Below are 288,358 nucleotides of genomic sequence, written 5' to 3'. Positions count from 1 at the left end.
AATGGTTTGACATAAGGAAACACAAACTTTAATATAGAGTAATGAGTACAGGGGCTGACACAAGAAAGCACTCATCCTCTCACAAAACGGTACAGAAAATCTCAAAAGTCTACCAGAAAGCTGTGGGTGAACTTAACATTTCAAAATTGAGACTGGTTGATTATATGTCAAAGTCTAATGGGTGTAGAATTAAAGTATAAATCAGCCATGATTGCATCAAAAAATAGAATCAGGATTGTGAGACTGAATGGCATACTTTTCCTTGGGCCTTTATCACTGAATTGTATTGCACAGTGTTGCAATGAGCTATGCAGGGTCAGTATTATGTAATTGGCCAACTTAATCTTTAGCCACTGTAAAGTTAACTCACCTTAGTTAAGAGACTGTTATTGGCCTTGGTGCTCCTGCAATGGAAGTCACCTTGGGCAGTGTGGTTCCTAACGCTGGATTGGAACTCAATGACATCGCTGTGCCCAGACAGAGTGGCCACTGGCTCAGTGGTAGTATTCACACATCTCTGGCAAAAGGGCCCATTCCAAAAGCAAGCAGAGGCTAGAATGCTAGCTCTGAATATTGCTTTGATGTCCAATAATAGGGGACATTTGGTCCCAATCCCCATCATAAAGTGCAGGTGGGGTACTATAGCTCTTAATATGTGGCACACTTTGAAGAAGGTACTTCAAAAGGTAAAAACCAGGAGAAAAGTTTTGGAAACCATATCAACATCCACAGTAGCTTGAGAAACTCTTGGGAGACTCCTGTTAGAACTGGTCCCAGGAATGAACTGAATCTTATGTGATCACTGCTCATTATCCACTGTTGTCTTCTGGAAACTAAGCATGTATAAAAGGCTGGATAATACCAGGATTTAATTCACTGTGATTGACCCCATGATTGAACAGCTAATTAACTTGTTACCGTCCTTCTATTGGCTTGCATCAGAATTTTCCACTTGTGCACCTCCAATTCACGATTTTCAGCCCATCCATCATGGTGGATGGGAAATCTCAGGAAAAAAAATACACTAATCTATAAAAAGCTGAGTGGACAGTCCTGCGTAATCACACACCGATTATCAAACAATGTCACCATGATCCATCCTTGGCCTGTTCATCTCCACCAATTTAACACCTCAGCTAGCTAGGGTAGATGTCTGAGGATGGGGCCTGGGTGGGATTGTGGTCAGTGCAGACTCGATGGGTTGAATGGCCTCCTTCTGCACTGTAGGGATTCTATGAAATCCATACCCACCCCTTCTCGTCAATATTGTATTGATCAACCTCTTCCCAAATAACAAAAGCAAGCTACTATAAATCCGAAATAAAAACACAAGAAACACTCAGCAGGTTAGGCAACATTGATGGAGAGTTAATGTTTGATGACCTTACATCAGAAAAATACCAGACCCATGGGCTGAAATTTTCCCGTCCCGCCTGCCACAGTAATCAGAGCGGGCAGGACACGGACCATGAGGTCTGTTGACCTCAGGTGGGATTTTCCAATTTCAGGGTGAGCATGGCTGGAAAATCCCGCCCATGGTATACACCAACGGAGAGGTCCATCCTATCAAAAGGTGATCATGTTGAAGCGGTAATTCTAGTTCCTCTCTCTCCACAGATGTTTCCTGGACCTGCTGAGTGGTTTCCTCAAACATGAGCTGGGTAAACATTTACTTTGGCAAGAAACAGCATCACATGAGAGAGGAAAAGGTGAAATAATTAAATATTTAAAAAATAAAATACAAGGAGTGACCATCTTACTATATCAAAACTGGCTCCATCTTAATCACGTTTTTACAGTTGCCTAAGCATTGGTAGTAATTAGTTAAACAATAGCCTTCAAGCACGCACCAATGACTCTGTAGACGGAGATGAAGACAAGTGTGAGAAGGATAAAGGCTGTGTTCCATGTCCATATATCCGGGTTCACTGCAGAGATTCCCAAAAACATGAAGATAATGGTCTCCGCTCCACTTGCCAGCATTTTCATGGCGTACCTGACGGTGGTGATAGACTGCTCACAGAGGTTGGCCTTTACGTATTTCTGACAGCAAATGCCACAGAATGTAATACTGGTGGAAAAGAACCAAGAATGTTTAAGGATAGGAGAGCAGAAGCAAAACTTCAACAACAGTGCAGGTGCAACAGTGGTTAGCACTGCCGCCTCACAGTCCCATGGATCCGGGTTCAATCCTGGCCTTTGGTCACTATGTGGGGTTTGTACGTGTCTGCGTGGGTTTCCTCCGGATGCTTGGGTTTCCTCCCACAGTCCAAAGGTGTGCAGGTTAGGTTGATTGATCATGCTAAACTGCCCCTTAGTGTTAGGAGGATTTGCAGGGTAAATACGTGAGGTTACAGGGATGGGGGGGACTGTTATCAGTGCAGGCTTGATGGGCCGAATGGCCTCCTTCTGCACTGTAGGGATTCTATGAAATTCTATGAAAAACAGTGCCCGCAATAAATCTCATCACTGCTGATCTTTAATAAGTTCCAATGGAGCCCTGGAAGAAGAATTTCCCAAATACAAGGAAGAACCTAGTCCCTTGCCCATCTACTCCTAGTAGTAATAGCTTGAGGCTGAACTGATGGTGGAATTTGAATTCAATAAAAAAATCCAGAATTAAAAATCTACTGATGACCATGAAACCAATGGCCGCTTGTCGTAAAAACCCATCTGGTTCACAAATGTCATTTAGGAAAGGAAATCTGCCATCCTTACCTAGTCTGGCCTACACGTTACTCCAGACCCACAGCAATGTGGCTGACTTTTAACTGCCCTCTGAAATGGCCTAGCAAGCCACTAAGTTCAAGGGGCAATTAGGAATGGGCAACAAATGCTGGCCCAACCAGCAACTATCAAATCCCATGAAAGAATAAAAAGGAAAAAAAACAATTCACCAAACTTTTCTTTCATTCGCAAAAATAATCTGAGCAAAACAGCTCGAGGACGTGGGGGTGGAACACGTACAAGGAACACTCGCCCAGTTGATCAATCTTGATATGTGAAGGGACATTGGCACAGAGCCACACCTGATCTTGTGATAACCCATCCTCCAGACCAGCTCTATTTTTAGCAAGGGTCAATGGGTGGCAATCAGCCACTGTAAACTCTCTTCACAGGGGCCCAGGAATACCAGGGCAGACTGTAGCCCCGGGTAAGATCAGTTAACTCTAGCCACCTTAGAGCTAAGTCAGTGGCAGAGCCCCTTCTTCCCTTTTGTGTGCATGTCCCCAAGTAACTGCAGATTCGCAGCTGAAGGTGTATGCTGATGCCTCTTCTGCTGCTAACTACAGGTAAGTGAGAGAGCAACACAAGTCATAGAGTCATAGAGATTTATCGCATGGAAACAGGCCCTTCGGCCCAACTTCTCCATGCCACCTTTTTTTTAAAACCACTAAGCTAGTCCCATTTGCCCACATTTGGCCTATATCCATCTATACCCATCTTACCCATGTAACAGTCTAAATGCTTTCTAAAAGACAAAATTGTACCCGCCTCTATACTGCCTCTGGCAGTTTGTTCCAGACACTCACCACCTGGTGTGTGAAAACATTGCCCTTCTGGACCCTTTTGTATCTCTCCCCTCTCACCGCAAACCGATGCCCCCTAGTTTTAGACTCTCCCATCTTTGGGAAAATGTATTGACTATCTAGTTGATCTAGGCCCCTCATTATTTTATAGGCCTCCATAAGGTCACCCCTAAACCACCTATGCTCCAGGGAAAAAAGTCCCAGTCTATCCAGCCTCTCCTTATAACTCAAACCATCAAGTCCCAATAGCATCCTAGCAAATCTTTTCTGCACTCTTTCCAGTTTAATAATAAATGATAAGTGATAATAATAAAAGAACATCAAACAGGTAAAAAAAATACTCACGCTAATATAGCGGAAAGGGAAAGCATGTCTGCTGTGAGGTAGGACAAGTATGAAATGAGAAAGACAAATCCAGGTTCGATCACTCTCACATGCTTGGTGAATCTGGTTACCAGGGACAATATGAATGCAAAGATGATGCCAACAGCAGTTCCACCCAAACTTACAACAAAGAAAGAAACTAGGGAAAGAAAAAAAAAAGTCCCATTTAAGCCGTCAATCTGATGTCAAATACATATATTTTTTTTAATGATTATGTCAACATACTATTGCTGGACAGCAATAACAACTTCATTATAATACAGTAAAGTGCCCCCAGTTTCTTCATAGCAGTGTTTTAAAATGTAATCTGGCACCAAGTACCTCGGGAGGTATTAGGGCAGATCAAAGAAAATTACAGCACAGGAACAGGCCCTTCAGCCCTCTAAGCCTGCACCGACCATGCTGCCCGACTGAACTAAAATCCCCTACCCTTTCGGGGACCATATCCCTCTATTCCCATCCTATTCATGTATTTGCCAAGATGCCCCTTAAAAGTCACTATCGTATCTGCTTCCACTACCTCTCCCGGCAACGAGTTCCAGGCACCCACTACTCGGTGTAAAAAATCTGCCTCGTATATCTCCTTTAAATCTTGCACCTTAAACCTGTGCCCCTTAGTAATTGACTCTTCCACCCTGGGAAAAAGCTTCTGACTATCCACTCTGTCCATGCCTCTCATAATCTTGTAGACTTCTATCAGGTCGCTCCTCAACCTCCGTCGTTCCAGTGAGAACAAACCAAGTTTCTCCAACCTCTCCTCATAGCTAATGCCCTCCATACCAGGCAACATCCTGGTAAATCTTTTCTGTACCCTCTCCAAAGCCTCCACATCCTTCTGGTAGTGTGGCGACTAGAATTGAACACTATATTCCAAGTGCAGCCTAACTAAGATGGCAAAAGCTTGGTCAGAACATAAGTAGGTTTTTAAGGAGCATCTTAAAAAAGGAGGAAAGAATGGTAGAGGGATCTGGGGAGGAAATGAACAGCCGCCAATAGTACAGCCGTTGAAATTGGGGATGCACAAGAGGCTTGAACTGGTGGGGTGCAGAATCTCAAGAGGATTGTAGGGCTGGGTGAGGTTAGAGATAGTATGAGGTGAAACCATTTGAAAACAAGGACGAGAATTTTAAAACTGAGATATTGCTTGACATGGAGCACATGCAAGGTCCATGATCAGAGGACATTTGGGTGCAAGCTAGGATGTGGGCAGAAGAGGTTTAGACTAGCTTATTACTACAGAGGATGGATGCTGGGGGAGCCAGCCAGGATGTACAGGAGTAGTCATGTCTAAAAGTAACAAAGGAACGGTTAAATATTTCAGCAGATGAGCTGAGGTGGCAGGGACTGAGCTGAGTGATGTTCCCAAGGTGGAAATTGACAGTCTTATTGATGGTGTCGATGTGTGGCTGGAGTCAAAGACATCACCAAGGTTGTGAATAGCCTAGTTCAACAGTTGCCAGGGAGAAGGATAGCGTTGGTGGGTAAGGAACAGAGTTTGAGCAGAGCACCAAGGACAATGGTTTCCAATATTCCCTTTCAAGGAGCGTCAGCCGTAGCTCAGTGTTGCCTCAGAGTTGGGAGATCATGGACTGATTTTGCACTGAGTCATATTCAGAAACATTTCAAAATGGTGAATGGAATCCAGGCGTCCTGCCTCATTTCTGGTGGATCCCATTTTTGTCAAAAGGGATAGGGGTGGAGTGTGAAGCGCACAGGAGCAAGTTACAATTTGGCTAAGCAGTTAAGCTGCGTGCGCAGGACAATCCGATCTGATTTTTTGCTCCAAAAACAGACTCAACCAACAGTGTGTTCCATGCCTTTATGGCGGAGAAGTAAATCCTCATGAAGGCAGACAAATTATGTAGAACTGCCAAATTATTCCAATAGCCAGCCCTTTAAATTTTTTTTAGACAAAAACTGCCTGCATCTGCGAATGTGAAAATTAATTATCCTGGCAGTTCCAACAGATATTTGATGCAAATATAAGTACTATCATTATTGTGTTATTATTGCTCGACTGCTTCCACAACTGGTTGTCATGATAGTGAGGACTAAGTTCACAATTTTATTGACAGTTCTGAAATATTATCAAAGGATTAATTGTCTTTGATGTGGGGTTTTGAATACAAATGTTCGTTTTTATAAGGGATTAAATACTGATTGGATTTAAATATATTGGGTGGGCTTTCATTATTTTTTCTTAAATACAAGTGGCGGCTGTAATGGATACTTAGAATTTCATTTTATTTAACTTTAGATGGCTCCCGAGGTCTGCCCATGGTGGATACTAGCTTAACATCCGTAGTTGGGAAAATGCTGGAATCTATCATTAAGGAAGAAATAGCAGGACACCTGGAAAAGAATGGTTCAATCAAGCAGACGCAGCATGGATTCATGAAGGGAAAGTCATGTTTGACTAATTTACTGGAATTTTTTGAGGATATAACGAGTGCGGTTGACAGAGGGGAACCGGTGGATGTGGTGTGTTTAGATTTCCAGAAAGCATTCGATAAAGGTGCCTCACAAAAGGTCGCTGCATAAGATAAAGGTACACGGAGTTGGGGGTAAAGTGTTAGTGTGGATTGAGGATTGGCTATCTAACAGAAAGCAGAGAGTCGGAATAAATGGGTGCTTTTCCGGTTGGCAATCAGTGACTAGTGGCGTGCCGCAGGGATTGGTGCTGGGGCCTCAACTATTTACCATATACAAAGACGATCTGGAGGAGGGGACCGAGTGTAGGGTAACAAAGTTTGCGGATGACACAAAGATGAGTGGGAAAGCAAATTGCATGAAGGGCACAGAGAGTCTGCAGAGAGATTTGGATAGGCTAAGTGAGTGGGCAAGGATCTGGCAGATGGAGTATCACGTTGGTAAGTGCGAGGTTATCCACTTTGGAAGGAATAATAGTAAAATGGACTATTATTTAAACGGTGAAAAATTGCAACATGCTACTGTGCAGAGGGACCTGGGGGTCCTTGTGCATGAATCACAAAAACTCAGTTTGCAGGTGCAGCAGGTAATCAAGAAGGCAAATGGAATGTTGGCCTTTATCGTGAGAGGGATGGAGTATAAAAGCAGGGAGGTCATGCTGCAACTGTACAGGGTACTGGTGAGGCCACACCTGGAGTACTGTGTACAATTTTGGTTCCCTTATTTAAGAAAGGATATATTAGCTTTGGAGGGGCTACAGAGAAGGTTCACCAGGTTGATGCCAGAGGTGAGGGGGTTAGCTTATGAGGAGAGATTGAGTAGACTGGGCCTGTACTCATTGGAGTTTAGAAGGTTGAGGGGAGATCTTATAGAGACATATAAGATGATGAAGGGGCTAGACAGAGTAGAAGCAGCGAGGTTATTTCCACTTAGAATGGAAACAAGAACTAGGGGGCATAGCCTCAAAATACGGGGGAGTCAATTTAGAACAGAGTTGAGGAGGAACTTCTTCTCCCAGAGGGTAGTGAATCTTTGGAATTCTCTGCCCAATGAAGCAGTAGAGGCTACCTTGTTAAATGTGTTTAAGTCACAGATAGATAGATTTTTAACCATGAAGGGAATTAAGGGTTATAGGGAGCGGGCGGGTAAGTGGAACTGAACCCACTATCAGATCAGCCATGTTCTTATTGAATGGCGGAGCAGGCTTGAGGGGCTAGATGGCCTACTCCTGCTCCTATTTCTTATGTTCTTATTACTAGGTACAATGATATGGAGGGTTTAAGGGTAAAGGCAGGGGACATGGGTTGGCATGAATTGGCACCAAGATTGCCACAGAGATGTGTGGGGGGGGCATGTGTTAGCATGGGTGGATGGGGGGGGGTGGAGAATACTCAGGGTCATTGGGAATGGATAGAGGGCTATAGAGTCTAATATTTAGCAATGCAACAAGGACAAAATCCCAAAGAACGGAGGCAGACCTTATGACTAGTTTAATTAGCATCCCCCCACCACCACCACCACTCCAGCCCCATCCCATTTCCCTCCCCCCGCCCCTGATCCCAGAACAAAAATGCCACCACTCAGTGCACTTTTTCTCCAAGGCACATGTGCCAAGCTATAAAATTTCCTCGCTCAAGCCACCTGCCTCTCAGATAAAAATCCATTGCAGGTTTCCTTCCTAACAAAGGACATTCAGGACACGTTAGCCCAGCTGGTTAAATGACTAATGGTTCACAGTTACACTAGCAACATGGGTTCGATTCTTGCACTGGCTGAGAACGACTTGAAAGCTGCCCCAAGAATGGGAAGCAATGACAGATCAACATTCGCAAAACACTGCCAAGAGCGCAGCTCACAATTAAGCATTGACGGATGACAAGCCAAGGACCTGCCTTTAGGAAGAGCACACACACAATATGAAAGGACATTAGGCAAGCTGACTGGGGTTTTGTGGTCATGTTCGGTAGTGCTCTCATACCTATGCCTTTGAAATAGTCCAGGCCATTAACATTCCCTGCTCCTACTTCCACAAATGAGTTAAAGACATTGTACAGCACCTAAAAATGGAGAAAAAAAGATACTCAGGATCAGCCAAGATTGCACTCAAGATATGTTATAGAACCTTCCTGTTCTGACTCAAAAAAACCCTGAATTCAGCCACCTTGGGCAGGATTCTCCAGCCAAGCTCGCGCCAAAACCAGATAAACCTGCCCAAGGTCAACGATTCCCGTGGTGGGTGACACGGAAAACTTCCCCCTCCCTTAATTTCCACAATATCTTAAACATAGACCATGAGATTCTTGTCTGCACAAAGACAGGCTTTGGGGAGTTACTCTCTGTAGAATTCCCAGCCGCAGTATTTATATGGTTGGTCCAGTTCAGTTTCTGGTCAATGATAACCCTCTAAGATGTTGATAGTGGGAGATTGGGTGATGGTTATGCCTTTAATAACCCTGTGCTTGAACACTGTCCAGATCTTGCTGCATTTGGACTGCATCAGCATCTGGGAGTCGTGAATAGTGCTGAACTTTGTGCAAATCATCAGCGACCATCCCTGCTTCTGACTTCATGAACTCCTGCAGCGATGTGCTAGGATGGAGATGATTGACCTCCAACAACCATAACTATCTTCCTTTGTGTCGAGTGTGACTAACAGAGGAGAGCTTCCTTTTCCCTTGATGACACACTCAGTCAAATAATGCCTGATGTCAAGGGTAGGCACTCTCGTCTCATGTCTGGAATTCAGCTCTTCTCTCAATGTTTGGACCAAGGTGCTCAAGAAAGTCGAGTGGTCCTTCTACACACCTTTTGCTTCTTTACTACCCCATTGCTGCCTTTCTTTTGCTTGCACCATCATCCATTTCAAACCCCCATCTTCCACCTGATCACAGACCTCTCCTTTTGCCCGTTCCCTCCTCTTCCCCTGTTTCAATCCTTGCTTTGAACAGGTGACATCTCAAACCCGCTCAAGTTCCGATGAAATGAAAATGTTAATTCCATTTTGCTCTCCATGCATGTTGCTAGACCTGTTGAATTCTGCAAACATTTCCAGTATCCGCAGTATTTTGCTTTTGTCCGTGTTGTGATGAATTGTGTTAATATTACACTGACTCAAAGCTGCCCATAATTCAACACAACCCAGTATTAATCGTACTTCAGGGGTTACGAGGATAGTTGTTGCTGGGCATTCCAAGGTTCCAGTTAATGCTAGGTTATAGAGCATCAGGAACCTTAAGACATCATACTGGGAGTGGCTTGTGAACAAATGTGGAGAATTCTAATCCACAGCATCTTCACTTTGATGGCAAAAGAATCTCCAACATTAAAAAGGTGAGAATTTCAGAAAGGCTAAAGGAATCTGTGGTCGGGACAGAGACTCCCGGATGGTTTGTTGCCTCCCGGGTGCCAGTGTCAGGGATGTCTCTGATCGCGTGCACAGCGTTCTGAAGTGGGAGGGTGATCAGCCAGATGTCATGGTACACATTGGTACCAATGATGTAGGAAGGAAGAGTGAGGAGGTCCTGAAGTCTGAGTATAGAGAGCTTGGTAGGAAGTTAAAAAGCAGGACCCCGAGGGTAGTAATCTCAGGATTGCTACCTGTGCCACGTACCAGTGAGGGTAAGAGTAGGATGCTTGGGCGGATGAACACGTGGCTGAGGAACTGGTGTAGGGGGCAGGGTTTCAGATTTCTAGATCATTGGGACCTCTTCTGGGGCAGGTGGGACCTGTACAAGAGAGACGGGTTACACCTGAACTACAAAGGGACCAATATACTTGCAGGGAGATTTGCTAGTGTTATTGGGGAGGGTTTAAACTAGATTTGCAGGGGGATGGGAACCAGAGTGCCAGAGCAGATAGTGGAGCGGGGGTGAAAGTAAATGATGTTAATAGTTCATACAAAATCACGAATAGAAGGGTTGTGTGTGTGGTGGTAATAATCTTCTGAGGTGTGTCTATTTCAATGCCGGGAGTATTGTGGGGAAGGCAGACGAGCTGAGGGCGTGGATAGACACATGGAAATATGACATTATAGCCATTAGTGAAACTTGGCTATAGGAGGGGCAGGACTGGCAGCTCAATGTTCTAGGGTTCCAATGTTTCAGACGTGATAGAGGCAAAGGGATGAAGGGTCGGGGGGGTGGCATTGTTGGTCAGGGAAAATGTTACAGCAGTGCTCAGGCAGGATAGATTAGAGGGCTTGTCTACCAAGGCCATATTGGTGGAGCTGAGAAACAGGAACGGTATGACCACATTAATGGGGTTGTATTATAGTCATGATGTGGAGATGCCGGCGTTGGACTGGGGTAAACACAGTTGTATTATAGACCATCCAATAGTCAGCGAGAATTGGAGGAGCAAATGTGCAGAGAGATAGCAGACAACTGCAGGAAACATAAAGTTGTGATAGTAGGGGATTTTAATTTTCCACATATAGATTGGGACTCCCATGCTGTTAAAGGTCTAGGCGGGTTAGAGTTTTTAAAATGTGTTCAGGAAAATTTTCTAAATCAATATATAGAGGTACCAACTAGAGAGGATGCAATATTAGATCTCCTATTCGGAAACGAGTTAGGACAAGTGACGGAAGTGTGTGTAGGGGAACACTTTGGTTCCAGTGATCATAACGCCATTAGTTTCAATTTGATCATGGATAAAGATAGATCTGATCCTCGGGTTGAGGTTCTAAACTGGAAAAAGGCCAAATTTGAAGAAGTGAGAAAAGATCTAAAAAGCGTGGATTGGGACAGGCTGTTCTCTGGCAAGAATGTGATTGGTAAGTGGGAGGCCTTCAAAGGAGAAATTTTGAGTGTGCAGAGTTTGTATGTTCCTGTCAGGATTAAAGGCAAAGTGAATAAGAATAAGGAACCTTGGTTCTCGAGGGATATTGGAACTCTGATAAAGAAGGAGAGATGTATGACATGTGTAGGCAACAGGGAGCAAATAAGATGCTTGAAGAGTATAAAAAGTGCAAGAAACTACTTAAGAAATCAGGAGGGCTAAAAGACGACACGGGGTTGCTTTGGCAGACAAGGTGAAGGATAATCCCAAGAGCTTCTACAGGTATATTAAGAGCAAAAGGATAGTAAGGGATAAAATTGGTCCTCTTGAAGATCAGAGTGGTCAGCTATGTGTGGAACCAAAAGAAATGGGGGAGATATTAAATGGGTTTTTTGCATCCGTATTTACTAAGGAAACTGGCATGGAGTCTATGGAAATAAGGCAAACAAGTAGGGAGGTCAAGGAACCTATACAGATTAAAGGGGAGGAGGTGCTTGCTGTCTTGAGGCAAATCAGAGTAGATAAATCCCCAGGACCGGACAGGGTATTCCCTCGGACCTTGAAGGAGACTAGTGTTGAAATTGCAGGGGCCCTGGCAGATATATTGAAAATGTCGGTATCCATGGGCGAGGTGCCGGATGATTGGAGGATAATTTATGTTATTCCGTTGTTTAAAAAAGGCTCAAAAAGTAATGCGGGAAATTATAGGCCAGTAAGTTTGACGTCAGTAGTAGGTAAATTATTGGAAGGAGTACTAAGAGATAGGATCTACAAATATTTGGATAGACAGGGACTTATTAGGGAGAGTCAACATGGCTTTGTAGGTCATGTTTAACCAATCTATTAGAGTTTTTCGAGGAGGTTACCAGGAAAGTGGATGAAGGGAAGGCAGTGGATGTTGTCTACATGGACTTCAGTAAGGCCTTTGACAAGGTCCCGCATGGGAGGTTAGTTAGGAAGGTTAGTTAGGAAGGTTCAGTCGCTAGGTATACGTGGAGAGATAGTAAATTGGATTCGACATTGGCTCAATGGAAGAAGCCAGAGAGTGGTAGTGGAGGATTGCTTCTCTGAGTGGAGGCCTGTGACTAGTGTGCCACAGGGATCAGTGCTGGGTCCATTGTTGTTTGTCATCTGTATCAATGATCTGGATGATAATGTGGTAAATTGGATCTGCAAGTTTACGGATGATACAAAGATTGGAGGTGTAGTGGACAGTGAGGAAGGTTTTCAAAGCTTGCAGAGGGATAGAGGGATTTTTCCAGCTAGAAAAATGGGCTGAAAAATGGCAGATGGAGTTTAATGCAGACAAGTGTGAGATATTGCACTTTGGAAGGACAAACCAAGGTAGAACATACAAGGTAAATGGTAGGACACTGAAGAGTGCAGTAGAACAGAGGGATCTGGGAATATAGATACATAATTCCCTAAAAGTGGCGTCACAGGTAGATAGGGTCGTAAAGAGTGCTTTTGGTACATTGGCCTTTATAAATCAAAGTACTGAGTATAGGAGTTGGAATGTTATGGTGAGGTTGTATAAGACATTGGTGAGGTCGAATTGCGAGTATTGTGTGCAGTTTTGGTCACCCAATTACAGGAAGGATATTAATAAGGTTGAAAGTGCAGAGAAGGTTTACAAGGATGTTGCCGGGACTTGAGAAACTGAGTTAGAGAAAAAGGTTGAATAGGTTAGGACTTTATTCCCTGGAGCGTAGAAGAATGAGGGGAGATTTGATAGAGGTGTATAAAATTATCATGGGTATAGATAGAGTGAATGCAAGCAGACTTTTTCCACTGAGGCTCAGGGAGAAAAAAACTAGAGGACATGGGTTAAGGGTGAGGGGGGGAAAAGTTTAAAGGGAATATTAGGGGGGGCTTCTTCACACAGAGTGGTGGGAGTTTGGAATGAGCTGCCAGATGAGGTGGTGAATGCGGGCTCACTTTTAACATTTAAGAAAAACTTGGACAGGTACATGGATGAGAGGGGTGTGGAGGGATATGGTCCAGCTGCAGGTCAGTGGGACTAGGCACAAAAATGGTTCGGCACAGGCGAGAAGGGCCAAAAGGCCTGTTTCTGTGCTGTAATGTTCTATGGTTCTATGATAAAGAAATTAAGACCCAGTTCTAGCAGTTATAGTGCTGGATGAGCAATTTTGGAAAAAGGAAGCTCAAATATGTTTAAAGTTCAGTTTTCAAAATATCCTGTAATGCAACCAAGGAAACATTGGATTGTCTGAAATGTCATTAAAACAGATTGTTGTTTTTTTGTCATTTTCTTGGAACAGACATTACTCTTTGCCAGATATGGGTGGGGGGGGGGTGGTCATGTGACATGGCTTACAGCCAAGGAGCATCCAGTTGAGCAATGAGTCTTTTTGGTTTCCAATTGATGAAGGAAGGCGATACATCACAAGGATGAATGTGGATGACTAGAGCCTCACAGCACCAGGGGCCTGGGTTCGATTCCAGCCTCGGATGACTGTCTGCGCGGTGTTTGCATGTTTTCCCCGTGTCTGCACAGGACTTCACCGGGTGCTCCGGCTTCCTCCCACAGTCCAAAGATGGGCGGGTTAGGTGGATTGGCCATGCTAAATTGCCCCAAAGACACGTAGGCTAAGTGGGTTAGCCATGGTAAAATGCGCAGGTTTATGGGGGTAGGGCGAAGGGGAGGGCCTGGGTGGGATTTTCTTTCAGAGAGTCGGTGCAAACTCGATGGGCCGGATGGCCTCTTTCTGCACTGTTGGGATTCTACGGCAATCCTATTCACTCTTACAAAAGTGATTACACTTCAAAGTACTTCATCAGCTGCAAAGCACTGGAGGACATCCGGGAGGTTGTGAAAACACTGTATAAATGTAAATCTTTCTTTTGCTAGGGCATGGTGTGAAACCACTCGACTGTATCAAATTGCTACACAAAAAATAAAATGCCACATGGACCACAGCAGTTCAAGAAAGTTGGCCCAGAACCCTCTACGGGTGACTAGTCTTGCCAATGGTAAGCACATCCAGAAAACAAAGGAAATAAAACATGCCTTTGACATTACCAGAAATATTTGGGGCAATATCTCAGCATCCAAACTGAAAAAGGTGCCAGTGCAAATGTGAACTTTTTTTCCCTTCATTACTGGATTATATAGAAAGAACTGCCAAGGATTTAGCTGAACTTACCACAGTGACAGCATCATTAAGCAGCGATTCTCCAAACACAATAATGAACAACACTTCATTCACGTGGACCTCTTCAAACACAGCCAACACAGCCACTGGGTCAACCGCTGCAATCAGACTTCCGAACAGAAGGAATTCCAACAAACCCGCCTTGAGATCTCCTGCAGAGATAGTGGAAAGCACCAGGAATGTTAGCTTCCAGCTGCAACTAGGATAACATTTGTATAGAACATTTAAACTATCCCAAGGCACTTCACAGGAAAATTTGCAGCTAAGAACTAACAAAAATTACATAAGGAGATTTTAGGATAGAGTCACAGAGATACACAGCACGGAAACAGGCCCTTCGGCCCAACGCATCCATGCCGACCAGGTTTCCTAAACTGAACTAATCCCATTTGCTTGCATTTGGCCCATGTCCCTCTCAACCGTTCCCATCCATGCACCTGTCCAAATGTCTCAGTTAGCCAAAAGCTTAGTTCAAGAAATAGATTTTAAAAAGCAACTTAAAAGGATGAGAGAGAGTGTGGAGAGGTCCAGGGATGGGATTCTATGGAAACAGCTAAAGGTAAGTTCCAGAGGAACAGGGATATTGGTGATGGTTATGGAGATGGGAAGATGCAAAGCCATATAGGAATTCCAAGAAAAAAAAGTGATGGGAAGTTCAAACTGAAGGAAGTGACTTAGGGCAGATTGGTAGCCAATCACAACACCCTAAGAGGTCTTTGCATTTACTGTTCACAATGCAAGTTTTGTCTAAAAGTGCCTGAAGCAGTGGAAACTACAAACAGAAGGGCCCATAAATTAGGATCATACTATACTAGGATTCTAGGGCGGCCTGGTGGTACAGTGGTTAGCACTGCTGCCTCACAGCTCCAGGGACCTGGGATCAATTCCAGCTTTGGGTGACTGTCTGTGTGGAGTTTGCACATTTCCTGAATGGGCTTCATGTTTGAATGGGCTTCCTTCCACAGTCCAAAGATATGTAGGTTAGGTGGATTAGCCATGGAAAATGTGTGGGGTTACGGAGCTAGGGTGGGAAAGAGGGCCTGGGTAAGATATCCTGTCAGAGAGTTGGTGCAGGCTCAATGGGCCAAATGGCCTCTTCTGCGCTGTAGGGATTCTATGATTCTATGACCACTACCCACTCCACAACCACCCCCAGGGGGATTTTAATGCTGGAACCAAGTTGAGAATCAACATTTGGCCATTAGGCAGCAGTGATAAAATTTAGGCAGCAGGAGGTTACAGTCAAGAACGTAAGTGGGAGGCAGGAAAGCTAAGCATGGGGTTGCAGTTGGGTTGTGGGGCAGGGGGAGGGGGTTAAGTCTGGGGAAGGAGACGCCTAACAAATGTACATATTTTAAAAAATTATCTTGGGTCAGATGCCTTCCGAAATCTGGGAGGTGAAACAGTGACAGGCATCAGCCAGACACAAACTAAGAGGCAGGTACCCATGTCCATCTTAATACAGCACACACCCCTGCTTTTCCCATTCATATTGCTAATGGAAGCACAAGGCACAGGTTACAATGCTAACCAGACACTTACACAACTATAATGCCTTACATTGAACATCAGCTCTGAGCAGCAAGGTACAATCTACACGTCAGGTAGAGCGCAGGAAGAAAACAATGATTCAAATCAAAGTCAGAAAGAAAGAAAAAGTTTTAGATTTATAAAGTGCATTTCACAATGTCAGGACTTCCCAAAGAGCTTTATAGCCAATTCATAGAATCCCTATAGTGCAGAAGGAGACCAATCGGCCCATCGAGCCTGCACCGACAATAATCTCGCCCATCTCCGTAAACCCATGTATTTACCTACTAATCCCCCTGACACTAAGGGGCAACGTAGAAAGGCCAATCAACCTATCCCACACATCTTTGCTCTGTGGGAGGAAACCGGAGCACCCATAGGAAACCCACGTAGACAGGAGGAGAAAGGTAAAACTCCACACAGACAGTGACCCGAGGCTGGAATTGAACCCGGCTCCCTGGCGCTGTGAGCTGCAGTGCTAACCACTGTGCCGTCCCATTAAGTACTTTTAAAAATCGAGTCACTTTCGTTAAGTGGTAAACATGCACACGGCATGATCCCACAAACAGCAAACCTCAGTGTAGCAATCATCGGCAAATGGTGTCAGGCTGGGCTGAGCCGGGGAGCGGCGTGTGGGGCTTGGTCTGGGTCTTCAAGATAGTTACTCTGAAGTGAGAAGTCCTTCTACCTCAGAGTAACCGCGAGTGTAAAACTGGCAGAACCATCCAAAGTTAGCAATTTAAAATCACTTTGTTGGATGGTTCCCAGCACAGTGCAATTATCCAGGGGAAGTTAGAGCTTCGGAGCAATTGCCGGGGATTTCCAAGGGGGATGCCCCAGCACATCATTGGAGTACCTCCCGGAAACCTGACGCTGGGGGACCAGGAAGAGATGGCCTGATATATGTTTTACAGATAGAGGAGGGATAAATAAAGCTAGGTGACCAACTCATTTGTTCTTCTGGAAATGGTGCCATGGAATCTTTGATACCCATCCAAGGGAGAAAACTGAGCCATAGATTAACATTTTACCCAAGCAATAACAACAGTGCAGCAAATCGTTCAAATGGACTCAATTCCCTGGATCGGGAACTCAAGCCAAAACATTCCAACACAGGATTTCGGTTCATTACCAGGGAGCAGCTGACAACTGAAGCCCAAGGATAGCGTTAGTTATTCACAAATAAGCTCCACGTGCCAATTACCTCAAGGCAAACGCATCAAAATTGTTGCTATCTTGAACATGAGCACAATATTGCCTCATCTGCACATTACACAACTGCTCACTCACACGTGCCCAAGTTCGGGTTTAACAAAAATTTACAGCTGAAGAATTAACCTCTTGATTCAACTGGTGTCAACAGTCGCAGTCTCTCCAAGTCCTTGCTTTCAAATAGCATTCCAGAGAGTTAAATACATGATCACGCCTTACATTCCTGCACATGTACTGTACTGAAGTGCTGTGCTGTCAAAGATGCCGCGTTTCAGCAGAGATGTTAAACTGAGGCCACTACTGCTCCTTCAGGTGGGCATAAAGGATTCTATGGCCATACTTGTGACAACACAGAGCAGGGAGCTCTCCTCGAGCCTGGCCCACTATTTATTCTTTAACACTGGAACATATTATCTGGTCATTAGCACATTGTTTGGGACCTTGCTATGTGTAAATTGTCTGTCACATTTTCTACATTATAACAGTGTCTATTCACAGAGTACTTAATTGGGTATAAAGTGCTTTATTTTTCTTTTAAGTCACTTAAGGGAACATTCAACAAAGCTATCATTTAGCCACTTGTAACATACAAGTGCAGAATCTCAAATGGTTTATTTTGCTTTCCAAATGAAGTAAAAGGATCAGACGTGGAGAGTAAGCAAACATTAGAATGATCAGATTTTTGAAGTAATCCCAATCTAATAATTTGCCATTTTAAATACAGCACAACAATCTCTGGTTTTATGTATCCACATTGATATTTGCAAGCTTTTAAAGAATAGATTTCCCCGAACCTGTGTGGAAAAATGTCCTCTTCCTGGGTTTGCCCCGAGTCAGCAATACTGATGCAATGAGATTCAATGTACTGGTCAAGTTCTCAGGTTGAACAGCAAATACTCCCAGAGTTAAGCATAAATGTGTCCCTGCAACCAGTCAGAAATCGACCATGACAGATCCATGTTGGTATAAGGTGCCGGGGGATACCACTAGATTCCAGAGAGGAATAACCACTACTTGTATTTTACCCTGGTCACACTTCAGTTAGATAAAGCTTACCCATAATGCCCGACAGGAAGATACCATAGAGGGAGAGGCCAGTGGTTGCAGCATTCCAAATTGTTCCAATGACAGCATACATTAGAATTGTTCCGAGGTTCCCGAAGAAGTGCCGGTTGGGCATGAAGTACCCAGCGTCCAATACAATGGGTGGCAGGAGATAGAAGAAGAAGACAGTTGGCGTTAAGGTGAAGGAGGCAGTGTGATCAGCAGCCCAGACAATTCCTCCCAGGATGAGGCCCAGCACAATCAGCAGGACACTCTCTGGTACCACGGAGGTGACTTTTTCCGACAAATGGAAAACTAAAGAAAACAAAAGAAAAAAGGACAAAATCAATAACTTTGGATTACATGGAAATTGAGCAGATTAAAAGTATATGATTAACTCAAATTGATCACCCCACTTATCCAGCTAAAGTTAGCACTGCTGCCTTACAACGCCAGGGACCTGGGCTTGATTCCTGGCTTGGGTCACTGTCTATACAGAGTCTGCATGTTCTCCCCGTGCCTGCAAGGGTTTCCTCCGGGTGCTCCGGTTTCCTTCCACAGTCCGAAAGACATGCTGGTTAGGCGCATTGGCCATGCTAAATTCTCCCTCAGTGTACCCGAATAGGTGCTGGAATGCAACGACATGGGGATTTTCACAGTAACTTCATTGCAGTGTTAATGTAAGCCTACTTATGACACTCAAACAATCTTAAACACTTAAAAGATTTCCACTTACTAATTTAGTCATTCCTTCCTCCATTTAAAGTTCCCTAGATCACAGCAATAAAAGTAGTAAACTCCAGGCAAGATATATCCTGTTACCATGCATCTACATAATAAATATTATTTTGAAAACCTTGAGATATTAAAAAAGTAAATTAGTGTAGATTTGGAGTATTGGCACTTGCAGAACCTGCAATATTGATATTGTGATGATACTGTGGCTTTAAGAAATATATTTATCATTTTTCTTGTAATGGGTATGATTTAAACTCAGCTCTGCTTTGTAGGGTGGCAGTTGATCCAGGAAAACCTTTATATTAGTAGCTGGGAGAACAAGATGAGTATTCATTTTAGACGTGGAGTGTTGGTTAAAGCAGAGCTAATGTATTTATGTTTACTTAGGTTCTCCGTGGGGTTTCAGAATAGAGTTTTGATTAGGTTGATTGACAGAGACACATGCTTAATACGAGGAGCTAAGCTTTCAGGAAAGAAAGAGTTTCAGTTTCATTTTTTAAATATAAGCAGTTGCTGCCTGGTCTGTCTCTCTCTACAGAGCTGTTCTGAAAATTCCAAGCCTGGCAACCCAAGTCAAAGCAAGTATACCCTGTGTTTTGCAAACTAATTTTATGGAGCGGTTTAAGTCAATATGGGAAATATTGCTTGCTTGGAACTGAGTGATAGGTTTGCTGCGAAGGATTGTATCTTGTCATGTTTGTTCAATTGTTAAAAAAGTTAAGCTCATTCATTTATTATAGTTAAACTGTGTTTTTAAATAAAGTTTGTTTTGATAAAAGCTTCCCAGTTTAGTCATTAGAATTGCATTTGGATTACAACATCTTATCCGGACACTAATGCCAAAATAGAAAATTGTTGAGGTCTGGTTTGGCTTCATATGGTTTCTGATCTGTACCAATAAATTAATATTTTATCCAAAAGGAGTCAACCAATCGTCCCTCAAACAAAAACAGAAAATGCTGGAAAATATCAGCAAGTGTGACATCATCTATGGAGAGAGAATCCAGTTAACTTTGAGTCTGGATGACCCTCATCCTGACTCGAAACATGAGGGGTAGGATGCTCCCAAAAAAATTCTGGAAGTGCCTAATTTGCATAAAAACTGGAGTAAATCCCATTGATTTTTCCAGTGGGATTTTCAAATCTCATCTCCCACACTGTACATCAGAGTACCCTATCATGAATCACGCAAGAATCAGTGGGCGGGGCCTATTCCTGCTGGAGAGGCCGGCAGCATAGCGCTGAGTGGGCCACTGCACATGCACCGATCTGTCAAGACTTAGATCTCCGCACGCACAGTAGCCCTTGTCTGCTGACCTCCCGATTGCTGGCTTGCTCAAATTGCTGGCCAGCACAGCGACTCTGCAGCGCTGCCCCACCAAATCCCCCCCGGCCCGATCGCTGGCCTTCTGGACATGTCCAGCCAGCCCCGGCCAACCCCCACCAGCAGTCACCGCACCCCTCCTGCCCCCTCGGCAGCCATGACCCTTCCAATCCCCCCCACCCCAATGGCCAGTCCCAATCGCTGGCCTCCCTCCCTCTGTTATTGATCCCAGTGCAGAGTGGCAGCGGAATCCCCAGCGCTCTCTCCCCAGAGGCCCCACTCCCCCATAGGCCCTGCCCCTTTGGTACTGCCCAATGCCCGGTGGGCAATGGCCAGACACCCCCTGGGCATTGCCACTTTGCCCCTTGGACAGTGCCAGGGGGCCAGGCTGCTAATGCCCAAGGGGCACCCCCCCTCACCCCCAACCTTCTGGGGGGGGGGGGGGGCTTCCATGACCCCCCCCTTCACTCCAACAGGTTTGGGCTGCCTGCTCCCCACTATTGGGGAACTGTTGTAAACCCCGCTGTAGTGAAACACTCCTGGTGGGTGGCTGACGACGCTGGAAATCCAGTGGGCAGAGACATGCGGAGGCTGTGGCGCCCAGCGAGAAGCCTGCTACACAGCCTCCCCTTAAGTCTCCTGGCCCGCTGCACTGCTGGGAGAATTGCCCCCTAGATCTGCTTTTGTTTCAGATTTCAGCATCCACAGTATTTTGCCTTAATCTTTCCTCAAAGTTGATTGAAGACTGATTAAGTCAAATTATGACTAACTTGTAAAAGTTCACATTCATACAAGACCTTTCATAACCTTAAGTAACACAAATGCATGACGTCCCAAGGCACTTTACAGTCAATGAAATACATCAAGTGTAGGTGCTGCTAAAGGAGCAATCACCAAACTATTCTGCATTTGTGACCATATCAGGAATAGTTCCCACATTAATACACTAATGAACCGAGATTTCATAAAAGGTCTATAGTGGCAAATATTAGAGAAATCAAAACAGGAAAATCATATGGGCTTGTGTATTTATGATCAAAGGATGTAATACAGCTCTGCTGCTAATAGAATTTGGTCTACACACATCTTTCCAGCAACTAACACTTCCTCGGCAACAAAACGCTATTGTAGTGACCTTAAGCTGTGCTGTTTCCCTGTTTACACATGACATTCAGTGTCAAAAGCACTTAGGTTAATCCCTGATCCGAGATGTCTCAAAATGGGACATTAACCATAGAAACCATAGAAACCCTACAGTGCAGAAAGAGGCCATTCGGCCCATCGAGTCTGCACCGACAACAATCCCACCCAGGCCCTATCCCCATATTCCTACATATTTACCTGCTAATCCCTCTAACCCTCATATTTACCCACTAATCCACACATTCTGGGACACTCGGGGGCAATTTAGCTTGGCCAATCAACCTAACCCGCACATCTTTGGACTGTGGGAGGAAACCGGAGCACCCGGAGGAAACCCACGCAGACACGGGGAGAATGTGCAAACTCCGCACAGACAGTGACCCGAGCCGGGAATCGAACCCAGGTCCCTGGAGCTGTGAAGCAGCAGTGCTAAGCATTATGCTACCGTGCCGCCCTAATTAATTAAGGGAGTCGCCTTTGACCGTTATAGCTACATTATCCTTTTGCAAGTGGACAAGCAGAATTATCCCAATGCTGCGCAGGTTCGAGCTTCATAAAAGGACCTTTTCACACTTGATAACATTCACCAGCTTTATCTTGTCACCTGATATACCCTCCATAGACCTTGCCTAACAGACTCACATGAGATACTGCCTGAACTTCTGTCTCGTCTTTGAGCTGTTCCCCCGCCCCCACTTCGAGGAAGTTAACTTCTTCAGAGAAATCCATCCGTGTGGTTATGAAATTAGGATTTATGATTATACAGCTTTGAACTCTGCATCATCCAAGAAGGATTTTGTTAAATATTACTGAATAAAATAGTTGGCATGCAAAAATTTTATGGAACACAACAAGAAATTGGATAATCAACTTCTTTTTTATGCTCTGCAGTGTATTTTTGGCACCCATGTGATTATTTTTCTGTGAATGATAGGATGCAAGTTATAAAATGAAGTCATTTATCCTGTTCCAAGGACACTGCTGATGACTTCTCAATCGGGTGGAAAAGTACAGCCATGCTTCCCTCTGCTACACTATCACTACTCATCGAAAACTTCTCTGTCCATTATCACAAGCTACATTTCACCTTCACTTCTTGAATTAAGTCAATTAAAGACCTAAACTTGCCAAATTGTGCCTCCAAAGAAGAGGGAAGGGGAAAATGGCTCACCAGTCAATAAACAATTGACATGCATAAGCAGTAGATTCCCACAATCAGCAAGAGACTCACCATCCTCCTGAGCACAGGCCACTTTCTCAAAATTAAGATCTAACAACATTAAAGATACGTTATTTGGTATTGCATAGAAACTAGAAGCAGGAGTAGGCCATTCAGCCCTTCGAGCCTGCTCCATCATTTATTTTTGATCATAGTAAGAAGTCTCACAACACCAGGTTAAAGTCCAACAGGTTTATTTGGAATCACGAGCTTTTGGAGTGCTGCTCCTTCATCAGGTGAGTGGATGATGAAGGAGCAGCACTCCGAAAGCTCGTGATTCCAAATAAACCTGTTGGACTTTAACCTAGTGTTGAGAGAATTCTTACTGTGCCCACCCCAGTCCAACACCGGCATCTCCACATCACATTTTAATCATGGCTGATCAAATTTAATATCCTGATCCCACCTTACTGTGCCCCCCACTCATATCCCTTGATCCCTTTAGCCCCACGAGCTATATCTAATTTGTCCTTGAAATCACAATGTTTTTGCCTCAACTACTTTTTGTGGTAGCGAATTCCACGCATTCATCACTCTCTGGGTGAAGAAATTTCTCTTCACCTCAGTCCCAAAAGGTTTATCCCCTTATCCTCAAACTCTGACCCCTAATTCTGGACTCCCCCAACATTGGGAATATTCTTTCCAAATCTATTCTGTCTAATCGTGTTAGAATTTTACAAATTTCTGTGAGATCCCCAACAATTAAATAAATTGTTTACTTCCGACAACCAACTCAATGGCCTTTACAGTGCCAACTTGGCAGGACTGATTAAGCCAGAAATAATGGAGCATAGACCAGCAGCTTACAGTAAATACAAGCACTTTACACAACAGATCATTTTTCTGCTGATCAAATCACTTTGCCTGCGAAAGCGGACATTTGCAGTGAACTTGAATGAAAAATATCGGACAAAAATCAAAGTTGCAATAATGATGAAATCTACTTTTGTCCAAAGATGTACGGGTTAGGTTGATTAGCCGTGGTAAATTGCCCCCTAGTGTCAGGGGAAATAACTAGGGTAAATACGTGGGGCTACCAAGGATTGGGGCTGGGTAGCATTGTGGTCGCCACAGACTCGATGGGCTGAATGGCCTCCTTCTGCACTGTAGGGATTCTGTGATTCTAATTCCATGGCATTGCTCAGCTGACCATTCTTCATGTCTGTGGCTAGACAGTGTCGGGCAATTCCACTACAGAAGGCAATCCTATGGAGCTCAACCCAGTAAGGATCAAATAGAAATCAAGGCCGGGATTCTCGCAAAAGAATTTAGTGTTGAACTTGTATGAAAACTGGAATAAATCTTGCTGGGTTTTTTTCAGTGGGAGTCCCGAGAAGAATCTCCTCCACACTGTGCCACTGCTGAGTGCAGCAGCGAGACTCATGTTAAAAATCAGTGGGCTATTCCTGCTGGAGAGGCTGGCAACATAGCAATGAGCGGGCCACTGCACATGCGCCAATCTGTCAGCGCCGAGATCAGCGCATGCGCAGTGGCCCATCTGTTAGTCCCCCAATTGCTGGCCAGCCCCACAATGCCAGCCCTCCAGCTCCCCACGGCCCAATTGTTGCCCCCCCCAGGCATGCCCGGGCCCAATCACTGTTTCCTCCTCCCTCACCCTACCGGAGTCTCTCCCGCTATTACCATCAACCATTGGCACATTTGGAAGGATTTGCAGCTTAACACTCAACATATCTGACCACCTTATGAATGCATTTTCCCTGACCATTTAAATCCCGAGGTGGGATTTCAACGTGATGCTTCTGGCTCAGAGGCAGGGAAGCTACTCGCTGCACCACAAGGCAGCACAGTGGTTAACATTGCTGCCTCAAGAGCGCCAGGGACCCAGGTCCAATTCCAGCCTGGGACGATTGTGCAAACTCCACACTGACAGAACAGTCTCTGAATGTCTGCGTGGGTTTCCTCCAGGTGCTCTGGTTTCCTCCCACAGTCCAAAGTTGTGCAGGTTAGATGGATTAGCCATGCTAAACTGCCCCTTCGTGTCCAAAGATGTGTAGGTTAGATGGATTAACCATGATAAATGCGCAAGGTTACGGAGATAGGGGAGAGCCTGAGTGGGATGCTCTGACACTTTAACGCAGACAAGTGTGCGATATTGCACTTTGGAAGGACAAACCAAAGAAGAACGTACAGGGTAAATGGTAGGACTCTGAAGAGTGCAGTTGAACAGAGGGATCTGGGAATACAGGTACAGAATTCCTTAAAAGTGACGTCACAGGTGGATAGGGTTGTAAAGAGTGCCTTTGGTACATTGGCCTTTATAAATCGGAGTATCGAGTATAAAAGTTGGAGTGTTATGGTAAGGTTATATAAGGCATTGGTGAGGCCGAATTTGGAGTATTGTGTACAGTTTTGGTCACCTAGTTACAGGAAGGATGTAAATAAGATTGAAAGAGTGCAGAGAAGGTTCACAAGGATGTTGCCGGGACTTGAGAAGCTGAGTTACAGAGAGAGATTGAATAGGTTGGGACTTTATTCCCTGGAGCGTAGAAGATTGAGGGGAGATTTGATAGAGGTGTATAAGATTTTGATGGGTATAGATAGAGTGAATGCAAGCAGGCTTTTTCCGCTGAGGCTAGGGGAGAAAAAAACCAGAGGGCATGGGTTAAGGGTGAAAGGAGAAAAGTTTAAAGGGAATATTAGGGGGGGGCTTCTTCACGCAGAGAGTGGTGGGAGTGTGGAATGAGCTGCCGGATAAAGTGGTAAATGCGGGGTCACTTTTAACATTTAAGAAAAGCTTGGACGGGTTCATGGATGAGAGGGGTGTGGACGGATACGGTCCAAGTGCAGGTCAGTGGGACTAGGCATAAAATGGTTCGGCACAGACAAGAAGGGCCAGAAGGCCTGTTTCTGAGCTGTAATTTTCTATGGTTCTATGAGAGTTGGCACAGACTCGATGGGCCGGATGTCGTCTTTCTGCACTGTAGGGATTGATTCTATGCCAAGTCCTCCTTTAGAGAGGTTTTACTACATCAAAATTGCTATGCAGGTGCTAGTTAAAGGTATAAGAAAGGATCATTTGTCCAAATGTTTGCATTGAGATGGCATTAAAGTAAAGCCACTGAAACTTAACTTTTACAAAAGTTCCAAATGCTGTGTTGAAAATATGATAATGTTTTTAAGCAGCAGTAGCAATGCTAATGGCAAAGTTCTGTCTATTCATCAGGGGACTGTTTTTCTGCATGATATAAACATACGTTTGTGAGGTACAGGTCGTGGTACAATCTGATAACGATAGTTCAGAAGCTGATGTTATGCCAACTGATGTCATTGCTCATATTGCCTGCATATTAATCACAAAATCAAAAACAAAACAACACAGAAACTTCCGTGAAGGGCCATAAGGAAAGAAAGAACCTGTTTTTGTATAACACCTTTCACAACCGAAGTACATCCCAAAGTGCTTCACCTCCCATGAAGTACTTTTGAAGAGGCGAACTATTGTAAAGTAGGAAACAATGCTGGTTGAGGGATCAATGGCAGCCAAGGTACCAAGGGGAACATTCCTGCTCTTTCGAGGAATGCCAATGGATCTTTCACACCAATCTGAGGTCAGATGGGTGTTCGGTTTAATATCTTATCTGAATGACGGCACTTCCAACAGTGCAGCACTCCCTCAGATAGGGCAAGAACATCAGAAACAGAAGGAGTAGGACACTGATTAGCTTGGGTCACGTGCTCCAATTTCTGGTGTAGCATTTAAACAGATAACCCGCTCAGAGGGAAAAGTACTCCTCACAGCTGGCATGTAAATATTGTAACACCTTCTCACATGGGGAGAAAAGGATTTAAATTTTAATACAATTTAAATGCCATTAGTGGGCCCACTGAAATCTCTGCGCCCGCTAGCCTCTCCTCCACCCAGCACCCCCCCCCCCGCCCCCCCCTCCCAGCCTCTCCTCTCTCTTTCTCTTTTTCTTCTCCCCCCACCCCCCCCCCCGTATTTCACTCCAGCAGGGTTTAGTATAGCTCCCCACTTGCAAGGAGCTAACGGCCTGACCCCGCTGGAGTGAAAAGGTGGGTTGGGGGCGGGGGGGGTGCAATCAAGGGACCCAGAGGGTTGGGCACCGGGGTGCCCCTTGGGCATTGCCACCTTGGCAGTGCCTGCCTTGGGCACTGCCCAAGGGGAAAAGTGCCAATGCTCAGAAGGACGATTAAGCTGGCCAGTAATCAGGAGGCCGGCATACAGGGGCCACTGTGCATGCGTCGATCTGTTGGCGCAGTGGCCCGCTCAGCGCTATGCTGCAGGCCTCTCCAGTGGGAATAGGCCCCCACCCAGAGCTTTTTGCACTGATTCACGCTAGTGCACTCAGCCGTGCATGGAGTGTGGGAGATTAATTTTGAAAAACTTCTGCTGAAAAAACCAGCGCGATTTACTCAGTTTTTACATTAATTTGACACTTAGAAGCGCCCCCATAATGTTAAAGGATATGGACACCAAGTGTGAATTGTACAATCCAACAAGGGGAAAAGGCGACATGAATCTTACCCTCAAAAGGAACGGGTTTGAGACAAAAAGTTTAACCTTTTGAAAATGGCAGGGACTAAACAAGACAAAAGCCCAGTGAGCGAATAGGAGGTACACAAAGAAGGATGCAAATCATGTTTAATATCAGATCCAAGGAGGAAAGTGCAGGTGTAAAAGTCAGAAAGGGATAAAGAGTAAAGTCAAGGCAAGTTCAAAATGGATGAGCTAATCATAGATAAGAGATAGCAGTGAGGAACTGCATTGCCAGTTAAATCATCCCAATCAATCGCAATCTTCCAGAAGTTGTTTCATGGGTGTTTGGGGAACACCTGGAAGTGCAAATATTGTGAATCCGACTGAAGATCTGGCAACTGCTGAAATGGGAAACACAGCTGGATGGGTCATGACAACCCTTCCTCCCAGTGCTTGCATTGCAATCAGACACTGGTGACCCAACACTCAGCAGAAAGCAGGTCTGATCTCTTCAGCCAACCAGAAACTTAAAATTCCATTACCTCAAGAAACAAGTTGCATCCTGGCATTGTTAAAATCTTAACCACTGAGCTGTCAATACATGTTTACAGAGTATTACAATTAGGATGATACAAATTGGGTATTGCTGGTGTTATAACTTTGATTTTGGTGTTCAGGATGGTTAAATGTTTAATTGGATCTAGGCATTGCACTGTACAGAATGGTCTTGTGGCACAGTGGGTAGCATTCCTACCTCTGAGTCAGAAGCTCGAAGTTCAAGTTCCACCCCAAGACTTGATGGTCAAGGAGGGTGCCTTCATAATGCGGCCAACAGGTTTGAGTATCGACCTGCAAACTCCTTCCAACACAGGCCAATGGCAGGCAATTAAAGAGTGTGAGGGACTCCCGGTCAGCCATGCTTGGTGAGGAGTGGCACCTCTCAAGCTATAAGCCTCTGGCAACAGACTAGTGGCCTGTTCCAGGAAAAACCTCATCTAATGGGAACAGATGAAAGTCTGCCTTGCGCACCATTAAGTGCAAGAAGAGAAACAGCAAACTGATCTATACAGAACCATAAATTTGGATCAGACGGTAGCTCTAGAATTCATCCCCCAAACTTCTCTTCTCTGTCCTCCAAGACTCTGGGCGAACCCTACTACTTCTGTGACTCTTACCCAATAAGCGCTGAGTGTGAAATTTTGTTGGATAATGCTCCTGTTAAGCACTGTGGTATGTTTTATGTTTAATATGCTGGGTATGAATATTCAATTTTTTTTTTTTAAATGTCAAGATCTGATTAAAACAAGGATTTGGCTAGATTTATTTCCTGGGTCCAGGCAGATTTTAAAATCCTGATGTTCTAGCCAGATCTTTGGACCTTAAATCACCATAATTAAGGACCCCATGCACCCCGGACATAATCTTTTCCACCTTCTTCCATCGGGAAAGAGAAACAAAAGTCTGAGGTCACGCACCAACCAACTCAAGAAAAGCTTCTTCCCAGCTGCCATCAGACTTTTGAATGGACCTACCTCGCATTAAGTTGATCTTTCTCAACACCCTAGCTATGATTGTAACACTACATTCTGCACTCTCTTCTTTCCTTCTCTATGAATGGTATGCTTTGTCTGTATAACATGCAAGAAACAATACATTTCACTGTATACTAATACATATGACGAGAATAAATCAAATCGAACCAAATTGCGGCAGGACAGTGGCATTTAATCCAGTAAACTCCCTCGAAATGTGGAGATAGAAACAGAAAATGCAGAAACACTCCATAGTTCGGGCAGCATCTGCCAAGAGAAACGGAATCAACAGTTCAGGTCAATGACCTTTTGTCAGAACCAATATTTTCTTGTATTATTTCAGCATCTGCAGTACTTTGCTCTGCCCTTAAATACTCGCCAAGTGAAACCATATAATATCAACTTCAGCTGTCGAACAGCTCTCCTATAGTCACTGAATGCCATGATCTTTGGAGCTTCTTATCTGCAACCACATTGTTACTGGCAATCCCTTGGATAAAGAGAAAGATGACTTTGCAAAATACAAACCTTCCGTGCGGGAGGGGAACTTTTCAATTGTACATGTTAACTTGGAAACAAAATGCATGGATAAAAAGAAAACCAAAAGACTTGCATTTATAGATTCCCTTTCACAATCTCTCTGATCTCCCAAACCTCTTTACATCCAATAAAGTATTAAAGTGGAGTCAGTGCCGTAACATAGGTAACTCAAACAGCAATTTGCACTCATCAGGTTCCCAGTAACTAGAATCTGATAATGATCGGATCACACCTGTTTTTGTGATGCTGGAGAAATTAATATTTAGCCAAGACACCAAGAAGATACCACTGCTCTTCTTCAAAACAGCACTATAGGGTGAATGCAAACCCTAAAGAACAAATGTGGCTTTGATTTAGCATCACTCTCAAAAGACAGCACATCGTGACAGACCAGCATTCCCTCAGGACCGCACTTCAGCCCAAATTATGTGCACAGCTATATGAAGTGCCACTTGAACCCACAAAAATCTGACACAGGAAGTGAGAATGTTACCCCTGAACCATGACCAATGTCAAAAACAGTGAAACAATGGGAGTGTGACAGGAAGTGCAAATTAAAATGGATTATTCTGCGATGAATGAACATCAGGAACCCTTTATGGAATGGAACTAATTTGACTAAACTCCCTGCTGACATAATGGGCGAGATTCTCTGGCCTCCCAGCCACATGTTTCCCACCAGTGGGAGTGGCGCATTGTTTGCTGGCGGCGGGATTCTCTGGTCCCGTCGCTGTCCATGGGAATTCCCACTGATGTCACCCCCATGTCGACGTGAATCATAGAAATCATAGATTCATAGAAACCCTACAGTGCAGAAGGAGGCCATTCGGCCCGTCGAGTCTGCACCGACCACAATCCCACCCAGGCCCTACCCTGCATATCCCTACATATTTACCCACTAATCCCTCTAACCTACGCATTTCAGGACTCTAAGGGGCAATTTTTGGCATGGCCAATCAACCTAACCCGCACATCTTTGGACTGTGGGAGGAAACCGGAGCACCCGGAGGAAACCCACACAGACACGAGGAGAATGTGCAAACTCCACACAGACAGTGACCTAAGCTGGGAATTGAACCCAGGTCCCTGGAGCTGTGAAGCAGTAGTGCTAACCACTGTGCTACTGTGCCGCCGTGAATGGCTGAAGAATTCCGGCCAATACCTTCACATCTCACTCATTTACGTGGTGATGAATCAGCCTGTTGATATCGAATTGGAGGGGGTCTCATAATTGCTTCTCAGCCTTTTGGCTAAGATGAAGCATCAGATCAAGCCCAAGATGGAGTGTAATGCCTTATTTTGTCAACTTGGATCTTATTTGTCTCCCTTGTGGGGACCATGAATTGGATCCAATTGGAATTTGAATTTGGTTTTTGGAGCAGGCAAGGAGATGGATTTGGGTTTATCCGGTCCACTTTGTGCGTTGACTTTGTAACTTTAGAGGGAGTAAATTTTTTTTTAAATAAAAGATACAACAAATGCCTGGGTTTCAGATGCTCAGTTTGTCTGAGGTTGATCTTGCTCTTGGCTCATGGTCACTAGGAGGGTCATTTTTAAAAAGGTAACTATGATGGCACAAACAGAGATGATTCTCTCTCCTCGCTGTGCATACCTTTCAAACAAACACAGTCTCTGTATTTGCAAGGCTGCTATCAAAATAATGAACTTAAACACTGACATGAATTAAAGAGTTGACAGCTTGCCAGTTCTTTTCTCTCTTGAGACATAGCACTTTTGATACAGCCCATGACAGTGCCAACAGTCAGCAAGTCTATTGTTTCCATGAATCAGTATCCACTTCAAAATATTGAGAGTCAGGTCGTGCAATTATTCGTGAAAAAAGACATAATTCTGTCATCAAATTGGAACAGCATTTGTCTGCTTGATCCCAGATAGCAGAAAGCCTCAGAATGCCTAATCATCAACAACACGTGTGACTCAAAATTGCGAGGAGGGTCCACACTGACCCTCAGTGTGTCACTTCTGCCAGAAGTGCAGAATACAAGGACAAAAAGGTACAAAGAAGACCAAAGCAACCATGCCAGATTTTAGCAAACCATCCAAGGATATACTTTAAGCCTCCAGATGTCATTTAGATGGCCGCTTCAGCTATATTGGCATAGACAAAGCATGCCTTCAAAACAAAAATGCTGGAAAATCTCAGCAGGTCTGACAGCATCTGTAGAGAGAGAGAGAGAGAGAATGGAGCCAATGTTGAGTCTAGATGACCCTTCGTCACAGTTCTGAATAGATAGCAATGTGATTGAGATCATTTCTGGCCAGGACACTGAAACCAATTCTCCCGTTCTTCTTCTCAGGAGTCAGATCTTTTATACCCACCGGAGCAGACAGACAGGGGCCTCTGTTTCTGGGAAATCAAAGGCCGATGGCGGGTGGGAAAAGCGGCGTTGAAACCATGAACGGCAATGGTGGCTTTCTGGGCCGTATAGTCTGGGAATTGGGGGGGGAATCTTTGAAGCTTCAAGTTCAGGTCCCATGATGCATCACTGGATGGCCTCCGATTCATCCATCCCACCAGCAACATAGAAATGAGGGGACAGGGGAGCCATTTTTAAAGTCTGCTCTAGTGTGCAGCCACCAAAACTGTTAGCCTTGGACTCCACCGGCCTGTGTCCAGGCACCTCTTGGCATTATCGGGCCACCCTCACATCCAACACAACCTAGGCACCTCCAGAATCCCCCAGGCAGCCCCAGCAGGGTGACTGGGCAGTGCCAGGAATGACCCTCTTCTTCCCCTCCCCCCGAGCGCTGAACTCACCCGAGATCCCCTCGGAGGATTGCTTGGCCTTTATAAACCAGTCGGGCCTCAGGCCATTCAGTCGTTACGCTGCTGTGGGTAGGTGCCTGATAATTATGCGATAATGTATCCAAAAGGAGGTTCCTGATGTTGAACTGATGAGGGAGGGGGGGTGGGGGTGGGGAGCAGGGGGACAATCGTGGCATTTACACCAATGCAAAATGTGACTTTATTTCCCGATATATTTCACACTCCTGTTGCCATCCTGATGCGAATGGGTGCAGGGAATCCCAGCCCAAGTTTCTGTTCTTAAATAGCTGCTCTAAGCAAAGACGGATGGGAAAGACCCCAAAATTAGCATTAGTAAATAAAAAGCAAGATAAAGTCAGGGAACCCACTGATCAAAATCAAGCTTAACAGAAAAAGAAATAAAGATCTTGATCATTACATTGCAAGCTGACAGCCTTGCCCACAATGGGAGCTGAATAAATGATAACTAACAGGACTAAAAACAGCTACATTCTGGATTTACATTGAGCAGGAAGAATCTTTAACTCGTCTGGGTGTTGGCTTTGGCTACCACCAGTTACCACACTCAACACCACGTTAAAAGGTAGCACAGTGGTTAGCACTGCTGCCTCACAGCCCCAGGGACCCGGGTTCGATTCCAACCTCAGGTCACTGTGTGTGGAGTTTGCACATTCTCTCCGTGTCTGCGTGGGTTTCCTCCGGGTGCTCTGGTTTCCTCCCACAGTCCAAAGCTGTGCAGGTTAGGTTGATTGGCCACGATAAATTGACCCTAGTGTCAGGGGATTAGCAGAGTAAATATGTGAGGTTACAGAAATAGGGTCTGAGGATTGTGGCCAGTGCAGACTCAATGGACCGAATGGCCTCCTTCGGTACTGTAGGGATTCTACGAGGTCCAAGTTCAGAGCATGATGTTGGTTAATGCCTCCAGTGCATTACAGAGAAAGTGCTATACTGTCAGAAGTCCATCAGCCCTCTCAAGTGGGCACCAGGAGAGTTATTTCCAGTGTCCTGACCAACATTTATCTCTTGGTCGTAAACAGAATAGCCGGTCATTATCACATTACGAACTTGCTGTGTGCCAATTCCTGCCACCTTCCCTTTATTACAACATGTGACTACACCAAGTATTGATATGGCTGCAAATGTAGGGAGGTCCTGCAGTCGTGAACGGTTGTACATGAACGCAAGTCTTTCTTTAACTCAGGTCAGACATTCAACTTTTAATTGGGTCTTAAATGGTGAAATGAAATACCTTGCAACTTGTAAAGGCATCATTTCTGCATCTATCTCTTGAACCTTTCAAAATGCCACAGTCTGATGCCTATCCAGTATACTAAAAAAAGTTAAAGTTTATTTATTAGTCACAAGTAAGGTTTACATTAACACTGCAACAAAGTTACTGTGAAATTCCCCTAGTCGCCACACTCTGGCGCCTGCCCGGATCAATGCACCTAACCAGGACGTCTTTCAGTCTGTGGGAGGAAACCCACGCAAACACGGGGAGAACGTGCAAACTCCACACAGACAGTGACCCAAGCCGGGAATCGAACCCGGGTCCCTGGTGCTGTGAGGCAGCAGTGTTAACCACTGTGCCACACTATACAGAACAAAAGAGCTCTTAACATTCAAAAAAACCTATTACAACTCATTAGGGTTACTAATCTCATCAGGAAACAAGCCAATCATATTCAGAATATGATTATAATACACCCTACTTGATAGTGTCAGGTCAGCAAATAGCAATCCTGCTTGCAATAACATGGGGCAGGTGGTGGCGTAGTGGTATTGTCACTGGGCTAGTAATGCAGAGACCCAGGTTAATCATAGAAATCATAGAAACCCTACAGTGCAGAAAGAGGCCATTCGGCCCATCGAGTCTGCACCGACCACAATCCCACCCAGGCCCTGCCCCCATAATCCCTAAACATTTGAACAATCTCTTCATATCATAGTTCGCACAGATCGGTCCATCCCACACTCTCCAACCAGAAAGACAGCAGGTAAACTGTTGTGATAGGTCAGAAATTTCACGTCTCAATGTCCATTCTTATGCCATCACTGACATTCAATATGACCCAAGCCGGGAATTGAACCTGGGTCCCTGACGCTGTGAGTCAGCAGTGCTAGCCACTGTGCCACCGTGCTGCCCTTAATGCTCCAGGGTACTGGGTTTGAATCCCACGATGTGGAAATGCCGGCGTTGGACTGGGGTAAACACAGTAAGGAGTTTAACAACACCAGGTTAAAGTCCAATACTTTAACCTGGTGTTGTTAAACTCCTTACTTTGAAACCCACCACAGCAGAAATTTGAATTCAGTGAAAATCTGGAATCAAGTCTAATGATGACCATTGTCAATTTTTGTAAAAACCCATCTGGTTCCCTCTTGTTAACTCCTGGCCTGCTCCACATGCGACTCCAGATCCACAGCAATGTGGTTGACTCTTAAATGTCACTCATTTCATGGGCAATAAATGCTGGCCCAGCCAGCAATGCCCGCATCCCATGAATGAATAATAAAAACAGCATGACAGCAGCTCTTTACAGAGAAACACCTCCAGGCAACAATATCTGCTGATCAGAAATCAAGATTAAGAAAACTCTCTCATTAATAGCTTTTTTTTCATTAATATGCTTTTTTTTAAAATGGTGTTGAAGTTTTAAAGTCCCTCAAACACTGGGTTGCAGCAACATTTCCGGTTTCTGGGACTATTGGATGACAGAATATCGGAAACACTAGCAAAACCTCCCAAGGGAACCCACTGTTATGCATACCCATAAGTAAACTGGCACAGCCTTCTGGTCGTCATTGTACAAGATTAGCCAACTGCGAGGAAGATTTATCTCAAGCTGAAGTAATATTAATAATATATCCCCTTTGCATATGCATTTGTGATTGAATGAGTGTGAAAGGTGTTGGATGCAGCTTTACAGAAAGCATGATGCCCCAAAGTGCTTTACAGCCAATTTTTAAAATGCACTTTTGGAGTCACTTTTATAGAAAACGTTGCAGCCAATTTGCACACAGCAAGCTCCCTCAAACATCAACGTGGTCACAAACAGATCATCCATTTCTGTGATGTTGATTGAGGGACAAATATTGGCCAGGACACTAGGAATAATTCCCCTGCTCTTCTTCGAATAGTGCCATTGGATGTTTTCAAGCCACTAGAGAGAGCAGATAGGGTCACTGTTCATCATCTCACCCAAAACCTCCCCCACCCCAGCTTTAGAAGCTGGATTGCAATTGCTTAACCAGGCATTGTGCAAATCAGTTATTTCAAGGTAAACCAGAGACAATGCAGCACCACCTCAGTACTGTACTGGAGTGTCAGCCTAGATTTTTGCGATCAAGTCTTTGGCATGAGTGAACAATACTCTACTACTGTGTTCAGTGTTGCTAGTTACAGGTAATTAGCATGCTTAGAAGAGGTTACTCTTGTACCTATGGCTCCCAAAATTCTCCACTACGGGGGGATTTCTCCACCTCATGTCTGAGTTTGCTGTAGACTAATTGATCGAGATTGATTGATAGGGAGGCACGGTGGCAAAGTGGTTAGCACTGCTGCCTCACAACACCAGGGACCTGGGTTCAATTCCGGCCTCAGGGCACTGCCTGTGCCAAGCTTGCACATTCTCCCAGTGTCTGCGTGGGTTTCCTCCAGGTTCTCTGGTTTCCTCCCACAGTCATGATGTGGAGATGCCGGCGTTGGACTGGGGTAAATACAGTAAGGAGTTTAACAACACCAGGTTAAAGTCCAACAGGTTTATTTGGTAGCAAAAGCCACACAAGCTTTCGGGGCTCCAAGCCCCTTCTTCAGGTGAGTGGGAATTCTGTTCACAAACAGGGCATATAAAGACAGAGACTCAATTTACATGAATAAGTCATGGTCACGGGCATTCGGCCTCTGATATTCAGGTAAGCGTTCTCCAAGGCGGCCTTCGCGACACACGACGGCACAGAGTCGCTGAGCAGAAACTGATAGCCAAGTTCCGCACACACGAGGACGGCCTCAACCGGGATATTGGGTTCATATCACACTATCTGTAACCCCCACAGTTGCGTGGACCTGCAGAGTTTCACTGACCGTCTTGTCTGGAGACAATACACATCTTTTTAGCCTGTCTTGATGCTCTCGCCACTCACGTTGTTTTGTTTCTTAAAGACTTGATTAGCTGTAAGTATTCGCATTCCAACCATTATTCATGTAAATTGAGTCTCTGTCTTTATATGCCCTGTTTGTGAACAGAATTCCCACTCACCTGAAGAAGGGGCTTGGAGCTCCGAAAGCTTGTGTGGCTTTTGCTACCAAATAAACCTGTTGGACTTTAACCTGGTGTTGTTAAACTTCTTGCTGTGTTCCTCCCACAGTCCAAAGATGTGCAGGTTAGGTGGGTTGGCCATGCTAAATTGCCCCTTAGTGTCTGGAGAACAAGCAGGGTAAATATGTGGGGTTAGGTTTAGGCCCTGAATGGGATTGTCGTCAGTGCAGGCTTGATGGGCCGAATGGCCTCCTTCTGCACTGTAGAGATCCTATTCTATGACTGTCAGGATTAATCAATAACTCCAATACCATTGTATAATGAAAGTACCAGGATCATAGAAGGCGAGTTAGATGGACCATGAACTTTTCCCCATATTGCAATTCCCCTGTTTGCGACCGGTACCCCACACACCACATAAAACATCCATTCCCTCCACTATTGACATGTCCAGGGCTTCCATCACCTCAGAGACACCAGGTACAACATACTCTCCAAACAAGTCACAGCATCGCACAATTTGGGACAATTATCTAAGTCAATGGATCTAGCTATGGGAATACGAACATCAAATGGACTGCGCTGTTCCAAGTAACAACACACCATCATTTCCTTAAGGACAATTAGGCATGGCCAATCCCAAGAACTAGCATCTTCTGTTTTTAAATCTCAAAGGAATTTGCTGAAGTAATCCCTTCAAAGCTTCTATGGGCATGCCCTCCTTGAGCATTCTGAAAATAAACTCCAGTGACCAAATGGCACAGCACTGCCACCAAATGGTGGTCATGATGTGGAGATGTCAGCATTGGACTGGGGTAAACACAGTAAGAAGTCTCACAACACCAGGTTAAAGTCCAACAGGTTCATTTGGTAGCAAAATCCACTCGCTTTCGGAGCACTTGCTGCTCCTTCGTCAGGTGAGTGGGAGTTCTGTTCATAAACAGGGCCAGTGGTGGGCCAGAGCTTTGCAACCACAAATCTTCCACAGAATTCAACCTCTGCAATACACCCGCCTCCACCTCCCACCTTAACAGAAGCTGCGCATTACTCACTAAGCACTTGGTCATCAGCAGCTGCAGAGATGGGGGGGGGGGGGAAGGTTTAGTCAACATGGGGTACTCTTTCAGAGCATCACAAAAGCAATGTTAGCAGAGCTGATTATTCAAATACAGCTGCTTGGCATATGGCTGGTGGAGGCACAAGGGGAATGAAAAATATTTTAATTTGAGGGTGGGAGGCGACTCGAGTGGAGCATACATGCCAGCATTGATTGGCTGGGCCGAATGGCATGTTTCTCTGACAATTTGGGAATACATTTGGACATTTGACAAAGTGTATCCGGTTTCCTCTCAGTCTGAAAGACGTGCTGGTTAGGTGGATTGGCCATGCTAAATTCTCCCTCAGTGTACCCGAACAGGCAGCAGAGTGCCGTGACTAGGGGATTTTCACAGTAACTTCACTGCAGTGTTAATGTAAGCCTACTTGTGACTAATAAATAAACCTTAAACTTTAAACCCAACTTGTCCCAGCCCCCTTCCCTATACTCTTAGCCTCACAAATTCTCCCTCATCAGGTATTTATGCAATTCTATTTCTAAAGCCATAACTGAATGCGTCTCCACCACACCCTCCAGCAGTGCATTCCAGATCCTAACCACATGTTACATTAAACAAAAGTCTTTGGTTCTTTTCGCATTCATCTTAAAATTGTGCCCTCTGATTCTCAACCCATCTTCCAAAGAGGACAGTTTGCCTCCATTGTGCTGTCGAGACCCTTCACGATTTTGAGCCCCTCTATCTCATCTCAAACTTCTCTTCTCCAAGGAAAAGAACCTGAGCTTTTACAATGCACCCGCATAATGGAGATTGGAACAGAAAATGCTGGAAGAACTCAACAGATCTGGCAGCATCTGTGAACATAGAAAGAGTTAATGGGCGGGTTTTATGGCTTTGCTCGAGCGAGACTGAAAGTTTCTGTCCATTGACCACTTCTCACCCGCTACGATTCCATGGCGGGCGAGGCGGTAAAATTCCAGGGAATGTTTCAAATCCACACAACTCCTTCAGAGCTGAAGAGAGGTAGACATGTTCCCCAATCCCTGGATCATTTTCCTGGATCTTTCCTCCATTCGGCCTATTGAGCCTGCACCCAGAACATTCCCTCCCAGGCCCTATCCCCATAACCCCACCTATTTACCCTGCTAATCTCCCAGACATTAAGGGGCAATTGAGCATGGCCAATCAACCTAACCCGTACATCTTTGGACTGTGGGAGGAAACCCACACAGACACGGGGAGAATGTGCAAACCCCATACAGACAGTCACACAAGTAGTGCCAGATTTAGGCATAAACTCAACAAGCTGCAGCTCAGGGCCTCACAATCCGCAGGGGCCTCACAAAATTTACAATGAAGAGAACATTTAAAAGCGGATACCAGAAAAGAAAACGAAAGCACCAGCTTGAAGAGCAACTCAAAAAATTACCAAAAGTTGACAGTTGCTTTACTCCAGAAACAGCTAAGGATCCACAAACCCAAGGTGATCAGCAAAGTCCAAAAAAACCACAGCCTAGTGCCTCTGCTACTGAGACAACAGAGTCTGGAATCTCAGCTGAGGAAAACACTGGAAGTGATGTAAATGTGAGCGTTGCAGAGCCGACATCCACAGTTGAAACAACAAAATTCACCAAACTCAATGATGTAGGTCAATGTAGGTGTCTTAACCGAGGATGAACTCTCATACTGGATCCTTAAGGGTCCTTCAGAGTGTCAACACTGGAACGGCCCATTTGAAAACTCAAAACGGTCATTCAAAAATCAAGATAGATATTGTTCAAAAAGGTATTTTTCAGTCCAGAAAAGTTAATGGTGAAATATACGATCGGGAATGGCTAGTGTACTCTCCAACAACTGGCTGTGTTTACTGCTTTGTCTGCAAGCTCTCTTCAACATAAACTGCAGTACTAGCTGTATATATTTATTAATGTATCTTAAAATTATTTTTAAAATTACATTTAAGTATTGTTTCCAGGGTATACTATATTATAATCTATGAGAGAGATCAAGCCAGCCAAATGATAAATATGTAATCAGTAAATGCATTCATTTCAAAATAATTTGTATTTTTCACTTTAAATACCTTGCTATTAAATAATTAAAAGGCATAATTATGTTTTCAATTTTTTTGTGGCGACCCAAGATCCTGTTTTGATACGCACCTTTGTGAGACCTTTTGGTGTAACTTTTTCAACAAGGGGCCTCCAAGCTTTATATAGCTTAGGGCCTCACCAAGTCTAAATGCACACAAGGCTGGAATTGAACCCGAGTCTCTGGCGCTGTGAGGCAGCAGTGCTAACCACTGTGCCACCACGCCACCCTGAGGGAGGTTACGAGAAATGGTAGGATATAATCCACATTTCAGCCATTGGGTTATTTGCCACACTTCTCCCTGCTTTCCTAACCATCACATGTGTAAATTATCCTCAATAAAAAAGCTTCTCCAAAACCAATTGTTGTTTTCAAATTCCCATTTGCCCCTTTGCTTTAGGAATGCAGTTAGTTCATGGAACTGTTCAATTAGTCCCATCATTTGCAAAAGAACCAGCTTGTCCTTTTATAGCCCTGGTTTGGAGCCACTTAGTAACCTAAAACCACATATAAGAAGGAGCCATTCCCCTTAATTTCACTTTTAATTTGGTTATAACAATAATTGCTTTGCTTCCTGAGGCTGCTGAGTACTAAATATGCTAATGGTTTTGAAGTTGGGCTGGTGAGGAAAAAAAATGAGAACTCGTTCAGCAAAGTTGCCCATGGAGCAGAATAGCAGCAGATTTAAACAGCAGGAGAGAGCTAGGAGCAGCGAGGCAGATTTAAACCACGTGGGAGCAGAGAATTAGATCTCAAATAAACAGAGTAAACCTAAAAAAAAACAGAAAATAGAAGTTACATAGAATCCCTGCAGTGCAGAAGAGGCAATTCAGCCCATTGAGTCTGCACCTATTCTGACAGTGTATCTTACCCAGGCCCCCTCCCCCACCTCATCCCCACGACCCCACACATTTATCATTCATCTAACTTACACATCTTGAGACACGAAGGGGCAATTTAGCATGGCCAATCCACCTAACCTGCACATCTTTGGACTGTGGGAGGAAACCAGAGCACCCAAAGGAAACCCACGCAGACATGGGGAGAATGTGAAAACTCCACACAGGCAGTGATCCGAGGCCGGAATTGAACCTGGGTCCCTAGCGCTGTGAGGCAGCAATGCTAACAAGTGCCACACCAGATAAGTAGGAAGTTTAGTGTTGTTTTTAGAGTGGTAAGCATGTGTATTCTGGTGTTAGCGCAACAGTAAGCTAAAAGACAAAAATAATTTATTTTATTTATTATGGTCACCTGTATTGGTATTAAAGTATTGTTTCTTGTGCAGATAAAACAAACCATTCATACAGTACATAGGTGGAGAAGGAAAGGAGAGGGTGCAGAATATAGTGTTACAGTCATAGCTAGGGTGTAGAGAAAGATTAAATAAATAGAAATTAAAAGGTAAAAAAAGTGTGTCTGGGAGAGAGTTGACGTCAGCACAAGGGACAAGCCTCAGGAATTTTTCTGTAAGTTTAGGTGGTAGCCTACAAAAGAGGCCCAGCCCCATTGACTGTACATCCCAAACCACGTGGGGACTCCAGGAAGTTTCTGGACATCTCAAAAGAGACAGCAACTGTCGTCAGATGGAGCAGGTTGAGCTCCAAGTTTCGAAACGTGGGCAACAGCTGACATCACTGCAGTGTAACCAGCAACGCTGGGAAGCATGTGGACCACATGTTTCAGGAAATAGCCACCCTGCAGCTCAAAGAATGTGCAGGAAGAGGGAGAAATGGATGAACACGAGACAGACAAGGAGCACCCCCCCCCCCCCCCCCCCCAAGAGAAGGGGCAATTCTAGTATTACGGAAATTAGCTTAAGCAGGTGAAAGGGGGTATTCGTGGTACTGTCAAGAATGAAAAAAAAGGCAGTCTATGAGTAGTGAAATGGACACTTTTACTAAGCGGAGATATGATTTCCCCAAAAAAAAAAGGACCCGGAATAGCTAGTGAAGGTATATCAATGTCAAAGCAGTGGAAGGCTTTGTAGGATGAAATAGTCAAGAGTTCAGAACCAATATGTTCTCACAAAGAAAAGGATTGGGACTCCCAAAGTGAGACTCTTGGACATGCAGGGTAGGACAAGGCAAAAAAAAAAGAAAGCTTATGTCAAATACAAAAAGCCTTGAAGAGTATATAAAGTGCAGGAGTGGAAGTGTTAAGACAAAAGGGCATAAATTAAATATTGGTAAGAAAAAGATGTTGGGTGCAGTTTTCCCCCCCAAAAAATCAAAGTGTCCAATGGGTTGGAAAACTGGAGGTTTTCCTGCCCATTGGGTGGAGCCTAAACCCGCTGGAGAGGCTGGCAGCAGAATGCTCGGGTGGCCACAAGCATGCACCGACCTCCCAGTTGCCAAACCTCTAGGATTGTACGATGGTCACCAGGAATAATATTCATCTCATAGATGTTACTGCAAGCGATCCTGGGAGAAAAAAAAAGTGGGCTTTTGACAGTACCAATGTTTAGTTTGAAAATTATTGGCGGTGGGCAAAATAGGCTGTTTGGGGCAGGGCAGTGGGAGATTAAAAGTTATGTGATTAAACTTCCAGGAATAGAATCCCTACAGTAAAGAAGGAGGCCATTCAGCCCATCAAGTCTGCACCAACCACTATCCCACCCTGGCCCTATTCCCATAACCACACATATTTACCCTGCTAACAGTAGGGTCAATGGCCAATCAACATAACCCGCACATCTTTAGACTGTGGGAGGAAACCGGAGCACCCGGAGGAAACCCACGCAGACACAGGGAGAATGTGCAAACTCCACACAGACAGTGACCCGAGGCCAGAATTGAACCCGGTGTCCCTGGCACTGTGTGGGAGCAGTGCTAACCACTGTGCCACCGTATGCAGAGTTGGCAACCCTACCCCAGCCAAAATGTATCCCTCAATCTCATTGTTGTTTGCGCAACCTTACTGTGTGCAAACCGACTGCTATATTTCCCTATTGTGAAGGACTTTTGAGCCAACCTTCAGTGAGAAAGGCACTATATGAATGCAAGTCCTTTATTTTTGTTAAACTTCATTGTGCAAATGAGAATTATAAACTAGGAGCAAGTTGTACATATTCAGGAAATTTTTTAGGAAAAAATAAATGACGACTTCATGATGTTGATGAGTTGAAATGGGGTGAGTGAAGGATGGGAAACAAATATAATATGGGCTGGCATTGGAAGGAATAGACGACAGTCTCTGAATAGCTTTTCATAAGTTACTGTCCTCAGGCAAAATGTTCACTAATTTTATGAGGCATCTACAATCCCCCATGATAAACGACATCAACTTTATGAGCTTCAGAAAAGGAAGCACTGATGTATCTTTACAGCAGAATGGTGATCAGAATGATAGGAACTTGGCATTAATTACAACCAGAAATATAATTGTCCTGCTAGTGTTTCAATACTTTATGACATTAACCATGCATTTAAACTTATTAACCTTGTATTTGGTTTCCCAGAGATGTTATGGTGGAATAGAGTAATTTTTAAAACTTATTAATGTCACAAGTAAGCTTACATTAACGCTGCAATGAAGTTACTGTGAAAGTCCCCTAGTCACCACACTCCAGCACCTGTTTGGGTACACTGAGGGAGATGGCACAGAAGGACACCATTTGACCTGGAGTCTTTGATTTGATACGTCACATGTATTAGTATACAGTAAAAAGTTTGTTTCTTGCACACTATACAGACAAAGCATACCGTACATAGAGAAGGAAACGAGAGAGAGTGCAGAATGTATTGTTACAGTCATAGCTAGGGTGTATTGTCATTTCTCTATCTATTGGTTAGAACAAGACATTGAAAGGTGAACAAAACAAGATTACACATCAAAGTCCTCAATCTAATGCTAAATATCAGCCCTGTTGCTCTGCAGAAAACAGAGGATCGCCTTTAATGGTTTTCTTCACCAGGGTAGGAAAACCTTCCATTTGCACTTTCCACACTTGAAAAAGAACATGTTTATGAGAAAATTTCTAAGTGGGATTCCACGCCCCCCCCCCCCGCCCGGCTTTGCTTGAAAGGAAACTATTATGCAAACAAAGGTTTGCAACTAAGCGTGCCAGACAGCGACACAGCCGCTGGGTTGCTCCAGGGCAGTGGGAGAGCTGCCGGCCTCTGTACAGTTTTTCCTGGTTAATAAATACTCATGCTCCTGATGAAGTCTGTGAATATGCATCATTACAGTAGGGCAATCCAATGTCCTGCTCTATCTCCATAGTCCTACAAGTGTATTTCCTTAAACTTTTCCATCTAATCGCCTTTTAAAATTATTGATGGTCTCGGCTTCCACCATCTTTGAAGGCCTGGAGTTCCAGGTCAATACCATTTGCTACGTGAAAAAGATTCTTCCTCATGCATCTCTTGCCCACAGACCTTAAATCTTTGTACAATCAGCTAACGGAAGAAATTTTTCCTCTATCTATCTGATACAAGCCTGTTATAATCGTATCAAATCTAGCTTCAACCCCCTTTGCTAAATCAACCACCTCAATTCTCCAATCTTGTAGCCAAAATCCCTCATCCCTGGAACTGTACTGATAAATGTCCTGTTCTCTACCATGACTGTTTCCCCCCTTCACCAGTTTGAAGGATACATCTTTCCTATAGTGTGGTGACCAAAAATGGATGCAATGTCGTAGTTGTGACCAAATCAGAGCTTTTCCACTCAATGGGCTAGATTTTGTCATCCAGTTGCTGAGCAAAACCGCATTGATCAGCCAAAAATGGATGCGGAGGTGCCGGTGGGACACTAGGGTGAGTGGGTTTGAAGGATGAATGGGGGAAAGCGTATGGGGTTGGGAGGGTGAAGGTGAGGCTAGCCTCAGCATTGGTCAACCTCTAGCCTGCTTTGGGATGTGACACAAATCCATCCAGAACGCCATGTCGGGAGGATATATGCAGCCAATATCGAGGGATTGATTAGCAAAAACCTGTCCTGAGTTATCAACATGTCCCTCATTACAGACAATTGTCCAGGCCACCCCTTCTGGACAGGTGGGTGGATGTTGGGGTTACAAAAATTGGGTTCTGTTGGAACGTTAGTGTTGAGTATCCTGTGTCAAGACACACACGGCCAAAGCCTACAAATGAATCTGGAAGGAACTGGAATCCAGGCACCCTTATTTCAGGGAGCAGTCAAAAATAAATCGGAAAACACAAGCCAATTCTTGATATGGACCAGGAAGAATCTTGCCCTTGCAAGTCCTTGAGCCCAGGGTGTTGCTTACTTCACACTACAAACTGATGATTAACTAACAGCCCTGTTCACCCAGTTTATAAAAAGATACACATTCCAGAGTTCTAATGTCTACTTTTTAAATCACGATTACATTCCAGTATTTTTCCATTGAACAGCTTACATTAATTCTCTGCTCTTAAGAAATAGTTGCAAAGCTAATTACCATCAATTGTGGAGAAAAACGTTCATGTTTTTTTAAAAATACATTATCCTGCATAAAAAAGTCATGTATAAACCTTTTTGTACTCCACCCAAATATACAAAGCATCAATTTCACACCCCTCCCATTCCCTCCCCTCCACCTCCCTCCTTTGTCAGAAAGGTCGACTCATGCTGGAATCAAGTTCCGTAGTGAGAGTTGGCAGGTTATTTTTGCTAAACCCATCTGATGTGTACACACACTCCAGATACACATTCACACCCACAGGTCACTGTTTAGCAATGAGTAGCGCAAGAACCTTGGGCAAGTTTCCTATACCTCAAGGAAGGGACTTGCATTTATATAGCACCTTTCACAACTCCAGGATGTCCTGAAGAGCTTCAGCACTAATCAATAATGCAGCTACACAGGTGGCACAGTGGTTAGCACTGCTGCCTCACAGCACCAGAGAGCCAAGTTCGATTGCGGGCTTGGGTCACTGTCTGTGTGGAGTCTGCACGTTCTTCCAGTGTCTGCGTGGGTTTCCTGCAGGTGCTCCGGTTTCCTCCCACGTCTGAAAAAGGCACGCTGGTTAGGTGGATTGGTCATGCTAAATTCTCCCTCAGTGTACCCGGACAGGCGCCGGACTGTGGCGACTAGGGGATTTCCACAGTAACTTCATTGCAGTGTTAATGTAAGCCTACTTGTGACTAATAAATAAACAAACAAAAACTTTAAACTTTGATAACTGTAGGAAATTGAACAGTCAATTTTGTGTGTTGGATTCTGCGAGACTTTGTGCTCCATGCATGGCACACACTTCATAAGCCTAAAAAGAGAACACCATCCTGCAATCTTCAATTAGAGCAGGTGTCTCCAAACTACGGCCCGCGGGCCACATCCGGCCTGCAGCGGGCTAACATCTGGCCCGCAGCCAGTGGGGCGGGACAGGATTCCCGCTGCCGAAAACACTCCCACGTCCAGAACCCCGCCGCTGACTCAGGATCTGGACGCAGGAACGGAAGCCACAGGCCGGACATTTGCTGCCGCTCCACGTGGTGTCTGATGGACCCATGGGAATCCCCGCCCTCTTTACTGGCCTATTATCCAATCAGAGCTGCCGTCCTGTGACTGACAGTTCATTAAACGAATCAGCAATTGAGACATCTGTTATCCAATTGCCGCTCTGCATTGACTGAGTGACAGGTGCTTTATCCAATCCGTAAGCTCCATCTGTCTGAAACGAGCGAGAGCAATGACAATGATGGCGGCAATTCAAACCAATCCAGTTATGGAAGGAAAAAAGAAAAGAAAAAGTGGACAGAGAGTGCCGCCTGTTTAATGAAGAATGGGGTGCAAAGTACTTCTTTGTACAAGCAGGTGATAAAGCCTTATGTGTCATATGCAACGAAACTGTTGCAGTTTTGAAGGAGTACAATGTACGTCGGCACTATGAGACCAAACATGAACCAAGTTATTCCCAATTCACAGGAACACAGCGTTCGGAAAAATTTGAATCAATGCAACGCAGGTTGCTTTCCCAACAAGCTTTTTTTACGCAGAAGATAACTGAAAATGAAGCTTTAACCAGGGGGGCCAGTTACAAACTAGCTTATGTGTTGGCTAAAAGAGGAAAGCCATTCACCGATGGAGATCTCATCAAAGAGTGTATAATGGAAGCAGTGGGAGAGTTATGCCCAGAAAAAGCAAATCTGTTCAAAATCATCAGTCTTGCGCCAAATACTGTTGCTCGTAGAATTGAGGATATAGGAAGCAATATATTTAATCAAATTGCAGACAAAGCAAGAAATTTTCAGATATATCCTCTCATACTTGATGAATCAACTGATGTGTGTGACACATCACAACTCCTAGTATTCATCCGTGGCGTCAACAATGAATTTAATGTGATGCAAGAATTAGCATCAGTGCATAGCATGCACAGCACAGTAACTGGAGAAGACATCTTCAAAGAATTGCAAAAAACTGTGTTAGAATATAACCTGGAGTGGAATAAACTGCAATGCGTGACAATTGATGGAGGAAAGAACATGTCTGGGGTGAAAAAAGGTTTGGTTGGACAAATCACAAAAGCTTGAGGTTGGTAGATTCTCAAAGCCCATGTTTCTGCATTGCATTATCCATCAACAAGCATTGTGCGGAAAATATGTGGATATGTCTTGCATTCTGAAACCTGTTGTTTCAACATGGAATTTCATTCGATCTCACGGGTTTAATCATCGCCAGTTTCGTGATTTTCTGAAAGAAACCGATTCTGAGTTCGGTTACTTGCCTTATTATACAGCAGTTTGATGGCTTAGTTGTGGAAAGGTTCTATCACGGTTCTTTCAGCTCAGAGAGGAAATTGATTCCTTTCTCAGAGAAGAATCACCCCAAACCACTTTTATCAAACACTGACTGGCTTTGGAAATTGGTATTTTTTGCAGACGTGACAGGCCATATGAATCAATTGAATCTGAAGTTGCAAGGTGAATCAAATTTGATTTGTGATCTATTCGCGCATGTCAAGGCATTCAGGGCAAAACTGATGCTATTTCAAGGACAGCTGAAAGCTCATAACTTGGTTCATTTTCCATGTTGTGAAAAATTTCATGAAGAAAGTGAAGCAGATTTTCCTTCTTCATTTGCAACAGAAATCATTAAGGACTTGCAAAAACAATTTCAGGAACGATTTTCTGATCTTGATGGAAACACAGATGAAATAAAACGGTTTCAAAATCCATTTGGCTGCAATGTTGAAACACTCCCAAGTCAGTTTCAAATGGAAATTATTGATCTCCAATCAGATGACATGCTGAAAGACAAGTATAAAGAAGGAAATCTGATCCAATTTTATAAATCTTTGCAGCCTGAGCAGTTTCCAAATTTGAAGCGATTTGCTTGTGAATTTGTATCAGCTTTTGGTACAACGTACCTGTGTGAATAAACATTTTCAAAATGAAGTCCAAATACCGAGCAAATTTATCTGATGAGCATTTGAAGTCCATTGTTGGTTACGATTGAAAACTCCAATCGCCAGAATTGTGTAGAAAGGTGCAGACTGAATTTATTTTTGTTCGACCTTTATTAATGGTTCAAGTTTATTTTGAATTTCTTTGCTTTGTTTTACTGAAGTTCTTTCTTGGGGCGTGTTTATTTTTCTTATTGTGTGCCACAAAATTGGACAAATTCTCATTTCAAGTAAACATTTGTAAAATTTCAGTAAATAAAATTAATTTAAAAATGAATAGCCTGCTTTTCTCATCTGCAGTTAGTAATTGATTATTTTGTCAGAGCATTTGCTAATGTTTGACATTTTTACTCATTATATATCGTTTCTCAGTGTAAGCACGGCATTGTTTCTTTGGAATTGTCACATTTCTCTTTTGTTCTGAATCATATCATGCTGATTACAAAGATGATCCAAATAAAACCTATTCATTCATTTAAATTTTATTCATTCATTTATAAAACTAATTTTTTTTTCTTTGGCCCCCGAAAATGTGTAAAATATACGATGTGGCCCTCGTACTAAAATGTTTGGAGACCCCTGGTCTAAGTGATGGCGAACTGATAATTTGTTGCCCAGGTATGAAGAGGGAGAAAGAACCAGCTCTGTGACTATTGCACAGAGGGTCTGTTGGGAAGTCTCTTTAGTTCTTTCATACATCAGATTCAGACCCGGTGGACTCCATGATCTGCTTCTGTGCTGAATGATTTGATGCCCAGATGAAATTGCACCATGTGAGATAGAGCACAAAACTAAGCCAAATGTTACCAGAAAGTGTGTATGCAGAATGTGCGTGGGCGTGAAAGTAATCTTTCTTTGTAGATCTGTGTAACTCTAATCAGACTTTGAGCATCTCCAAGCAATTAAACATATCCCTCACTCTCAAAATTACCTTGAACAGAATCTTGTTTGATCACCCATCCAACAAGTGACATTACTCGTTGCCACAATTGGAGTTATGGGAAGCAAGTGGTTATTAAAGACATGTAAATATAAGGGCTGCACTGACGCAGAGAAAGGTTCTCAAGGATGCAAAGGAAAGGCATTATGAGTGGGAAAGCAGGCTCATGCAGATTATGTTAGACATGCCATACCAATAAGGAGGATGTATTGCAAGAAGAAATTTCCATGGGTCAAAGTACTCCATCTTAATCTGCAATACTCTCATGTTTAGGACACAGAGAACATGAATGAAACATTTAAGAGGATTCCATCAGGGCGGATTTATTTTTATTTATTCACTGCCCATTCCCCCTTTTCCCATGAGAAGGTGGTGGTCCTCTGCCTTAGCAAACACAACTGAGTGACTTGCTTGGTTATTTTAGAAGATAGTTTCTGTGGGTCTGGAATCACATATACAGGGCAGACCACATAAAAATGGCAGACTCCTTTCCCTAAAGGAGATTAAAATTTATTTATTAGTGTCACAAGTCGGCTTACATTAACGCTGCAATGAAGTTACTGAAAATCCCCGAGTTGCCACACTCCGGCGCCTGTTCAGGCACACTGAGGGAGAATTTAGCATGGCCAATGCACCTAACCAGCACATCTTTTGGACTGGGGGAGGAAACTGGAGCACCCAGAGGAAACCCACGCAAACACTGGGAGAATGTGCAGACTCCACACAAACAGTGACCCAAGCCAGGAATTGAACCCAGGTCCTTGGCACAGTGAGGCAGTATTACTAACCACGTTGCCATCATGCCACCCTACTAATGAACAAAATGGGTTTTATGAGGATCTGGTGGTTCACGGTCACCAACTTTTTATTCCAGATTTATTCAATCAGTTAAATTTAAATTCTCCTGAAGCTGCGATGGGATTTGCATCTCTTGATCATTAATCCTGCCCTCTGGATTTCATGTCTAGTAATGTAACCACAATACTGCCGTACCCACTTATTAGTACACTAATATAAAACAAATTATTGATTTAATTTTTTTTAGAGACGTCAAATCAAAAAACCTTTCTGCTTTCTGAAGATTTATTTGAATACAAGCAAGGTAATTCTCACAATCTTGACCAACATTTATCCCTCAACCAACATTGCTAAAAGAAAAACCCTGATTATTCGGTCATTATTGCATTTGCTGCTTGTTCGACCTTGCACACAATTTGGCTTCAATACTTCCCATATTATAACAGTGACTATATTTCAAAATTATTCAACTGCCACTTCTGGACATCGTAAGGTCATGAAAAGTGTTATACAAATGCAAAGTCTTTTGTTTCTTTTCACTGACATGTTGACACAATTGTGGGGAATATAAATTGTTAATTGCATTGGAGTGCCTTTATTTTTGTTTCCCTGAACCATTTTTCATCGCACCCAATTTTGGATAATACATCAGCTACACTAGGTGACCAAGCCTTACAGTTACTCTCTTCTGAATTGAAGGAGATATAGTCAGCATCGTACCCCATCTCTAGCACGATTGGGCAGCAATTGAATTAGGCTGTACAAGCTCGACATGGCAGTGGGCGTTGGATATCATTTTCAGTTAATAAAATACAATGTTCTTTCATGGAAATTGTCATTAAGCTGCAGAGGACAGGAGGAAGCTTGAACCATAATGACACGGTGGCACAGTGGTTAGCACTTCTGCCTCACAAGCGCCAGGGACCCAGCTTCAATTCCAGCCTCGCGTCACTGTCTGTGTGGAGTTTGCACATTCTCCCCGTGTCTGTGTGTTTTTCCTCCGGGTGTTCCAGTTTCCTGCCACAGTCCAAAGATGTGCAGGTTAGGTTGATTGGCCATGCTAAATTGACCTCGGTGTTAGGGGGACTAGCAGGGTAAATGTGTGGGGTTACAGGAATAGGGCCTGGGTGGGATTGTGGTCAGTGCAGACTCAATGGGCCGAGAAGCCTCCTTCTGGACTGTAGGGATTCTATGATAACAGGAGTATCATGCAACTGGTGAATCTCATGGAGGTGCCATGTACGTAAAACTCTTGGGACTATTTACTGCTGCCCCTGTTTAGTAATGTGATTCTAACTTGGGTTGTGCAAAGACCAAGTATCCATGACTTTCAAGAGGTGACCCTAGCTCCTGCTGTTTAGTCCTCCTGCCACTAGTAGCACTAGACTAACTCCACCTCTTGGTGCCCTTGGCCTATGCTGACTTAAAGTCCTGTAGCTGCTGGAAATTTGAAATATATTAAATTAAAATAAAGCAAATGCTGGAGACAGGTTTGCAGCATCAGAAGAGAGGGGGAATCAATGAAAGTCTTGTTGAAATGTTAACCCTACTTCTATGAGATTTATTTTGCTGCCACACTTCTAAGATGCTAAGCCCACTGAATGAGAATAAAGAATAAAGGTACATGAATGTGCTATTAATAGTGATATTCTCTCCTTTAACTATTGAGCTTTCTGTGTATATCCTGTACAGTTTGCCTGTATGATGTGGCCCTCGTACCGAAAAGTTTGGAGACCCCCGAGTTAGAGCATTAAGTTACTAGTTTAGAAACAAGCAAACTGGCAACTTGCCGACCATTTCCCCTCAATACTCCTTTGTCTATATAATTACAATGTTATTATTTTTGTAGCTTTCAAGATGGTAGATGGCAATGATCTTCCCTTGCTTAGCAATTTCAATGTTTCTTCCCCTCACCCAAAAATTAAAATGGGTATATCCGGGAAGAGTCCTGAGGCAGGATTTATAAATTTAAAAAGGAAATGTTCCACTACAGGTGCTTTTTGATACGCATGTACAAAGCATAGGTCAAAAACTTGCAGCTGTACACTTAGAACTGCAATTGCCAAAAGCATGCTTAGGTCTAGATATTTATCATTCATAATGGGACAGTGAAGTGGTGGGTGTGTAATATTTTAAAACAAAAGTTTGACTGTAAATAACAGCATGATGTTTATACAGCATGTACCACAAAACTAATCCTCCAAGTCAAACGTTCCTTTTGTCCAAAACTATCCCACCTTCCACCAACATTGCAATCTGTAAATGACACAACAACATTGTGGTGAAGCCCAGTGAATTTTAAGCATTCATTTTATCAAGCAGTGTGTAGACAAGAGAGGCACTATACATATTCAGATCAAACCTACACCGACTCTACTGCAAGGGTTTTCTCCCAATACCTCAGTCAACAGGAAGAAAGCAAACATTACCTTCCCAATATCTCTTAAAATTAGAACTTGTAGTAAGGGGTGGCAGTTTTGGGGAATTTGAATGTAAGCACATTGTCCTTTTAACATTAAAGGGATACTGTTAAGTGATACTCAGGGTTCGATGAACCCCAAGAATGTACCCGATCCCCAAAATTCTGAAGAAACGCTGAACTTTTAAACTTAAATTCAACTTCTTTTCTGCACAGATTCCTTGATTTACACATCTAGCGCTATCAAAGTGAACAGGTTGACTAGCTAGTCACCCTTTACTGTTCGCAGAATCTCTGTGTACAATTTATCTCCAACATTTGCCTGCCAAAGTGATACTATTTCAAATGCAAATATAAATTACATAGAGGTTTAAAGTCGGGTCTCATTGCTTTGTACAACATAGATAATGGGCAATATGATTGAAGGCGATACTCTATCCATTACCTTCAACATCCACTCCCTCCACCACCAAGGCACAATGACAGTAGTGTGTACAAATCTATGAGATGCAAGTTGCTGTAGAGCCAAAGATCTTTGGACAGCATCTTCCAAACCAGCAACCTCTACCACCTGCAAGGACAAGGGCAGCAAATGCATGGGAACACCACCTCCTGCAAGTTCCCCGCCAAGCCACACACACCATCCTAACTTGGAAATAGGTCACCGTGCCCTCACTGTCGCTGGGTCAAAATTCTGGAACTCCATCCCCAACAGCAGTGGGTGTACCTACACCAGAGGGACCACAGCGTTTCAAGGAGGTGACTCACCATCACCCTACAAAGGGCAATAAAAATGGTGGCTTGGCCAGCAATCCACATTCTGTGGAAAAAAAAGAATTAAGAGATTTTTTTGCCCGTGGTTGAGTGGCCTGAAATGAGGGGATTGAGATGAAAGATTAAATGCAAGTGAATTAGTACAGAAGGAAAGAGAAACTTCTGCACATAGAGAATTTCAAGGCTGTGGAAGTCACTTCCAGGATTAGTGATAGAGCCAGAATCCTGGTCAAAATAAGAGTTTAGACAGATGGATCGGTGCAGGAAAATAGGACGAAAGATATGGCACTAGGATGGTGAAATACATGTTATAACTTCATTGCCATTAATTACACACAAATCAGTACATACAGCCTTGTTCCAGAGCCTTGTGCACAAGTGTTGACACTCCAGCATAGTACTGAGGGAGTGCTACACAATCAGGGTGCCATCTTTCAAATGAGTTGTTAAACTGAGACAGGTGGATATAAAAAAAGGTCCAATGGCAGTATTCAAAGAAAAGCATCAAATTCTCCCCAGGTATCTTTGGCTATTTATCCCTTAACCCTCACTAAAACAGATCACATTGCGGTGAGATCTTGTTGTGTGATATGTACGTGCTTCTATGCTGCTACATTTCCTACATTGCAATAGTTGCCTACACTTTAGAAATACATCATTGATTGTCATGCATGCCAAAATATAGATTGAAGTCTTTCTTCTTCAAATATATACCCATTTTTACTTCTTTCTTCACCAGCTAGTGCTCGCTTCTTGGGGGCTATGAACATTATCATTAAGGAAAGAACACAGACTGCTCAAGTTAATGGATCTGTTAATTTTAAAAATCAAACTTAGGAAAAGAAATTGGGCAAATGGAAAGCAAAGGGACAAACAAATAAGTGTAAACACGTCCCTCAGGTGCACAAGAGGTAGGTAACTGGGATACAGGCAAATCACTGACAAGCCTAACACTTACGTCCCATCCCCAGAAGCACTTCAGACAGTGATGGTTGACATTGTGCAGTCTATAAAGGTGAAGGTACTCCCCTGGTGCTGTCAGATTGGGTCAAAATCCTAAAGTCCTTTTCATTAAAGGATAGTGATACAAGTCCAAGCCTAGATAGTGTGTGACTTGGATATAGTGGTGTTCCTTGCTATCCTTCTAAAAGTGATAGAGATCACAATTCATAGAATTCCTACAGTACAGGAGGCCATTTTGCCCATAGCACCTTCACCGACAACAATCCCGTCCAGGTCCTATCCCTGTAACCCCATATATTTACTCTCCTAATCTCCCTGACACCAAGGAGTAATTTAGCATGGCCAATCAACCTAACCCACACATATTTGGACTGTAGGAGGAAACTGGAGCACCCGGAGGAAACTCATGCAGACATAGGAAGAACATGCAAACTCCGTACAGTGTGTCAATGGGGTTTCACATTGTCCGCAACCCGCCTGCTAAAATTCCAGCGGTGGGCGGGATGGGAGAATTCCGGACAAGATCTGTACAGACTTGAATATAATCATATGATCTGTATAAAAGATGGCTGTAACAGGACAACTCTGATCACTCCCAATGGCCATTGTAAGCACAAAATAAAGTGTGTGGATTTGCCGCGATGGAGGTTGTTCTTTAAAAGTTTTCTTTAACAACTTGTGCTTAAACAGGTTTGGTTTTTGCTCCAATGATTACCCAAGAATCACAATGAAAAAAAAGACTTTAGCTCTCCTAGTTCATATAATCATCTAAACCAATGACATGCCTCATATCTACAAGTAGCTGCATTATAGCAATATGCAATCACGGATATTCAGATTCAAGGAGATTGATTGATTGAAGTTAACCTTCTTGTGCTACAGCCCTTTAAAACCAGCAGGTACAATGCAAGATTGCTTTTCAAGTTAAGTTATCGAGAAAAGGAAGGACATGGTTTTGATAAAGCAGCTAATCTGAAAGCACAAAGCATTACCTACAATTAATTGCCACCAAGTACAATGACTTTAGCAGGAAAGTCCAGTACCTAATCCACTTTCCAGGTGTGACACAGCATGGCCATTAGCTTTTGATTGGATTCCAAATCTATCAAAATTTAGTAGATGGGAGGAGTTTGGAAAAAAGTGAAAATGATACACTCCTTTCTCCATACTTTTCACTCTATGGAAAGAGTTAACTTCAAGGTAAGGCCACAAGAGTCTATTTAAAACTCATCACTATTTAGATATAGAACCACCATAGAATCCATAAAGTGCAGGAGGCCATTCAGCCTATTGAGTCTGCACTGACTCTCCGAAAGAGCATCTTATCCAGGCCCTACCCCTGACACCCCACGCATTTACCATGGTTAATACACCCAATGCGTACATTCCTGGACACTGAGGGGCAGTTAAGCATGGCCAATCCTCCTAACTTGCACTTCTGGGGAGGAAAGCGCCTGGAGGAAACCCACACAGACAGTCAGATCTGGAAGAAGGTGCAACTGGGGTGATCAGTAAGTTTGTGGACGACACAAAATTGGCAGGACTTGCAGATAGTGAGGAGCATTGTCAGAGGCTACAGAAGGATATAGATAGGCTGGAAATTTGAGCAATGAAATGGCAGATGGAGTTCAATCCTGATAAATGCGAAGTGATGCATTTTGGTAGAAATAAATGTAGGGAGGAGCTATACGATAAACGGCAGAACCATAAAGGGTGTAGATACGCAGAGGGACCTGGGTGTGCAAGTCCACAGATCCTTGAAGGTGACGTCACAGGTGGAGAAGAAGGCATATGGCATGCTTGCCTTTATAGGACGGGGCATAGAGTATAAAAGTTGGGGTCTGATGTTGCAGATGTATAGAACGTTGGTTCGGCCGCATTTGGAATGCTGCGTCCAGTTCTGGTCGCCACACTACCAGAAGGACGTGGAGGCTTTGGAGAGAGTACAGAGGAGGTTTACCAGGATGTTGCCTGGTATGGAGGGGCTTAGTTATGAGGAGAGATTGGTTAAACTGGGGTTGTTCTCACTGGAAAGACGGAGGATATGGGGAGACTTAATAGAGGTGTATAAAATTATGAAAGGCATAGATAGGGTGAACGGTGGGAAGCTTTTCCCCAGGTCGGTGGTGACGTTCACGAGGGGTCATAGGTTCAAGGTGAAAGGGGGGGGGGGGGGGGGAGGAGAGGTTTAACACAGATATCAGAAGGACATATTTTACACAGAGGGTGGTGGGGGCCTGGAATGCACTGCCGGGCAAGGTGGTGGAGGCGGACACACTGGGAACATTTAAGACTTATCTAGATAGCCATATGAACGGAGTGGGAATGGAGGGATACAAAAGAATGGTCTAGTTTGGACCAGGGAGCGGCATGGGCTTGGAGGGCCGAAGGGCGTGTTCCTGTGCTGTATTGTTCTTTGTTCATAGAATCCCTACAGTGTAGAAGGAGGCCAAGGCCGGAATCGAATCTGGGTTCCCAGCACTGTGAAGCATTACTAGCATGTGAGGCATGAAGGGTCTTCTTTCTTTTGGAAAAAAAAATAGTAAATTTACATTTGGACACTTCTTACTTTATTCTGCAATCATTCCAATCAGATATCAGACACCTGCATAGTAGTTTTTATCTAATGTATTATTTGATCTCCATTCATGTGCTGAGCCCTGTAGCTTCTACTGCAGTAAGAGTTTTAACAACACCAGGTTAAAATCCAACAGCCTGTTGGACTTTAACCTGTTGTTAAAACTCTTAGTGTTTACCCCAGTCCAACGCCGGCATCTCCACATCACCAACACCAGCATCACTTCTACTGCATCCACTTGAGAAAGATGATAACAATTGTGCAACTACCAGAAGATGGCCATGCCTTCAACATGTCCATCTCCAGCCTTGCAGCTAAGAGGCAACACTGAAGCCATTTCAAGTCAAACTGCTAATCATTCCATCCTACCTTCTCCAGAGGTCCTTATGGAACTGAACACACAAAAACACAGGAAAAGAAGCAGGAGAAGGCCACCAAGCCCTTCAAGCCTGCCCCACCATTCAATATAATCATGGCGGATCTAAGATTGACGCGATTGTTCCCTCCTCCCAGTCAATGGCAAGGCATGGTTTCCTGATGTTGAATGTCAGAAACCTCATTTGAATGCACTAGCATCTAATTGTCATGCCTTTATGCCCAAATCAACAACCCCGAATGCCCCATTCTGCTCTCTTGTTTATCTTCCTGCCCTGCTGAGGGCTAACCTTGTTAATCTCCTCCTGTCCAACTAACCACTCCTATTGCTGACACTATGAACTCTGCTGGCAGATCAGTTCTCATCTTGCCACCACATCTCTCCCTCCACATCGTCTGCTCACTTTCCAGCAAGATCCTTGCCATCCATGTAGATATTGGACAGAATTTTCCAGCTTTTCATGCCAGCAGGATCTTCTGGTTCTGCCAACGGCACACCCCCGACATGGGTTTTCCAGCAGCATGGGGTGCAGTCAACAGGAAATCCCATTGACAGTGGTGGGACTCGGAAGATCCCACCACTGGCAAATGCATGCCGCCTCCCACAGCAGGAAACATGCTGCCGGGTGGCCAGAAAATCCCCCCCCCCCCCCACCACCACCATTGTGGATGAGTGCATCAGCATCGTGGCTTTAGTGGAAACTTGGCTGAAGAGCGATGACATCTTACCCTAAATGAAGATGCCCCACCTCACCACTTACCTTAACAAGAGCCATGGTATCAGACCACACTTTTCCCTGATCCCTGCAACTCACCTCTTCTAAACATCTCCCACCTCTCTCACTTCTTTCAAAATCATCGTTCTTTGTGACCCTTCCAAATAAAATAAGAATGTTCTCTGCTTTTAATGTGACCCTTTCCTCCCTTAGCCTCTGCATAGAATGCTCTCATCCTCGATTATTTCAAACTCAGTCTCAACTCATCATGCTCTTGCATCCAGTTCACCATTCTCGAAACCTCCCTGAATCTCTCCCTCCATATTAACTCCTGTTAAGAATCCCACTGATGTTAAATGTGAGGGTATCCCAAAACCCAGTTCTTAGTGCTGTATTTTTTTTCAATTTTGTATACTATGAGAAAAGTTATGCAAACCAGGGGGAAGAAGTCCAGTTGTTTAGTTTTAAACTATATCCTAGTTTATTAGCGTCCCAAGTAGGCTTACATTAACACTGCAATGACGTTACTGTGAAAATCCCCTAGTGGCCACACTCGAGCACCTGTTCGGGTTCACTGAGGGAGAATTTAGCACCTAACCAGCTCGCCTTTCGGACTGTGGAGGAAACCGGAGCACTCAGAAGAAACCCACGCAGGCACGGGGAGAACGTGCAGACTCCACACAGACAGTGACCCAAGCCGGGAAGTGAACCGGGGTCCCTGGCGCTGTGAGGCTGCAGTGCTAACCACTGTGCCACCCTGCTTAGTGATCAATTAAAGAATATTTATCGAACTTTAAAATACAAAGTCTATAATAAGCTATAACGGTACACTTAACCACACACACAGAGAACCCACAGTGCTGTGTGAACTCTAACAGACCAGCATAATATTTATATCACAAGAAAATACCCAAGGAATACAGAGACATTGGAATTTAAATAGAGACGCAAGCGAGACTGTCAACCTGCCAGATACATTTGGGGAATGCACAGAAAAACCTTTTCCAGAGCTGAAAATTTAAATTATATGTTATTTTTCTCTGTGGCATCTACAATGATGTGGAGATGCCGGCGTTGGACTGGGGTAAACACAGTAAGAAGTTTAACAACACCAGGTTAAAGTCCAACAGGTTTATTTGGTAGCAAAAGCCACACAAGCTTTCGAGGCTCTAAGCCCCTTCAGGAGAACAGTGAGAACAGCCTTCAGGAGAACAGTGACCAAGACACCACACAACCCTGCCACAGCAACCTCTGCAAGACGTGCCGGATCATCGACACAGATGCCATCATCTCACGTGAGAACACCATCCACCAGGTACACGGTACATACTCTTGCAACTCGGCCAACGTTGTCTACCTGATACGCTGCAAGAAAGGATGTCCCGAGGCATGGTACATTGGGGAAACTATGCAGACGCTGCGACAACGGATGAATGAACACCGCTCGACAATCACCAGGCAAGACTGTTCTCTTCCTGTTGGGGAGCACTTCAGCGGTCACGGGCATTCGGCCTCTGATATTCGGGTAAGCGTTCTCCAAGGCGGCCTTCGCGACACACGACAGCGCAGAGTCGCTGAGCAGAAACTGATAGCCAAGTTCCGCACACACAAGGACGGCCTCAACCGGGATATTGGGTTTATGTCACACTATTTGTAACTCCCACAGTTGCGTGGACCTGCAGAGTTTCACTGGCTGTCTTGTCTGGAGACAATACACATCTTTTTAGCCTGTCTTGATGCTCTCTCCACTCCCATTGTTTTGTTTCTTAAAGACTGGATTAGTTGTAAGTATTCGCATTCCAACCATTATTCATGTAAATTGAGTCTGTGTCTTTATAAGTTCTGTTTGTGAACAGAATTCCCACTCACCTGAAGAAGGGGCTTAGAGCCTCGAAAGCTTGTGTGGCTTTTGCTACCAAATAAACCTGTTGGACTTTAACCTGGTGTTGTTAAACTTCTTACTGCATCTACAATGTCCATGTGTTTTTCTGGTTAGGACGAGCAGAATTCAACATGCTCCCAATGTAGCGCGATAGTTCAGTACTGATCATTCCGTAAGTGGTTTCTGACAGGTAAGGTCACCCCCTCCCCTCCCAACCCTGTTGCAACCCATGATGGGAAAGGGATGACATAAAATGAGAGAAGGCCTTCACCGTTTCTTTTTCATATAAAAAGTCTGAAGACACATATCAACTGAATCAAGAACAGCTTCTTCCCTGCTGCCGTCAATGATCTTTCTCTTCACCCCACCTGTAACTGCAACACTATATTCTTCATCCTCTCCTTCTCCCCAATGTACTTTATGAATGGTATGTTTTGCCTGTATAGCACAATAAACAATACTTTTTACTGTATCCCAATACATGTGACAATAATTTGATTTGATTTATCACATGTATTAGTATACAGTGAAAAGTATTGCTTCTTAAGCACTATACAAAGCATACTGTTCATAGAGGAGAAAATGAGAGAGTGCAGAATGCAGTGTTACAGCCATAGCTAGGGTGTAGAGAAGATCAACTTAAGCGAGGTAGGTCCATTCAAAAGTTTGATGGCAGCAGGGAGGAAGCTGTTCTTGAGTCGGTTGGTATGTGACCTCAGACTTTTGTATCTTTTTCCTGAAGGAAGAAGGCAGAAAAGAGTATATCCGGGGTGTGTGGGGTCCTTGATTATGCTGGCTACTTTGCCAAGGCAACGGGAAGTGTAGACAGAGTAAATGGATGAGAGGTTGGTTTGCGTGATGGATTGGGCTACATTCATGACCTTCTGTAGTTTCTTGTGGTCTTGGGCAGAGCAGGAGCCATACCAAAGAACAAAGAACAGTACAGCACAGGAAACAGGCCCTTCGGCCCTCCAAGCCTGTGCCACTCATTGGTCCAACTAGACCATTTGTTTGTATCCCTCCATTCCCAGACTGCTCATGTGACTATCCAGGTAAGTCTTAAACAATGCCAGCGTGTCTGCCTCCACCATCCTACTTGGCAGCGCATTCCAGGCCCCCACCACTCTGTGCAAAAAACGTCCCTCTGATATCGGAGTTATACCTCGCCCCTCTCACCTTCAGCCCGTGACCCCTCGTGATCGTCACCTCCGACCTGGGAAAAAGCTTCCCACTGCTCACCCTATCTATACCCTTCATAATTTTGTACACCTCTATTAGGTCTCCCCTCATTCTCCGTCTTTCCAGGGAGGACAACCCCAGTTTACCCAATCTCTCCTCATAGTTAAGACCCTCCATACCAGGCAACATCCTGGTAAACCTTCTCTGCACTCTCTCTAAAGCCTCCACGTTCTTCTAGCAGTGCAGCGACCAGAACTGGACGCAGTACTCCAAATGTGGCCTAACCAGCGTTCTATACAGCTGCAACATCAGACTCCAGCTTTTATACTCTATACCGCGTCCTATAAAGGTAAGCATGCCACATGCCTTCTTCACCACCTTCTCCACCTGTGCTGCCACCTTCATTTCTATACTCTTGATGGCTCTGCCATTTATTGTATAACTCGCCCCTACATTAGTTCTTCCAAAATGCATCACTTCGCATTTATCTGGATTAAATTCCATCTGCCATTTCTCTGCCCAATTTTCCAGCCTATCTATATCCTGCTGTATTGTCCGACAATGTTCATCGCTATCCGCAAGTCCAGCCATCTTCGTGTCATCCGCAAACTTGCTGATAACACCAGTTACCAAGCTGTGATACAATCAGAAAGAATGCTTTCTAAGGTGCATTTGTAAATGTTGGTGAGAAATAATGCTAATAAATCAAATTTTAAAAAATTAAACGCTGGGTATCCCTGATGCTGAGATTCGGAGGGTCACAACCAGTCTCCTTGTTAAATTGCGGAAAAGAGACTTGTCCATCAGGAATCGTCCATGTTGCCACAGATCCGATTGTATCAAAGCAACTTTGCTATCTGCAGCAAACGTGACAAGTTTACATTTCCAATATCCAGGTCATTAGCTTAGATTAGAATCAACAAGGATTCAGGGATCAGGCCCTGCAAAATTCCCTTTTAATTCTTCACCTTCCTTTACCAACAACTCTCCACTGTTTTAATACATTTCTTATCTTATTGCACATTCTGCTGTAGAGTTTGCCTGTCAAATGCTACAAGATAAACTAAGATCCCTGTGCGGAGAATAAGCTGTTTATATATCTGATTAAGATTTGATATAAAGGGTGTTGAGGAAACAAAGTGAATCATTGAGAGTCAAAAAACATAAATTAGTCGTTTGCCTTGCACTCACAGTTAAATCAACACTTGGATACATTACCCATTGACTAAATGAGCAATACATATTATGCTTCCCCATCAATTGTTTCCCAATGTACACGATAATACATTTAAAGAGAAACTCAATGAGACAATTATAATATTGAATATCAAGGAGCTTACAATTGCACATGGCCATCTTATCAAGCTGATCATTTGCAAGTCATCAAGTCAGTTGTTACAAGCTCTCTTTGGTTAAGAATTCTCTATAATAGTGTGACATTCTGCGGAAACTCAATTGACTATCCTTCTGTGCAAGAACCATGGCTGGAATTCTCTGGCCATTCATGCTGGCGGGATTCTCCGGGAATTCCCATTGACTGTGGCGGGACCAGAGAATCCCACCGCTAGTGAACACCGCGCCACACGCAGCTGGAAGACTGGAGAATCTCAGCCAATGTTTCTCGAAAAATTTGGTACAATTTACAAAAGATCTGAAAATTTCACAAGAACCCCTTTCGAGATGCTTGCTGAACTCTTGGGCTCCGGGGAACCCTGGTTGAAAAACATCACACTCAAGTACTAGTATTGTATTTAAAAAAACATTTACTTGTCAAGTGTGCAAGGTCATAAACTCAAATCAAGCCTCACCTTCAATATAACTTGACAGGTTTTGAAAGAAAATCAATACAACAAATACTCAATGAAACTGTAATTTTGAAACCTTTCCATTTCATTGCTGTGTGCAGGTATTCATAGAATCATAAAACTCCTACAGTGCAGAAGGAAGCCATTCGGCCCATTGAGTCTGCACTGACAACAATCCCACCTAGGCCTCGTCCCCACATATTTACTCCACTAATCCCTCTAACCTACACATCCCAGAACACTAAGGGGCAATTTTGCACGGCCAATCAGCCTAACCGCACATCTTTAGACTGTGGGAGGAAACCCACACAGACACGGGGAGAATGTACAAACTCCACACAGATAGTGCCCCAAGCCAGGAATCGAACCCAGGTTCTTGGAGCTGTGACGCAGCAGTGCTAAGCACTGTGCCACCCCAAACTGCAATTACTCCAAACGTCAACAAGATGAGAGCTGGGGCTATTGCCTTTAAAAAAGGAGAAAATCAACTACAAGTGATTACATTTCAGAAGTATCTTATTGACTGTAAAGCACTTTAGGATGCCCCACATTTGCAATCTGGAATACACTACCTGAAAGACCGGCAGAGCTAGATTCAAATGCAGCTTTCAAAAGGTAATTGTATAATCACTGTAGGTAAATCAATCTTGGAAGCTATGGGAAGAGGACAGTGAGTATACCTACCTCAACTGCACTGGGAGAGAGCCAGTATAGACCTGAGGGGCAAATGGCTTTGTGTTGTAGCCATTCTATGATCGGTAAACAATGAATACAAGATTTTTGTTTGCTTCTTTTGCTTGCATTTCTTAGTGTCTTTCAAAGCCAGAGGATGTTCCAAAGAATCTGACTGCCAATTCAGTGCAGACTGTAGTCACGACAGAAATGCACAAACTGTAACTATTTGGACACAGCATGTCCCAACAAACACAAACATGATAATGACCAAATAATCTGCACTAGAGAGAGGTAAATATTGGCTTTGAGAACTGGAGAACTGCCCCGGCTCTTCAAATAATGCCATGGGATCTATTACATCCCCAAGGCGGCCAACGGGACTTCGTTTCAACACTTCCACCAAAAGATTGTCTAATGCTGCCAGTGCTATGCGATCAAATCAGTGAAGTGGACTTGAACCCACAATCTTTGCACTCCGAGGGGTAATTGCTACCACAAAGCCATGGCTAACGCCAACTGAAGTTGGGTGACTCCCAGATGAGTTGTTTGCCTCCATGATTAGAACAAAACTCAACAACAATGCACTCCACGGGCACGCCAACACTCCCACCCAACACTCGGGATTCAAGGATAACTTTGTGCATAATCAGAAAGCAACTGGAACATCCACAAAACAGTGTGGTGCAAAAGTTGGCGCTTTGCAGTTGAGAGATTGCAAAGTGAGGCATTCAACAAAAATTATTTTCAGTCATCAAGTGTTTGCTCGCTATCTTTGACATTAGTCAGTAATCCTGTTCAACCTCAATGCCTTCCAGTTTCAGCCAATTATAATCGCAGGAGACATCCATTGTATTATACCATGTTTGTCATAAAATAAACAAGCTGGTTTGAAAGAAAATACAATGTCGGCTTAACTGTCAGCACACAAGACACATGCCAACGAGTACATTTGGACTTTCTGCTGAGGCTCATGCAAACAAATACTTTGGATTAGCAAGGTTGCTTTCCCTTATGCATCCAGGTGAAAGGATGGATAAATATAATGCTCTTTTTTCCACAGCTCTAGGATTTTTGTTGCAATTTAGATGAGGAATGGGAAACGTGAAGATTTCAAAGGCAACCAAATATGGAAGAAATTGTCCAGAGACTCTGTAAACAGCTCAATGGGTACAGTTAGTATGTAACTGCTAGTCAAGGATCAAATTCCACCCCGTGCTGAGTTAGCCAAGATGGCAGCATATATGCCACAAACTAGCTTCATTATCATTTTTAGACAGCCATAGAAAAGAAAAGAGAATACATCAGTCCTTTCCCCAATTGTTCTTCAGTGATTCTTACTGGCAATGCACGCATATGGACACAAAGGAAGAAAGATCCATTCAGCATCCAAAGATGTGTGGGTTAGGTTGATTGGCCATGCTTAAATTGCCCCTTAGTGTCCCGAGATGTATAGGTTAGAGGGATTAGAGGGTAGAATATGTAGGGATATGGGGGTAGGGCCTGGGTGGGATTGTGGTTGGTGCAGACTCGATGGGCCGAATGGCCTCTTTCTGTACTGTAGGGTTTCTATGATTTCTATGATCCAACCTCAAGCTGAATAGCATGGGCTTGGCAGCTGCAAAAAAAGAAAAAGCCCGAATATCTTCAGGGAAAGAGGAAACTTGTCTCGAAGCTTAGAACACAACTTTCGCAGCTTTAGTGAATACTGCTTCAATATTCACTGAACAGTCGTTTTCCCTGAAAATTAATTTTGGAAACCTTCTCCCTATCACATTCCCACCTGCCCCTACAAAATTGTCCTGATGAAAAAAAGAGGACATTCTGCATGGTCCTATAGTGTAAACCCATAAAAAGTTCTAATTCAGCATCAGGTGAGACAAAGTGGCTATTAAGCCACTACATTTGGAATATTGTGTGCAGTTCTGGTCACCTCACCATAAGAAGGATGTGGAAGCGCTGGAAAGAGTGCAGAGGAGATTTACCAGGATGCTGCCTGGTTTGGAGGGTAGGTCTTATGAGGAAAGGTTGAGGGAGCTAGGGCTGTTCTCTCTGGAGCGGAGGAGGCTGAGGGGAGACTTAATAGAGGTTTATAAAATGATGAAGGGGATAGATAGAGTGAACGTTCAAAGACTATTTCCTCGGGTGGATGGAGCTATTACAAGGGGGCATAACTATAGGATTCATGGTGGGAGATATAGGAAGGATATCAGAGGTGGGTTCTTTACGCAGAGAGTGGTTGGGGAGTGAAATGGACTGCCTGCAGTGATAGTGGAGTCAGACACTTTAGGAACATTTAAGCGGTTATTGGATAGGCACATGGAGCACACCAGGATGATAGGGAGTGGGATAGCTTGATCTTGGTTTCAGATAAAGCTCGGCACAACATTGTGGGCCGAAGGGCCTGTTCTGTGCTGAACTGTTCTATGTTTTTTTTAAAAACTGATCTCAATTTCTCCCCCCTCCCCCAAACTTAAGCAGTTTAGTCAGGTCATTGTTCACTATAATTGGTTGCAACTCTCCTCTTCTTTCCTTCTGCCAATCTCCAGTGGGGGAAATAGCCTGCTGACACTCGCCGCGTAGGCTTGTGGATGAAGGACAATGAGATGACAGTGAGTGAGTGGCCATGGAATCAAGCGCTAGTTTTCAAAGAGAGCAAAATTGGGAATGCCAAAGACTTCCTTGGTCTTCTGCAAAACAGCATCAAGTACCATATCTAGCATCGCCCCATCTCACCACAATTGAACTGAAACAGAAAATCTCAGCAGGTCTGACAGCATCCGTGGAGAAAGAATAGAGCCATCGTTTCGAGTCAGGATGACCCTTTGTCAGAGCCGAACTAAAGCTGTCCAAAGCACATCTTCAGTAACATTCGTCCAGTCAATGGTGCGGAACACTAGTCACGCGAGTCATTAGTTCTTAGATATTAAAAAAAGGACAATCTGAATGCAAAATTAAATAATTCCAAAAAGGAACTAAAAATGCTCCAATTTTAAAATACAAGCCAACAAGACGAAATCATTGGGAAACTCCCGGCCTAGGCTCTGCTGGTAAACATCATTAGTTAATCTCTGCAGATTAGAAAAGGTTTATGGTTCATGCTGGATTCGTTTGCTCAGTTGATCTCCGAATAGAGAGATGGTTCCTACAATTGGCCTCAGTTAGGAGGCAAAAAAGAGTAGCCAACACTTTGGAAGCTGATCTATATTGGATCAAAAAGTGCCATCAAATTAATAGCAAGGTTGATAGCATGCACCATTAAGTGCAAATGCCAAAGAAACTTCAGTCGAGAGAAAATGCACGATTAAATGCAGAAAATTGAGATGTGGTTTTCCGAGGCGCATCACTTAGCTTCACAAAAGGTGGCATCCCCAGGGTGGCTCCCCATTCAAGTGCATTAAATGACAAAGTTACTGTTTTTGTGCTGTATATTTGAAATAAATCCACCACAAAAGTTACTTCATCTTTAACTTCCTTTTTAACAGCATGAGAACTGTTAATTACTTCTAACCAACCTCTCTGGCACTGAAAATTTACCGTTACAAGTCTCATCTCTTTCAAGTTTTAACCTTTGTTGGAGATCTTGAGGTTTAAATGAAAATTATTTTTTAAAACACTCTCTCTCAATCCAATCTTCTTTCTCCTCTTTTTATTTATCTTCCAGTGCCAGATTGGAATAGACATTGAATTCATCCATTTTACATGTTTTTGTTCCACTCCCACTCTTGCACTGTTCATTTCACAATCCTTCAATTGGATTGGTTAAAAGGAGACACACTGTTGTTTGCCCTTATTCACTCAAGACTTCAGGTGTCCTAAAGAAAGTGTGCGCCATTTTTAATCTCAGACGTTTAGCAAATTGCACTGCAAACTATGATGCGAAACATCATGGTGATTAGAGGGGCATGGACAAGTGTAACTAATGGCGAGCACTGCTCATTAACCTGGGTTCAATTCCCGGCTTGGGTCACTGTCTGTGCAGAGCCTGCACGTTCTCCCAGTGTCTGCGTGAGTTTCCCCCGGGTGCTCTGGTTTCCTCCCACAGTCCAAAAGAGGTGCTGGTTAGGTGCATTGGCCAGGCTAAATTCTTCCTCGATGTACCCGAATAGCCACTGGAGAGTGGCGACCAGGGGATTTTCACAGCAACTCCATTGCAGCATTAATTAATATAAGCCTACTTGTGACACTAATAAATAAACTTAAGTATTGTTAGGATCATATATTCCTGGACTGTTGTTACACTAGAATTCTCAGTAAACTCAATTTCATCTCATTGGAGACAGGTCACCAAACTTATTCCTTTCAACTTCCAGACAAGACGGAATAATTTACCATGATAGAGAAATCAAACACTACTCATGTAACTGCCCCAAACAATCCTTCATTACTAGGTTAATTTTTGCAGCAAGTTAATTTGGTAACACGGGTAGAATTATTGGAAGTGCCCACTAAGTAGGTAAGTGTTGCGAGGCAGAAAGAGAGAATGAGAGAGAACGTGCCAGAGTTGGAATTAATCGAGAAACAAGCCCAGGGTTGTTTGGTCTGTCCATGCCAATAATCAAGACTCAACAAATGACAACTTAAGCCAAGATGTGCAACCAGTCCAAGTCCATGAAACTCTCTCAGAAGGGTCAACTTCTTCACATGGAGAGAGAGAGAGATCATTTGTACCTCATCAAGGTTAGAAAGCTGGTCAGGCACTAGTCTGGCAGATGCCTCAATGTTTACCTTATTGGTTTTACAAAGTACTGATGAAGATATCCATTGAAATAACGGACCTGATGTATATATTCACAGACCTCCCAAGATGCACAAGAAATAGATACCTAGAATTATTCAACCAAAATATCAACTCCAAAGGAAGTTCTCTTACATTCAACCATGTCCTAATCCAAAAATAGTTGGCATTAACAAGAGGCAGCCCCTCATGAGAAAGTCTCAACATCTAGTGAAGACCCCCCTCCCCCCCAAACAAATTGCTCACCAATTTTAGCCAAACTGGCCACCAAGATCCAGCCTGCAACAACGTAGGGCTTCTCCACATATTCCCAATCAAAGTAGACGATCTGGTAGCCGGGGTTGCTGGAGTTCTGTGGACTGCTCTGAAGCTCCGCACCGGGTTCACTGCGGCTGAAGGTTCCTGCTGCCGAGCAGCCCGCGGCGAGCAGCGCAAGGGACCAAAGGCACCGGCTGCCCGCACACTGACTCCTCTCTTTGCCCATGTTGCCCGGGATTGCTCCGCGATCAGATGCCGGCTCGAGTGTTCAGGCAAAGCTGGAAGCCGCTCCATTTATAAAGCGGTCAATTAAAAAAGAGGAGGTGGAGCCAGTGTCTCACCTGGGACAGAATTACAGTATCTAACAACTGCACCCCAGCACCTACCCCACTCCCTCCTGTTCAAATCACTGACTGTCACTTCCAGCCTTATTGAGTGCCGCCTTCTCCTTCAATTCCAGGTGGATTGTTAAGGCTTCTCCTTTGCAGAAAGTCGCTGTTTGGAGCTGCACATTCCTGGGTCCATTCCAAAGACCTGTTGGTGTTATTTAACTCCCGGGGGGAGAGCGGAGACCAGTTGTCAATTGGGTCAGAGCTCGATGAAAGCAGCTCCCCAACCACTATTACAAATCCCTGGGGACCCTGGTTGAAAAGCAAGAGTGTGTGTCGCCTGCTTTCATACAGTAGAGTGGGGAAGAGAGAGAGAATATTAACTCTCCAAAGTTTGAACAAAAAACATTCCCCAGCACTTGAAATGGTTCAGATCTCAACATACAGACCACATAAACAAAAACACGTGTAGCTATGTGACTTGCCAGAAAGCACTGGACGTGTTTAACAGAGGTCTGTTAAGTTTATTTGAATAAAGTTTATTTATTAGTCACAAGTAAGGCTTACACTGCAATGAAGTTACCGTGAAATTCTCCCAGTCGCCACAGTCCGGCACATGTTTGGGTCAATGCACCTAACCAGCCAGCATGTCTTTCAGAATGTGGTAGGAAACCGGAGCGACCCCACGCAGACACGGGGAGAACGTTCAAACTCCACACAGACAGTGACCCAAGCCAGGAATTGAACCCCGGTCCCTGGCACTGTGAAGCAGCAGTGCTAACCACTGTGCTACCGTGCCGCCCTGACAGAGCAGCCATTTAACCCGAACCGATAAAAAAGACCCTTGATTTCTGCAGTGGTGATATCAGGCTCTCATCACACAGGTTAATATTCACAAACAAAAACGGATTAAAATTAAGGTCAAGATTTTGCATTAAAAATGCAAGTTGCAAAGGTCACCTTTAAAAGAATAGTTGAGAAATGAATAGCCAATATGATGTAACTTCAGCTCACTAATTTGCATGTAGGATAGGACTACGAGTAATAAGGTCAGTTGTAGCAAATATATAGCAAGACCAGTGCATTAGTCCCTGATAGTCAGATTTATGGGCTTTTTGTGCTAAAATAATAAATGCGGTTGGGTACCCAGCCGCCACAAGGTGAGAAAATACGTTTTTTTAATACCGTTAATCTATGGAGTTCACTGAACATTAGAATTCATATGACCTGGCTAAATGTACATAAGTCACCCATTAATTTGAAAAAAAAACCGGAAGCCTAGTAGCAAAGGCTAAAGTTAAACAGAAAATGGGCAGCACTGCTGTCTCTCAGCGCCAGGGACCCGGGTTCGATTCCTGGCTTGGGTGACTATCTGTGTGGAGTCTGCACGTTCTCCCTGTGTCTGCGTGGGTTTCCTCCGGGTGCTCTGGTTTCCTCCCACACTCCAAAAATGTGTGGATTGGCTATGCTAAATTGCCCCTTAGTGTCAGGGGGTTAGGAGGGTAAATGATTAGGGCTACGGGGATAGGGCCTGGGTGGAATTGTGGTTGGTGCAGACTCGATGGGCTGAATGGCCTCCTTCTGCACATTAGGGATTCTATGATGGAAAATCCCTCCACCGCTGCGGCCAGGCCTGCTGAGTTTTTCCAGCATTTTGTGTTTCTATTTCAGAAATTGTTCTGCCCTTCAACTATATTGTAGCTGATCTGTACCCTATTTTTTTGTTTCATATTCTTCAATACCAGCTCGAACAAATCAGTGGATCTCAGTCTTGATTGTAATTGACTCAGCATCGGCAGCTTTATGGCAGAGGGTGCAATATTAGTTGAAGATATACATCATGGAAACAGGCCCTTCAGCCCAACTCGTCCATGCCGACCAGGTTTCCGAAACTGAACTAGTCCCATTTGCCCGAGTTTGGCCCATGTCCCTTTAAACCTTTCCCCATCCATGTACCTGTCCAAATGTATTTTAAATGTTGTAATTGTACCCGCCTCTACCACCTCCACTGGCAGCTCATTTCATAGACACACCACCCTGCACGAAAAAGTTGCCCCTCAGGTCCCTTTTACGGTACGGCGAGAATAAAACATCAATGTTATCTGATCAAAAACTCAGCTGGTGTCTATTCTTAAGTCCTGTGGACCAATCACACGTGCCTTCCCTGACCAACCCAACACCCATTCCAAATTTAATATTCTCATCCCCATGTTTAAATCCACCTCCAGCCGCCACTCTCCCCATCTCAGTCATCTGCCACAATACTCAAAAATCTGCATTTCTGGCTCCGTGCATTCCTGATTTCCTTCACCTTATCATTTATCCCAAGCTTTTGATATTTCCCCCCCAAAAGCCTCTCTCTCTCGTATTTCTCAAAAGCCAATTTTGACCAAGCACTTCAGAGAATCATAGAAACCCTACAGTGCAGAAGGAGGCCATTCGGCCCTTCGAGTCTGCACCGACAATCCCACCCAGGCCCTATCCCCGTACCTCATGTATTTACCCTGCCAATCCCCCGACATTAAGGGACAATTTATCATGGCCAATCCACCTAACCTATACATCTTTGGACTGTGGGAGGAAACTGGAACACCTGGAGGAAACCCACGCAGACACTGGAAGAATGTGCAAACTCCACACAGACAGTGACCTGAGACTGGAATTGAAGCCGGGTCCCTGGTGTTGTGAGGCAGCAGTGCTAACCACTGTGCCACCCTGCTTAAAGATATATTCAGTCAGCTGACTTATATGGATCAGTGCCAGATTTTGTCTGATAACAATTCTGTGAAATACCTTGGAACCATCTTAAAGGTACTCAATAAAAAAAAGTTATCTTTCAGATGAGACGTTGGATCCTGTCTGCTCTTTCAATGCAACACCATTTCGAAGGAGATCAGGACAGTTCTGCCCTGGGTAATAGACTATATTTATCTCCCCCAACCAACACAATTAAAATAGATCATCTGATCATTACCACATTGTGTAACCCTTGACTGGTACCTTACCATACATCAAAACAGTGGCTACAACTGAAAAGTACTTCTAAAGCTCTTCTACAACCAATGAACATCCTGAGGTTTTGATCAATTTTGTTAAATGATTGTTGGTTAAGGTGCCAAGAATTGTCGGCTCATAAAAATGTCAGCGAGTCAGAAGGATAAATATTGCTTAATTCTGACAAAAATACATTAAACTCTTTGGGCACGAATATTCCAAGTATAACATACGCTCCCAAAAATGTTTAAGACCGAATCAATTTAAAGTGTTCCTTTCAAGAGAGTGAAGAACTTATAGCAGTGGTGGGCAACCTGCAGCCCATAAGACATTTTGTTGACCGTTGCCCATGTGCAGAGTTGCCACATTTCTGATTTCCATCCGAGTAGTTTTTTCCTTTCCCCTACCGGTATAATTGAAGTGATAAACATGTAAAGCAAGAGGCGATCCATACTGCACACAACATTGACTAAAAACTATGCACTCCCTCTGCCTCTTAAGTGTGAATCATAGAATCCCTACAGTGCAGAAGGAGGCCATTCGACCCATCGAGCCTGCACCAACAACAATCCCACCCAGGCCCCATCCCCGTAGCCCCACGTATTTACCCTGCTAATCCATCTGACACTAAAGGGCAATTGAGCAAGGCAAATCAACCTAACCTGTACATCTTTGGACTATTTATCATGTTTTTACCATTTGAAGTTGACGACAGTTCCATTAACGTACAAGTGATTAGGTATTTTCAAAAGTTATGAAATATTAGCCATGTATTAAATGTATTCAATCTTATTCATGAGGTCACGGCTAATGAACAAGCCTGGATTTCAATCTTGCAGCCCTCAAAATGAAGGAGAATCACTCGTGCGGTTAAAGTTTTGAAGTATTCTATTTACTTTTATTTTTAAAAATTACATATATTTTTTTAAAGAAAGAGTACATTTGTGCAAAACATACAATTTTCCACCTTCTCCATGGAGAAATGCAGGACATTGTTTGTTCTCTCCAACCAGGCAATTTAGAATCAGAGGTTTATCACACAGAAGGAGGCCATTCAATCCATTGTCTGTGCTGATACTTCACGACAGCAATCCACAACTAATCCAAAAATGTGCAGATTAGGTGGATTGGACATGCTCAATTGCCCCTTAGTGTTGCAAGATGTGTAGGTTAAGGGAATAATCGGGTAAATGCATGAGGTTACAGGGATATGGCCTGGGTGAGTTGCTCTGTCGGAGAGTTGGTGCAGACTCAATGGGCCAAATGGTCTCCTTCTACACTGCTGGCACACTGATTATCTCAGTGCTCCACACTCTCCCTATAGCCTCCCTAGTTATCAAATAACATATTCAATTTTATCTCCACTTTTACCACCACTTCCCGTGGTGAGACATTCAGTGTTGCAGGAATCCCATGTGTGACACATTCTCTCTTCACTCAAGATGGTAAATTGGCAAATTAATCTTTGCCACAAATCGGAGTTAATGGTTAATGTAAACCTTAGCCCAGTAAGAGCTACAGATCTTAGTTAGGAGGAAAACTCTGCTGACAGAACTGGAAGCAGCAGTTGCTAAAAAAAGAGAGGCATTGGACACAAGTACACCAATCAGTCTTCTCAACCAAGTCTTCAGATGCTTACGAAGAATACCAGTCCTAGTTATGCCTGAATATTAAAAATACTCTAGGCCAGTTATATTATTGGGATAGCAAAATAAATATTTAGTTTTCAAACTCCATATTTGCACTTCAGAACACATCATGCAACAAAAGGCACACTTACAACGTGTTAATGTGTAATTCATTATGCAGTTTGCACTCTGAATTGTTAATCGTTTAAAAATAAACATTTTAGCGGAGTTAGCATAATTGACCTGAAGTCGAGATTGCACTTATTATATTTCGTTGCTGCTGCCATCATCATGCATTTAAGTTATCTCAAGAGGCTTTGTGGATAGACAACATATGAAATGGGCAATGAGCCAGCAAAGCAAAAGATTAGACTGGAGCTTGGCTGGAGAGATGGGTGCCGAAGAGCTTCTGAAAAGCAAAACAGAATAGAAATAGGTGGTGAGACTTAGGACTTTAGTCAGCGGCAGTGGTTAGCACTGCTGCCTCACAGCACCAGGGACCTGGGTTCAATTCCCGGCTTGGGTCACTGTGCGGAGTCTGCACGTCACGTTCTCCCAGTGTCCATGTGGGTTTCCTCCGGGTGCTCCAGTTTCCGCCCACAGTCCGAAAGACGTGCTGGTTAGATGCATTGGCCATGCTAAATTCTCCCTCGGGTGTACCCGAACAGGCGCCGAAGTGTGATGACTAGGGGATTTTCACAGTAACTTCATTGCGGTGTTAATGTAAACCTACTTGTGACACTAATAAATAAAACTAAAATAGTGCCTGAACCAGTGTTGCAGATGAAAGTAGGGGTAAGGGAAGGAAAAATTATACAAAAGGTCAGAGTGAGAGGAACAGAATTTGGCCAAAGGTAATAAGGAAGTCTGGGTCTAAAGGTCCCGAGGCCATGAATTGATTTGTAAATTGCTGGGAAAAAAAGGCATTTTGCTGAACCTTTTTTCTTGCACACTCATCAGGACAATTGCAAGAGGAAACAACAACTTTATACTGTCTGAGAACAGATTGCTGATTGGTAAAAGCATTGACATGGGGAACGCACCAGTTGATGCCAAGCAATGTTTAAAATTTAAACCAGGCAGCTTGACTGATCAGTCACAGCACTGCCCTGAGGAATGAACCAGCGAATGGCTATCACTTATTTTGTTTTGCTGAAACAGGTGCAATGTACGTATATGTTCTGTCTACAAAGAACAAGGCCCTGTGTATTTATATATGTGGCTTACTGTACACGCAAATGCACCACATTGTAGGCACGGTAGCACAGTGGTTAGCACTGCTGCTTCACAGCTCCAGGGACCTGGGTTCAATTTCCGGCTCGGGTCACTGTCTGTGTGGAGTTTGCACATTCTCCTCGTGTCTGCGTGGGTTTCCTCCGGGTGCTCCGGTTTCCTCCCACAGTCCAAAGATGTGCGGGTTAGGTTGATTGGCCATGCTAAAATTGCCCCTTAGTGTCCTGAGATGCGTAGGTTAAAGGGATTAGCGGGTAAAATATGTAGGGATATGGGGGTAGGGCCTGGGTGGGATTGTGGTTGGTGCAGACTCGATGGGCCGAATGGCCTCTTTCTGCACTGTAGGGTTTCTATGATTTTAACTGACAAAACTAGCAAGTAGTCTCACAACACCAGGTTAAAGTCCAACAGGTTTATTTGGTAGCATGAGCTTTCGGAACGTTGCCCCTTCATCAGGCGAGTGGGAGTTGTGTTCACAAACAGGGCATATATAGACACAAACTCACTTACAAAATAATGGTTGGAATGCAAGTCTTAACAGGTACAGACAATGTGAATGGAGAGAGGGTCAATCAAGCACAGGTTAAAGAGGTGTGATTTGTCTCCAGCCAGGACAGACAACGCAGAAATCGCTGAGCAGAAACTGATAGCCAAGTTCCGCACACGAGGACGGCCTCAAATCACACTATCTGTGACCCCCACGACTTGCCTGGGCTTGCAAAATTTCAGTAACTGTCCTGGCTTGAGACAATTCACGCCTCTTTAACCTGTGCTTAATCCTCTCTCCACTCACATTGTCTGCACCTGTAAAGGCTTGATTACCTGCTAAGGCTCACATTCCAACTGTTATCTTGTAATTGAGTTTGTGTCTATAAATGGCCTGTTTGTGAACTGAACTCTTCACTCACCTGATGAAGGGGCAATGCTCCAAAAGCTCATGCTACCAAATAAACCTGTTGGACTTTAACCTGGTGTTGTGAGATTTCTTACTGTGCTTATCCCAGTCCGATGCCGGCATCTCCACACCATGACAAACCTAAATTGGTTTGCAGCATAATTTTTAGCACACTGAGGATTATTCAGCAAATATAATCCAATCATGGCATCTAATGTTGGACACTGTTTTGAGTTTTGCAAGCCATTGTCCCAATGAGTAATTGGTTCAAACACAATTTTCTTTTCATGGATTAATTAAAGAAATTAAAGAAACAACGGATGAATGAACACCGCTCGACAATCAAGAACAAAGAAAATTACAGCACAGGGACAGGCCCTTTGGCCCTCCAAGCCTGCACCGACCATGGTGCCCGACTTAACTAAAACCCCAAACCCTTCCATGGGCTGTATCCCTCTATTCCCATCCTATTCATGTATATGTCAAGACGCCCCTTAAAAGTCACTACCGTATCCGCTTCCACTACCTCCCCCGGCAATGAGTTCCAGGCACCCACTACTCTGTAAAAAATCTGCCTTTAAACCTTGCTCCTTAAACCTATGCCCCCTAGTAATTGACTCTTCCACCTTGGGAAAAAGCTTCTGACTATCCACTCTGTCCATGCCCCTCAATCTTGTAGACTTCTATCAGGTCACCCCTCAACCTCCGTCGCTCCAGTGAGAACAAACCAAGTTTCTCCAACCTCTCCTCATAGCTAATGCCCTCCATACCAGGCAATATCCTGGTAAATCTTTTCTGTACCCTCTAAATCCTTCTGGTAGCACCAGGCAAGACTGTTCTCTTCCTGTGGGGGAGCACTTCAGCGGTCACGGGAATTCAGCCTCTGATCTCCGGGTAAGCATTCTCCAAGGCGGCCTTCACGACACACGACAGCAGAGTCGCTGAGCAGAGACTGATAGCCAGGTTCCGCACACATGAGGACGGCCTCAACCGGGATATTGCGTTCATGTCACACTATCTGTAACCCCCACAACTTGCCTGGATGTGCAAAATCTCACTAGCTGTCCTGTCTGGAGACAATACACATCTCTTTAACCTGTGCTTAATGCTCCCTCCACTCACATTGTCTGTACCTTTAAGACTTGATTAGCTGTAAAGACTCACATTCCAATCATTATTCATGTAAATTGAGTTTGTGTCTTTGTGCCCTGTTTGTGATCAGAACTCCCACCCACCTGACGAAGGAACAGCCTGTTCTGAAAGCTAGTGGCTTTTGCTACCAAATAAACCTGTTGGACTTTAACCTGGTGTTGTGAGACTTCTTACTGTGTTTACCCCAGTCCAACGCCGGCATCTCCACATCTTAATTAAAGAAAGCCAGCTCATTTGTTCAAATAATTTAATTTTTCCAGGATCTTGTTTCTAGAAAGCTTCCCACGATGGAAGTTAAACTGACTGGCTTGTAGTTACAGGGCTTATCCTTATGCCCTTCAGTTGAACATAAAGTGTAAATTTACAATTTTCCAATTATCTGACACCACCCTTGTATCTGAAGAGGATTAGAAGATTATGGCCAATGCCCCCACAATTTCTACCCTTACTTCCACAAATGCTCTCGGATGCATTGATCTGGTCCTGGTAACTTATCAACTTTTAAGTACACCCAGCCTCTAATACCTCACTGAGTTTTAGCCCATCCAGCATCTGAAGTATTCATCTTTCACTTTGCCTTTGGGAGCATTTTCTTCCTTGGTAATGACAGATGTGAAGTACTCATTTAGTACCTCAGCCATGCCCTCTACCTTCATGTGTTAATCCCCTTTGTGGTCCCTAGTCAGCCCAATCCTCCTTTTACTATTTATGTATATATGGGAGACCTTTGGATCCCTTTCATATTGACTGCCAGTCTCTTCTCATACTCTTATCTTTGCTGCTTTCATTTCACTTCCCCTCAAAACTTTCTATATTCATCCTGCTTCTTACCTGTATGACCAACCAGACATCTGTGATGCATGCTCTTCTGTTTCACCTTGCTCTCTTTCATCAGCCAGGGAGGTCTGGCTCAATTTGTCCTTCCTTTCCCCCTTGTGGGAATGTACACTGGACTCACCACATAAAATGCAGTGGCTACAAGAGGTCAGAGGCTAGGAATACTACAGTGAGTAACTCACCTCCTGACTCCCCAAAGCTTGTCCATCTACAAGGCACAAGTCTTGAGTGTGATGGAATACTCCCCACTTTCCTGGATGGGTGCAACTCCAACAACACAAGAAGCTTCACACCATCCAGGACAAAGCAGCCCGCTTGATTGGCACCACATTTACAAAATTCAATTGCTCCACCACCGACGCTCAGTAGCAGCAGTGTGTACTATCTACAAGATGCACTGCAGCAATTCACCAAAGATCCTTAAACAGCACCTTCCAAACCCATGACTACTTCCATCTAGAGGAACATGGGCAGCAGATATATGGGAAGACCATCACCTGCAAGCTCCCCTCCAAGCCACTCACCATCCTGACTTGGAAATATACCGCCGTTCCTTCGCAGTCGCTGGGTCAAAATCCTGGAACTCCCTCCCCTATGGCATTGTGGGTCAACCCACAGAACATGGACTGCAGCGATTCAAGAAGGTAGCTCACCCCCACCTTCTCAAGGGCAACTAGGGACGGGCAATAAATGCTGGCCCAGCCAGCAATGCCCATGTCCCACAAATGAATGGAAAAAAAACATACTACGTGTTTGTTTAAAGGCAAGCCCATTGTTCAATTAGTTCTTTCTGCCGATATTTGATTTCAAGTTACCTGGGCCAGATCTAATCTCATCCTATTAAATTGTCCTTCCTCCAACTAATTATTTTCACTATTTTTTTATTTTGAGTGAAGGGGTGGGGGAGTAAAGGTGTTGAAGGGATGTGCCTCAACATAGAATAAAGAGGGACCTAATGACTGTACTTGCTGTCCAGAATTTGTCATCCTCATTGCTTTTACTACTCAGGTTATTCAACTAATTCTCTCAAAACACAGTCAGCAGCTTGATGGGGAATATTTTATTTGCACTCCATTTTCACAGTTCCTTAAAGCCTGATCATTATTATACATCTGCACTGCCATAACTAATAATGTAATGAATGAAAATTCCATGTTACGGAGATTTGCCCTCAGCTATTAGACCGATGCTTGAAGTACCGCAAAGGACACAATGCAGGAAGAGTTGGATGCAAATTGCTTCACTTTTGTACATGTGCACACAATTTAGGGCGGCACGGTGGCACAGTGGTTAACGCTGCTGCCTCATAGCACCAGGGTCCCAGGTTCAATTCCAGCCTTGGGTCACTGTCCATGTGGAGTTTGCACATTGTCTCCGCGTGGGTTTCCTCCCACACTCCAAAGATGTGCGGGTTAGGTTGATTGGTCATGCTAAATTGAACCTAGTGTCAGGGGGATTAGCAGTGCAAATATGTGGGGCTATGGGAATAGGGCCTGGGTGGGATTGTGGTCAGTGCAGAATCGATAGGCTGAACGGCCTCCTTCGGCACTGTAGGGATTCTATGTAAATCAGAGTATCTACAGGTTATATGAATGATTAATATTTTACCAATGTTATTCATGAGTTTTATTAGTTGCCTGCTCCTCAGACAGAACCACATGGAACATAAAGAACAAGAGTAGGCCTCTCCATCACACAAGCCTGTTTTGCCATTCAATTAAAATCAAGCCTGATCTTTATCTCAACTCATTTAGGCTCCTCAAATCTTGTGTAACAAAAATAAATCAGTTGAAATCTGACTGATAGCTTTTTTGATGGTGGTGGGAGTGGGGGTGGGAGATCCGGATTTCCAGCATGACCTGGAAGAATGGTTTGGCTCCAATTTCAAGGTTCTTTTCCTTTGCACTCAGCAACCTGCCTACAAACCAGGAGTGTTACATTGTAGAGAGGATGGATGATCTTTACAGGTTAAAAGTTTGGAGAAGGAATATCTGCACACATCCCAGTGCATGGATATTTGAAAGCAGATTGTCACCAGATAATGGCAAGCAAGGCTTTCTTCCTCACCAGAAGCAATTTTGAAAAGAGGAAACAATCTGGCCAAATTCTCAGTTTACTACCCCAACCATCACAGCTGCACACCCTCCACACATCCAATTTGCCAAATCCAACTACTTCAATGACTCACACGCAATGCAATATGGCACCACAGAAACAGTTTTCAGTCCTTGGTTTAAGCAGAATTAGTTCATAAATGCTAGACAGTAGTGAATCGATTAGAAATATAACTCAGTTGCCCATGATTAGGGAAAGAGGGATACTAAAATTACACGGGTCCATATGACAAGCTACCGCGTCAAGATCCAAAAGAAAGTATGCTTCTAGCTAATCCTAAACTCAATCAGTCAAAACCCATAACGTAGGACCAGTTGGCGAGCCATTGGCACACACTTGTTATCCACGCAGTTACATCCAAGATCAGGAACTCACATGACTGAGGAGCTGGAGATCTAAATGGTAGCCATCAACATTTCAACTGTATTTTTAAAAAATTACATCCAAGTGAACAGTCCAAAATTCATATTGCAAGATGGTCTCCAAAATAAATATTTATTTTCATTTTTTTTTTTAAAGAAAGGTCAGTGAGGTAAAAGATTAAGCCGCAATTAATTACCAAGCAATGGTATCACTTAGCAACAACGGGTGGGGAGATTATGAAAGGAATGAAAGACTGAGGGACACATAGTTGGTGGTTGAAAACAGGAAGAATGTCACGGGCCTTCATTTTAACAGTGGAAGAAAGATAGGAAGGGGAAAGAATATGTCAACCAGCATGTCTGACTTGATATGAGAGAAAGAGAGATCAGGGAGCAGAGAGGAGACAACAATAATAAAAAAAGCACCATCTTTTGTGAAGCTGACACAATCTGTGCACGCTAGATTGTGTATATTACAATAAAGATGATACATCTTACAGGTACACCCAGATCATAGCCAATCTTATCATTTTACAGGTGCCAATAGATCAATGTATTTGCAGTTTTATTGCCGACTTCCAATTGCTTCAGAAATGCCTGCACAGTGTAAAAGTCAAGTGATTTAAAGCACTAGTATATTGCAAAATCAATTAGATTTTAAAACAGGATCATAAAAATTTGTTAGCAAGGACATCGAGTTCTCTCTATAAATGAACTAATCCAACCTGGATGCCAAATAGAACAGAATGGACTACCCAACTGAACAGGAGCAAGGTACCTCTGTTGTACTCAAGTAACAGTCAAATACCAGGATAGCTCCCTTGCTGTTTTCAGAGTGCCATGGGATCCCTCAAGGGAGAATCATGGTTTATCTTTTCACATACAAGAGTGAAAATCCAACAGTGCAGCACTCTTTCAATCGTGCATTAAGTTCTGTACTGAAGCCTCTAGACTTAAACCCCCGACTCAAGCAAAAGTGAGCCAAGCTTTTTAAATTAGGAAGAGAACCAGCCTGAAGAAGAAAGAGAGAGTGCCAGATTTCACTTGATTTGTATCAGAGGTAAGGAGTCAGAGTGTGAGAACTAGGGAAAGTGTTTCATTGTCTAGTGCTACAACCACCTGTTAGACCAGGAACCAACTGAAACAGGAACAGATCATCGGATACCCCCAAGTTAAAATAAAATGAAACTGTGCTCAGTCCTCTTGCATCTCAGTCCTCACCAGAAATACATCAAGCAACTCAAAGAACCCAAAGCACAGTAGCCCTATTTTGTTAGAGGTTATGTTCAAGGAAGTCTCTTGTACACCACTACAATATAGCCCTACTCTATCAGGGTTTACAGTCCATTTTCTTTCTACAAACCCACACCATCTTAAAAGCAATCATAAAATGGATCGATATTCTATTGTGACATAAAGTTTAAAGGCTAGAGAAAAACTATTTTTAGACCCAAGAAACACTCTTAAACAAACACTGCTGAGTTATTCTCTTGGCCACACCATATTTTACAGCGCCATGATTGCAAATAAAGAATCAGTGCATTTGGACAAAGTGTACTCTAAAACCTAATTAAAAGGAAGAGGTACCCCAGTATAACCAGGAGATATTCCAAGTACTGTCAACTGCATTTAAAAACTGAGTTAAAAATATTGAACTCTTTTCTCCTTCCTTCTTGTTCCCCACCCCATCATCTCTCTTCCCCACCCTCCAAGTCATGTTTATATCATGGCAAAACTATCAGTGGTGGCCCCTGCACTTTGACACAACTGTTCGATGGGATATCCAGTGGATGCCATTCAAAATACGAGCAAAGATAAAATGCAGCAAAGTCTCTTCCCTCATCATAACTTTCATATCAACTGTATAATCTAATCTTCAAAGTTCTATCATGACTTAATTGGAATCAGGCAATCCCAATCTTATCTTGCATTTTAAAACCAAATGCAAAACTTCAACATTCAACCAAATACAATGGACTAGATAACAAATATCAAAATGTTAGTTTCGTAATGCAAGCTATCTGGCAAGCTCAAAAACCAACTTTTGGTCTTAAGGCATAGACTGACATTTAATGGCATATGATACTATCCAATAAACTTGGTATAATTATAAACTATTACTGCACTACTTGCTTGTTTGGAGTCAAGAAAAATAATTTTAGGAGCACATTCCAGATAACACTTGGCAATGGAGTCATCTTAAAAAAGTCAAATCAAATGCATTGCTTGTGAAAGAATGACAAAGCATTAATGTGGAAGCTGGCTCAGCAGTTAAGGTGTTACGGTTTGCCTCAGTATCTATATTGGAAGGAAGAATAGGAAGGTCACTGGTTCCTCAGAAGGTGCAAGCTCTCATGGGAGGAGGAGGAAAGGATTTTGGGAGTTCAAGTCCACCAGTCACGAGAGGTTGTGCCACAAGTTGGCAAGGCCATTAAAAACAGCAAATCAAGCATCACGTTTCATTTCTAGGAGGAAAAGTTGTAAGTTGTGCTAAATCAGTATCGAGAATTACTGCCTGCAGTTCTGGCCATTATCATAGAATCCTACAGTGCAGGAGGAGACCATTTGGCCCATCCGAGTCTGCACCGACCACAATCTCAACCTATCCCCGTAACCCCATACATTTACCCTAGCTAGTCCCCTGACACTAAGAGGCAATTATGTTATGGAAGAATAAATCTGGAAGGGCACGGAGAAGATTTAGAATGATGATACCAGAAATGAGGGATGGGGAGAGGAGGAGAAAAAAAAATTCAACAGGTAGCTCTTTCGGGGCCTCTCTTTTTCTCTTGAAGAAAGTAAGCTGAGCAGATGACCTAATACAGTTTGGAGATTGAGTGGTCACATGATGCCACAGGTACAAACGAGGTCACATGGCAAGAGCACAGAAGGTTTCGGGGAGCCAGGAGGCGAATTACCCATGGCAGAATTACAAGTTTCTGACCTGCTCTTGTAGCCACATATTTATTGTGGTTATTCCAATTTGGTTTCTGGTAAATCGTAACCCCCCAGGATATTGATAGGGAAGGGCAGGGTGCCCTGGAACGGGTTTGTCCCAGAAGGGGGACCCCCCTGCCTTGGGAAGCATCGTGGGTTCTGGTAGCATCAATTGAGCTCTCACTGGACCTTGAAAATCCAGGGGAGCTAATGTAAAGTTTCCTAATTTTATTCACATGAAAAAAAATCTCTCATAGCCAGAATGAATTTTTTGAGGAGGTAACTAAATGTGTTGATGAAGGTAGGGCAGTTGATGACATATACATAGATTTTAGTAAGGCGTTTGATAAGGTCCCCCATGGTCGGCTTATGATGAAAGTAAGGAGGTGTGGGATAGAGGCAAAGTTGGCCGATTGGATAGGTAACTGGCTATCTGATCGAAGACAGAGGGTGGTGGTGGATGGAAAATTTTCGGACTGGAGGCAGGTTGCTAGCGGAGTGCCACAGGGATCAGTGCTTTGTCCTCTGCTCTTTGTGAGTTTTATTAATGATTTAGAGGAGGGGGCTGAAGGGTGGATCAGTAAATTTGCTGATGACACCAAGATTGGTGGAGTAGTGGATGAGGGGGAGGGCTGTTGTAGGCTGCAAAGAGACATAGATAGGATGCAAAGCTGGGCTGAAAAATGGCAAATGGAGTTCAACCCTGATAAATGTGAGGTGATTCATTTTGGTAGGACTAATTTAAATGTGGATTACAGGGTCAAAGGTAGGGTTCTGAAGACTGTGGAGGAACAGAGATCTTGGGGTCCATATCCACAGATCTCTAAAGGTTGCCACTCAAGTGGATAGAGCTGTGAAGAAGGCCTATAGTGTGTTAGCTTTTATTAACAGGGGGTTGGAGTTTAAGAGCCGTGGGGTTATGCTGCAACTGTACAGGACCTTGGTGAGACCACATTTGGAATATTGTGTGCAGTTCTGGTCACCTCACTATAAGAAGGATGTGGAAGCGCTGGAAAGAGTGCAGAGGAGATTTACCAGGATGCTGCCTGGTTTGGAGGGTAGGTCTTATGAGGAAAGGTTGAGGGAGCTAGGGCTGTTCTCTCTGGAGCGGAGGAGGCCGAGGGGAGACTTAATAGAGGTTTATAAAATGATGAAGGGGAAAGATAGAGTGAACGTTCAAAGACTATTTCCTCGGGTGGATGGAGCTATTACAAGGGGGCATAACTATAGGGTTCATGGTGGGAGATATAGGAAGGATATCAGAGGTAGGTTCTTTACGCAGAGAGTGGTTGGGGTGTGGAATGGACTGCCTGCAGTGATAGTGGAGTCAGACACTTTAGGAACATTTAAGCAGTTATTGGATAGGCTCATGGAGCAAACCAGGATGATAGGGAGTGGGATGGCTTAATCTTGATTTCAGATAAAGCTCGGCACAACATAGTGGGCCGAAGGGCCTGTTCTGTGCTGTACTGTTCTATGTTCTATGTGCCACAATTGTTCACTATTTACATTAATGACCTGGAGGAAGGAACAAAATGCCAGGTTTCCATGATCGACGATACGGGGAAGGGCAGGTTGTGATGAGGGTATTGTGATTCTGCAATGGGATATAGATAGATTGGGTGAAAACCTGGCAAATGGAGTTTAATGTGGGGAAGTGGGAGGTCATGCACTTCAGTAGCAGGAATCAAAAGACAGATTATTATCTAAATGAAGAGAGACTGCAGGCGAGTGAAGTACAGAGGGATCGAGGTGCTCTAGTGCATGAACCACAAAAAGCTAGCAAGCAGGTCCAACAAGTAGTTAAGGCGGCAAATTACATTTTGGCCTTTATTGCAAAGGGATTGAAGTTTCAAAATAGGGAGGTTTTGTTACAATTGTACAGGGTGTTGGTGAGGCCTCACCTGGAATACTGTGTAGAGTTTTGGTCCCCTTGCCTTAAAAAGGATATAGTAACATTGGAGGAAGTCTAAAGGAGATTCACCAGGCTAATTCCTGGAATGAGGGTTGTCCTATCAAGAGAGACTAAATAGTCTGGGTATGTATTACTTGGAGTTCAGGAAAGTGAGAGGTGATCTTATTCAAGGGCATAAGATCCTGAGGGGGTTTGACAGGGTAGACTATGAGATGTTTTCAGTAGTGGGAGTGTCAAACAAGGGGACATATCTGCAAGATAAAGGGCCATTCATTTAAAACTTCTTCCCTCAGAGGTTGGTGAATCTCAGGAATTTTCTGCCCAAAAGGTTCATGGAGGCTGGATCATTGGAAGTATTTAAAGTGGAGATGGATAAATATTTGATAGACTAAGGAGGGGTACAGGGAAATGGCACAGAAGAGGAGTGGAGACTGGCATAGATCAGCATGATTGTATTGAATGGCGGGGCAGGCTTGAAGGACCTAGTGGCCTTCTCCTGCTTCTATTGCTGTGTTCTTCTCGGGAAATAGTTCCGATATATCCGGATAGCAGAATATCTGAGGAAGTAACATCCCAAGTGGACTGTGGAAAGCAGGTACCCAACATGACGTTGCCTATACTTCCAAAGCCATTTGATAGTACTTTCAAACAAAGGCTCAAGAAATCCAAGATGCACAAGGAGCCAGAACTGGAGGAATGCAGAATTATTAACAGGTTGAGGGCAATCATACAGATTGGGAGGGACTTGAACAGCAAGATGAGAGTTTTAAATTTCAGGTGTTGCTGAACCGAGAGGTAATGTAGGATGATGAGCACTGGAGTGGTGGTGAACAGAACTTGGTAAACCCAAACCCAATGTATGAGATGTCATACATACGCTAAATGTTACCTCTGCTTCTCTCTCCTCAGATGCTGCCAGACCTGTTGGGTTTTTCCATCATGTTGAGCATGTTCCATCCTCAACATGTACAAGCAGTGGAAAGAAAAAAAAGACAAGGTAACAGAATGCAGAAGTAAACATGTCAACGAGTCAGAGAGAGTCATGCTCAAACCCCACCTTGCTTTGGTCAGTCTCTGGTGCTGGTCATCAGAACACAAAGGGGTCATTTAAGCAGAAAGCAAAGCCGCAAGGTTTACTCCCAGTCTAAGAGATATGAGGAACGATTGAATGAACCTCAACTTTCCAACCTTGAAGGGTAATCCTGAGGTAGAGGTTGTATCAGTATGGGGAGAAAAAGCAGAATTATTTCAGAGAATCCCTACAGTGCAGAAGGAGGCCATTCGGCCCATCAAATCTGTACTGTCCATAATTCCACCTAGTCCTTATCCCCGTAACCCCACGTATTTACCCTGCTAGTTCCCCTGACACAAAGGGCAATTTACCATAGCCAATCAACCTAACCCACACACCTTTAGACTGTCAGAGGAAACCCATGCTGACACAGGGAGAATGTGCAAACTCCACCCAGACAGTGGCCCGAGGTGGGAATTGAATCCGGGTCCCTGGTGTTGTGAGGCAGCAGTGCTAGCCACCATGCCGCCCCGTATTGTTTGTAAATTGGACAAGGGAACATAAGTAAAATGGCAATTTGTCAGTAAACAGTTCAGTAATTCAAACATGGAAAAGGTTTTATTTCAAACAAGTGTCGTATACAAACTTATTTAAATCAATAATGGCCCTGTAGTAGGGCGGGAGAGAAAAAGCTCCAGTCATTCTTAATAAACAAAAAGAGATGGCCTTCATAACTAGTAATTACTTTGTGATACTTGAACATTGGTCATTATTGATCGAGCCTTATGTTTTTCCATTGATCTATTATTAGATTCTTCATTATAAATCTAAGATTTGAGTGAAGTGGGAACAAGATATTAAAATTGTTCAATAACTTGACTCAAAGCAGATAGCCAATCATTTTACTACAATATTGCATAAAAACTATCAAATACAGAAACAATCACTTGCATGTTAACATACAAATCAAGACTTGAACTTCATTGTTGATTATTTGATTACTGGACTTCATAATCAGTATATTAAAGTAAATTATTAAACATGTCAAGAAGCCAAACTGCAAAACAATACTGAGGTTTGGGATTTTATGGCGAGTGACTCACCTGATTTTCAACATCTTCTCCACTATCTATAAAGGCGCAAATCAGGAGTGTGATGGAATGCTCTCCACTTGTGTGGATGAGTGCAGCTCCAGTCAAGAAAATAACTATCGTCCAGGACAAAGCAGTCCACTTCATTGAGACTCCGGCCACAATATTAAACATGCTCACACTGTGTACTAGCTTTAAGAATTTCTGCAGTAACTCGCTAAGCCTCCTTTGTTAGCACTTCCATTCACCACCACTTAAGTGGACAAATGCAAGGAAACACCATCACCACAAAGTTCTCTCCTCAGGACTTGGAAATGTAACTCAGCTCCTCGTGGTCACTGGGTTAATACCCTGGAACACCCTACCTAACAATACTACGGAAGCACTTTCACCACACCAACTACAGCAATTCAAGGTGGTGGCTCACCTTCATAGAATCCTATGGTGCAGAAGGAGGCTATACGGCCCATCGAGTCTGAACCGACCACAATCCCTATAACCCCATGCAATTACCCTAGCTAGTCCCCTGACACTAAGGGACAATTTAGCATGGCAAATCCACCTAACCCACACATCTTTGGACTGTGGGAGGGGAGGAAACTAGAGCACCCGGAGGAAACCCATGCAGACACGGGGAGAATGTGCAAACTCCACATAGACAGTGACCTAAGCCAGAAATTGAACCCAGGTCCCTGGCTCAGAGGCAACAGTGCTAACCACTGTGCCATGGTTATTTTCTTCAAAGATAACTGGAGATGTGAAATAAATAGGCTTGCCAGTGATGCCCATGTTGCGTGAATGGTTAAAACAAAGGGGCAAAAGACAAGAAAAATATAATTTACATTCTCCAGGTAACTTAGCTTATAAATGCAGCATCTAGCAAGACCAGGTATGCTCCTATATTTGGTTCCCAGTATTTGCTTGGGAATTCCTGTCAAAGAAAGGAATATCTAAGACAGGAGAATTCTCAGTGCCTGCAAACTGGATAGGGGAAGAAAATTGGATCCCCACTCCCTATTGCTATCCAGAATCCCTTATTGCTAAGGGTCAGGGTGTGAAGTGCCGTGTTTTGATAATGATATAAAGGCGCCAATCGCTCATAAGGAATTGGGTAAATGCATTGTGGGCTCATTTATTGAGACTAGGCAGATGAGAACAGACACAGGGCATAAAACTTGAAGACACCAGCAGCAGAGTTGTCCGTGTGTGCTCTGCTTAAAGGCAAAAGTGAAACTAAAAGCTGGACTGCATGACACACTTCCCATCTAGTGAAGTCATGCTGCAATCTCAAAGGTATATTACCTCATGGAAGCATCACTCAAGGGAAACACAACACTCAGTTCTGACACCTTCCATGAAAAACAGCCTATTGGCCAACTCAATCTAAGATTAACCCAAGAACAGCGACTTTGACAAAGTTTCAGAAATGGTCAGTAACCATAGAATCATAGAAACCCTACAGTGCAGAAGGAGGCCATTCGGCCCATCGAGTCTGCACCGACCACAATCCCACCCAGGCCCTACCCCCACATATTTTACCCACTAATCCCTCTAACCTACACATCCCAGGACTCTAAGGGGCAATTTTTTTAACCTGGCCAATCAACCTAACCCGCACATCTTTGGACTGTGGGAGGAAACCGAAGCACCCGGAGGAAACCCACGCAGACACGAGGAGAATGTGCAAACTCCACACAGACAGTGACCCGAGCCGGGAATCGAACCCGGGACCCTGGAGCTGTGAAGCAGCAGTGCTAACCACTGTGCTACTGTGCCGCCATGGATCTGTAACTCAGCTTGATAAAATTTGGGAGGAGTGGGCTGTTGAGTAGAGACAAAATATTGCACTAGGTTTCTTTAGCTCACCAAATGCACGAAGGAATTAGTGGTATATTATTGATTGGTCATGATAAAAGTCATTGTTTTTTTAATTGATTGTAAAATTCAAAGTCAATCTCCAAGTTCTTGACATCCACATTGTTATTATGCACCAATGTGAGACGTGGTTTTCAATTCCTTTTAAACAGAGTTCAATTTCAATCTGGTTTTATATTGTAAATTTTCAACAAGAAATTACCACGTAAAAACTTGCAAAATTTCATTGCTAATGAGTTCATAACCATCACCCAAAGTTATGCACTTGTTTGAATATGTCCAGTCCAAAATCCATTAATGAATTGAAGACAAAAGGAATCTGTGGCACATCTGGGAACTGGGAAGTTGAATGCCTATCTGCCCACATTGGATCACCAATGTCTCCACACTTAATTACCCAAAAATCTCAAAGTTGTAACATTGGAGAAAAGATCAAATGCACTAACCATAGTAACAGATGCTAGGGGGTCAATCACAAAATACCCCACTCTTTTTCAATTTCAAATCTGAATCATCTTTTCTTGGTAGCATGAACCTACCCTTTCATTTACGTGTGGCTACAAATATCATTTATAAGCATTCCTATTGTCACCCCCCCACCACCCAAAAGAAGGCCCAGTATATGTCAGGACCATTACCCTACAAGAAACGGATATCAAACTGGTCTTTAAGGCTTGGCGATCATAGCTTTGTCAAAGAAATGGATTTTCAAGGAAAGGAAGGTGAAGTGTAGTAGGGCCCAGCTGACTGAAGATTGAGGGATCAAGATGGCATGCAGTAGATCCTGGAGTTTGACAAAGAGCAAGTTCAGAAAAAAAAAAGAGGGTGGAGGGAGGGCCAATGTCATTACGGGATTTTAAAAATACAAAGAATGAGAATTTTCAATTGGAGGCATTAAGGGATCAGAATTAAGTTGTGGTCTTTTTTTTTGGCTGTAACTAGTTGGAGATCAGGATTGGACACAAAGATATCCATTATTTACATCCCCTCAAGGGCATCCACTTGAGTAAAGTGTCAGGGGCAGTCAGTTTCCAGATTCCCTCATAATAAGTGCAAAATGAAATACATTAGATGACAGAATTCAAGGGAATAAAGTAGCAACTAGTCAGCGTGCCAAAACATGCCAAGTCAATTAATTTGCATTTATATAGCAGCTTTCCTGACACGACATCACAAGGTGCTTTGCAACAAATTAAATTATTTGGAAGTGCAGTGTAGCCTGTGTTGTAAAAACACAAGCCAATTTGTACACAAAAGCAATCAGGTAATGACCAAATAAGCTGTTTTCAGTGATATAGATTGAAGGAGAAATATTGGCCAGGATATCAGGGAGAACTCCACTGCTCATCAAAATAGTCTCACGGGAGCTTGTGCGTCCAGCTGCATGTTGGGAAGGGGGGGGGGGGGGGGGGGGGGTGTGCAGGGGTGTCAGATAGGGCTTTGTTTTGATGTCACCTCCAAAAGGCAGCACCTCTCAATGCAGCATTTCCTCAATAGTTATGCTCTGGATCAAATAGCCAAAAAGAAATACTGAAAATTGTGTATTTGGAAATTTAGCAGTTGGCACTTGCAAGTTCATTTAGGCTTTGTAAGTGCCAGTGCAATGTAACAGACAAGAAGCCCCAGTCAGTGCGGAATTGTGTAGCTCAGTTCTAATGCTAAATTTGGACTGTGCCATCATAAGCTTGAAAGAGAAGGAGAAAATAAAATGAGAATTACCATTTTAGAATGTTATCCAGTTATCAAGGCCAGAAGTACAATCATGACTAGGATCAGACTTAGAATCATAGAATCCCTGGAGTGCAGAAGGAGGCCATTCAGCCCATTGAGCCTGCACCGACAACAATCCCACCCAGGCCCTATCCCTGTAACCCACCATATTTACCCTGGTACACTTGGAAAAAACAGGGAAAGGAAGGGAATCAATATATGGTAGCAAAATGGGCAATTTAGCATGGCCAATGCACCTAACCCACAGATCTTTGGACTGTGGGAGGAAGCCAGAGCACCCAGAGGAAACCCATGCAGACACAGGGAGAACATGCAAACTCCACACAGATTGTGACCAGAGGCCGGAATTGAACCCAGGTCCCTGGCGCTGTGAGGTAGCACTGCTAACCACTGTGCCACCCTTGGATAGGATGCTTCCAATTGATTGATAAGCTACACCACTCTTAAAGCTCTGTTAATAAATGGCCTTGGACAATGTTGTGGAGATGCCAGCGTTGGACTGGGGTGAACACAGTAAGCAGTCTCACAACACCAGGTTAAAGTCCAACAGGTTTATTTGGTAGCAAATACCATAAGCTTTCGGAGCACTGCTCCTTCGTCAGATGAAGTGGAAATGTCCCCTCAAACAGTGCACATAATCACAGAAATCAAGTTACAGAATACTAATTAGAATGCAAATCCCTACAGCCAGCCATGTCTTAAAGGTACAGACAATGTGGGTGGAGGGAGCATTAAACACAGGTTAACGAGATGTGTATTGTCTCCAGACAGAGCAGCTAGTGAGATTCTGCAAGTCCAGGGGGCAAGCTGTGGGGGTTACTGATAATGTGACATAAATCCAACATCCCGGTTTAGGCAGTCCTCATGTGTGCGGAACTTGGCTATCAGTTTCTGCTCAGCGACTCTGCGCTGTTGTGTGTCGTGAAGGCCGCCTTGGAGAACGCTTACCTGAAGATCCAAGGCTGAATGCCCGTGAGGTTCTCCAAGGCGACCTTCACAACACACGACAGCGCAGAGTCGCTGAGCAGAAACTGATAGCCAAATTCCGCACACATGAGGACGGCCTAAACTGGGATGTTGGATTTATGTCACATTATCAGTAACCCCCACAGCTTGCCCCCTGGACTTGCAGAATCTCACTAGCTGCTCTGTCTGGAGACAATACACATCTCTTTAACCTGTGTTGAATGCTCCCTCCACTCACATTGTCTGTACCTTTAAGACATGGCTGGCTGTAGGGATTCGCATTCTAATTAGTATTCTGTAACTTGATTTCTGTGATTATGTGCACTGTTTGAGAGCACATTTCCACTCCATCTGACGAAGGAGCAGCGCTCCGAAAGCTTATGGTATTTGCTACCAAATAAACCTGTTGGACTTTAACCTGGTGTTGTGAGACTTCTTACTTGGACAATGTAACAGAGCGCAACTGGTACACTTGGAAAAAACAGGGAAAGGAAGGGAATCAATATAAAAATACAATTGTTGCCTCTTTTAGGGAAGGACAAGCACTTAACAGGACAATAATTGGCCTTCCCAAGATCAAATATCCAAATCAGGGGTTGCTAGCTCTAATGAGCAGTAGCGCCATCAGGGAAACAGTGGCGGCTGCTGGTACAACACCCACTCGAGGCCTGGTCACTGGGTCCCAGACCGCAGGTAGTGATAGTGGGGGAATGTGATCAAGGGCAAGAGTAGGAAGGTGGGTCTCAGCAGGAAACAACCTCACTCCCCCCACCCCCCAAATTCTTCTGAACTAGGTCCCTCAAGCAGGCACGGATTGTCTTTGAATGAGAATTCGAATGAGGAATTTCCCCCCAGGGAAAAAGTGTACAAGCAACCTCACACAGGTTGGTAGTACTCCCCGCATGGTGAGCCCCTGTTTAGGTTAATATCAGTGGCGGCCAGGTATTAAGTAGGTGTTATATTGATGTGGCAATGGGAAGGGGACAGGGTCTCCACCTGCCACCCTCCCATCTGATTAAATGCTCTCTGCCATACTTGCCATGGGAAAGGGATTAAATTCCTCTCATTGGTTCTTTACCTTCAGAATTATGGTTTGTGGCAAGTACTTCCAGATAAGGAATCAGACTAGTATGTTGTAGGAGGATCTCTTATGTCAGATTTTAATTGACAGCCACTGCCAAGACTCTGGAAGCTAGTGTCCTGCTGTTCATAAAATGCTAATACAATGACCTTTGTAGCAGACTGCGTAAAAAAAAATCCATCATCATAATTTGAAGAAAACAATAAAATACTGTTCAAGAATTAACAAGCTATGAGAAACTAGGAGTGTCTTCCAGTAATAAGTCACCACACCTTAAAACTAGTAATTCCAAGTAGTAGCTACAACTAATGATGTCAAACTGACACTATAAAGTTCAAACAGTGTCATCAGACATGGCTTCACACAAGGACGGCCTCAACCGGGATATTGGGTTCATGTCACACTATCTGTAACCCCCACAGTTGCGTGGACCTGCAGAGTTTCACTGGCTGTCTTGTCTGGAGACAATACACATCTTTTTAGCCTGTCTTGATGCTCTCTCCACTCCCATTGTTTTGTTTCTTAAAGACTGGATTGGTTGTAAGTATTCGCATTCCAACCATTATTCATGTAAATTGAGTCTGTGTCTTTATAAGTTCTGTTTGTGAACAGAATTCCCACTCACCTGAAGAAGGGGCTTAGAGCCTCGAAAGCTTGTGTGGCTTTTGCTACCAAATAAACCTGTTGGACTTTAACCTGGTGTTGTTAAACTTCTTACTTCATCAAGTTCCACCAGGTCTTGAACATATGTAGCTAGCAGCGGCAAAGATAAAAGGTCCAGTAACCTGCGCCCCCAGGATTGACCAGCAAGACCTTTTGAGTTTTAACCGTTAGAATCCCGCCAGTGCAGAAGGAGGCCATTTGGCCCATTGAGTCTGCACCAACTCCCTGATGGAGCATCCCACTCAGACCCTATCCCTGTAATCCCACAATCACTCCCTCTCAAACATAATCACCGATACAGCCCACATTTAAGATGGTCAGGGTATCCAGCTCGGGCTAATTGATCATTGGCGTTTTCAACCTTTGCAAAAAACTTTCAGTTAAGTCAGGTTTATTTGTCACAAGTAGGTTTACATTAACACTGCAAATGAAGTTACTGTGAAAATCCCCTAGTCACCACACTCCGGCACCTGTTCAGGTACGCTGAGGGAGAATTTAGCATGGTCAATCCACCTATCCAGCATGTCTCTCGGATTGTGGGAGGAAACCAGAGCACCGGGAGGAAACCCATGCAGACACAGGGAGAACATGCAAACTCCACATAGACAGTGTCCCAAGCCGGGAATAGAACCCGGGTCCCTGGCGCTGTGAGGCAGCAGTGCTAACCACTGTGCCACCATGCCGCTCCACTTCAGTCGAAGTGTGGCCATTATTTTTTTTAAAACAGCAAGGAATCAATTGTACATACAACTAACTACAAAATCGCTGTTGCAGACCACCACAAATATACATCAAGCATACAATCCATTCAGGAGTTCCCCTTTTCAAAACAGTCTAGTTCTTCATTCCTGTAGGTAGCACATGGAAGGAATTCCAAAAGTCGGTGTCTTAACTGGATAGCTTTGCTCTCAAACAAAACACATGCATCCTGCAAATTCCCATTGTTCTATTTGCCTTACTCTGGTCAGATTGTAAAAAATGAACGAACAAGCTTGCGTTTGCAAGAGTCTTTCATTTCCTCACGATGTTCTCAAAGCACATCACCGGTGATTAATTACTTACAACCACAGTTGTAGGTGAATGCGGCAGTCAATATTGTACGCAAAAATCCCACAGTGGCGTTGAATGGCCAGTTAACCCAGTTGTGACAATGCTGGTTGACAGATAACTGATGATCACTCTAGCCAGAGAATGCCAGCTCTTTGAATAGTGCTCAGGGAGAAGATCACCCGAATAGGCACATGTCTCATCTGAGGCAGGGTCACAAACCCCTCAGAACTGCCCTAAATTACTAAGCTGGATTACATTCAAATGCAACCCCTGATTCAAAAGCCAAGAATGCGATTATCTGAACAATCTTGAGTTCTGCCTTATTAATCACCAATATAAAAGTCATATTTCGTTACTGACATTTAGACCAGTAGGTGCATGGTGCAGAGATTTCTGCACTAAGAGGGCACGTTAAATGTTATTAATCCAAATCATCCAGAGGAATTCTCTTAGGGTCAGTTGGACTTGCTCATGAAAACTTATTGCCACATTTTGCAAGACGCTAAACCAAGCTACCAGCAAATCAACACATGTTGAGATTCTTTAAAAGATAAAACAAACTTCAAAGCAGCACAGCATGAGGAGAAAAGACAGGTTAATGATTTTGGTAAAACACTTCACCAGAACTACAACAAAACTACCATTCCAAATGAAAAACACCCTTCAGGTCCAAAGACAAAGTTAAATGTGTTGAATGACTTAAATTGGCGCGAGTCTTCAGTAGTAACACTTCCACCCAAGTCAGAAGGTACAGGGATTGAATCTCACTTTAAAAAAAATACTCTGTGCTTAAAGTTACAAAGCCAATGCAGAGTGGACCAGACAAGGCCGAATCCATCACCTTGCTTGCTCCAGAAACCAAACGAAGGGAGGTGATGGTGTTGTGGTATTATCGCTAGACTATTAAAATGATGGAATTTGAATTCAATTTAAAAAAAATCTGGAATTAAGAATCTACTGATGACCATGAAACCATTGTCGATTGTCTGAAAAACCTATCTGGTTCATTAACGTCATTTAGGGAAGGAAATCTGCCGCCCTTACCCGGTCTGATCTACACGTGACTCCAGAGTCACAGCAACGTGGTTGACTCTCAACTTCCCTCAGGCAACTAGGGATGAGCAATAAATGCTGGCCAGCCAGCGACGCCCATGTTCCATGAATGAATAAAAAATAAATCAAATTGAATCCAATTGATGATCCCCATAATAAGAGACATAAAATATCCAAGCTGACAAAAAAAGTCAGTGCATCCGATTTTGGGCTTGACCTGAAACTTATCTTAGCCAAAAGTACAAGAAGGGAGACAGAATCTCACGAGTTTTAGCTAGTGGAGACCAGTCTGAATTCTGGAATGTCATCCAGTAGAGGGCATCTTAACTCTAGGTAACACAGCTCAGTGGGCGTGGGTCACTCCCTCCCTCATGTGTTGTAGAAACTAATGAAACACTTAAGCCTTGATGGGACAAACCACACCTCTGACTGATGTGAAAGATGGTTACTTAAGAGTTCATGTTGTGGCCTGTCAACACATCACAATGTAACCATGCATCAGTGTTCACATCGCACCACCAGTTAGTACCTGGTAAAACCCAGGGAAGCCAATAATCCAACATGCTGCCCATCCACAGCCTGGGCGGACCACATATATTCAATCGACTGTGATAGACATAGCCTACTTCTCTTGTGCTGAAGGCACTGGTATAATCAAAATTGGGGTCTTTAAGATAGCAAATGTCTACTAGTCCCCCAGTGCCAGCTGGGACAATGTTCTTCCTGCCCTATTACAGCTGTCTATATTGGAAACTTCAACAGGCATTATTCAGACTGATGGCACAAAATTTGCAAATTGGGCTGTACAGAGCAACCTCAATCTTATCCGTGACTCCAAACAGCTGAAAATGTTCCACTTTGCCAGATAGAGGCATGACGACTCACCTGACCTGACCTTTGCTGGATCAGCTCAACATATGGCATGATGTTGGGAGCGGATTGCCAAGTCTTGCATAGCTTCCCACACAGCCAGCACAGACCAACTCTGACCCACATTGGCCTTCATCTACCTATCACCAGCTCAAAAAGGAGGGACATATGCAGAGGCAACTGGGAAAAATACTGCAATGGACTGGAACAAAGCATGGAAGGGATACCACCCCGCTATATCCCATAGAGCGGGCAAACACCCTCTTCACCTCCATCCCACGAGCATCACCCAGAGTACGAACCCTGTCTCAAAGAGGAATTTGCTTCTCTCCTTCAACACTGCGAGGAAATGGATGACTGAGATGTAGCTGTTCACCAGACTTTGTTCACCCTTGTACTTTGCCCACAGGAGGTAGATGAGAAGAGACCACCAGAAACGCTGGAGGCTCCTACACCATCTCGGAGCAACCATTAACACCAAGCCAGCAATTTAAGTAGCAACCCATCTCCTCCATACAGGAAAGGCACCCTTGGGGAATGAAGTGAAAAAGCAAAGACGGAGTGGAGAGCCTTTCAAAGGCATTACAGTTTCAGATCACCCCCCGAATCCTTCACTGCAATGGAGTTGAACAACATGCTACCAAAAGAAAACCAAGCCTGGCACTATTGCTGGCTTTGACAACATTCTTCTCAAGTTCCTCAAACAGTTTGGTCCACATGTCCGCTGCTGGTTGGCCCAAATCTTCAAGACGGTTATCTGCAAAGGAAGAATGCCTAAACTCTGGCGCATGTCCAAAGACATCAGCTTCCCAAAAATCAGACAAAGACCCAAAATTACTTTCACACTACCGACCAATATGTCTGCTTTTGAGTGCTGCAAGGTCTTTGAGCATCTCATTTACAACAGATAGAGACAAGGATAGAGAAAATCTGGACAGGCTGGCTTTCTGAGAGGGTGAAGCGTGTGCGACCAGATCATTGCTTTAACCACCTTCATTGAAAATGGGCTTTAAAAATAACCTCAAAACAGGTGCTGTCTTTCTCAATCTCACTGCAGCATACGACGCAGTCTGGCACACTGGTTTGACAAAGGGTCATCTGGACTCAAAACATCAGCTCTTTTCTCTCCTTGCAGATGCTGCCAGACCTGCTGAGACTTTCCAGCATTTTCTCCTCTGGCACACTGGTTTCCTTGTCAAAATCACTAAGAGTTCTCCCTCCAGGGGTTACTGAGACCATTGGACTATTACTCTGAGATAGATGGTTCACAGTGCACATGCACGATGGGACAGTCCAACAGGCTCTCAGGAATCTGTTTTTATCCAATGTGGGTTTCCTCCCACAGTCCAAAGATTTGGGGGTTAGGTGGATTAGCCATGCTAAATTGCCCCTTGTGTCAGGGAGACTCGCTAGGGTTAATGTATATGGTTGTTAGGATAGGGCCCAGGTGGGATTGTTGTCGGTGCCAACTGGATGGGTCGAATGGCCTCCTTCTGCACTGTAGGATTCTATGACTCCAACACTTTTCAATCTCTATCTCAATGATCTGCCTCCAACCCAGTCTGGGAAGTTCATTTATGATGACGATATTTGCTGTGCCTCTCAAGCTCAGACATTTTCTAAACTACAGGCAATACTAAGCAATGATGCTTCACAGCTGGCCAACCGCTGTAAGACATGGCACTTTCAGCCCGGCAGCAACAGAACAATCTCAGGTATATTCCATCTTCACAATATCAGCACCAAGAGGGAATTCAACATCTCCTGGAATGGCAAGAGACTGAATTGTGAGCAACATCCCATTTATCTTGGTGTTACCCTTGACCAAATACTAACATACAAAAAAAAAATCTGAGCTAGACAGCAGTAAGGATCAAAATGTGAAACAACCTCCACAAACTTGGGGTGCAGATGCTCCAATCTTAAGGAACGCAGCTCTTGCTATTGTCTACTCGACTGCAGAGTCTTGTGTCCCAGTATGGTACAACACCAGTCTTGTAGATACCCATCGCAACACAAGTATGCAAATCTCCTCAAGTACCCTCTGGTCAACTCAACACCCCTGGTACCCAGTCCCAAGCAACATCCCACCCCTTTAGGGCAGCACGGTGGCACAGTGGTTAGCACTGCTGCCTCACAGCACGAGGGTCCCAGGTTCAATTCCAGCCTTGGGTTACTGTCTGTGTGGAGTTTGCATTCTCCCCATGTCTGCGCGAGTTTCCTCCGGGTGCTCCGGTTTCCTCCGCAGTCCAAAGATGTGCAGGTTATGTGAATTGGCCATGATAAATTGACCTTGTCAGGGGGATTAGCAGGGTAAATGCATGGGGTTGTGGAGATGGGGCCTGGGTGGGATTGTGGTCAGTACAGACTCAATGGGCCGAATAGCCTCCTTCTGTACTGTAGGGATTCTATGATTCTATCACATTAGGATGGCGATTGCAACAAGAAGCTCCTGGAGAAGATTTACATCAACCCAAGCCTTCCGCTACACAACGACCGTACCAATCCACCTGCTTCCCTCATGTCAGCCTGTATGGCTAAGATTACGTGCTAAGGAATAACAGCAGATACCGTTTGGCAGGAGGAGTGGAACCAATATGCCACCACCAAAATCCACTTCCTCATCACAGATCCCACAGCCCACCCAGCTTCAACCTGCCACACCAACACTGGACACTCCCCAATCGTTTCCGCTCTGGCCAAGGCCTTTGTGCAGCAAATCGGCACAAGTGGGGTCTTGGAGGGAACCCAGACTGCAGCTGTGGTGCACCCCAATCAATGACTCACATCACTGAAGACTGCCCCATGACAAAATTCAGCGAGGTCTCAGAGCTCTATTTCGTCACTGCAGAAGCTATTGCCTGGATTGGTGATTACAGCATACACTTTAAAAAAACACCGCAAGCTATTTACTGCAATAATGACACCAGGGTCATTCATGAAGTTGGTGAGGAAAATATTAAAAACCAGGGAGAACTAAATGTACACTGCTGTGAGCAAAGAGACATAAATCACCTCTTATAAAGCTAATGTTCCTGAAATTCCGCTTGCTGTTTGGAACAGTGCAAAAGCTCAAAGGGAGTTGAAATGGACAGTCTTCAATGCAATGGAACCCTAGAGAGTAAAAGTAGTAATTGGCCAACAGAATGGAGGCAGTTGTTGAACGAGACATCTGGTTTCCAATCGCAAAGGGAAAGATGTGGGATTGAGGGAAATGCACAAATTGCTGCCTTACAAAGAGACATTTGTGTCTTTACAGCAGTATATGAAGAGGAGAAGGAACAGTCTGGAAGGTTTGGAGAGAGTGCAAAGAAGATTCGCCAGGGATGTTACCAGGTCTCAAGGGTGTTGGCTATGAGGAGAGGTTGAATAAATTAGAACAGTTTTCACTGGAAAGACGGAGGCCAAGGGGAAACATGATAGAGGTCTGCAGAATTATGAGAGGCATAGGCAGGGTGGATAGTCAGAGGCTTTTTCCCCAGGGTGGAAGTGTCAATTACAAGGGGGCACAGGTTCAAGGCGAGAGGGGAAAAGTTTAAGGGTGATGTGCGGGGCAAATTTTTCATGCAGAGAGTGGTGGATGCCTAGAACGTGGTGGAAGCAACACTTAAGAGACATCTGAATGGGTATATGAATAGGGAGGGAAGAGTGCGATATGGACAGAGTAAGGGCAGAAGTTTTTTGTAGTTTAGTTAGGGCACCATGATCGGCATGGGCTTGGAGGGCCAAAGGGCCTGTTCCTGTGCTGTACTTTTCTTTGTTTAACAGAAACTTCATGGACCAGCTTGCACCTGGCCAATCACTGTACTTGTATATATCACGTTTAATTTCTATTGGCTTTCTGATTAGCTACCTGTTCTTTTCGGCAAGGTGACAGCAGCCCCCAACATGGCTGCTGCATGCTTTCCCCATGGCACCATGTGCAGTTTGCACCTCCTGCCCAATTAGGCATCTGATTTTTTTGTTTAAAAAGGAGTGTTGCAAGAGCAATGCAGTTGCACTGTCAAAGAAGCTTCATAGTTTGTGTACATAGTGCAAAATACTGCACCCATGACAGATTACAATCAAAACATCATTACCACAGATCTCACAAGCTTGGCATTACTGTGTACAAATGTGGGAGAAACGTACTGAGCAGAGATCTGTGCCTTTCAAACTTTAGTAAAATGTTCAAGGCTCATAACAGGAGTGTAATCAGACAAGAAAACTACACCGAACCACAAAGTTAGATGTTAGAACAGGAACCAAAAGTTCTGTCAAAGAGGTGGGTTACAAGGTATTCATTTTGGATAAATAGTCATTTCTGCAGTGTAAAGAACAGCTCTTGTAAGCATTCCTTGACCATCATTCACAATGCACTGCTCAAACATCCTCAAATGGTAATCAAGGTTCTCAGGAATCCATCAAGAAGCTCTTCATGCAGTCTTCCAAGACATGCACCAGACAAGAATCTTACTGCAGTATGTCAACGTCAGTACAGTACCCATTTTAATTCCATTCCAACCCTACTCACTGGACACAACTTAAAAACAAGAGATCCAATTGTGTCACAACCTCAGGACATCCCAAAATGCTTCTTGGCCAATGAAGTACTTTTTTTTGAGGTTTAGCCACTATTGTCACATTGTTACCATGGAAGATTTAGCTAGGCAATGAAATAAATGACCAAATCAGTTTTAGGCATTTGTCAAGGGATAAATGTTGCTTTGGGTACTGGATAGAACTTCCCTAGACTTCTTCAAAATAGTGCCATTGGATCGGACAACAGTTAAGGGGTCCATTCAACATCTTGGCAGAATTTTCCAGCTGTTCATATCAGCGAGAGTTTTGATCCCACTGCAGTGAACGGAGATTTGGCTGAGCACCAAATTCTCGCTTGCAGCAGTGGTGGCATGAACGGCCAGAAAAGTCCAACCCTTATCTGAAAGATAGCACCGAGAGCAGAGCAGTATTGACTTGATGTTGCACTCAAGTGTCTGTTCTAAAGTGGCACTTGAACCCACAATCTCTTGGCTACTACCAACCAAAAGGGGTTCACAACTTTGAATCAAAGTGTTGACTGAATGTTACCTTTGATTCTGATAGGATTGATCATTGCAAGGAGAAAAAAATAGTTTGTCCTCTCCCAAAACATTACCACCCAGTAAGGCAATAAAGACAGTGACGCTGAAATTCCATAAGGAAGAAGTCCCATTGGAACCACTCCAATAAAACTTGGCATGATGAGTTTGTTGCCATTTGTCAGGGTTCACTGCAAAATTACAGCACACTTTGGAAAACCCTCATGAAGTGTCAGGATCAGTGGCTGCAAATAAACAGACGATTGAGGACCCCTGTCCTGGCCCCTAGCTACAGAATGCGAAAGCAGATGCCAGAATGTAAAAAAGAAAAATAATTTATGGCCTATTCCAAAAAAATGCAGTTTGAAGGTTTTTTGTTGTCGACGGGTCCAGAACAAGTGTCATGAATACAAAATTGAAAGCCAAACATTAAGAGCATAGTAGAAGAAACAGTTCCCTTCCGGAGTGCATGGTTGAGCCAGAAAGGTCAACATTCAAGATTGTATTGGATAGAGTCAGAGGTTTACAGCATGGAAACAGGCCCTTCGGCCAAACTTGTCCATGCCACACCTTTTTTAAGCCCCTAAACTAATCCCAGTGGCCACATTTGGCCCATATCCCTCTATACCCATCTTACCCATGTAACTGTAAATGCTTTTTAAAAGGCAAAATTGTACCCACCTCTACCACCACCTCTGGCAGCTTGTTCCAGACACTCACCACCCTCTGAAAAATTGCCCCTCTGGATCCTTTCATATCTCTCCCCTCACCTTAAACCTATACCCTCTAGTTTTAGACTCCCCCACCTTTGGGAAAAGATATTGACTATCTAGCTAATCTATGTCCCTCATTATTTTATAGACCTCTATAAGATCACCCCTCAGCCTCCTACACGCCAGAGAAAAAAGTCCCAGTTTATCCAGCCTCTCCTTATAACTCAAACCATCAAATCCCAGTAGCATCCTAGTAAATCTTTTCTGCACTCTTTCTAGTTTAATAATATCCTTTCTATAATACTGTGACCAGAATTGCACACAGTATTCCCAGTGTGGCCGTACCAATGTCTTGTACAACTTCAACAAGACGTCCCAACTCCTGTATTCAATATTCTGACCAATGAAACCAAGCATGCTGAATGCCTTCTTCACCACTCTGAAAGTGGAGTCACAGGTAGACAAAGAGTTAATGAACCTGTACCCCTAAGGAGCTAAAGGAAAATAAGGGATAAGGTAAATTGAATTATTTGTTTGTGCGAAGGAGACAAAAGGCTGGTTGGGGCAAGCCATCTGGTTCCCGAAAACAAAATTCTTGGAAACCTCAGCAGGTCTGTCAGCATCTGTGGAGAGAGAATAGAGCCAACGTTGAGTCAGGATGACCTTTCAGCAGAGGTCATCCTGACACGAAATGTTGGCTCTACTCTCTCTCTCTCTCTCCACAGGTGCTGTCAGACCTGCTGAGTTTTTCCAGCATCCAGCAGTATTTTGCCTTGATCCGTTTCCCTGATGGAATGTGCGCATTTCAAATCAGAGGTAAATTCTCAAATTAAAGCAGAAGGCTTTAATCTACCTTGTCCATGTTACACCTGACCTGGGAGTACCACTGCACTTAGAGTGTTTGACATTCAAGGTCAGAAAAAGTGTTTCATTCCCCAGTCCTGATGTGTTGTTTATTTAAAGGCTTCATGCGTGACATGATATTTGGCAGGAAGTCAAAGACTGTGTCATAAACATTGCAATAGCTTCAATATTTTCCATGTGTCCAAATATTAGCTAGATGAGTAGGAATTATATTTCCCCACCCCCACCACAGCTTTCCCCATTTACTATCAAAATTCTTCATAAAATTTTTAAAACTTCAAGTCTCCTCCCTGCATATAACGCGTTGCATGATATTAATGAAATGTGAGCTTTTGATAGCATTTTTAATTTGGATTTCAATTCCTCGTGTGGCCAACAGCCCTATGCTTCAGACCGGCTGGTTCAATTCTGGGCTGTCTCACCACTTACCCCAAGGCCTTTTAGACAGACAACATGATACAGAAGGGGAAAAGTTGGGTTTCTCCATGCTTGGGCAGTCCCAAGGGTTGGCATTCAGTTCCTTTTACTATAACAGTCATACCACTGTAAAATTGAAACTTAAAAATCCCAAACCACCTAGCCAAATATTAGCAAGACAAGTAACTGCAAACATGTATACATTACTAATTTGGCTTTTAAAAATAAAACAGCCTTGTATAATTACATTCCAGTGCAAAGAGAGCCTTGAAGGTTAGAATGCATTGCTTCCAAAATGTCAGAATAAAAAGTGCACAGTATTTCCATAGAAGACTAAATTCATTTTGAGGTTGAAAGAAACAGCTAATAAAAACCAATACACTGATTTATAGAGGAGTCCTTTCATGTTGATCATATAAATTGAAGTCCCCCTCCAAGATAAAAAAACAATTACTGGACTCATTAACAAAAACAGAAAAATGCTGGAAAATCTCAGCCGGTCTGACAGTATCTGAGAGAGAGTAGAGCCAACATCAGGGCTGGCGAAGGGTCATCTAGACTTGAAACATCAGCATCTGTGGAGAGAGAGACTAGAGCCAATGTTTCAAGTCTAGATGACCCTTCACCAGCCCTGATGTTGGCTCTACTCTCTCTCAGATACTGTCAGACCGGGCTGAGATTTTCCAGCATTTTTCTGTTTTTGTTTCAGATTCCAGCATCCACAGTATTTTGCGTTTATCCTACTGTATAATTAATACTGGTCTGTCAAGACATGACAGAACACCAGAACCTCCAATGCAATCAATTCATGGGGACCAGCTACTCAGAAGCGACGAGGTGAAGCCAATGCCTTTTCTAGAGGCTTTAGAATTGTGTTCCTTAATCATTGCGTCTGTTCCACTCAATTAGTAAAACTTTCACCGTCTGAAGGCTGAGAGTTTAATTTCTGTTCCAGAACTGGAGTACAAAAATCTAAGTGAACAATGGAGTAACCCTTTAATACCATACTGAGAGGTGTCATTCCGCAAAGATGATGCTAACCTACCTTACAGGTGATTCAGCTTTTGAAGTGCTTTATTGGCTGCGTAGTGCTTCGGGATGTCCAGAGGTCATGAAAGATATGGGAGTTCTTTCTTATCTCAGATAGTGAGAGCTCATGGTACTACTGGAAGATGCGGAATTCCCTACCAAACACGTCTCAAAATAATTTCAATTGCTGCTTTGACAGCAAGTTATTTTCCTCAAAAAATGAGGTTTTTGAAATAAACACCTACACTAGAGAGGTCAAAGTAGCCAACCATGAAGAAACATTCAGATGCTGTGTCCAAATGTTTAAGGGGATACCATGACATTTTCTCTCCAATATTGTACTTGTGAAAAACCACCTCCTGATATTAATCTCAAAGTTACCCTTGTCTAGTTTGAACCCAAGTCCTCCTGTCCTTCTCCCAATTTTAAACTAATATTAAAGATTAGGGGCAGCACAGTAGCTAGCACTGCTGCTTCACAGCGCCAGGAACCTGGGTTTGATTCCTGGCTGTGTGGAGTTTGACGTGGAGATGCCGGCGTTGGACTGGGGTAAACACAGTAAGAAGTTTAACAACACCAGGTTAAAGTCCAACAGGTTTATTTGGTAGCAAAAGCCACAATGTGTGGAGTTTGTACAGCAAGAAGTTTAACAAAACTAAAGCAGACAAGATACCGAAAGGACTACAGATGTTAAACTTCTTACTGTGTTTACCCCAGTCCAACGCCGGCATCTCCACATCATGTGGAGTTTGCACATTCTGCCCGTGTCTGCGTGGGTTTTCCCCCGGGTGCTCCGGTTTCCTCTCACATTCTGAAAGACGTACTGGTTAGATGCAGTGATCCGAACAGGCACTGGACTGTGGCGACTAGGGGAATTTCACAGCAACTTCATTGCAGTGTTAATGTAAGCCTTGTGACTAATAAATAAAACTTAAGTTAGAAAAGAAAGTTATTTTCTAACAGAGTAATATAGCTACTATCAATAAGTTAATCAGAAGTATCTTCTAGAATATAGATGCCAACATGTTTGAAATTTGCTCATTTAACAATAATTCTTGAACTGATTTTTGTTTCGGCATGGTACACAGAGAGGAGGATTTTAAAATGTATTCTTTCACAGGATGCGAGCATCGCTGGCCAGGGTTTATTGTCCTTAAGGGGTGGTGAGCCCCTTGAACTGCTACAGTCCATTTGGTGCAGGAACATCTGTAATGTTGTTAGGGAGGGAGTTCCAGGATTTTGACCCAGCATCAGTGAGATAAATTCGAAGTCAGGAGGTTGTGTGGCTGAGAGTGGAACCTGCAGGTGGTGGAGCCCCCATGCATCGGCTGCCCTCGTCTTCCTGAGTAGTCGAGGTCGTGGATTTGTCAAGTTGCTGCAACACATCATAGATGGTACACACTGCTACTACTGTGCATCGATGGTGGAGGGAGTGAATTAAAAAGTATTGCAGCTGGAGGAAAAACCTTCATAATTGATGATAATAAAGGCTTGTATTTGTATTGTATCTTTCTTGATCACAGGATGTCCCAAACTGCTTTACAGCTAAAGACTTTTGAAGTGTAATCACTGTGCTAATATAGGAAATGCAGCAGTCAATTTACAGACAACAATGTGTTAGCGACCAGAAAATCTTTGTGATAATTGACCAAGATTCCGAAGACAGAGTCATAGAATACTACAGTGCAGAAGGAGGCCTTCCAGCCCATCGAGTCTGCCCTGACCACAATTCCCATAACCACATGCATTTACCCTGGCTAGCCCCCTGACACTAAGGGCCAATTTAGCACAGCCAATCCACCTAACTCGCACATCTTTAGACTGTGGGAGGAAACCGAAGCACCCGGAGGAAACCCACGCAGACACGGGGAGAATGTGCAAACTCCCCACAGACAGTGACCCAAGCCGGGACTTAAATTCAGGTTACTGGCGTTGTGAAGCAGCAGTGATAACCATTGTGCCATCCTAGAATCTACAGTGCAGGAGGCCATTTGGGCCATCAAGTCTGCACTGACAACAATCCCACCCGGGTCCTATCCTTGTAACCCCACATATTAAACCTCCTAATCCCCCTGACACTAAGGGGCAATTTAGCATGGCCAATCAACCTAACCCGCACATCTTTGGACTGTGGGAGAAAACCGGATCACCCGGAGGAAACCCACACAGACACGGGGAGAACATGCAAACTGCACAGACAGTGACTCAAGCCAGGAATCGAACCCGGGTCCCTGGTGCTGTGATGCAGCAGTGCCAACCACTGTGCTACCATGCCAAGATAACTCCATTCTCTTCCTCAACATGTACCATGGAGCCTTCTACATCCACCTGAAGTGGGCATGGTTTAATGTCCCATCAGACATCAGGAAAATCAGCTAAAGAATATTCTGGGGAAACAGAAGAATAGATAGATCGCCTGGTCAGGAATCTCCCATTTTGGTACTAAGTCCCAAAGCAGGGGTGGGAATGGAGTGTTTCTCACTGAGACCAGCAGGAAAACATGCCAAATGTTCCCATGCCAACCTTATTAACCATGCACCCAGGTGTTTTCCACCATATTCTATGATGAAGCAGTTCTAATGGCACATAGTCTGCCTTCCTTTCCGGGCACCTTATTGAAAAGGCACCCAACATCACTGAGGATGAACCTCTTGAGACAGAAGATGGATCTCCAGGAACATTGATTCTGGAAGATGGACCTCCGCCAGGACACCTAAACTGGAATATCCACCTGCAGATGCACCCTTGACCTGCTGCTGTGCTCCAGAGTCAGTGCCGGATTTAGACTTGGTGAGGCCCGAAGCTACATAAAGCTTGGAGTCCCCTTGTTAAAAAGTTACACCAAAAGGTCTCAAAGGTGCGTATCAAAACAGGACCTTGGGTTGCCACAAAAAAATTGAAAACATAATTATGCGTTTTAATTATTTAAAAGCAAGGTATTTAAAGTGAAAAATACAAATTATTTTCAAATGAATGCATTTACTGATTACATATTTATCATTTGGCTGGTTTGATCTCTCATAGATTTTGGTAATTTTTTGAGTTGCTCTTCAAGCTGATGCTTTCTTTTTCTTTTCTGGTATCCGCTCTTAAATGTTAGAACATAGAACATAGAACAGTACAGCACAGAACAGGCCCTTCGGCCCACGATGTTGTGCCGAGCTTTATCTGAAACCAAGATCAACCTATCCCACTCCCTATCATCCTGGTGTGCTCCATGTGCCTATCCAATAACCGCTTAAATGTTTCTAAAGTGTCTGACTCCACTATCACTGCAGGCAGTCCATTCCACACCCCAACCACTCTCTGCGTAAAGAACCTACCTCTGATATCCATCCTGTATCTCCCACCACGAACCCTATAGTTATGCCCCCTTGTAATAGCTCCATCCACCCGAGGAAATAGTCTTTGAACGTTCACTCTATCTATCCCCTTCATCATTTTATAAACCTCTATTAAGTCTCCCCTCAGCCTCCTCCGCTCCAGAGAGAATAGCCCTAGCTCCCTCAACCTTTCCTCATATGACCTACCCTCCAAACCAGGCAGCATCCTGGTAAATCTCCTCTGCACTCCTTCCAGCGCTTCCACATCCTTCCTATAGTGAGGTGACCAGAACTGCACACAATATTCCAAATGTGGTCTCACCAAGGTCCTGTACAGTTGCAGCATAACCCCACGGCTCTTAAACTCCAACCCCCTGTTAATAAAAGCTAACACACTACAGGCCTTCTTCACAGCTCTATCCACTTGAGTGGCAACCTTTAGAGATCTGTGGATATGGACCCCAAGATCTCTCTGTTCCTCCACAGTCTTCAGAACCCTACCTTTGACCCTGTAATCCACATTTAAATTTGTCCTACCAAAATGAATCACCTCACATTTATCAGGGTTAAACTCCATTTGCCATTTTTCAGCCCAGCTTTGCATCCTATCGATGTCTCTTTGCAGCCTACAACAGCCCTCCACCTCATCCACTACTCCACCAATCTTGGTGTCATCAGCAAATTTACTGATCCACCCTTCAGCCCCCTCCTCTAAGTCATTAATAAAAATCACAAAGAGCAGAGGACCAAGCACTGATCCCTGCGGCACACCGCTAGCAACCTGCCTCCAATCCGAAAATTTTCCATCGACCACCACCCTCTGTCTTCGGTCAGACAGCCAGTTGCCTATCCAATCGGCCAACTTTCCCTCTATCCCACACCTCCTCACTTTCATCATAAGCCGACCATGGGGGACCTTATCAAACGCCTTACTAAAATCCATGTATATGACATCAACTGCCCTACCTTCATCAACACACTTAGTTACCTCCTCAAAAAATTCTATCAAATTTGTGAGGCACGACTTGCCCTTCACGAATCCGTGCTGACTATCTCGGATTAATCCGCATCTTTCTAAATGGTCGTAAATCCCATCCCTAAGGACCCTTTCCATCAATTTACCAACCACCGAAGTAAGACTAACCGGTCTATAATTACCATTCATTGTAAACCTTCTGAAATTTTGTGAGGCCCCAAGCTGTAGCTTGTTTAGCTTATGCCTAAATCCAGCACTGTCCAGAGTTGCATGTGGTCTCAAACCCAAACTCGAGGCAGCCCCAGATATTGTCCCCAGTGCCGACATCTGCACGCCACCTTGTTCCAAACGTGTTCCTGGTGGTGTGTTTTCCCAGCAGCATTGCCGAGAATCCAGTGTTAATCAAGCCTTCATCTGTATTCCATTAACGGGGTGCAAATGAGGAAAACCTCCAGCAGGTTTTCCGACCTGCCACGGCAGGCACCTGTGGATGATCCCACTGTAAATTCATGCTGGCATGAAAATGATTTCTGGGTCTCCTGGCGTATTCTCTCCCCAAACCTGTCATCAAACCCACTGGCAGAGGGCTTGGGAGAATTCTACCCCCTGCTGTGAGGAGTGTGAAAGATGACCTGTCCTCATCTCACTATCACTGACTGGTCCAGTATGAATAGGCAGTACTGGGTACAAGTTCCTTAACCTACAATTGACTCAGAAGCCAGGCTGCCTTCACTGAGTCAAGGTCTCAACCTAACATCACCCAAGACAGCATTAATCCGCAATCATGTAAAATTCATGCAAGTTTCAAGCTCCGTTTTCTCCTGTTTTAAAGTCATCAGAATCCAGAGATGAAATAACATCCTCCTAATTCACTTCTAGATATCTAATTGCACTGTTGTGGGTTAGACTGTTTATTAAAGGGAATGTATCATGCAGTGACATGACCAGAAGCTTGCAAAATCTCTTTTATATCAGTGTTTAGCTGACACCTGAACAAAGCACATTATTTGGTAACAAGTTAATACCAAGTAAATCCAGGTTAGACTGTTATGTAGGTTAGCTTGTTGTGTAAGCTTCCACCTTAAGTATTACCAACTCCTTCTGATGTCTATTGACAAGCACCAAAGCTCACTCAAAGAATGGCCTTTTGGGAATGGTCTCAGAAGATCAGCAGAGCACACAAACAACATTCCTATACGAGTTTGCCCCTATTGGAGGGGCAGAGTTTGCAACACTCCCACCTCACTATTCCTCAAAAAGGGCCAATACATGCTACACCAATAGCCCTCTTGTACCTCACCAGTTTCTATTCTTTACTTGTGACCATTCTATCAGCACCAGCCTACTATACAATGGGATAGGGATTGGGACGGGTTGGAGAGTAGGGGTTGCAATGCAACCAAGTATAGTCTGAACTTCACCTCATTGTCTCCTATGTATTATCCAGCCAGAACTGATTAGGCAACAGGGAGTTGCCTAATCCCAGCTCGAGTCACTGGCTGTGTGAAGTTTGCACATTCTCCGCGTCTGTGTGGGTTTCCTCCGGGTGCTCCAATTTCCTTCCACAGTCCAAAGATGTGCAGGTTAGGTGAAATTGGCCATGCTAAATTCTCCCTCCGTGTACCTGAACAGACGCCGGAGTGTGGCGACTAGGGGATTTCCACAGTATCTTCATCGCAGTGTGTGGAGTTGGTCTCCTCTCTCTGCAGGGGAGCAGCCCCCATCACTATACGGGCCAAGACCAGCTGATTCACCATAGATTGAATCTTCCAGCAATACATAGCTCAGAAACACATGAGGCTATGGCTTCTGAAGCATCACGATGGACGGAGAAAAAAATGCTCTAATTAATACTTTGAATTTAAATCCCTTCAAAATTTCAATACACCGAATGAAAGCCCAAGATACTCCCAAGGAAATTTTCCTGCACATAGAACAATATGATTAAAAGGGAAGGATATTATAAAGCTATTTTGATTTACGTTTCAAAGCACAAGTAGTTTTAATTGTTGTCCTTTGAAATTAAATCTTATTTGAAGCTTGAAACATATCATTTAACCATTAAGCCTTTTTGCAATTGGCATCAAACCCATCATCAAGTTTGTTCCCATGGAATGGCCAATGATACAACACAGACAGACACACACGTTAAGTTATGTAGGAATAGCAGACAGCGACAAAGGTCTCCTTTAACCATCTCATCTCCACTGTATAAACAGTTTACAATTGCAAGAAAATCCAGGCTACATCTCGCGTGGAGATTTCATCACTGGAAATGATCCCAAAAGAGCACATTCTCCAGGTCTCCACTGTTGAGTGGAGACAAGCACATTGGAGAGCATGTCCTGAAGAGCAATGTAAAAGCAAGAAGGTGGTATACAGAAACAACACACATGAAACTATTTCCTGTTTCAATCTCAGCAGTCAGGTGACGTGGGCAACTCCCCACTTGCAACACTAAACTGGCCCCAACCTATTTCACAAGTGACAAGTCTGCACAATTGCAACCACAGTGCACTATCGTTCCTCAACCTCACTGCAGCCCTTGACATCGGTGACCATACCATTCTCCTTCAAAGCCTTGCTCCATTTTTAGAATTACTGCCCTCATCTGGTTCCACTCTTACCTATACTATCAATAGCCACAACACCTCCACAAAAGGATTTGCTTTGAAAGCCCACACTGCAACTCCTGTAATTCTCCAAGAAACTATCCTCAGCCCCTGTTTCCCCCCAACATGTCTTCTATCCATTGGCAATATGATCTACTGACATGCAGAATCAGGTTCCAGAATACACCTCTTGACCCTTCTTCACTCCTTCACTGTTCCTATGTTGTCAGCCTGCTTATGCAAGTCTTCCATGAGCCACAATTTCCTCGTATTAATCATCAAGGCTCAAGTTTTTACACCCACCACAAATGCAGTACTTTTGCCAATACTTCTAGCCCCAGTTCTGACAAAAGTATTTGGTTTTCAATCTCAGCACCTGCTTGTCCTTCCAATTCAATTTTCTCTGTCACAAAGGCTACCTAAATTGCATCTTACTAACAGTACCCAACACTGCATCTATACAGCTCAAACCCTCAGTCAAGGCTTGATCACCTCTAGATCCAAATATTCTAATGGTCATAGAAATCATAGAAACCCTACAGTACAGAAAGAGGCCATTCGGCCCATCGAGTCTGCACCGACCACAATCCCACCCAGGCCCTACCCCCATATCCCTACATATTTTACCCACTAATCCACGCATCTCAGGACTCTAAGGGGCAATTTTAGCATGGCCAATCAACCTAACCCGCACATCTTTGGACTGTGGGAGGAAACCGGAGCACCCGGAGGAAACCCACACAGACACAAGGAGAATGTGCAAACTCCACACAGACAGTGACCCAAGCCGGGAATCGAACCCAGGTCCCTGGAGCTGTGAAGCAGCAGTGCTAACCACTGTGCTACCGTGCCGTCTACGGGACAATCTCCTGTCTTCCACCCACATCAAGCCTCAGCCCTTTAAACACTGATGACAGATCAGCCCTATTGCAGGTCACTCGACACCAGACAGGTCAAATTCTCAACTTACTCTCAGAATAGAATCCCTACAGTGCAGAAGGAGGCCATTTGGCCCATTGAGTCTGCACTGACCGCAATCCCACCCAGGCGATATCCCCACATATTTACCCTAGCTAATCCCCCTGACACTAAGGGGCAATTTAGCATGGCCAGTCCACCGAACCTGCGCATCTTTAAACTGTGGGAGGAAACCAGAGCAACTGGAGGAAACCGACGCAGACATGGGGATAATGTGCAAACTCTACACAATCAGTGACGCAAGCCGGGAATTGACCCCAGGTCCCTGGCATTGAGGGGCAGCAGTGCTAACCACTGTGCCACCCTTTAAAAATCACTGTGTACCTCTGTGCCTCCATCTCTCAGCTCTTCACCTCAAGAACCACCATAGAACTATGGAGTCCCTATAGTGCAGAGGGCGGCCATTCAGCTGATCAAGTCTGCACCAACTCTCCGACAGAGTCTCTTACACAGGCCCAACCCCCATCCTCTCCCCACTAACCCTGCACATTTATTATTAGGGGTATTCCCCCTAACCTACACATCTTTGGATGCTGAAGGGCAATTTCACATAGCTAATCCACCTAACCTACACATCTTTGGACTGTGGGTGGAAACCCATGTAGACACAGGGAGAACATGCAAACTCCACACAGACACCCAGTCATCCAAAACCTTCCACCCCATTTGATCATTTCTCCTGGTAGCTGTTTGTTATTATATTGAAGCTCTTAGTATTATTTTTCCATGTTATGACCACTAACTTAATGAGTTTATATTCCTACATCTCTCCATATATCACAACTGTCTCACTTATAAATAGATGGTTGGGACGTTGCTTCAAAATCTCATTCAAAAGACAGAGGCTATGGTCCTTTCACTCAAGGGTTAAAAATGTACAAGTATAAATACTTTTTTTTAAATGACCACACGAATAAACCAATAGCTACCGGCCACTAGAATGGGGCAGGTCTCCCAGCTCCAGTAACTGGGCCACAAAAATCAGGAAATAAGATCACTTGCATTATTTTCTCGACATCACAAGTTGCACCCCTTGTTGGCATCCCAACAAGGACAACAGAAGAGCAGCTGCCAACTGTTTTAGTCAAGGAATTATTGCCCAAGACAGGTATCAATGAATCACAACAATTGCAAATAGCTTTAAAAATTCCCGTACAGAGAAACTTTTGTGCCCCTCTTGCCTTCCACCTCTGCAAAACGTCACTAACCAGGGCGGCACGATGGCACAGTGGTTAGCACTGCTGCCTCACAGCGGTTAGCACTGCTGCCTCACAGCGCCAGACACCTGGGTTCAATTCCCGGCTTGGGTTACTGTCTATGTGGAATCAGCATGTTCTCCCCGTGTCCGCATGGATTTCCTCTGGGTGCTCCAGTTTGCTCACACAGTCTGAAAGACGTGCTGGTTAGTTGCATTGACCATGCCAAATTCTCCCCCAATGTACCCAAACAGGTGCCGGAATGTGGCGACTAGGGGATTTTCACAGTAACTTAATTGCAGTGTTAATGTAAGCCTACTTGTGACACTAGTAAATAAACTTTAATTAGAAGCACTATAAAATGCAATATCCTATAGCATCTTTAGAAAACTGAGATTACTACAAAAAGAAAAAAATTGGACCACTTTGTTTAAACAAAAATTTAAAACACACTCCATCACCATGAACATAATTTTGTTTTTCTTTCTTCTTTCATGAGATGTGGGCAATGATGGCCAGGTCAGCATTGGCTGCCCACCCCCATTTGCCCTTGAACTGAATGATTCAGAGGACACTCAAGAGTCAACCACATTCACAACCGATTTAAAACCACGAAGTAGACCTGAATGACCTGAAGATGTGCCAAAACAGTTGACAGCCAAAGAGGTATCTTCGAAATGTAATCACTATTGCTATGTCGGAAGCATGCTAGCCTATTTGCACACAGCCACGACTCCCTCAACAGCAATTGATCATTAATAGGTTGTATTTTTTTGGACAATGCTGATCAAGGAATAAATTTTGGATAAGAAACTGAAGATAACATCGGTCTTCTTCTCCCTCCCAAAATAATCCTCGAGTCAACTGGAAGGAGCAGTGGGAGGGGAAGGCCACAACTGAATTCTAATTCTTGCAAACACCAATAATGTTATATTAAGCTGAGCTTTCTCCATAGCTAGCTATTGCCATAACACTATATTCTGTACCCTTCTCCCCTGTGTACTCTATGAACTGTATGCTTTGTCTGTATAGCGTGCAAGAAACAATACTTTTCACTGTATCCCAATACGCGACAATAAATCAAATTTAACTTGGCACCTTCAGAATTGCACTGGGGTGTGAACCTAAATTCCTGTGGGACAATATCACAGTAAGAAGTTTAACAACACCAGGTTAAAGTCCAACAGGTTTATTTGGTAGCAAAAACCCCACAAGCTTTCGGAGCTCCAAGCCCCTTCTTCAGGCGAGTGGGAATTCTGTTCACAAACAGGGCATATAAAGACAGAGACTCAATATCACACCAGATCCATGACCAACCGAAGTTAGAGTAAGTCCATTTTTAAGTAACAGAAACTTGAAAGATCATGGAAAGAAACTGATTTAACGACTCCTCCCTTGCTCTGCTATTGACACTTTTCTCACTTTATATTTGCAAATTCTCCTACCTACCCTCGTTATCACCCTTGTCTCGCTTCCCCCCTCCTCTCTTCACCAACCCCCACCCAAACACCTTGTTGTGTTCTGAGCATCACAATAAGCTCACACCGTGGGGAATCTACTGAATGGTTCGCAAGGTTACCAAAGACCCATAATAGTACAAGGGATTCAGGTTAAAGAGATGACACATACATGTTCCACCACGGTCTCTTATTTCCCGGCAAGGCAGAGCCGCAGTTCTCAGAAGGAAAAGATCTGCAGGACATTTTAACCCAGGCATCTTTCTCACCCCATCACTCACCTATTTTACCCAGGCTGGCCACCAGAATCCACAGTGCGATAACATAGGGCGCTTGGACATGCTCCCAGCGGAAGGTGACGATCTGAAAGCCCGTCTCGTTGCCCCCGTGAGAGTCGCCGTGTTCGGTGTGGCTGTCCGGATCCGCCTCGGCTACCGAGCTCCGAGCCACCGGGCAGCAGAGCAACAGAGCCAGAGCTATCAGCGAGACGCATGTAGCCACACAGCCGCTCCTACCTCTCCCCATCTCCTCTGTGAGTGTGTCTGCCTCTGCCCAAAATCCTCAGTGAAACCGGTTCCCAGCATTTAAATCACCCCTCCCAACCGCCCTATTTATAAACCCAACCAATTAAAGGTGAGGAGAGACTCAATTTGCAGATCTCCCAAAACATCAGGGGAGGGAGGAAGCTTCTATTTTCACACTTTGTCATGTAATTCTAACGCTTTTTTTGGACAGATTGAATTACAAAACTAGACATGAGTTTCACAAGCTTGCCAGCAATGTACACAGACTCCCGAGGTGCTTATATACCTCCCTTCTTCCTATCTTTCATCAGTTTGTTTTGGACGCTCTTGACTTAAATTCATTGTGAAGTATTTTGGCCGGTGCCCACCTCCCAAGTCCTGGCAAATCATAGAAATCACAGAAACCCTACAGTACAGAAAGAGGCCATTCAGCCCATCGAGTCTGCACTGACCGCAATCCCACCCAGGCCTTACATATTTTACCCACTAATCCCTCTCATCTACGCATCCCAGGACACTAAGGGGCAATTTTAGCATGGCCAATCAACCTAACCCGCACATCTTTGGACTGTGGGAGGAAACCAGAGCACCCGGAGGAAACCCACTCAGACACGAGGAGAATGTGCAAACTCCACACAAACAGTGACCCAAGCCGGGAATCGAACCCAGGTCCCTGGAGCTGTGAAGCAGCAGTGCTAACCACTGTGCTACCGTGCCGCCCTAATAAATCAACCCTCAACTCCAGCATTCCACCATAAAAACTAGTCAATATATCAAGGAAATATGTTTTCAAAGTTCTGAGGAAGCAGAAACCTCAGATTGTGAAACGGAAATGTGACAACTCACTGTGAAAATAGAGTCATAGGTTTACAGCATGGAAACAGGCCTTTCGGCCCAACTTGTCCATGCTGCCCTTTTTTAAGTCCTAAGCTAGCCTGTGTTTGGCCCCTATGCTCATCTTACCCATGTAACTGTCCAAACGCTTTTTAAAAGACAAAATTGTACCCGCCTCCACTACTACCTCTGGCAGCTTGTTCCAGACACTCACCACCCTGTGTGTGAAACAATTGCCCCTCTGGACCCTTTTGTATCTCTCCCCTCTCACCTTAAACCTATGCCCTCTAGTTTTAGACTCCCCTACCTTTGGGAAAAGATATTGACTATCTATCTGATCTATGCCCCTCATTATTTTATAGACCTCTGTAAGATCACCCCTCAGCCTCCTACGCTCCAGAGAAGAGAAAAAAATCCCAGTTTATCCAGCCTCTCCTTATAACTCAAACCATCAAGACCCGGTAGCATCCTAGTAAATGTTTTCTGCACTCTTTCTAGGTTAGTAATATCCTTTCTATAATAGGGTGACCAGAACTGTACACAGTATTCCAAGTGTGGCCTTACCAATGTCTTGTACAACTTCAACAAGACATCCCATGAATGTTTGAAACAAGGAAGGAAGGGGTGAAAGAACAGAGAGAGAAAACAAAAAAACTAGAGATTAACTGCCTTGACTGCTTTTATCCATTGGGTAACCAAGCAGTGTGGACCCAGGTAAATCTTGGCTTGATTATGAGCTTTTACTGAGTTATTGGAGAGGATGTTTTCTTCTGGGGTTCCAGAAAATGGAAAACAGGACCATTTCCAGATCCAGAACCCTCCCCTGGGTTGGGGTAAGGGAAGGGAATTTGGGGAAACAGTTTCTGGCCCTAATTTTCACAAGGGGCACCAAGTTAATTGAATTTTGCAGCCAATTCATGGCTGCAGAGGTGGGAACATATTAAGGCCACAATCAGATCAGCCATGATCTTATTGAATGGCAGAGCCAAATAGCCTCCTCCTGCACTCGATGGGCCAAACAGCCTCCTCCTTCACTCAAATGGGCTCCCCCTGCACTCAATGGGCCAAAAAGTTTCCTCCTGTACTTGATGGGCCAAATAGCCTCCTTCTTAATTCGATGGGCCGAATGGGCTCCTCCTGCATTCGACGGGTCAAGTGTGGTCCTCCTGCACTTGCTGGGCCAAATAGCCACACTTCGTCATGTAATTCCAACACTTTTTTTGGACAGATTGAATTACAAAACTGGACATGTGATTCACAAGCTTGTCTGCAATGTACACAAACTCCCCAAGTGATTATATACCTCCCTTCTTCCTATCTTTTATCAGTTTTTTTTGGACGCTTTTGACTTAAATTCATCGTGAAGTATTTTGCCAAGTGCCCACCTCCCAAGTCTTCTTCTTAATTCAATGGGCCAAATAGCCTCCTCCTGCACTTGATCGGCTAAATGGGCTCCTCCTGCGCTCAATGGGCCAAATAGCCTCCTCCTGCATTCGATGGGCCAAACGGTCCCCTCCTGCATTCGATGGGCTAAATGGTCCCCTCCTGCACTCAGTGAGTCAAATAGCCTCCTCCTGCTCCTATTTTTAAAATATTTTAAGAACAGAGGCAGGCCTGTGCAAATGCAGCCCTGGTTTAAGCAGACCATGCCTGGCAGCCACTTCATTGCTTTACCTTCAGTTTGGAAGATGTGTCCGAAGAGGCAGAGGCTTGGAACCCAAGGCAGGCTAGCCCTTTGTTTAACTGAGGCAGGTCTGGTGTTCATCCTCCAGTTTGAGTGAGATCACCTGATGAAGGAGCAGCGCTTCGAAAGCTAGTGGCTTTTGCTACCAAATAAACCTGTTGGACTTTAACCTGGTGTTGTGAGACTTCTTACTGTGCTTATCCCAGTCCAACGCCGGCATCTCCACATCATATTCACTCTCTGGCAGACACACCAGCTGAAGGGGGCACATTTGCCCCTGAACATTGAATGAGAATGTGCTCAGCATGTGTGGTCATCTGTAGTGTATTTCCTGCAGCTTGCTCACTACCTCCCTCCAATTCACCTCTGTCTCACTCATCCCCCTCCCACTCATAGCCCTCCTCTCTCGCTTCCTCCCTCTCACCACCCCTCCCAAGTCTTCCCTCACAGTGAGAGTTCAGGCAGGGAAACTGTAAACAAGACTGGGGGGCAGTGAGACTGAGGGTCGTGGGGGAAGTGGCAAGTGGAAGGGAAGCAATATGTGGGAGAGACGGTGAGCAGGAGAGGCAACAGACAGAAGAGTCAGCGAGGAAGTGAGTCATGGAGAGAAATGGCAAGTGGGAGCGAGTCAGCGAGCAGCAGAGGCAACGAGTGGGATGGTCAGGAATGGGAGTCTAATGACTCAGGAAACTGACTGGAAAGGAAAATGGTTTATTCCAGAATGCAAACTAAAACCACTACCATGGTGTACACACACTAGTCTCTGCCTGGGACTTCAGTTCAGCAGGCCCAGTCCTGAGCCCCACCAGGAGATCAATCAGTGATTCCCCATGGAGCTTGTGGGGGTTCACAAATCCTTCCTCCCCACCCCCCCTCAAGTCCGAGATTTCTCCCGTATTCCAATGATGATGGGGCCTTCTCCATTTCTTTGCCTGTGGCCTCATCTCCATCACTAGTAGGGTCTGGTTGGGGGGGGGGGCATCTCGGGATAGGTGAACGCCTCTTTTGCGAAGAGCGTCGAAGAGCCACCATAGGGGGCTCGTTCTCGGTGGCGACATTTGACTGGGTGTCCGGACTGTTTCCATGTCCGAGCCAGAATCTTCATGGTCCAGATGACTGGCTCTTGAGTTTTATAGAGGGTGGAGTTTCTATGTGGGACAGTCCTATAGTTAAAATGGAAACATACGAGCTTAGTTTCTCGAGGACCTGTGGTTTGTTTCTTCATGCCATTTTTGAATGTCTGACTGCCCATTCAACTAGCCCATTTGAGGACAGGTGGCAAGATGCCAGCAGGGTCACGGAGTTTGTTATGTATTTTCCATAGTAATTTATGAGCCTTAGGAAAGATTTCAACTCCGTTATGTTCCTTGGAGTCGGAGCCCCTTTTATAGCCTTCACCCTTCGACAGGGTGTAATCCATCCTTGTCAACTCTGTGCCCGAGGTAAGTTATCTCCTTGACTTGGATCACACATTTTTTACCCTTTTTAATCAGACACCAGCATCAGAAAAAAACCGTAAGACCTCCTCCAAACTCTCCCAATGTTCCTTTGCAGTAGCTCCTGAGATTAAAATGTCATCCAGGTAGACTCAGGTGAGAGGAAAGAGATACAAAAGTGTCCAGAGGGGCAATTTTTTCACACAGAGGGTGGTGAGTGTCTGGAACAAGCTGCCAGAGGTAGTAGTAGAGGCGGGTACAATTTTGTTTTTTAAAAAGCACTTAGATAGTTACATGGGTACGATGGGTATAGAGGGATATGGGATTAGTTTAGGGGTTTAAAAAAAAAGGGCGGCATGGACAAGTTGGGCCGAAGGGCCTGTTTCCATGCTGTAAACCTCTATGACTATGACTGCCACTCTGGGCACTCCTTGAAGGATGTTCTCCATCACCCTTTGAAAAATGGAACCAGCCAAAGATACCCCAAAGGGAAGCGAGTATACTCACACAATCCTTTGATGTGGAGATGCCGGCGTTAGACTGGGCTGGGCACACAGTCCTTTGTATTTATTGTGACATATTTCCTGGATGATACCTCCAGCTCCAATTGGAGGTAGGCGTGTCCAATTTGGAAAATATCTGACCCCCAGCCAGCTTCTCATACAAGGCTACTATGTGTGGCACAGGGTATCTGTCTAAGCGGGAGGCTCTGTTGATCATCAATTTATAATCCCCACAGAGACAAACCGAATTGGAACTGGGACTACTGGCGTGGCCCATTCAGCAAGTTGTACTGGGCATATAATCCAGAATTAGACAGGAAGCCTCTCCACAATACAATGAGGTGCGAGCACTTATAGTCATGGCGTCTGCCCCATGCAAGGCTACCGAAACAGGCAAAACTAGTTCCGACAAGGCTGAAGGGCAAAGCCACCTCAGGACAGGGCTTTCCAAATAAATTAGCCCGAGAATGAGGAAGTGATGCAGCTGAACTGCATCGCCGCACCCAAAGTGGCTCCAATCCAGATTAAACTCCAGATGAAAGGCCAACCCTTAGACATGGAGGTAGACACAGGAGCCGCTTTTCTATTACTGGGGAGCAATCCTTTCAGGCAACTCCGATTCCAATTCGGCCTCTACTTTTCCACATAGGGCATAGGGGACCAGCCGTGCCTTGAAGTATTTAAGTCGGGCCTTTGGGTCCACATAGATGGTGGCCCTAGTGTCTCTAATCTTCCTGGGGCCTTCTTGGAACATTTCGGGATACTTCCCAATGACTTTGTATAAATTGCCAGTACCCATTTTAAAAATCTGTTGCCAATCCAGATAGATTTTCTGAAGCCCCTTCCCAAAAGACTGGGCCCTGGTCACTGTACTATTATTCAGATGAGTCCAGTTGTCTGTTGCCCGTGCATAACTGGGGTTACATTGGTCCCAACAATACGTATGGGCTCCCCAGTGTATGTGACCATTCATTTAACTTTGGTGTCCCGCAGGCTTAAAGACAAGATGTCCAATCGGAGTTGCCTGAAAGGATTGCACCCCAGTAATAGAAACAGCGGCTCCTGTGTCTACCTCCATGTCTAAGGTTGGCCTTTCACCCAGAGTTTAATCTGGATTGGAGCCACTTTGGGTGCGGCGATGCAGTTCAGCTGCATCACTTCCTCATTCTTGGGCTAATTTATTTGGAAAGCCCTGTCCTGAGGTGGCTTTGCCCTTCAGCCTTGCCGGAACTAGTTTTGCCTGTTTCGGTAGACTTGCATGGGCGGACCCCATGACTATAAGTGCAGCATTGATGCGCTCGCACCTCACTGTATTGTGGAGAGGCTTCCCATTTAATTCTGGAATCATGCGACCAATGGTCCTTTAGATTATGTATCATAGAATCGTACAATACAGAAGGAGGCCATTTGGCCCATTGAGTCTACACCAACCACTATCCCACCCAGGACCTATCCCCATAACCCCATGCATTTACCCTCGCCAGTCCCTCTGACACTAAGGGCAATTTAGCATGACCACTCCACCTAACCCGTACATCTTTGGAGTGTGGGAGGAGTAAGCGGTTCTGGGAACGGGAGGATCAGGGAAATCATAGATATTCTAGAATCCCACAGTGCAGAAGGAGACCATTTGGCCCATCACATCTGCACCGACCACAATCCCATCAAGGCCCTATTCCCGTAACCTCACATATTTACCCTGCTAATCCCCTGACACTAAGAGGCAATTTAGCAAGGTCAATCCACCTAACCCACACATCTTTGGACTGTGGGAGGAAACCGGAGCACCCGAAGGAAACCCACGCAGACACGGGGAGAACATGCAAACTCCACACAGACAGTGCCCCAAGATGGGAATCGAACCCAGGTCCCTGACGCTGTGAGGCAGCAGTGCTAACCACTGTGCCACAGCAAATGGGAGATGCAGCGTTATCCACTGCGGACTTGGTTCTGTGATATGGGGGTCACCGAAGGCTGAGGACGGTACCGTCTATGGACCCCTGAAGCACCTGGGCCCCTTTATCCACTGGGAAAGAGCCAGCTCAATGGTTTTCTTGAGGTCCAGAGTTGGTTCAGTCAGTAGCTTCCTTTGCGTTGCAGTATTATTAATTGCACAAACTAAATGATCCTTTAACAGTTCACAAAGTGCTAACCCACACTCAAAGTGTTCCGCCAATTTCTGCAATCTCATCAAGAATTCAGTGATTGCTTCCTCAGGAAGTTGATTTGTCAGATTAAACCTGTATTGTTGCACTATGATGTGGAGATGCCGGCGTTGGACTGGGGTAAACACAGTAAGAAGTTTAACAACACCAGGTTAAAGTCCAACAGGTTTATTTGGTAGCAAAAGCCACACAAGCTTTCGGAGCTCTAAGCCCCTTCTTCAGGTGAGTGGGAATTCTGTTCACAAACAGAGCTTATAAAGACACAGACTCAATTTACATGAATAATGGTTGGAATGCGAATACTTACAACTAATCAAGTCTTTAAGAAACGAAACAATGTGAGTGGAGAGAGCATCAAGACAGGCTAAAAAGATGTGTATTGTCTCCAGACAAGACAGCCAGTGAAACTCTGCAGGTCCACGCAACTGTGGGAGTTACAAATAGTGTGACATGAACCCAATATCCCGGTTGAGGCCGTCCTCGTGTGTGCGGAACTTGGCTATCAGTTTCTGCTTAGCGATCCTAGAATCCCACAGTGCAGAAGGAGGCCATTCGGCCCACACGTCTGCACCGACCACAATCCCATCCAGGCCCTATTCCCATAACCCCACATATTACCCTGCTAATCCCCTGACACTGAGGGCAAATTTAGCAAGGCCAATCCACCTAACCCACACATCTTTGGACTGTGGGAGGAAACCGGAGCACCCGGAGGAAACCTACGCAGACACAGGGAAAACGTGCAAACTCCACACAGACAGTGACCCAAGGCCGGAATTGAACCTGTGTCGCTGGCGCTATGAGGCAGCAGTGCTAACCACTGTGCTACCGTACTGCCCTGGAACGTCAGGTAGTAGAATGATTAGTGAGCAGGAGTGGCAGTGAGCAGGAGAGGCAATGAGAAGAAGGATCAGTGAGCAGGAGGTTGGAAAGCGTGGTGGGTTGGCGAGCTGGAGGTTTGGCAAGCAGAAAGGTCAGCAAGCTGAAGGGGTTGGCGAGTGATGAAGATTGGTCAGTGGAGTGGGTCAGCAACCGGATGGGGGGTCAGCGAGCAGGAGGGTCAGTGGGTAGGAAGGTTGGCAAACAGTGGGGTCTATGAGTGGGAGGGCTGGTGAGCATGGGAGATCGGCAAGTTGGGAGTGTTGGCAAGCCACAGGGTCAACAAATTGGAAGGGTTGGCGAGTGGGGGGGTGGGTGGGGGGAAGGTATCAGTGAGTGGGTGGTTAAGCAAGTCATGGCCACTTCCCCAGATATTGCCTTCTTGTGCTCAGCAAGTGTCCCAGTTGTGTTTGGCAGCCTTGCCCTCTTCTTGTATGAACCCAAGATGCCAGGAGGGTGACAACACCCTGCACTGCCCACTCTTCCCACGACCTTCAATGATCCGATGGCACTTCTGTGCCAATGTCTCAATCCCATTCTGTGTCATCGATCCTGTCATGGGGCCCACCTAACCTTCTGGGCCAGTCATAACGGGGTCCCCGCTGTGTGCCCGCCTCTATTCCTCTGGTCTTCCCCAGTCAGGTTTTTTAATTGAATTCAAATTTCTCCATCTGCCATGGTAGGATTCGAACCCGTGTCCACCAGAGAATTACCCTGGGACTGTGGATTACTAGTCCAGTAACAATACCAGTAGGCCACCATCTCCCCTCTTCCCCAGTCAGGTTGGCAGTATGTAAGTCCCAGTCAAAACCAGAATATGCCCCTTAACGAGCTCTCAGTGGGCTCCTTGACATTCTTAATTGTCGTCGTTCATGGATTCGGTGGTTTCTTGGAGTCAGCCTGCCCCTGCCCTAGTAAAATTCGTGATGTGGAGATGCCGGCGTTGGACTGGGGTAAACACAGTAAGAAGTTTAACAACACCAGGTTAAAGTCCAACAGGTTTATTTGGTAGCATGTGGCTTTTGCTACCAAATAAACCTGTTGGACTTTAACCTGGTGTTGTTAAACTAGTAAAATTCACCAGTGCCAGGAGACTGGCATGCCAGCTCGTGCTGGCATTTTCATCCCCCACAGCCTCCTCTGTTTGAACCCCCGCGGGACCTAAAAATTCAACCTACTGTACCCATCTCAGCCAAAAGTTCTGGAATTTCCTCCTGAAACATCTCCACCCACTACCTCCCTTATCCTCTTTAGGGCCATCATTAAAATCAACCCCTGACACCAGAAATTCACTTAATTGTCAGCCTTGGCAAATTAGCTGTCCTGCCCTCATGTTTTTGCGTGCAGCTAATTGGGAGATCCGCAGTATGTCTTTGGCAATGCCCTGGAAAGATCCAGAGTAAAGAGGTTGAGGGGTTAATGCATGGCCACCAGAGAGCAGAGGGGGCTTCTGACATCCATTTCCACTTGACGTGGCAATCTCAAAGTGCGGATACGCTGCCTCTTTCGTGATGTCGAGGAAGCTGAGCATCTCTCTGTAAACTCAGACCCATTCCTGTGGATCTCCCTCCCAATCCCATCACACAGTGGATTCTTTTCCTATTATTCCTTCACGGGATGTGGGTGTCGCTGGCAAGGCCAGCGCTTGTTTCCTATCCCCAATTGCTCTTGAACTGAATGGCTTGCTAGGCCATCTCAGAATACAGTTAAATGTCAACCATATTGCTGTGGCTCTAGAGTCACATGTAGTTCAGACCAGGTAAGGAAGGCAGATTTCCTTCCTTCAAGGACATTAGTGAAGCAGTTAGTCTTTTCCAACAATCGATGATAGCTTCATGGTCACCATTACTGAGGCTAGCTTTATATTCCAGATTTTAATTAATTGAATTATAATTCCATGAACTGCTGTAGTGGGATTTAAACCCACATTACTGGGTCTTAACCTGGGCCTCGAGATTACTAGTATAGTCCAATTCACTTCCTGTCCTCGGCTGGAATTTTCAGGCTGTTCACATCGGCAGGATCCTCTGGTCCTGCCGACAGCATAACCCCACCACGGGTTTCCCGGTGGCAGGGGCGCAGTCAACAGGAAATCCCTTTGACAATGGTGGGACCAAAAGGTGGATGGCGCACCACCTCTGCCATGAGAAACACGCTTCGGGGAGTCCAGAAAATTCACCCCCCCCTCCCCCCGACCCCGATCTTGACACTTTGAAAGCCCCCAAAGTTGAAAGGAAGATGTGCCCGCACAGAAAGTCTCTGCTCGACATCAGCCGGAAAGAACTGAGGCACCAGTTGCAATAAATACGCTTTCATTCAGGTCCAAAGATGTGCAGGATAGGTGGATTGGACATGCTAAATTGCTGCTTACTGTCAGGCAGACTAGCTAGGATAAATGCATGGGGTTATGGGAATAGGGCCTGGGTGGGATTGTGGTCGGTGCAGACCCGATGGGCCAAATGGCCTCCTTCTGCACTGTATTGTATGATTCTATTCTATGATTCTAGGTGGAACATAACAGATCTGTGGCTCAAACTCGCTTCTGTTTCGTCGGTCAGTTACCCGAGCCCTGGGATTGCAGAAGGCAAATTTAGAATCAAGTTAAAAATGACTTGCAAAGATCTCATTAACGTGCAAGAATGTTTATAGCACCAATGAATACCCTCGACCTGCCCACCTGCAGTAATTAAGATCTTGACTTGGGCAAGGCATCCAATTACACTTCTGTTAAATCCAGAAATGGTCGCCATGAAGCTGGTTCGTATTTCCAGCCAAAAAAAATCAAACATTTTAAACGGTTTCCCCAACTGCGCCCAAGCCACCCACTTTTGGGAGTTAAAATTTCCCCTTGCATTTCTGATAGTGTAGCTCTTTCTCAGTACTGCACTGGAATGTTAGCCTAGATTAGTCAAATCACTTGAGCTGAGCTGGACAGTGGCACACTGCTGCCTCACAGCACCACAGACTCAGGCTCAATTCTGGCCTCGGGTCACTGTGCGTGTAGTTTGCACATTCTTCCCGTGTCTGCATGGGTTTCCTCCGGGTGCTCTGGTTTCCTCCCACGGTCCAAAGATGTGTGGGTTAGGTTGATGGGCCGTGCTAAATTGACCCTAGTGTCAGGGGGATTAGCAGGGTAAATATGTGGGGTTACTGGAATAGAGCCTGGGTAGGATTGTGGTCGGTGCAGACTTGATGGGCCGAATGGCCTCCTTCTGCACTGTAGGCATTCTATGAATCATTCTATTCCATGATAACCAACTACAGAGGCAGGGAAAGGTGGCCAGACAGGAAAAGAACCAAAGCAAAGGCCTGTGATAGAGTGGAAGGCAGGAGAGATTAACAAACGAGATGATGGAGCAAATAAAGAAACAATTGTAGGGTCTGGAGGAACTAAATTCCAATCGCAGAATCATTATCAACAAGTTTTGCCGAAGAAGTAAATGTTCTGAAATTATTCAACTCATTGTTACGTACAGAAGGGCCTAATTGTAAAATGGGGTGTTTTCCCTCAAACTTTCATTGAGCATCATAAAAAAACGATGGCACTGGAGTGAGGCGACTCCTTGTGAGCTATCCCCAGCATACCCTCTAACTCCACCTTTTACTCTCCTTCCATGCTCCCTACTGCCATCAGACTTTTGAATGGACCTATCATATATTAAGCTGATCTTTCCCTTCACCATATCTGTAACTGCAATATTCTGCACCCCCTCCTTTCCTTTTCCCCAATGTACTCTATGAACGGTATGTTTTGTCTGTATAGCACGCAAGAAACAATACTTTTCATTGTATCCCAATACATGTGGCAATAATAAATCAAATCAAATGAAATAATATCAATGTAGAAGCTTGAGGCCAGAGTGTGAATGGGACGTAGAATGAAATTGACAAATAACCAGAAGCTCAGGCTCACACTTGCGGACTGAACTGAGGTGTTCTGCAAAGCAAACTCCCAATCTGCATTTGCTTTCCAAAGTAGCCAAAGACTGCAGATATGGTATACTAAATTGAAAGATAATTTCTTTGCGGAACCTCCATTCAGTCCACAGGTGTGACTGTGAACATTTGGTTCCTAGTCTGTATTGAGCTAATTATTTTTAAAGTGTTTTTACAGTTCCGAAACATTTTATCACTTTTGGGACAATGGCATCTCAGCCATTACACAGGCTCTAATTCACTAACTTCACACTGTGAAGCTTTGACAGAGGGTCATCTGGACTCAAAACATCAGCTCTTTACTCTCCTTACAGATGCTGCCAGACCTGCTGAGATTTTCCAGCATATTTTCTTTTTAGTTTCAGATTCCAGCATCCGCAGTAATTGCTTTTATAACTTCACACTCTTGCCTGGTTCCAGTTTACACTGGGAACTGATGGATCAAGTCTAAAACTTATAATATTTAAGCATGAGTGCCTTCCTGCAGAACTACAAGCAAAGACATACCTCCCCAACGATTAAACATCTCTTTGTCATGGTTCTGCTAAGATAATGCCACATGCTATTCAACCACAAAGGTTTCGCTGCCAAGCCAGATCCTGCCCTCACGTGACACCTCTGTAATAGTGCAAATCAATAGGTGTTACAAGATAATGATCAAAAGCAAAGATGTTGGCTTGACCCTCCCTAGCCCAGAGGCATCCATTTCAGCACCCCGGCTCCTTGCCCAGCTGAAGCCAGCAAGATATATAATGCGTTGAATCTGGGCTTTTGTCCTAATCCTTTGTGTTCATTACATTTGCACATAAAAACAGCAAGTATGGTAATATTTCTTTGTGACAAAATTACTGTTGCATGTCAAATTACTGTTATTAGGTAAAGAACAATTCCTTCAATTATTAAACAAGTTTATTCAAATCCTGACCCTGACTGTGTGCTGAATAGCTGATCTCAGTTTGGAGGAGCTGGAGAAACTACAACTGGCTTTAAGTGTGTCTGAATTATGTGCAGGACAATTACCTTAGGTTCAGGAGGATAATTACCTTAAGGGGCGGCACAGTCGTTAGCACTGCTGCCTCACAGTGCCAGGGACCCGGGTCTGATTCCCGGCTTGGATGGATCTGTGTGGATTTTGCACATTCTCCCCGTGTCTGCGTGGGTTTTCTCCCACAGTCCAAATATGTGCAGGTTAGGTGGATTGACTATGTTAAATTGCCCCTTAGCATCAGGGGGACTAGCTCAGGTAAATGCATGGGGTTATGAGAGAGGGCCTGGGTGCATTGTGGTCGGTGCAGACACGATGGGCTGAATGACCTCCTTCTGCACTGTAAGGATTCTATTGGCTGATGTCTCTTTCAGAGATTATGATGGAGGGGTGGGTAGTAAGTGAGGACCGGATTGAAATTAGGTGTGGAATTAAAGTGCTCGATAATAGTTCCCATGGGCATGACTTACTATTGGGCCCACCATTTATCATAGTCACTTTCAGCATTTGCATCAACTCTCAATATTAGGGAAGATCCACAACTGGAGTTGTAATCATTTGAATGCACCTCTCCGAATACCTCACTTGGGCATATCTTGTACATGCTCCCTGAAACAAACCTGTGGTGTAAGGTAGACAATTAAGGCATTAGCGGGAAAGGATTTAACTCCTTGCACAATCTCAGAAAGTCCCAAAGTGCACTATTAAAACGAGGGAAGATTGCAACCTATTCGCAAGCACCACAATAGCACAAATGGCTGTTTTGTGATGTTGGCTGAGGGATAAATATTGACTGGGACATTAGGAAGAACATCTTGCTTTTCTTTAAATAGTGCCAGGGGATCTTTAATGACCACCTGAGAGGCATAGAGGAATTTGGTTTAATGTTCCATTCAAAAGATGATGTTGCACTCCCTCAGTATTGTAGCAATAGCCTAGATTTTGTGCTCCAGTCGCTGTATTGGGGCTTCAACCCACGATCTTTGACTCAGAGATTAATGTGCTACAACTAAATCGCAGCTAACACTTAAAAGAACAAGGTTCTATCAACAGGAAATATTGTATGATTAGGGCACAAAGGAGTTATCCATGTGTTTTTGTTCAGCATGGGTCTTTGTGCTGATTATATCATTGTATAAGATTAAATAGGTGGTTTCCCACAGCATCTTAAACTGAAGTCACCTCTGATTCGGAGCTAGACAGTTCTGGTTTAGGAGTGGGCACTGAATAACCAGACGATGAGCCACGAGATGGTGGTTTCTAGTTGCTGCGATTAACATAAACAGGCCAAATTAGCAATTGATATAAACGTGAGCAGTTGCGTGATGTTTCTGAAAACTATAGATTAAACTCACCTTTGAGATAAAATGCAGTGTCAGCTGTGCATGTTTAACTGATTTAAGTATGTAGAGATAATTAAAGATGGGTGGGTGTGAGTCAGCATATATTAATTCAGACACTCATTGTAGTGAGCACTTTAATCCCAAAGTCGCTTAAGGAGTTTTCCCTGCGTTCTTTGTAAGAAGAAAATATGTTCTGATACCAATTTACCTTTAACTCATGACCCGATTTCTATTCCTGCTGTTTAATTTCAAGTGGGTGCAATAACACAAGATATTGACAAGGAGTCTGCTTTAATCACAAAATGATTTATTCAAACAGCAAGGTAAAATTATACACAGGCGACTACAATCCAGCTCGTTCCTCCTGGGCTCGCACTAACGGTTCACTTGCCCCTCTGTCCCCATGCGTTTTCTTACTATTGGCTGAGTTTCGCGTGTCCAAGGAATAGATCCTTGGGTGGGTCACATGATCCGCAAACAATCGCCCCTTAAAGGGGCCAAGACTACCACGGTGGGTTAACTCTTTATGTACCCTAACAATCTTATGGTAACATTCCTGTTTCTGAGCTAGAAGCTCTGGGTTCAAGTCACACTTCATGGTGAAGGAAGATATGTTCATAATGTCGTCAAATAGGTTGACCATCAACTCGTAAATCCATCCAACAATGGTAAGAGGTACGAATGGGAGAGATTTCTAGTCAGCCACGTGATGGAAAAAATTGGACCCTCTACCATTACTATCAATAGCTCCAGGCTCCAATATGCATGTCAATGTGTATTTTGCCATGGCAACGCGGACTCATTGGGGACCCAGTTTAGCTGGTTTGGATCAGATTAGTGCCAACAGCATGGTGTTCAATCCCCATTCTGGCTGGGGTGGATTTGGGTTTTGACTCCTTGTTCTACCCATGGTAGAGATTGTGGTGCTGTGGGTCATACCTGTCTTCGGATGGGTAATTGCAGATGAAGAACAACCTTATGTCTATAAGGTCAAATCTACTGACGTATTATTGATCAACCTCCTTCAAATTATTTGTTTTAGTCGTTTCCTCAATCCATCAAAATTAGTTTGATTGCCTTCAGGTGTTAGGCACTTCTGAGTCCCAGACAATAAATCTCTCGTCACTTTTGTGTTGACTGATCTACACTGATCCTGCAATGCTTCAATCTTAAAATTCTCATTCACATTTTCAAAGTCATTCATGGCCTGATCTTGCCCTCTGTCTAACGTACTCCAACCCTCCATCTCTATGAAATTTCTATGCTCTTCCAATGCCTACCTCTTGCACATTTCAATTTTGAGCTTTAAGCTGCCTAATTCCAAAACACTGGAACTGCGTCTCTAAATCTCTTCACTTCTCTCACTTTATCCCTTTTGAGTTTCTTTAAAAGTCACCTCTTTGCACAAATTTTTTGTCAGCTGTCCTAATACTTATGTGGCTTGATGTCAGATTTTGTTAATTTGCTCTGTGAAGTGCCTGGGGATTTTTACTTTAGTAAAGACACTATATAATATACTGACACTATATTAGGTGGTACAGTGCACATTCTCCCCGTGTCTGTGTGGGTTTCCTCTGGGTGCTCTGGTTCCCTCCCACAGTCTGAAAGACGTGCTGGTTAGGTGCATTGATCCGGACAGGCGCCGGACTGTGGCGACTAGGGGAATTTCTCAGTAACTTCATTGCAGTGTTAATGTAAGCCTTACTTGTGACTAATAATAAATAAATTTAAAACAGTGGTTAGCACTGCTGCCTCAGTGTCAGGGACTCGAGTTCCATTCCGGCCTCTGATGACAGTGTGGAGTTTGCATGTTCTCCCCGCGTCTGTGTGTGGGTTTCCTCTAGGTGCTCTGGTTTCCTCCCACACTCCAAGATGTGTGGGTTTGGATTGGCCATGCTAAGTTGTCCCTTAGTGTAGGTTAGGGGGATTAGCGGAGTAAATACATGTTCTACGGGGATAGGGTGGGATGATCTCAGAGAGTCAGTGCAGACTCAGTGAGCCGAATTACTTCCTTCTGCACTGTCGGGATTCTATATATAAATGCAATTAGTTGTTGATCCCTGGGGTAATTTCATATCTAATGTATATTAGATCAAGATGAGCACCAGCTCCCGACTGACAGATACTACAGGTGCTGGAAATCTGAAATAAAAATCAAAAATACTGGAAATATTCAGCAGTATCTGTGGAGGAGAGAAAAACAGATTTAACATTTCAATTTAATGAATTTTTTTGGAAACAGATAAAATGATGATTTTGATTAATACTTCTTGTGTTTATGAATTTATCTACTGTCTATCTAATCTATACATTCTGCCACAGATAATGACTTTTTTTTAACAAGGAGGAAATAAGATGACACAGGAAGTTTCAATGGGCAGGGCATAAGATCTTGCACCTGTATCAGGTGTGGACAAGGAAGCTCATTTGATGCTTACCTGTATTACTCAGACTCTTTGATGTAGTTATCTTTGCAGGAATATCAAAGAACCTCCATGACTCATATTTAAACTTTAAGATCAAATTGCACCCAATTTATACAGATAATAATGGGTACTAACACATTTTGCCGGGAATTTAGGCCAAAACAGGAAAGAAAAAATACTGAAGCAACGTTAAATAACAAGAGAAAAAGAACACTTGCAATTATACACCACCTTCCATGACCGCAAAACATTCCAAAGCAGCTCACAGTCAATTAAGTACTTTTGAAGTCATGTCATTGCCTCATTTCCTACATTGCAACAGATAACTTGCCCACAGCAAATTCCTGCAAATAGCAGTGAGGTAAATGAACATAATACCTACTTTTTTCTTTGTGATGTTAGTAAATATTGGCTAGGATCTCAGGAGAACTCCTTCCTTCTCTCCAATAGTGCGATGGTCTCTTTCATGTCCACCTGAGGAGATAGACAGGACAATGCTTTCATGTCTTCCCTAAGAAAGAATGGCACCTCCAATGATGCAACACCCCCTCAGTACTGCATCAGTATGTCAGCCTAAATGTGTGCTCAAGTCTCTGGAGTGTGGGGATTGAATGCATTGAGCTCTTGACGGGGTTGTGAGTGTGACTACTGAGGCAGGGCAGAAAGACTGAGGGCCAATAGCCACGGGCCTGACTATCACCCCCAAGGCTTTCGAAGTGTGGGATGTAAATACTATTATTGTCTATGAGAGAGTACGTCCCATCAAAATAAAATAACTACAATATACATTGTGGCAATCTCTTACTGATCAACTGATAGACTCAAATCCTGACATTCTGGAAGAGGAGGGTGATCTTTTCATGTTCAGAATTTGAGTCTTGCCATGATTGAGATGAAGAGCATTGTCCTACTCTTAGAACAAAAAACATAAAATGCTGGAAGATCTCAGCAGGTCTGACAGCATCTGTGGAGATTCTCCACTGATGCTGTCAGACCTGCTGAGATTTTGTTTTAGGTTCTAGCATCCGCAATATTTTGCTTTCATCTTCTTGTCCTTCTCTTATCATTTCTCTCGAGACTTCTTCATTTTGAATTCCCCTTCCCATTCAATCAGGGGTGGGGAGGAGATGTGGTTTATTCACAAATGAATGTTGGATGCTGAGCTCCCAGAGCAATGCAATACCTGATAACATAATAAGTGGATGTTTTATCTTCCAGTCGGTGTTCTTTGAGGCAAGGATGTGTTACATCTCAAAACATTCATCGCATTTTAAGCTACATTTGGGGATAAATCCATTAAAACGGAACGCAGACTACTCAATAATACAAGCCCTGGATTTAACCACTCACACATTGGGGCAAAATAATATTGCCTTGGGGATATGAAATCCTATAAAATTGTCTGCCCACATTGCGTTGGTGAATATCGAAGGAGAACTTGCCTCTTAGATTGTGTCTTTCATGAACACGGGGTGTGGAAGATTGCTGTATACACACTAGCTGCTGTTTTACCTGGAGTATATGGCAGTGACTTCAAAAAATACTTAATTGGCTGTAAATGACTCCTAGGTTTGTGGCAGATGCAATTTTTGTTTTCAAATGAACTATATAATCGCTGCTATATTAATCGCCTGATATTCAGTTGATCTTTCTCTACACCCTAGGGGGTGGCATAGTGGTTAGCACTGCTGCCTCAGAGTGCCACGGACCCGGGTTCAATTCCCAGCTTGGGTCATGTCTGTGTGGAGTCTGCACATTCTCCCCGTGTCTGCATGGGTTTCCTCCGGGTGCTCCGGTTTCCTCCCACAATCCGAAAGAAGTGCTGATTAGGTGCATTGGCCATGCTAAATTCTCCGTCAGAACAGGTGCCCGGGTGTGACGACTAGGGGATTTTCACTGTAAGTTCATTGCAGTGTTAATGTAAGCCTACTTGTGACAATAATCAATAAACTTTAAACTTAGCTAATGACTGTAACACTCTGTACCCTCTCCTTTCCTTTTCCCCAATGTACTCTATGAACGGTCTGCACAGCACCAAGAAACAATACTTTTCACTGTATCCCAATACATGTGACAATAATAAATCAAATCAAATCCAAGCAAATGCATTCAGTAAATTTGGATAATCTCTCCATACATTGTTAAAGACCCTGCGATATCCCCAAAGTGTTAGATCTTTGTTTTACCGAGCCCTCGCTGAGTGGTTTATTGATACCGGTCTACAGACACTGCTCGTATTAACTCCCTGTAAGGTCTACAGTTTCTGCAGTGTGTTTCCCGCTCCTTGCCGGCTTCTTCAGCGCCTCATCCCAACCGCCCATAAACAAACTGATGCCAAGACAACCAGCTCAGCTTCCGTCCCCACACGGGGACGAATGTTGCGTCTTGGGGTTCCTGATCGACACTGAGAGCCGCGTAAGTACCTGGGTGACTGTGAGACAAGATATTAAGCGCCGCTTCTTCTTTCTGTAGCTCCCAACCGACTTTCTGTCGGATCAAACCGACAAGGAATAGCAAAGCAAACGAATCAATTCTGGTACACGCGAATTCAGCACGGGATGCGTCCATAAATTGCAAAGAGCATTGCCTATTTTAAAATTAATTTGCATCTATTCTTTGGGTTCTCATTAACCCCCAAGGTTGGGGCATTGTATAAGTGTCAATGAGATTGGTCTGAAATTATCCACTAAGTTTTAATGGCAGGAGTTTTGTTGACTGGAGAGTATGATTTCACAATAAGTGATTCCTCAAGACCATCACTGCAGTTGCTGCAACGATAACGCTTGTTGGAAAAATAAGACAGCATGGTGGCACTTTATCCACCTACAGTAATTCTCACTCTGTGTCTCTGTGTTCCCTTTCTCTATCCAGCTACAGAAATACTCTGTGTTCCCTCTCTATCCATTTACAATGATATTCTGTGTCCCCTTTCTATCCAGCTACAGTAATTATCTCTGTGTTCCCTTTATCTAGCTGGGGCAGCACACTGGTACAGTGGTTTGCACTGCTGCCTCACAGCGCCAGGAACCTGGGTTCGATTCCCAACTTGGGTCACTGTCTGTGTAGAGTTTGTACGTTCTCCCCGTGTCTGCGTGGGTTTCCTACGGGTGCTCCGGTTTCCTCCCACAGTCTAAAGATGTGTGGGTTAGATGGATTGACCAAGGTAAATTGCTCCTTAGTGTCCCAAGATTTGTAGGTTAGGAGGATTAGCCACAGTAATTGTGCAGAGTTACGGAGACAGGTTGGAGGGGTGGGTCTGTGTAAAGATGCTCTTTTGGAGAGTCGGTGCAGGCTTGATGGGCCAAATAGCCTCCTTCTGCACTCTCGGCATTCTATTCTATATTCTGTCGTACAGTAATACCCTCTCCGTGTTCTCCCTCTCTATCCAATTACTGTGTTTGCTCTCTCTATCCACCTACAGTAATTCTCTCTGTGTTCCCTCTCTATCCAGTTACAGTAATGCTCAGTGTTCCTCTCTCCATCCAGTTACAGTAATACTCTGTGTTCTGTCTCCAACCAGTTACAGTAATGCTCTCAGTGTTCCCTCTATCCAGTTACAGCAATGCTCTGTGTGTTCCCTCTCTCTATCCAGTTACAGTAATGCTCTGTGTGTTCTCTCCCTCTATCCAGTTACAGTAATGCTCTCTGTGTTCCCACTATCCAGTTACAGTAATGCTCTCTGTGTGTTCCCTCTCTCTATCTAATTACAGTAATACTCTCTGTGTGTTCCCTCTCTCTATGCAGTTACAGTAATGCTCTCTGTGTGTTCCCTCTCTCTATCCAGTTACAGTAATGCTCTCTGTGTGTTCCCTCTCTCTATCCAGTTACAGTAATGCTCTGTGTGGTCCCTCTCTCTATCCAATTACAGTAATGCTCTGTGTGTTCCCTCTCTCTATCCAATTACAGTAATGCTCTGTGTGTTCCCTCTCTCTATCCAGTTACAGTAATGCTCTGTGTGTTCCCTCTCTCTATCCAATTACAGTAATGCTCTGTGTGTTCCCTCTCTCTATCCAATTACAGTAATGCTCTGTGTGTGTTCCTTCTCTCTATCCAATTACAGTAATGCTCTGTGTGTTCCCTCTCTCTATCCAGTTACAGTAATGCTCTCTGTGTGTTACCTCTCTCTATCCAATTACAGTAATGCTCTGTGTGCGTTCCTTCTCTCTATCCAATTACAGTAATGCTCTGTGTGTTCTCTCTCTCTGTCCAGTTACAGTAATGCTCTGTGTGTGTTCCTTCTCTCTATCCAATTACAGTAATGCTCTGTGTGTTCTCTCTCTCTGTCCAGTTACAGTAATGCTCTGTGTGTTCCCTCTCTCTATCCAGTCACAGTAATGCTCTGTGTGTTCCCTCTCTCTATCCAGCTACAGTAATGCTCTGTGTGTTCCCTCTCTCTATCCAGTTACAGTAATGCTCTGTGTGTTCCCTCTCTCTATTCAGCTACAGTAATGCCCTGTGTGTTCCCTCTCTCTATGCAGTTACAGTAATGCTCTGTGTGTGTTCCCTCTCTCTATCCAGTTACAGTAATGCTCTCTCTGTGTTCCCTCTCTCCATCCAGTTACAGTAATGCTCTGTGTGTTCCCTCTCTCTATCCAGTTACAGTAATGCTCTGTGTGTGTTCCCTCTCTCTATCCAGTTACAGTAATGCTCTCTCTGTGTTCCCTCTCTCCATCCAGTTACAGTAATGCTCTCTGTGTGTGTTCCCTCTCTCTATCCAGTTAAAGTAATGCTCTCTGTGTGTTCCCTCTCCCTATCCAGTTACAGTAATGCTCTCTCTGTGGTCCCTCTCTCTATCCAGTTACAGTAATGCTCTGTGTATTCCCTCTCTCTATCCAATTACAGTAATGCACTGTGTGTGTTCCCTCTCTCAATCCAGTTACAGTAATGCTCTCTGTGTGTTCCCTCTCTCTATCCAATTACAGTAATGCTCTGTGTGTTCCCCCTCTCTATCCAGTTACAGTAATGCTCTCTGTGTGTTCCCTCTCTCTATCCAGTTACAGTAATGCTCTCTGTGTGTTCCCTCTCTCTATCCAGCTACAGTAATGCTCTGTGTGGTCCCTCTCTCTATCCAGTTACAGTAATGCTCTGTGTGTTCCCTCTCTCTATCTAGTTACAGTAATGCTCTGTGTGTTCCCTCTCTCTATCCAATTACAGTAATGCTCTGTGTGTTCCCTCTCTCTATCCAATTACAGTAATGCTCTGTGTGTGTTCCTTCTCTCTATCCAATTACAGTAATGCTCTGTGTGTTCTCTCTCTGTCCAGTTACAGTAATGCTCTGTGTGTGTTCCTTCTCTCTATCCAATTACAGTAATGCTCTGTGTGTTCTCTCTCTCTGTCCAGTTACAGTAATGCTCTGTGTGTTCCCTCTCTCTGTCCAGTTACAGTAATGCTCTGTGTGTTCCCTCTCTCTATCCAGCTACAGTAATGCTCTGTGTGTTCCCTCTCTCTATCCAGTTACAGTAATGCTCTGTGTGTTCCCTCTCTCTATCCAGCTACAGTAATGCCCTGTGTGTTCCCTCTCTCTATCCAGTTACAGTAATGCTCTCTGTGTGTTCCCTCTCTCTATCCAGTTACAGTAATGCTCTCTCTGTGTTCCCTCTCTCCATCCAGTTACAGTAATGCTCTGTGTGTTCCCTCTCTCTATCCAGTTAAAGTAATGCTCTCTGTGTGTTCCCTCTCTCTATCCAGCTACAGTAATGCTTTCTGTGTGTTCCCTCTCTCTATCCAGTTACAATAATGCTCTGTGTGTTCCCTCTCTCTATCCAGTTACAGTAATGCTCTGTGTGTGTTCCCTCTCTCTATCCAGCTACAGTAATGCCCTGTGTGTTCCCTCTCTCTATCCAGTTACAGTAATGCTCTCTGTGTGTTCCCTCTCTCTATCCAGTTACAGTAATGCTCTCTGTGTGTTCCCTCTCTCTATCCTGTTACAGTAATGCTCTGTGTGTTCCCTCTCTATCCAGTTACAGTAATGCTCTGTGTGTTCCCTCTCTCTATCCAATTACAGTAATGCTCTGTGTGTTCCCTCTCTCTATCCAGTTACAGTAATGCTCTCTCTGTGTTCCCTCCCTCTATCCAGTTACAGTAATGCTCTGTGTGTTCCCTCTCTCTATCCAGTTACAGTAATGCTCTGTGTGTGTTCCCTCTCTCTATCCAGTTACAGTCATGCTCTGTGTGTTCCCTCTCTCTATCCAATTACAGTAATGCTCTGTGTGTTCCCCCTCTCTATCCAGTTACAGTAATGCTCTGTGTATTCCCTCTCTCTATCCAAGTACAGTAATGCTCTGTGTGTGTTCCTTCTCTCTATCCAATTACCGTAATGCTCTGTGTGTTCCCTCTCTCTATTTAGTTACAGTAATGCTCTGTGTATGTTCCCTCTCTCTATCCAGTTACAGTAATGCTCTCTGTGCTCCCTCTCTCTATCCAGCTACAGTAATGCTCTGTGTGTTCCCTCTCTCTATCCAATTACAGTAATGCTCTGTGTGTTCCCTCTCTCTATCCAATTATAGTAATGTTCTGTGTGTTCCCTCTCTCTATCCAGCTACAGTAATGCTCTGTGTGTGTTCCCTCTCTCTATCCAGTTACAGTAATGTTCTGTGTGTGTTCCCTCTCTCTATCCAATTACAGTAATGTTCTTTGTGTTCCCTCTCTCTATCTAATTACAGTAATGCTCTCTGTGTGTTCCCTCTCTCTATCCAGTTACAGTAATGCTCTCTGTGTGTTCCCTCTCTCTATCCTGTTACAGTAATGCTCTGTGTGTTCCCTCTCTATCCAGTTACAGTAATGCTCTCTGTGTGTTCCCTCTCTCTATCCAGTTACAGTAATGTTCTGTGTATGTTCCCTCTCTCTATCCAATTACAGTAATGCTCTGTGTGTTCCCTCTCTCTATCCAGTTACAGTAATGCTCTCTCTGTGTTCCCTCCCTCTATCCAGTTACAGTTATGCTCTGTGTGTTCCCTCTCTCTATCCAATTACAGTAATGCTCTGTGTGTTCCCTCTCTCTATCTAATTACAGTAATGCTCTCTGTGTGTTCCCCCTCTCTATCCAATTACAGTAATGCCCTGTGTGTTCCCCCTCTCTATCCAATTACAGTAATGTTCTGTGTGTTCCCTCTCTCTATCCAGTTACAGTAATGCTCTGTGTGTTCCCTCTCTCTATCCAATTACAGTAATGCTCTCTGTGTGTTCCCTCTCTCTATCCAGTTACAGTAATGCTCTCTGTGTGTTCCCTCTCTCTATCCAGTTACAGTAATTCGCTCTGTGTGTTCCCTCTCTCTATCCAGTTACAGTAATGCTCTGTGTGTTCCCTCTCTCTATCCAATTACAGTAATGCTCTGTGTGTTCCCTCTCTCTATCCAGTTACAGTAATGCTCTCTCTGTGTTCCCTCCCTCTATCCAGTTACAGTTATGCTCTGTGTGTTCCCTCTCTCTATCCAGTTACAGTAATGCTCTCTGTGTGTTCCCTCTCTCTATCCAGTTACAGTAATGCTCTGTGTGTTCCCTCTCTCTATCCAGTTACAGTAATGCTCTGTGTGTGTTCCCTCTCTCTATCCAGTTACAGTCATGCTCTCTGTGTATTCCCTCTCTCTATCCAATTACAGTAATGCTCTGTGTGTTCCCCCTCTCTATCCAGTTACAGTAATGCTCTGTGTATTCCCTCTCTCTATCCAAGTACAGTAATGCTCTGTGTGTGTTCCTTCTCTCTATCCAATTACAGTAATGCTCTGTGTGTTCCCTCTCTCTATTTAGTTACAGTAATGCTCTGTGTATGTTCCCTCTCTCTATCCAGTTACAGTAATGCTCTCTGTGCTCCCTCTCTCTATCCAGCTACAGTAATGCTCTGTGTGTTCCCTCTCTCTATCCAATTACAGTAATGCTCTGTGTGTTCCCTCTCTCTATCCAATTATAGTAATGTTCTGTGTGTTCCCTCTCTCTATCCAGCTACAGTAATGCTCTGTGTGTGTTCCCTCTCTCTATCCAGTTACAGTAATGCTCTCTGTGCTCCCTCTCTCTATCCAGCTACAGTAATGCTCTGTGTGTTCCCTCTCTCTATCCAATTACAGTAATGCTCTGTGTGTTCCCTCTCTCTATCCAATTATAGTAATGTTCTGTGTGTTCCCTCTCTCTATCCAGCTACAGTAATGCTCTGTGTGTTCCCGCTCTCTATCCAGTTACAGTAATGCTCTGTGTGTTCCCTCTCTCTAACCAATTACAGTAATGCTCTGTGTGTTCCCTCTCTCTATCCAGTTACAGTAATGCTCTGTGTGTTCCCTCTCTCTATCCAATTACAGTAACGTTCTGTGTTCCCTCTCTCTATCCAGTTACAGTAATGCTGTCTGTGTGTTCCCTCTCTCTATCCAATTACAGTAATGCTCTCTGTGTGTGTTCCCTCTCTCTATCCAATTACAGTAATGCTCTGTGTGTGTTCCCTCTCTCTATCCAATTACAGTAATGCTCTCTGTGTGTTCCCTCTCTCTATCCAATTACAGTAATGCTCTCTGTGTGTGTTCCCTCTCTCTATCCAATTACTGTAATGCTCTTTGTGTGTTCCCTCTCTCTATCCAATTACAGTAATGCTCTTTGTGTGTTCCCTCTCTCTATCCAGTTACAGTAATGCTCTGTGTGTGTTCCCTCTCTCTATCCAGTTACAGTAATGCTCTCTGTGTGTTCCCTCTCTCTATCCAATTACAGTAATGCTCTCTGTGTGTGTTCCCTCTCTCTATCCAGTTACAGTAATGCTCTCTGTGTGTTCCCTCTCTCTATCCAATTACGGTAATGCTCTTTGTGTGTTCCCTCTCTCTATCCAATTACAGTAATGCTCTCTGTGTGTTCCCTCTCTCTATCCAATTACAGTAATGCTCTCTGTGTGTTCACTCTCTCTATCCAATTACAGTAATGCTCTCTGTGTGTGTTCCCTCTCTCTATCCAGTTACAGTAATGCTCTCTGTGTGTTCCCTCTCTCTATCCAATTACAGTAATGCTCTCTGTGTGTGTTCCCTCTCTCTATCCAGTTACAGTAATGCTCTCTGTGTGTTCCCTCTCTCTATCCAATTACAGTAATGCTCTTTGTGTGTTCCCTCTCTCTATCCAATTACAGTAATGCTCTCTGTGTGTTCCCTCTCTCTATCCAATTACAGTAATGCTCTCTGTGTGTTCACTCTCTCTATCCAATTACAGTAATGCTCTCTGTGTGTGTTCCCTCTCTCTATCCAGTTACAGTAATGCTCTCTGTGTGTTCCCTCTCTCTATCCAATTACAGTAATGCTCTCTGTGTGTTCCCTCTCTCTATCCAATTACAGTAATGCTCTTTGTGTGTTCCCTCTCTCTCTCCAGCTACTGTAACACTCTGTGGAGATCTTTTCCACTCATATGTATGAATTTCCACTCTATCCAGTTACACTAATACTCTGTGTTTCCTCTCTCTCTCTCTCTCCAGTGGGCGGAGTTCCCCGGTCCGGCCCCGCCTCCGGGCTCTGAGTGACAGGCGGTCAGTGCGCGTGCGCAGTGAGCCGGGATTTGAAAGGATGGCGCTGATGGTGACAGAGGAGTGGATCCGGCGGAGAGTGGAGCTGAAGGAGCAGCGGCTGGGTAAGGGCGGCGGAACATCAGCACCCAGAGCCCGGAGCGGAGCGGGGATATTCGCAGCCCCGGGTTCGAGTCCAGGCCTCTCCCCAACTCCCCCCTTGTTTAACCGCTGTGTGTTACCTGGGAGCCACTGCCAGGCCCAGCACACCTGTCCCATCGGAGCGTGTATTGCCAATGGTCCCCGGACATAACATTCTCCATCCAACATAGTCTCACAAATAGGCTTACATTAACACTGCAATGAAGTTACTGAAAATCCCTTAGCCGCCACACTCCGGCGCCTGTTCGGGTACACTGAGGGAGAATTTACCATGGTCAATGGACCTAACCAGCACGTCTTTCGGACTGTGGGAGGAAACCGGAGCCCCCAGAGGAAACCCGCGGGGAGAATGTGCAAACTCTGGCTGGACAGTGACTCAAGCAGGGAATCAAACCTGGTGATGTGATGCACAGTAAGAAGTCTCACAACACCAGGTTGTTAAAGTCCAACATGTCTATTTGGTAGCAAAAGCCACTAGCTTTCGGAGCGCCTGCTGCCCCTTCGTCAGGTGTGAGGCAGCAGTGCTAACCACTGTGCCACCATGCTCCACTCCAAGCTCTGAAAATATTTTCATTTATATTGTACCTTTCAAGACCACCCGACATCTCAAAGGCTTCACAAACAATGAAACATTTTTGAAGGGTAGTCAGCGGCACTCCCTCACTGCTGCCTCAGCGCCAGGGACCCAGGTTTGATTCCCGGCTCGGGTCACAGTCTATGCAGAATCGGGGAAAAAGAAACACAAGTCTGAGGTCACATACCAACGGACTCAAGAACAGCTCCTTCCCTGCTGCTGTCGGACTTTTGAATGGACTTACCTTGCATTAAGTTGATCTTTCTCTACACCCTAGGTACGACTGTAACACTACATTCTGCACTCTCTCGTTTCCTTCTCTATGAACGGTATGCTTTGTATAGCGTGCAAGAAACAATACTTTTCACTGTATGTTAATACATGTGACAATAATAAATCAAATCAAAAGTCTGCATGTTCTCCCCGTGTCTATGTGGGTTTCCTCTGGGTGCTCTGGTTCCCTCCCACAGTCCAAAAGACGTGCTGGTTAGGTGCATTGACCATGATAAATTCTCCCTCAGTGTACCTGAACAGGCACCGGAATGTGGTGACTACAGGATTTTCACAGTAACTTCATTGCAGTGTTAATGTAAGCCTATTTGTGACACTAATAAATAAACTTAAAACTGTTGCAATGTAGACAGCCAATTTGTGCACAGCCAGCTCCCACAAACTGCAATGTGATCGCACCCCAATAATCCATTTGTGTGATGTTGATTGAAGGATAAGTATTAGTCAGGACCCTCGGGATAACTGGACGGCACAGTGTTTAGCACTGCTGCCTCACAGTGCCAGGGAGCTGGGTTCAATTCCGGCCTTGGGTGACTGTGGAATTTGCACATTCTCCCTGTCTCTGGGTGCTCCGGTTTCCTCCCACACTCCAAAGATGTGCAGCTTAGGTTGATTGGCCATGTTTAATTTCCCCTTAGTGTCAAGGAGACTAACAGGGTAAATACTTGGGGTTACAGGGATAGGGCCTGGGTGGGATTGTTGTCAGCGCAGGTGCGATGGGCCTAGTGGCCTCTTTCTGCACTGTAGGCATTCTATGAACTCTCAGCTCCTCTATGGAATAGCGTGGTGGGATCCTTAAAATCCACTTGAGAGCAGATGGGTCCCTGATTTAATGTCTCAACTAAAAAATGTTATCTCTGACAATATAGTGCTCACTTGATACTGCACTGGAATAGCCTTGATTTTTATGCTCATGTCCTGGAGATATGTAGGTTAGGTGGATTGGCCATGCTAGATTGTCCCTTAGATTCCTAAAATGTGCAGGTGAGGGAGATTAGCTATGGTAAATGTGTGGGGTCATGGGGATAGGGCAGTGGAGAGGGCCTGGGTAAGATATTCTGTCAGAGAGTCGGTGCAAACCTGATGGGCTGAGTGGCTTCCTTTTGTACTTTATGGATTCAATGTTTCTATGGAACTTGAATCTGAACCCTTATGACTCAGGTGTCAGTGCTATTAATTGAGCCAGAGCTGACACTCGTGCACAACTAAGTTGGACTGTAGCAGGAAGAGTCCAAACATGTTAAACTTGCAGCAGTTTGGAATTATTGGTCTGTACATGAGATCATCTAAAGCTGTGGTTCTGCACTCCTGGAGGTGTGCATGGATGGCAGTGTGTCTGCTGTCAGTTCTGATGTGGAGATGCCGGCGTTGGACTGGGGTGAACACAGTAAGAAGTCTCACAACACCAGATTAAAGTCCAACAGGTTTCACAGGGTCAGTTCCACAGGGATGAGGAATACACCCACAGTGTAGGTTGACGAAGAGGTGCGAATGTTGCAGGAGATGTATGCACATGGGCTTGCATGTTGGCTAAACGGTCAGCTAACTGTGCATACAAGCTCACAGTTTCTGCAAATGCAATCACGGATGACAGACAGTGAGAGCAGATGTGATTAACACACTGTCATAGAATCATAGATTACCTACGGTGCAGAAGGAAGCCATTTGGTTCATTGTATCAGCATTTCCGACAGAGCACCTTACAGTGGTTAGCACTGCTGCCTCACAGCGCCAGCTACCCGGCTTCGATTCCCGGCTTGGGTCACTGTCTGTACGGAGTCTGCAGGTTCTCCGTGTCTGCGTGGGTTTTTTCCGGATGCTCCGGTTTCCTTCCACAGTCCGAAAGACGTGCTGGTTAGGCGCATTGGCCATGCTAAATTCTCCCCCAGTGTACCCAAACAGATGCTGGAGTGGGGGGGGAGGGGGGTTTCACAGTAACTTCATTGCAGTGTTAATGTAAGCCTACTTGTGACACTAATAAATAAACTTTAACTTCAAACAAGCCCTATTTCCTGTAGATTTGCAAGGTTCTTAAAATTACCTATCCTCTTTAAGGTGCTCCTTAAAATCTACCTCTTTGTCAAAGCTTTTGGTCACCTATCCAAGTGTGTCCTTGTGTGGATTGGTGTAAAATTTTGTTCAACAGTGTTGTGAAGTGCCTGGGAATGTTTTATGATGTTAAAGGTACCGTATAAATGCAAGTTGTTCTTGTGATAGTACCAGCATTGTGATTCAGTGTCAGCTCTTGTAGGGATATTGTGTCCTCATTGCAGCAGCAGAACTGCAACTTGCGAATAGGAAGTGAGCCATCACACATTAACAACGCCTACACTTGAAAAAAGTATTTGCGTTGCAAAGCACTTTGAGATGTCACAAAGTTGTTAAAGATGCTATATAGATGCAGATCTTTTTATTTATGTATGGTTAATGAGCAGCGGCCACTTTTGACTGATGTACTGCTAACAGATACACCTATGTATGTCCCATGTATTATTGCTGGATATTACACAAGAGTCATGTTTTACTGTGCAACATGTGTGATTTCTGGATCTTTTTCAGAGGTTGTCAGATAGTTAGGATAAATCCGGTTTAAAAATGGTGGCAGCCAGCTATTAGAATGCCATTCCACAGTGATATTGGGAGCCAGTGCAGGTAATTAGTTGCGGGCAATCAAACCTGAAGTGCCAGTCTTAGCTCAGTGCTTGCACTTTTGCCTTGGAGTTAAAAGTTTGAGTTCAGGTCCGGCTGCAGAAACCTGATTACAAAATCCAGGTTGGCTCCAAGGAATTGTCAGAGGTGCCCTAATATCAGATAAGGTGTTAAATCGAGGCCCTTACAATTGGACAAATAAACCTCAAGGCAACATTTGAAATATAGGAATGTTTTCCTGACCCTGCCCAATATTTATCCTTCAACAAACATAATCATTACGACCAGACTTCCAGTCATTATTACATTGCTGTGTGTAAACTTGGTTGCTGCGTTTTCCTATGTAACAATCCCCACATTTCACAAATACTTAATTGGCTGTAAAACATTGTGGGACATTAAGATTGTGAAAGTACCATATGAATTCAAACCTTTTTTCATCATAAATAATGGACAATATCTGTTTTTAGAAATTGTTTCAATATTTAGTTCAGAAACCAGTTAAATTAACAAAATGCTGGAATAGCTTTCATTTGCAATATCAAAACATGGTAGAATGGACAATTCTACTCTCATAAAATCTCTTAATTTTGTGAAATAATTCTGGAGGAAATATCAATGTCCAATCCTTTAACAACTCTTATAAGGTCAGACCTTTTAAATTTTGTTTCTTTTATGTAAAGAAAATGGTTAAAGGAAATGATTAGGGCATGAGAGACATTCTATGACTTAAGTCGCAGTTTGGCATACTAAGCTCTATGTATGATAAAAGCAAATTACTGTGAATGCTGGAATCTGAAACAAAAACAGAAAATGCTTGAAAACTCACAGCAAGTCTGACAGCATCTGTGGAGAGAACAGATTTAATGTTTCAAGTCTGGAAGACCCATTGTCGGAGCTAGAGAACTGGAAATAGGATTAGATTAATACTGCTGTGGGGGATGGGGATGGAGCATTAGAGGCTGGATATAGGGCCAGTGACAATTGGAGGCTAGAGATTGACAAAGATGTCATGGACAAAAAGACAAAGAGAATGTAAATGGTGGTGATCATGGCCAAGAAGGGTGCTGGTAATGACGTCTTAAGAGAACAGAATATATTAATGGCAGAACAAAGGTAAGCAGTGTGACAAAGGACAATCTGGAACAGGTAACAGATGGCCCTAGTGGGGTGGGGTTGGGGGAGGGGAGACGCACTCTGTACGTACTCTCTTCCACCTTCTTCCATCGGGTAAAAGATACCCAATTTGCCACCACCTATGGCATGAAAAATGTTCTTTTGGCGCATTTCAGAAGGAAAGCGGAAAACAGGAAAAGATATGGGCAGTGAGCTGTAGACAAGACAGTCAAAATAGAGATTGAGAAGTTTTCTTGAAAGTGGGGAAAAGTTGTAGAGTTGTACACTGAGGGAGTCATGTCTCTGCAATCACGGTTGGAGCAAAGGCAGACTTGGGATGCACAGGAGCCCAGAGCTGGAGGATAAAAGAGTGTGGGATGAAATATGAGTAGAGGTTGGCATGGGTACTGAATGGGTAGAGGCTGTGGGCGCAGTTGTGCGGACTGGGTGGGCAGAAGCTGTGGAAGTAAGATGGGGGGGGGTCACACATGGGAACCCTACGTATGGATAGAATAGAGTTAATGATGATTTGATTTATTATTGTCACATGTATTAGTATACAGTGAAAAGTATTGTTTCTTGTGCGCTATACAGACAAGGCATGCCGTTCATAGAGAAGGAAAGGACAGGGGGCAGAATGTAGTATTACAGTGATATCTAGGGTGTAGAGAAAGATCAACTTAATATTCAAGCTGTTCTTGAGTCAGTTGGTATGTGATCTCTGACTTGTGTATGTATCTTTTCCCCACGGAAGAAGCTGGAAGAGAATACGCCCGGGGTGCAGTGGGAGATAGAGAGTAGCAGAAGAAACTGGAAAATTTGGATGTAAAAGTTACAAATGCACTGTCCTCAGCACCAGAGCAGGAGGAGCATTGTTGTGGAAGCAGGAGATGCTGATGCACAGGATGTGGAATTTGAAGCTCACTCCTGGGTTGAACAGGATTCCAAAGTTTTACATTGCGAATAGATGATAATTGTTGAAACTAAGCCGTACATGGCACGTACAGGTTTACAGGCTTCAGTCTAGCGGAAACTGAGATCTGTTAACAAAAACTCTTCCAGCGTTAAATGGATAATTAAAGCATTGGGATTAAGCCTGGAGTGTAACTTTTTAATGCAGGTGAAAATGAAATGCTGATTTGGAAAAACAAATGTGTTTAGGAATGCAGGAGGGAATCAAGCTGGAAAGCCCCAGGGCGAAACAGTTAAGAATATGTGAATGTTTGAAAAAGAATACTTTCAGATTGTTCCTTTTTGTTTGCAAAGTTTAAACCAACCATGACCTGTACCCATGCTGTAACGAGAATGTCAAACTTCCAACTTGGATGAATAAAGGAACATACCAGGCCATGTTGAAAGAGTGGTCAGAGGGGCAAGAGAGTGTTAGAAGAAGAGAGCATAACTGCCTGTATAAAACCCAGTGGTAAGAAGCTCATTCAATGGTCAAGCAGATGCCACGGAGAAAGCACGAGTGCTGTAGACTTCCAAAGATCACAGTTATTTTTAAAAATGCAAGGATTGAACCTATTCCTTCCTTTTATTTGCAGAGAACTAGTTTTTGCAATTGAATGTCTGTTCTAACAAGCCTAAGTGAGCCATGTTACGAGCTCAGCTGGTTATCTTAAATTGATATTATTGATTATTAAACTAATTATAAACTCCTATTAGTTTAGCTATTTTTTTTGGTGCTTTAATTCGAAAAAACCCAATTCAAATTAAGCCCAATCATGGTCTCCACGAGAGACAAACCAGATCCAAGCTGACAAGATGAGACATTGCATCCCATCTTGGGCTCAATCAAACGAGACCCAAGTAGATAGCATGAGGCATCGCACCCTCTCCCGGGCTTGATCCAACGCTTCATCTCAGCCAAAAGGCCGAGATAGCTTATGAAAAATTGTATCAGGTGAAGCCTTGGTGTAACCTCATTGGCTACCTTGATCCTTTACGCTAACCTAGCTAAGGCAAACCACGATTGCAGGTGTCAGCACACCCCAAGTGCAATGGGCTAGCCTTGTCCCCTGCCTGATAATGGTTTCACCCCTGCCAGGTAGCTATTAGTGCACTCAGATTTTTTTCAGCAAGGGCTGCCCAATCACAGATTCATATCTAACAGTAGATGTTTGATTTTGCACATGTGAGGCAACGCCTCAGATGGCCAGAGTTACCTTGTCAACTAATCGGCATCCTTTTCTCCTGTAGTATAAATTGTCATGACTGTTTGAAATTTGGCATGCTTGTGTTTTGTCCTGATGATTGCAAGATGAAACGTTTCAGCAGCATCAAGTTCTGTACTACCAAATGACTGGCATATTGCCAACCTTCTAATGCCACACCGATGTCAACTGACTCCCTCCTAATAAATGTCAGTGCTGCAGAAGCTTGTAGAATCTCTCAGCACTCTGGGATAAATACCATCATTGCCTGGAGATTTATTTATTTCAAGTCCAATTAGTCTTTCGCCTCATTCATAGCAAAGTCATTGATTATACTTGGGATATCTTGTTGCAGATGCTATGTCATTCATGGCTCGTTACCACTTTGTGCCTATCAGTTTCAAAGCCAGTTTACATCTTCTGTGTCCTTACTTTGTCTAGCTGCTCTTCTTCTGTGGTACTGAATTACTTTACAGTGGCAACTTAGCCACAACTGCGATGCTTCCTTCCAGCAATTCTTTGCATCTCTGTTCACTTTTTGCATCTTGTATTCACTTCAGTGAGCTGCATAATTGGCATTAAACAAAGTAAAGATTACTGGAAGATAGGAATTTAGTGTCTTTATAAACATTCAAATAATCAGGATTGAAAGAAGTGAGTGGTAGGAAAAGGGTGGCACAGGTTCCAAGAACTGAAAGGCAACTCATGACTGAAATTACATGAGTCATCAACACACGGCACAGGCCTCTGTGTTGGGATGACAGAAACCCTAAAAGGATCTGAAACAATTTGGTCCTGTGATGAGTGGGGTTTTGGTTGCGAATAAACATTTCATCACAGATAAATGGTCCAAAATTACCGTTAAGAACTGCAAAAGCATTTTGAGCATTTATTGGTTTATAATAATCTGTAAAATTACTCAGAGTTTCCATCTATTCTTGCTTCTGTTGCTTGCTAAAAGCAAGTTAGCAGTTTCTCATCCAGGCTTATGCGCTGTTTTAACAAGATGCTTTTCATTTACTAAGAACACAGATGAACACCAGTACCTCATCCAACCTTCAACCCTCTGAGAATTCTGCACTCCTCCAATTCTGGCCTCATGTACATCCTGATTTTCATTGCTATATCATTGGCAGCTGTGTTCCAGCTATCTACAGACTAAGCTCTGGAACTCCCTCCTTAAACCTCACCGCCTTTCTACCTTTCTCTCCTTTTAAGACAGTTCTTCAAATCTACTTCATTGTCAAAGCTTTTGGTCGCCTATCCTAATATCTCCTTTATGTGGCTTAGGATCACACTTTAACAATGTTCCCATGATGCACCTCAGAATGTTTTAGTACTTTAAAGGTGCTACATAAATGCCAGTTGTTGTTGGTGATGGTAGCCCACTCTGTGTCTATTGCAACCTGATGGGTAAAGGGGATTAGTTGTTCAATTGGTGGGTGACCAATGTCCCTCTCTCTTCTTTTCCTGTTGTGTTCACCTGTTCATTTCCAGGCCAGTCCCTTTAAATTTTGTTGTGTGGCTGCACACAAACAAGATCTTAAACTGGACAACTTACATGTGACCTGTGTGAGACATTCCTATGTTCCTGTGCAGCTGGGCATCTTAGAGGGAACATTGAGGGGGGTGACCATTCTGACCACATATGGTCAAGTTTCAGTTCATTGAAAGTGCTTGCTTGCCACTGAAGTTGACTTTTCTATTGAGCTGGTACAAAAGGTGTAAGAGCATGAAGAGGTGGGTCAAGTAATAAATGGATAAGTGAATCTTAACTTCTTGGGAAATACATTTGACCAGATTTCTTTCAACAACTATTATCTTGCCTACATGTCTTGTTCCCTGATCGTTCAGCCCATTACTTCCCAATTATCTTTGCATGTTTGGTCTCACTCTTTCTGTTGGACTCTCAGTGCATGTACTTACAAAATACGTGGACGGAGAGTCGTGACATTTGTCCCCTTGCTCTTGATCTCCCTTTCTCTGATAATTGCTAATTTGCACTGAGCTAGGTTCACCTTCCTTGTATTTTGTGGGTCAGGTGATTTGGAATTGATTCACCGATTGGGAAGCAGCTTTGGAAATGCATTGTTTGAGCTTTGAAGCCTGCAGGTCAAAAGTGCTACAGATTTAGGAAGACAGATAGAAAATATGTGACTTGGGCTTCACGAGCTGGAGAGTCAGGAAGTGTATGTTGCATTTTGAACACCTTAAATGCAGCATGCATCATCCATTACAGGAAAAAACTAGTCTGCACAAATTAGAGGACAGATTCTGAAACATAAGAGTATTACTCGCATCATATTCAAGCTAACAAGTCTTGTGTTTTTCCTTGCTCCAGTCATTTTCTCTTCTTTTTTCCCCCTTGCATTTGTGATGCATTTTGGAAGAAATAATGTAGGGAGGAGTTATACAATAAATGGCAGAGTCATCAGGAGTATAGAAACACAGAGGGACCTAGGTGTGCAAGTCCACAAATCCTTGAAGGTGGCAACACAGGTGGAGAAGGTGGTGAAGAAGGCATATGGTATGCTTGCCTTTATAGGACGGGGTATAGAGTATAAAAGCTGGAGTCTGATGATGCAGCTCTATAGAACGCTGGTTAGGCCACATTTGGAGTACTGCGTCCAGTTCTGGTCGCCGCACTACCAGAAGGACGTGGAGGCGTTAGAGAGAGTGCAGAGAAGGTTTACCAGGATGTTGCCTGGTATGGAGGGTCTTAGCTATGAGGAGAGATTGGGTAAACTGGGGTTGTTCTCCCTGGAAAGACGGAGAATGAGGGGAGACCTAATAGAGGTGTACAAAATTATGAAGGGTATAGATAGGGTGAGCAGTGGGAAGCTTTTTCCCAGGTCGGAGGTGACGATCACGAGGGGTTACGGGCTCAAGGTGAGAGGGGCGAGGTATAACTCAGATATCAGAGGGACATTTTTTACACAGAGTGGTGGGGGCCTGGAATGCGCTGCCAAGTAGGGTGGTGGAGGCAGGCACGCTGACATCGTTTAAGACTTACCTGGATAGTCACATGAGCAGTCTGGGAATGGAGGGATACAAACGATTGGTCTAGTTGGACCAAGGAGCGGCACAGGCTTGGAGGGCCGAAGGGCCTGTTTCCTGTGCTGTACTGTTCTTTGTTCTTTGTTTGTTCTTTGCTCTTTTTCTTCGTTTTCACTTTTTCTCCACTGCTTTTTCCTCGTTCTGCCCTTTCTCTCAAATTTGATTTATTATTTGATTATTGTTATATGTATTAATATACAGTGAAAAGCATTGCTTCTTGTGTGCTATATAGAAAAAGCATACCGTACATAGAGAAAGAGAGGAGAGACCCACCGCTATCGCTTAATTTCCTTTTTGTACAGCTTTAACAATCTCCATGTCCCTTTCTCATTTGTCATGTGGGAACCTGAATAGTTTATGTCAGCAGTGTGACAATGTGGAACATCAGAGACAGCTGAATCTCATTCAACACCAGTATGCATTTTTCACTAGTGGACACTGAATTCTGTTTGAGAATGTGAGCCCTAACTGATTTTTATTTTTTCTTCTCCGAAGCCTAGAGGCATTGAATCCAATTGCATCCAATGACTGCCTTCCCTGAAATTGCAGACTGGAGTAGAACCTCCAACTTTCTGGTCTCTATTTGCTTAAGTGTGGAATACAAAGTGGAGCCTGTTAATCGATGATGCCAGGATAACTGTTTGAGTTGTTACTCTGGTCCCCAGTGCTCCTGGACTCAAAGAAGGGGGAAAAAAACAAATTCTTGCTTCCAGTAGTTAGCCAGTGGTCTGGAACATCGGTAAATATTGAGTGAGAACAAGATGGGCTCAATTATAGGTCTTCTGCAAGTTATCCTCATCTTCCTATTCACTGTTAGGAGTAACATGAAGACTGGGGTGCTCTGAGTGCCAGCGGAGACTGTTCCCGAGCAAGGATCAGCACTTTCTGGAAAGATGGGTGAAATTTTTGTTTTGAAAGGAGCATTACATTTATAGGCTGGGGGAATTGCTTTTGGATTACTGGAAGTTAATTGACGTCTTGTTCCAATTATGTACCAAATAGGAACAGCAAAGTAAAAATTATAGTTGATTTATGATGAATCATTTAGATGATGACTGCACTTGTGAATGCAACAAAAATAGATTCCTTTTTGTTTGTCTTTCAGCGGATGTACGTTCTTTGTTTCTACCAGGAGGTTATGAAGAAAAAATCACATTTCTTGGAAAGTCCCTCAAGAACTTCACCCGCCTTAAAACACTTGACCTATCTCGGAATTCTCTGGTTACATTAGAGGTCAGTTTCTTACTTGTTTTCGTTAATCTCAACCCATTTGCCTTGGTTACATATTTTAAATATTCGGTTGTAATGATCCAGCTAATGTTAATTACTGCACAAATCTAAGTCCCAAAGGGAGACTTGGCCCACGTATCATATTAAAATTCTGATGAGACTTCTGAAGCTGCAAATTCCGGTAATATTTTTGGGATTTTAAACATTAACTTAAAACATGTAACAAAATAAAAGAAAACTTAAGCACACAAGATTAAGGTACACAGTTAAAATTTGCTTCATAGAGCATCCCTCAAAAGAATCTCACCTGGTTAGATACATAGGTAAACACACTCTGGGCATCAGTCCCATATAGATATTTAACTACAAAATGTCAGTAATATCACCACAAGGCAAACCTGCTGTTCCTGTAGAAAGGTATATTGCAGAACTTCACAACTTCACTCTTCTTTTATTAGTGTCACAAGTAGGCTTACATTAACACTGCAATGAAGTTACTGTGAAAATCCCCTCGTCGCCACGCTCCAGCACCTGTTAAGGTACACTGAAGGAGAATTTAGCATGGCCAATGCATCTAGCCAGCACATCTTTCGGACTGTGGGAGGAAACCCACGCAGACACAGGGAGAATGTGCAAACTCTGCACAGAAAGTGACCCAAGCCGGGAATTGAACCTAGGTCCCTGGCTGTGAGGCAGCAGTGCTAACCACTGTGCCACCATGCTTATATTAACACTGCAATGATGTTACTGTGAAAATCCCCTAGAGTGAGAGTAAGAGAGCCAACTACCCCGATTAACCTTAGTAGGGGAGAGAAAAACAACAATTTGCAGTGTGGAGTCAGAGTAAATGTTTGGCCGGGGGGTGGGGGGGGGTCAAAAATATGCAACAGGACCTAAGGAGGGTAGAATGGAAGATGGGAATCTCAAACTGAGGGGTCTGCAACCAATGATTGCTGTCTCTTTTTTCTTATTGAATCGAGGCTTGGGACTCAGTGGAAGCTGCAACCATCATTGCACAGGCTTGCAGAAAGGCAAGAACAGAGGCATGAATATGGGCGTGAGATACCAGCTTGCTGAATTCAATTGTACCTGAATTTTTTTTTTTAGCTTGAATTTTTTAGAAGTGCTGGATGTTATTTATGATGGATCCCTTTAAACCATCTCGTGATCTCCTCTGAGGCTATGGACCCCTGATCAGGAACTCAGGAAGTCACGATATTTACTTTGACCAAAAAACAGTTAGAATCGATGGAATCTGTACAGTGCAGAAGGAGGCCCATCGAGTCTGCACCAACCCTCCAACAGGGCATCTTACCTAGGCCAATTCGTAGTTAAATGTGCTGCGGATTGGATGCAAAGTAGTGGTTTGTCTATTTAAACTCCAGTAGAGTTAGTACTGTACCAGTGTGACACATTTATTTCCTTCAACAATACTTGGACCTCTTCTGAGTGAAACAGCTTTGTCTCTCTTGTCAGAGATTTGCTGGAAAGTATGATTCACAGCTTAAACCCCATCATGTTGCGAATCACATTCTTTAACCAGCAGAGGAGATCTCTGTGCATGTTTACTCTCAATAGCGGTGTTTTGCTCCAAAGCAGACAACGTCTGACAATATTTTCAGCATGATGTGGAGGTGCCGGCGTTGGACTATATTTTCAGCACACAAGCAGGAATGTTAACTTCATCAAAGCATTTTTATAATGAGTGGAAAGAGTCTAGGAGCAGTCTAATGAGTGGGCCATTAAGCAGTGTCCAGACTTTGCCTGCAGCCTCACTGGTATTGCACTCCACAAGTTGTGAAACTGAGTTCATTTTAGGGTAGCTTCACTTGCGCACTTTTTTCTTCTTTTGGGGAATAGTGAGGAAGCGGTGGAAGGATTCATGGACTAATTATCAGCTTGTTGGACCGCATTAAGTTGATCTTTCTCTGTACCCTAGCTATGACTGTAACACTACATTCTCTCGTTTCCTTCTCTATGAACGGTATGCTGTCTGTATAGCATGCAAGAAACAATGCTTTTCACCGTATGCTAATACGTGTGACAATAATAAATCGACTCAAATTCTGAATGCTCCGCCCAAGCCAACAAGTCCTGGCAAGGGTCTTCAACCCAGGGCTTCTGACCCAGAGATAGGGATGCTACCCAGTATGAAACTGAGTAAATTATGGGGTATAATAGTGTTGTGGTTATGAGACTGGACTAATTGATGAAATTCTACTGTGAATTTAAGGTCAGTTTAAAGAGCATTTTGAAATTAAATACTATGACCTTGAATCTGCCTGATTGTTGTAAAAAGTCAACTCTTTCACCACTGTCCCTCACGGAAGGAAACCTGCCGTTCTTATCTAATCTTGCCTCTACAGTTGATTCTTAACTGCCCTCTGAAATGGCTCAGCAAGTCACTCAGTTGCATCAAACCACTACAGTCCAAATAGAAGTCCAAGCCACCACCAGCTTCTCGGACAACGAGGGCAATAAGTCCTGCTCTCGCCACCAGCGAGGCCCATATCCAGGGAATGAATTGAAAGAAAATTGATTGTCTTCATGCTGCTGTGTTCTGGTATTGGATCGGGAGTTATACTGCCACTTTTCTGGAAAAAGCCACACTTGAGTGTGAAAATGAGAATCTCTATCCATCTAATGATGGATGAAGATACCCAAATTAATTTCACTTACAAGAATTAAAGTCATCAAAAAGAAGTTTCCCTTAGTGAGTGGTGTAGATGTTAAGTAGTAGAGACCAGGAATCCGAGGTTCAATCAGTGTCTTCAATTGGACCGTGTCTGCACTGTGTTAATTGATCTGAGCTGGGCTGGAAATAGAGGCATTATACGTTTGCCTTGGCTCCCTTAGACTTTGTAGTAGAAAATTAATCACAATGCTTAGGTTGTAGAGGAGCAACTGAGTCTGAACTATTTAATTGATGAAGCTTAATGGGAGTAGAACCAAGTTGAGGAAGTTGCCAAAATCAAAAAGTAGGAATTCAGCTTCAAACCAGTGTGAAGAATGCCATGGAGATACCCTATAGCTGGTGCTTCTCGCCTGTCCTGGATAATTGTGACTTTATACTTTAAATTACAGTCTTCACCCATCCGAAACCTGGAAGCATCACAAAATTAGATAGAAACAGAGCCTAATTTGGAAGAAAATTGTATGGGAAATGCCTCTTTGACACCCTTGGGCAAACAAAACTAGCCTAGGACATCTAGAAAAGAAGGGGTCTTTGGTGGCTCAACACAAGCTTCCCAGGCACTTTATAGTGGAACTCCCTGCTGTCCATCTTGGAACTCTCTTGGTTAACTAAATGGTAGCATTTTCACCTCCATGTTAAAAGCTCATGGTGCAGGGCTAACCTATTGGCATGGATAGAAAATTGGCTAGCTAACAGGAAGCAAGGAAATGGGTCATATTCTGTTTGACAAGGTGTAACGTGTGGTATGCCACAGGGATCAGTGCTGGGGCCTCAACTTTCTACAAGTAATATAAAATTAATTGGATGAAGGGACCAAAGGTATGGTTGATACAAAGATAGGTAGAGTAAATTGTGAATAGGACATAAGGAGGCAAAAAGGGATATAGACAGGTTGTGAGTGGGCAAAGATCTGGCAAATGGGAGTATAATTTGGGAAAATATGAATTTGTCCATTTTGGCAGGAAGAATAAAAAAGCATATTATCTAAATGGTGAGAGATTGCAGAGAGATCTCACTGTCCTAGTGCGTGAATCACAAAAGGTTAGTATGAGGGACAGCAAGTAATTTGGAAAGCTAATAGAATGTTATCGTTTGTTGTGAGGGGAATTGAGTACAAAAGTGCAGAGGTTATGCTTCAGTTATACAGGGCATTGGTGAGACCACATCTAGAGTACGGTTCCTTATTTAAGGAAGGATGTAACTGCATTGGCAGCAGTTCAGAAAAAGTTTTGCTAGGTTAATAACTGGAATGGGCAGGTTGTCTTATGAGGAAAGGTTGGACAGGTTAGGCTTCTATCCACTGGAGTTCAAAAAAGTAAGAGGTAACATATGAGACCCTGAGGGCTCTTGACAGGACGGATGATGAAAGGATGTTTCAAACTATGGGAGAATCTAGAACTATGGGTCACTGTTTAAAAGAGAAGAGGTGGACCATTCAAGACAGCTGAGGAGATTTTTTTTCCCTGAGGGTCGTGAGTCTTTGGGACTCTTTCTCAGAAGGTGGTAGAAGCAGAATCTTTGAAGGCTAGAGTCCTGGTCAGCTAAGGGCTGAGAGGTTATCAGGGTTAGCTGGGAATATGCAGTTGAGATTACAATCAGATCAGCCATGGTCTTATTGAATGGCGGAGCAGGCTCCTGGGGCGAGTGCCCTACTCCTCCTAATTCATATGTTCGTAGGTTTTTCAAGTTCCACTCCAGAAACTTTAGCACAAGGTGCTGCATAAAACTCCAGCCTAATGCAGTGATGTAGATTCCAAGATGGCGCCGGAGCGAGGCAACTTCTTGCAAGCTGTGTCCAGCACACCTTCTAATTCTATCTTTTACTCTCATTCTATGCTTCTAAAACTTATGGACTTACCTTGCATTAAGTTGATCTTTCTCTACACCCTAGCTATGACTGTAACATTACATTCAGCACACTCTAGTTTCCTTCCCTATGAACGGTATGTTTTGTCTGTATAGTGCGCAAGAAACAATACTTTTCACTATGTTAATACATGTGACAATAAATCAAATCAAGTATTGAGGAGATGATGCACTGCCTTTTAGAGCAGATGTTAAAATGAGCCCCATCCATTCCTCAGGTGGACATAAAAGATCCCATGGCATTATTCACAGAATTCTCCCTGGTGTCCTAGCTAATATGATGTTCCCCTCAGGCAACATCACTTCAAACAAAAAAAGATTTGTCACTATTATATTGCTGTTTGTGGGATCTTGCTGTTTGCAAATTGGCTGCCATTTTTCCTATGGTACAACAGTGAATAATTTTTAAAAATTACTGAGCTCTGACAAAGGGTCATCCTGACTCGAAACGTTGGCTCTCTTCTCTCTCCACAGATGCTGTCAGACCTGTTGAGATTTCCCAGCATTTTCAGTTTTTTTTTCCAAAAGTACTTAATTGGCTGTGAAGTGCTTTGGGTTTCCCTGAGGGCATAATGTGGTACAAGAATGCAAGTCTTGTTAATGGTGCTAAAAAACCAGCTTTCATATGCTAATTACAGAACACTTATTACCTAATGCACTTCCTTGGAACAGAGTGTGCTCCCTTTAATATAAGCTAAAATGGTGAAGTTATCAAATTGCTCGTAATGTGCAATGTGTTATCATTTGTTATTTTTTTACAAATTAATAGCCTGGTTATCTATTTTGCCCAATAGCAAAAATGACCTTGGACAAGGAATTTCTTGATTATCAGGGTATTGGATCACAGCAGGGTGTGTTTCAACCGACATCACCTTTCAGGCATCTTTTTCAAGTGACATTCTTTTGTGTGTGAGTTTAAGTATTAAGCTCTGGCACGCTGTTTAACTGTGGAAGACATCACAGCAAAGCTCACTTCATTATCACACCCACAGCGTACACTGTTTTCAGCAGGGGTAGCTGCATTTCATGATGGCGGGTGCCTGCTTTTGTCCCCCTCTTTTGCAACCTTGGAGCACTGAGGCTAATGATGACTTCTCCTCTCTCGACTGCTAACTTGGTTAAGACCTAGACTTGGCCTAAACAAGGCTAACTTAGTTAAGGCGTGGGGCGGCACGGTAGCACAGTGGTTAGCACTGCTGCTTCACAGCTCCAAGGACCTGGGTTCGATTCCCGGCTTGGGTCACTGTCTGTGTGGAGTTTGCACATTCTCCTCGTGTCTGCGTGGATTTCCTCCGGGTGCTCTGGTTTCCTCCCACAGTCCAAAGATGTGCGGGTTAGGTTGATTGGCCATGCTAAAATTGCCCCTTAGTGTCCTGGGATGCGTAGATTAGAGGGATAAAATATGTAGTGGGTAAAAATATGTAGGGATATGGGGGTAGGGCCTGGGTGGGAGTTTGGTCGGTACAGACTCGATGGGCCAAATGGCTTCTTTCTGTACTGTAGGGTTTCTATGATTTCTATGATTAAACAACATCACTTAGGGTCTTTGCAGGACATTTGTTCACTAACTCATCAAGATGTACCTTATTAAATTTTAACACTGATAGATATCGCATTTTTGTTTTGATCTCCATTATGTTGAGTGTATTACTGCTGTCTTCACTTCAGTGCAATCTGTAGTAGAGGGAACTACTTATTCAGCTCTGATGAAAGGTCACCCAGACTAGAAACATTGGCTCTTTTCTCTCTCTACATGAGACCTGCTGAGATTTTCAAGCGTTTTCTGTTTTTGTTTCAGATTCCAGCACCTGCAGTGTTTTGTTTTTATGCTACTAATTTATTACTTGTTTGTGCCATGAATTATTTATGTTTGCATTGAAATTATTTTAATCAGTTTTGAACCTAGGAACACATTCAATTTTTTTAAGTTGTAAAGTTTATTTATTGGTGTCGCAAGTAGTTTACATTGACACTGCAAATAAGTTACTGTGAAAATCCCCTAGTCACCACACTCCGGCATCTGTTCGGGTTTCTGGGGCTATATTAGGAAATAATGATCTGATTTTGGCAAGGACTCCCATATGAAAACCTCTCGTGTTATTCCAGTTAAAATTGCAGTATTGGTAAATCAGGATTGCAGTATCCAGGATGAGTTTCCAATATCCTTTCTTGGCTGTTTCATAATAAAGATCATGTAGCAGGAAAAAGTATGAAAATAAATTTGTTGAAGGTTTATAAAAGAATAAAGGGACTAGATAAGCTATTAAGTTGTTGCAAACCTAATGTTTCATCTTCAGTGCTGACCTCTTGTGCATCTCTGATTTTTCAATGCTGCGCCGTTGGCTATTGCACTTTCAGCTTCTTGGGTTTAACATTCTGCAGTTCTATCCCCAAACCTCTCCTTTAAGAAACTCCTTAAGTCCTGCTTTTCTCTGTCCGAATATCAAATTATGTTTGATTGCGCTATTGTGAAGCATCTCAGGATGTTTTTGCTGCATTAAAAGTGCTATCTAAATACACATTAATGTTGTTGTTCACGTAACCCGGTTGGTGTGGGCCAGGGGGTCGTGCCGACAGATACCTAAAGGGCATAGAATGATGTTGGATATTAGGCTATTGTGTTCGGAGAGAATCGAGGGCCTGTCCAACAGGTTGCTGGTTTGTGCAGCAAATGCTGATTCTCTGAATTCCTGCAAGTGAGAATTTATGGTTGGGTCAGAGAACACCTGGTACAACAGCTAGGTATCCTGTAATATAAATTGGAGGCAATGTGCTCTCCTGACCTAATTTCAGTTGCTGAAGGGGGCAAAGAGTCATTTGCCATTTCCTCCCCTAATTTCTTTTGGGTTTTTTTTGCTTCTCCCAGAAGATCATATTTTCTGAGGGGTGTGTATGCATAAGGAATCTCAGCCATGCGGGGTAGGCTGGGTCGACAGTAGACCTTTTCTTGCCTGTCAGTTTCACATATTGCTAAGTTGTTTGATGAAAACAGATAGAATAGTGGCTGAACTTTCTCCAGCTGTTTTTGTCTCACAGACCAGAAACATCCCAGGGTGTTGAGTTAGCTGATCTCATTTCAGGCTGTGATGGTGATATGACAATTGGATTTAGTGCTCTTTCACAAGTAAAGATTAAACTAGCCATGGTCCCTCCTCCTGATGGATACACATTTACTTTCCTGCTCGCAGTGTCTTTACTTCATTGAGGGAAGCATCAGGCTTGTTGGGTTCGCCATGGTAATCAGGCAACCTACCCATTATTCATTTGTTATCTGTGTATGGATAAGTAGACTTGCACGTACAAACTGCCTCAAATCCCAAAACTGGATCCAAAGCATTGAAAGAATGAAAAATCTTTTGTTTACAGAGCACTTTTCACCATCTCAGGACTTTTTATTTATTAGTGTCACAAGTAGGCTTACATTAACACTGCAATGAAGTTACTGTGAAAATCCCTAGTCGTCACACTCTGACGCCTGTTCGGGTACACTGAGGGAGAATTAGCATGGCCAATGCACCTAACCAGCACGTCTTTCGAACTTTGTACTTCACAGCCAATGAAAAGATTTTTGAGTAATCACTGTGGTAAGGAACAGCAATTTTCATGCAAGGTCCTGCAAATAATGTTTCAAGTTTAAAGGTTTATTTACATGTAGGCTTACATTAACACCGCAGTTAAGTTACTGTAAAAATCCCCAATGTGATTGTGACCAGATAATTTTTTCCTCGTGATGTTGGTTGAAGGTAAAATATTGACCAGAACACTCCGATAACTCCGCTGCCCTACTTTGACATAATGCCATGGTATCTTTTATGTCCATCTTAGTTTAATGTCTCATTCAAAAAATCGCATTCCTAACTGTGTGGCAGTTACTGTGAAAATCCCCTAGTCGCCACACTCTGGCGCCTGTTCGGGTACACTGAGGGAGAATTTAGCATGGCCAATGCACCTAACCAGCATGTCTTTAATTCCAGGCAGTACTGTAGTGAAGCATCGGCCTGAGATTTATACTTGAATCTTGAGTTGGGCTAGAACTGGCGACCTGACTCAGAGGCAAGACAGCTACTGATTAAGCCAAGGTTGATGCCTATTTCCTGACTTATTTCACTGTGGGAGCACAGTCACTAAGAACTGTGCAGCAGTTCAAGTTCAGTGCCTGCCCCTGCTTCCATCTCAGAGCAACTTGGTGTGGCCAATAAATGCTCATTTCTCATTCTTGAACACATCCAGGAAACTATTATTATTTTTCAGTAATGATCAACCCCTGATCCTGAGAGATGTGGGACACACTTACAGACAAAACCAGTGATGCTGAATCCATAAGATTTGTAACTAACTCCAGGTAGGAGAACCTATATTGCATAGTTAATATTGCTGTACAAATAAATGCAGCAGATGTTGCACACGCACAGCACGATCCCACAATGGGATGACCACCCCAATTTACCTTGGTGGCATCTTTTCACTAGAGGTGGCATGGTGACAAAGTAGTTAGCACTGCTGTCTCACAGCGCCAGGGACCCAGGTTTGATTCCTGGCTTGAGTCACTGTCTGTACGGAGTCTGCACGTTCTTCCCATGTCTGTGTGGGTTTCCTCCGGGTGCTGCGGTTTCCTTCCACAGTCTGAAAGACGTGCTGGTTAGGGGCATTGGCTGTGCTAAATTCTCCCTCAGTGTACCCGAACAGGTGCCAGAGTGTGGCGACTAGGGGATTTTCAGAGTAACTTCATTGCAGTGTTAATGTAAATCTACTTGTGACACTAATAAATAAACTTCGGGAGCAGTATCAGTGGCCCATATTGGAACTTGTCCAGTGTGAGTTATGACCTCTATTAGGAGCGAAGGAGTGTGAACACGTGACTGGAACAAACAAAGCTTTTGATTAATAACAAAAATTACACCGAATTTGCACTGGGCATTGCACGTCAACCATTTTAGTCTAAAAATCCAATAATAAATCTATAAGTTACCTGTTGCAAGTGTAGCAAAGCTTAGTTCCAAGCCAGAAAAGATAACCCCATCCTAATTATTTCATACACCCTGCAAAGTTCCAGTTTAAAAAATCAATTCAACAGTTAATGAATTGTTAACAAACAGCATGCTCGCTTTCCCTTTTAATTTACCTGCGGATTACCAGCTTTTATTTTTGCTAGTTGTATGCATTTAAATGTTGCTATGAATTTCTGTGTTATTTATTAATATTAGGGTTCAGTATCAGATTCAATAATCCGTAAAATTCCTACAGTGCAGGAGGCCATTCAGCCCATTGAATCTGCACTGACACTTCGAAAGAACATCTTACCCAGCCACCAGCCCCCAATATCTCTGTAACCCAACTCATTTACCATGGCTAATCCATCTAACCTACACATCTTTGGACACTAAGGGGCAATTTAACATGGCCAATCTACCTAACCTGCACATCTTTGGACTGTGGGAGGAAACTAGAGCACCCAGAGGAAATCCACACAGATACGGGGAGAACGTGCAAACTCCACACAAGACAGCCAGCCAAGGCCAGAATCCAAACCAGTTCTCTGGCACTGTAAGGCCACTGTGCCATCATTTGAATATGATGATGGCTTGAAGTTTATGGTCAGCAACAAAGGAACAACCCTTGATGTTTATGTCATTATGTCAACTGCCCTGAAGTGTTTGCGGGGTTTTTGAGTGGAACATAGCTTTAATCCAATTTTAATCCATTGTGGTGTCTTGTACAGGGCATCTGGGAAACACGTCATGAAGTCAGATTGATAAATTCTCATTCAGATGTGTCGAGTCTGAACTAAGAAGTATAAATTATTTTTAAACTGTATATGGAAGATGAAATAAGAATAAGAAAAGGCTTTAAGAGTGTGAGATAAAAGGGTGTGTAGAACAAGTTGGAAAAAAATAGCCCAAACACTAATTAACTTACAAAGAAATTAGTCTTCACACTTGTAAAATTACATTTCCAGAGCCAGGAAGGTTGTTTGGCAGTAATTATCCCTCCATTAAAAATGGACTCACTCCTGAATATACCAGTTTCTATTTTTTTTGCCATGCCCACACATAATGCTTCAAAAGAAAGCTATCTATGCACATTTAAAACAATACAACAGATTTTAATGCATTTTCACCTTGTCTATATTGTGCACACAGGGGATCCAACACTTGATTCATCTGGAAAAGCTCAACCTGTATTATAACAAGATTGCAAGTTTGAAAGAGATATTTCTCCTTCGTAATCTGGGTTGCTTGAGAGAACTTGACCTGAGACTGAACCCTGTGTCCAAAAATGAATCGGACTATCGACTCTTTGTCGTCCACATGCTCCCCAATCTTAGAAAATTAGGTAAGTACCTTGCTGGACTGCAGTAATAACAGAGTTGTTCCTTTCTCAACTCTGGTCCACTGGGACTTCTCACCATTGTGTCAGAAGTTCGAGTCCCACTCCAGATACTTGAGTACATAATCCAGGCTGATGCTACCAATGCCAGCACCAACGGAATCTTTTGGTTGAGACGTTACAAATGAGGCCCTCTGGGGTGGATATAAAAGATTCTGTTGCACTATTTGACAAAAAGCAGGTGAGCTTTTCCTGGTGGCCTGATCAATATTTATTCCTTAGCTAACATCATTAAACGGGAGTATCTGGTCGTTATCACATTGCTGTTTGCGAAACCTCACTTTATGCAATTTGGCTGCAGTATTTCCTACATTACAAAAGTGGCTACACTTCAAAAATAATACTTAATTGGGCTGTAAGGTACTTTGGGACAACCTTGGGTTATGAAAGGGGCTATATAAATGCAAGTTTTTTTACCGATTATGTCAATTCAATTATTTCATTGCTGAAAAATAAAAATACATGCTGTCGCTTTCTTTGAAAGATCTTGTGACTTTTGATCATACCCACCTGTGATGTGCTGTAATACCTGTAATTCAGCATGAATGCAATGGCTGAATAAAAAGGGGGGGTGGGGTCAGTGAGAGATTTTAAAAATCTACTGCTAACTTGCTCTGATGCAAATCGTAAAGTACATCTTTTCATAAAATACACATTGTTGTACCTGTTAATTCTCAGATACTTTCAACCAGTTTGCTTACTCCGAGGTTTTACTCCGGTGCCCTTATTTGCAAGATGGACAAAGGACAAACACAAGTAAAGATTCAATAAGTTTATTAATAATAACACTATTAACCCTTAAATAACCCACATAAAACAAGAGGATACCCCAGATTCAAGTATACTACCCGCAAAGATGGTTTAGTTAAACTGCAGGCTCGATTCTCTGAGTCCCTCTGGTCGGTCGACACGAAGGTGAGTCTCGATGGCAGCTTCTTCCTTCCTTCCTTCTTGGGTCAGTCTTCCAGATGGTCAAGGCCGCCTCCCTCCTCAAGTCTTCGCTGTTGGTGTGCCTGAAAATGTGTCCCTTTATCCCCCTGCCTGCTTGCCTTTCCAGAAACTTCTCTGGTTTCCGGCCAATGAGGTCCCAGGAGGGGATTCCAATACCCAGTGGGTTTCTTGATGTCTGCCTGACAGGACACCGGGGCCCGCCCCCAGGTGTCCATCTCCATGCTGTTGCTTACATATAACCTGTTGCCAGATAAGGTAACTGCAGGAACTCTAGGTCATGATGTGGAGATGCCGGCGTTGGACTGGGGTGAACACAGTTCGGAGCAGCGCTCCGAAAGCTAATGGTGTTTGCTACCAAATAAACCTGTTGGACTTTAACCTGGTGTTGTTAAAACTCTTACGGAACTCTAGGTGACAGAAAGACTGGTCCGACCTGGGCTTCTAACAATAGGCCGGTGCATTTCAATGGGGTGCAATGATCTCCTGCTGGGTCTCATTAGAGTGCAATGATCTTTGATGGGTGATTGATGGGTCAGGCCCAGACATGTTTGTGTATTTGTACAATTAGCCTGCCCGTGGTTTGACTGTGTTTGATTTTAATATGCCCAATTCTTTAATTTAGGATATCCACTTTAATCAGCTTTAAAACTAGGCCCTGATTATATTACCACAACATGCTTCAAAATGATCTCGGTCGTGGCAAAGGGGAAATCATAGAACCCCTACAGTACAGAAAGAGGCCATTCGGCCCATCGAGTCTACACCGACCACAATCCCACCCAGGCCCTACCCCCATGTCCCTACGTATTTTACCCGCTAATCCCTCTAATCTACGCATCCCCAGGACACTAAGGGGCAATTTTAGCATGGCCAATCAACCTAACCCGCACATCTTTGGACTGTGGGAAGAAACCGGAGCACCCAGAGGAAACCCACGCAGATACGAGGAGAATGTGCAAACTCCACATAGACAGTGACCCAAGCCGGGAATCGAACCCAGATCCCTGAAGCTGTGAAGCAGCAGTGCTAACCACTGTGCTACCGTGCCGCCCCTAAAGTTAAATGTATTTTTCTGCATAGTAATAGTACACTAAAATCTGAAAAAGGGCTTCATTATTAGATTATTCATTATTAACATTCATTAATGTTTGAGAGATTTTTTTGCTTCAAGGGATTACCATTTCTGAATTTCAAAAGCTTCATCATGATATGGCTATTAATTGAACAAGGTAATGTCACAAAAATTGAAATGAGTCATTGCTTTTGGGAGAAGGAGCTATAATTGGGAGTCAGACAAACAGAACCAAATTTTATTAAGGTTTTGAAGCTATATTTTAGGCTTTAAATATTTGCGAATGAAAGGGGTTTTGTTCACCTGTGGAATGTATTCTATAGTATTTACTGCTTAGGAAGATACTAATGGGCTAACAATTCCAAACTGGTGTTAATGTTCCACAACCCCCCCCCGCCTCCCAGTCATTGTCTTCTAACCTAATCAATGTACCTTTCTACTCTTTTTTCCCTCCATTTCTATCCAGCATCCCCTTAAATGTATCTATGTTAGTCACTCCATGTGCTGGTGAGTTTCACATTTCAACCACTCTCGGTAGAAACATTTCTCCTGATTTTCCTATTGGATTTGTAAATTCTTGTTAATCTTATTTTTGTGGTCCCTCATTGTGGCTACCCATGCAAGTGCAAATATTTTCTATATGTCTGCCCTGTAAGGGTTTCGCACTGCTGCCTCACAGCGCCAGGGGCATGGGTTCGATCCCCGGCTTAGGTGACTATCTGTGTGAAGTCTGCAAGCTCTCCCCGTGTCTGTGCGGATTTCCTCCGGGTGCTCCGGTTTCCTCCCACAGTCTGGTTAGGTGCATTGGCCATGCTAAATTCTCCCTCAGTGTACCTGAACAGGCCGGAGTGTGGCGACTAGGGGATTTTCACAATAACTTCATTGCAGAGTTAATAATGTAAGCCTACATTATTTGACACATAAATAAATTAAAAACCTCGGTAAATGATGTTGCCTAAAGAAGGATCCCTTTACCCACAGTTGAGATTTGTTCTGTATGGGTGTATCTCATTGGATCTTTTTTACTGTTCAAAAGAACAGTCTTCTGTATCTAATTTTCCAGAGAGCTTTTTGGTTCCTTTGGTGTTCTAGGTAGTTTGTGTGATGAGGTGTGCCTGAAGACTCGGGGATTGTTAATGCTTGAGCAGAGGAGTCTTTGAAAGATACTATGGAGGCATTCAAAATTCCAAAGGGAATAGAAGAGGTTCACAAGCAATGGAGATCTGGTAGTATCAACTGTGCAGAAAGTGGATGATGAGGACTAAATGATTGCGAACTGGCCAGTGGAGTTTATAAAATTTTCCAGCACTGTACTTTTCTAAATCATCTTTTGCCCATGCTACTGATTTCATCTCCCAACCCCCTCGCCTGCCATTGTTTGGGGTTGAAACAGTGCCTTGTTTGATGCCATCCTTTACAGTCCAAGCTTCGACCGTTGCGATGTTACTTCCGTCCATTGTTAAAACCCACATTCATGCCTTTATCAACTCCAACCTTTGTTCCAATGCTCTTCTGGCTGAACCCCAACTTCTCCAGGTTCAGTAAATATCCAAAATACAACTATCCTACACAAAGTCCTGCTCACCAATCACTCCTGATTTTGCTGCCCTTTATTGTCTCCTAGTATCCTAGTCTCCTAGTCCCTAAAGTATCCAATCTAAATTCTCTCTATGTAATTAAGTTAATTCATGGCTCTCCCTTTGCTATTTCTGTAATCTCCTCTGAGCTTCTTTACTACGTGTTCTCTTGTGCATCCTTTTGTCTTGGCCTCACCGTGGATTGTTGTATCTTCAGTAAGAAGTTTAACAACACCAGGTTAAAGTCCAACAGGTTTGTTTGGTAGCAAAAGCCACACAAGCTTTCGGAGCCTTAAGCCCCTTCTTCAGGTGACTCACCTGAAGAAGGGGCTTAAGGCTCTGAAAGCTTGTGTGGCTTTTGCTACCAAATAAACCTGTTGGACTTTAACCTGGTGTTGTTAAACGTCTTACTGTGTTTACCCCAGTCCAACGCCGGCATCTCCACACCTTGTTGTATCTTCAGCAGTGGTGGCGTCAGGCTCTGGAATTGTCCACCTTAGTCCATTCATTTATCCAAAATTCCCAGTCCTCCTGCTGGCCTCTCCTTAGGTCCACCTCTATGATCAAGTCCTCCCCTTCTATTTGTTTTGCTCAATGTCCATTTATGTCTGATTTATAGGATACTTTTCTACATTAAAGGCACTATGTAAATGCAGGTTGTTATATTCCTGTGTAAATATCAGGGGCTGAATTCTCCCGCAAAAATTCTAAGGGGGCGATTCTCCCAATCCGTCGTGCTAGTTTCCTAGTGCAGCGGGGTGGGAGAATCTTGCGGCTGGGCATGCGCAGGATTCACGCCTGCGTTCCCAGCATGCGTGCATTTCCCAGCGCCAGATTTCCAGCACTATCAGATCTGTACTGGAAACAGGCGGGAAGACCAGGTGTAAGTAAGTTACATCTATTTTTAATGTGATTAGCAGGCCCGGGAATGAATTCTCCAGGCCTGCTAGCCTCTCCCATCCCGTCAGGGTATTTCACTCCAGGTCCCCTTTCGGGGAACCTTCGTGACAACCCTGCTGGAGTGAAGAGGGGGCAATCGGGCCCCCCCCCGGGGGGTCAGGCGGCGGGGGAGTGGTGCCCCCTGACAGTGCCAACCTGGGCACCCTGGCACTGCCTAAGGGGCAAAGTGCCAATGCCCCACGTGAAATCAGTGGGGGTTTGGGGTCCCATTGCCACTCTGCATGAGACCGATTGGGACAGGTGGGAGGCCAGCAATCGGTGGGGGGGGGGGGTCAGCCAGGGTGGGGAACTGGAGACCTGGGCTGGCCGGGACCGTGGGTGGGGTGGTGGGGGATCCGTGATTGGGCCGTGGAGGTGTTGGGGGGGGGGGGGGCGGCAGCACTACAGAGGTCCTAGCCAGACCAGAGATCGAGCTGGCCAGCAAATGGCAAGCCATCAGTTCGGGGCCACTGCGCATGCTGATTTCAGCCTCTCCAGCGGGAATAGGCTTCGCCCCTGAAATTTAATGATATTCATGCTGGAGGCCGCTGCAGTGTACAGATTGTGGGAGATTCTAGTGTGAACTCCCACTGAAAAAACCAGAGTTTATTACTCCAGTTTTGCGGCAAATTTGACACTTACAATTTTTTGGGGAGAATCGCCCTCTAAGTATCAAATTACCTCCAACCCCCCTTCCCCCCCGACCCCCAGCAATCGTCCCTAGGCCCCGTCACCATATGTCCACCCACTTGGCACTCCCTCATGCCCGATGAGCAGTGCCAAGGTCCCCCAGGCATTGGCACTTTGCCCCTTGGGCAGTGCCAGGGGATACAGGCTGGCACTGCCAGGGTGCCAATGCCCAGGGGCACCCCCCGCCGCCTGACTCTCTGGGGGCCTCAATTGCCCCCCCCCCCCTTCACACCAGCAGGGTTGGGCTGCTAGCTCTCTGAAATTGGGGAGCTACTGTAATTCCCACTGGAGTGAAATACTCTAGCGGGATGGGAAATGCTAGCGGGCTCGGAGATTTCAGTCCCAGGCCCGCTAATCTTATTTAATTTATATTAAAATGACCATGTAAATGGTCTTTGCGCCTCCCCGCTGATTTCAGGCGTGGAACAGATGCCGTCAGAAATTTGGTGCTGCGAGGTGCAAGCAGGGCATGAAAGCTTGCACGAACCCCATGAATCGGCTGATGTGACAATATCCCGGTCCGCTACGTGAATAAATTAATGCAACGGGATGGGAAAATTGCAGCCCACTTTCGGGTAAAATAAGTGGCTGTCCAGATACTATTACACTCCAATCCAATTCCTTTGTTCATTAAGAAACATGCCACTTTGTAGAATCATGCAGCACAGAAAGAGGCCTTGCAAATGGAGAAACATAAACCCTGGACATCCATCTAGCTATCTTATTAAGGGCTTATGTTTCTAATTTTTCTGAAGCCATGTTCTCATTCTGTTGCATTGTACGACTTAGAACACAATTATAATTAACTTGGATTTAATGAAGCAGTAATCCAGATCAAGGATTCCCTTTTCTCTGAGGCACTTGGGATTGTCCTCAGAACAATTTGAAAAGCAGGACCTTGGATTGGTAGCGAGTGCTTTTGAGAGAAAACTGAAGAACATTTTGGAGATGTTGATGTCTGAAAACTAAGAGATTCAAGACAGCTTTTGGAAAACTCAATTAAGGGCGGCAGAATGGCCCAGTGGTTAGCACTGCTGCCTCAGAGCGCCAGGGACCCGGATTCGATTCTAGCCTTGGGTGACTGTCTGTGCTGAGTTTGCATGTTGTCTGCGTGGGTTTCCTCTGGGTACTCTGGTTCCTTCCACAGTCCAAAGATGTTCAGGGGAGGTTGATTGGCCATGCTAAATTCCCCCTTAGTGTCCCAAGATGTGTAGGTTAGGGAGATTAGCGGGGTAAATACATAGTTACGGGGATAGGCTCTGGGAGAATGCTGTATCAGAGAGAGTCGGTACAGACTCAATGGGCCAAATGGCCTGCATCTGCATTGCGAGGATTTTATATACCATTTTTAAGAGCAGCATCTTGAATGTTTCAATTTTGAAGACACTTAGTTAAGAAAGTAATGGAATCCTAGGGCGGCACGGTAGCACAGTGGTTAGCACTGCTGCTTCACAGCTCCAGGGTCCCGGGTTCGATTCCCGGCTCGGGTCACTGTCTGTGTGGAGTTTGCACATTCTCCTCGTGTCTGCGTGGGTTTCCTCCGGGTGCTCCGGTTTCCTCCCACAGTCCAAAGATGTGCAGGTTAGGTTGATTGGCCATGCTAAAAATTGTCCCTTAGAGTCCTGGGATGCATAGGTTAGAGGGATTAGCGGGTAAAATATGTGGGGGTAGGGCCTGGGTGGGATTGTGGTCGGTGCAGACTCGATGGGCCGAATGGCCTCCTTCTGCACTGTAGGGTTTCTATGATTCTATGATTCTTCTTCGACCCATCCCAAAAGGTTTAGATTAGAAAATGTTAATCTGGAACAACAGAAAATGCTGGAAAATCTCAGCAGGTCTGACAGGGTCATCCAAACTCGAAATATTGGCTCTATTCTCTCTACGTGGGTGCTGTCAGACCGGCCGAGATTTTCCAGCATTTTGTTTCTGTTTCAGTTTCCAGCATCTGCAGTATTTTGCCTTTAACAGAATTTGTAAATCTATTGAAGTATCTAAAATTTCAATAATCTGTCACTTTGAGAACCGCAAATTACAGCTTTGCGTGAGAATAGCTGCCTTGAAGGAGTTCAGTTCCCCTTCATGCTTTTTTAGCATCTTACTGTCTGTCTACTCTTGGGTGCAGGTGGTGAAGCTGCCCCACTTGCGTTAATTATTTTTAGGGAAGGGCAATTAGTTTTTTGTAAGTCAAAAATATGCTTCCTTGTTCTCATTCGTGGCCCACAAACACTCTTTAGGTGAGGTCACTGGAGAGCAGTTGGGTTTGGAAATCCTGGCTAGTGATTTCCAAGGACTTTGAATCTAAACATATTGCTGGTCTTGTTATGCTAGTTGTGTTCAACATAGACCAGCATTCAAACTTAGAACTTCTGGATCTTTTGGCTCAATGTCCCTTAACAGATAAAATACTTGGAACAATTATCATTTGGAAGAATTTGTATAATAATTTCAACCATGAGAACTTGTATTGCATTCTGTTTGGTCAAGGAAAGTAAACAGATCGTTAGACTAAGGTATGTACAAAGCAACTAATACTTGCCATGCAATTAGGCTTGCAGAAGATTGTGGATGATTGATAAGATCCAATTGCTTGCACAGTTAAAGCATAGAGGATTTGTTCTGGCGATGTAGTAAATGGACCTGATGATGCAAGTGCGTACAACCAGATTCTCTTTTGTAGATCATCTAAGCATTAAGATCTCTGCCAGGAATTGCAAGCACTGGCGCATCCACTTAATGTTAAAATGACTTTGTAACTTATTGAGCTGTGCAGATCTTTATGAATGGAATGCTGGTACTAATTTGACATAACAGAGTCCATTTATCCCATTAAAGTCTTGACACTCAGTTGACCAACGTTCTAGGATGCACTTGAACAAGAAATCAACTTCATCTTAAACACAAAGCAGTTAAACTGATTTGATATTGATATCTTTATGACATCAGAGCTATTACTATGACATGAAGATAAAGTGGACATTGAAGTACCAGTTTATAAATTTACTGATAGTTACTTGAATGAAACTGATTTGCATCAAAGGTAGATAACGAGAATGCCTCATTGCCTCTTTCATCTATTCTGTGGCAAAACTACGCTGCAGGTTATAATACAATAGCTGCCTGTTCTAACTTTTATTCTAGGTAAGTGAGAGATATTAGGGTGTATAGCATTAGTTTCACTGCACTGCAAATTTTATAAATAATTTTAACTTAATTAAAACTACAGCTAGATAAATGCGTGCCCAATAACAATATTTTGACATAAATTACATTTCTACCAGAATAATGGTTTTTAATTTCAAAAGCAAGGTTGCAAGGTTTGAGCTGTCTGCAATTGTCACTAGCACTTGTCCATCTTCTGACTTCCTTTCCAACATTGTGGCAGTGACTGCAGTTCAGAAGTATTTAATTGGTTGTAGAATGCTTTAGGATATTCTGTGGTTGTGAAAGGTGCTTTATAATCCAAGTTTTTCTTTATGCAGTTAATGGTCAGTTGGCAGTCTTTCATTCTACTCATTGGAGTCGCTCTGCTGGATCTCACTCTAAACCCATCCACGTTTTTCTTTGCTGTGAGAGTTTAGTTATTTAGTTATATTGGGTTGTTGTTCCTGATTTTACTGGTAATCGTCTGCTGTGTGCATTCAACTGCCACCTGTTTTGGAATGCCATCACTCCAATTTAATTCTGTCACTAAACATGTTCACCCGGCTGTCATTTGCAATATGTTTGATTGTTGAACATTTAAGATTCCCTAATAGACAGCAACTGTTTGTCGACAGCAAGACCTAAGCAGAGAATGCAATGCATGGAGTGATGCAGCAATGACCATTTTGAAGGGAGTAATGTTACTTTTTCCTGTGTTTAAGACTACACCTAATGAAGGGAGCTGCGTGTTATATACACATTAACCATCCCTCATCATAATCTCACTAACCAGTATCTTCAATTCTCTTTGGACATGGTTTGTAAAGTAATTCAATTTCAGCGTAGCATATGATGCATATTGTGCATGTGGTACCTCAACTGATCCTAATTAATATCCCTCCCAGCTCTTCATTTTAGCATCTTCCATCTAAACAGAATAATTCAGGTTGACAATGAGAAAATTCATACAGGAGCATTGTTTCCAGAAGATGTTATTGATGTCCGTCATGTCGTGATGTGACATTGCTTCCATGACCCCAACCTTCAGAGAAAGATTGATGCCTGCCAGCATTGCACAACTGCACCTAACACTATTTTGGTTTTAATCAGAACAAGTCAACACTAACTATTTCGGAGCATCGATTCACTGTGAATCTTCAGTTTCATTAGGAGCTGGAAGGAAAGAGGCATTAGATGGTGCCAAAGCAAAGAGAACAGCAGGAAACTGTTCTGGTAATTCATTAACAGGAAAGAAGAAGTATCCTTTAGTTCCAAAAAAAATTGTGTTCACCTCTACTGTGTAATGAATGACCACTGCTATAGGGGCAAGGGTAAGAGTAGGTATGAGTGACTTCAAAGATTTTTATACTGTGCACACATAAGAACATAAGAAATAGGAGCAGGAGTAGGCCATCTAGCCCCTCGAGCCTGCCCCGCCATTCAATAAGATCATGGCTGATCTGACATGGATCAGTACCACTTACCCGCCTGATCCCCATAACCCTTAATTCCCTTACCGATCAGGAATCCATCCATCCGCGCTTTAAACATATTCAGCGAGGTAGCCTCCACCACCTCAGTGGGCAGAGAATTCCAGAGATTCACCACCCTCTGGGAGAAGAAGTTCCTCCTCAACTCTGTCTTAAACCGACCCCCCTTTATTTTGAGGCTGTGTCCTCTAGTTTTAACTTCCACACACTACCTCCTGGGAAATGCTTGTTATCACAGGCTCTACCACTTTGTCAGAGAGTGTCCTTGATGCCTATAAGAGGAATTTTTAGATGATGGTAGGAGTTTAGCTCTGCACATTTGTAGGGTTTTCTAGCCTTGTGGCTTTCTTACCTCAAAGGCCCTATAACTATCTTCCCCACCTTCTGGCTGACTTGCTTCTGATAACTTTTTACTCTATCTGACAGTGTCAGTGCAGACTGGGACAAATATGTTACTCAATGAGCTAAAAGAAAGCAAGGGGGCTGTTTTGCTGAGGGATAGCTTGAGGGGAAAATGGTCAAAATTGTCAAAAATGCAATACAGATAATTCCCAAAGGAAAGTGATTCTCGGCAAAGCAAACAGTCCCAATGGAGCAGTGAAACCTAGATTGGAAGAAAAAATATCTGATTTTTAAAAAAGCCTACAGTATGTGAAGTACCCCCCAGATATTTCTGAGATGTGATCAGACATTGAATGCAAAGATTTTTCCATGGGATACTGCAACAGTGTTCATAATTTTGGCTTCCAGTCAAGCTGAGAATCTCTGTCAACACTGCTTCTCCCAAACCTGATGTGGAGATGCCGGCGTTGGACTGGGGTGAACACAGTAAGAAGTCTCACAATACCAGGTTAAAGTCCAACAGGTTTATTTGGTAGCAAATACCAAATCCCAAACTTTCCAGGAAGGAAATGTACTTAAATCTGTTTCTGCATTGTTTCATGGTGATTATGTGTTGTTCTTTGTGCCTAAATCTACAATTGCCGATCCCTTTAATAAAACAAATTGTAATCCTTAGTTTGTCCACAGGTTACACAAGCTAAAAATTAAATCTCAATTAAGTCAGATGGTGCAACAACTTGACTCATAAATGTCTGAAATACAAGTGTTCTTCAGGCTTCTGTACAATTATGAAAGATTAGCTCCACCCTGCTTCTTATTAAATGAATGTAGTCAGTAACCTGTGTGCTTTCATTGTTGACCATTTAAATAGTGGTGTATTCTCTTGCAGACGATCGACCAATTAGAGACAGTGAGCGCAAAGCAGCACTGATGCACTTCAGCACAGATCAAGCATATGAGTTCCATGATTATCCTGCTCAGCAAGTGGAAAATGGAAGGTGAGAGCAAAATAGGGCAACAAAGCAAATGGGAAAATTGCTTTTTAGATATGTTAAGATATATAAATTTTATCCATTAGTAGATTTTTCCCATTATATCGCTTTCAGTAAATTGGAGGTGTTATAGGAAAAGGAGTGTGGTGCGAAATAATATTACTTGGAGCACTCACTTCTCAATAACAGCTCTCAAAACACTGGGAATGCCAACTGCGTCTGTCAGTAGTGGGAAGGGCCTTGGTGATTATACACCATTTCAATGGAGGAAGGTTCATTGGAAGAGCCAACACAGGAAGAAGCAGGTCTTGGGGTCTATGATCACTGGTTAGAGGGATCTTGGCCGGAATTTTACCAGCGTGCCTGCCCCAAAATCGGGACAGGCGAGGCATTCTCTGTTAGCCTCGGGTGGGATCTTACGAGCCTCGGGCGGGCGAGGCGGTAAAATTCTGGCACTTGTGTGCAGTGGGATGGAAGTTTTCAGGCTGTAGGAGCATTTGTGCTGTTTTGGTATCAAAGAGCGCTGGGGGTAGGATCTGGGGTTTCAGAACTCTCAAAGAATCATTTAGTATTTGGGAGCCAGGAATGGTTTCTGATGGACCTGAGGAAGCGGTGTTTGAACCCAGGCCAGTCTAGTCTAAGAGGCTTAAGGGATCTGAGATCAGGTAATATTGGAGGGAGCAGGATCTAATATTCTTGTGGGGGAAGTGACCCAAGATCTTGGGACCCCAAAGGTCATTGACCCATGTGAAGCATTAATCTTCAAAAAGCGCCATCCCATCATACAGCCACAAGTTAGTCATCTTGACTTGTCCAGAGTCCACTTTTGAATTCCCAGATCTGGTTGAAATGAATGGATGAAAAATCATTTATTTTACTCGTGACGTTCCAGGGGCGCAGGAGAAATGGAAAGTTCAGCACACATTAACTGAGATTGCCAATTAGTACAGTACTAAATAAACAAATTTTCATTTATAAAAAGAATTTCCTCATTAAAATCATTTAAAATGTCATTCTTTACACTGTTTCCAAGTTTTAATCTTCATCCTACTAAGCCTTAAATCTGCATGTCCTTCGTGTCTGCATAACCTTGCTTTTTGTTATTATTGTTTGGGTCACAAATTGTTCAACTTTGTACCGTTAGAAATTCACTTCAAAATGGAAATAAGTCACTCAGTATTTGGACAGCCTGGTCACCACACGATCTAATAATTTCTCACCACTTATACCACCACCAATTAACTTGGGCAGCCCCCTTTATTGGGAAAATAGTCCTAACCATTTACCATCACCATAGGAAGCTAATACAAAACACTGCACATCACATACGGGCGGCACAGTGGTTAGCATTGATGCCTCATAGTGCCAAGGACCCGGGTTCGTTTCCCGGCTTGGGTCACTGTCTGTGTGGAGTTTGCACGTTCTCCCCGTGTCTGCGTGGGTTTCCTCCGGGTGCTCCTATTCTCTCCCACATTCTGGAAGACGTGCTGGTTAGGTGACCCGAACAGGCGCCGGACTGTGGCGAAAAGGGGAATTTCACAGTAACTTCATTGCAGTGTTAATGTAAGCCTTACTTGTGACTAATAAATAAACTTTACTTTTACTTTACTTATGCCAATTATTCCAAGCAGTTCAATAAGTTGATCCTTACCCCATACCCGATTGCTAGAAGCATTATTGGCCCTCCTCTCCATTGCTGGAACTGTCTGCTATTCACAGATTGTTCCAGAAGATAACATTCAGCTTCTCTTCACGCAGACCATCTTTTTAAAACAACCACCCGGTCTCTTCCACTCTCGCCTCCAATAGTAATTACAAGGAGCTTGTGGATTTTTTGTTACAAAGATGAGTACAATCTAGCCAGCTGCTTCTGCTTTCCTTCCCTTAACCCAGCAAGACACATTCCCTCTAAGGCTCCTCCTTGTTCTACCTCTGAATTTTCATATTTTTCTAGTTTTCCCTCTCATCTCTTCATGTCCTCTCCAAGCTAATCCTGTTGATGAGATCCACTCTCATCTGAACCAATAACTTATAAAAAGGAATGGATTCCCCAGTAAACAATGGAAAAGACCAATTTCAAAATCGGGGAGGCAATGGCCCAGTGGCATTATCATGAGACTATTAATCCAGCTAATCCATCATTAATTGACTATTAATCAGCTAATGATCTGGGGACCCAGGTTTGAATCCCGCCATTGGTATAATTTGAATTCAATGAAAACATCTGAAATTAAGAATCACTGATGACCATGAAACCATTGTTGATTGTCGGAAAAACCCATCTGGTTCACTAATGTCCTTTAGGGAAGGAAATCTGTCGTCCTTACCTGGTCTGGCCTACATGTGACCCAGAGCCACAATAATGTGGTTGACTGCCCTCTGAAATGGCCTAGCAAATCACTCTGTCTCAAGGGCAAGGGAAGGGCAATAAATGCTGGCCAGCCAGCGACATCTATGTCCCACGAATGAATAAAAGAAACTTAAGATTTTTACTGTAGCAACTCATGCACCAAAGATTAAGTTCAAGCTTCTCCCAACTTTTCAGCAGGCTCTCTTTTCTCTGCCACGTCAGGCTGAGTCTTCCAGTGTTCTTTGAAAACCATTCCATCCAGTCTTCTGAGTATCCCGAAACTAATTTCCAGGAGCAAAGCCCATTCTGGTGATTCCTTGTTCCTTACATCTCCATAAGTGCCATCTCTTCGAATAGAGAACCAGTTTTCACCAGCATCCTGCTTGGTAGTTAACCAAAGAAAACTCTTCCTCTGCTGTTCGCAGCACCCACTGTTTCAGTCTGTCTCTAACTTTGGGTCCAGAAAACCAGCTGCCCCTCTTTAATATCAAGGTATGAAACTGTCACTTGATTTTCACCAGATCTGGGTTACAGTCACATGGTCCTGTCTCCGGGTAGAATTAGCATGACCACCTTTCTTCAATTCAGGACACTCTGGGCCTGATTTTACCTTTGCGTTGCGTCCGTTTTCAGGCACAAAAACTTGATAAAGTTGGGCCTCACGCCCGAGTAGTGCGATCCACGCCCGACTCGGTGCCAGTTCCCCCTTTACCAAGACCCGAAAATGGCCACGATCGGGACTGCGCCCGAAACGGGCGTGACGGCCATTTAAATGCATTTGCATGCATCTAAATGGACTTAATTGGCTGCACGCCCAGCTTTAGAGGCACTTCCCCGTTTAGCACCACGTTCGCCCATCCAGAATCAGCACGAAACAGACATGCTCCAGATAAGTCCAATTCAGGCGCTCCATCAGTGAGGGTTGATGAGGAGGTAAGTGACTAGTGTCCGCTGCCACTCTGCTTGAGATCAGTGAGGGGTGGGAAGGGGGGGTCCGCTGCCTCTCTGCCTGTGATCAGTGGGGGGGAGGAGTCCGCGATCGGTCTGGGTGGCGGAGGGGTGGGGGGATAAGGGGGTCAGTAATGTTGTGGGGGTGGGGCAATGTCTGTGGGGGCTGGGGAAGGCATTATTCAGCCCAGGAGGGATGTGGCAGGGGAGCAACATTCTATCATTTTTTTCCTGCGCGTGTGCAGTTGGAGACACCGATCGGAGCTGCAGGGTTCCAGGCGCGTTCAGTCCCACCCACAGGCTTGTGCAGTGCAATTTGAACTCGCTGATATTTTTGCAGGCAGAGTGCGCATGGGGGTGCCTGAGAATGGGTCTAAAAATCAGATCTGAAACACTCCCAGTTTCAAGTCCACCCAGCACTTAGAATCAAAATGGTCAAATAGGGCCCTCTATCTCACTTTAAAGTAAGGGAGACAGTTTAAAAGGTAACCAATTTATAAAGTATCACGTTCATTCCTACTAAACTTCTGACCATCCAACTTCCCTGCTTGGCTCACAATTCTGCTCCAATCTATCTCCAGAGCTTCATGTTTGAATCTGGTTTATTCATTCGCCATAGTACTGATACAGTTCGTGCAAAAGTCACAAATGCTATCCTATGTGACCATGACAAAGGTAAACCATCTTTCTTCATCCTTCTCTACTTTTCTGCAACCTTTGACATGGTTGACCACAAACTTTTGCTCCAATGCTTCTCTGCTATTATCCACTTGGACGGAGCTGCACTTGTCTGGTTCTATTCTTATCTGTTTAGTTGCAACCAGTTTTACCAGCAATGGTTTTTCTTGCCTCTCCCATACCATTGCCTCTGGTGTGTCCCCCAAAGACGTAACCATGGCTCCCTCCAATTTTCTGCCCCTCAGAAACATTACACCAAGTACAGCATCACTTTTCACATGTATGCTCAGAACACACAGATTTCCCTAATCTTCCACCTCTCCTCACTCCTTCACTCTCTCTAAACTGCCAGACTATTTGATCGACCCTTTACTGGAAGAGCAGGAATTTCCTCCAATGAAATATTGGGAAGACCAGAAGCTATTATCTTTGGTCCCCAGTCACAACCTCCATTCCTTTGCTGACAAGTCCATCCCTCTCCCTGGCAGCTGTCTGAAGCTGAAGCATTTTAGTCACAACCTTGGATGTCACACTTGACCCGATGATGAACTTCCTACCACATATGTACAATGTCACCAAGGCCACTTATTTCCATTTCTGTAACATCGTCCGATTCCATCCTTAAGTTGCCTCAGTTTTTCTATTGCTAGGTCCAAGCCTTTGTAGCTCTCAACTTGACTGTTTGAACATACTCTTTCTTGACTGTCGCGAGTTCTACTCCCTGTTCGCTCCAGTGCCTTTTGACTTAAATTTCTCCTGTTTAAACAATATCTCTACTTGGATTTCTCAATCTTGTTTTCGAATCCCTCTGTGACCTCACCCCTCCCTATCCCCATTAATGCCTCCAGTCTTACAGATGCACCTGCCACGCCCCCCGCCACCCCTCAAAGAATTTCCATGTTCTGTCAAATTTTGTTGATAGTACTTGAAAAACTCCGTGGGATGGTTTATTATGTTAAACATGTTATATAAATGCAAAGTAGTTATGCATTTAACCGACTGTGCTGCTTCCAAGCATTATTTTAGAAGTTCATACCTGGTTCGGGTTGTACTGTTTGAACACATGTGAGGTGTTTAATTTGCCAGGATGCCTTCAGTATTGCTGACAGCTGCGCTGAACGTTGTTCTTTAGCTTTTGGCAGCTTCTGCTTGGGTGCTTTTAGAAATTGTTTGAAGAAAAGCTGGAGGACAAATTTCCTAAGTCTTAGTGTGTGAGATGAAAATGGTTCACAGCAAACTGGCTACATACCTTCTGGCAGCATTTTTGTGTTTTCTGTGCTTGAGAAAGCTTGCTATAAGATGAGAGTATCTTTCGTGACACTAATGTAAGGTTCAAAATAAAAAATCTCTGCTTTATCATGCCACGTTTTATTGACAGGACATGTAAATATTACAGTTGTTAACACCAGTGAGTAAGGCGGTGTCTTTCGTCCGTGTAATTTAGTCTATTTTTGAAAATTGCATTTTAAACACGAGCAAAACCTGCTTGAGGAAAAGTTAAGTAAAGATAGGAGAGGAAGAAAGATGGTTGAAAATAAGGCATCTGACCTTTTGTCATCTGCCATTGTGGGAAATGAGTGGGAGTGGATCGAAGATAAGGGGAGGGAGATGATAGAGGGGTTATTTTGAAACCGGAGGAGATAGGAATATTGGGTGTGAGGGGTTGGAATTTAGTTGGGTGATCTGAAAGATGAGAAGGAAGGGTACTCGATGGGCTGTGAGGAAACGTCTAAGATGGGGAGATTGCACAGGGAGTTGCTGAGGTTCACGTTTAATACTGCAAGCCATTCCCTTCCCAAAATAAAGCTAGGAGCTGTAGACAGCTCCTTACCAAACCTGCAACTTTACTTCTAAAAGGAAAATAAAAAAGACAAAGAGAAAAGTGTGATGTTTAGGAAAGACAGACAGTCCAATATCCAATTAGTAACCAATAAAATGCTGATATTCAGCCTGTAACTACAGCCTGAATCCCACCACGAACTGCAGCAGATACCCGAGTCAGTGATAATTTTAAGAGACCTGATCTCTGTCCCAGTTTTCTTGAATTTTATGTAAAGATAAAACCTCTGAAGTGGGAGTCGCAATCAAAGTCTATGCACCAGGTGTTGGCTACCCAATGGGGTCGCGCGGGTTTCCTGGATCCACCTCAATGAAAAACTACCCTGATATGCACAATTTTCACTTGCTTGTGGAGAGCAGGAGTGCTGGATGGAGTTGTGTCCACCAATCCTGGAAATAGAGCATATCTCTGACCCAGTTGATTAGAAGGCCCGCCATGGTTCTCTGGGACTTTGCCCCAGTTGTCTCAGAAGCTGTAAGACTCTGAAATCCTCACCCCCAACCACCATGTTTGGCCCCACACACCATGTATACTCCCTCATAAACACTGTGTCCCCTCATACAGACCATGCTACTTCCATAGCCACTCATCCAATATAAATTATGGGCAGATCTCAGGAGCCACATGGGGACGAAAAGAATATCTTCTAACAATCTAATAAGCTGTCACTCATTAACACTAGATAGTGGAAGCTTCCATTCACAAAATCCATTCAATACTTTCAGATCTTCTCAAATGGTTGTCTTTACCAAAAAAAATCTTCTATTCAGACCCCATATCAAAGACAGCCTCTCATAGCCTCTTTAAACAATTACTGAAACTGTGAACTCAAAACCTCCTGCTAAGATAATTGTAGCTTTCGAAAGTTAGCCAAGCAATCATAAGGACATAATAATAAGCCTTGGGGAAATGTCAAGGAACATTGAAACTGCAGGATCAGACGCCAATGTTTTTTTCTAACTTGCATCAGATGGTATGTTAATCAAAGCAATCAATCAGAGGACTTTTTGTAATAGAATTTAAAGAACAGGGGAGATTCTGATGGTTATACAGATCTTATCTTCCCTTTCAAGAATGTTTATGTCTGCTTCATTAATTTGTGACACCCACACTGGGGTAAGGCCTTACAACAGCCAGTCTGTTTGAATTCAGCACTAATTTCAGGTGGCCTGGATGAGTTCCTGTTTCCCTCTTGTGTGAATCATCCAAAACTGGTTGTTGGAAAAGGAGGCAGGTCTCCACCCCCGCCCTCAAATGTACAGCCCAGATCCTCTCCCCCACCACCCTTCCATGTGCAGCCCTGAGACATTATCGAGGAGGCAGAATCGAGGAGCAGAGAATTGGAGGCAATGGATTGTAACATTGGGGAATGTTACCAAGATGGAAGGGGAAGGGGCCACAGGAGGATTTTTTAATATGTATTTAAATACAACAAATTGTAATTCAGATAATTAACGCTGAGAGGCTGCAAAATTAATATGGAAAATAATCTGAAAAGTGTAAATTAGTAAAAAAGTGTAAAGGTAGTAATCTCAGGATTGCTGCCTGTGCCACGGGAAAGTGAGAGCAGGAATGGAGTGAGGCGGAGGATGAATGCGTGGCTGAGGGACTGGAGCGGGGGGGGCAGGGATTCGGGTTCCTGGATCATTGGGACCTCTTTAGGGGAAGGTGTGACCTGTACAAAAAAGATGGGTGGCACTTGAATCCCAGGGGGACCAATATCCTGGCAGGAAGGTTGGCTAAGGCTACTGGGGAGACTTTAAACTAGAAAGGTTGGGGGGAGGGAATCGTGATGAGGTGACTGAGAGCGAGGAGGTTAGCCCGCAAATAGAGAAGGACTGTAGACAGTGTAAGAGGGAGAATAGACGGGTGATGGAGAAGGGGAGAGCTCAGGCCAAAGGTTTCAGATGTGTCTATTTTAACGCCAGGAGGGTAGTGAATAAAGGGGATGAGCTTAGAGTGTGGATCGATGCTTGGAAGTGTGATGTGGTGGCCATTACGGAGACTTGGGGACAGGGACAGGACTGGATACTTCAGGTGCCGGGTTTCAGAAAGGACAGAGAGGGAGGCAAAAGTGGGGGGGGAGTGGCACTGCTGATCAGGGATAGTGTCACAGCTGTAGAGAAGGTGGAAGCCGTGGAGGGATTGTCTATGGAGTCTCTGTGGGTGGAAGTTCGGAGCGAGAAGGGGTCGATAACTTTGCTGGATGTTTTCTACAGGCCGCCCAATAGTAACAGGGATGTTGAGGAGCAGATAGGGAAACAGATCCTGGAGAGATGTAGGAATAACAGGGTTGTCGTGATGGGAGACTTTAATTTCCCAAACATCGATTGGAATATCCCTAGGGTAAGGGGTTTGGATGGGGAGGAGTTTGTTAGGTGTGTTCAGGAGGGTTTCCTGACACAGCATGTGGATAAGCCTGCAAGAGGAGAGGCTGTACTCAATCTGGTACTGGCTAATGAGCCTGGACAGGTAGCGGATCTCTCAGTGGGGGAGCATCTTGGGGATAATAATCATAACTCTATCTCCTTTACGCTAGCATTGGAAAGAGATAGGATCAGGCAAGCTAGGAAAGTGTTTATCTGGAGTAAGGGGGAATATGAAGCCATCAGGCAGGAGATTAGAGGCGTAAATTGGAAGGAGGCATTCTGGAGGAAAAGTACTGAAGTAAGGTGGCAGATTTTCAAGGAATGTTTGTCTGGAGTTCTGCATGACAACGTTCCGATGAGACAGGGAGGTGGTGGTAGGTTACGGGAACCGTGGTGCACGAAAGCTGCGCTGAACCTATGAGAAAGAAAAGGAAAGTGTACAAAAGGTTCAGAGAGCTAGGCGATGATAGGGATCTAGATGAGTATACGGCTTGTAGGAAGGGACTTAAGAAAGAAATTAGGAGAGCCATAAGGGGTCACGAGAAGGCCTTGGCAGGTAAGATTAAGGAGAACCCTAAGGCGTTCTATCAATATGTGAAGAGTAAAAGGATGCGATGTGAAGGAATAGGACCTATAAAAGGTGAAGATGAGAAAGTCTGTACAGAACCGGAAGAAATAGCAGAGGTGCTTAATGAATATTTTACCTCGGTATTCACGGTGGAAAAAGACCTGGGTGGTTGTACTACAGGATTGAGGCGGACTGAAAAGATTGAGTATGTGGACGTTAAGAAAGAGGCTGTGTTGGAAATTTTGAATAGCATCAAAGATAGATAAGTCGCCGGGACCGGATGAGATGTACCCCAGGTTACTGTGGGAGGCAAGGGAAGAGATTGCAGAGCCTCTGGCGATGATCTTTGCGTCGTCGATGGAGACGGGAGAGGTTCCGGAGGATTGGAGGATTGCGGATGTGGTTCCTATATTCAAGAAAAGGAATAGGGATAGCCCAGGAAATTACCGACTGGTGAGTCTAACCTCAGTGGTTGGTGAGCTGATGGAGAAGATCCTGAGGGACAGGATTTATGAACATTTAGAGAAGTTTAATATGCTCAAAAGTAGTCAGCACGGCTTTGTCAAAGGCAAATCGTGCCTTACGAGCCTGGTGGAGTTCTTTGAAAATGTGACTAAACACATTGACGAAGGAAAAGTGGTAGGTGTGGTTTACACGGACTTCAGCAAGACATTCGATAAGGTCCCCCATGCAAGACTTCTCGAGAAAGTGAGAGGGCATGGGATCCAAGGGGCTGTTGCCTTGTGGATTCAGAACTGGCTTGCCTGCAGAAGGCAGAGAGTAGTTGTGGATGGGTCTTTTTCTGGATGGAGGTTGGTCACCAATGGAGAGCCCCAGGGATCTGTTCTGGGACCCTTGCTGTTTGTCATTTTCATAAATGACCTGGATGAGGAAGTGGAGGGGTGGGTTGGTAAGTTTGCCGACGACACGAAGGTTGGTGGTGTTGTGGATAGGTTGGAGGGATGTCAGAAGCTGCAGCGTGACATAGATAGGATGCAAGACTGGGCGGAGAAGTGGCAGATGGACTTCAACCCGGATAAATGTGTAGTTGTCCATTTTGGCAGGTCAAATGGGATGAAGGAGTATAATATCAAGGGTAAGACTCTTAGCAGTGTCGAGGATCAGAAGGACCTTGGGGTCCGGGTCCATAGGATTCTTAAATCGGCCTCGCAGGTAGAGGAGGTGGTTAAGAAGGTGTTTGGTGTGCTGGCCTTCATCAATGGAGGGATTGAGTTTAGGAGTCGGGAGATAATGATTCAGCTTTATAAGACCCTCGTCAGATCCCACTTGGAGTACTGTGCTCAGTTCTGGTCGCCTCATTACAGGAGGGATGTGGAAATTATTGAAGGGGTGCAGAGAAGATTTACAAGGATGTTGCCTGGATTGGTTGGCTTGTCTTATGAGGATAGGCTGAGGGAGCTCGGTCTTTTCTCCTTGGAGAGACGAAGGATGAGAGGTGACCTGATAGAGCTGTACAAGATGTTGAGAGGTATAGATCGGGTGGATTCTCGGAGGCTTTTTCCCAGGGCTGAAATGGCTGCTACGAGAGGACACAGGTTTAAGGTGCTGGGGGGTAGGTACAGGGGAGATGTTAGGGGTAAGTTTTTCACACAGAGGGTGGTGGGTGAGTGGAATCGGCTGCCGTCAGTGGTGGTGGAGGCAAACTGGACAGGGTCTTTTAAGAGACTTCTGGATGAGTACATGGGACTTAATAGGATTGAGGGTGATAGGTAAGTCTATACATAAGCCTAGGTAGGTAGGGACATGACCGGCGCAACTTGTGGGCCGAAGGGCCTGTTTGTGCTGTATTTTTTCTATGTTCTATGTTCTAAACTAAAATAATAATGCAACATCCTCTTGAATCAGATAGATTTTCCTATAAGCCAGGAGGAGGGCAACGAATTATATATGGAACCTCGTACCTGTATATAAATATTCCAGCAACTTAAAGACAGCAGCTGCATATTGATATATATATAATATATTGGTGCCACACTGATGCTAATGGTTCATTCAGATTTGAATCATCTGTGATTTTATTTCATTTTTTTAACTTCAGAATCGAAAATTATTAATTGAAGGTAATGGGATGTCTCTTAGTGCAGATAATGTTTTATTGGTCCTGGTTAGCAAGTAAGAAATGGCTCTGAGTTCAGGCTGTCCTCCAGCATTTTGTGAAGGGACCGTTCTTCACATGGACGTTTTGGAAACAAATAGGGCACAATGGCCATCAGAGCTGTACAACATCCTGTCCTTATCTGACAGCTATACTTCCTCAATTTTTAGCAAGGGGTTATTGGATTAGAAATCAAGGGTGAGACATCTGGGGTTTTATTTACCCTTTTCTAGGGCAGTGGTGCTGATCTCAGCTTTACTGTCAAAGCAAATTAAAGTTTTTAAAGTTTATTTATTAGTGTCACAAGTAGGCTTGCATTAACACGGCAATGAAGTTACTGTGAAAATCTCCTAGTCGCCACACTCTGGCGCCTGTTCGGGTACACTGAGGGGGAATTTAGCATGACCAATGCACCTAACCAGCAGGTCTTTTGGGGCACCCGGAGGAAAGACACGGGGAGAACGTGCAGACTCCGCACAGACAATGACCCAAGCCGGCGTTGTGCCTGCTGCACAGTCTGTTTTAATCTTTATACGGTGGACAAAGAATTGCAAGTAGACTTCTTGTTAGTACAACAATATTTATTTATACACACAATCAATAATCACCCACCCAACCAGCAATAAGTTATCTTACAGAAATACTAAAGTTCAAGTCCAATACTAGACCTTGACTTAACTTTTGCGTGACTGGCAAGTACCCAAGCAGATATTTGCCTTTAATCTGTGCGCTGGTCTCTGTAGTCCTTTGCACAGTCTGGTCCTTTGGTCTGGTCTGGCACTCTGGCTCTGGTCTTCCTTCCTTCTCGGATGTGGTGGCTCTCCTCATGCTGGTCGTTGCTGGCGACGGTCACCGTTGTTGCAGCTTGTTCGTGGGGTCAGAGAGGGAGAGAGAGAGCTTCTCCTGTTGTGCAGCACCTTTTATCCTCCATGGTTTTGTGTCCTTTTTGGTGGTCTCCTGATTCTTGTCAATCAATCGATCAGGGCTTGATCACCCTGATCGATAAGAGTCCAATCAGGTGCTGCCACACCGATCTCTGGGTGTGTACCCAACGTAGACAAAGGAGGGGCCATCGTCATACTCAACAGAACGGATTACTGCAAAGAAGTGTACTGACAACTGAACAACGAGGAACACTACAGACAGTTACCCGCAGATCCGATCAAAGATCACACCCGTCAACTCAACAGACTGATCAAGACCTTTGATCCGGACCTTCTGAGCATCCTCCGTGCTCTCATCCCACGTACTCCCCGCGTTGGAGATCTCTGCTGCCTCCCGAAGATACACAAGGCAAACACACCCGGCCGTCCCATCATATCGGGCAATGGGACCCTGTGCGAGAACCTCTCTGGCTATGTTGAGGGCATCCTGAAACCCATTGTACAAAGAACCCCCAGCTTTTGTCGCGATACTACGGACTTCCTACAGAAACTCGGCACACATGGAGCAGTTAAACCAGGAGCACTCCTCGTAGCAGTGGATGTCTCGGCACTCTACGCTAGCATCCCCACGACGATGGCATCAGTACCCTCAGTACTTGACGCCGACAACTGCCAGTCTCCAGATGCAATTTTACAACTCATCCGCTTCATCCTGGACCACAATGTCTTCACCTTCAACAACCAGTTCTTCATCCAGGCACACGGAACAGCCATGGGGACCAAATTCGCACCTCAATATGCCAACATCTTCATGCACAGGTGCGAACAAGACCTCTTCACCGCACAGGACCTTCAACCGATGCTATACCCTAGATACATCGATGACATTTTCTTCCTTTGGACTCATGGTGAACAACCACTGAAACAACTATATGATGACATCAACAAGTTCCATCCCACCATCAGACTCACCATGGACTACTCTCCGGAATTGGTTGCATTCTTGGACACACGCAACTCCATCAAGTACGGTCACCTCAGCACTTCACTGTACCACAAGCCCACGGATAACCTCACGATGCTCCACTTCTGCAGCTTCCACCCTAAACACGTTAAAGAAGCCATCCCCTACGGACAAGCCCTCCGTATACACAGGATCTGCTCGGATGAGGAGGATCGCAACAGACACCTCCAGACGCTGAAAGATGCCCTCATAAGAACAGGATATGGCGATCGACTCATTGACCGACAGTTCCGATGCACCACAGCGAAAAACCGCACCGACCTCCTCAGAAGACAAACACAGGACACGGCGGACAGAGTACCCTTCGTCGTCCAGTACTTCCCCGGAGCGGAGAAGCTACGACATCTTCTCCGGAGCCTTCAACATGTCATTGATGAAGACGAACATCTCGCCAAGGCCATCCCCACACCCCCACTTCTTGCCTTCAAACAACCGCACAACCTTAAACAGACCATTGTCCGCAGCAAACTACCCAGCCTTCAGGAGAACAGTGACTACGACACCACACAACCCTGCCACAGCAACCTCTGCAAGACGTGCCGGATCATCGACACTGATGCCACCATCTCACGTGAGAACACCATCCACCAGATACACGGTACATACTCTTGCAAACCCGGCCAATGTTGTCTATCTGATACGCTGCAGGAAAGGATGTCCCGAGGCATGGTACATTGGGGAGACCATGCAGACGCTACGACAACGGATGAATGAACACCGCTCGACAGTCACCAGGCAAGAGTGTTCTCTTCCTGTTGGGGAACACTTCAGCGGTCACGGGCATTCGGCCTCTGATCTTCGGGTAAGCGTTCTCCAAGGCAGCCTTCACGACACACGACAACGCAGAGTCGCTGAGCAGACACTGATAGCCAAGTTCCGCACACATGAGGACGTCCTCAAATGGGATATTGGGTTCATGTCACACTATCCGTAACCCCCACGACTTGCCTGGGCTTGCACAATCTCACTAACTGTCCTGTCTGGAGACAATGCACATCTCTTTAACCTGTGCTTAAGCCTCTCTCCACTCACATTGTCTGCACCTTTAAGACTTGATTACCTGTAAAGACTCACAATCTAACCATTATTTTGTAAATTGAGTTCGTGTCTTTATATGCCCTGTTTGTGAACAGAACTCCCACTTGCCTGACGAAGGAGCAGCGCTCCGAAAGCTAGTGGCTTTTGCTACCAAATAAACCTGTTGGACTTTAACCTGGTGTTGTGAGACTTCTTACTGTGCTTACCCCAGTCCAACGCCGGCATCTCCACATCGTGTACCCAATGGCCATGCCTGTAGGTGCTGGAGGCACATAGGTCACATACCTCCCTCCCAAATAAGGGGTTAAGGCTTTCCTTTGTCTGGTAAACAAGTATATTTGACCAGAGAGTGTCCATTGTCTTTGTGATGGCCTATTTCTGTGTATTCAGATGTCTGAGCTGCAGCCTGTTTATCTCTCTTTTAAGCTGCAGCCTGCTGTTTCAGTGCTTGTCCAATTATCCCAGAGTGCTCTGTAAATCACCATTTTAGGTGGCCCGTTTGGCCACATCGGGAATCAAACCCGGGTCCCTGGTGCTGTGAAAAATTACTGCAGATGCTGGAATCTGCTACAAAAACAGACAATGCTGAAAATTCTCAGCAGGCCTGACAGCATTTGTGAAGAGAGAACGGAGCCAATGTTTCAAGTCTGAATGACTCTTAGTCAGAGTCTTCCTGTGACAAAGAGTCACCTAGACTCGAATGCTAGCTCTATTCTCACTCCACTGTCAGACCTGCTGAGAATTTCCAGCATTTTCAGTTTTATTGTCCCTTTCATCACCCAGTCTGACATCAACTGACTCATTATGGTCTCGTGGTCCCAGAGTGAATCTTGTTTTACGGATTCTGACTTGTGCACAAGGCAGTACCTTTTTTGAATCAGTCCTAAGGTGAGGTTTTTATTCCGCTCCTTTTTGAGGTCAAAATGAAAAGAAAGCCAAATAAAGTGAATCACATCGGTCCTCGGGGCATAATCTTGCATTATTAACATCTACCGTCAGCATCAAGTACAGCGGTACGGCAGTTTAAAATTCCTTTTATTCTGTCCTAACCTAAGCATTTTAGCTTCATCAATGTGCATTTTGCATTTCCCGCAGCAACTACCCTTGTAGCTTGCCTGAGTGAGTTTGCTGGCTGAAGCAGGGTGGACCTGCATTCGCTAAACTGGTTTAAAAATTCTTGGACTTGTTTCATAGAGGTCCCTTATAGCCAGCAGAGAAGGGTGACTTTTAAAACTGTCACGCTGGCTGGTTGGAGAGCAGGGACAAATAGTGAAAGAATGTTCTAATGAATTGATCTAGTCAGTTCATAGGTCGAAGGTTTTGAGTATGGATATTTAATGTAAATATTTGTCCACTTGGGCTATGATTTACGCAGCAGAAGCAGCCAAGACCCACGTACAGCATCAAATGTTAGAACTGTTTTGGCAGTTGAGAACGAAGTTCAGGGAGAAGGAGGCGCAGTGAGAGAGTGAGAGCTGAGCAGGTAGAAATTTAGATGAGGAGGCAGCCAGAGGTAGGCGATCAAGATCGGTAAGAGGGGACAGCTTTGTATTAAGTGGGTGACTGGTAGGGAAAACTGAAATCAACATGAAAGAGGGACAAGTCAGGGTGGGTTCAGCAGGATGTAGCATTTCTACGCTTCACCAACATTGACGCTCACATCACAATGGCGAAGATTTGGCGGTAAAACACTTTGGGTCATCCAGTAATCAAGAATAAATGCAAGTCTTTTAAGTCCGAAAGAAAACTCTGAGCATCAAATGGTAGATTCTCAGACAATGTAAAGAAAGGAAACAATTCCCTCACTCTGCTCAAACTCTGACTCAAGACTGTTGGAGAGTAAGTGCATTTTTTATCTCCAAGCTTTTTAGACATACAAGGCCCTATTTTACCATTTTCATTCTAAGTGCCGGGCGGACTTGAAATTGGGGGTGTTTCAGATCCGACTTTCAATGCGTTCTCACCCGCATACGCACTCTGCCTGCAAAAATATCAGTGATTCGGAATCGCACTGCAGAAGCCTGTGGGCGGGGCTTAACGCGCCCGAAATCCTGCAGCTCCGATCGGCACCTCCAACTGCGCATGCGCAGAAAAAGAAAGATAGAATGCAGCTCCCCTACCACATCGCTCCCGGGCCAGATAGTGTTTCCGCCTGGCCCACACAGACATTGCCCCACACCCCCCCCCCCCCCACCCCCCCCACCCCCGCCAACATTACTGACCCCCTTATCCCTCCACCACCCAGACTGATCATGGGCCCCCCTTCCCTCCCCACTGATCTCAGGCAGAGTAGCAGCGGACCCCCCTTCCCTCCCACTGAACTCGGGCAGAATGGCAGAGTCGTCGGACGCTCGGCACTCACTTCCTCACTAACTGGAGCGCCCGAGCCGGACTTTTGTGGAGCATGTCTGCGAACGCAGTGGTAAAGGGGGAAGTGCCGGTAAGGTTGGGCGTGCAGCCCATTAAGTCAATTTAAATGGCCGTCGCGCCTGTTTACCAAGTTTTTCGGCCCGAAAATGGGTGCAACGCGATGCTAAAACCGGACCCATAGCTGTACATTTGGATAGAGTAGCATTTATTGGAAGGAAAAGTATTCAAATGTGCTAAAGAAATTGATATTCATTCTATTGGTTAATAAATCTGCTTACACAAGCGGAACAATATATGAGGAATGAGAGCTATTAGAAATTGCTGATATTAAAGCTTGTATAATTTTCTCAGGGCTTATTAATTATTGATTTAATTATATAGCTCTTTTCTGCAAACCTCCTGAGTGCAGGTTCACAACATAGTATACACAAAATTGTCCAATGGGTCAATGATTATATGGTGCTTATGAAGTTGATGATCATTTTTTGAACTTTACTCTTTAGAGCTTAGTATAGGCCTATTGAGAATCATAAATTTATAACTGGTTCCAAATTAATAAAGTTAATTGCTTCACGCACAAAATCTCTGCCAAGCTCATGATGCCAGTGTCCATTTTGCAAAGTTTACCTTTAAACAGTCTGGTAAAACAGGCAGGCACACGTTCGACAAAATTTAACACAGAGAAGTGTAAAATATACATTTTAATAGGGAGAGTGAACAGACATTTAAACTAAATATTAAAGGGTGTACTGGAACAGCGAGACCTTGGATGCACATACAGAAAGCTTTGTAAGTGACAGGACAAGTTGAGAAGGTAATTTTTTTTAAAAAAAAGCAAATGGGATTATTGGCTTTATAAACAGAGGTAAAGAGTATAAAAGCACAGAATTAATAATATCCTCGTCAGACCACAGCTGAAATAGTGGGTGTGATTTTCCAAAAAGATTTCTAAGTGCCCAACGGGTGGGAAACCAGGAGGTTTCACCACCCGTTTTTGGACAAGCTTAGTGAAATGAATTTATGGCACTCTGTGCGACAGGTGCAATCGCAACATTTAAAAAGCATTTGGATAAGTACATGGATGGGAAAGGATTAGAGGGATATGGGCCAAACGTGGGCAATTGGGACTAGCTGGGAGGGCACCATGTTTGGCATCGACCGGTTGGGCCTAAGGGCCTGTTTACGTGCTGTATGACTCTATAAGCCAGAAAAAATCATTTGTTCAAATTTTTATATGGAAGCACATTATTGAATATTACATCAAAACATAAGCCCCCAAGTATAAATTACTGAACTCTATCTTCCATTGTTGCCCCTTCTAAGTTTGAATGATTCCAACTCAGATGACCTAATGGGTGCCGTCTTTATTGTAAGCGTCTCTGATTTTTCATGGCCCTGGACAGACTTTATGCTCTGCAATATGAGTTCACAGTTTTTACGTGCATAAGCATTTTTCCCGGACGTCTACGAATATACCAGCAGAACCCTGTGTGTTAATCCTGAAACGGTTGTGTCTTAATGAATCAGGCAAGATTTGATTTCAGTTCCTAACCTTGAAAAGAACAGAATCAGTGGAGACTTTTAAATCTATTGGAAAGGCGACGTATGACAGGTGATGCGAAAAAGTTGGCTTAAATGGACTGCAGTATTGTTGGTTGGGATGGTTGGGGGAGGTGAACGGTGGAGGTGATGAGGAAACTATACTGACCTTTGTAAAAGAAATGAATATGCAATACAATCATGTCATTGTTATAGGTGACTTAGCTGTAGGAACAGGCAGCCATATATCCAGTTTGGTGACAATGCCAAGTTAGCTGGTACTTCAACTGGGGTGAACATAAGAGCTAGAAGCAAGAGTAGGCCATCTGGCCCCTCGAGCTGGCTCTGCCATTCAATAAGATCATGGCTGATCTTTTCGTGGATTCAGCTCCACTTACCACTCCACTTGGGGGGGGGCGGTGTGTGTGAAAGGGATGTTGATATATTATAGAAGTGGAGTGGTCAAAATTGAATAAGAGTGAGTTCAATTTTGACAAGTGTGAGAACATCCACTTTGGCAATGCTTCTTTGAGATTAATGTTTTAGGCTCAGTAATATCATTGCATAGCTGTGACCAATGTGAAACAGAAGGATTAAATCCATGATTTTGATTGTTTTATTCGTGAACTTACACTGTCCTCCCTCCTCTGTAACTGTAGTGTAAATGCATGTAGCTGAAGGCATTGTGTGTACAGTAAGATCCCATAGGTGACTGTGAGGTAATTTGGCTGTCAAGCTCAGTGGCTCTCTGTACAGCCTTGTTGCTGTGTATCTGGTGGGTTGTTGCTGACAACAGAAATGGTGGTTCAAATTTATTCAACACTTTTAGATCTTCGAAAAACATTTGAGAATTATTGATATTTTAAAAGTGCTCAACACACTTTAAAGGAATTTAAAGCCAGTTCCTGCTGACAAGGGAACTGGACTCTTGTGTCATGGATTCCCTATACTATGCTGAATACTGACATCCACCACCTATTATACCCAATATTTAACTATCCAGGAGTATTGAACTGCCATCTTCCATGGTCACTGTGGCTCCCTCTCCTATCATCCAGGGTCTTGTGCTTCCTATTATCTGTTCCTGCAGTAAATGGGATGACATTACTTTAACAATACTTATTTTTACTAAAGTTGTCCTTGTGGGGATTTGTAGGCTAAAGTTCAGATATTATACTTAGGCCGTTGGATGCTGTGATAAGAGGTTTATAGGTATCTAAGAAAGAAAGAATTGGAAGTGCCAAATTGCAGCCCTTATTGTATGAATCTTTCTGATCTCTGTACGATCTTATGCTGACGTATGTGTTCCTGATTGCTGTGCTGATAATTGGAGGTTACATTGTGAGGACATTGGAGAATGCAAACATTTGGGACTCGGGTTTAAATGGATACAGAATTCTGTTGCTGATAGTTTTGACATCAAAAAATAAGAACAGATTGTTCGAACACAAAACCAATTTAGTCACAAGTTTTGTAACTTCTTACGAATGTTAACCACCAATTCATTCCAATGGGTGACCTTGAATGAATCTGTTGGTACTGCCTTTCAACGTTGCACAGTTAAACTCAACGCAGGGACTCAAAGCAGTGAATTGCAGGAACAGGGAGAATTTTAGAGTTTGATTCCTGTTTGTGTAGGAAGAGCTCAAGATTTTGGTTGATGCTTATGCCATCTCTACTCCCAGATTATGTAGAGGACTTGAGAATTGGTAATGGTTGACAAGTCACAGGCTGCATTAACTTTCCTGTTCGAGAGATGCTAAATTACTTCTCTTTCTGCCCAATTTCTTCGCTTATTGTTCACAAATCAGTTTGCGAGTTTTGCCTTTGTTATAAGTTCAATCATTTTGGTTTTGGTCAAGTAGAAGTCTGCAAATTGGAAGTATGTCAATAGACTAAATTGCAGAGGAGTGGGTGGCTTTGAAGAGACAACAGTGATATGAAAGTATAAACCCAGAAAAAAGGCTGGCTTTAAGGCTTGTGGCAACATTGAGCATATTATCACATTTGTTTTATCTATTCCCTGAAGAAGGACATTACTTTCCCTGATCCTGCCATTGTTCAGAGAGTAAGAAAGCCTTACAACAGGAGTCTACTTGTTCCATTGTGTCTTTGATGACCAGGAAAGAGCTATCTAGCCAACTCCCACCTTCTATTGGTCTGTAGCCCTGTAGATTACAGCACTCCAAGTGTTGGTGTGAGTGCTTAAATATGATAAGGCTTTCTGCCTCTACTGTCCTTTCTGGGGGTGAATTCCAGACCCTACAACTCACTGGATAAAAAAGAATTCTCTACTCCTCTCTTCTAATTGCTTTATTATTAATTTCTTTAAATCTATGTCCTTTTAAGCTGTCTAACATTCAGGGAACACAAACAACCCAGTTGTTAGTAGTGGATTCTGCTAGTCCTCGTTGGCTATATTGTGCGTATTCCTACTTCGTTACATTCCTGTGTCTTGATGCCTAGGGGCTGTAACTAATGCTAAATTCTGTGGAAGATGTTTCTATCTGGATTTATGTTGTGATATTTGCATTCAGTTTTGTGTGGTGATATGATTTGGAACAATTTTTCCTGTTCCTTTCCTGAAGTTAATGAATAAGGGGTGTGTTGTTTTTAGGCACTAAAGCTAATAATTCCCTCTCAAGCCTGGGAATGTAGATAGGATGTGGTCTTTGCTATCAAGGCCAGCATTTGTTGTCAATCCCCAATTGCCCTTGAACTAAGTAGCTTGCCATTGCAGAGGGCAGCAAAGAGCCAACCACATTGCTGTGGGTCTGGAGTCACATGAAGGCCAGACCAAGAAGGATGGCAGATTTCCTTCCCTAAAGGGACAGTAGTGAACCAGATGGGTTTTCAATGACAATCAATAATAGTCGCCATAGTCATCATTACTGAGACTAGTTTCCAGATTTTATTAATTAATTTACATTCCACCAGCTCCCATAATGGGATTTGAATCTACATCCCCAGAGCATTCCTCTGGAATACTAATCCAGTGACATTATCACTACATCATCATTAGCCCATTAAACAACATTATTAAGATACGCTTGCTGAAAACAATTCAACACAGTCAAGGGATTGACCTGGGACTTCTCTAGTCTGCATGATTCAGCTCCACATTACAATGAGCTGACTCAATATTATTGTATTTCGTTACATATTCTTCTACGGCATTTGTCATGTCAAATTGAGGCATTAAATTAAGCAAGAGTTTAACAGAATATACCATGTAAATACCAAGTTATCCTTATTGTTACTGTGTTATAAATACATATAATGATCCATTTCAATTTTCTGTCAGTTGCTGGGAGAGTGAGTGTTCGGGCGTAGGGGCAGAGACCATACCAAAAAGCTGTTGATATTAGGAGGCTCCAGGGAGCAAAGGTGTTGTTGTTAGCTGGCTCTGTGTGGCTGGGGCTCAGGAGAAGTCCCAGAAGATGTTTGATAAGCCAGGGTATTTAGGGCTTGGGAGAAGTTTTGGGGAGTGGAGAAAGTGGCAGAGGTCACTGTCTCCATACTGGAAAGTGTTAGGGCCCAGAAGAAGCCCTGGGAGTCATTTGTAGCTTAATGTAGCTGCGGAGATGGAGTCTGGTGAAATCCAGGGGCAGTGCCAACCCAGTGAATCTAGCTGATTATCACAGAGCAGAAATTCCACCAGTGAGTAGAAGCTGGAGCGCAGCCCTGGAAATCCTGGTGGATGGTATCTTGGGAGATGAGATTGAAACACTGGGAGGTGTGCAGTGATTGAGGCAGTCCGCGTTTAAACAGCTTTGAGGGAATTCAGAGCTTGCTCTTCAAAAGTAAATATTGTTTGACTCTCATTGTTTGCTGGCAGCTGGATGGGTTGTTGAGAAATTCTGTGATCCCAGACTGAGGATGTTGCCGAATAACTTTGGCCATTAGAAGTGACCAGACCAATTCTGAGTTTCTCTTGACTACTATACTTTGCCACATTTCTGCTAATAGTTAGCCGCAGCAACTGAGGCTGATTCTTTTCATCCTGCTCTTATTGATGTGCCACAATGGCAGAGCAGCCATTTGAATGTGGATGAAGATCAAATTTGGGACCCTCTATTTTATAAGCCTTTACCCATACAATTTGAAAGGCCCTAATGACTTTACACACAAAGTCCCTTTTTTTTTCGGTGGAGATTACTAATGATGAATGCGAACAGGAAGCTGTCGATGTCATTGTGTTTCTAACATATTAGCCATATTAAAATAACATAACAGAATATACTTCCTTGTTCACTGTGTTCTATACTATTAATTTCTTTTGTACTTTAGACCTAGACACCCGAGGGCAGAATTTGTAAACTCATTGACAAAGAAATGCTCAGAACTCGATGAAGATGATGAAGCTGTTTTGAACCTCATTGCAAAGTGTAGCTGGGATTTGAACAAGTCCCCTGGAATCACAGGTTCAGCCAAGAGTGCTCCCGAGGCCAAGCTGCATAACTTGCAAGGTAAGAAGATTGCGACATGTATTTTATACACTTCAGATTTTTTTGTTAAAGATATCTTGATATCTTTCTTAGTTCTGTAAGACCACAGAAGGGATAAAGCCTAATTTAGCTCATTGGAATTATGTTCTGATATGTTTTGTGATGGTAAGTTCATTTGTTGCTGGACAATTGATTGACTAGAGCTAAGCAATACCAAAAGGATGGATTCTTTCAGCATTGGGAAACTTCGTGCTGCTGCAAATGTTCTGCATATAAGAAGCATTGACCGCTATTTGTATTCCTTAAGAAGTGAGGTAAGTACATGAGGGGGAAAAAGGAATGGAAAGATATGTTGATAAGCCGAGATAAAGGAACGTGGGAGGAAGCTGGTGTGAAGTATAAACGCTAGTAGAGATCTGTTGGGCCAAATGGCCTGTTTCTGTGCTATAGAAATCAATGAAGAACAAAGAAAAGTACAACACAGGAACAGGTTCTTTGGCCCTTCAAGCCTGCGCCGATCATGATGCCTGCCTAAACTAAAACCATATGCACTTAACGGCATCTGCATCCTTCCTTCCCCATCCTATTCATGTATTTGTCTAGTTGCCCCTTAAATGCCGCTTTCGTACCTGCTCCCACCCTGGGCAGCGCGTTCCAGACATTCACCACCCTCTGTGTAAAAAAAAAACTTCCCTCGCACACCTCCTCTAAACCTTTCCCCACGCACCTTAAACCTATGTCCCCTAGTACTTGACTTTTCTACCCTTGGAACTGGAATTGTTTCTCAAATTAGTATATGATAGGATGCCCCTCAGAAAATTCTTGAATACTCAAGAATTTTTTGTTTCATTGGAAACTCCAGTGATGGATCCTGTTGCAAGCATTCGAGTGTGCATGTTTTTTGGAGCGGATTGGGTAAGATGCATCACATTGGGCAGCTCAGTCACTTTTTGAATGACAAAGCGAGGGATCAAAGTTTGTTTTTGCTGGGCATTATTAAATTATTGATTAAACGGACTTGATGATCAGTGACTATTCTTCAAGCAATGAAGAGAAGACTGAACCAAGATGAAATGCAAGGCCACGCAGTGACAAAAGACGTTCATAACCAAAAGTTAAGTTTTCAATTGCAATTCACTAAATTTTTGGCATGGTTAGAATTTGGTGTAATAGTTGGGTTTATGTAGATAGGTCACCTTAGAAGACAACTGTTTTCATCAAAATATTTCATGTTAGAAACTTGAAAACACAGGATGTTGAGAGAACTATGGCAAAATATGATTTCTTTTACTTGCAGTTTCAGAATGGCCAGTGTTCAAATGGAAGTCATCATTTGTTACCAAATTCTAGGATTTAAGAAGGCCCCTTAAAGGGCCTCTGTTGTGTGTTATAAACATAAATGATTTGGAGGAAAATGTAGGTGGTTTGATTAGTAAATTTGCAGATGATACAAAAATTGAAAGAGTAGCGGAGTGTGAGGAGGATTGTCAGATACAGCAGGATATAAGTCAGCTGGAGACCTGGGCCGAAAGATGGCAGATGGAATTTAACCCGGGTAGATGTGAGGTGATATGATTTGGAAGGCCTACTCCAGAAGGAAAGTATACAGTAAATGGTAGCGCCCTTAGAAATATTAGCATACAGAGGGATCTAGGCGCGCAGATCCACAGTTCCCTGAAGGTGGCAACTCAGGTGGTCAAGAAGGCATATGGGATGCTGGCCTTCGTCGGTCAGGACATTGAGTATAGGAATTGGAAAATCATGTTGTAGCTGTATAAGACATTGGTTAGGCCGCATTGTGTACAATTCTGGTTGCCACAATACCGGAAGGATGTTGATGCATTGGAAAGGGTGCAGAAGAGATTTACCAGGATGTTGCCTAGTTTAGAGGATATGGACTATGAAGAAAGGTTGAACAAACTTGGATTGTTTTCATTGGAGCATCGGAGGATGAGGGGGGACATGTTTGAGGTTTACAAGATTATGACAGACTTGGATAGAGTAGATAGTCAGTCTTTTTCCCAGGGTCGAAGGGTCAATTACTCGGGGGCATTGGTTGAAAGTGAGAGGGGGAAAGTTTAAAAGAGATGTAAGGTGTAGGTTTTTCACAGAGGGTGATGACTGCCTGGAACGCACTGCCAGGGGAGGTGGTGGAAGCAGATTCTATAGCAACATTCAAGAGACATCGGGATAGATACATGAGTAGGTAGGAAATAGAGGGAAATGGACCATGTAGAGGCAAGAAAGTATTAGATTAGAGAGGCATCTGTTGTCGGCACAGACTTGGTGGGCCGAAGGGCCTGTTTCTGTGCTGTACAGTTCTCTGTTCTAAATGAGTTTTCTATATAAGGCAATGCCATGTTGGTAAAAATTGAATTGTATATGATCAAACTGGAGATGACAATGGCAAACCTATCCCTGTCAATCCTGCAAAGTCACCCTTACTATAATCTTGGGCTTGCGCCAAAATTGGGAAAGCTGTCACAGAGAGTAGACAAACAAGAGCCTAACATAGCCATACTCACTGAATCATGCCATTCAATGTCCCAGACATCAGCAGTGCCATCTTTAGGTATGTCTTGTCCCACTGACAGGACAGACCCAACATGGGTGGCGGCAGCACAGTGGTATACAGTCGTGAAGGAGTTGCGGTAGGAGTACACAACATTGACTCCAGACCCCATGAAGTCTCTGGCTTCAAGTCAAAAATTGGCAAGGAAACCTCCTGCTGATACCACCTACTGCCCCTCCCCACTTCAGATGATGTATCATTACTCCTCCAAGTTGCCCCCCCCCTCCCCCCGCCCATTGTGTTGTGTGGCACTACTATTGAACTAATTGGGGTAGATTTGCAACAGATCGAGCAGCTCAAAGCCTGGCATCTATGAGTTGTTGTGTGCCATCAACAGCAGCAGAATTATATTTAACCACAATCTGTAACCTCATAGCCAACCATATACCCACTCTCCCATTGCCATTAGACTGGGAAATCAACCCTGTTTCAATGAAGAATGCAGGAGGGCATGCCAGACGCAGCACCAGGTAAAGCTAAGAACGAGGTATCAGCCTGGTGAAGCTACAGCATAGGACCACTTGCAGAGGGAGCGTGCAATAGACAGAGCTAAACAATCCCACGACTAACAGATCAGACACAAGCTCTGCAGACCTGCCAGATTCAGTTGTGAATGCTGGTGGGCAAAACTAACAGGAGGAGGATATCCCCATCCCGAATGATGGGTAGCCCAGCACATCATTGCTAAAGATAAGGCTGAAGCATTTACAACCATCTTCAACCAGAAATACCAAGTGAATGATCCAGCTCAGTCTCCTCCAGAAGTCACCAGTATCACAGATGCCAGTCTACAGCCAACTTGATTCACTCCACGTGATAACGAGAACCATCAGAAGGCACTGGATACTGCAAAGACTATGGCCCTGACAACCTTCCAAACGTGATATTAAAGAGCTCGCTGTTTCCCTAGCCAAGGTGTGCAGTACAGATACAAGACTGGCATCTACCCAGCAATGTGGAAAATTGCTCAGATGTGTCCTACATATAAAAAGCAGGACAAATCCAATCAGGGCAATTACACAGCAATAACCTGTTCACTGACACTCGGGGTAGAATTCTCCCTTGCCCCCAGGCTCAAAAAATCAGTTTTATGCTAGTGTGAATTTCCCACAGGATCTTTTGTGGGTGCTTGCCATGGCATATTGGGAATCCCACTGGAGATTGGTGTGAAACAATTTGCATCCCGTTCGTGGGATGCAAATGAAAGCCCAATGAGAATCTCTCTCTCTCTTTCTCTCTCGTTCTTTCCACCACCCCCCCCCACCCAAAAAGCATGACAACACATTCCCCCCCCCCCCCCCCCCCCCCCCCCGGCCCTTCAGACATTTCTTAATACACCATGGAGTGACTGAAGACTGGTACCTGTGATGCTGAGACCTACGGAGGAGGCCGAGATAGAACACGCACTTGGCACTTCTGGTTGAAGATTGTTGCATATGCTTCAATCTTAACTTGTGCACTGATGTGCTGGGCTCCTCCATCATTGAGGATGGGCATGTTTGTGGAGCCTCTATAATAACTCCCATCAGTGAGTTATAAATTGCCTATCATCATTCACAACTGGATGTGGCAGCATTGCAGGGCTTAGATCTGACCTGTTGGTTGTGCAACCGTTTAGCTCTATTACTTGTAGGTTATGATGTTTGGCACACAGTAGTCCAGTGTTGTAGCTTCACCAGGTTGACACTCATTTTTAGCAATACCTGGTGCAGTTCCTAACATGCCCTCCTGCACTCTTCATTGAACCAGAGTTGATCTCCTGACTTGGTGGTAATGGTCGAGTGGGAAAGATGCTAGGCCATGGCATTACAGATTGTGGTTGAGTACAATTCTGCTGCTGCTGATGGCCCACAGTGCCTCATGGTTACCCAGAATTGAGTTACTAGGTCTGTTTAAAATATTTCCCATGTAGCACAGTGGTAGTGCCACACAACGCAATGGAGGGTATCCTCAATCTGTACACAATGGAGTTTAGAAGGATGAGGGGGAATCTTATTGAAACTTACAGGATACTGCGAGGCCTGGATAGAGTGGATGTGGAGAGGATGTTTCCACTAGTAGGAAAAACTAGAACCAGAGGGCACAACCTCAGGCTAAAGGGACGATCCTTTAATACAGAGATGAGGAGTAATTTCTTCAGCCAGAGAGTGGTGAATCTGTGGAACAATTTGCCACAGAAGGCGGTGGAGGCCAGGTCATTGAGTGTCTTTTAGACAGAGATAGATAGGTTCTTGATTAATAAGGGGATCAGGGGTTATGGGGAAAAGGCAGGAGAATAGGGATGAGAAAAATATCAGCCATGATTAAATGATGGAACAGACTTGATGGGCCAAGTGGCCTAATGCTGTTCCTATGTCTTATGGTCTTATGATCTAAGACAGGACTTCATCTCCACAAGAACTATGCAGTTGTCTCTCCTACAATACTGTCATGGACAGATGCATCTGCAGCAGGCAGGTTGGTGAGGATGAGGTCAAGTATATTTTTCTTCCTTGTTGGTTTCCTCACCGCTTGCTGCAAACCCAGTCTAGTCGATATATTCTTTAGTGTTTGGTCTGCAATGGTGCTAGCATGCTACTCTTGGTGATGAAAAGTCCCCCACCAACAGTAGGTGGTAATCAGCAAGAGGTTTCCTTGCCCACATTTGACCTGATGCCATGAGACAACATGGGGTCCGGAGTCAATGTTGAGGATTCCCAGACCTATTCTCTCCCTGCTATGTACCAATGTGGCATTATGTTCACAGTTGCACTCTGTGCAATAATTCTAACTATTGTGCCTCTAATGGATGGTTGACAGCTGTGGCTTTAGCAGTCTTAGGGATGAATAAGGACTGGAATTTTCCCACCGTCTTAGGTTCTTTCAGCAAATCTGAACTTGTTGAATTAATTGAAATTCACGTTGCAGCTGGAAAGTCCAAGGTCCACAACAACACAAATGTAATGCTTCATCAAAAAAAACCTCGATGCTTATCAGACTCTTGGGGCCTGATTTTACTATCTAGTTGCGCTCGTTTTTAGGCGCGAAAACTTGGTAAAGTCGGGCGTGAGGCGAGTAGCATGATCCACGTCCACCTCCGCGCCGGTTTCCATTACCAAGGCCCGAAAATGGCCACAAATGGGCTGCGCCTGACACGGGCGCGATGGCCATTTAAATGCATTTAAATTGACTTAATGAGCTGCACGCCCAACCTTACCGGCACTTCCCCCTTTACCACCGCGTTCGCCCATTCAGAATCGGCACGAAACAGACATGCTCCACAAAAATCCGATTCGGGCGCTCCAGTTAGTGAGGAGGTAAGTGCCGAGCATCCAGTGGCTCTCTGCTTGAGATCGGTGGTGGCGAGGCGGTGGGTCCAATGGCTCTCTGCTTGAGATCGGTGGGGCGGGGGAAGGGGAGCGTCCACTGCCAGTCTGCCTGTGACCGGTGAGGGGGAAGGGGGGGTCCGCTGTTAGTCTGCTTGTAATCAGTGAGGGGGAAGGGGGAGTCCACTGCCACTTTGCCTGAGATCAGTGATGGGGAAGGGGCAGTCCGCTGCCACTCTGCCTGTGACCAGTGAGGTGTGGAGGGGGGAGGGGCCCGTGATCAATCTGGGTGAGGGGGGGGGGGCGGAGTGGGTGGGAGGATAGCGGGGGACAGTAATGGCATGGGGGTGGGGCAATATTTTTGGGTCCAGGGGGAGGCATTATCTGGCCCGGGAGCGATGTGGCAGGGGAGCCACATTCTATCATTTTCTTCTGCGCATGCGCAGTTGGAGGTGCCAATCGGAGCTGCAGGATTTCAGGCGCGTTAAGCCCCGCCCACAGGCTTCTGCAGCACGATTCGGAATCGCTGATATTTTCTCAGGCAGAATGCGTATGGGGGCGCCTGAGAACGGGTCTAAAAGTCGGATCTGAAACACTCCCAGTTTCAAATCCGCCCAGCACTTAGAATCAAAATGGTAAAATAGGGTCCTTAATGTTTAAGGGGCATTTAATTGCACATAGATGACTTTCGTTTCATTTTTTAAATTTTGGGACTATCTTTTTCTATTCTGTAGTTTCTATATTGGGCCAGATCTTCCGAGGAATGGCAGTCACTGTCGAATTGCCACTCCATTCCTTTTTTGCACAGGACTACATCTCCTCATTTCTAACTCGGACTTCCAAACTGGGCCTTTTCAGAAATGCTTGTTCTTGGAGTCCTTCATAGGGCAGGACAATCAGGAGAATCCATGACATGTCCCCATTTTACGCCAGTAGCTGTGGTATTTTGGTAAGCCTTCATTCAGTCAAACACTGAAAAGCTTTGGGTTATTTAAATAGCCTTTCACTGTGTTAGCGAATGTGTGTGAGTGAGCTGGGTAGGAGGTAGGTGGCAAGGTGGGTAGGGTGCCAGCTGGGTAGTGGGTGACAAGGGGTTGAGATGGATAGGGTGAGAGGATGATAATGGTAAGCTGGGCATGATGCCAGTGGGTAGGGTGGCAAGGTGGTAGCATGGTGAGGCCAGATTTGGGTGGGAAGATCAGGGGGAGCAGTCAGAGGGTGGGGGGGAAGTCAGAGGGGAACTGGGTGTGGAGGGTGGTGTCAGTGGGAAGCCGGGCGGTGGCGGGGGGGGGGGGGGGGCAGGAGGTCAGTTGTATAAATACCCTGGGGTTAGATATGTTTCCTTCTTGTCTCGCATTTCTGGTGTAGTTATTCTGTAATTGAAATCATAGAAACCCTACAGTACAGAAAGAGGCCATTCGGCCCATCGAGTCCGCACCGACTACAATCCCACCCAGGCCCTACCCCCATATCCCTACACATTTTACCCACTAATCCCTCTAATCTACGCATCCCAGGACACTAAGGGGCAATTTTAGCATGGCCAATCAACCTAACCCGCACATCTTTGGACCGTGGGAGGAAACCGGAGCACCCGGAGGAAACCCACGCAGACACTTGAAGAACGTGCAAACTCGACAAAGACAGTGACGCAAGTCAGGAATCGAACCTGGATCCCTGGCGCTGTGAGGCAGCAGTGCTAACCATTGTGCCACCGTGCCGCAAATCCAAAGCGAAGAGATGGATGTGGTAATCAAAGGGCAGTCACAGGAAAAATAAATATCTCAAAAGAACAAAGCTGGGTATTTTGTTTCCAAAAGAGAAAATATTGGGAAATCTCAGCAGGCCTGGCAGCATCTGTAATGAGAGAAGAGAGCTGATGTTTCGAGTCCGGATGACCCTTTGTCAAAGCTAAAAAGGCATAGAAAGTGGGAGGTATTTATGCTGTAGGGTGAGGGAATGAAAGATGAGTCATAGCCACAAAAACAAGGGGAAAGGCTAAGAGGTGCTGATGGCAGTCCAGAGAGAGAATAGAAGGTGTGAATGGCCAAATGACAGAGAAGCTAAAATCAGAGGGTAAACTGTGACGGATGAAGATATGGGGGGTGGGAGAGAGGTAAAATTGAGAAAAGTGGGGGGGGGGGAAGGGAACCAAAGGGGGAGAAAAGGTAAGAAAAGCGGGGAAAGTGTTGCGGGGGGGCGGGGGAAGGTAAAGAAAGAAAGACAAGGCATTTTGTTTATTTTCCAGTATTAGCCCGGAGATGAACCTACAAGACCACTTACTGAATTTATTTTCTATTTTCACCTTCCTTCTCTAGCACCTTAAAGAGGTGGGTAAATGCCTGTGACTGACTTGTTCCCAGCTTCCCGTGAGTGCTGCTTTGTATCAGAATCTACAACGCACAGACTAATTCTAATTGCAACTTTACCTGCAAGTTTCTTCTCCCAGCGGGCGTACGTCTACTGAGTGCCTCAGGACAATTGAGACTCATTATTGTGGGGGTTTAAACCAGTGTGCACCATTTAGTGGTAATTCAGCGTGCTGCACTATCACATCACTGCTGTTTCTTCCCGTAGATTGAGATTTATGTCACAAACTGCAACATTCTTCCTTGTCATTAGTGTGAATTGAAACAAGAGATTAACGGCAACCAGTTAATGCCCGGATTTAACAAGATTTTAGTCAGTGAGATGTTTGATAATTCTCCTTGACAGGAACTAATGTTTGGTGTGTCATGTTGGTGCGTCATATATAGTGGAAAATCTGCAATATGATTCTCTTTGGCCTTGTTCCCTCACAAAGCACCACCATTCTTGCTCACATATTTGAAAGTATTCATTGCACTTTGGTTTCATTAACTATTTGCCAAGAAAATCCCCACAAGAAGGAGGAAATCAGAACCGGCCTTTATCTGTGACCTTGTGGCAGAAGCAAAGAAACTCGCGATTTAAAAAAAATAGTAATTCTTTGTATAATCCCTCGGTTTAAAAAAATTTTCATGGCCACCCAGTTTTATTTATGAACAGTGATTGAAATGAGAGGAGAGTAGCTTACTTTGCCTCAGTGCCGTTCTGAGTAGCCAGGGTTAGGTGCTGTCCGCGCCTTGTTTGAGAGCATCTGACGAAGGAGCAGCGCTCTGAAAGCTAATGGTATTTGCTACCAAATAAACCTGTTGGACTTTAACCTGGTGTTGTTAAAACTCTTACTGTATTTACCCCAGTCCAACGCCGGCATCTCCACATCTGTGAAAAAAGCACCTGGCTGAAGTAACCCGCCCTACAATGTGAGGAACTGAAAACACAGGCATTTTTTTTGTTTATTAGTGTCACAAGTAGGCTTACATTAACACTGCAATGAAGTTACTGTCCCTAATCGCGACAGTCCGGCGCCTGTTCGGGTAGACTGAGGGAGAATTTAGCATGGCCAATGGACATAACCAAGCACGTCTTTCGGACTGAGGAAGGAAACCAGAGCACCCAGAGGGAACCCACACAGACATGGGGAGAATGTGCAGACTCTGCACAGATAGTAACCCAAGCTGGGAATCGAACTCTGGTCCCTGGCGCTGTGAGGCAGCAATGCTAACGACTGTGCCACCAATTTCACCACTAAATGGCATTGGAATTAGTTGCTGCGGCTCAGTCTGCTGTCATGCTGTAAGAGAATCGGAAAGCATCATAAAGGAAACATTTATTTTCTTCCAGTTTTCTTCACCTGTACCCCCTTGAGAACATGTTGACCAACTCGCCGGGGCAGAGTTCTGTGAGAAGCTGTTGCCTTTCGCTAAATCATTCATATGTGAATATGGTAGCTGCGTCATTCCAATATGTGTCTATTTCTCAGACCTGCTCCATATTAGTGTAGCACCAGAACCGCAGTCCCAGCTGAGGTCAGCTAAATAACTGTAGATTGGGAATCGAAGTTACTCATCTGTAAGGCTGACAGAGAAGTTTGGTGGAATTCTCTTGCCATAGTACCGGTTGGAACGGTGGGATCATTATGGGTTGTGATCTGGGCACCCTGGCTGTTGCTCTTTCTCAGACCAAACGAATTAACATCTTGCTCTGGACTCCCCGGATAATTAGGAAGGGCAGGTAGGTCTATTCTGTCAAAGGAATGATTCCGAATTAAGGTGACCATGGCATAGGGTACAAGGGCTCATCAGCAATCTGACCTTTGAGGCCGCAGCAACCACAAAAGTGGAGAGGAGGCCTACAGCGTGGGGAACTGAAAACACAGTTGCATCTTTTTATTTATTAGTGTCACAAGTAGACTTACATTAATACTGCAATGAAATTACTGTGAAAATCCCCTTGTTGCCAAACTCCGGCACCTGTTCGGGTGCACCATTTGAAGGCTGCACCACCTGGAGCTCCTGCTGTGGGATCTACAGGATTGCAGTGAGTGCTCCTAATGACTGGAAGAAGAAGAAAACCTCTCATACTAAGCAAGCGTAGATGAGTGAGCAATGGGCGTGCAGTCCCTTCAATCTGGTGACAGTGCACCAAGCAGATCTCGGACCGGTGAGTGGTTAAACATTTTGGGCTCTGCATTCTGACCTCTCAGCATGCTCCTGCACAGCAACCTTCCAGCTTCACTTGTTCCTATCCCTGCCGTCAATGCTTGCACTCACCCTCAGCCTCTTACCCTTTCAAACCCATGCCTCACAGTCACTCACACCATGTGATGTCCTTCCCTCATCTCTACACATGTCATTAAACACTCAGACTTTTATGTTTCCTCTCTGTATAACAGAACAGAGAACATTACTTGGCAAGAGGCAGAGATAGAAACTAGAAGCAGGAGTAGGCCATTCAAGCCTACTCCACCATTCATTTGATCATGGCTGATCATTGAATTCAATATCCTGATGCCCCCCCACCCTCCCTTCTCCCCCTTAATCCCTTTAGCCGCTAGAACTATATCTAATTTCTTCTTGAAATCAGACAACATTTTGGCCTCAACTGCATTCTGTGGTAGTGAATTCCACACATTCACCACTCTCTGGGTGAAGAAATTTCTCCTCACCTCAGTTCCAAAAGGTTTACCCCTTATTCTCAAACTATGACCCCTAGTTCTGGACACTCCCACTATTGGGAACATTATTTCTGAATCTACCCTGTTAGAATTTTATAAGTTTCTATGAGATCCCCTCTCACTCTTCTAAACTCTAGTAAATTTCATCCTAACCGACTTAGTCTCTCCTCATGTGACAGGCCTATCATCCCAGGAATCAGCCTGTTAAACCTTCACTCTACTTCCTCTATAGCAAGGACATCCTTTCTCAGATAAGGACACCAAAACTGCACACAATACTCCAGGTGTGGCCTCACCAACACCCTAGATGGGTTTGTGCATCAGCTAATTGATGATATAGGCATCCATGATCAAATCAAGAGTGAGGGGATGCACAGTGGGTCAGTCAGAGGCATGTAGACTTCTGAGAAGAGTGTAGGACTGGGCTGGGGGTACAGAGAGATGAAGTATTGAGTGAAGGGATTTTGAAACCAGGGTGAGAACTTGAAATTGGGGAGCAAGACTCAATGCCGAAGAGTTTTGGATGAGCTGACATTTATGGAGAGTGGGAGGACAGCAAGGAGAGCATTGGAATTGTCACATCTATAGATGACAATTCTGGTTTAGGAGTCTACAGGCTCAGTATGTTGTTGTATCAGCATAATGAAGAACGTACAAAACTAGAAATGAACAGATTTGATTTCTGGTCCAAGCTCAGTTATCGGACTTAGATTTGGTTGTTAGTCACTTGTGTTGAAATTGGCCAGGCTTGGAGGGCAGAAAGGTGCAACTGACTATAGTGACTGTCTGACTATAGGACTGACTATAGTGACTCGCCCTCGAAGGTGAAGACTGCATTAGAATTGGGTTGATATCCCCTAAATTTTGAAGAACCCATTGCCAGTCACACTGCCTGTGCTCAATACTGGTGACTTGAATGATTTTCTGGAAAGCTGTTGACATCAGTGGAATGGTGTCCCTCCATGGGTCAATGCTGTTGGAAGATAAAGGCTTGCTCATATAGAGTACCTTTCAAGAACTTAGGATGTCCTAGCAATGGAGTACTTTTGAAATTGTAGTCACTGTCATAATGTTGGAAATTTGGCAGCCAGTTTGTGCACAGTTCCAGAAACCACAATGAGCTAATGACTAGATAATCTGGCTTTTAGTGATGATGGTTGAGAGCTAAATATTGACCAGAGCACAAAAGAGAACGCTTCAAAATAGCACCATGGGATCATTTCTGTCTCCTTGAGAGGGCTCATGGAGCCTCACTTTAATGTCTTATCACCTCCAGCAGTGGAGCACTCCATTGGTACTGCACGAGAGTGTCAGCCGAGATTCTGTGTTCAAGTCCCTAGAGAACAAGCTGAACCCCACAATCTTTTAGCTCAGAAGCAGGCGTTTTAAAAACACTGAGCCACAGTTGGGGAAAAGGACAGAAAGATTGGAAAATGAAGTGAATCCATTAAGTTGTAGTCAAAAAGAAGGCAAGGTGAAACCATGATCAGGCAGGGGATGTGACTAGCCCATTGCACTTGGGGTGTGTTGTGCTGACGCCTGCGATCGTGGTTTACCTGAGCTAGGTTAGAGTAAAGGATCAGAGTAGCCAATGAGGTTAAACCGAGGCTTTACCTGATGCAATTTTTCAAAGCCATCTCGGCCTTTTGGCTAAGGTGAAGTGTTAGATCAAGCCCAGGAGGGGGTGTAAATCCTTATCCTGTCAGCTTGGATCTTGTTTGATCAAGCCCAAGATGGGATGCAATATCCTTGTCTTGTCAGCTTGGACCTGGTTTGTTCCTCGTGTGGGGACCATGATTGGACTTAATTGGCTTTATTGATTAGGAATAAAGTACGGAAAGGTACCAAAAAAAGAAGACAGCCTCATCCATTGTGTCTTAATTTGGTGTCTGATGTTGCAAAGCATATCAGTACTTCCTGTTGAAGGAATGGAAAAATAATTGAGCACCAACACGTGTTTAAGAATGTTGCATGTTATATTGAGGCTGTTTCCTCACAGAACATAGTCTGTCAAGTCATGCCAGTAAGGAAGGGCAAATGTGATGCCATTGCACGCACAGTGCTTCGTTGGAGATGTCCTAATTACATCTAAGAAAATTAATGAGGTAGTTGTGAAACCAAATGTAAATACATTGCGCATTATATTCTATTCTCCTGGCATGTATCGGAAGTGCTTTCAAAAGGTTGATTGGTATCTGTAGCACAGTCATGCATTTTTTTTCAATACTACAGGAGTTTTGTGATTGCTGGACCAGTTATTGGCTTTGCCACTTCATGTGCTTTATCCTAAGCTCTAAGCCACCCTTGACACCACCCAACCTGGTTTGACCGAACTGCAGACTACTGGAACTGCCCGACCCAAAAATCCAATAAGATCTGGCACTGCCTGGGTCCCAAGGTTGCTCGGTTTGAAGCACTGTCCCTGGACCTTAATCACATTGACAGCATACAAGATGCAGAGTATGTAGGTCAGTGATAAGTGAGGCTTGTGGTTTAGCTTGGTCTGTAGACTATTTCTGAGAGAGAGACTATATTTGGAGAGCAATATTAGTCATTTGCTGTACTCGCTTGCTGAGTCAGTCTGTAATGGGTTTTATTTCTGCCACTACAAACAAATCGCATGAATATAGTGAAATTCACAAGCTCGCAAAATCCCAAAGTACTTCCCAGTTAATGAAATACTGAACTGGAATGGCCACGTAACCACTGTTTATAGCAGCTGTTTTGATGAAGGAAATGGGGCAGCCACTTTACACACAAAGTTTCCACATAAGCATAGAGTCATAGAGATTTACAGCATGGAAACAAGCCCTTCGGCCCAACTTGCCATGCTGCCCTTTTTTTAAACCCCGAAGCTAGTCCCAATTGCCTGCATTTGGCCCATATCCCTCTATACCCATCTTACCCATGTAACTGTCTAAATGCTTTTTAAAAGACAAAATTGTACCTGCCCGCTACTACTGCTTCAGTAGTTGTTCAGTATCTTGTTCAAGATACTCACCATTCTCTGTGAGAAAAAATTGCCCTTCTAGACTCTTTTGTATCTCTCCCCTCTCACCTGAAACCTATGCCCTCTAGTTTTAGACTCCCCTACCTTTTGGAAAAGATATTGACTATCTAGCTGATCTATGCCCTTCATTGTTTTATAGACCTCTATAAGATCACCCCTCAGCCTTCTACGCTCCAGAGAAAAGTCCCAGTCTATCCAGCCTCTCCTATAACTCAAACCATCAAGTCCAAGTAGCATCCTAGTAAATCTCTTCTGCACTCTTTCTAGTTTAATATCCTATCTATAATAGGGTGACCAGAACTGTCCACAATATTCCAAGTGTGGCCCTACCAATGTCTTGTACAACTTCAACAAGACATCCCAACTCCTGTATTCAGCATTCTGACCAATGAAACCAAGCATGCTGAATGCCTTCTTCACCATCCTGTCCACATGTGACTCCACTTTCAAGGAACTATGAACATGTACCCCTAGATCTCTTTGCTCTGTAACTCTCCCCAATGCTCTACCATTAATTGAACCAGGGCAGGACTTACTCAATCTACCAAAATGCATCACCTCGCATTTATCTAAATTAAACTCCATCTGCCATTCGTCAGCCCCACTGGCCCAATTGATCAAGATCCCGTTACAATCCGAGATAACCTTCTTCACTGTTCACTATGCCACCAAGCTTGGTGTTTTCTGCAAACTTACTAACCATGCATCCTATATTCTCATCCAAATCATTAATATAAACGACAAATAATAGTGGACCCAGCACTGATCCCTGAGGCACACCGCTGGTCACAGGCCTCCAGTTTGAAAAACAACCCTCTACAACCACCCTCTGGCTTCTGTAATCAAGCCAATTTTGTATCCATTTAGCTACCCCACCCTGGATCCCATGAGCTTTAACCTTATGCAACTACCTACCATGCGGTACCTTTTCAAAGGCCTTGCTAAAGTCCATGTAGACAACATCAACTGCACTGCCCTCATCGACCTTCTTGGTTACCCCTTCAAAAAACTCAATCAAATTTGTGAGACATGATTTTCCACTCACAAAGCCATGCTGACTGTCCCTAATCAGTCCTTGCGTCTCTAAATGCCTGTAGATCCTGTTTCTCAAAATACCATGATAATGACCAGATAATCAGTTTTAGTGATGTTGGTTGAAGAATAATTACTGACCAGATGTGAGGCTCACTGGCCTGTAGTTCCCAGGCTTTTCCCTGCAGCCCTTCTTAAACAAAGGCACAGCATTTGCCACCCTCCAATCTTCAGGCACTTCACACCTGTGACGATCGATGATTCAAATATCTCTGCTCGGGGATCTGCAATTTCCTCCCTAGCCTCCCACAATGTTCTGGGATACACTTCATCAGATCCCGGGGATTTATCTACCTTGATGCATGTTAAGACTTCCAGCATCATCACCTCTGTAATATGTACACTCCTCAAGACATCATTATTTATTTCCCCAAGTTCCCTAACATCCATGCTTTTCTCAACAGTAAATACTGATGAGAAATATTCATTTAGGATCTCACCCATTTCTTGTGGATCCGCACATTGATGACCTTGCTGATCCTTAAGAGGCCCTACCCTCTCCCTAGTTACTCTTTTGGCCTTTATGTGTTTGTAGAAGCTCTTTGGATTCTCCTTTGCCTTATCTGCCAAAACAATCTCGTGTCCCCTTTTTGCCCTCCTGGTTTCACTTTTAACTCTACTCCTACACCCCCTATACTCTTCAAAGGATTCACTTGATCCCAGCTGCCTATGCATGTCATGTGCCTCCTTCTTCTTCTTGACCAGGGCCTCAATATCCCGAGTCATCCAGGGTTCCCTACTTCTACCAGTGTTGCCCTTCACTTTAAGAGGAATGTGCTTACTCTGAACCCTGGTTAACACACTTTTGAAAGCCTCCCACTTAGCAGACGTCCCTTTGCCTTCCCACAGACTCCCCCAATTAACTTTTGAAAGTTCCTGCCTGATGCCATCAAAATTGGCCTTGCCCCGATTTAGAATTTTAACTTTTGGACCAGACCTATCATTCTCCATAGCTATCTTAAAACTGATAGAATTATGGTCACTGGTCTCAAAGTGATGCCTCACTTCTGTCACCTGCCCTTCCTTATTTTCCAAGAGGATGTCAACTTTTGTCCCCTCTCTAGTCGGCCCATCCACATACTGAATACGAAATTCCTCCTGAATACATTCAACAAATTTCTCTCCATCCAACCCTGTGATGCTATGGCTGTCCCAGTCAATGTTGGGAAAGTTAAAATCCCCCACAATTACCACCCTATTTTTCTTGGAACTATCTGTAATCTCCTTCTATCTGTAAGCAACATGATAATGACCAGATAATCAGTTTTAGTGATGTTGGTTGAAGAATAATTATTGACCAGAACGCTGGTGAAACTCGCCTTACTCTTGTATTGTTCTGAGTTAGCGGTTGTCAGTTGAAGTATGCATCTATTCATTATTTGCAGGCTGGTGCTACTGATTCACAGCCAGCTGGTAGCAGTAGGTCAGGACAGGGACCCCAGACTTCAGATAATTTTCCATAAAGCGTTCGCCAATATTATTGCGGAGTCTGTTTGCCTAGTTTTAGCAAACACTTTGGAAATTTAAGATCTTGTACCATAAAGTGATAAAAATGCTAAGAAATCACTTCCCACCAAGAAAACTCTAAATGTTGGCAGATTGCTTTATTTGTTTGTTAATTGCGTGTGCTTGTGTGTGCTTTACCAAGAATGACTACAGTCCTTGTAGTGACCAGGGTTCGTTCCAGAATGGTTTTAGGCAGGGCATGAAGGAATGGTGATGAATGCTTGTTAGCTTGAAGTTGAAGAGTGTTCCCCTACTCTTGTCCTCATCCATGTTGGCGATCATAGTGGAAAGAGGAAAGCAGAAGGCTCTTGTTAGCATTCCTGGTGCTACCTTGTCTGAGATCATGTATCCACCACAGATTGGGAATTCACCCTGGACCCTTTATCTGTGACTCAGCCAGATCCTTGTTTAACTTGATAGATACGCAGTTGTCCTTCCAATAAATGCCAAAGGGTATATTCAATGCAATAAAAATGCTATCAGCATTTATTTCTTGCTATCAGTCAGTCACCAAAGGCATTTTGTCAAAAGAATTCAGCTTTCCACTTTGATTATTAAATCAGATTTTCACAACAATTTGAGTCATACTTAATAGCTGTATCGCTTCAACTTAGTGACACAATCAAATGTATCACTTGTAATTGTTAGGCAATTGATATCTGACAGGAAGTTCAATCTGACTGACTTTTGTTGAAGGCCTGATAAACACGTATCACTGTTGATAACACTTTAGCCGAGACTATCAGTCTTTGAGTTTTGGTCATTGGATCTATCCCAACAAGTAACAAAGGTCTGTCCCCTGAGAAACATAAACCTATTGCACTCTACAGATGAATTCAAGGCATTGGAGTTGATACACATTTGAAAGCTTTCCCCCTTGCAAGGTGTTCCACAGGTGAGCGGTTACTTAGAATGAACTATTGCAATACCTATTGCAATACCTTTTGAAGCGTAGTCACGATTGTAATGTCAGCCATTACTGAGCCACGGCTGACATATTTGTTGAGGCATCAAGCTCGAGCTATCTTTGTAACACAGCTTCCAACAGGAAGTTTATAATGTGCTTCTGTTATATGTATCACTTCTGATGTTCTGAATGACATTGTGGTGATAAATTCTGAATGGTTCATATTTGATAAAATTGGCACAGAAATCTACCCACTATGTCACTCCACGAATTTCCTAGGCATATAGGAACATCAGCGTTAGGGCAGGCATTAGCCATTCGCCCTTCGATAAGATTGTGGTTGAGCAGTTAGGAGTTCCAACTCTCCATGACTCCCTTGTCAATCAGAAAACTATCTAACGCCAAACACAAGTTATTTCTTTCCATATGCTTCGATGTTGTACAAAAGCCTCTTGTGTTATACTCTTCGGACATCATTTCAAGTTGTTTACGTGACAGCCACCAGGACTGACAAGCCCGTAAGCATAAATATTTGTGTGATACAGCTTTGCTAGCTGCTTTTCTCAATTTGAGTGGATAGAGCACAAAATGTTCACACATGTTTTACTGAACCTTCCTAAAACCCTTATGGAGAACTAGGTTACCTGCAACACGAGAAGGTGAAAATCTCACAATGGCACCATGCCTTAGAAACTGTGGTGGCAACTCAGTGTAAACTCCTTTCAGAAGCCTGCTTGTTAAATAGCACAGTAAGAAATCTCCCAGTCCAACGCCGGCATCTCCACATCATGTTAAATAGCACCCACAGATGATTTGAACCTTTAAAAATGTGCTTCAGGAAATGTGAATATAGAGAGCAATGGTGCTCCTAAGCTATTGATTCTACTTTGGAATTGCAAAGATGATAATTCTGCTAATATAGCGAACCTTTTTCATCCAGCAGGGGATAAATTGCAGCACTTTGAAGTCTGCATTGTTGCTCATTTTACATGAGCTCCTTTTTATGACTGCTCTTGTTCAAAGCAATGAGAGATGTGAGTTGAAGAATAATTTGGTGCCTGTAATTATTGATAAGTCGTCATTAATTGCAGAGGTCACGATAGGCGAAGTTATAAATTAACTGATTACAACCTGACTGAACTTTATGTGCAGACTTTCACCCAACATGAAATATCAACAGCCCAGTTTCTGAAATTCCACTGTTACCTATTTTTATTCAGTGAAAAAATGCACTGAATGGGGCACATAGTGTACATAGTATTCAAAGAATGTGCAACTCAGGCTCTGAAATATTTAGCTGAAAATTACTACATAAGGAATAGTAAGGGCGGCTCAGTGGCATAATGGTACACACTGCTGCCTCACAGCGCCAGGGATCCAGGTTCGATTCCCGGCTTAGGTCACTGTGTGGAGTCTGCACATTCTCCCTGTGTCTGCATGGGTTTCCTTGGGGTGCTACCGTTTCCTCCCACAATCCGAATGCTGAATTTTCCCTTAGTTTTCCCAAACAAGTGCCGGAGTGTGGCAACTAGGGGATTGTCACAGTAACTTAATTGCAATGTTAATGTAAGCCTACTTGTGACACTAATAAGTAAACTGAGTACCAAAGCCTAACTTACACGCACGATCGAATTTGTTATCTGATCATTTTAAATTTGATTACCACTAACTTGACTACCTTTTAAAATGTGAGTATATTTCCAAGTGGCTCTAAAGTAAAGTTTATTTGTTAGTCACAAGTAGGCTTACATTAACACTCCAATGAAGTTACTGTGAAAATACCCTAGTTGCCACACTCCGGCGCCTGTTCAGGTACACAGAGAATTTAGCATGGCCAATGCATCTAACCAGCACGTCTTCAGACGATGGGAGGAAACCGGAGCACCCGGAGGAAACCCATGCACCCACGGGGCTCTGTATTGCCAGTGGAATTTGGTTACGTGGAGAAGGAAAAATTGGGAGGAAGGAGTTTATAATTGCCCCTACTACCCAACCAATGTGCACAAATCCTGGTATGAGACTTCAGCTCACAACTAGTTTTACCTGAATATTATCGCCGAGCAAATGTTATGTCTTTTGACATTGCAGTCCGACATAACTGCAAAATATCATGCAAGGAAATAAATAATCTGACAAATTCCACATTGGCACCCAAACTGGGATAAAAATTAGATGGGAGTTTATAGTGGGAACAATCTGCTTTGCCAGATTACTTGCTCAGTCAATGAAAATGGTCACATAGGGCCCAATTTTACCATTTTCATTCTAAGTGCTGAGCGGATGTAAAACTGGGAGTGTTTCAGATCCGACTTTTAGACCTGTTCTCAGGCATCTCTATATGCACTCTGCCTGAAAAAATATCAGCGATTCTGAATCACGCTGCAGAAGCCTGTGGGTGGGGCTTAACATGCCCGAAACGCTGCAGCTCCTATCAGCGCCACCAACTACACATGCGCAGTAAAAAAAAGATAGAAAAACGCTCTCCTGCCACATCGCTCCTGGGCCGGATAATGCCTCCCCCTGGCCCCTACATTGCCCCATCCCCACAACATTAATGACCCTCTTATCCCACTCCACCCCCCGGTACCCAGATCGATCACACGCAGAGTGGCAGCAGACCTCCCCTCTCACTGAATAGAGGCAGAGTGACAGCGGACCCTCCTCCTGCCTCCCCTCCCCCACTGATCTGAGTGGAACCTTGTGACCCCCCCTCCCCTGATCTGAGTCAAAGAGCCAGCCACCCCACCCCCCCACCGATCTGAGTGGAGCCATCTGACCCAATCCCCCCCCCCCCCGATCTGAGTCAAAGAGCCATCTGATCCACCTCCCCCCCCCCCCCCCCCCCCACACCGATCTGAAGCAGAGATCCACTAGAAGCTCAGCACTTACCTCTTCAGAAGTTGGAACGCCCGAATCGGACCATGTCTGTTTCACGCCGAATCTGGACAGGCGAACACGGTGGTAAAGGGGGAAGTGCCAGTAAGTTTGGGCATGCAACTTATTAAGTCAATTTAAACGCATGAAAATGCATCTAGATTGACGTCACGCCCATTTCGCGCACGGTCCCAACGGCAGCTATTTTATGGCCCTTGGTAAAGGGATCACGCTACTCGCCTCACACCTGACTTTAACAAGTTTCCACGCCCAAACTTGGTAAAATGCAACTTGATGGTAAAATTGGGCGCATAGTGTCCTGTGGCTTTGTGCTATGAAGCTGTGGAAAACTTCAGTTTGCATAATAGAGGCAAACATGAGATGAATGATTTGTTACTATTTTCATAGAATATAGAGTACAGGAATAGACCATTCAGTATTTATACTCCACTCGTAGGGGCGGCGTGGTGGCACAGTGGTTAACACTGCTGCCTCTCAGTGCCAGGGACCTGGGTTCGATTCCCAGCTTGGGTCACTGTGTGGCGTCTGCACGTTCTCCCCCCGTCTGCGTGGATTTCCTCCGGGTGCTCTGGTTTCTTCCCACAGTCCGAAAGGTATGCTGGTTAGGTGCATTGGCCATGCTAAATTCTCCCTCAGTGTACCCGAACAGGCGCTGGAGTGTGGCGACTAGGGGATTTTCACATTAACTTCATTGCAGTGTTAATGTAAACCTACTTGTGATGCTAATAAATAAACTTTAAAAACAAAATTCTTGCACTCTACTTACTTCATCCCAGCCAATCGACACATTCTTTTATTCCTTTTTCCCTCGTACTCCCTGTTTCATCGATGACTCTGTTCCCTCTGTATTTTATTATTTCAATGCACCTCCCATCTTCGACCCTCCATAAGCTTAAGCTCATCCAAAATTCTATTACCCATATCCTAATCCACATCAAGTCCCATTCTTTCATCACCTTCATGCTCACCTATACATACATTGGCACCCGAGCAAGCAATGCCTCAATTCCAAAACTCTTCTCCTTTTAAATCCTTCCTTGGCCTTGTTCCTCCATATCTCTGTAACCTCCACCAGCCTTACAATCCTCCAAGAGATCTGTGTTCCTCCAATCCTGGCCTTCTGTGCATCCACAATTTTAGTCATTCCATTGTTGGCGATTGTGTCTTCAGCTGCTGAGGTCCTAGCCTCTGGAATGTTCCCCCTGAACCTCTCTCCCTCTCTATCCTTCTGTCCTCCATTGAGATACTCCTTAAACATTATTTCATTGGCCAATACTTATGTCATCTGCCCTAATATCTCCTAATGTGGCTCAGTGTAAAATTTTATTCGATAATGCTACTTTAACAGTGATACATAAATGTAAGTTAAATGGATCTGTACTATTTGCACCCCCAATGTGGTAGTCAGTTCTTCATTCTCACTACCCTCCAACAGAAAAGAAAAGGCCAGAACACTAGAAAACAAAGAGAAGTTTGATCTGTAGCAAATAGGTCGGCACAGTGGTTAGCACTGCTGCCTCACAGCGCCAGGGACCCGGGTTCGATTCCCGACTCGGGTCACTATCTGTGCAGAGTTTGCATATTCTCCCCGTGTCTGCATGGGTTTCCTCCGGGTGCATTGGCCATGCTAAATTCTCCCTCGGTGTACCCGTTCAGGCGCCGGAGTGTGGCGACTAGGGGATTTTCACAGTAACTTCATTGCAGTGTTAATGTAAAGCTACTGTGACTAATAAATAAACGTTTTTAGAAAAGGAAACTGTTTGTCAACATGACCTTTTACCACTAGTTGGTTTTAGATTAAATGACAAAAGATTTCATTATAAACAGCTTGGGATCATGCAGAGGTGTTCCACAAGGTGGTCACCCAGTCTGCATTTGATCCCCCTGCATGTAGAGCAAACCACAATGTGAACAACAAATACTGTACAGTCAATTGAAGGAAGTACAAGAAAATCGCTGCTTCCCTTGGAAAGAAAGTGTTAGGGGCCTGGGATGGTGAGAAGGGAGGAGGTCAAAGGACAGGTGTTGCATCTCTTGGCTTGAACAGAAGGGTGCCGTAGGGATGGGTATGTTAGTGGCGACTGAGGTATGGATTAGTGTGTTGCTGAGGGAACGGTCCTTTCAGAATGCTGGAATGAGTCGGGGGAAGATGTATTTAGTAATCATTCTCTGTGACTTCTCTGACAGCACAGCATCCTCTAGTACTGCGCTGCAGGAGTAACCTAGGTTATGTGCTCAAATTCTTGATTAGAGGTCAAATCTGTGACTTCCTAACTGGGAAGAGTGTTAGGAACTGGGCATGCTGACTTGAATGTTTTCAGATTAATATTTTAATACACTATTAGTTTTAAGTCAGCGAGGCTCATTTGAAAGCAAACTTCTCTCCTGAATCAGAACCACAGATGCAAGCCTCATTCCACGATTTGAGAACACACACAATACAGTGCTGAGCGAGATCATTATTAATTGTGCCATCTTCAGTGTTCACCAAGGAGAGGGGCCATGTTTTTGAGGAAGAGAAGGTGTTACAGGCTAATAGGCTGGAGGAAATAGATGTTCGGAGGGAGGATGTACTGGCAGTTTTGAATAAACTGAAGGTCGATAAGTCCCCTGGGCCTGATGAAATGTATCCTAGGATTCTTTGGGAGGCAAGGGATGAGATTGCAGAGCCTTTGGCTTTGATCTTTGGGTCCTCGCTGTCCACGGGGATAGTGCCAGAGGACTGGGGAATGGCGAATGTTGTTCCTCTGTTTAAGAAAGGGAATAGAAATGACCCTGGTAATTATAGACCGGTTAGTCTTACTTCGGTGGTTGGTAAATTGATGGAAAAGGTCCTTAGGGATGGGATTTACGACCATTTAGAAAGATGCCGATTAATCCGGGATAGTCAGCACGGATTCGTGAAGGGCAAGTCGTGCCTCACAAATTTGATTGAATTTTTTGAGGAGGTAACTAAGTGTGTTGATGAAGGTAGGGCAGTTGATGTCATATACATGGATTTTAGTAAGGCATTTGATAAGGTCCCCCATGGTCGGCTTATGATGAAAGTGAGGAGGTGTGGGATAGAGGGAAAGTTGGCCGATTGGATAGGTAACTGGCTGTCTGATCGAAGACAGAGGGTGGTGGTGGATGGAAAATTTTCAGATTGGAGGCAGGTTGCTAGCGGGGTGCCACAGGGATCAGTGCTTGGTCCTCTGCTCTTTGTGATTTTTATTAATGACTTAGAGGAGGGGGCTGAAGGGTGGATCAGTAAATTTGCTGATGACACCAAGATTGGTGGAGTAGTGGATGAGGTGGAGGGCTGTTGTAGGCTGCAAAGAGACATCGATAGGGTGCAAAGCTGGGCTGAAAAATGGCAAATGGAGTTTAACCCTGATAAATGTGAGGTGATTCATTTTGGTAGGACTAATTTAAATGTGGATTACAGGGTCAAAGGTAGGGTTCTGAAGACTGTGGAGGAACAGAGAGATCTTGGGGTCCATATCCACAGATCTCCAAAGGTTGCCACTCAAGTGGATAGAGCTGTGAAGAAGGCCTATAGTGTGTTAGCTTTTATTAACAGGGGATTGGAGTTTAAGAGCCGTGGGGTTATGCTGCAACTGTACAGGATCTTGGTGAGACCACATTTGGAATATTGTGTGCAGTTCTGGTCACCTCACTATAAGAAGGATGTGGAAGCGCTGGAAAGAGTGCAGAGGAGATTTACCAGGATGCTGCCTGGTTTGGAGGGTAGGTCTTATGAGGAAAGGTTGAGGGAGCTAGGGCTGTTCTCTCTGGAGCGGAGGAGGCTGAGGGGAGACTTAATAGAGGTTTATAAAATGATGAAGGGGATAGATAGAGTGAACGTTCAAAGACTATTTCCTCGGGTGGATGGAGCTATTACAAGGGGGCATAACTATAGGGTCCGTGGTGGGAGATATAGGAAGGATATCAGAGGTAGGTTCTTTACGCAGAGAGTGGTTGGGGTGGGGAATGGACTGCCTGCAGTGATAGTGGAGTCAGACACTTTAGGAACATTTAAGCGGTTATTGGATAGGCACATGGAGCACACCAGGATGATAGGGAGTGGGATAGGTTGATCTTGGTTTCAGATAAAGCTTGGCACAACATCGTGGGCCGAAGGGCCTGTTCTGTGCTGTACTGTTCTATGTTCTATGTTCTTTTGGATGGGACATTAAAGCAAGGCCCCTGTCCGTCTGTTCAGGTGGGCAGATTAAAGGGGCCATAGCACTGTTCAAAATGATAGGATGCTCTGCCAGTGTTGTGGTAATTCTTCAACCAGTACCATTGAAAATAAGTGGTCATTATCTCATGGTGAGATTTTGCAGTGTTCAAATTGGCTGCATGTTTGCAGAAAAGACAGCAGCAACTGCCAAACCAATTTGTTGTGTTTTTGCAGATGTGGTGCTAGGAAGTACGGGAGTTGAAAACAACAGAGCTTTATTTACAATGTGTACGGTCTCTTACATGGCTGCTTCTTTTCTCCCTTCCCGTGCCAGGACTTATGAATTTGATTTGATTTATTATTGTCACATGTATTAACATACAGTGAAAAGTATTGTTTCTTGCGCGTTATACAGGCAAAGCATACCGTTCATAGAGAAGGAAATGAGAGAGTGTAGAATGTAGTGTTACAGTCATAGCTAGGGTGTAGAGAAAGATCAACTTAATGCAAGGTAAGTCCATTCAAAAATCTGACAGCAGCAGGAAAGAAGCTGTTCTTGAGTCGGTTGGTACGTGACCTCAGACTTTTGTATCTTTTTTCCGATGGAAAAAAGTGGAACAGAGAATGTCCGGGGTGCATGGGGTCCTTAATTATGCTGGCTGCTTTGCCGAGGCAGCGGGAAGTGTAGACAGAGTCAATGAACGGGAGGCTGGTTTGCATGATGGATAGGGCTACATTCACGACCTTTTGTAGTTCCTTGCGGTCTTGGGCAGAGCAGGAGCCATACCCAAGCTGTGATACAACCAGAAAGAATGCTTTCTATGGTGCATCTGTAAAAGTTGGTGAGAGTCGTAGCTGATTTTCCCTAGTCCTCTGAGAAAGTAGAGGCGCTGGTGGGCTTTCTTAACTATAGTGTCGGCATGAGAGGGACCAGGACAGGTTGTTGGTGATCTGGACACTTAAAAACTTGAAGCTCTCGACCCTTTCTACTTCGTCCCCGTCGTTGTAGACAGGGGCATGTTCTCCTTTACGCTTCCTGAAGTCACTTCCAGTGAATATATGAATACAACAGAGCTTCACTCGAGCTAATAAGAATTAGTGTAACTACATAACAAAATTCATTGGCTGTGAAGACATTTTAGGATGTCTGTGAGAAATTGAGAAGGTCTATGTAAATACAAGTTCATCTCCTTTAACCAAGCTATATTTAAAAGAACCAAAGGAGATGGACAAACAAAATGTGGAAGAGGATAAACCTCACCATAAACCCCTACTGGTATTGATTTTAAAGTAACTGTTTTTTTACTAAATTGTAACAGGATGAGAGTTTTCCCCATGTCAATTTGTTTCGTTATTTTCTGTTCGAACACCCTTCCCTATCGGCTGTTATTGATTTCACAGAGCTGAATGAACACTAGCATTTCTGGTCGAGGTGTGGCTCAGAATATTGCTCACAAGAACCAGAATTCTACACCACTGCATTGTCTTGGAGAGAGGTCCCTAGAGTGTATAACATTTCTTGGTTGCTGAACTTCGTGTTAAAGTTTTGAATTGGTACAGAACGTTGAGGTACAGTTGGCAGGATCTCTGCTAGTGTGGTACTTTAGTTAAGAATTTTAGTCAAATCCCCGGACCCAAGGAGGAGTATGGAATACTTAGTTTGCCTCATTAGATTCGTTCATTTTTAGTCATTTGTTCATTTTTGTTGTTGTGCATGAATTAATTTTCTCCAAGATGATCATCTTGTTTCCTTAGGATAAGTGATGCTGTCCTTTGAAGGTTAGCAGAGATGTATTTGGGTATAAAAACAGAAACCGCTGGAAAAGCTCAGCAGGTCTGGCACATGTGTGGAGAGAGAAGCAGTGTTAACGTTTTGAATCCGTCTGACTCTTCTTCAGAGCCAACATGCTCTGAAAAAGAATCATAGAATCCTGGAAACCCTCCAGTGCAGAAGGAGACCATTCAGCCCATTAAGTTGGCACCGACCACAATCCCACCCAGGCCTTATTCCTGTAACCCCTCATATTTACCCTGCTAATCCCCCTGACGCTAGGGTTAATTTTAGCATGGCCAATCAACTTTGGGAGGAAACTGGAGCACCCGGAGGAAACCCATGCAGACATGGGGAGAACATGCAAACTCCACACAAACAGTGACCCAAGCCGGGAATTGAGCCCGGATCCCTGGCGCTGTGAGACAGCAACGCTAATCACTGTGCCACTATGCCGCCCCAGTGTTTTAGTTATTACAGGAGATCACCTATCCAAAAGGTTTTGCGATTATGTTACAACAAATGTGATCAGTATATGCTGGTGCTTGTCAGAGACCTTGAATTGGTAACAGTACTTCAAAGAACATCTATTACAGTAAAAATGGGACATCAGTGCACACCCAGTGCCATATGGCTACACATGCAAACCGATCTTAAAATGCTCATGGCCTCTGTACTGGAAACAGACTGGCGCATTCCAATCTGGAAAGTTATATGACCAAGCAATAGTTAACCTCTTGAATGACCTTGAGCTACATTTATTTACAGCAATTACACCCCTCACTTACTGGAATTAAGTAGACAAATGAGCTTCAGCACAGCTAGAGCTTGGCAGCGGAGCAATTACATTGTGCATGGAAAGGTCTAACACGCCTGCCATTTAGAAGGCAGCACATCACCCTGTTTGCAGTGAGCAGAGTTAGCTACAGAGCAAAGAAAACTTTTAACAGTGACCGAAGCCAATATTCTACAACTCTCACCTTAGCTATAATCATGGAGTTTGCAAATATCACTAACTCTAATACAAATACAGCTTGATTACTTCTTTCAGTCTAAATCACTAACATGGACAATATTTTGCACATTTCAATGTATCTTCTGCCTCACTTATTGTCTGGAGACAATACACATCTCTTTAACCTGTGCTTCACGCTCTCTCCACTCACATTGTCTGTACCTTTAAGACTTGATTACCTGTAAAGACTCGAATTCCAACCATTATTTTCTAAATTGAGTTTGTGTCTTTATATACCCTATTTATGAACAGAACTCCCACTTACCTGACGAAGGAGCAGCGCTTTTGCTACCAAATAAACCTGTTGGACTTTAACCTGGTGTTGTGAGACTTCTTACAAAATTTCCATAAGCAGCCCTATAAACCCCAACCTCCCCAATCTTCATGAACATGTAATGGCTGAACACTAGTGGCTATATAATAGCCTATATATACCAGGTTATCTTCCCACTTCTCACTGCAGAATGTAGAAACATCAGGCCAAAACAGTTAGGGTGAAATCACTTGGTTGGATTTATTTACCTCTGAAATAATCATACGTAATTGCAGACCAATGGTTAAAAGTCCCAATACAATCTGTTCACAATTCTTCAGAACAACAATTTACACTCGTAAGCTGGGATTTTCCAGTCCTGCTGTGGCGTGATCCTTCATGGGGGATGTGGTGGGACGGCTTCTGATGAAACTGGATGATCTTGGCGGTGGATGAGACTGGAAATTCCCGCCTGTAGAGTGCTTTTACATCGTAAAACATTGCATGGCACTTCACAGAAGTGTAATCAGACAAGATTTGAAGCCCAGACATCTAACCTGGGGAAAAGTTAAGCTTTAAAGAGTGTTTTAAAGGAGAAGGGAGAGTTGAAGAGGTTTAAAGTTCAGAGTTTATTTATTAATGTCACAAGTAGGCTTGCATTAACACTGCAATGCAGTTACTGTGAAAATCCCCAAGACATCACACTTCAGCGCCTGTTCGGGTACACCGAGGGAGAATTTAGCATGGCCAGTGCACCTAACCATCACGTCTTTCGGGCTGTGGGAGGAAACCGGAGCACCCGGAGGAAACACATGCAGACACAGGGAGAACATGCAGACTCCGCACAGACAGTGACCTAAGGCCAGAATTGAACCCAGGCCCCTGGCACTGTGAGGCAGCAGTGCTAACCATTGTGCCATCATGCTGTCCTTAGGGTGATAATTCCAGATATTAAAGTATGACAAGCAACAAGAAGGCACGGTCCATTTCAAGATCTGGTGGTGTATGTAAACAACCTGAGTTGCATTTCTCTAGGGCAATTTGGATGCACTTCACTGGAACTGAAATTGGCTGCTGCATTTCCGACGAGACTTTGAAAGTACCTCATTTGCTGTGAAGTGTTTTAGAACTTTCTTTTAATGGCCTGTGGGCAATGTTTTTATAACATATCTAATTAAGTTTTACGGTCAGTAAATGTTATGATTTTTTTTTGTCAGTTATTTTAGTGGGTGGTTTATCATGCAGATGCACCGCTGTAGTTTTTTAAAAAAGAACAGCAATAACGAGTGGAGCAAGTCGTCCTGCCGGGTGCAATTTATGCTTCTGATCTTGTAGCTCACCAATAGCAGTATACTTAGAGGTATTTCTGACTGAAGAACTGGCCTGCAAATAATAAACACATCAGTGAATAAAGGTGTAAGATTCCCTTCATGTGGTGAAATGATCAGCACATTGGAAATCATTCCCCGAGATCAGGGTGAGTGATGTTAATACTATTAAAGGTTCAAACGACTCAAACTGATAGCAGGAATTTTTGAATCATAGAATCCCTATAGTGCAGAAGGAGGCCATTCAGCCCATCAAGCCTGCACTGGCAGCAATCCCACCCAGGCCCTATCCCCATAACCCCATGTATTTACCCTGCTGATCCCCCTGACACTATGGAGCAATTTAGTTTCGCCAATCAATAGAACCTGCACATAGAACATAGAACATAGAAAGTCACAGCACAAACAGGCCCTTCGGCCCACAAGTTGCGCCGATCACATCCCCACCTCTAGGCCTATCTATAGCCCTCAATCCCATTAAATCCCATGTACTCATCCAGAAGTCTCTTAAAAGACCCCAACGAGTTTGCCTCCACCGACGTCAGCCGATTCCACTCACCCACCACCCTCTGAGTGAAAAACTTACCCCTGACATCCCCCCTGTACCTACCCCCCAGCACCTTAAACCTGTGTCCTCTCGTAGCAACCATTTCAGCCCTTGGAAATAGCCTCTGAGAGTCCACCCTATCCAGACCCCTCAACATCTTGTAAACCTCTATCAGGTCACCTCTCATCCTTCGTCTCTCCAGGGAGAAGAGACCAAGCTCCCTCAACCTATCCTCATAAGGCATGCCCCCCAATCCAGGCAACATCCTTGTAAATCTCCTCTGCACCCTTTCAATGGCTTCAACATCTTTCCTGTAATGAGGTGACCAGAACTGCGCGCAGTACTCCAAGTGGGGTCTAACCAGGGTCCTATAAAGCTGCAGCATTATCTCCCGACTCCTAAACTCAATCCCTCGATTAATGAAGGCTAGTACGCCATACGCCTTCTTGACCGCATCCTCCACCTGCGAGGCCGATTTAAGAGTCCTATGGACCCGGACCCCAAGGTCCTTCTGATCCTCTACACTGCTAAGAATGGTACCCTTCATTTTATACTGCTGCTCCATCCCATTGGATCTGCCAAAATGGATCACTACACACTTATCCGGGTTGAAGTCCATCTGCCACTTCTCCGCCCAGTCTTGCATTCTATCTATGTCTCGCTGCAACTTCTGACATCCCTCCAAACTATCCACAACACCACCTACCTTGGTGTCGTCAGCAAACTTACCAACCCATCCCTCCACTTCCTCATCCAGGTCATTTATGAAAATGACAAACAGCAAGGGTCCCAGAACAGATCCCTGGGGCACTCCACTGGTCACTGACCTCCATGCAGAGAAAGACCCCTCCACAGCCACTCTCTGCCTTCTGCAGGCAAGCCAGTTCTGGATCCACAAGGCAACAGCCCCTTGGATCCCATGCCCTCTCACTTTCTCAAGAAGTCTTGCATGGGGGACCTTATCGAACGCTTTGCTGAAGTCCATATAGACCACATCCACCGCTCTTCCTTCGTCAATGTGCTTGGTCACATTTTCAAAGAACTCAACCAGGCTCGTAAGGCACGACCTGCCCCTGACAAAGCCGTGCTGACTACTTTTGATCATACTAAACTTCTCTAGATGATCATAAATCCTGTCTCTCAGGATCCTCTCCATCAACTTACCAACCACTGAGGTTAGACTCACCGGTCGGTAATTTCCCGGGCTGTCCCTGTTCCCTTTCTTGAATATAGGGACCACATCCGCAATCCTCCAATCCTCCGGAACCTCTCCCGTCTCCATCGACGATGCAAAGATCATCGCCAAAGGCTCCGCAATCTCCTCCCTCGCCTCCCACAGTAACCTGGGGTACATCCCATCCGGTCCCGGCGACTTACCAACCTTGATGCCATTCAATAGTTCCAACACATCCTCTTTCTTTATGTCCACATGCTCGATCCTTTCTGTCCTCCGCAATCCAGCAGTACAACCACCCAGATCCCTTTCCACCGTGAATACCGAGGTAAAGTATTCATTAAGCAGCTCCGCCATTTCTAACGGTTCCGCACAAACTTTTCCCCCTTCACCTTTTAAGGGTCCTATGCCTTCACATCTCATCCTTTTACTCTTGACATATTTGTAGAAAGCCTTGGGATTCTCCTTAATCTTACCCGCCAAGGTCTTCTCATGACCCCTTCTCGCTCTCCTAATTTCCTTCTTAAGCTCCTTCCTACATCGCGTATACTCCTCTAAATCCTTAACACCTCCTAGCTCTCTGAACCTTCTGTACGCCTCTCTTTTCTTATTTACCAGGTTCATCACAACCTTCGTGCACCACGGTTCCCGTACCCTACCAACACCCCCCTGTCTCATCGGAACGTTGTCATGCAGAGCTCCAGACAAACATTCCTTGAAAATCCTCCACTTTCCTTCGGTACTTTTCCCCAAGAATGCCTCCTTCCAATTTACCCGTCTAATTTCCTCCCTGATGGACTGTGGGGGGGGAAACTGGAGCATCCGGCGGAAACCCATGCGGACATGGGGAGAACGTGCAGACTCCACGCAGACAGTGACCCAAGGCCGGATTTGAACCCGGGTCCCTGGCACTGTGAGGCAACAGTGCTGACCACTGTGCCACCCTGCCATTTGTTTCAGGTGCTATTATTTCCCCAAAACAACCAGCCTTTCTGTGTACAGAAATGTTTTGTGTTCCGATTTCAAGTTCTAGCATTAACCACCATGCTGTACTGCAATAATTTGTTCTCTGTTTAAACTGTCTTTAAAGGGTATTTGATTCTGTCCTTTTGTGGAATTTGCATGAATTCTGTGGAGCAGCTCTCTACTTAACTGAAAAGTATGAGTCGCTTGAACTGGAATTGAGTGTTTATCTTTCTGTATATTGCTGGCGTAATAATTGTGGTTTCCCATTCTCTTTCATATACCCCCCTCCCACCCTCACCTGCCATTCCACCCCATCCTCTCTCTCTCTCTCTCTCTCCTTCCCCCCTCCGACCACCACTCTTTTAAGGTATTCGGGAGATTGATGATGCTGCTGGAAACCAGGAACCTGCAACAAGAATCACCTCACAGTCGACCAGGTCCCTGTCTGTCAACATTCCTAAGGTTTCAAGACTGATCCTCACTATTGACAATAAGTGAAGTGTACTGTTACAGTGCATAACTGATTATCAAATTACTGTAACATTCAGAGTCCTGCTTGATGCAATAAGAACATTTCACAAGGGGCTTTTTTTGGCAAGACAACTTTCTTGTCCATCCTCCCCAAATTTGCTAATTAGTCTGAAGGTAATATTGTGAAATTGGCTCCAGGTTAACAAAAAAATGTTCCATTTGTGCTCTCTGCTCTGCGTTGTCTCCTGTTAACTCTCCTGCTCATATTGTAAAACCATGTACTTTAACCCAAGCCTTTCTGACAACACCAAGAAATTGCAGGTACTTTTTGCTAGTTACTATACTTTTATTCACACACATTATATACATATGCACAGTATAATGTGTATAAATAAAAACGCCTCCAAATATATCTATATTTTTCCCATTGCTCCTCCATAAGGGTGGCACAGTGGCACTACTGTGGCACTACTGCCTTACAGCACCAGGGACCTGGGTTCGATTCCCGGCTTGGGTCACTGTCTGTGTGGAGTTTGCACATTCTTCTCGTGTCTGCTTGGGTGCTCCGGTTTCCTCCCACAGTCCAAAGATGTGTGGGTTACATTTGTTATGTTCATTGGTCATGCTACATTGTCCTTTAGTGTCAGGAGGACTAGCTAGGGTAAATGTATGGGGTTATGGGAATAGGGCCTGGGTGGGATTGTGGTCGGTGCGGACTCGATGGGCCGAATAGCCTCCTTCTGCACTGTAGGATTCTATAACTAATCAGCTAACTCTGGTGTACAGCTTGCATCTGAGCAAATAGTGCATTTGGCACTCAAACACTGGGGGAGCTGTCATAAACCCTGAATTTCTGGAAGAGTACTGTAAAAGCGGCACGGTAGCACAGTGGTTAGCACTGCTGCCTCACAGCGCCAGGGACCTAGGTTTGATTCCTGGCTTGGGTCACTGTCAGTGTGGAGTTTGCACATTCTCCCTGTGTCTGCTTGGGTTTCTTCCGGATGCTCCAGTTTCCTCCCACAGTCCAAAGATGTGTGGGTTAGGTGGATTGGCCATGCTTAATCTCAAACTGTTGCCATGGTTAAGGATGGAGACGGTTGTTAAGGAACGGATTTTGGAGAGGGGACCAAAAACCAATGGCTTTCCGTCTTTATTTCACTGGAGGAAATGTATGCTCGTCAAGTAATGGATATCCAATCATTTAGCAACAGTGGAGGAGTCGCATGAGCTGGTGGTGAGCTTGAGATGGGTGTTGTCAGTGTACAGTTAAAACTAAACACTGTACCTTCAGATGATGTCTGCATGAGGATGATAAAAAGGATGGGGCTAAGGAGAGATCCTTGTGGGTGACGGTTGTGGTTCGATTACACAGATATAATAGGAAGGGATATGTTTAGTTAAATAGGAGTGGAACCAGGTGAGAACAGTCCCACCCAATTGGACAATAATGGAGAGGTATTGCAGGAGGATGATGTCATCCTTGTCAAAAGCTACAGACAGGTTGTGAAGAAGGAAAGTTTGCTTTTGTTGCAGTCACACAAGATGTAATTTGTGACTTTGTTAAGAACTGTTTTGATACAGTGGCAGGGCAGAAACCTGATTGAAGAGATTGAAACATAGGGTTCCGGGAAATATGGTAACCAGTTTGGGAGGGGACAATGTGCTGAAGGACTTTGGAGATTGAAAATGGGATGGTAGTTTGCAAAGTTGGTGGGTCAAAGGTTTCTTTTGAGGAGAAGGATGCTCATTGCAGATTTGAAGGAGAGAGTGACAGTGCCTGAAGAGAGGAAATAATTTACAGTATCAGCGAACATGCAGGCCAAGAGAGGAAATTGAATGATCAGCTTTAATGGTAATATGATTGAGGGAACAGGAACACTGTTTGCAGAGAGAGCACTGACAAAGATATTAAAAAGTCTCACAACACCAGGTTAAAGTCCAACAGGTTTATTTAGAATTACAAGTTTTCGAAGCACTGCTCCTTCTTCAGGTGACTTATCTGAGGAAGCAGCAACACTCCGAAAGCTCGTGATTCCAAATAAACCTGTTGGACTTTAACCTGGTGTTGTGCGATTTCTTACTGTGCCCACCCCAATCCAACGCCGGCTTTTCCACATGAAAGATATTAAAGATATTTGTCCCAGTTCTTGGTTGGGAAGTGGTTGTTTTGCATCTGAGAATGACTTGATGTGGGTAGTCATTGGAGAATAATGGGGTGGAACTTTACAGCCCCTCTCGTCGGCAAGATTTTCCAGTCTCAACAAAGCCAATGGACTTTCGAACAGCTTACCATATTTTCTAACCCCTTCCCCACCATGACGGGGCCATGGTGTTTTGATCGAGGTGGTTAAAGAATTGCTCTTTCAATTGATGTTTGAAAATTACTGTCTTGAGATTTAGACTGTTTTAGGTTTCTTTACAAAATAGTGCTGGAGACATTCATTCACACATGTCCTTTCTTCCAATTGTCTTTCCATTCCTGTTCTGCTTTTCATGTACTGGGCAGAGGTTGCAGTAGTACTTGTTCAAGTGGCCATTTTTCAGGCTACATGACCATGACAAGTGTCTGGGCAATCTAGACCATGTACTGCACCCATGTCCAGAGAGTCCGTTTCCAGCTAGAATCATTACAAAGTGACCAGGAACAGGAATCCTGACTATTCTCCCTGTTCCCCATTTTCTCTCCTTAAACCAGGCTAACTATAGTGACTGATAGCATGTAGCTCAGCACAGCCAAGAATCAACCTTTGATGCTTCCCCTATTAATACTCTGCCAACAGAGAGTAAATTATTACCTTTTAAAGATGCATTGCACAAGTCAGAATCATTTGTTCATGAGGCAATCGACTAAAAGCAGTTTGACACTATAAAAATTAGGCATCCTAATGATTTCTGTGAACAACAATAAATGCTCTGTTCCAAATACAGAAGCTCACTCTCGCTTGAGCTAGAGGTATTGCTGGAAAAATATATCCCATGGCATTGCCTTGAAAAATCAGGGTCAAACTGCCTAGTTTAAATTTCAAACAGTGCTTGGCGGTTAACTATTAATCACCTGGTGCATCTCTCCAGGCAACACCTTCAATCAGAGTCTATTTGCCAACCAATCAGCACTTCCATCTATTACAGTATAAATTGTTGTTTTCCCCTTGTATTCTTGCGGAGTGTCCTGATGAGTGCAAGAGAAAAAGCTTCAACATGTCTCTTTTTCTCAGCAATACTTAAGTTATGTATTACTAAGTGACTGCTTGTGTTTTTAAGCCCCACGTTTTTTTTTCCATTCATTTGTTGGATGTTGGTGTCAATAACAAGGCAAGCATTTATTTGCACATCCCCTGGGGAGGTGGTGGTGAACCACATTTTTGAATACACTGAGTGGCTTGATAGGCTATTTCAGTGGACAATTAAAAATCAACCATATTGTTGTGGGTCTGAGGTCACCTAGGTCACACCATGTAAGGATCTAAGATTGCCTTCCCTAAAGGACATTAGTGAACAAGTGAAGTTTTTCTGACAATCCTGCAGTTGCTTGGTCACCGTTACTGACACTACTTTTTAGTCCAGATTTTATTTAACTAACTGAAATTAAGTTCCCCATCTCCTGTGGTGAGCTTTGAACTCACATCCCCTGATCATTAGTCTCAGCCTCTGGATTAGTATCCCACTGCACTACTTTACCTCAGGAACTTGACTTTAGCATGCGATTCATCTTGACATACGAGTGCAGCACTGTAGGAATGCTGCACTTTAGGAGGTGCTGAGACGTTAAACTGAGGTTTGTCTTCCCTTTCAGGCCGAATAAAAGATTCCGTGGCATTTTAAAGAAGTGGCGGGGGTTCTTTCTGGAATACTGGCCAACATTTATCACTTCTCCAAATCCACAGATGCACTTTTCATTCAAATAAGAAAATATGAGGTGGCACAGTGGTTAGCACTACTGTCTCACAGCACCAGGGACTTGGGTTCAATTCCAGACTTGAGTGATTGTGTGGAGTTTGCATGTTCTCCCAGTGTCTACGTGGGTTTCCACCGGGTGCTCCAGTTTCCTTCCACAGTCCAAAGATGTGCCGGTTAGGGGGATTAGCAGGGTAATTACATGGGGTTATGGGGATAGGGCCTGTGTGAGATGCTCTGTCAGAGTTGGTGTAGACTCAGTGGGTCGAATGGCCTCCTTTTGCACTGTAGGGATTCTATGATTCCATGAATAGCAATAGGAGTAGGTCATAGGGTTCCTAAAGCTTGCATCGCAATGTATCTCATTACTGCTTGTGGGACCTTGCTGTGTGTAGATCTTTATCATTTGGATGTCCTGAGGTTGTGGAAGGAGCTGTATGAAGACAAGTCTTTTTCTCCTCTTTTCTGACATTGAGGCTTATCCTGCCCTTGTCCACTATCCCCACACACACATCATTTGAGCAGGAGGCACTACCAAGTACTGTGAGCGTGCAACCAGGCCAAATTAGAATTCAGCATCCCGAGCAAGTGTGCACATTCACTTCAGAAGACTGTTAGTTGGCATTTTAAAAACAGTACAAAGGACAAAGAAACGTTTCTCCTTTATGGGCGTATGGTGTTAAAATTCACTCACAATTGTAAACAACAGCTTCTACATTCTGTTGTATTGTCATGGAGTCAATGAAATGCCTTAACAAAGCAAAGAGAACTGTTCTTATTGATATTATAACATTTTTATGGTGGTTAAGGAAAACTGTCATATAGAGGTCAAATTCTTTCCTCCTATCACCCTCATTGCCTAACCATATGATGACCTACACTTCTTTGTGCGTGGTTAGAAGTGCCCTTCTACTTTGGGTTCAGTGGTTCACCACAGGATGAGGGCAGTTAGGGATGGGCAATAAATGCAGGTCTAGGTAGTGACGTCCACATCCCATAAGTTAATTTTTTTTAAAAATAATGTACCGCTGCCCTGGAATGCATCCTATCTTTCTCCTCCAACCAACTGTAGGTAGGTGTGATTGCAGATCTTTCAATAGCAAATTCCACAGCTGAGGACAATGAAATTATTTAATTATAATGTGTTTTTTTTTAACTGTATTTACTTCAATTGAAATTTTCAACCATTTGCCAAGCTTTCTTAAAACTATGTGCGTGCATCACTCTGTTTACCTGACTTTGAAATGTCATCTTTGGAATGCAACAAGTCATGGGTGTGAGGTTAGATTGTCATGTTAGATTATTATCCTACTGTCTTGCAAGGTGGCAAAGGCAGAATGACATTTGCGAGATTTTTCTGAGACACTTGCTCTGAAAATTAGTTTTCCTTAAAGAATATAGTACACCAAAGTGTAATGTAGCCTGTCAAAAAGTCCTCGATTCTGTCCTGGAATGCCCTTTTCTGACTTCTTGTGAAGTTATTGATTTTATGTTAATCCTTTTTTCTTTGCTTCTTAATTCTACTTAGGCTATTATGAATTTGCAAAGGAAAGGTTCTGCAGCATTTACTGAAGGTAATTGATTTATTTTAAAATATGATTCATTAAATACTGTTAAATATTCCTGTAGATTTGAAGCTCGCAAAGCAGTTGAGCTAACTTTTTCATCATTCTTATAACCACTAAACTGAGAATTTGTTTCTGACTTAAGTGATGCTGAACATTTCTTCTTGATCAGCTGTCCACCATTCCCATCCTTGACTCCAAGTGTGTAGAACTGATAAATTGAAAATTAAGGTCCTCAATATGTTTGTTTCTGTCATGACCTCTACTTCCTCTTCTCTTTCCTGCCCTTCACCACCTCCTCAGTATCCTACACATTCTAGCTCAAGCCCAGTATTATTCAGAAGTTTTTCTTCCATCATCTTTTCTCTTTCCCGCCCTTCTTCCTATGTCTTTCTCAGCACTTGTCTTGATTGAGTCCTACTTTTTGTTCCTTTGTTCCTGCCCTCAGCCAACTTCTTACAACCCAGCTTCCTCGCCTAACTCTCATTCTTGGCTTCCTTTGTTCAGGCATCATCCTTCCTGCTTTAAAAATCGGCACCATCACCCCCTTCCTCAACAATGAAACTTGAGACTGACCCGATCAACCTTTCCAAGTGTTTTTTTTATTCATCATGGGATTGGGATGTTGTTAGCACGGTCATGATGTGGAGATGCCGGCGTTGGACTGGGGTAAACACAGTAAGAGTTTTAACAACATGGTGTTTAACCTGGTGTTGTTAAAACTCTTACTGTGCTAGCAAGGTCAACATTGATAATATTCCTTGAGAAAGTGGTGGCGAGCCATCTTTTTGGAACCACTGCAGTCTATGTGTTGTAAGTACATCACAGTGCCGTCATGGAAGGAGTTCCAGGGTTTTGACCCAGTGACAATGAAGGAGCAACAATATATTTCCAAGGCAGGTTGGCATGTGCCTTGAAGGGAAATTTGCAGCTGCAAGGATTTAAAAAAACTTTGTGGCTGTTAAAATTCAGTCAGAGCTCGCAAACCCAGAATCTCATCTTTGTGGTGGGGGCGGTGGGGTTAGGTGGTTGTAACCCACAGTTTGGGAAGCTCTGTTGTAGATAGTATCCACTGCTGCAACTGTGCCAATAGTAGAGGGAGCAAATGTTTACAATGGAATGCCAATCATAGAGTCCCTACAGTGCAGAAGGAGGCCATTTGACCCATTGAGTCTGCGCCCCCCACCGCCCTCCCATCTCTCCATGCATTTACCCTGCTAATCCCCCTAACCTACACAAGTTGGGATACTAAGAGGCAAATTTAGCACGGCCAATCCACGTAACCTGCACATCTTTGGATTGTGGGAGGAAACTTGGACACCCAGAGGAAACACATGCAGACACAGGGAGAGTGTGCAAAGTCCACACAGACAGTGACCCGTGGCTGGATACCTGGCGCTATGAGGCAGCACTGTGCCGCTATTTGTTAACAATTAATAAATGGTTATTGTGTTGAGATTATTGTCAGCAGAATACGATGACCCAGATTTGGCAGTTCTAATAATGGCAACATTGTCAGCATTCACCGTCATTGCCCTGTGAAACTGGCAGATGTCTGCACGTGCACAGTTAAATGTGGAAACCCAGACATTGCGATCACTTATTCCAGGCTATTTCACTGAGGTCTCTGCAGATAGCAGTCTTTAGAAATCACTGATATGATGAGATCTTTTCCCTTTACAGTGCAAGAGATATTTGAGCTTTTTATGAGTATGCCCCAAATTTTATTTGGCTCTCTGTAAAATTCATAAGAAATAAAGGATCGGCCCCTCGAACCTGACCAGCCATTCAGTGCAATCATGGCTGATCTTCTGGCTCAACTCCACTTTCCTCATGCTCCCCATATCCCTTGATTTCCTGAGAGTCTTTTTGGCCTTGTATATACTCAATGATGGAGCACCCACAACATTCTAGGGCAGACAATTCCAATTCCCTGTCTGAGTGAAGAAGTTTCTCTTCATCTCAGTCCTAAATATTCACCCCCTTATCCTGAGTCTGATGTGGCCCCATGTTCTATTTGTCCCAACTAAGGGAAACAACCTCTGTGTCTAACCTGGTAAGCCCCTTGAGAATCCCGTATGAGATCACCTCTCACTCTTGTAAACTCCATAAGTCAAATTTGTTCAGCCTCTCATTGTGGGACAACTCTTTCATTCCAGGAAGCTTTGCTGTACCACCTCCAATGCACATGTATCCTTCCTTAAAATTTCCACCCATTCATTTAGCTTGGAATGATAAATAAACAAGAAACTTTAGTTTCACAACATTGCCTTATTGAACTTTTTGTGGAATCCAACTAGTGTAATTATCTTAAAATCATATTGACTTGACCCAAGTAAATTACTAAAGTACATTCTTATATACAGTAGATTGAATCATTAATTTCAATGAACTATCATTTTAGTGTGAAAGTAGTAAATGTCAGCAACTTTTTGCTACTTATCCAGCAAACTGACAAAGTGAAATAATTTACAGCCGCTAAAATCACACAAATCCCTAATGTGTCTTCTATGTCATATTGTTAAGTTATGCAGTAACTCAATGTTTTAAGTCTCCCTGCATGATGTCACGTTGTCATAGAATCCTACAGTGCAGAAGGAGGCCATTCGGCTCATCGAGTCTGCACCAACCACAATCCCAGCTAGTCCCCCTGACACTAAGGGGCAATTTAGCATGGCCAATCCATCTAACCCGTACATCTTTGGACTGTGGGAGGAAACCAGAGCACCCGGAGGAAACCCACGCAGAGGGAAAGTGTGCAAACTCCACATAAACAGTGACCCAACCCGGGAATCGAACCCGGGTCCCTGCCGCTGTGAGGCAGCAGTGCTAACCACTGTGCCATTGTTGTTTTAAAATAATTTCTTTAAGGCCTGTTTCTCCAATTTACGTTCCGATTTCCATTTTTACATCGCACGTCATCGCCGTTGGCTTCCTCGTTGCGCGCGTTGTGCACTTACATGTCAGGTCACTTAATGTCGATCTAATATACGGTCCCATAAAGAAAGGTCTTTGTCTGCACTCGAGGGGGATAAAAGTTCTGCAGCATTATGAAGAAAGAATATCCAAAGCAGGAGGGTTTTTTTATTTCAAACAAAAAGTTGAAGCCTGGGCAGCTCGTTGCTGTGGAAAAAGGCCCATTTCTGACTCTGCATGCGGTTTTCCATTTTGGAGTCCCAGGGGTGCCAGCTGTGGGTGAGACACACAAACCATTTTCAGTTCTGAGAACGAGAGGCATTCACTGTTGTATCCAGGTCTCAAGACATGGAGTGAAAAATACAGGGTGCACAGTACTTACCCTTCAGGAGGCTGACTCTGCCATCACCCAATTAATTTGAAATCACCTGATTAATTTTGGAGCCCCCAAGTGAGGTCCTTGTTCAAGTCCGCTCGCTGCAGGTGAGGCAAGAGCCATTTTGAAACTGGCAAGGAAACCGTTTGCATCAGATGACGAAGAGCAGCCATTTTAAAGTCCCTGACTTCAGACTTGTGATTTACTGCTGCAAACCCTTTGAATCACTTCAAAACACGAGTCAGAATGCCCAACAGGTAATGGTTGTGAGTCAGCTGCTGTCAGCCTAGCAGTGAAATTGGATGTTTTAAAAAGTCTTGAGGCTGGAGAACCAGCAGTCAACAATTGCTAGAGTGCTTGGGCTACACCGATGAAAATCCGTAGAATAATCTGTAGTAAATGCTGACAAAATCAAACAAAGTGCGCCAAGTGTTACACCTGTAAGTGTTGCCAGGGTGAGTCTGATCAGAAGCAGCATAATAGACAATGTGGAAATACTCTTGGCAGTCTGGATCGAAGACCAGAACCAGCAGAAGGTGCTTCTTAGTCTGGTCATTCAAGGAAAAGCCAAAAGCCTGAATGAAGATTTACAGACTGAGCGGGGTGAGAGTTCTTAGTCAGGAAGATTTAGTGCTCAGCATTGATGGTTCGAGCATTTCATGAGATGTTCCTATCTGCCCAGTGAGGCAGCTAGTGCTGATATGGAAGTGGCTAATGTACTCCTTGTCCATTTGTAGCAAGTCAGTGAAAAAGGTGGCTACTCACCAAAACAGGATTTTATTGTTGATGAGACAGGACTTATTTGGAACCATATACCATAGAGAACATACGTTTTGAAAGAGGAATAGGCAGTGTTGGGAATTAAAGCTGCCAAAGGTCACAAAACTCTTTAACTTGATAGAAACCCAGACAGGCACAGGGAGAACGTGCAAACTTCACACAGCTAGTCACCCAAAGCTGGAATGGAACCCAGGTCCCTGACACTGTGAGGCAGCAGTGCTAACCACTGTGCCAAGGTGCCACCCAACGTGGCTTCATTAAAACAGCCTGTGGATCAGGGAGCAATAGCAACATTCAAGGCCTACTAACTATGCCTTACCACCTTCCAATTTATCAAGGCAACAGATGATGAGAATGAACCATCAGTCAGGGAATTTTGGTGTGGTTACAACTTGATAGAAATGGTGCAAAAGATTTATAGATTCAGCCATGGATGTTGAGGGTTAGTCCAAGGAATGGCTGTGTGTCATTTGATAACAGAGGCACTCTTTCAAAAATGGTTCTCTGTGTATGCCATCCCTGCCTGGAGGGCACACTACACCGCAGATAATTTTGCCTTCAATATATTGTTTCTCTAGGATAATTCCCCCGATCATCCTGTCAGCCTTGAAGAATTGTTGCATACCAAAATATAAAGAACACAACTGCATACGATATACGCATCTACAACCTCCATGGGCCTAAATCTCATTATACTGGTGGGAAGACACTGAGCAGAGATCAAGTGGAAGGAGTTACCTTGATATTATTGGCCCCTTTCTCAAAGCCTGGATTCAGAGTGATGGTACAGTATTCTGCAATTGAAAGCTGATTCTCTACTGCTGTCACTGTTTTCCATGGGCTGATTGTTTCCAGGTTTAGAAATCATAAAATCCCTACAGTGCAGAAGGAGGCCATTTAGCCTATCGAGTATCTACTGGGCCCAATTTTACCATTTTGATTCTAAGTGCTGAATCTGGACGCAATTCAGATCCGACTTGGAAAATTACTCATATGCACTTGGCCTGAAAAAGAAATCACGGGTCTGAATCGCGCTGTGGGTGGGGCTTATTGCGCCCAAAACGCTGCAGCTCTGATCGGAGTTTTGGAACTGTGCATGCGCAGTGAAAAAAAAATTTGAAAAACGCACCCCTGTCATATCGCTCCTGGGCCGCAAAGAGCGGATGAAGCGGCCCGGGAGTGAAAAGCTAGGAGAGATGGCCCCCACAGATATCGCCCTACCCCCACAACATAACTGTCCCCCTTATCCAACCACCCCACCCGTTAGCTAGACCAATCGCAACCCTCTGCCCCATTTCCCTCCCACTGGTCACCCACAGAGTGGCAGTGGTCCCCCCTACCCCCGCCTCCCCACCAGAGATCCATCTGGCCTCCCTCCCCACCCCACCAGAGAATGTTCTGGCCTCCTCCACCCCCCCCCCCCCACCCCCTAACCAGAGAGTAATCGCGCCTCCCTTCCCCTCCTCCCACCAGAGATCCATCTGGCCTCCCTCCCCACCCCACCAGAGAATGTTCAGGCCTCCTCCACCCCCCCCCCCCCCACCCCCTAACCAGAGAGTAATCGCGCCTCCCTTCCCCTCCTCCCACCAGAGATACATCTGACCTTCCTCCCCCCTCAACACAGAATGATCGGGCCTCCCCCCCACCCCCACCAGAGATACATCTGATCCTCCTCCCTCCCCCCCACCAGAGAACAATCGGGCCTCTTTCCCCCAACCCCCCGCCCCCCAAAACCAGGAAATGATCTGGCCTGCCTCCCTATTCCCCCACCAATAATCTGAGTCAGAGAGCCGCCGGAAGCTCTGAACTTACCTCTTCCGAAGTTGGAGCGTCCAAAACAGACCTTTGCCGAGCATTTCAGTTTCACGCCAAATCTGGACGGGCGAATGCGTTGGTAAAGGGGGAAGTGCTGGTAAAGTTGGGCGGGCAGCCCATTAATTCAATTTAAATGTATGCAAATGCATTTAAATCGCAATTCCAGGCGCGATTTGGATCGCAGCCATTTTCAGGCCTTGGTAAAGTGAGCGTCTGCGCGGACGCGGATCACGCTAATCACCTCATGCCCGACTTTACCAAGTTTTCACACCCGAAAACGGACACGACGCAATGGTAAAATCGGGCCCACTGTCTCTCTAAAAGAGCATCCCACCCCAGACCCCCATCTTCATACCCTGCACATTTATCATTGCTAATCCACCCAATCTACATATCCCTGGACACCCCCAAGGGGTAATTTAGTATGGCCAGTCCATCTAACCTGCATTCCAAAGATGTGTGGGTTAGGTTGATTGGTCATGTTAAATTGCCCCTTAGTGTTGGGGGACTAGAGTAAGTATGTGGGATTACGGGGAAAGGACCTGGGTGGGATTGTTGTCAGCGCAGGCACGATGGGCTGAAAGGCCTCCTTTTGCACTGTAGGGATTCTCTGATCTTTGGACTATGGGAGGAAACTGGAAAACCCAGTGGAAACCCACACAAACTTGGGAGAACATGCAAGCTCCAAACAGTCACTCAGAAGGACCTAAGAACTAGGAGTCGGGGTAGGCCATTCAGCCAAATGACCACACTGTCATTTAATGAGATCACGGCTAATCTTCCACTTAGCATATTTTCCTGCACTATCTCTGTATCCCTTAGAGTGGAATTTTATACCAGTGGGATTTTACAGTCCTGCCAAAATCAATGGACGTTTGAACGGTTCGCTGCATTATATGGCCCTGGCCCTGCTGCGATGGGGCCATAAAGTTCTGCCCTTTGTGCCTTTAATATGTAGAAATCTCTGGATCTCCATCTTGAACATACTCAATGACTGAGTCTCGACAGCCCTCTGCCGTAGAGAATTCCAAAGATTTACCACCCTCTCAATGAAGAAATTCCTCCTCATTTCAGTTCTAAATGGCCTGAACCTTATTCTGAGACCATGTCCCCTGGTCCCAGAGCCCCCCACCCCACCCTAACCTGGGAAAACATCTTTACTGCATCTACCTTGTTGAGCCCTGTAAGAATTTTGTATATTTGAATGAGATCGCCTCTCATTTTTCTGAACTCAGGAATTTCATTCTTTCATCCCAGGAATTAAGTGGGATATATATTCACACTGTAAGGTGAGGGAATGAAAGATGAGTCATAGCCACAAAAACAGGGGAAAGGTGCTAATGGAAGTCCGTAGAAAGAATAGAAGGTGTGTAGAATAGAATAAAAGGTGTGAATGGCCAAACAGCAGAGAAGCTGAAATCAGGGGGTAAATTGTGATAGATGAAGATATGGGGGAGTTGGGAGATGGGTGAGAGAGAGGTAAAATTTAGAAAAGGGGGGAAAAGGGAAGCAAAGGGGCAGAAAAGGGAGGATAAAATCGGGGGAAAGAGTGGGGGGAAAGAAAAATAAAGACAATAAAGAAATGAAAGGTAGAGAACAGTTAAAAAATTAAATAAAATGAAAACAAAGGGGTTGAGGTGGGGTAGAGCTAATCCTCTGACGTTGTTGAATTTGATGTCGAGACTGGAAGGCTGTAACATGCCGAGCTGGAAGGTGAGATGCTGTTTCAAACACTTTTTTACTAGCCTAAAGGGCATGACGGCCTTCTGGAACAAAGTGTCCCAGGTAACTCCTTCCCTCTGCCTGATAGATCACAGTGTCTGCAGCTTGGCCTTCAGCTCTTGATCAGCTGAAGGCTGAGCTGTAGACATTGTGACACAGCAGGAAGAGGGAAAGTTAGCTTGAGGAGCTCACGATCTAGATGAACTGAAGGCCGAGGTGCAGAGTCAGTCCTTAAATATTTTAAAGATACAGGGCTAGCAATATCCAAAGTGGTGTGGAAATATTTTCACTCATTGTTTCAATATGGTCTCACAAGTTTACGTATCTTAGGTGCAGTACATTATGTCATTCTACTGGTATGATTGACTCCTTTTTATAGCCAGTGTAGAAATTTTAACTGTTTTTGCTCGCCATCTCTTCCTGTCTTCTGACAGCATAGATTTAACAGGTATAAGCAATCTGGTTTTCAATTCAGCACCTCTATAACTGGTTGCTCACAGTCTGTTCACAGTTCTTTTAGTTTCACCTCTCTGCAGGGAGCCTCTACATCCTTAAGCTCAGCGCTTTTGTTCTGATAAACTAGCGAAGATTTGGAGCAGAGTTTGGGAATTTTGAGGCAAGAACCCATGTTTCAATAGCATAGTGTCCAGCATAATTGAGTGCAATATGTATGTTCCCTGTACCACTGTTTATCTATTTCATTCTTTCTATCTGCTGCCTGCACCAACTGTTGTCATACAGGTACTACCAGTATGGGAACAGTACAAATTTTGCAATACCATGTCCATACTTGTCTGTGGGCATGAGAATGACGTTTACTTTCAGTTGGCAGATCATAGTGCTGGGACTGTTCAGTGTCGGGTTGTAGTTGCTGCCCAAAGTATCCCAAAATATTATTTTTACATTTCAACAAGGGCTATGCCTCAGAAGTACTTATTTGACCGTATAACACTTTGGGATATCATGAAGTCATGTTAGATATTATACAAATGTAAGATTTTTTTCTTTTCTATTTATCGTCATTTTTAAAAAACTATTAAGCAGATCTTCACAGTGCCCCTCAAAGAAGCGTAGTGTCGAATTAAACATTCTTCAGTATTTAAAAAGATAGGCAAGTATAAAACAACAAATATGCAATTTTCAATAAAATAGTTCTTATTGTACTCATTGTGCAAGACTTGTAGTCAAACCAGAAGAAATGTCAATGTTCTTCACCCAGTACTTTCAATAATAAAGACAAGGATAGAAATGAGCTGGTATAGTCTATTCACTACTTCCAGGATCCTGGGAGTACAGTGGGGGCTGGATTATCAAACAACCAAGCAACAGTAGCTGCCAATCAGAGAGATGGCTGAATCATCCCCGGGTAACCCTAACAAGTGGTTACTTGATTCTCTGATGCCTGTTTGACTGAAAATTTTAGTTTATTTATTAGTGTCACAAGTAGGCTTACATTAACACTGCAATTAAGTTACTGTGAAAATCTCCTAGTTGCCCACATTTAGCATCTAACCAGCACGTCTTTTGGACTGTGGGAGGAAATCTGAGCACCCGGAGAAAACCCACACAGACACGGGGAGAATGTGCAAACTCCACACAGACAGTGACCCAAGCTTGTAATCAAACCCTGGTCACTGACACTGTGAGGCAGCAGTGCTAACCACTGTGCCACCATGTCGGAATAACAGCTGGCTGTAACTCTTAACACTCTAGCTCAGGAGTTAGAATTGGTGGGCGCTCTCAGTTTTAAAGAATGACCTTTTTAGCAGTTAGGCCCCAGTTTTTCACCTTGAATCCTAATAATGAGCTCAATTTTTTTTCACTAGTCCTGTTCCTACCGCTGTCTCCTCAAAGATTTGGAAATATAAGCAGCATCAGGAGCATCACGCTGCTCTTCATTTTCTTTTCAGGTTTAGTAAGTGTAACTATAATCTACAATCCCTTCCAAATTTATTCTCCTGAAATCAGTTATGTCGTGGTGTGTTATTGTTCCATGAACTCTGAATGGCTGTTAGCACCAGCATTAAGCATTAACAAGCTGTTTGATTTCTGGGCAGTGTCAGATACTGTGCATGTAAGGTCACAGACTTCAGTTCATACGGAATGTCAGTTTACCCATCAGATGACGCATCTGGGGAAAAGCTAAAAGCGTAACAGTGACCAGCCGTATTAGTGCTGTTATTTGAACAGATGTGTTTTACTGCAAAAGTGTTCTCTGCAAAAGTGAGCTGTAACTTTCTGTGGTGGATTCTGTTTCATAGAGGAGTTATACAGAGTGATGCATTCCATGATTCAGTTTATAATTCCCTGCACAAGTGTTTTCTCTAAAATTTAGTTTTCCAAATAGGATTGCCAACTCTGGTTAGACCACTTTCATCATCGACCTCATCCTACCCCCACGCTCCAAATGCGTTAATCCACAGCATTGGTGGTTACAATGCTCATAATCGTTTGCACTTTAAACTGATCTATTTTAGAAACATAGAAAACTACAGCACAAAACAGGCTCTTCGGCCCCACAAGTTGTGCCGAACATATCCCTACCTTTTAGGCCTACCTATAACCCTTCATCCTATTAAGTCCCATGTACTCATCCAGGAGTCTCTTAAAAAGTTTGCCTCCACCACCACTGACGGCAGCCGATTCCACTCGCCCACCACCCTCTGTGCGAAAAACTTGCCCCTAACATTTCCCCTGCACCTACGCCCCAGCACCTTAAACCCGTGTCCTCTCGTAGCAGCCATTTCCACCCTGGGAAAAATCCTCTGAGAGTCCACCCGATCGATGCCTCTCAACATCTTATATACCTCTATTAGGTCTCCTCTCATCCTACGTCTCTCCAAGGAGAAAAGACCGAGCTCCCTCAGCCTATCCTCATAAGGCATGCCACTCAATCCAGGCAACATCCATGTAAATCTCCTCTGCACCCTTTCAATCTTTTCCACATCCTTCCTGTAATGAGGCGACCAGAACTGAGCACAGTACTCCAAGTGGGGTCTGACGAGGGTCTTATATAGCTGCATCATTATCCTCGGACTCCTAAACCCAATCCCTCGATTGATTTTGGTTCCCACAAGTTAGAAACAATCACATTTTAGACTGAAAATGCCAGAGCTTCATCGAGTGCATTTCTTTCAGTTGTGTGTGTGACTGGTAGTCTGATATGTTGTTGCTTGGCATATGACCCCAGTGCAGCAGTAAAATATGGCATCCCCGATGTACATTCTCATAACAATTCATTCCTACTTTGCACAAATAATACAACAATATCTATCTTCAAAGGTATATAATATCTCTATATCAATATCACTATTCCAATGGTTAACTTTTTTCCTAAAAGAAGGTTAATGATTAACTTCTATAAAAAACTGATCACCTCAAGAGTCTTTTATGGCTTGTTTTCTTTTTGAAAAATTACTCATGCCATCACCTAGGTGGTAGGATGTTGTGCCTCCATCTTGTAGAGATGACATTCATCATTCTCAGTGGTGAGTTGGCAATGCTGCAGAGGCAAAGTGTGTGTGTGCATGTCTGCACATGTGTGTGTGCGTGTTTGCGTCCCAGTGTTGGACTCTTGCTTGCTGTTGCTAATGTTAGTTGCTTGTGGTGTTGATGTTGTGCTGCTTGTTAATTATTTTATTATTGATATTATTAAGGCCCAAACCAGAAACTGCAAGGGTGTTTTACGAAGTTAGCCTAGACCCTAACTTTTACATTTGATTTTGGCATTAGGGTGAGCATAAGGTGTTTTGCCCCAGCTATGATTCATGTCATCCACTGGAAAGCTCTTATCAAAACAAATTTATTTAAGAACTCAGTTAGAATATAACATAAAGAATTAGCATAACTTTTATCAATTAAAATGCAATACCCCATCGACATACACCCTTCTGCAGAATTAGCACAAAAACAAGTATGCTCACGTAATGCTGTATTTTCAGCTTTTTAACACTTGAAATAGTTATAACTGCAATCGCAGCTATCCTGACAACAAAATGCGGCTTGGAGCTGAGTTCACTGTGGAACCAGGCTAAGCTGATTAATTTAGAACTTTGTCAGGATTAGTATTTTCTACCAATTTAAATGCAATTTAGGTTACAAATGGTTATAGTATTAACAGGAACACGCACCCTGTAAATTGCGCGTATTGGTATTGAACTGATTCATCTGTTCGTGGTTTGGATGGTACAAGAAAGCATCAAAATCCTGGGATTGCCAATCAACAACACTGTGGGTGTAGGTTGGGACAGTAACAGTTTTAACAACACCAGGTTAAAGTCCAACAGGTTTATTTGGTAGCAAATACCATTAGCTTTCGGAGCACTGCTCCTTCGTCAGATGGAGTGGAAACCTGTTTCCACTCCATCTGACACAGGTTTCCACTCCATCTGACGAAGGAGCAGCGCTCCGAAAGCTAATGGTATTTGCTACCAAATAAACCTGTTGGACTTTAACCTGGTGTTGTTAAAACTGTTACTGTGTTTACCCCAGTCCAACGCCGGCATCTCCACATCATGACTACCATCGGTGTAGGTTGGACCAGTGGTTCCCAACTGGTGTGCCACAGAACACTGGTGTACCATGAAGATTCCCCAAGATTCAAAATGATTAAAAGTTCATGTGATTAAATTAAAACTAACCTTCGTCTTCTGCTCTGTGATCGGCATCTCCGAGCCCTGATGAACACCAGGCCTCCTGCACATGCGCCAGCCGGGAAAGAGCCGTACCTCATAGAGTCATAGAGGTTTACAGCATGGAAACAGGCCCTTCGGCCCAACTTGTCCATGCTGCCCTTTTTTTTTAAACCCCTAAGCTAGTCCCAATTGCCTGAATTTGGCCCATATCCCTCTATACCCATCTTACCCATGTAACTGTCTAAGCGTTTTTTAAAAGACAATTGTACCCGCCTCTACTACTACCTTTGGCAGCTTGTTCCAGACACTCACCACCCTCTGTGTGAAAAAATTGCCCCTCTGGACTCTTTTGTATTTCTCCCCTCTCACCTTAAACCTATGCCGTCTAGTTTTAGACTCCCCTACCTTTGGGAAAAGATATTGACTATCTAGCTGATCTATGCCCCTCATTATTTTATAGACCTCTATAAGATCACCCCTCAGCCTCCTACACTCCAGAGAAAAAAAGTCCCAGTCTATCCAGCCTCTCCTTATAACTCAAACCATCAAGTCCTGGTAGCATCCTAGTAAGTCTTTTCTGCACTCTTTCTAGTTTAATAATATCCTTTCTATAATAGGGTGACCAGAATTGTACACAGTAGTCTTAAGTGTGGCCTTACCAGTGTCTTGTACAACTTCAGCACGACATCCCAACTCCTGTATTCAATGTTCTGACCAATGAAACCAAGCATGCTGAATGCCTTCTTCATCACTCTGACCACCTGTGACTCCACTTTCAAGAAGCTATGAACATGCACCCCTAGATTAGTTTGTTCTGTAACTCTCCTCCTGCACCTGCACGGTTTAGATTTTTTACGTTGGTCAGGCCCATGCATATGACCAATGGGACTTGGAGCTGAAGACAAAGGCTTCATGTGCCCGCACAAAAAGCGAAAACTCAAAAAGCACACAAAAACCCTGGGAGAAGCAGGAGAGAGACAGAAGAAGTGAAAATAGCATATACTGTTCTTAAAATCACAACGTTGAAACCATGCCAATAACTTGTCTCTATAACTTCATCTAGCTAATGCCGAGCTATGAGTTTAGATTTAGGCTGAAACTTCTGTCCTACACTTCACCTTTCTCCTCTTTCCTTTTTAATTATGTCTCTGTTTTTTTCTCATACTTAATTTTTCTATCTGAGGTAATATTAATACAAAAGGAAAGTACTGCAGATGTCAGGGATGTAATGTAAGAAGAAAAAAATGTTGGAAAAACTCAGATGATCAGGCAGCATCTGTGGAGAGAAACAGACAACATTTATCTTGATGACCATTTCAAACGATTAAATCTTGCATGAACTGGATAAATTATTTCTGAACTGTGTTTTTAAGGAAATCAAAGCTCATTCGATACAGTTTAAATTTATATTGTATTGTTTACATGTCGCCAAGTCAATGGCCCAGGTTTTGCGATGGCTGGAACTGAAACTATCAGTGCTCAGCGTTATTTAAAGTTAAAGTTTATTTATTAGTCACAAGTAGGCTTACATTAACACTGCAATGAGGTTACTGTGAAATTCCTCTAGTTATTATGGTGGAAATCACAGGGATGGGGGGGCGATTCTCCCCCTTCCTCCGACCTCCAGGGGGACTTCGATGCCACCCGCCCCCCCTTCACTCCAGCGAGGTCGGGCTGTCCACTCCCTGCAAGTGGGGAGGTATTGTAAATGCCGCTGGAATGAAACACTCGTGGCGGGGGGGGAGACTCTAGCAAGCCTGGAGATTTCAATCCCAGGCCCGCTAATGATAGGCAAATTATATTAAAATGCTAATTTAAATAAATTATTCGGCTCCGCGCCAATTTCTGGTGCGGAGCTGACGGCGCCGGAAATTCAGCGCCTGGAGACTCGCGGAGACTGTATTGCCCAGCGGGAAGCCCGTTAAATGTCCTCCGCTTGAGTCTCCAGCGCAGCGGACGAGGAGAACACCCCCCCCCCCCCCCCCTCACCCCCAGAGTTTTGGCATCCACACATACACAGTAAAACATGGAAACCTGCATTTCCTGATTCCCTCCAGATTTTTCATTCACATCGCCGTTCTCTCTGACATTGGACACGGGCAGAAAATCACCCACAAAAGTCTTCTACTAAAGGGCAGTTCAGAGAAAATAAGAGGTCTGCGTCAGAATTTTTTTTTATAGCATAGAGGTGTGCCATGACATATAAAAGCTGTGACTTAGACTACACAGTGCAGTGTTTCAAAAAGATCGGCTCATCCCCACCTTCTCAAACATTTAAGCAATAAATGCTGGTTTACCAACACCACCCGTATTCCATGAAGGAATGGAAACATAACAGGAAAGCTAAACTCCAAATCTTTCATCATTAAAGGTTACGCAAAACAATGCTGGCATTTAAGTTGATATTTAACATTCAGGATATGAATCATCCCCATCATTAAATGTTAATTTTTGAAACAATTGCACAAACGTGGAGACAATGGTTGAGGAGCTTTTGAAATTGACCTAGGCAGTTCATTGGCAGCAACTGTTGTTGCGTGCCCATCCACCTATTTAGTTGCAAAATAAGACATGTTGTTTCTTTTGGTTTATTTAGTATGTTCGTTTGCTACAGATATATTAGGGCATTTTAGAGGATTTTGAATGCTCTCCATCAGCAGTGAAACAAGTTTACCAGTTGCCCAAATGTTTAATACATTGCAAGTGAAGGCACCTATGAATTGATTCCTGTGCTAATGGAAAATACAGTAAGAAGTCTCACAACACCAGGTTAAAGTCCAACAGGTTTATTTGGTAGCAAATACCATAAGCTTTCGGAGCACAGCTCCTTCGTCAGATGGAGTGGATATCTGTTCTCCAACAGTGCACAGACACAGAAATCAAGTTACAGAATACTAATTAGAATGCAAATCTTTACAGCCAGCCAGGTCTTAAAGGTACAGACAATGTGGGTGGAGGGAGCATTCAACACAGGTTAAAGAGATGTGTATTGTCTCCAGACAGAACAGCTAGTGAGATTCTGCAAGATCAGGGGGAAAGCTGTGGGGGTTACTGATAATGTGACATAAATCCAACATCCCGGTTTAGGCCGTCCTCATGTGTGCGGAACTTGGCTATCAGTTTCTGCTCAGCGACTCTGCGCTGTCGTGTGTCGTGAAGGCCGCCTTGGAGAACGCTTACCTGAAGATCCAAGGCTGAATGCCCGTGACTGCTGAAGTGCTCCCCCACAGGAAGAGAACAGTCTTGCCTGGTGATCGTCGAGCGGTGTTCATTCATCCGTTGTCGTAGCGTCTGCATGGTTTCCCCAATGTACCATGCCTCGGGACATCCTTTCCTGCAGCGTATCAGGTAGACAACATTGGCCGAGTTGCAAGAGTAGGTACCGTGTACCTGGTAGATGGTGTTCTCACGTGAGATGATGGCATCCGTGTCGATGATCCGGCACGTCTTGCAGAGGTTGCTGTGGCAGGGTTGTGTGGTGTCGTGGTCACTGTTCTCCTGAAGGCTGGGTAGTTTGCTGCGGACAATGGTCTGTTTGAGGTTGTGTGGTTGTTTGAAGGCAAGAAGTGGGGGTGTGGGGATGGCCTTGGCGAGATGTTCGTCTTCATCAATGACATGTTGAAGGCTCCGGAGGAGATCCTGTAGCTTCTCCGCTCCGGAGAAGTACTGAACGACGAAGGGTACTCTGTCCACCGTGTCCCGTATTTGTCTTCTGAGGAGGTCGGTGCGGTTTTTCGCTGTGGCGCGTCGGAACTGTTGATCGATGAGTCGAGTGCCATATCCTGTTCTTATGAGGGCATCTTTCAGTGTCTGGAGGTGTCTGTTGCGATCCTCCTCATCCGAGCAGATCCTGTGTATTCGGAGGGCTTGTCCGTAGGGGATGGCTTCTTTTACGTGTTTAGGGTGGAAGCTGGAGAAGTGGAGCATCATGAGGTTATCCGTGGGCTTGCGGTACGGTGAGGTGCTGAGGTGACCGTCCTTAATGGAGAAGCGTGTGTCCAAGAATGCAACCGATTCCGGAGAGTAATGGAAAATGGCAGACGTTAGTTGACCATTATGATCAGTTTCCCTCCTTAATTGTGCATGCGATTAGAGCTGAGAATTGTACTTTGAAATCAACTGCTCGAATTTTATGCAATAGACCCCTCTCTTGTTTTCTTAGCCATGAACAGTTAAGTACTCCTGACTTCAGAGACCTTGGAATTGTTTAAAGTACTGGAGAATTCTCCCATGATCTTTAATTGTGGTGTAGGCTCTGAACTTCATGGATGAATGGCATTTGAATCTTTTCATTTACACATCTTGAAGGTACATTTAGAGAAAACTGAACCTTTTATCCAGAAATATCTTGCCACTTGTCTTTAGCCTCAGGGACAGCTTCTTCCCTGCTGCCATCAGACTTTTGAGTGGTCCTCTCACACATTAAGCTGATCTTTCTCTTCACCCTAACGGTAACTACAAGACTATATCTTTTCCTTCTCCCCCTATGTACTCTATGAACGATGTGTTTTGTCTGCAACAGCTCGCAAGAAACAATACTTTTCACTGCATCCCAATACATGTGACAGTAATAAATCAATTCAATTTAAGGAATAGTTTTTAGCCCTTTTGTTTAAAAAGATAAAATTCTTAGCCTTTTTAAAATCCGTCTATGGGCTCAGACATCCCACCTTTTCCAGCCTTACAACCATCTGACATCTCTGCATCCCTCCAATTTATCCCTCTTGTGCACTCCTGATTTTCATTCCACCATTGGCAGCTGTGCCTTTAGCAACCTATATTCTTAAGCTCTAGAATTTCCTCCCTACACCTCTCTGCTACTTTCCTGTTCTTTAAAACAGTCTTTAAGACCAATTTCTTCAACCAAACCTTTGGTCACCAATGCTAATGTCACCTAAAGTGGTTCAGAGCCAATATTTGGCTGATTAATCTTCCTGTGAAGTCTCTCATTTTTCTTGAGTGAGTAATTCCAATGCTATTGTTTTACTTACACTGCAGATCTTGCTGTGTCACTTGACGTTTGTGGGCCTGACAGCATTTGCGGAGAGAGAAACAGAGTTAACTAAGTCTAAGAGCCTTAGGAACTTGAAACATTAACTTTGTTTCTCTCTCCCCAATGCTGCCAGACTGCTGAGTTATCCGAGCATTTTCTGTTTTTTATTTCAGATTTTCGTCATTAGAAATATGCTTTTTCTTAGCTTTTTTGTGCATTGATTAGCCTGTAGGTAAGTCTTATCATGTAGTTTTAAGTGATAAAGACTGGTCCGTTAATGTGATATTTTCCACCATTGCGAAACACAGGAAAATGTCAGATTACCATTTATAAGGATTTAGGAGTATTGGAACTCAGCTGGGCATTTAAAATGAGGTCATCTGGCAGCTGTATCAACAAATGCTGTTCTTCCAGATGGCTTGGCTAAGCTCATCAATGGATTCGGCCCTTTCGAGAGTTGCCTACACAACCGCAAAGGGGACTTCTGGTTTTGTTTGTTTGACAATTTTATGAACTTGTAATAAATATATTTCTATGAAGTGTTTTATCAATGCCTGTTTGCTTGCTTAGCCAAAATTTGAAGATGTTAAGTAAATTAAAGGCTTTTTTTTCAATAGGACTTTCAGTGCTTCCTTTGACAGTTTTATGAAATTATAAGAGAGGACATTTTTTAAAACAAATTTTGAATTGTTGATTATTCTTTATTTGTGAGCCTTTCAAAGACTTCTCAGTGTTATGTAGTTCAGTGAGTCTATACCTAGTGGATATTAAAGAGCCCTTCAAAGGTTCAGCAGGTGTCAGGATATATAAATCAAAGTGAAAATAAAACAACAGGCTCGCAACATACATTAATATCTGATTCTCCATCCTTTTGAATGCAGAAGAGAACTTTATCCACTGGATAAAGCACATGAATGTCTCTGAATCCTTACGCAGTGCTGGTCAATTTAGTCATCTTATACCTTTTAAGGACAGAGCTCTATGATCAAGCATTGAATTAATAACAGCATCTATTTGTGACAGTTGTGGTTGGCAAGATGTTTTAAATCTACCCGTCAAAGGATTCCCGAATCCACAGCAGGCTTCCCCCAATGTTCATGAACTGACTTATCCAGCGTGATTCCCACTGCCTTCAGGAATTTACCCTCCTCCACGAAAACAGCAACCTAAGGATTGGAGAAGGAATTTAAATAGTGAACCTGACAATACTTCGCATGATCGTCAGATTACGATCCACTACATTTCCCAACTTGGTGAAAGTGACAGCAGCAGAAATTGGGAGGGTAATATGAAAGCAAGATTCTCGCTGGCAAGATCTTGTTTTACGATTTTCTCTGGCCTTTGCCGGTGATGTAACAAATTCCCATCCGTAAAGAGCGGGAACCTCATTTCAATACAATTTAATTTAAATATGATTTGCGCGTTTCCCCTCCATATGTTCTCCCCACATTCAGAATTCGTCCCTTGCTGACGTGATGTCATTTTGGAGAGGTTTACAATAGGTATTTAAAATGGTGAAGCGTAAGTAAGTATAGCCCCCAGGGGGGGAGAAATACTTGCCCGAGGGGAGGGGGGGGGGGGGGGGGGAGAGACACTGTCCATATCCATTGGTTGGGGATTTTTTTTATAGCACGAAAGAGGGCACCCCAATCCCTGTGGAGTCAGCATTGCCACGTCTATCAAGCCCCACCTTGTGAGCATTATGACATCAGAGATGTCTGCAGCATTTTTAAAATTTTAAGTGCTGCATTATCTGGCGAGGAAAGTCGGCTGTGCAGCCAGGGAGCTACACGCCAGTTTTCTGGCCAGAGCCAGCACTTGGAGCAAATATCAGAAAATCTTTCCCATGGAGTTAGGCCACAGTCTCATTGAATGGCGGAGCAAGCTTGAGGGACTACGTGGCCTACTCTAGTCCAGTTGTTATATTAGCTCAAAACATGTGTAAGCCAGAAATAAGACTGTAGCTCAGACCACAGTGTTACACTTTTAACAGCCATTTGGCGGAGGAAGAACAGAATCCAGCCTTAGTTTTGATTGATTCACAAAGTGAAACATTGCAAGTATATAGCTCTCAACCCTACTCACCACCTAGTGTCAATCAACGTCGATTTATATGTATTTAAATAATGAGTGTCTGCCATCTGTTTGTTCTTGCCCTCAGTTTATACAATTAATAGATTTCCTTTTCCTTAAATAAAATTTAACAAATCGCGACAGCACTTCAAAACGAATTGAAGAAAGAAAATAAATGATTTTCCATGTTTTAACGTTTTACATTAGAAGCAGTCCCTCTTCTAAGACCTTCAATAACTTCCTGATATACACATTCCTTTTCATGAAACAATCAGTTAATACCAATTCTAAAGAAGCTCAACACTCTATAGCATGACTATAAATAGCAAATGAGAAGAATTTGATTTCTGAAGGAGGACATGAAGTAGGGGAGAGGTGGAAAGTGCTTGTGGTGCAAAAAGGCAGTGGATGTTCTTAAATGTTTTTAAGCATTCCTTGTCAGTCTGGATGCTTGAACTCTGAAAAATATTGCTTTTTCTTGTACTCACTAATTCTTCAGGCCCGTTCCTCCACATTCCAAAAGGCTACCTCGTCACCTTGCTTGTTTGTTTCACCTTCACCAGTACTGCCCTGCTCCAGCAGACCCGCAGCCTGGTCTGTCTCCCTTAACCAGTCTTCCCAGTTTCTCCCAGACGCTTCTTTATTTCGGGGGGGGTGAGGGATCCCTCCCTTTCTCAATAGGTGCACACTCAACCAATGCCCTTGCTGACCATATAGCACACAAAACACGTCAGAAAATCACACATCTGATGTACGTAAAGAATATAAATCCAAATACCAATGATCCACAAACTCTTACATTTGTCAACACATCCTGCTCCTTACCACTCAATTATTCTATTTGTGCTAGGTCTAGAGTTGACTTTAATTCTGGTTGAAATTAACATGAAAGACTGTCAGTTTAGTAACCATTCACTGTTCTGCTTTAACAATGCCTTGATTTCCCCGATTCCGTAGAACTACAATGCAGAAGGAGGCCATTCAGCCCATTGAGTTTGCACCGCCTCCCCAAAAGAGCATTCCACCCAGGCCCTCCCCTTCACTCTATCCCTGTAACTCTGTGCATTCACCATGGCAAATCCACCTAACCTACACATCTTGGGACAATAAGGGACAATTTAACAAAGCCAATTCTTCTGACTGCATCTTTTGGACATTCATTGAATCACACAGTACATCTAATTTGTCCCATTCCCCTACTTTTTCCTCATACCTCTGCATAGTCTGCTTTCTCAACACACGTCCAATTTACCTTTAAAAGTTACGATGAACCCACTTTCACCACCCTTTTTGATAGTGCTTTCCTGGTCATTATAACTAGCTATATGAAAAGAAAAATCCTCTCCCATTTTGACAATTATCTAAAGTCTGTGCTCTCTGGTTACACAGTAAGAGTTTTAACAACACCAGGTTAAAGACCAACAGGTTTATTTGGTAGCAAATGCCATTAGCTTTCGGAGCGCTGCTCCTTCGTCAGATGGAGTGGATATCTGCTCTCAAACAGGGCATACAGAGACACAAAATCAAGTTACAGAATACTCTCTGGTTACCCCTTTGGCACCCCCCCCCCCCCGCTCCCCGTTCTGTGGAAACATTTATTCTGTATTCACTCAATTGGAATCCCATGTCATTTTGAAACGCCTATTAAATCTCCCCTTAGTCTCTCGTGCTCTTAAGGAGAACAATCCCAGCTTCTCCACCGAAAGAACTTTATTTTACTCTCATACCACTTTTTTTGAAAACCCTCACTTGCTACTGTTTTCCCGTTCCCAGTTCCTGGACTTCTCTTGATTCACTTACTGCTGCCCTCAACTTGGTAATTGTAATTAATATAGTAAGTCTGGGTTTGTTGGTTCTTGTCAGCTGCATTATTGATATCAAAATTGATTCGGAAATTGGTATTTAATGTTTCAGTCCATTTTAATCTTGAGATCCATTGTAAAGGCACTTGTGGGGTTGAAACGTGTTACTCCATTCAGTTCCAAGAATCACTACTCGGGAAGAATATATTGATCTTTGACAGGGTGCAGTGTTGGTTCACCACAATAACACCAAGCCTCACAGTGCCAGGGACCCTGGTTCAATTCCAGCCTCGGGTGACTGTGGAGTTTGCACATTCACCCCGTGTCTGCATGGGTTTCCTCCCGCAGTCCAAAGATGTGCAGGTTAGATGGATTGGCCATGCTATAGTATCCCTTAGTGTGCCAAGATGTATAGATTAGGGGGATTAGCGGGTTAAATACATGGGGATAGGGTCTGGATAAGATACTCTGTAGGAGCGTCGATGCAGACTTGATGGGCCGAATGGTCTCTTTCTGCACTGTACGGAATTTATTCTATCTGGTTGAGGTGTTTAAAATGATTAGATGGGGTAGTTACAGAGGGTCCGGGGTGGGGGGTGGGGGGGGGGGGGAATTCAGAACGATGGGGGTAAGATCTTAAATTTAGAGCCAGGCCATTTAGGAAAGGGGTTGAGAAGCACTTTCTTCACACCAAGAACTGAGATGGACATCCAGAACTGTCTCAATGAGATGCTGGGATAATTGGAGTTTTCAAAGGTTGGGGAAGGGGATCAAGGGATATGGAGAAAAGGGGAGCGAATGGAGTTGAAATACAGATCAGCCTCCGGGGTTGAAGTAGCTACTGTTCCTATGTTCATTCCATTGGCCTGAACTGTGTCTTAATCCATGCTATTAAATAAATTCTTTCAGTCTTTTATTATTTAAAACATTCTGACCATTTGAACCTTTAGTGAAAATGTTCCCAAAAGAGATTTTACTGCATTAATATTTTTGATTTAATTTGATTTATTATTGTCACATGCATTGGTATTCAGTGAAAAGTATTGTTTCTTGCTCGCTGTACAGACAGAGCATACCGTACATGGAGAAGGAAACGAGAGAGTGCAGAATGTTGTGTTACAGTCATAGCTAGGGTGTAGAGAAAGATCAACTTAATATGAGGTAGGTCCATTCAAAAGTCTGATGGCAGCAGGGAGCAGGGAAGAAGCTGTTCTTGAGTCGGTCGGTACGTGTCATCAGACTTTTGTATCTTTTTCCCGACAGAAGAAGGTGGCAGACAGAATATCAAGGGTGCGTAGAGTCCTTGATTATGCTGGCTGCTTTCCCGAGGCAGCGGGAAGTGTAGACAGAGTCAATGGATGGGAGGCTGGCTTGAGTGATGGACTGGGCTTCGTTCACGGCCCATTCTAGTTTTTTTTGCGGTCTTGGACAGATCAGGAACCATACCAAGCTGTGATACAACCAGAAAGAATGCTTTCTATGGTGCATCTGTAGAAGTTGGTGAGAGTCAGAGCTGACATGCCAAATTTCCTTAGCCCCCTGAGAAAGTAGAGACGTTGATGGGCTTTCTTAACTATAGCATCAGCATGGAGGGACCGGAACAGCATCAGCATGGTCAAATGTGATTCATGATGTAGTGGGCACTTAAGTAGCAGTGAATTTATTTGTACTTTTTATGTAGTGTTTCTGTCGTTCATAATTAACTTAAACTGTGCTGATAGTCATAAGCAAATTGCATTTCAGGTTTGTGGATGTGACTTAGAATTTCCCCTTCATTTTCGCACTCAATGACAAAACTGGTTGAACATTTGAAAATCAGTTGTGAATGAAGATTCACTCAGATATTGTTCAGTTGTTGCACAGAGTGTAGCAATGTCTGCAAATCATCTCATCAATTTGGGCCACGTAAGTGAGGATCCTTTTTGCTGCATTTACGGACGGGGCTAAGCCAAAATGTTATGATTGGGATGTTGCTCAAGCGCCCTCTGGTGTCACTTAAATGCCAAGTTTCTGCTCCAGAATTTGGAGAACTCGCAATGACAGAGAGATGCATTTTGTTTCAAAAAACATATTTGCTGCTTTCAGTTCTGAATTTGAGAATATAGGTTTGTTGTGCTAAGGCTTCATATACTGCAGCCTGTTGTGTTATTGGGAATGGCTATTCTCATCACATCATAAAACAAGAGCTGGTCCATTTTGGAGTCAAGTTAGGAGGCAGCTATTCATACAAAGGGTGGAAACTTCAATCTCTTCCCATAGATGACTTGGGCAGTTGAAATTTTCAAGCCCTGTGATTGATGGATCTTTGTTTGATAAGGGTATCGAGGTACAAGTAGGTAAATGGAGTTGAGATCAACCATGCTGTAATTAAATAGACAATGTTGTAGGACAACAATGACCCACCCTTGTACCTTTTCGAGAATGGCAAAATTCCCACAGTGCAGGAGGAGGCCATTCAGCCCATCGAGCTTGTGCCAACTCTCCAAAAGAGCATCTTACCTATCCCCGTAGCCCCACGTCTTTACCCTGCTAATCTCTCTAACCTACACATCTTTGGACACTAAGGGGCAATTTAGCATGGCTGATCCACCTAACCTGCACACTTTTGGACTTTCTGGTCAACGAATCCTACTATCTGTATAATTTAACTGAGGATTGTCCCTTTGTTTCTTTTTGCCTAGAATATCCAGGATCGCCCAGTGCTTCCTCTCCACGATCTCGTGCCATTGCTTGTGGCACCGAGGGCACTGCACGATGTGGCCGAGTAACATTTGCAGATGACAAACCGCGAGAGTTCCCTGCAGTGGATCCCAACTTGAAATTTCAAGATGAGGCTGAGGCCTATCACAGAGTCACCTCCCGCCCACACTTCACCCCACACCCAGGTATTGTACTATCCTGATGCCACAAACTCTGTGCAAAATTACAAAAGGCAGGAAATGGCGCAAAGAATCCTTCAGCCAGTTCACATACTGTCCCCAGGACCATTAGCCTGTTGATTGAGTTCATTGTCATTGAGAAATACACAGCTGAAAGAGAGGCACCAAATTATACCACAGTGACTTTTGAATTGTTAGTCGATGAAACATTTACAAGAAAGAGCTGTGTAAATGTTCAAACAGTACATTAGAAATGTGAAGACTGACATGTTTGCAGTAAAAATTGAAAATGCTTTAAACACTCAACAAGTTAGGCAGTATCTGTGGGGAAAGAAACAGCCGTTAATGTTTCTGCTCAATGACCTTTCGCCAGAACCGGATGAAGTTAAGATGCAACAGGTTTTAGGCAGGTATAGAGGTCATGAGAAGGGGAAGGAGAACAAAAGGACTGTTTGTGACAAGACAGGAAGTTAATTGACAAAAGGAATGATGGTGCAAGATCTCCTTTTACCTTTGCGGCATCATTCCTTCCGTCATTGAGCCTCTCCCGCCTTCACAGGTACAAACTCCAGCCCAGTCATCATGTCCTTGCTCCTTCCTCCCCACCTTTCCCTGTCTCTGTAATTGCTCAAAGCCTGCTGCATCCATGAGGGAGAATTTAGCACGGCCAATGCACCGAACCAGCACCTCTTTCAGACTGTGGGAGGAAACCGGAGCACCTGGAGGAAACCCACACAGACACGGAGAGAATGTGCAAACTCCACACAGACAGTGACCCAAGCCGGGAATCGAACCCGGTGTGAAGCAGCAGTGCTAACCACTGTGCTATCGTACCGCCCATTTTATTTCGAAGTTCACAGCATTTTGCTTTGGTCTGGTAATTAGTAAACTGCAAAATAAAAACTCTCGACCGTTTTAGATATAGGTGCAGAAATGCTGCACTTCTAATCAGAGTTTAGTAGTTGCCAATGTGTTAGGGCAGTGATCAACTGATTATATTCATTCCTGAGATCAACTTGAACACCGATGTTTACAACACAAAAGCTGATTGAGCTGACTGTGGTTCTTTGTTTGAGAAACGCAAAACTGATCCCACCCTTCGATTATCTTCCTATTTTATTTTGTTATAATCGGGGGTGGCGGAAAGCCACAGAGGTTTCCTAATTACTAATTCATTCCAGATTATAATGGAACAGAATGCATTTTGAGATCCTTCGAGAAAAGGATATCTTGGCAAGAGGGCCACCTGTTGGACTTTGCTTGCCTTGCAATACACAACCCACCTGCCTGGAAAGTTATTACAGACGTATGTATGTTTTTGTGCTGTCAGTAGATTTCTTTCTCAGATTTGAGCACCGTCTCTTGTATTCCTGTGTTACCTTCCACATTTAAACACCCAGCTCTGCCTCCATCATCTCTCTTGACCCCTCCACTACCTCTGTAATGCCTGACTACTTGTTGAGCTGTGATTTTCTCTAAGCACTAACTACTTTTGCCACCATTGTTAGAGCCTGAAAAATTCAGTTCACAACCTGAATATTCTGCTCAGCCTTGAACTAAGTTTCAGACTGCATATTATCTCCATCACCGAGGCAGCCTAATTGCACAATATCATTTGTTCCTCCCCTACCTCTACCCATCTGCTTCTAAGACCCTCATTCATTGCTTTGCCACCTGTAGACTATTCCAGTGTCTCTTCAAGAGGTTCCTGTCCTACATTCTCATAAACTACATTTAAACCAAAATCCTATTTCCCAATACCAGTCCAATGCCATACAAAGTTCTACTCGCCCATTACCTCAATCTTCACTGAATTGGCTCTATATTGGCTCTTGGTCCAACAACAGTGTACGTTTCAAATTTGCATTTGTGTATTTTAAGTCTCCCCCAATCTCCTCCAGCCCAACAAACATCCACCCTTCCCCTCACCCCAACATTTTCCTTTCACTGACTATGGCCTCCCAACACCTTCTGCCCCATCATTAACCCTCATGCCTTCAGCCACCTTGGTCCACCCTATAAATACCCTCCCTAAACAATTCAGCCTATCCACTATATCTCCTCCTTTAAACCAACTCTTTGACCATGCTTTTGGTTAACCCTCCCGCCTTTGCCTAAATAGTCATATTTGTCAGATTGCACTTCTGAGAAGTTGCTTTCTTTTGCTCCAATATCATAAACTCTATTTTTCCAATGTTAGTGCTATGTAAATGCCAGCTATTGTTAGTTAAGAAGAGAGGGGCATATTTGCTTCTGTAAAATAGGAAGACTCTCCATGCTTTAATGTATTTCTTCCTTCAATGGAATTGTGGGCCCTTTCGGGACTCTCAAAACGACAATGTGCTCACTGCTTGCTTTGTGATTTCTTCAAGCATCAAGATTGACTTTAGGTTCAACGTTAGAGGAAAATTTGGGGACCTGGGTGCACAGTGGTATTTACACTCCCATTTTCTTTAATGGGGATCTATATGTTCCTCTTTCACTCAGTCAAAGGACATCTTTCTGTCACAGCAATTGGAATTTTCCCGTCCCGCCCACCAGGGGAATCGTAGCAGGTGGAGGCGGGGGTGGGGGGACACACACCATGCAACGGTCCGTTGCCCTTGGGCGAAATTTTCCGGTTTTGGGGTGAGCGCGGCCAGAAAATCCCGCCCAGAGTGTCACGTCAATGTGACGGCATATTTGCTCCCTGACTTCACTTCTGCAATATGATCGCATGGTCTTATATCTAGATTGATTTGTTCTCCAATTCCAGCTGCGATGGCAGCCAGAAGACAATTGATTCCATGCCCTACAGCTGGGAATGTGCTGCACTGTCAGAGCTCCTGTTTTCCATCAAACTGAGACTCCGGCTGGAACTCTGGCTGTTCAAGCCTCACTGCCAGCAATGATGGAGAATTTGGCGCTCAGCCAAATCTCCGTTCACTGCAGTGGGACCAAAGAATCCCACCGGCGTGAACGGCCAGAGAATCCTGCCCCCATTTGGATGTAAAAGATCCCATGCCACTGTTTAGTGTAGAGCAGGGAGTTCTCCCTGCTGTCCTGGTCAACATTTGTCCCTCAGCCAAAACCACAAAGACAGATGAACTGATCATTTATCTTGTTACAGTCCTGGGGCCTTGCTTTGTGAAAGTTGGTCTTTCTCATTTGCCTCCAAAGCAGCAGTGACTACACTCCAAGGGCAAACAATTGGGAGGGGATTTTGGAACATCCCCAGGCATTTCTGAAATGGAGGTTCTTTATTCCCCACAGGCTCATCGTCCAATTCTCCTGCAACAGGGCATCAACTTTCCAAATCGACAGCTTCCTTGCCAACCAATGAGGTGAATGGGGAGAAGCCGAAAGCTGCGGATCAGCCCATCAGGCTGATACATGGCCAACCTGCAGAGATGCTAAACCTACTGGGTGGGCAGCCCTTGGCAATGCCGACTGCGCCAGCTTCTCGTTACAGTCCGACAGAGGAGCAACATGGCAGAAGGCAGCCTTCGCCTCAGAAACCTGGTGAGGACGATGGGAAGAGCAACGCTACCAGACCTAGAGGCTGTGGGGTGAGTTGCTATACTCAACACAAGTGGTTGAGAGACAGAGAGGGAAAGTGGAGCTGCTTAAATTTGCAAAACAAATTGCATTGAAACAAAAGAAAACTGCTGGATCATAGAATCCCTACAGTGCAGAAGGAGGCCATTCGGCCCATCAAGTCTGCATCGACCACAATCCCACCTAGGCCCTATTCCTGTAAACCCACATATTTACCCTGCTAAGCCCCTGACACGAGGGTCAATTTAGCATAGCCAATCAACCTAACCCACACATCTTTGGAGTGTGGGAGGAAACCAGAGCACCCGGAGGAAACCCACGCAGACACAGGGAGAATATGCAAACTCCACACAGACGGTGACCCGAGGCTGGAATTGAACCCGGGTCCCTGGCGCTGTGAGGCAGCAGTGCTAACCACTGTGCCACCATGCCGCCCCACCTTGGAAGCTTGAAATTAAAACAAAAAATGCTGAAACATTAACTTTGTTTTTCTCTCTCTCCACAGCAGCTTTAGCTCCTGAGTGCTTTTCCAACATTTTCTGTTTTTAGTTTAAATACATTGATCGGCAGAATCAGAGTGCCAGAATCATCAGACATTCCTGATTTCTCATGTCTTTTCTGAATTGCAGATACAACACTTTCATTGTTGCAGCATTTTGCTTTGTTGTTAAAAGATGCCAATGCAGCTGTTTTTCTCTGAGGGGTGCCAATGTTCTGTCTCCTTTACCTGCTGCAGATTCAGAAATTAATTCTTGATTTTTTTAAAGCTTCCAGTATTGGACATATCTTTCAGCGTGCTTTATAGAAAATGGTTATTTTCTTGCTTCTTTCTGATGCTGGCATCCTAATTGTGGTGAAGTGGCAATTCTGCATTGGAATGTACAACACTAAACACTACCTACGAGTAGACAGGATGCACAAAACATCACAATGCCCATTGCGGTGACATTTAATCGGATGCTAGTCTAAGTCCAACACATTGCCACCTTGTGACAACTCTGGCATGTGCATCTTGATTGAGTTCATACAAATGAAGAATTTCCCTGATTGGGTCCATATTCGCATGGCAGTGTGACGATCAGAATGTGCAATTTGTCGGGTTGACTCTGACCAGCGTGTGACTCAACGCAACTCACTCTCCGCAGCGCAGTTTCTCAGTTTAAACAGCCTGATCTGCAGGTAGAAGTCAGTATTTTGCAAGCAGGCAATATTGGTAGTGCGAACCTGCTGTGATCAGTTCTTTGCTAAACCTGAATTTGGGGTAGTCTCACAACACCAGGTTAAAGTCCAACAGGTTTATTTGGTAGCACAAGCTGTAGGAGCGCTGCTCCTTCATCAGGTGAATGGAGAGGTAGATTCACAAACACGGCATATACATGCAAAGACACAATTGCAAAATGATTACAGATTGGAATGTGAAGAATGGTTGAATGCAAGTCATTACAGGTATTCAAGTGTTTACAGACACAAAGAGTACAGTAAGTAGTCTCACAACACCAGGTTAAAGTCCAACAGGTATATTTGGTAGCACGAGCTTTTGGAGCATTGCCCCTTCATCAGATGAGTGAAGAGTTCAATTCACAAACAGGGCATATATATATAGACACAAACTCAATTACAAGATAATGGTTGGAATGCGAGTCTCAACAGGTAATCAAGTCTTTACAGATGCAGACAATGTGAGTGGAGAGAGGGTTAAGCACAGGTTAAAGAGATGTGAATTGTCTCCAGCCAGGACAGTTAGTGAGATTTTGCAAACCCATGCAAGTCATGGGGGTTACAGGTAGTGTGACATGAACCCAAGATCCCGGTTGAGGCCGTCCTCATGAGTGCGGAACTTGGCTATCAGTTTCTGCTCAGCGATTCTGCGTTGTCGTGTATCGTGAAGGCCACCTTGGAGAACGCTTGCCCGAAGATCAGAGGCTGAATGCCCTTGACTGCTGAAGTGTTCCCCGACAGGAAGGGAACACTCCTGCCTGGCGATTATCAAGTGGTGTCCATTCATCCATTGTTGTAGTGTCTGCATGGTCTCGCCAATGTACCATGCCTCGGGACATCCTTTCCTGCAGCACATCAGGTAGACAATGTTGGTCAAGTCACAAGAGTATGTACCGTGTACTTGGTAGATGGTGTTCTCACGTGAGATGATGGCATCCATGTCGATGATCCGGCACGTCTTGCAGAGGTTGCTGTGGCAGGGTTTTGTGGTGTCATGGTTACTTTTCTCCTGACGGCTGGATAGTTTACTGCGAACAATGTTCTGTTTGAGGTTGCACGGTTGTTTGAAGGCAAGTAGTGGAGGTGTGGGGATGGCCTTGGCGAGATGTTCGTCTTCATCGATGACATGTTGAAAGCTCTGGAGAAGATGTCGTAACTTCTCCGCTCCAGGGAAGTACTGGACGACGAAGGGTACTCTGTCCGCCGTGTCCCGTGTTTGTCTTCCGAGGAGGTCTGTGCGGTTTTTAATTGTGGCACGTCGGAACTGTCGATCGATGAGTGGATCATATCTTCGTGCACAGGAAGTGTTCTACTTCCTGGGGAACACTTCAGCAGTCACGGGCATTCAGCCTCTGATCTTCGGGTAAGCGTTCTCCAAGGCGGCCTTCACGACAATGCAGAATCGCTGAGCAGAAACTGATAGCCAAGTTCTGCACACATGAGGACGGCCTCAACCGGGATCTTGGATTCATGTCTCACTATCTGTAACCACCACGACTTGCCTGGGTTTGCAAAATCTCACTAACTGTCCTGGCTGGAGACAATTCACGCCTCTTTAACCTGTGCTTAACCCTCTCTCCACTCACATTGTCTGCATCTGTAAAGACTTGATTACTTGTTAAGACTCACATTCCAACCATCATCTTGTAACTGAGTTTGTGTCTATATATATATGCCCTGTTTGTGAATTGAACTCTTCACTCATCTGATGAAGGGGCAATGCTCCAAAAGCTCGTGCTACCAAATATACCTGTTGGACTTTAACCTGGTGTTGTGAGACTACTTACTGTACTCTTTGTGTCTGTAAACACTTGAATACCTGTAATGACTCGCATTCCAACCATTCTTCACATTCCAATCTGTAATCATTTTGCAATTGTGTCCTTGCATGTATATGCCATGTTTGTGAATCTACCTCTCCACTCACTTGATGAAGGAGCAGCGCTCCGAAAGCTTGTGCTACCAAATAAACCTGTTGGACTTTGACCTGGTGTTGTGAGACTACTTGCTGTGCCCACGCCAGTCCAACGCCGGCAACTCCACATCCTGAATTTGGAGGAAGAACACTGTCACGTCAACCTGGTCTGTACGATAATAGTAATGCAATTAATGTTCTGCAAACACTCAGCACTCCAGGCAACAACAGTGGAGGGAGAGAGAGAGCAGGAAACAGGCTAATTATAATAAATCTATCCTTTGCAGAAATAAATGAGTGAATTTGCTCATGTGGGAAAGATAACTGGCAGCAGATTATCTTAATGTGTAAACGCTTTCAGGATAATTTTCTCTCTCTAACAAAAGTAGGCTATTATTGTCAGCATTGGACAGTTTATTTTGCTAGTTGATAACTACAGCAAGTGCAGCAAAGTACTGACAGCAGCTGATGTCTAATTTTGTGGTGCTGTGTAAAAATAGTCATGTCTGAATTTTTCACTACCTTTCTCTGCCGTACGATTTGCATTTTACAGACAGCTCATTCGATGTCCTGTGACGTACTGTCCACAGAATGTCCACCAGCCGATGCAGATTTCTTCAACCCAAATCTCATGGATAGTTTTCTCGATCTAGTTGACAGATATTGGAACGGATTTAAGTCTCTTCATTGTAACCAAAAATTTCTGTGTGAGTACTCTTCAGTTTTCTTTCCTGAATTTGCAATTATTTCAAAGGATGGATGTGCTGTAGTTTAAGGATAAAATGCTAGCTACCTGACCTCTCCCATTTATCTCGGGTGTCTTGTGGCTTAGTGGATCACACTCTCGACTCTGAGTCAGAATGATTTGGGCTCCATTCCCACTCTAGACTTTAAAGTTTAAAGTTTATTTACTAGTGTCACAAGTAGGCTTACATTAACACTGCAATGAAATTACTGTGAAAATCCCCTAGTCGCCACACTCTGGCATCTGCTCGGGTACACTGAGGGAGAATTTAGCATGGCCAATGCACCGAACCAGCATATCTTTCAGACTGTGGGAGGAAACTGGAGCACTTGGAGGAAACCCACGCAGACACAATGCAGACTCCGCACAGACAGTGACCCAAGCCGGGAATCGAACCTGGGCCCCGAGTGCTGTGAGGCAGCAGTGCTAACCACTTAGCCACCGTGCCTCCCTTTGGGCACCTGCACTTGAGAGTGTGCTGTACAATTATATGCAAGTAGGATGCCTCAAAACTGGCAGCCTTGGGACCGAGTCTGTGGCAAGTTTTGGAACTTGCCGGAACCGCTTAATTCAATGAATAGGGGACACGTGGAAACCAAATTATATGATTGCAAAGCACTTTGGTGTAAAGGGTGGCTCGGACCACTCGGAGAAATAATGGGTGCACAAAACTGCGTTGATGCTACAACACTCTGAACTTTTTCGAGCTGGGCCCGGTGAAGTCAAGGGTCGATAAGCCACTCAAAACATCAGGCACACAACGTGGATAAAGGCTTGGCACACCAGCACTCCAATGCAGCAACTCCCCGAGCAAGTTTTTTCGCTGACTTAAAAGTTTTGCATGGTGCGCTTAAAAAGAAAATGCCCAGCTTTCAGACACTGCCAGCTTCTGGATAACCAGATTTGAGATACTGTACCTGTAATGTGTACTGCCATTGACACTCACTTTTATTGTTGTCTAAATAGATCAGGCAAGAAAAATGATGTGCGCCATGAAGGAGCAAGTGGCACTTGAAAACCAGCCAAAAGAAACCAAGAAACTTCAAGAAGGGATCAACAAATTAAAAGCGAAGAACGAGTCTTTGGGAACCTGTCTTTGCCAGCAGAAGCAGCAGTATACTGAAGAATTCCAAAAGCTGTCCATGCAACTAACTCAAGCTCAAAGAGACATGGTAAGAACTGGTCACTCATCAATTCAGCCTCCACCTGTGAAAGTCAGGTTGTGCAGAGGGCAATTGCCTCAACAGGATCAACTATCCCAGCAATGTAATTTTTAGAAATTGAGATTAACATCGAGCTTTCTATTACTGAATATTCTTTCCATCAAGGTGGTCCATTTTGCAGAGGGTCATGGACATTCATTCAACCCACTGAGCCTATTCTGCCATCCATTATGGCTAATCTATATTTTGAATCCATCTACTCACCTTTCTATCCAACTTGATTTTCGGGCAACATGGTGGCACAATGGTTAGCACTGCTGCCTCACAGTGCCAGGGACCCATGTTCGATCCCCGACACTATCTGTGGGTCACTGTCTGTGCGGGGTTTGCACATTTTCCACGTGTCTGCATGGGTTTCCTCCGGGTGCTCCGGTTTCCTCCCACAGTCCGAAAGATGTGCTGGTTAGGTGCATTGGCCATGCTAAATTCCCCCTCGGTGTACCCGAACAGGCGCTGGAGTGTGGGCGACAAGGAGATTTTCACAGTAACTTCATTGCGCTGTTAATGTGACACTAATAAATAAACTTTAAACGTTAATACCCTTGTCTAAGAAAAAAGTATTAATCTCAGTTTTAACCTAGCTTCAACAGCTTTTCAGGGAAGAGTGTTCCAAATTTCTACAATTCTTTGTGTGAAGAGGTGTTTCCTGACATATCCCCTGAACAGCCTAGCTCTGATTCTAAGGATCATTCTTCTTGACTCCGCCAGAAGAAGAAATGGTTTCTCTCGATCAATCCGATCGATTCTTTTAAACATCTCAATTAGATAATTCCTTAATCTTCTATATTCAGGGGGATTCAAGCCTGGTCTAAGCAACCTGTCCTCATAAGATTTTAGCACCTTACACATGTAATCATTTCAATGATGTTAATTACAGTTGCATTCAGGGGCTTTTGATGAGTATTAGCAATTGGGCAACTTGGGCTGTTGATTTGAAAGAGCCCGACCTAAAAGGACTTTGCATGTGAATACCCAACTGGTATTAGTATGAACCTTTTGTGATGCAGGCAATTATTCCCATAGCACAGTTCCTGTCAGTCTCTGGGTTCATCTGCAGTGAGATACTGCAAAAGAGTTCTGAAATTACTGGGTGACAATAGAAACAAAATAATTAAACATTGGGAAGACCAATGGTACCATCTTCGGCCTTTACCAAGAAACCTGTTTCCTCACCAGTGGTTCTATACCCCTCCCTGATCATTGTGTGAAGCTGAGCCAGCCTATTCATAACCTTAGTAGCTTATCTGACCCTGAACTGAACTTCCAATATATATTCCAATATATTCTCACCATCACAAAGACTACCTGCTTTAACATTGTCTGCCTCTGCCTCTGCCTCAATCTATCTGCTGCTGAAACCCTCATCCATGTTTTCGTTATTTCCAAATTAATCTTTTCTAGTACTGTCCTGGCTGCCCTTCCATATTCCACCCAGGATAAATTAGAACTCATCCAACCCTCTCTGACACCCGTACATCACGTACGCACCAAGTCCTGTTCTCTTCCCACCCTTGTACTCTTTGACATACATTGATGTTTAATCCACCAACATATTGATTTATAAATTCTCTTACTTGTATTTCAATCCCTAATGGCCTCGGGCTTCCCCATCTCTCAGACTTTCTACAGCCTGACAACCCCCCAAGAGCATTCCTCCAATTCTGGCCTGAAATGCACCCTCACTCCCTTCACTCTATAGTTGGTGGCTGTACCTTCAGCTGGCTAGACCATAAGATCGAGCATTCCAAACCCCCAAACCTTTCTAGCTCTCCTACCCTTTTTCCTTTAAGATCCTACATAAACTTGCCTCTTTAACCAAGTTTTTAGCCACCTGCCCCAATGTCTCCCCCTATCTATTTTTGTCTGACCATGCTTCTATTAAGTGCCTTGTGATGATTTAATATGTTACAGGCATTGTACAATTGTTGGAAGCAGTCCAACTAATAAAATTGTTCCACAATGATAGCACTGTTTCCCTTGGGGTGGCTGACACTATCTTTAAGAAGCAAGAGCAGGTGGGAGACTGCCCAGATGTGTATGGAAATGCATTGGGTATATTATTTACAGAAGTGTAGCAAAATACTTGATCATGTTGAGAACTCTTTGTGGCTTTTTGTTTTAATTTATAAGAAATTAAGTGTAGGTTTCAGGGCAGCAAACGAGAAATGAAACTAACCTCATTAGTCGTATGATTGGGCAGAGCGGTACTCTGGCAAACAGTTTGAAAAACCTTACGATCGAGTAATGCATGAAAGCAGCCTGATGTTATGACAAATTAATATGGCCTCTTTATAATGCAGTTAATGAGCAATTAAGTACTTGTGATTACAGTAAAATAAAATTCTGGGACTAATTGGGCAAGTAAATGTTTGTTGGTTGGTCTTTGGCCCCTTTGTAACAAACTTTTCCATGGGTTCTGTTTGGCTCTGCTGTGACAGGAAACACTGAAGGATTGTTTGGGTCAGACATTGGATGAGAAAAATCATTTACAGAACCATCTGATAAAACTAGAACAAAAAGCGCTCAATGCTTCCAGTTCCACAAACCTACAAGTTGAAGGTGAGTCCCTATGAATGGGCCTTTTATGAATGCAGCACATTAGCATGCTTGCATTGTGTAGACTTTGTGAAATAATGTGTGTTTTGAAAGGGAAAGCTTGTTTTATGATTAAAAACTAACCAGTTTGCAAACTGTGCAGTGCCGAAACCTTGACCCTGCAGCACTAATAGGTTAGGAAAATAATTCATTCAGTGTAATAAATTTATTAACACAAGCTTCTGAGGATTTGGTAACTATTTCTTCTTGTTGGAAGGTTTGGGTGACCTCAGCTGGCTTTAATGGAGGTGCTACAACTGCCAGAAGAACCATTTGTAATAGCTAAACATCCCCGATCTTGGTGTATAATGGCTGCTTCCATGGTCAATTGGTAACATAGAATCCCCTACAGTGCAGAAGAAGGCCATTCGGCCCATCAAGCCTCTTGTTTCTGATTCAATAGGCCTTGCGTTCAAGCGCCACTCCAGCACTTCACCTAGTCCAGTGCTGCACTGTCAGAGGCACCGTGCTCCAGATGAGGCAATAAACTGTGCTGTGTAATATTGGCTATGTCATGTTCCAAATGAATTAATTGGCTGTAACGCACCTCGGGCACTATGAGTTTATGGAAAGCATTATATGAATGCAGATTATTTCCATAGCAGCAGCTATGTAGCTTATGTATTTCTAGAATAGAGACAGAAAAAATTGGAAAAACTCAGCAGGTCAGGCAATATCTGTGGAGAGAGACAGAGTTGAAATTTCAGGTCATTGACATTTCATGCATTTTAACTTCTCTTGTGGCATAGACTTACTTTTCCATGGCTTATTTCCCTTTTTCATTGTATATTTAGAGCTGCAGGGCCACAACCAGAAGCTGCAATGTGAGATTGACAATCTGAAGCACCAAGTCCAATGTTTCACCAAAATCCAAGAACTGACCGATAAGCTCCAGGAAAGCCACAGGTAGCAGCAATTCGACCAGTGCATCAGTTCTCAAACCCACGTATTTTGAATCCTACCCTATCACTGTACCGAAAAAAGATGTGATTCACAAGATCTTTTTGTAGAAATTTTCAGCTAGTTAGTAGCAGGTTGCGTCCTTTGTAACCTGTTGCAATGGGCAGGTATTGCACTAAACCCCTGGGAAGATTACATAACAGGATGACTCTTTTTTGCAGTATCAACCCCCCCCCCCAACATTAACCTAGAACACTACCAAGCGGCACGGTGACACAGTGGTTAGCACTGCTACCTCACAGGGCCAGGGACCCAGGTTCGATTCCTTGGGTCACTCGCTGTGTGGAGTCTGCACATTCTCCCTATGTCTGCGAGGGTGTCCTCTGGGTGCCCCGGCTTCCTCCCACAGTCCGAAAGACGTGCTGGTTAGGTGCATTGGCCATGCTAAATTCTTCCTCAGTGTACCCGAACAGGCGCCGGAGTGTGGCGACTAGGGGATTTTCACAGTAACTTCATTGCAGTGTTAATGTAAGCCTACTTGTGACACTAATAAAACTTTTTTAAAAAATCCTCCCAAGTCATTGTTATGTCCTTTAGCATCTGTGCATTATCCAGGTCTGTATTCACCTGCAGGGACCACCCTCCCTCCCTCATGACTTGGTCAGTGGTCAATAGAGGATGCAATCTGAAAGAAGGGTTAGCCACCCTTGTGAAATTGTTTTCATCCTCTTGATGAGCATCCACCTCACTCCTGACTTAGCTCCCCAAGTCATAAAGGGAGTGGAAGTAATTAATATGCTATCTTTTTTTAGGAAATAACTTGGGGCAAAATCTGATCTACTCTAATAGATGGGGACCAGCCATGCAGTCACACAGATGGATTCCTCCAGTGTTGCAAGCATTTAATAGAATCATAAAATCCCTACAATGCAAAAAGAGGCTATTCGGCCCATTGAGTCTGCACCGACTCTCCAACAGAGCATGCCACCCAGGCTCTATCTCTGTGATCCCACATATGTACCTCACTAATCCCCCTAACCTACACATTTTGGGTTACTAATGCACCTAACCTGCACATCTTTGGACTATGGGAGGAAACCAGAGCACCCGGAGGAAACCCACACAGACATAGGGAGAACATGCAAACTCCACACAGTCACCCAAGGCTGGAATTGAACCCGGGTCCCCAGTGCCAATCAACACCTTAAGCAAGGCTGTCTCTTTTTTATTCTTCGTCCTGCCCCAGCTCCCTCTGAAAACGTGGATCACTGAACTCTCTGAAGAATTCTCATTTGTAGGGTGAGGAGCTACAACAGAGGCAGGTTTCCTTTGTGCAAGTTGTGGTGTACAGTTGGACAAATTACAGGCAGTCCAGGGGCTATGTGGACCTCATGGTCAGAGGTCAGAAATTAGGAGACAGTCCAGGGGGGAAGAGAGCATGCAGCTGGAGGAATCATTGGGAACATGGTATGCTGCAGCTGGAGGGAGGGGCAAGGGCTGTGTGCTCCAGGGGAAACAAGCACAGCTTGGTGTGCAGGACTGTCTCATTCACTCTCCCTGGGTTTGGCTGTGTCTGCACTGGGTTGCAGATAGAATGGAACGGTAATTAATGGCCTCAGCAGCCTGTAGGTTGGAAACACATAATTTAAGACAGGGAGGGCAATGGGGGGATGCGAAGGCCCCCTCGGGGGCTCACCTCAGTCGTTGACCATGCGCATAGCCTCTAGATGGGTGGGTAGAGGTCCACATAGGGCCACATCACAGGTGATGGGCTCGAGGGATGGCGGATAAGGGTAGGAATGTCCACCACAAGAACAATGATAAGGAACGGTGGCATACATGAAACCATGGCATGCAAAAGAAATTAGGGATAATATTAAATCCAAAGATGAGACATATAAAATTGCCAGAAAAAGCAGGAAGCCTGAGGATTGAGAGCATTTTTGAATTCAGCAGAAGAGGACAAAAAAATTGATCAAGAGGGGGAAGTTAGAGGGTGAGAGTAAAATTGAAGGGAACATAGAAACTGACCGTAAAAGCTTCTATAAATATGTGAAGAGAAAATGATTAGCAAAGACAAATTTAGCTCCCTTACAGTCAGGAGCCGGGAAATTATACTGGGGAGCAAAGAAATGGCAGAAGAATTGAACACATACTTTGGTTTTGTCTTCACAAAAGAGGGCACACATAACCTTCCGGAACTGTCAGGGAACCAAGAGTTTAGTGAGACAGTGGATTTGAAGGAAATTAATGAGAGTTAAAAAAATGGTGTAGGCAAGTTAACGGGATTGAAGGCTGACAAATCACCACGGCCTGATAATCTACATCCCAGAGTATTAAAGGAAATGGCCCTGGAAATAGTGGATGCATTGGTGGTCATCTTCCAAAAATCTGTAAACTCTGGAGCAGTTCTACAGATTCCGAGTGGCATGCAGTGACTATTGGGGTACTGCAGGGATCAGTGCTTGGGCCCCAGCTGTTCACTGTATACAAATGACCTGTAACATTTCCAATTTGCTGACAACACAAAACTGGGTGGAATTGTGAGGAGGATGCAAGGAGGCGCCTCTTCAGGGTGATTTAGACTGATTGACTGAGTGGGCAAACACATGGTAGATGCAGTACAATGTAGCAAAATGTGAAATTATACACTTTGGTGTGAAAACAAAGGAAGAGTATTATTTAAATGGTGATATATTAGTAAGTGTGGATGTACAAATGGATGTGGGTCTCCTTGTACATCAATCAATGAAAGTAGAGAGGCAGGTATAGCAAGCAAGTAGGAAGATAAATGTTGGCCTGGTTGTTTCCCTGGTTGGGGAATCTAGAATCAGGGGACACAGTCTCAGGATACTGGGTAGACCATTTAGGACTGAGTTGAGGAAGTATTTCTTCACTCAAAGAGTAATGAACCTATGGAATTCTCTACCAGATTGTGGAGGTCAGGTCATTGAATGTATTCAAAAAAAGAGATAGATAATTATTTAGCTTTTGATGGCATCGTGGGGTATGGAGAGAAAGCGGGAATATGACATTGAGATTGAGGATCAACCATGATCATATTGAATGGCCGAGCAGGCTCGAAGGGCCAACTAGCCTATTCCTGCTCCTAGTTTCTCTGTATGGGATCCGTATTGCTGGGGGAGGTTGGAGGACAACACCTCCTCCTTCGCATCGTGAGGTTGTAGGTTATATGTCAGACAGGGACAGTGAGAGAGCGAGTGTTGAATGCCATTACTGGGGAGGCGATAACCTAGTGGTATTATTGCTGGACTATTAATCCAGATACTCAGCTAATGTTCTGGGACCTGGGTTCAAATCCTCCCACGGCAGGTGGTGGAATTTGAATTCAGTAAAAAAAAATCTGGAATTAATAATTTACTGATGACCGTGAAATCATTGTCAATAGTCGAAAAAACCCAACTGTTTCGCTAATGTCCTTTAGAGAAGGAAATCTGTCGTCCTTACCCAGTCTGGCCTACATGTGATTCCAGAGCAATGTGGTTGACTCTCAACTGCCCTCCAAAGGCAACTAGTGCAATAAATGCTGGCCATCCAACCATGCCCATGTCCCACGAATGAATTAAAAAAGCTGCACCAGAGTAATGGTGCTGGCTCAAAATGAAAGTAGAATTATAGAATCCTTACAGTGCCATTTGGCCCATCGAGCCTGCACCAACGACAATGATTGGCCATGCTAAATTGCCCCTTAGCGTCCAAGGATGTATATATTAGGTGGATTAGCCATTATCAATGCACGGTGTGGAGGGGAGGGCCTGAATGGGATACTCTTTCAGAAAGTCGGTGCAGATCTGATAGGCCAGATAGCCTCTTTCGCACTGTAGGGATTCTATGATGTCGTTGCGAGTGACCAGTTCCAGTTATCAGCCCTTTGTGATGAATTAGAGCTCAGCTTGCTACTTACTGCATTGCTGTAGATCATAGAATCATAGAAACCCTACAGCACAGAAAGAGGCCATTTGGCCCATCGAGTCTGCACCGACCACAATCCCACCCAGGCCCTACCCCCATATCCCTACATATTTACCCTCCAATCCCTCTAACCTACGCATCTCAGGACACTAAGGGCAATTTTAGCATGGCCAATCAACCTAACCTGCTCATCTTTGGACTGTGGGAGGAAACCGGAGCACCCGGAGGGAACCCACGCAGACACAAGGAGAATGTGCAAACTGCACACAGACAGTGACCCAAGCCAGGAATCGAACCTAGGTCCCCGGAGCTGTGAAGCAGCAGTGCTAACCACTGTGCTACCGATGATGCAGGGTTACTTACTCCCGCACACTCCAAAATGCCCCATTTTCTTTTTTGTTAAACATAATAAGATCAAGTTGATAACATAAGGTTGTCTGAAGCTGGTGTCAATGGGAAAAATAGATTATTCCAAAAACTGATTTGGCTCTGGCAGTTAGATTGTGAAGCAGTGCTCTGAGGTTTGTGCCACCACATTGCTCTCATTGAGAGTTTATTTTTCTCAGTATTTGAAAGAAAAATAAGGCATATTACGTGAGGTAGTTTGAGAACTGGACTGATTTCTACGCATATGTGGCAAAATAGAAGCACGGCACGGTGGCGCAGTGGTTAGCACTGCTGCCTCACAGCACCAGGAACCTGGGTTCAATTCTGGCCTTGAGTCACTGTCTGTGTGGAGTTTGCACATTCACTCCATGTCTGCTAGGGTTTCCTCCAGGTGCTCCGGTTTCCTCCCACACTCCAAAGATGTTGATTGGCCATGCTAAATTGCCCCTTAGTGTCAGGAGGATTAGCAGGGTAAATACTTAGGGTTACGGGGATAAGGCCTGGGTGAGATTGTTGTCAGTGCAGGCTCAATGAACATAAGAACTAGGAGCAGTAGAGTATCTGGCCCCTCGAGCCTGCTCCACCATTCAGTAAGATCATGGCTGATCTTTTCGTGGACTCAGCTCCACTTACCTGCTCACCATAACCCTTAATTCCATTACTGTTTAAAAATTTATCTATCCTTACCGTAAAAACATTTAATGAGGTAGCTTCAACTGCTTCACTGGGCAGGGAATTCCACAGATTCGCAACCCTTTGGGTAAAGAAGTTCCTCCTCAACTCAGTCCTAAACCTGCTCCCCTTATTTTGAGGACATGCCCCCTAGTCCTAGTTTCACCTGCCAGTGGAAACAACTTCCCGACTTATATCTTGTCTATTCCCTCCATAATCTTATCAATGGGCCGAATGGCCTCCTTCTGCACAGTAGGGATTCTATGAAACACCCTGGTGCAGAATATGCAAGTACCCAGAATATGCACAAAATCAACACTATTACTACTGCTTCTGCATCCCACACTACCTCCATAAATCAAACCCATACACTGGGACACAGCATCGTTTGTTTTCTGCACATGCATGCACATGCAGTGATGGGTATTGGCAGCCATCTTGCGCTACGCTGTGGGCGGAATTTTACTGGCACGTCCGCCCGAGGTTTGTATGATCCCACCAGAGGCCAACGGAGAATGCCGTCCTCCGAGCCTCGCCCGCCCCCGGAATCAGGGTGGGCGTGCCGGTAAAATTTCAGCCAGTCTTATTGAACACATTATCGAAGCTGATAGGCTGTAAAGTGCCGAATCACAAGGTTAGGTGCTGTTTGTTGAGCTTGCTCTAAATGTAGTTCACGATACCTGCGATGCAGCCATACTAAGATTTTATATTCCTTGTTTTATATTTGCAGTGGCCTAGCACTTGACTCTATCTAACTCAGTGGCCTCAGTTCATTGCTTGTGAACCTTTAATGTTTCACCCACTAACATCCCCCAGTTCCTCTACTGACCTTATAGAATCCCTACAGTGCAGAAGGAGAATATTCGGCCCATCGAGTCTGCACCGACTCTCTGTTAGAACATTGAATCTTTTGAGAATAGATTTACTATGGTTCATGGAGAATATAAATGAGCACTTAAATTGATTGTGTTGATGCAGTACATTTGCAAGTCTGAAAGTGCTGAACACAGCCAATTCCCTTTCAATTATCAGTACTTGCACACAGACGTTGAGGTATTTGTGCTCCTGACGATTGCTCAAAGAAGGACAGTGATTTTGGGAAGTGCAGAACGAGGCAAGCAAATGTTATGAACTCTCAACAAATTGTTGCCATATCCAGGGCTTCTACCATGACACTTTATAAGAGGAATTCCTATGTGTCTGGGAGAGTTAGTTCCAAAGAATGCATTACAGCATGCTAGCTCAATCATCTATTACTAATGACTCTTAATGCTTATAATGCCATTGATGGACAAATTGGAACCAGCTCACTCATTACCATTTGTGGTAGTCCAATTCTGTACCCTGAAGAGACTAACTCTAATAGGTAATATATATGATGATTGGTAACAGGAGTCGTCTGTGTAACAGCAACCTGGTAAAGATAATTTATGGAAACTTTTACCATGAAAACAACCATTTTCTTATTGACCTGTTTTCATCTTACTAACTGTTCATATTTCCTTTTTTTTATATTAAAGAAATAATAGCAATAATTTATTCTTACATTCTTCACCAAGAGAATGTACAAGCAATCTAATTTCAGCCCACTGCTTTGTTCTGGACTATAAGAACAGTCACTTGATAGTACAGGACTTGAATATTGCTGCAAAGAGAGACATGGAGTTTTAGTCTTGCACACATCAGGACAAACGCAAGAATGCCAAATTTCAAACGATCACAACAATTTATACATCATGAGGAAAGGATGCAGATTGGTTGGCAAAGATTGGCTGAGGTTTTGTCATGGAAAAACATTGGGAAAGAATGAGCTCCAAACAATCTCCTGGGTAATTGAAAAAAGGCACAGGACATGAACATATTCCACTTGTTTGCAGAGAACGGGGTCCATGTATAGGAATGTATTTCAGTTATAGCAGGCATAAATGAGCCATGTTATAAGCTCGATTGGTTGTTAGTAGTTATTAGCGCACTCAGGGCTCAGTGCTGCCCAATCACAGAATCACATCTAAATGTAGCTTTTTTGTTTTGGGTTTTGGCAAATGTCGGCTGGTTGAAGATGGTACTGTGCCTATTACGACCAACCAAAAGACATGCGGTTTAATTCCATAAGGCTGGTACATATGGACTATGCACCTGGCATCACGCTGGCATTGAAATACATACACGACTTTGCTGAATTGTGTGGTAGGCAGAATGATTTTTTGGACTAAGAGCAGCATTCTGTTAGTGGAATATGTCATGTAGCCATTATATCAGTAGCGGTCTAAAATGGCTTCCTTAGCCTGCTATTCATATTTCTGAGATACTTTGCCTGTACAGGGTAATTTGAGGTAGTCAGGGCCCTTTTTAAGTCTGAAAGTGGCAGCCTTTGGCGCAGTTGGAAGTTCATCCTATATACAGTGAACAATAAGCTGATCAGGATAACCATCAGCCCACAGGATAGCTTTATGTTCTATTTCTGCATCAAACTTGCAAGGTTAGTGCTCTATTTACAAGGTTGCTAATGAGATTCATCTCATATCACTTGCAGCTGTATAGACCCCAACATGTATATTGACTGGTGAAGCTTGTGATAAACAGTGGTGCAAAACCCATTAGCTTATTTCTCAACTAGCATGTCAAGGAAAAGGTGCACATCGACAGTTTCATCTCCAAAGTGAATTTGATCACACAATGGAGTGTATTAATGTGCATAATTGTTACATGCAGCTAAGATTCAAAGATCATGAATATGTCATCCACATATTATAAATACTGAACATATAGGAGGTTAGGGCTGATTCCATTAAAAACATATTTCTCGTGAAAAATAACAAAGATGTTAGTGAGCACTGGACCTAGAGTGGATCTTTTGGCTGCACCATCTATTTGGACAACATGGTGTCATTAAAACTGAACTCAGCTGTTCAAATTGCTAAGTTCATAAGTTAACAAAGAACAAAGAAAATTAAAGCACAGGATCAGGCCCTTCTGCCCTCCAAGCCTGCACCGACCATGCTGCCCGATTGAACTAAAACCTCCTACCCTTCGGGGGACCATATCCCTCTACTCCCATCCTATTCATGTTTTTGTCCAGACACCCCTTAAAAGTCACTATCGTATCTGCTTCCACTACCTCCCCCAGCAGTGAGCTCCAGGCACCCACCACCAGAAAAAGACTTGCCTCGTACATCTCCTTTAAACCTTGCCCCTCGCACCTTAAACTTATGCCCTCTAGCAATTGACACTTCCACACTGGGAAAAAGTTTCTGACTATCCATTATGTCCGTGTCTCTCATAATCTCTAAGTTCAATGAATACAGGTTTAGAATCCTGCCGTGATATAGCGATGCAGCACGAATGCTGATAGCTTCCTCCAATGGCAGGTTCGTAACTATCTTCACATTGTCAAAGGAGCATATAGAAAGGGCATTGCTACCATAATGTAAGTCAGATCGTCGTTAACCATGTACAAAAAATCTAGCCTGACGTTCCAGTGCATTACTGAAAGAGTGCTGTATTATCAAAAATGCTATCTTTCAGATGAGACATTACACCAATGTTACAGACAGGAGGGGGTCAATTTAAACTGCCTTGATTTACCCATCCGTGTTTTCTTATTCTGATTTCCCCCTTTAGATGTGGTGATGTATTTTCCCCAACTCTTTAATTTGGAACTGTTCCAATCCTCAATTGATAACTTGCACAGCAAAGCTTTATTTTTATACACACGCGCACACACACACACACTCACTCATGACAGGCTTTGCAACATCCATGCCTTTTGCCCTCAAACAATAAATGAGAATAAGGAAAAAGGAAGATGGTTCAGGGCATGACCACAATAAAATACATGTTGGGGTTTTATGTGTCTAGAGTCCAGAATCAGAAGTCAACTGGAATGTCCTTTTGAAGGGAGAGGTTGCCCGGTGGTAGAGGGATCCGATTATCCAGAGCAAGACTGACACAACAATATAAGGCACACAAAGTGAGTTAGTCTGGAAGGCACAAGTTCCAAGGTTCCAGCAGTTGGCAGGTTTGATGAGGGCCAGAGTTCTTTCTGCTGCCACCAGCTTGAGGATAGACAGCACAGGTTGTCTACCTGGAGACCTGGAGTTCTGTTCACATTTGAGGTAAAAGAGTAACTGCCTGAGTTCAGTTCCACTGATCAGTATTACAATGCAGCTTAATTGAGGTCAAGCAACATACCTTCTTGATGTTGGACAAAGGATGGCTAGGATCTTGAGGTGTTTACTTGGAGTCAGGATTCCTTTTGTTCTTGGGGGCACTTGTTTTGGGTTAATTAAAGGAAACCTTTTTGAAACCACAGTTAATGCTTCGACTATTAGTACCATTATTGGAGTTTACGATCTGCGAAAGGTTTACTTTGTTCCCATCTGTGAGGCCATTGTGTTAGCCTGGTTGGAATGCTCTTGCTCTGTAAAGAGGGTCACATTCCAGACGTTTGAGATGTTAACTTTTGTTAACTTTGAAACTGCTGGAAAGCAACATGTGACTAACCAGAGACATCTTGTCAGCTCCTCAATTGTCCATTTTGAAAAGCACAAAAAATGACTTTATAAAGCATTCCAGTTGACAGATATATATATCTTTTCCTTCATGTCACAACCGTGAGACCAATGTCCTGTCTACCTTCTCAGGTGAATGTAGAGTTGCTGGCATTGGACTGGGGTAGGCACAGTAAGGGGCAACGCTCCGAAAGCTCGTGCCACCAAATAAACCTGTTGGACTTTAACTAGGTGTTGTGAGACTACTTACTGGATGTAAAAGATACCATGGCAACATTTCGAAAAAGAATGGGGGAATTATTTGATTTGATTTAATTTATTATTGTCACATGTATTAACATACAGTGAAAAGTATTGTTTCTTGCGCGCTATACAGACAGAGCATGCCATTCATAGAGAAGGAAACGAGAGAGTGCAGAATGTAGTGTTACAGTCATAGCTAGGGTGTAGAGAAAGATCAACTTAATGCGAGGTAGGTCCATTCGAAAGTCTGATGGCAGCAGGGAAGAAGCTGTTCTTGAGTCAGTTAGTACATGACCTCAGACTTTTGTATCTTTTACCCGACGGAAGAAGGTGGAAGAGAGAATGTCTCCCTGGTATCCTGGCTTATAATTGTCCGTCAATCAACATCACAGAAACATATGATCTGCTTGTTTTCACAATGCTGTGTGTGGGAGCTTGCTGTGTGCAAATTGGCTTCCAGATTTCATACATTTAGGCAGCATGTTGGCAGAGTGGTTAACACTGCTGCCTCACAGCACCAGGGACATGGGTTCAATTCTGGTCTTGGGTGACTGTGTGGAATTTTCTCGTTCTCCCTGTGTCTGCGCGGGTTTCCTCCGGGTGCTCTGGTTTCCTCCCACAGTCCAAAGATGTGCAGGTTCATGGATTGGCCCTGGTAAATTGTCCCTTAGTGTCTCAAGATGTATAGGTTAGGGGAATTAGCGGGGTAAATAAGTGGGGTTATGGGCATAGGGCCTGGATGGGATACTCTGTCGGAGAGTTGGTAAAGACTCGATGGGCCGAATTACCACCTCCTCCACCGTAATGATTCTATGACTACAACAGTAATTACATTTCAGAAATACTTCATTGCATGTAAATCATGAAATGTGCTATATAAATGCAAGCCTTTTTCTTGAGTAGTTTAAAATGTGTGCCCGTTGGACCTCCCAAATTTGTCAAACTGAAATAATATATCAGTAGCCCTTTTGTTATTTTGCATACCTGTATCAGACCTCTTCTAACTTTACACTGCTCTCAAGTGAACACATTGGGATGAAGTCTCCCATTTTGAGACTAAGTGCTGTGGCAGAGGCAGAAGCGTGGAGTGTTTCCCACTCTGGAGGCTGGCGGATAAACACGCCAAGTATTCCAACCCAAATCCAGATGTTTTACATGAATGCCAGGAGGAACATGCCTAGATGTTGCGTTGCCCACCATCGTGTCCAGTTGTCATATCGAGAAGGTGCCCAACGTCACAGACCCACCATTGAAGAAAGAAGAGGGACCTCCTGAAAATGAAGATAGATCTCCAGGAGCACTCTGAGACTCAAAGGTGGACGTCCTGAGAATGAAGATGGATCTCCAGGAATATTCTAGAGCTGGAAAATGGACCCCCTCCAGGACACCAAATCTGGAAGGCCCAACTCACTGCTGCGTTGTTCCAGGTCCACAGTTGCAGGCTGCCTCCATCCCAAACTCTGGAAGCAGCCCTAGTCTTTGTTCAAGTAAGTCCCGACATCTGCACATTGTTCCAATCCCCCATGGCGGGCACCAGTGGAAGATCCTGCTGTAAATTCACACTAGTGCCAAACTGATTTCTGGGCCTCCCGCCATTATCTTGCCTGTGCCTACCACCGAATCTACTGGTGGAGGCTTGGGTGAATTCTGCCCATTGTAATTTTAAACCTTGGTTGTTTTATTTCCCCCTTCTCCGTAGCCCAGAGTTCTTGAGGCATGTTATAGTATCACAGCCGAGCTCCCTGAACTTTCATCTGGAACTGTACTGATCTGCATGATTTGGACCTGTACAAGGTGCTGTTTCTACTCACAAGACCATTGCTGGCACTCAGCCAGCTATTAATAGCAACAGGCACAAACTTTGGACAAAACATATGTTGCCACGGTAAATGTAATAAAACTCCTCCATTCATTGCTCTGTAGAATTTCAGAGTACAGTTCTTTGAATAGTTAACCTTGTCTTATCTAAGCAGAAAGGAAGTAATAAAGAACCATAATGAAACCTTAGGTCAAAATAAGGAGCCAAACAGATCAGGTTTGTCTTACAAATGAGACTTTAAAATGTGCCCCTGTGCATAAAATATCCCAAGGCAATTTCAAAGAAGAGAAAGGGAGTTCTCCCAGGGTCCTGCTAATGTTTATCCCTCAACCCACATCGCAAATAGACTATCTAGGGGCAGCATAGTGGATAGCACTGCTGCCTCACAGCGCCACAGCCCGGGTTCAATTCCGGCCTTGGGTGACTAACTGTCTGTGTGGAGTTTGCACATTCTCCCCGTGTCTGCATGGGTTTCCTCACACGCTCCAAAGATGTGCAGGTTAGGTGGATTGGCCATGCTAAATTGCGTCTCAAGATGTGTAGGTCAGGGGGATTAGTGAGGTAAATACGTGGGATTACAGGAATAGGGCCCTGGGTAAGATGTTTTGTCAGAGTCGATGCAGACTCGATGGGCTGAATGGCCTCCTTTTGCACTGCAGGGATTCTATGATTCTAATTATTATCTCATTGCTGTTTTTGGGAGCTCACTATGTATAAATTGGCTGCTTTTTTCCCCCCACAAAACAATAATGGCTGCACTATAGAAAGTACTTAATTGGCTCTAGACAGCTATCATGGTCCATGACCACTAGCCTCTCAACTAAAGCAATTTTGGACTGTTACTCTTATTACCAGCTAGCGAAAGATGAAAGTTTATTTTATTCGTCTTCATCAATGACATGTTCCCATGATATCTGTAGAGCCAAGTAGGCTTATATTAACACTGCAGTGAAGTTACTGTGAAAATCCCCGAGTCACCACACTCCGGCACCTGTTCGGTTACACTGAGGGAGAATTTAATGAACCTAACCAGCACGCCTTTCAGACTGGAGGAAACCCATGCAGACACTGGGAGAATGTGCAGACTCCACTCAGACAGTGATCCAATCTGGGAATCGAACTCAAGTTCCTGGTGCTGTGAGGCAGCAATGCTAACCAGTGTGCCACCGTGCCGTCCAGAGAAAGTAGAGGGAACCAGTATGGACACCAGAGGAAAGGAGCTTTAAATGGAAGGAATCTGTAAAGTAAGTCAGCAGAACCATACCTTGCTTATTTCCATTATAGCAAGCCAGGCTACATATAAGACGACTGTTGGTTCACCAAGAAACCAGCAGGGCTGGGAAAGAGAGGCTGTGGTTAGAAACACGTTCATAGTCTGGAAAGTAGTAAGTCAAGACTCAAAATGGGATGGGGACTGGACAAAATCCCTATGATGGCTTCTTGTAAAAAGGGACAATAACTCCTTTTGCATCACTCGTTCCAGGAAAAGATATTTCATGCGACTTGGCAGTATTCAGCTCCAGACAGTCTTGAAACGCAAGCAAATAAAATATTACAATATGGAAAATCACAGCCACTTTTGGGATTCAGACCTCCCTTTGTTAAGGATGCACCTTTCTCAGAAAATATAACATCAGCTGACTTGTCTTTCTGCCTCCCCATGGGCAACAGCAAAACTCAATGGATGTTAGACAAATATGAAATGGATCTCATTGACCTTTCATTGCACTGTGATGGCTACTTGTCCCAAATAAAAAGCATTGGCTGTCTGAAGCTTGCAGGCTGTGAAAAGCCACAACACTTTGGCTGGTCTAACAAAGCACCTTATTCAGAAAAGGACTTTAGACTTTTAACAGGTCAAGTGGTGAAAATATGTTTGCTACCTGCTTTTAAAGTGTAAGAGCAGAAGCAGTTTCAAGACTGATTCCATCAGAAACACTGCCTAAGGTATCGAACCAACTGCAAGACAGCTACACAACCAACGCTACACCTTGGAAATGGGAGAAGAACTCTTCCCCCGCCCCACCAACCTGTTTCACTCCATGTTCACCCGAAAGCCAACCTCCTTGCAATTCAACTGCAAGAAACCTTGCAACTTACTGCTTTTACTAGACCTCCACTCCAACTAAAGCATAAGTTCATCAAATTAACTAGGCCTATTATAAAAGAGGCTGAAATAATTTCAGATTGTGATTGCATTTTTCTTTCTTCACCTTCATCCTATCATTCTGTGTGTGATAGTTTTTTTAAAGTTGAAGTTTATTTATTCGCCACAAGTGGCACGGTAGCACAGTGGTTAGTACTGCTGCTTCACAGCTCCAGGGACCTGGGTTCGATTCCCGGCTTGGGTCACTGTTTGTGTGGAGTTTGCACATTCTCCTCGTGTCTGCGTGGGTTTCCTCCGGGTGCTCCGGTTTCCTCCCACAGTCCAAAGATGTGCGGGTTAGGTTGATTGGCCAGGTTAAAAAATGCCCCTTAGAGTCCTGAGCTGTGTAGGTTAGAGAGATTAGCGGGTAAATATGTGGGGGTAGGACCTGGGTGGGATTGTGGTCGGTGCAGACTCGATGGGCCGAATGGCCTCCTTCTGCACTGTAGGGTTTCTATGATTTCTTTGCAGTGTGATGCACTATCAATCAAGCAAAGACTAGTTTGTATGCAAGAACAAATAGGCTTTTATTTAGGGGCGGCACGGTAGCACAGTGGTTAGCACTGCTGCTTCACAGCTCCAGGGACCTGGGTTCGATTCCCGGCTTGGGTCACTGTCTGTGTGGAGTTTGCACATTCTCCCCGTGTCTGCGTGGGTTTCCTCTGGGTGCTCCGGGTTTCCTCCCACAGTCCAAAGATGTGCAGGTTAGGTTGATTGGCCATGCTAAAAATAAAATTGCCCTTAGTGTCCTGAGATGTGTAGGTTAGAGGGATTAGTGGATAAATATGTAGGGATATGGGGGTAGGGCCTGGGTGGGATTGTGGTTGGTGCAGACTCGATGGGCCGAATGGCCTCTTTCTGTACTGTAGGGTTTCTATGATTCTATGAAGTAAGGCTTACATTAACACTGCAATGAAGTTACTGTGAAATTCCCCTAGTTGCCACACTCCAGTGCCTGTTCGTATCAATGCACCTAACCAGCACATTTTTCAAACTGTGGGAGGAAACCAGAGCACCCAGAGGAAACTCACGCAGACACAGGGAGAATGTGCAAACTCCACGCAGACAGTGGCCCAAGCTGGGAATCGAACCCAGGTCCCTGGCGCAGTGAGACAGCAGTGCTAACCACTGTGCCACCATGCAGTGCCACTCCAGTATGTGAGATGTCGCATTTTAAACACAGTAAGAAGTCTCACAACACCAGGTTAAAGTCCAACAGGTTTATTTGGTAGCATTTTAAACATCCAGGGCAAGTGTGTGATAATCTATAGTATTCTTTATTTTTAAATTCACAAAAGCTTGCTGCTGGAATCACTTAATTTGTTGAGTCATTGAGTGTCTTTAAGACAGAGATGTATAGATTCTTGATCAATAAGGGGATCAGGGGTTACGGGGAGAAGATAGGAGAATGGGAATGAGAATCACATCAGCCATGATTGGATGGTGGAGCAGACCTGATGGGCCAAATGGCCTAATTCTGCTCCTGTATCTTATGGGTTTATGGATTATCCACTTTGACGGTAGAACAAAACACACTAACCTCACGCGTTAAAACACTTTGATCACAGACAAATTCTGTCTGCGGCATTGAGGTTGGTAATGACACTACATAATGACACTTTATTTTTGCTCTGCATCCTCTAGCCATGCCCAGCAGCTTACTCAGTAGTGTTGATAGCAAACAGATCTGGTCAGGAACAAATTTAAAATGTATTCATCTATCAAAAGTTTGAAAAAGAATAAAGTTACAATAGATTTGAATAAATCCTCAGTAAACTGGTGCATGCCTGCATTCAGTGCATATACTATGATTGCAATGGTGACAACTGTATTTGGTTTTTGATTGTGTGAATATATGTAAAGGTTACACAAACCCCCCTCATGCTGCAGTTATTTAGAATCTGGAGCATTCTCTAGTACCGTTTTGAGAGTGTACCTTTTTCCACAATGTTCCCAAGGTCAGTATTCCTTCTCCACCCTCTAGTCTCACAGCGCTAGGGACCCAGGTTCGATTCCCGGCTTGGGTCACTGTCTGTGTAGAGTCTGCACACTCTCCCCGTGTCTGCGTGGGTTTCCTCCAGGTTCTCCAGTTTCCTCCCACAGTCCGAAAAACATGCTGGTTAGGTGCATTGGCCGTGCTAAATTCTCCCTCAGTGTACCCGAACAGGTGTCAGAGTGTGGTGACTAGAGGATTTAGGAGAATAGCGACACCGTCTGTGTCTCTATTCTCATCTCTATTCATTCGTGGGACATGGGTGTCGCTGGCTGGCCAGCATTTATTGCCTATCATTAGTGGCCTGAGGGCAGTTAAGAGTCAACCACATTGCTGTGGCTCTGGAATCACAAGTAGGCAGACCAGGTAAAGATGGCCGATTTCCTTCCCTAAAGGACATCAGTGAACCAGATGGGTTTTTCTGACAATCGACAATGGTTACATGGTCATTAGTAGATTCTTAATTCCAGATATTTTTTATTTGAATTCAAATTCCACCATCTGCTGTGGCGGGACTCGAACCCGGATCCCCAGAACATTAGCTGAGTTTCTGTATTAATAGTCTAGCGATAATACCATTCGGCCATTTATTCCCCCATTTGCTCCAACTCAAGACAGCAACAGCCTACTGGGCTGATTTCCACCCCAAGTTTTTTTTGTCACCTGCATATGTTACAATACCCTCCACACCAGCTTCTCCCTCTTAATGCGAACACCCACGTCCAATATATTTTGGCCCCTCTCTTGAAGCAGTCTGGCTTGAAATTTGAAGGTAGAAATTGAGTACTGCAGTGAAGAGACAGAAATATTAGGAGATGTGTAGAAGGAGGAGGAAATAGGAAATAAGATCCAGCAAGAATGAGTGTGTGCGCCAGAGTGAGATGGACCACAGTGAGAGGTGTATTTAGTCACATAGGGAGAGGAAAGAAGTGGAAGAAAGCCAGAAGAGAGAGATAGAAAAAAGATGAGGTGGAAGAAAGCAGAGGAACAGTTTCAGGTGGAAAAGGATTTTTTTGCTGTCATACCAACTAGTATATTAGATACTTTTTGTTCACCCTAAGTGCTGAGGAATACTTTTAAAGTTATTTATTAGTGTCACAAGTAGGCTTACATTAACACTGCAATGAAATTACTGTGAAAATCCCTGAGTTGCCACACTCTGGCGCCTGTTCGGGTACACTGAGGGAGAATTTAGCATGGCCAATGCACCTAACCAGCATGTCTTTCGGACTGTGGGTGGGTTTCCTCCGGGTGCTCCAGTTTCCTCCCAGACACTTAGACAACATGCAGACTCTGCGCAGAGAGCGACCCAAGCCGAGAATCGAACCATGGTCCCTGGCGCTATGTGGCAGCAGTGCTAACCACTTCCTATTGCTCAATATAATTGTTAAATTGCATCATGTAAGCGAGGAGTGAATTTTAAAATTAGATTGAATAGACAGTGGAGGTTTGTTATAGGCAATATCGTAAATCAGATTTGGTAAAATTAGGTACATTCAGGTCTGTATAACAAGAAGGACTGCCCATTATTTATTCTGTAAGGAATAAATCAGGGGCTTGGTAACATTTGGACATGTCATTGCATTGCGAGGAATTTGCTGGTATCAGGATTGCATAGATGTGGGTTCTACAGGATTATAAAAATCTGTTACTGTTTAGCCGTCTCCAAGCAACCTGACATAATATTAATACACAATCACACTGTAAATGGTAGCATAAAGTGGTCTCTTGCATATCCTTTGTTTTATTCTTCTACAGCCAACTTTTCAGTTCCAGAGTTATTTTTGAAACTTGAATTCTGTGCAGTAATTATGGATGTACAATGCTTATTTTATTAGCCTGCTACTGACCTTTATCTCAAAACAAAAAAAAAAGTGGATGGCTATTATAAAAATGTGTGTTAAAGTAATAGAGTGCTGTAGTGTTTCCAGTGTTTGAACTATTGCTTGTTGATACTCGGGATTTGTTAAGCAAAGGAAAAGGTACTAATTGCTGTCTTCATTCCAGGGCACTGGTGTGCACAAACGAACACTTGTTGAGGGAACTGAATGAAACCCGAGCCCGACACAAAGCAGAAGTGGACCAGTTGCATTGGAGCTACATTCAACTCAAGAAAACCCTGGAGCAGCCCCCTTGCAGCACAACTGTCACAACATCTGGCAGCATGCCATCAAGCAGAGAGATTAAAAGCCACGTGCAGTTAAAGTAGAAGCCCTCCCCCAAAAGCTGAGAAGACTTGCAAGAAACAATTTACAAAGAGCCCTCTGCAAAGCCGTGCTGTCTAGTGAAAGCTCTTTCCATCAATACAAAGTCCAGTAACTCATAGCCAGAAATGTGTCAGGCGTGTTTACAGTATGTCTACAAAAGATATAGGCCAGAATCTTACCACTGTTCACGCCGGCAGCAATTTCCCATCCCGCCGCAGTGAACGGATATTCGGCTGGCCGCCAAATTCTCCGACCTCACTGCAGCGGGAGCGTGGCATGAATGGGCAGTAAGACTGTGCCCATAGATTACAAAATGCAATTAATTCAACCATGCTTCTGGTCTGGTCTGCTTCAGAATTTTGTAATTTTTTCAATTCTTGTGCCTTCTGCTGGTTTTCCCATCCATTTGACTCCAAATGTCCTAAAGTTTACAAGTAGCCCTCCAGAAGCTAGTTATTTATTTGAATGCTTACAATATATTTTTACTTATCTCTTTCTTGCATAAGCAAGTTCTCAAACTCTCATTCTGGGCTTCCAGTGGTTCACCACACATACAATAGTTTGAAATCATATCACTGTATTTCATATATCATTTCTCTCTATTTTGTTTCACTCGATATACTTTGTTACGTTGCTTTCATCCTGTGCAGCCTGCATATTTGAGCCCAGAGCTAGGAATATGGCACTAGTAACATCCAAACAATTGTTTGAAAATCCTTTACCTTTTAACAAAAGTGTTAAACATTTTAAAATAAATGAGCATTAAGAATTTGCAACTGATATTGCAGAGTGGACTCTTCTAAGACTTGAAGTGCCTTGAAGATAAAATGATTTTATCTTATAATTCAATTAATGTTTGTTCTGTAAATATGAGGTTCTTGTGGATCAGGAGGTTGCTATTTGACAGAAATGGACTAAAAGCTCCATCCTATGTTTCTATTCAAAAATGTTGATATGCAACTATATGGAGATTTTCTTTTTTTAAGGAAAGTGAGGAAACAATGATTTGTGTTAATATTACAAAGTTA

At 44.0% G+C, this 288,358-nt stretch overlaps 2 protein-coding genes across 2 annotated transcripts in view; one reads left to right on the top strand and one right to left on the bottom strand.

Moving 5' to 3' along the window:
- Window positions 1-114,623, bottom strand: part of LOC144479518 (sodium/hydrogen exchanger 3-like) — a 134,305-nt gene extending 19,682 nt beyond the window's left edge. The window contains 6 exon segments of the mRNA XM_078198286.1: window positions 1,851-2,071; window positions 3,876-4,053; window positions 8,323-8,401; window positions 14,291-14,451; window positions 18,098-18,400; window positions 114,380-114,623. Coding sequence (XP_078054412.1) covers window positions 1,851-2,071; window positions 3,876-4,053; window positions 8,323-8,401; window positions 14,291-14,451; window positions 18,098-18,400; window positions 114,380-114,623 — 1,186 coding nt within the window.
- Window positions 114,624-140,320: 25,697 nt separating this feature from the next.
- Window positions 140,321-287,353, top strand: cep72 (centrosomal protein 72). Its single transcript, XM_078200732.1, is given in 14 exon segments — window positions 140,321-140,398; window positions 151,384-151,511; window positions 162,210-162,402; window positions 173,548-173,656; window positions 195,665-195,843; window positions 227,734-227,828; window positions 233,260-233,305; window positions 257,089-257,292; window positions 260,539-260,834; window positions 264,510-264,663; window positions 265,668-265,873; window positions 268,363-268,483; window positions 269,314-269,425; window positions 287,131-287,353. Coding segments are annotated over 14 exon segments (2,130 nt in total). The 5' UTR covers window positions 140,321-140,334.
- Window positions 287,354-288,358: the final 1,005 nt, after the last annotated feature.

This window comes from Mustelus asterias, chromosome 2 (assembly GCF_964213995.1).
Source record: "Mustelus asterias chromosome 2, sMusAst1.hap1.1, whole genome shotgun sequence".
Lineage (NCBI taxonomy): Eukaryota > Metazoa > Chordata > Chondrichthyes > Carcharhiniformes > Triakidae > Mustelus > Mustelus asterias.
This window is presented reverse-complemented; position numbering and strand designations above follow the sequence as displayed.